The sequence below is a fragment of the Botryllus schlosseri genome, chromosome 11, assembly GCF_051294905.1.
Source record: "Botryllus schlosseri isolate E-star chromosome 11, Bs_hap1, whole genome shotgun sequence".
In the NCBI taxonomy this organism is placed as follows: domain Eukaryota; kingdom Metazoa; phylum Chordata; class Ascidiacea; order Stolidobranchia; family Styelidae; genus Botryllus; species Botryllus schlosseri.
The window spans coordinates 22,668,721-22,928,174 of record NC_137246.1 but is presented as its reverse complement, the minus strand read 5'-3'; the positions used below and the strand labels follow the sequence as shown (position 1 = coordinate 22,928,174).

General features: G+C 41.7%; 9 protein-coding genes and 1 long non-coding RNA gene across 12 annotated transcripts; 1 reads left to right on the top strand and 9 right to left on the bottom strand.

Annotated features, from left to right (window-relative positions):
* Window positions 1–36,864: 36,864 nt before the first annotated feature.
* On the bottom strand, window positions 36,865–47,680 carry LOC145450360 (BTB/POZ domain-containing protein 9-like). Its single transcript, XM_080328871.1, has 12 exons — window positions 47,344–47,680; window positions 47,108–47,240; window positions 46,734–46,964; window positions 45,926–46,050; window positions 45,688–45,863; window positions 44,626–44,860; window positions 43,278–43,397; window positions 42,802–42,911; window positions 41,955–42,144; window positions 40,966–41,073; window positions 38,601–38,913; window positions 36,865–37,095 (listed from the first exon to the last, which is right to left on the bottom strand). The coding sequence occupies exons 1-12, from the start codon at window positions 47,538–47,540 to the stop codon at window positions 37,018–37,020; spliced, it is 2,016 nt and encodes a 671-aa protein (XP_080184997.1). The 5' UTR covers window positions 47,541–47,680; the 3' UTR covers window positions 36,865–37,017.
* Window positions 47,681–56,734: 9,054 nt separating this feature from the next.
* Window positions 56,735–61,446, bottom strand: LOC145450076 (excitatory amino acid transporter 1-like). Its single transcript, XM_080328555.1, has 12 exons — window positions 61,126–61,446; window positions 60,381–60,503; window positions 58,733–58,814; window positions 58,625–58,667; window positions 58,449–58,559; window positions 58,089–58,249; window positions 57,724–57,925; window positions 57,556–57,656; window positions 57,373–57,498; window positions 57,183–57,317; window positions 56,930–57,053; window positions 56,735–56,860 (listed from the first exon to the last, which is right to left on the bottom strand). The coding sequence occupies exons 1-12, from the start codon at window positions 61,358–61,360 to the stop codon at window positions 56,804–56,806; spliced, it is 1,500 nt and encodes a 499-aa protein (XP_080184681.1). The 5' UTR covers window positions 61,361–61,446; the 3' UTR covers window positions 56,735–56,803.
* Window positions 61,447–67,421: 5,975 nt separating this feature from the next.
* LOC145450523 (excitatory amino acid transporter 3-like) lies at window positions 67,422–76,491 on the bottom strand. The gene is made up of 12 exons (XM_080329044.1): window positions 76,132–76,491; window positions 75,319–75,441; window positions 74,112–74,193; window positions 74,002–74,044; window positions 73,796–73,942; window positions 73,111–73,271; window positions 68,596–68,797; window positions 68,429–68,529; window positions 68,236–68,361; window positions 68,045–68,179; window positions 67,778–67,916; window positions 67,422–67,702 (listed from the first exon to the last, which is right to left on the bottom strand). The coding sequence occupies exons 1-12, from the start codon at window positions 76,364–76,366 to the stop codon at window positions 67,643–67,645; spliced, it is 1,554 nt and encodes a 517-aa protein (XP_080185170.1). The 5' UTR covers window positions 76,367–76,491; the 3' UTR covers window positions 67,422–67,642.
* A 2,624-nt stretch (window positions 76,492–79,115) lies between these two features.
* Window positions 79,116–97,460, bottom strand: LOC145450330 (uncharacterized). The gene is made up of 18 exons (XM_080328842.1): window positions 97,370–97,460; window positions 96,479–96,605; window positions 93,557–93,686; window positions 92,243–92,445; window positions 91,508–91,679; window positions 91,242–91,390; window positions 90,411–90,470; window positions 89,776–90,013; window positions 88,800–88,909; window positions 87,653–87,815; window positions 86,299–86,430; window positions 86,006–86,170; window positions 85,218–85,376; window positions 84,335–84,475; window positions 83,186–83,429; window positions 81,104–81,200; window positions 80,843–81,045; window positions 79,116–79,641 (listed from the first exon to the last, which is right to left on the bottom strand). The coding sequence occupies exons 1-18, from the start codon at window positions 97,458–97,460 to the stop codon at window positions 79,226–79,228; spliced, it is 3,000 nt and encodes a 999-aa protein (XP_080184968.1). The 3' UTR covers window positions 79,116–79,225.
* An 8,257-nt stretch (window positions 97,461–105,717) lies between these two features.
* LOC145450317 (TALPID3 protein-like) lies at window positions 105,718–230,022 on the bottom strand. Of its 2 annotated transcripts, XM_080328830.1 has the most exons (33): window positions 229,801–230,022; window positions 229,516–229,638; window positions 229,084–229,146; window positions 227,965–228,359; window positions 226,877–227,007; window positions 226,301–226,426; window positions 225,504–225,595; window positions 225,345–225,435; window positions 225,155–225,281; window positions 224,671–224,862; window positions 224,136–224,208; window positions 223,937–223,982; window positions 222,719–222,804; window positions 221,526–221,664; window positions 120,120–120,192; window positions 119,963–120,031; window positions 118,809–119,032; window positions 118,145–118,217; window positions 117,927–118,074; window positions 117,220–117,420; window positions 116,527–116,853; window positions 116,178–116,338; window positions 115,405–115,565; window positions 114,331–114,443; window positions 113,516–114,104; window positions 110,189–110,400; window positions 109,938–110,023; window positions 108,662–108,885; window positions 107,709–107,928; window positions 106,589–106,620; window positions 106,442–106,529; window positions 106,318–106,378; window positions 105,718–106,005 (listed from the first exon to the last, which is right to left on the bottom strand). In XM_080328830.1, the coding sequence occupies exons 1-33, from the start codon at window positions 229,925–229,927 to the stop codon at window positions 105,890–105,892; spliced, it is 4,989 nt and encodes a 1,662-aa protein (XP_080184956.1). In that variant the 5' UTR covers window positions 229,928–230,022; the 3' UTR covers window positions 105,718–105,889. The 2 variants fall into 2 exon arrangements, with proteins under 2 accessions (XP_080184956.1, XP_080184957.1); XM_080328831.1 differs by lacking the exon at window positions 229,084–229,146.
* LOC145450323 (uncharacterized) lies at window positions 106,694–249,491 on the bottom strand. Of its 2 annotated transcripts, XM_080328839.1 has the most exons (4): window positions 249,226–249,491; window positions 249,115–249,168; window positions 248,628–248,736; window positions 106,694–106,705 (listed from the first exon to the last, which is right to left on the bottom strand). In XM_080328839.1, exons 1-3 carry the CDS (start codon window positions 249,434–249,436, stop codon window positions 248,669–248,671), a joined length of 333 nt encoding a protein of 110 aa, XP_080184965.1. In that variant the 5' UTR covers window positions 249,437–249,491; the 3' UTR covers window positions 106,694–106,705; window positions 248,628–248,668. The 2 variants fall into 2 exon arrangements, with proteins under 2 accessions (XP_080184965.1, XP_080184964.1); XM_080328838.1 differs by lacking the exon at window positions 106,694–106,705 and having other exon boundaries at window positions 248,609–248,736.
* Window positions 132,384–136,623, bottom strand: LOC145450324 (uncharacterized). Its single transcript, XR_013918474.1, has 2 exons — window positions 133,687–136,623; window positions 132,384–132,689 (listed from the first exon to the last, which is right to left on the bottom strand). It is a non-coding gene; the product is annotated as an uncharacterized LOC145450324 (long non-coding RNA).
* LOC145450318 (interferon regulatory factor 2-binding protein-like B) lies at window positions 163,918–167,134 on the bottom strand. Its single transcript, XM_080328832.1, has one exon. It carries the CDS (start codon window positions 166,642–166,644, stop codon window positions 164,413–164,415), a length of 2,232 nt encoding a protein of 743 aa, XP_080184958.1. The 5' UTR covers window positions 166,645–167,134; the 3' UTR covers window positions 163,918–164,412.
* LOC145450322 (putative ATP-dependent RNA helicase ddx6) lies at window positions 235,094–245,012 on the bottom strand. The gene is made up of 12 exons (XM_080328837.1): window positions 244,561–245,012; window positions 244,432–244,495; window positions 243,401–243,533; window positions 243,237–243,338; window positions 242,158–242,304; window positions 241,999–242,093; window positions 240,286–240,408; window positions 240,082–240,210; window positions 239,903–240,019; window positions 238,330–238,495; window positions 237,702–237,811; window positions 235,094–237,050 (listed from the first exon to the last, which is right to left on the bottom strand). The coding sequence occupies exons 1-12, from the start codon at window positions 244,707–244,709 to the stop codon at window positions 236,985–236,987; spliced, it is 1,401 nt and encodes a 466-aa protein (XP_080184963.1). The 5' UTR covers window positions 244,710–245,012; the 3' UTR covers window positions 235,094–236,984.
* Window positions 246,035–248,385, top strand: LOC145450319 (uncharacterized). The gene has a single exon (XM_080328833.1). It carries the CDS (start codon window positions 246,176–246,178, stop codon window positions 247,952–247,954), a length of 1,779 nt encoding a protein of 592 aa, XP_080184959.1. The 5' UTR covers window positions 246,035–246,175; the 3' UTR covers window positions 247,955–248,385.
* Window positions 249,492–259,454: the final 9,963 nt, after the last annotated feature.

The following is a 259,454-nucleotide window of genomic DNA, read 5'->3' as shown; positions in this document are numbered from 1 at the left end:
CCGATCGTTGACAATGTAATATTTTGGTAATTGGTTTGCCACATAACCGGCGTAGACGGTGATACCAACAATAGCCGCGTTCACAAACTAACACTTCAAAAAGGTGTGAAATAGGTGCAAACCCCGCGATCGCTGACAAGATATTGTCTCGGACATAACCATCTTTCGCGACTTGCTGTTACATACATTCCAATCACTCACAAGATACTATTTTGGTACTTAGTTTGTCACAGAACCGGATTTCGCTGGTAAAATTTAATAAGTAACGAATAACAGAGCCGGCGTAGACGGTGATTCGAATACCGACAAATTTTCACTTATTTCTGTCCCAACCCTAATCCTCTGTGAAGTTGACGCTTATTCAAAAAAGGTGTGAAATAATTGTAAAATCCTACGTCGGTGACGCGATAATGCATCAGACATAGCGATCTAGTTATAGCACGGGTCGGAATCCATTCGGGTTCTATAGGTAAATTGAGATAATCCGAAACCGAATATTTTGACTTTGGCGTAGTGTGAATTGAAATAGGATTGACTAACAAGACTACCAAATTTCAACCCGGTCATATTTAGAGATTATACGCATATTGATTTGAAACAAGTAATGAAACCTTACAACTCTATTCACGATCCAGCTTTCCGTTTGTCAAAGAGACATTTTAACACCTTGCCATACTCAAAAGAATTATTCACAACATTACCCGATGTTAAAAATATAGTTTTCACTTACTTGATTATATCACTACAACTCGCAAACTTGAATTAATTCATCCTGGTTGTATTCATATGACCGATAATTTTTATTCAACTGTAAAGGCCGTTACTACACTGCAAGACAAAGTATTTACTAATCGGTACATATACGACTTCACATAACCTATTACATTTTGAGTATACGAGATTTGAATGTCTGAACAATAACTGAGAATTAAATGATCACGAGTGAATCCGTATATTACAGCGTAAAAGATGTTGGAATGTCAGCAACTCTGTACGGTCGTAGTTACTACCACTAATTTACCCGGTCGACTCATCATGATCATTCCTGAAATCAACACAAACATGACCACTGACTTGAGTTAACCACAAAATAGCATCGAGTTTTAAATCCAGTTGTAGCTTACGTATTATTTGAATGCGGGTTATGTTTTGTTATAATTGGGTGTACGGATAAAGTATTAGGTCTCGACATTTTAACATTTTGCCATACTCAGTCAATCAGGAAAACATTGGCAAGTAAATCCGTTTGTAACTTACCCGACCAACTCAAGCAGTCAGCCAAGCATACACGAGTCCATACAATCACTAAAACCTAAAATCCATAACAAGCTCGGTTGTATTCATATCCCGACACATCTTTTTTATTCAACTTTAAAAGTCGTTACTATTCTGTAAGATAGAGGAATTACTACGCGGTATATTCTGCAAGACAAAGTAATTATTACTCGATATATTTTGTAAGACAAAAGTAATTACCACTCGGTGCAGGTGACTTGAGATTAACATAATATGTTTGAGTATACGAGATTTGAAAGTCTGATCAACGTATAGTTGCGAGTTCATTTCTTACAATCGAACGCTGGTGTTATATCGAAAGTTACCATTCTGTGAACATAAGGATTGATACATTGATGTGCCATATGTAATAGTTGATCATGACTTGATTATTAAATTATTCGTGTTAATTAGACCCGGCGTTGTGGTAAAGGTTATTATGACAACAACAATCTTTTCAGTACCGTTGTTATTAACATATCGAGTTGTAAAACTATACGTGTCTGAAATGTTCATGATTGAAAAATTATTCCACCTTGGTACATATCACTCTGCACATCGCGGATATCAGAAAATATTTTACAAATGTAATTGTTTCCAGTAACCAAGACTAAAGATGAAACAACAATTTCGTTTGCTGATTAACAACCGGTGCAATACTTTATTGTCGGAATCTGCGACATCGAATTGAAACATACGCACATTACGCAGTACGAAAATATCACTTTGGGCTCCGGGGCGGTGTCATTTAATCTGTGTTAAACTCTGTTCACACTCTCTGTCGAAAATGCGTGAAATGTAAAAACATTACGAGGTCACACTCTAGACTTTGATCATCAAAAAAGTAAATAGAGGTATCTTTACTGGATGGATTCTATTCAACTGGTCTTGGTTAATACAAAACCATCACAATAATATCGAACTATGTGCTACACTGAAATCTACAAAAATGTGTTTGTATTGCTGTTCATAGTAGCGATATCGATTTGAACCTCCAGAATAATTGTCATCATGTAACCAAACTAAGGAAAGTTGTTGTCAATTTGTATGATGTTCACTGAATGCATACTAGAACTAATTGTGTAACGCACACGACCAGAGAAATTGGAAATTTTCCCATTGTCATTCGTCACAATACTCGGTCACTAAAATACGTTACTTGGATGTGATTGAATCGCTGGTAGTTAACAGGATAAATCAAACCCCTAAGAAATTTCACTCACTCATTGGATATTAAACAGTGTCGCCTAATCGGTGTGGGGTCGCTTTTTCTAAATACAAATCATACCTGGCCATCGCTGATAATTAACTCGGTAAATCAAAACCCTAAGAAATTTCCCTCACTCGTTGTATATTAAACAGCGTCACCTAATCGGTGTAGATCGTTTTTCTAAATGTAAATCATGTAGGTCCAGCAGAAAAAACATTTTCACCCACTTGGTTAATGAAGCCGAGGTCGACATTCGATATTTTGTTTGCGGGAAATACTTTGCAATAAACACACTGGAGTGGTTGAGCTTTAACATCGTCAGTAGTATAGTAGATCGGTCGTGACTTGGTGTTTTTAACATGGGGCTCTTATGGGTGCACCCGACCGGTGCCGCGAAAACTCGTCCTGAACCGGTGACCCTTTCAGACCCCCCTTCCACCCGACCGGTGCCTGGGTTGGTATAGGCATCTCTCGACCGGTAACCCTTTTCGGTATAGGGATCTCTCGACCGGTGCCTCGAAACTCGTCTTGAACCGGTAACCCTTTTCGGTATAGGGATCACTCAACCGGTGCCTCGAAACTCGTCTTGAACCGGTGACCATTTTCGGTATAGGGATCGCTCAACCGGTGTCGTAGTGGTGATTCGTACTTTCGGGTATATGCATCTCTCGCACGGTGTTGAATATGTATCAAGTAAATAGTCATGTGAATGAACCTTTGTTAATGTGTATATCGTCGTGTATTATTACACGGTCTCTACTGATTCACCATGTGTTCTTATGGGTGCGGTCGTGATTCGTACTTTCAGGCATCTCTCGCGCGGTGTTGAATAGTCACCAACAATAACCGCACAAACGGAAACGTGGCTTGTTGTGAGGATTTACGCAGTGCGTGCGACAGACGGCGATTCGAATATCAACAATAGTCGCGTTCGCAAACTAACACTTCAAAAAGATGTGAAATATTTGTAAAATCCTACGATCGCTCACAAGATACCACTTCCGGCATATCGATCTATCACTCAATACACAACCGAAGTTGAATTGTAATTGAATGCGTAAATTTATCACCTCGACATCAAAATTCGAAAACAACAACTTGACGCTATATGTTCTCACTCTAATTTCATGATAAGTGTAATAAGTGCCGAATAACAGATACATCACCGGCGAGACTTGAATACCAACAAATTGTCACTTATTTCTATTCTAGCCGTAATCCTTTGTGAAGTTAACGCTTATTCAAAAAGGTGTGAAATAGTTTGCAAAACCCCGCGATCACTGACAAGATAATGTCTCGGACATACCCATCTTTCACGACTTGGTGTCATAGCCATACCGATCGCTCACGCGGTGAAATTTTAGTAATCAGTTTGTCACAGAACTAGATTTCACTGGTAAGATTTAATAAATACCGACTATCAGAACCATCAGTGTGGGTAACTTGAATAGCAACAAATTGTCACTTATTTCCGACGGGAAATTCACTAAACCGCAGTACATTGTGTGATTTTGAAAAACAGATGTTTGCGCTTGCGTTTTGATATGTGCGACCCACTAACTACATCCGTTTTGCGAACACGGCTTGTTGTGAGGATTACGCGCGCACCCTATATTTCGAATGACCTGCGCGCTGATTTTTTTCCTGTGCAGCTGTTTCGTGCTACAGTATACTGGACTATCGTATGGATTATTACACTAATCCAGTCAGTACGAAATAGTTTGCTAAATCTAGTAATCAGTCGCATGGTGTTACTTTAGTAATTAGTTTACCATAGAACCGGCGTAGTCGGTGATTCGAATACCGACAAATTTTCACTTATTTCTGACCCAACCCTAATCCTCTGTGAAGTTGACGCTTATTCAAAAAGGTGTGAAATAATTGTAAAATCCTAATCCGAAACCGATTATTTTGACTTTGGCGTAGTGTGCATTGAAATAGGATTGACAAACATGACTAGCAACTTCCCCACAGTCCCGTTTCGATATTATACACACATTGATTCGAAACAAGTAATGTAACATTACAACTCTATTCCCGATCCAGCTTTCCGTTTGTCAAAGAGACATTTTAACATCTTACCATACTCAAAAGAATTATTCACAACATTAACAAGTGTTTAAAATCTAGTTTTCACTTACTTGGCTATATCAGTACAACTCGCAAACTTGAATTAATTCATCTGGTTGTATTCATAGGACCGATAATTTTTATCCAACTGTAAAGGTCGTTATACTATTCTGTAAGACAGAGTATTTACTAATCGGTGCATATACGATTTGACTTGGGCATATTATATTCTGAGTATACGAGATTTGAGTGTCAGAACAATAACTGAGAATTAAATTATCACAATTGAATCCATATACGACAGCGTGAATTAAATTATCACAATTGAATCCATATACGACAGCGTAAAAGATATTGGGATGTCAGCATCTCTTTACGGTTATAGTTACAACCACATTACCTAATTTACCCGACCAACTCGTCATGATCATTCCCGAAATCAACACAAACATGACTACTGACTTGAGTCAACCACAAAACAGCATCAAGTTTTAAATCCACTTGTAGCTTACGGCTTATTTGAATGCGGGTTATGTTTTGTTGTAATTGAGTGTACGGAAATAGTATTACGTCGCGACATCTCACCATCTTACCATACTCGAAGAGTCAACCACGAAAACATTGTCAAGTAAATCCGTTTGTAACTTACCCAACCAACTCAAACAGTATCAGTATGAAAAACAGCCAAACATACACGAATCCATACAATCACTAAAACCTAAAATCCATAACAAGCTTCGTTGTATTCATATCCCTACACATCTTTTTTTATTCAGCTTGAAAAGTCGTTACTATTCTGTAAGATAGAGGAATTACTACGCGGTATATTCTGCAAGACAAACTAATTACTACTCGGTATATTTTGTAAGACAAAAGTAATTACTGCTCAGTGTCGGCGACTTGAGATTAACATAATATGTTTGAGTATACGAGATTTGAAAGTCCGACCAACGTAGTTGAGAATTCATTTCTTACAATCAAACGCCGGTTTTACATTGAAAGGTATCATACTGTAAACATAAGGATTGACACATTGATTTGCTATATGAGATTTTGTAATGCTCGACCACGACTTGATTATTAAATTATTCACGATAATTAGACCCGATGTTGTGGTAAAGGTTATTAAAAAATATCACTTTTGGCATCGAGTACCAGTCGAAGTGGGTGAACAATAACACCGAAAATGATAAATGCGTTTCGTGCTACTATTGATACAAGTTCATTTCTATCAGGTGAAATAAACGCCATCACAAAACTCAGAGCATGCAAAGGTCTTGATTGATATGAATTTCGATTTGTGTCTTATGATTTTAGAAATATTATGATTCGTTAAACCAAAGTCGTATGTCCGATTATTAATTGATTGGAAACTTGATCACGTACCTCGATCATTACAGAAGATTATAACCCCATTGTCCGACAATCTTTTACAAAAGGATCGAAACCAAGTAACCCAAAGTCGTTGCCGTCGCATAAACAATTTGTACGACGTTTGATAATTGTACCCTATACGTTGGTGTACTAGAGATATTTGTAAAACACACTCTGGTAAAGAAATCGAAAAGATATCCTACACCTAAATCTGATAAAACCATTTTGCACTTTTTGTTCGTCAGTAGTATCCATTTTAATTTTCCCATTTCCTCTCGTCAAAGTAGATGTAATCATAGTCACTAAAGAACTTACTTGGATGTGTTTGAATTCTAGACATAGCTATGATTTACTCAACGCAAGACCCAAGAACAACCGTAGTTAACAACCGTGCACACATATCCAAAATATCGCACACTCCGCTATTCCTAAAGTACAAACACCCGATACAAAATATCACTTGTTGCGGCATCATCTTCACAATATCACCATTTTGTTTGTGTCAATTAGTTACTTTGTATGTTATCCCACAACTCTTACAAAAGTACGAAGGATATTAACATCGCACTAAGTAATTAACTTTACTCGATATTCTCACATTACGAAACTAAAGAATGGTTGGTTAGACTCTACAAACTGTTTCGATATCACAAGACCTTTATTGTCTGAATGGGTGTTGATGTATCTTAATAATCAAATAGTTCAACACAGAACTAGTACTAACAGAAACATCAGAGTTGTTTACACAACAGTTTGTATGTGTACAGTATGCGAATACCATGTGTAAGTCCAGCACAATTGCAGTATCCCTTCGAGTTTAGTCAACACAAATTTATTACAACGGAGCCACGTAAACTTTCGTGAAAGAAAAGCATACTCACTTCCAGAGGGTTATGTCAACACCATAGCAGTTCCCCAACAACAAAGTACATATGTTTCTAGCCACGGTCCTTACATCTTTCACATAGATCAATCTACTTTGCTAACGAAAAGTGCTGAGTCATCACATGATCGCTCTCACAACAAAACAGCTAGTAGATATTATCATACAAAAATATTCCTAACCCTTTGCGCACCAGTGACAAATCATACAACAAACATTTTTTGTGAGTCGAATTGTTGTTCAGTGTCAAGTCTACCTGTTGAAACGTACATTAAACAGCGCAATTCAATTAAAACCACGAATCTATTTTCATTTCGTCACATACAGAAAAATAAATTTTCTTTCCCCAACACATACTTGTAACCAATCGCTTTCATTAAACACACAACTCCATAAAAGTATTTACTTTCTACAACATAGACATTCCGATGTAGTCAAGAAATATTTTTATTAATCAAAATCATCGATTTCTGTTCACGGCGTTAGTGTGTGCATGTCATACCTGTGGGCCCCGTATTAAAATGAACACGACACAACTGACTGTAAGGAGATAGAAGTCTATCACATCGATTTACATGTGGTCTTCGCTACGGTTTCAAAAAACGAATCATCTCTTTTGCATTGCTCTAGACCGAGCAAGTTAGTTAACGGCCATGATTGTGTTTGTCATATGCGAATGATAGGGTTACTGTCAAATCTACATACAACAATCTTCTGACGATCATAATAGCAATTTCATTTTCCGCCCCTTCATAATTGTACAACTCGGTAACTACGTTTAACAAGACCAATCACACTACCGGCGTTGAACACAAGATACCTATCCAAGTAAAAATATCATTCTGGTTTGGACAACTGACGTTTACCTGTGTAAAATTATCATTTTCACTTGGATGTCCACCGTTACCTAACTAAAATACCATTGTCCTTTGGAGATTTATCGTTTACCCAGTGTAACAATCCCCTTTTCACTTGGAAATCTATTTTTGGCCTGAATAACAAACCCCTTTTCACTTGGAAATCTATTTTTGCCCTGGATAACAAACCTTTTTCATTTGGAAATATATTTTTTCTCTTGGTAACAAACCTTTTTCACTTGGAAATATATTTTTTCTCTGGGTAACAAACCTTTTTCACTTGGAAATATATTTTTTCTCTGGGTAACAAACCTTTTTCACTTGGAAATATATTTTTTCCCCGGGTAACAAACCTTTTTCCCTGAGCAACAAACCTTTTTCACTTGCAAATCTATTTTTTCCTGGGTAACAAACCTTTTTCACTTGGAAATATATTTTTTTTCCCTGGGTAACAAACCTTTTTCGCTTGGAAATATATTTTTCCCTGGGTTACAAACCTTTTTCACTTGGTGATCCGTCGTTTACCTGAGTAAAAATATCATTTTCCTTTGGGGATCTGGCGTTTACCCAGTGTAACAATACATTTTCTCTTGGTCATCTAGCTTTTCCTAGAGTAACAAAACCATTTTCATTTTGAAATCTGACAACCACACCGACAATTTGATATTTTTGTATTTTCTTACAGCGAACAGCGACAAAATATACACCAACAACGACTCCGATACATTTGTCTAATCAAATATTCACTTGTGTTGGTGCATCCCATCAAAATCGTCGGTTACCCACATGCAATGCGCTCTTGTACACAGAAATGCATGTTTTGGAAAATTGGACAATAGGCTTCGATAGTTCTGTGATGTCCGGGTTCGTGCTTTGGATTTTCCAGAGTCAAAATGTCTGAATAAAACACCTCCTTGACGATGGTTGGTATGTGGATAACGGTGTTCGGAAAACGGTTGGATTTATGTCACCCATCGCGATAACAATTCCAGGTCGAGTTTTCCCCGGTGCGTTTACTATATTGTGTCTTTATTGGTCAATGTATGTCTCGACATTCAGTTTGAAATCGGAAACCCTGATAAGTATGTAACCGGATCCGGATATCAACTCTGAATCGATAAACCAATGAACAATATTCAAAGTAAACATGTTACACCCCGTGTTCCCACGAAAAAATACCATCCAGACATACGTCGCGCTTGTTTGCCCACATCAGTATACGCGTAAATGGAGGTGTGTGACATTGCATGCAATGTGTTGGTATACAAACATCGATCCACAGACATTATCATAGCCGGTAGTTTTGATGTAGATCGAATGTCATCACACCCGATAACAATGTCATACCAATAAGCCACATTGCAATGACTCTGAGTCCGCGCTATTGCATCGATATTTCGACACCGTTCACTGATTTACTCGATGGTGTTATCGTGTTGTAACATTACAAGATAGTCATGGCCCTATCTCCGGACAGACCACCCAGACCAATTGGATACATCGATCAATGTGTTGTCCCCACCGAAGTTTTCTGCTGCAGCGTTTGACCATGGTGAACTATCGAAGTGGTGCTCGAAATGATTGCGATCAGTCTTTCAGTCACGATGCATGGATGTCGCTACTCCCACATAACGACTCCAGACAAATATCGTGAACAGTGATTATGCAAATCTCGGACTGATACTGTGATCCAATAAGGTGTGTTTCTGTGGAATGAAGACTGCAATCGTACACCACAATAGAACACTACCTCGCGATTTCACACGCAATCATAAACACATCATCGTAAGGATTCAGTTCGTCCGGTGACATTTCGAAACGGTCATCGCCACAAGAGATCGGTATCATTTTGAAAAGACATCGTCACAAGGCTATTGACGTCGATTCTGTTGGTCATGTCAATCCGTTTCACAATCCGCCGTTTTTCAACTCCCCGCACCATAGTGTTACGACACAGACAAGAAGCGTCGGAGGAAATAATAAAACACGGAAAGCACACTTTGGTGTTATTTGACATGGATTTTACACCTGACGAACCTTAAATTCGAGCGATGCATTGGAATGACGCTTGTATTATTGACGTAGAAGGAACAGAAATGTATCGATTTATTGGTTTCGTACATATCCAACAAAAACCAGGGTATGTGATTGTGCGTGGTTCGCATATTCGACTGTGAACGCTCTATTGGTATATGCTGTATAGTTCACTTTCACCGTCGTGCGAATAACCCATGTTACGGTTCGATGTTTGTGTGTCTGTATGTCACGCTTCAGATTGACTCAGAGTCATTGCAATGTGGCTTATTGGTATGACATTGTTATCGGGTGTGATGACATTCGATCTACATCAAAACTACCGGCTATGATAATGTCTGTGGATCGATGTTTGTATACCAACACATTGCATGCAATGTCACACACCTCCATTTACGCGTATACTGATGTGGGCAAACAAGCGCGACGTATGTCTGGATGGTATTTTTTCGTGGGAACACGGGGTGTAACATGTTTACTTTGAATATTGTTCATTGGTTTATCGATTCAGAGTTGATATCCGGATCCGGTTACATACTTATCAGGGTTTCCGATTTCAAACTGAATGTCGAGACATACATTGACCAATAAAGACACAATATAGTAAACGCACCGGGGAAAACTCGACCTGGAATTGTTATCGCGATGGGTGACATAAATCCAACCGTTTTCCGAACACCGTTATCCACATACCAACCATCGTCAAGGAGGTGTTTTATTCAGACATTTTGACTCTGGAAAATCCAAAGCACGAACCCGGACATCACAGAACTATCGAAGCCTATTGTCCAATTTTCCAAAACATGCATTTCTGTGTACAAGAGCGCATTGCATGTGGGTAACCGACGATTTTGATGGGATGCACCAACACAAGTGAATATTTGATTAGACAAATGTATCGGAGTCGTTGTTGGTGTATATTTTGTCGCTGTTCGCTGTAAGAAAATACAAAAATATCAAATTGTCGGTGTGGTTGTCAGATTTCAAAATGAAAATGGTTTTGTTACTCTAGGAAAAGCTAGATGACCAAGAGAAAATGTATTGTTACACTGGGTAAACGCCAGATCCCCAAAGGAAAATGATATTTTTACTCAGGTAAACGACGGATCACCAAGTGAAAAAGGTTTGTAACCCAGGGAAAAATATATTTCCAAGCGAAAAAGGTTTGTTACCCAGGGAAAAAAAATATATTTCCAAGTGAAAAAGGTTTGTTACCCAGGAAAAAATAGATTTGCAAGTGAAAAAGGTTTGTTGCTCAGGGAAAAAGGTTTGTTACCCGGGGAAAAAATATATTTCCAAGTGAAAAAGGTTTGTTACCCAGAGAAAAAATATATTTCCAAGTGAAAAAGGTTTGTTACCCAGAGAAAAAATATATTTCCAAGTGAAAAAGGTTTGTTACCAAGAGAAAAAATATATTTCCAAATGAAAAAGGTTTGTTATCCAGGGCAAAAATAGATTTCCAAGTGAAAAGGGGTTTGTTATTCAGGCCAAAAATAGATTTCCAAGTGAAAAGGGGATTGTTACACTGGGTAAACGATAAATCTCCAAAGGACAATGGTATTTTAGTTAGGTAACGGTGGACATCCAAGTGAAAATGATAATTTTACACAGGTAAACGTCAGTTGTCCAAACCAGAATGATATTTTTACTTGGATAGGTATCTTGTGTTCAACGCCGGTAGTGTGATTGGTCTTGTTAAACGTAGTTACCGAGTTGTACAATTATGAAGGGGCGGAAAATGAAATTGCTATTATGATCGTCAGAAGATTGTTGTATGTAGATTTGACAGTAACCCTATCATTCGCATATGACAAACACAATCATGGCCGTTAACTAACTTGCTCGGTCTAGAGCAATGCAAAAGAGATGATTCGTTTTTTGAAACCGTAGCGAAGACCACATGTAAATCGATGTGATAGACTTCTATCTCCTTACAGTCAGTTGTGTCGTGTTCATTTTAATACGGGGCCCACAGGTATGACATGCACACACTAACGCCGTGAACAGAAATCGATGATTTTGATTAATAAAAATATTTCTTGACTACATCGGAATGTCTATGTTGTAGAAAGTAAATACTTTTATGGAGTTGTGTGTTTAATGAAAGCGATTGGTTACAAGTATGTGTTGGGGAAAGAAAATTTATTTTTCTGTATGTGACGAAATGAAAATAGATTCGTGGTTTTAATTGAATTGCGCTGTTTAATGTACGTTTCAACAGGTAGACTTGACACTGAACAACAATTCGACTCACAAAAAATGTTTGTTGTATGATTTGTCACTGGTGCGCAAAGGGTTAGGAATATTTTTGTATGATAATATCTACTAGCTGTTTTGTTGTGAGAGCGATCATGTGATGACTCAGCACTTTTCGTTAGCAAAGTAGATTGATCTATGTGAAAGATGTAAGGACCGTGGCTAGAAACATATGTACTTTGTTGTTGGGGAACTGCTATGGTGTTGACATAACCCTCTGGAAGTGAGTATGCTTTTCTTTCACGAAAGTTTACGTGGCTCCGTTGTAATAAATTTGTGTTGACTAAACTCGAAGGGATACTGCAATTGTGCTGGACTTACACATGGTATTCGCATACTGTACACATACAAACTGTTGTGTAAACAACTCTGATGTTTCTGTTAGTACTAGTTCTGTGTTGAACTATTTGATTATTAAGATACATCAACACCCATTCAGACAATAAAGGTCTTGTGATATCGAAACAGTTTGTAGAGTCTAACCAACCATTCTTTAGTTTCGTAATGTGAGAATATCGAGTAAAGTTAATTACTTAGTGCGATGTTAATATCCTTCGTACTTTTGTAAGAGTTGTGGGATAACATACAAAGTAACTAATTGACACAAACAAAATGGTGATATTGTGAAGATGATGCCGCAACAAGTGATATTTTGTATCGGGTGTTTGTACTTTAGGAATAGCGGAGTGTGCGATATTTTGGATATGTGTGCACGGTTGTTAACTACGGTTGTTCTTGGGTCTTGCGTTGAGTAAATCATAGCTATGTCTAGAATTCAAACACATCCAAGTAAGTTCTTTAGTGACTATGATTACATCTACTTTGACGAGAGGAAATGGGAAAATTAAAATGGATACTACTGACGAACAAAAAGTGCAAAATGGTTTTATCAGATTTAGGTGTAGGATATCTTTTCGATTTCTTTACCAGAGTGTGTTTTACAAATATCTCTAGTACACCAACGTATAGGGTACAATTATCAAACGTCGTACAAATTGTTTATGCGACGGCAACGACTTTGGGTTACTTGGTTTCGATCCTTTTGTAAAAGATTGTCGGACAATGGGGTTATAATCTTCTGTAATGATCGAGGTACGTGATCAAGTTTCCAATCAATTAATAATCGGACATACGACTTTGGTTTAACGAATCATAATATTTCTAAAATCATAAGACACAAATCGAAATTCATATCAATCAAGACCTTTGCATGCTCTGAGTTTTGTGATGGCGTTTATTTCACCTGATAGAAATGAACTTGTATCAATAGTAGCACGAAACGCATTTATCATTTTCGGTGTTATTGTTCACCCACTTCGACTGGTACTCGATGCCAAAAGTGATATTTTTTAATAACCTTTACCACAACATCGGGTCTAATTATCGTGAATAATTTAATAATCAAGTCGTGGTCGAGCATTACAAAATCTCATATAGCAAATCAATGTGTCAATCCTTATGTTTACAGTATGATACCTTTCAATGTAAAACCGGCGTTTGATTGTAAGAAATGAATTCTCAACTACGTTGGTCGGACTTTCAAATCTCGTATACTCAAACATATTATGTTAATCTCAAGTCGCCGACACTGAGCAGTAATTACTTTTGTCTTACAAAATATACCGAGTAGTAATTAGTTTGTCTTGCAGAATATACCGCGTAGTAATTCCTCTATCTTACAGAATAGTAACGACTTTTCAAGCTGAATAAAAAAAGATGTGTAGGGATATGAATACAACGAAGCTTGTTATGGATTTTAGGTTTTAGTGATTGTATGGATTCGTGTATGTTTGGCTGTTTTTCATACTGATACTGTTTGAGTTGGTTGGGTAAGTTACAAACGGATTTACTTGACAATGTTTTCGTGGTTGACTCTTCGAGTATGGTAAGATGGTGAGATGTCGCGACGTAATACTATTTCCGTGAACTCAATTACAACAAAACATAACCCGCATTCAAATAAGCCGTAAGCTACAAGTGGATTTAAAACTTGATGCTGTTTTGTGGTTGACTCAAGTCAGTAGTCATGTTTGTGTTGATTTCGGGAATGATCATGACGAGTTGGTCGGGTAAATTAGGTAATGTGGTTGTAACTATAACCGTAAAGAGATGCTGACATCCCAATATCTTTTACGCTGTCGTATATGGATTCAATTGTGATAATTTAATTCACGCTGTCGTATATGGATTCAATTGTGATAATTTAATTCTCAGTTATTGTTCTGACACTCAAATCTCGTATACTCAGAATATAATATGCCCAAGTCAAATCGTATATGCACCGATTAGTAAATACTCTGTCTTACAGAATAGTATAACGACCTTTACAGTTGGATAAAAATTATCGGTCCTATGAATACAACCAGATGAATTAATTCAAGTTTGCGAGTTGTACTGATATAGCCAAGTAAGTGAAAACTAGATTTTAAACACTTGTTAATGTTGTGAATAATTCTTTTGAGTATGGTAAGATGTTAAAATGTCTCTTTGACAAACGGAAAGCTGGATCGGGAATAGAGTTGTAATGTTACATTACTTGTTTCGAATCAATGTGTGTATAATATCGAAACGGGACTGTGGGGAAGTTGCTAGTCATGTTTGTCAATCCTATTTCAATGCACACTACGCCAAAGTCAAAATAATCGGTTTCGGATTAGGATTTTACAATTATTTCACACCTTTTTGAATAAGCGTCAACTTCACAGAGGATTAGGGTTGGGTCAGAAATAAGTGAAAATTTGTCGGTATTCGAATCACCGACTACGCCGGTTCTATGGTAAACTAATTACTAAAGTAACACCATGCGACTGATTACTAGATTTAGCAAACTATTTCGTACTGACTGGATTAGTGTAATAATCCATACGATAGTCCAGTATACTGTAGCACGAAACAGCTGCACAGGAAAAAAATCAGCGCGCAGGTCATTCGAAATATAGGGTGCGCGCGTAATCCTCACAACAAGCCGTGTTCGCAAAACGGATGTAGTTAGTGGGTCGCACATATCAAAACGCAAGCGCAAACATCTGTTTTTCAAAATCACACAATGTACTGCGGTTTAGTGAATTTCCCGTCGGAAATAAGTGACAATTTGTTGCTATTCAAGTTACCCACACTGATGGTTCTGATAGTCGGTATTTATTAAATCTTACCAGTGAAATCTAGTTCTGTGACAAACTGATTACTAAAATTTCACCGCGTGAGCGATCGGTATGGCTATGACACCAAGTCGTGAAAGATGGGTATGTCCGAGACATTATCTTGTCAGTGATCGCGGGGTTTTGCAAACTATTTCACACCTTTTTGAATAAGCGTTAACTTCACAAAGGATTACGGCTAGAATAGAAATAAGTGACAATTTGTTGGTATTCAAGTCTCGCCGGTGATGTATCTGTTATTCGGCACTTATTACACTTATCATGAAATTAGAGTGAGAACATATAGCGTCAAGTTGTTGTTTTCGAATTTTGATGTCGAGGTGATAAATTTACGCATTCAATTACAATTCAACTTCGGTTGTGTATTGAGTGATAGATCGATATGCCGGAAGTGGTATCTTGTGAGCGATCGTAGGATTTTACAAATATTTCACATCTTTTTGAAGTGTTAGTTTGCGAACGCGACTATTGTTGATATTCGAATCGCCGTCTGTCGCACGCACTGCGTAAATCCTCACAACAAGCCACGTTTCCGTTTGTGCGGTTATTGTTGGTGACTATTCAACACCGCGCGAGAGATGCCTGAAAGTACGAATCACGACCGCACCCATAAGAACACATGGTGAATCAGTAGAGACCGTGTAATAATACACGACGATATACACATTAACAAAGGTTCATTCACATGACTATTTACTTGATACATATTCAACACCGTGCGAGAGATGCATATACCCGAAAGTACGAATCACCACTACGACACCGGTTGAGCGATCCCTATACCGAAAATGGTCACCGGTTCAAGACGAGTTTCGAGGCACCGGTTGAGTGATCCCTATACCGAAAAGGGTTACCGGTTCAAGACGAGTTTCGAGGCACCGGTCAAGAGATCCCTATACCGAAAAGGGTTACCGGTCGAGAGATGCCTATACCAACCCAGGCACCGGTCGGGTGGAAGGGGGGTCTGAAAGGGTCACCGGTTCAGGACGAGTTTTCGCGGCACCGGTCGGGTGCACCCATAAGAGCCCCATGTTAAAAACACCAAGTCACGACCGATCTACTATACTACTATCGTCAAGCTGTCATCTGTAAATCGAGATCACAGCCGACTTGTAACTGTGTCGTTTACCTAACCGAGTTGTATGCACAGTTCCACATTTTTATCATTTAGTGATTGCTGAACATACCAAACGATACACATTCACTTCCGAAATACTGCGTTGATCTCAATTCCCTTTGTCGTGATAACCGAAGTACATTTGTTTCGAATTCGTAACAGCCGACTTTTCTATGACACGATAAATTTTGACAAGTTATGCTTAGAAGATTGGTTGCATATCGCGAAAAATAACATACTGCTCATATTGATACTGTTAATCGGTATTTTCACGCGAGTCGATTTTCAAATGAGTAAAATTTATTACATGAGTTTCTCCGCTTAATGTAAATGCAAACTCAGCCGTCTTTTAACATCACAAAGACATTGATAAAAAGTAAGCAATCAAACACAACACTTTGTACGACACTAATTATTGTTCCACACATCTCATTTCATACTAAGTGTATACGAAAGATATTCATGTTACACGAAAATATTCGCTCATACTACAAACCTGTACAATGATTGGTGGTGTAAGTCCAGCACAATTGCGGTATCCATACGAGTTTAGTTAACACAATTTACGACACCGAGGTCGCCTCATCCTTCGTAAGACATCAAACCAAGGCTTCAGGATATGTCCATGTCATAACAATAAATCAGCTACTCCAACAACAGAGTACATATGTTTTCTAGCACGGTGCTTACATCTTACACACAAATCAACCTACTTTGCTAACGAAAAGTGCTGAGTCATCACATGGTTGTCCTCACAACAATACAACTAAAACATACTATCATACAAAATGGGCGTTATAGTTTGCACACCAACGACACATCGTACAAGTAGCAAGTCTCGAGAATCCAGTTATTAAAAAAAACGTGAAAGTGTTTCTACGCCAAGTCGGTATGTTGACGAAAGCATATATTGTAATATCATGATCGATTTACATTCGTTGGTCACAAATTGTCACTACTCTAAATAATTATTTTTCACTCAAAGCCTACTTGTCACCATTCGTTTCATCAAGCACGAGTTCAAGAAACCTGCTACGACATGAATTGTTATTTTTATGTTGTGTAAATAGGTAATAATTAATTTTAGTAACACTATATCAACATCATCGAGTTGCGCGAATAGATTGACATGTGGTCTTGTGGTTTTAATCGAAGTATACAGCACGGTCTAATGTAGAGTCATCTCTACTGTACAGCAACTCGGTAATCGAAATGTATTAAAATTTAAACAACGATCTTGTTTCGTCGCACCAAAAATATGTTTACTATCGCGATACTCTGCACAGGCCGTGTAAATCCTTTTCACACTCGTAATAGTATGCCAACAGCTACCGGCGACAACGTTTAACAATACCAACAACACTAAACATACGATACCTACCCAAGTAAAATTACCATTTTCACCTAGAGGTCGGTCGTTACCCGAGTAGAAATACCATTGTCCTTTGGCGATTTATCGTTTACCCAGTGTAACAAACCCCTTTTCCTTTGGAAATCTATTTTTTCTCTGGTTAACAAACCTTTTTCACTTGGAAATATATTTTTTCTCTGGGTAACAAACCTTTTTCACTTGGAAATATATTTTTTCTCTGGGTAACAAACCTTTTTCCCTGAGCAACAAACCATTTTCACTTGGTGGTCCGTCGTTTACCCGAGTAAAAATATCATTTTCCTTTGGAGATCCGGCGTTTACCCAGTGTAACAATACATTTTCACTTGGAAAAATACTTTTACCTAGAGTAACTAATCATTTTCTCCTGGGTAACAAACCCTTTTCGTCTGGAAAACTATCATTTGCCTGAGTACCAATACCGTTTTCACTTGGAAATCTACCTTCTCCCTGGGTAACAATATCATTTTCGTTTTGAAAACTGACAACCACACCGGACAATTTGATATTTTTGTATATTGTTACAACGGACAGTGACAAAATACACACCAACAACGACTCCGATACATTTGTCTAATCAAATATTCACTTGCTCTGATGCATCCCATCAAAATCATTGGTTACTCACATACAATAACAATGTGCTGTTGTACATCGACATGTATGTTTTCGGAATTGGCGAATAAAGGGGTTTCCGATATGTCCGTGATGTCCGGGTTCGTGCTTTGGATTTTCCAGAGTCAAAATGTCTGAATAAAACACCTCCTTGACGATGGTTGATACACGGATAATGGTGTTCGGAAAACGGATGAATTTATGTTCCCCATCGCGCTAACAACTCCGGGTTTCCTCAGGCCTGTTTACTATATTGTGTCTTTACTGATCAATACATGTCGCTCCAGTCAGCTGAAACCGGATCACTAATACGAGAAAGTGTGTGGGGGCCTGATCCGGATATTCACTCATGAACCAACGACCAATATTCAAGTTACAGACCGTGTTTTGTCTCCATGAAAAATACCAATGCATACACCATCACATCAAGTACGTCACGGTTGTTCACAAGTATTCGCGTAAACTAGGTGTACATACAATGTGTCGGTGTACAAACATCATGGAAACAAATTCATGTTCTTAAGTCTCATCATGCGACGACTCGCTCAATCCCTGCGTATTGTTGGTCATAACCTGCGAACTTTTTTGCTGAGATCGCAGTGTTTCACTCGGTTTAATGTATTTGGCGATTACCATCGTTATCAATCTTTCACGCGATGAATATGTCGGATGTCGCTACTCGCACATAACGGCTCCAGCTAAACATCGTGAACAGTGACTCCGGATTGAAATCGTAAACAGGGATTATGTGTATGTGTGAATCTCGAGTTCAATCACGATTTGATAATGTAATCCAAGGTGTGTCTCTGCGGGTTGAAGACTGAATTCGGGGGTAACCACTCCGCAAGAGGGTGCTGTCTCGTAATTCTACATGTCGTTATAAAACGCGGTTGGAAACTTTTGGTCTAGTTGACCCAGCTACGTATTGAAACGGTGCACCCACGCAGACCGCTGAGAAAACGTTGTCGTTACCTGACTATATCCACGAGTAGATATGGGACTACGCATAACGTTCCATAGATTCCTCTGGCCCCACTCCGTGGTTTTACGACACAGACAAGATGCAGCGGTGGAAATATTGAAAATGAAAAACGATACCTTGGTGACATTTGATTTGGATTTTACACCTGATGAACCATACACTCGATTGGTACATTGGGATGACAACTCTATCGTCGAGGTCGAGGGAAAAGAAATGTACAGATTTGTTGGTGTTGTGGATATTCAGCGAAAATCAGGGCAAATGGTTGTGTATGGTTCGCATATTTGACTGAGAATATATCAACATGCATAATGCGCTGTCCATTGTATCATGCCGTGTGTCATCTATGTCCACATTGAATGTACAGAGTCGTCGCATGATGAGACTTAAGAACATGAATTTGTTTCCATGATGTTTGTACACCGACACATTGTATGTACACCTAGTTTACGCGAATACTTGTGAACAACCGTGACGTACTTGATGTGATGGTGTATGCATTGGTATTTTTCATGGAGACAAAACACGGTCTGTAACTTGAATATTGGTCGTTGGTTCATGAGTGAATATCCGGATCAGGCCCCCACACACTTTCTCGTATTAGTGATCCGGTTTCAGCTGACTGGAGCGACATGTATTGATCAGTAAAGACACAATATAGTAAACAGGCCTGAGGAAACCCGGAGTTGTTAGCGCGATGGGGAACATAAATTCATCCGTTTTCCGAACACCATTATCCGTGTATCAACCATCGTCAAGGAGGTGTTTTATTCAGACATTTTGACTCTGGAAAATCCAAAGCACGAACCCGGACATCACGGACATATCGGAAACCCCTTTATTCGCCAATTCCGAAAACATACATGTCGATGTACAACAGCACATTGTTATTGTATGTGAGTAACCAATGATTTTGATGGGATGCATCAGAGCAAGTGAATATTTGATTAGACAAATGTATCGGAGTCGTTGTTGGTGTGTATTTTGTCACTGTCCGTTGTAACAATATACAAAAATATCAAATTGTCCGGTGTGGTTGTCAGTTTTCAAAACGAAAATGATATTGTTACCCAGGGAGAAGGTAGATTTCCAAGTGAAAACGGTATTGGTACTCAGGCAAATGATAGTTTTCCAGACGAAAAGGGTTTGTTACCCAGGAGAAAATGATTAGTTACTCTAGGTAAAAGTATTTTTCCAAGTGAAAATGTATTGTTACACTGGGTAAACGCCGGATCTCCAAAGGAAAATGATATTTTTACTCGGGTAAACGACGGACCACCAAGTGAAAATGGTTTGTTGCTCAGGGAAAAAGGTTTGTTACCCAGAGAAAAAATATATTTCCAAGTGAAAAAGGTTTGTTACCCAGAGAAAAAATATATTTCCAAGTGAAAAAGGTTTGTTAACCAGAGAAAAAATAGATTTCCAAAGGAAAAGGGGTTTGTTACACTGGGTAAACGATAAATCGCCATGGGACAATGGTATTTCTACTCGGGTAACGACCGACCTCTAGGTGAAAATGGTAATTTTACTTGGGTAGGTATCGTATGTTTAGTGTTGTTGGTATTGTTAAACGTTGTCGCCGGTAGCTGTTGGCATACTATTACGAGTGTGAAAAGGATTTACACGGCCTGTGCAGAGTATCGCGATAGTAAACATATTTTTGGTGCGACGAAACAAGATCGTTTTTTAAATTTTAATACATTTCGATTACCGAGTTGCTGTACAGTAGAGATGACTCTACATTAGACCGTGCTGTATACTTCGATTAAAACCACAAGACCACATGTCAATCTATTCGCGCAACTCGATGATGTTGATATAGTGTTACTAAAATTAATTATTACCTATTTACACAACATAAAAATAACAATTCATGTCGTAGCAGGTTTCTTGAACTCGTGCTTGATGAAACGAATGGTGACAAGTAGGCTTTGAGTGAAAAATAATTATTTAGAGTAGTGACAATTTGTGACCAACGAATGTAAATCGATCATGATATTACAATATATGCTTTCGTCAACATACCGACTTGGCGTAGAAACACTTTCACGTTTTTTTTAATAACTGGATTCTCGAGACTTGCTACTTGTACGATGTATCGTTGGTGTGCAAACTATAACGGCCATTTTGTATGATAGTATGTTTTAGTTGTATTGTTGTGAGGACAACCATGTGATGACTCAGCACTTTTCGTTAGCAAAGTAGGTTGATTTGTGTGTAAGATGTAAGCACCGTGCTAGAAAACATATGTACTCTGTTGTTGGAGTAGCTGATTTATTGTTATGACATGGACATATCCTGAAGCCTTGGTTTGATGTCTTACGAAGGATGAGGCGACCTCGGTGTCGTAAATTGTGTTAACTAAACTCGTATGGATACCGCAATTGTGCTGGACTTACACCACCAATCATTGTACAGGTTTGTAGTATGAGCGAATATTTTCGTGTAACATGAATATCTTTCGTATACACTTAGTATGAAATGAGATGTGTGGAACAATAATTAGTGTCGTACAAAGTGTTGTGTTTGATTGCTTACTTTTTATCAATGTCTTTGTGATGTTAAAAGACGGCTGAGTTTGCATTTACATTAAGCGGAGAAACTCATGTAATAAATTTTACTCATTTGAAAATCGACTCGCGTGAAAATACCGATTAACAGTATCAATATGAGCAGTATGTTATTTTTCGCGATATGCAACCAATCTTCTAAGCATAACTTGTCAAAATTTATCGTGTCATAGAAAAGTCGGCTGTTACGAATTCGAAACAAATGTACTTCGGTTATCACGACAAAGGGAATTGAGATCAACGCAGTATTTCGGAAGTGAATGTGTATCGTTTGGTATGTTCAGCAATCACTAAATGATAAAAATGTGGAACTGTGCATACAACTCGGTTAGGTAAACGACACAGTTACAAGTCGGCTGTGATCTCGATTTACAGATGACAGCTTGACGATGTTAAAGCTCAACCACTCCAGTGTGTTTATTGCAAAGTATTTCCCGCAAACAAAATATCGAATGTCGACCTCGGCTTCATTAACCAAGTGGGTGAAAATGTTTTTTCTGCTGGACCTACATGATTTACATTTAGAAAAACGATCTACACCGATTAGGTGACGCTGTTTAATATACAACGAGTGAGGGAAATTTCTTAGGGTTTTGATTTACCGAGTTAATTATCAGCGATGGCCAGGTATGATTTGTATTTAGAAAAAGCGACCCCACACCGATTAGGCGACACTGTTTAATATCCAATGAGTGAGTGAAATTTCTTAGGGGTTTGATTTATCCTGTTAACTACCAGCGATTCAATCACATCCAAGTAACGTATTTTAGTGACCGAGTATTGTGACGAATGACAATGGGAAAATTTCCAATTTCTCTGGTCGTGTGCGTTACACAATTAGTTCTAGTATGCATTCAGTGAACATCATACAAATTGACAACAACTTTCCTTAGTTTGGTTACATGATGACAATTATTCTGGAGGTTCAAATCGATATCGCTACTATGAACAGCAATACAAACACATTTTTGTAGATTTCAGTGTAGCACATAGTTCGATATTATTGTGATGGTTTTGTATTAACCAAGACCAGTTGAATAGAATCCATCCAGTAAAGATACCTCTATTTACTTTTTTGATGATCAAAGTCTAGAGTGTGACCTCGTAATGTTTTTACATTTCACGCATTTTCGACAGAGAGTGTGAACAGAGTTTAACACAGATTAAATGACACCGCCCCGGAGCCCAAAGTGATATTTTCGTACTGCGTAATGTGCGTATGTTTCAATTCGATGTCGCAGATTCCGACAATAAAGTATTGCACCGGTTGTTAATCAGCAAACGAAATTGTTGTTTCATCTTTAGTCTTGGTTACTGGAAACAATTACATTTGTAAAATATTTTCTGATATCCGCGATGTGCAGAGTGATATGTACCAAGGTGGAATAATTTTTCAATCATGAACATTTCAGACACGTATAGTTTTACAACTCGATATGTTAATAACAACGGTACTGAAAAGATTGTTGTTGTCATAATAACCTTTACCACAACGCCGGGTCTAATTAACACGAATAATTTAATAATCAAGTCATGATCAACTATTACATATGGCACATCAATGTATCAATCCTTATGTTCACAGAATGGTAACTTTCGATATAACACCAGCGTTCGATTGTAAGAAATGAACTCGCAACTATACGTTGATCAGACTTTCAAATCTCGTATACTCAAACATATTATGTTAATCTCAAGTCACCTGCACCGAGTGGTAATTACTTTTGTCTTACAAAATATATCGAGTAATAATTACTTTGTCTTGCAGAATATACCGCGTAGTAATTCCTCTATCTTACAGAATAGTAACGACTTTTAAAGTTGAATAAAAAAGATGTGTCGGGATATGAATACAACCGAGCTTGTTATGGATTTTAGGTTTTAGTGATTGTATGGACTCGTGTATGCTTGGCTGACTGCTTGAGTTGGTCGGGTAAGTTACAAACGGATTTACTTGCCAATGTTTTCCTGATTGACTGAGTATGGCAAAATGTTAAAATGTCGAGACCTAATACTTTATCCGTACACCCAATTATAACAAAACATAACCCGCATTCAAATAATACGTAAGCTACAACTGGATTTAAAACTCGATGCTATTTTGTGGTTAACTCAAGTCAGTGGTCATGTTTGTGTTGATTTCAGGAATGATCATGATGAGTCGACCGGGTAAATTAGTGGTAGTAACTACGACCGTACAGAGTTGCTGACATTCCAACATCTTTTACGCTGTAATATACGGATTCACTCGTGATCATTTAATTCTCAGTTATTGTTCAGACATTCAAATCTCGTATACTCAAAATGTAATAGGTTATGTGAAGTCGTATATGTACCGATTAGTAAATACTTTGTCTTGCAGTGTAGTAACGGCCTTTACAGTTGAATAAAAATTATCGGTCATATGAATACAACCAGGATGAATTAATTCAAGTTTGCGAGTTGTAGTGATATAATCAAGTAAGTGAAAACTATATTTTTAACATCGGGTAATGTTGTGAATAATTCTTTTGAGTATGGCAAGGTGTTAAAATGTCTCTTTGACAAACGGAAAGCTGGATCGTGAATAGAGTTGTAAGGTTTCATTACTTGTTTCAAATCAATATGCGTATAATCTCTAAATATGACCGGGTTGAAATTTGGTAGTCTTGTTAGTCAATCCTATTTCAATTCACACTACGCCAAAGTCAAAATATTCGGTTTCGGATTATCTCAATTTACCTATAGAACCCGAATGGATTCCGACCCGTGCTATAACTAGATCGCTATGTCTGATGCATTATCGCGTCACCGACGTAGGATTTTACAATTATTTCACACCTTTTTTGAATAAGCGTCAACTTCACAGAGGATTAGGGTTGGGACAGAAATAAGTGAAAATTTGTCGGTATTCGAATCACCGTCTACGCCGGCTCTGTTATTCGTTACTTATTAAATTTTACCAGCGAAATCCGGTTCTGTGACAAACTAAGTACCAAAATAGTATCTTGTGAGTGATTGGAATGTATGTAACAGCAAGTCGCGAAAGATGGTTATGTCCGAGACAATATCTTGTCAGCGATCGCGGGGTTTGCACCTATTTCACACCTTTTTGAAGTGTTAGTTTGTGAACGCGGCTATTGTTGGTATCACCGTCTACGCCGGTTATGTGGCAAACCAATTACCAAAATATTACATTGTCAACGATCGGCGTGTATGTAACAGCGAGTCGCGAGCGATGGTTATGTCTTAGGTATTATCTTGTGAGCGGTCGCGGGATTTTACCAATATTTCACACATTTTTGAATAAGCGTTCACTTCACAAAGGATTAGGGTTAGAGCGGAAATAAGTGGCAATTTGTCGCTATTCAAGTTACCGACACTGGCGGTCTGTTATTCGTTACTTATTAAATCTTACGAGTGAAATCAAGCTCTGTCCCAAACTGCTTACGAAAATTTCACCGCGTGAGTGATCGATATGCCTGTAACATCAAGTCGCGTATGTCTGAGACATTATCTTGTCAGCGATCGCAGGGTTTGCAAACTATTTCACACCTATTTGGAGTGTTAGTTTGTGAACGCGGTTATTGTTGGTATTCGAATCCCCGTCTGCGCCGGCTCTGGGGTAATCTCAAACATTACCATGCGAGTAATTCCTAGATTTTGCAAACTATTTTCACGCCTTTTTTGTTGAAAGTACGACATTCCGCCCGCAGTCTATACCCGAAAGTACGAATCATCGCCGCGTCCATAAGAATAACGATATATCATTGTCGTACTCGCCGTAATTTGGAATATACACATTAACTAAGGACCAATCACATGACTATTTACTCGATACATATTCAACACCAGTCGAGAGATGTATATACCCGAAAGTACGAATCACGACCACATCCATAAGACGCAATAGCCGCATGTCGCCCCGCCATAAGACACAATAGCCGCTCACGACCCCCGCCATAAGACATAAAAACCGCTCACCACCCCCGGTTTTCCAGCCGCTCACGACCCCCGCCATAAGAAATAAGAGCCGCTCACCACCCCCGCCATAAGACGCAATAGCCGCTCACCACCCCGCCATAAGGTATAAGGAGCCGCTCACCACCCCCGGTTTTCCAGCCGCTCACCACCCCGCCATAAGAGCCCCTGCCACCCCCAGAGCGATCATACTAACTACTGACTCCAGCTATTATAGTTTTCACGACTCCGACTCCATCAAGCGAAAATTACCCAGACTCCGACTCCGACTCCACCGACTCCGACTCCGACTCCACAGCCCTGCTTTTGATATCCAGTCAAAATAAAAAAATCGTCAGCTCAACAACCAGAACGGACTGTGTACCCCTTGTGATAGGACTGGTAGCACTCTAAAGTTGGTCTGTCAAAGGTCCAGGCAAATATACATCGGCTAACTCAAGGCTTGGCCTTTGTAAAGTCTACGCCATAAATGTATCTTAGCTCGGCTGCACAATTGGCATTCTTCAGAAAAGTTATTCTATTCGGATTTTTCGAATTCTGGTCGGGATTTTTCGGATTCGTATGGATATTTTGATGAGATTGTTCGGATTCGGACGGATTTTTCCTCAGACACTGGAGCTGTCGGATGGATTCCAGTGGCGGCTCGTGACAATATCGGGTGGTGGGGCAAGGGGTACATGCGATGTTAATAATCTAAATGACGTCACAATAGTGTGCTCCGACATGAAAATGTGACTTCGTGGTCGTCACACACAGTTTGTATGGTGTAAAGATATTAGGCATGGTTAACTAGGCTTACGCATTTCAAATTTTAATAATATATTCATGACAGAAATATCTTAAAACCCGAAGCTTTTCGAGCTGACACTCTTCAAATTATCCGGAAGAAAATATGAAGTACAGTAGTTCATACCTGCATATTTTAACGTTTGTATCAGTAGGCGTATTGCGCGCGGCGTGATTTCATAGTTGCAAGATGTTCAATGCCGAATTCATTGAAATCTGGAACACCCATAATGACAGCGCTGAGAATCCTGAGCACATCTACTATAACTCATCGAGCCTATATCTTTACACATCCCGATTCTAAGAGAAGTCTCGATGCGTTTTAATGTGCTGAAACCACGCTTGGATTCTTCGGATGAAATCGGAGTGGCCAATATGATATTAAAAAAGCCAGATACTGCAGCAAAGTTGATAGAAAGCGATTTTTCAACTATAGGAATTTTGAAAGTTCACCACTGGTAACTACTTCAAAAAAAGATACCTTGGAATATAAGCCAGTCAACTCTAACCGAGTAATGTCGACGATCGGGTAATATCGAGACACCGTTTGTAGTATAGAGACCACATGATTCAGATCACGATACCCAATTTTGTTCCAACTAGATAAACTGCCTCTGGCACCAGCAGTGTAAAAGTGTATAACAAGGCGTCCTTATCCTCGCTTATACCTCAGCCCGTCATTTTTATTGAAATATGTTGGGAAAAGGGTAAGAGTGCGCTTTCCTCCCGCGTATACAATTAGATCAATGGACAATTTTTAGGCTGATAAGGACCGTGTCTCTTTACCTCTAATTATTGCTCTGAAGGAAACTGCATAAACGGCGTAAAGGAGCAGAAATTCAACACGATTCATGTTCGCAATTGACCGCTGGCTAACAATCTGCAGACATAAGACTATAACCTATATAGCAGTGGTCGGGAACCTTATTTGCCCGAAGAGCCATATTGGCCCAATTTTTTCCATCTCAACTCCCAAAGAGCCATACATGCCAATCAACTGTCACGTCACAATTGGAAATTCGTGACGTCATTGTAGCACTAATTCGAACTCACTGCATGGGATTCCTCGTGTGCGCCACATTTTCTCCCTAAAAACTGGTATTTATTGTTCGAAAATAAAGCTCTAAACGAGAGGTTAAACGCAGATGGGCCAAGACTCCACCAAGGATAACGCAATTCCTTGTATAAGTAGCTTAGAATTTATTATAACTGATATTAATCGAATGTGACTGTCACACTGATTCCGAAAATCCAAGGGCGGAGATAATAAAGTCAGCTGATCCTGGAGAATGCTAATCATGTGATTAAGAACTGCTAATCGAGACGCATTTCAGGCGGAGATAATAAAGCTAGCTGATCCGGAATATTGCTAATCGCGACTCATCAAGTTGGAAAGGTTACGCCCGATGGTTAGTCGAGGTGTCCCGTGTTTTCAATCAAGTGGCGTTATCTGTTGCATCATAATGCGAAAACGCGTTGTTGCTTGTAGGCCATCAGTTGTCAATTTGTTGAATGAAACAGCAGCCTGCTGATAGCGACACTGCCACTATAATATGTCGAATTATCATCATCGCGAAATGAAGGTCGTGTCCAATTCGTTCGGTACAGCTGAGAAATGGATTATAGAATATTGGTATCGCACTGCAATGGCGGGTACATAATTAGTGAAGCTATTACCTAGGAGACCATCGGCACGGTCATTATCGGAAATATTTGTGCGTAGGAATGGTACGCAGTTTTTATAGGTAACAAGTTATCTATAGTTTGTTCTGGTTTGATAAATCAAGAGATTAACACTAACTTTATGCGCTGCGATCAACTGGTTTCCTTAATCCTGGGTTGATAAATCCTGACGAACGCGATAATGGACTTTTATTGCTAATCCAACTTTATTATCTCCGCCCTAAATACTTATCGACTTCTCCATTCTCAAAGTATTCGGCGGTAACATAACGTTGCGCTACACGCATAAATTTTATACTACACGGAACGTGGAGAAAACGGAACGTGGATAGCTATGGCGCTATTTGTAATTCGAGTTTGTAATCGTGATTGTCACATCCACAACAGTTCATTTCGCGCCGTAGATCAGAAAGACAATGTGTATTTGAAAACTGCGCTTTGAAATGGGTGGCGCCATATCTACTGTGCTCTTCGACTCAACGCATCGCACAATTCATCATTTCGATTCGGGATACATCGCCAGGAGGTTTGAGTCAGTAGTCATTTCGATGGCGTGGGTTCGAATCCCATCGCTGCCACCCCGCCATCATACAGAGCCTGTACTCCCTGTTACACCACGAAATGATGTCGCCACACGATAAACGTTTATTAGAGAAGAGAGTTGTCGTTATGTCAGGCAACTAAATAAACGGTGCAATCAGAGAACTAATCATTAGCGTGCCAATTAACAGGTGCCGAGATTCGGCTCCAGTATATCACAAACAATACTGGCGCATGGAATTTGCGAGTTATATTGGCCGCCGGCGTGACAGTAACTTAAATTTGATGATTTTGAAGAGGGGGGGTCCGAGCCCCTAAACCCGAAGACGGCATTGTCTTTACCTCTCAAAGACGTAATTATACTGCCACGAGAATAGTTATTTTGACCGTGATGAAAATTTACCAACAAGTCGCTGCGATATTGATCAATTCAGTACAAAAATAAATATTTGGCAAAGAGCCATATCTTATACCCAAAAGAGCCATATATGGCTCGCGAGCCATAGGTTCCCGACCACTGCTATATAGCCTAACCGCAAAGGTCACCGAGTTCAGACACAAACGCCATTGCTATCTCATAGATCGGACTTAGCATATTGAATCCAACACATCATTTTAAATTTGAAGAAGACGAAAGCAGCCTCGGGATTTCGGTCTCGGAACAACATGGAGATGTTGGCCTTGAAACTGGAAACTGTGACATAGGCTAACACAAATGGCTTACTGTCTAGAAGCCTGCTGATAAATCGGCATTGGAAAATATATTACCGAATAAATACGTGAGTGAAAGCTGTAAACTTAGTACACTGTTACATGACATCATCGAGAAGTAGCCTCATGACCCTTTTCGGTATGGTACTGTCAAAATTAATACGAACAGCCTGTTCGGAACAGACCAACACCAAATTTTGCGTAAAATTTACTGAGGAAAAGGCTGATCAAGTGATCAGATCAGCTGTTATAGCCGTCATCGAAAACGAAATAGCTTTCGCGCATGACAGGGGGTTGTAAGCAAATGGCTTGAAGACCACAATTTCACGGTGAAATTGACATTGGAGAATACAAAATAAAAGTAAGTATTTGAATGCAAAACGAGAATGTTAGTAAACTGTTTCATGATATCATCGTTTCATCACCTATCTCAGTATGGAACACAGTTAACGTTACCGGCTTTTGCGTGAAATCCGTAATGCGTTAGGTAGGCTTAGTGTCAGATCGGCGCACATCTCTGCCATACTCGACCTCGATAACGAAATTACTGCCCTAACCTTGAGACTTGGCACAGCGGTCGATACTAAAATCAAGACATACCGTGCAAAAGCTCATGACGGATCTAGGTAAGGAGCATCGTTAAAATCAATAGAGACCAATACCGGCTTTGCGTAAAATCTGTTAGCGATAAATGACGAGTCAGCTCTCACTCGACTTAGGAAACGAAATTACCACTAACACAGTTCAGTGACAAACTTAAAACTTGGTACAGCGTTCGATACTAACATTAAGACTTACCGTGCCAAATGTCATTACCGATCTCGGTATGGAACATCGTCAAAATCAATGGACACCAATACCGGCTTATGAGTAAAATCTGTTTGCGATACATGACGGATCAGCACACACTCAATTTCGGAAACGGAATTACTGCCCTAATCTTCAAGTACCAACCCTGAAACTTGGGGCAGGGTTAAATACCACCATCACGAAAGAACACACCAAGTTTCAAGAATTATCATGGTGTGAAACACCGTCAAAATGGACCTATACCAGCAAAGACTGACTCCACGCATATGACTGTCACCGAGTTCAGATATAGATACGATTGTTACATCACACCATAGGGGCAACGAGGCTATGTTGCCCTACCTCAGTGGTTCTCAACCGGTGTGCCGCGGCACACTAGTGTGCCATTTACGTCTCGCCAGTGTGCCGCGAGAGATTTATTCGAATTTTTTGAAATTGTGCGCACTAGTCCATAGCAAACGATCAATAATAAAAAACGGGCTCATCAGTGTGAAGTTTGTACAGTAAATTTGACGAATCAAAATTGCTGTAATCCCTGCAATCAATAGCCCCGCTTCACCCGAAATATAGGCTGCCATGAATGCCGTATCAAGTTTTGCATATTGCGTTCATGGACGCAGCGTGGAGCAGACCTGGCGGTGCCTGTATGACAATGCAGTTTTCAAATCCTCATCGTATTCCTAATCACCACCGAGAAACGAATTCCTTTGGAAGTGATGTTCACATTTACAATATATATAATCGAACTGCGGGTGGCTGCCCCTGCCAGTAGACCTATTGAGGTATTTCTATCGTCAGCGTGCTATACGATCTGCGTGGAAATGCGCCTGGCATCCTTGTATTACGCCTCTAATCAGCCGTCCGTATTCGTGTGTGGCGATCGTGCTTGACCAGTTCGGTTCGATGATTAATTGCATCGACAATGCGGTAGTGGGCAGAGTTCATTGTCAAACAAATCTTATGAAATATGGTATCTAAGCGCATACCAAAGTTTCAACGAGATCGCAACAGACTAGTTATGTGGGCGCAGAGGTAATAGCTAAAAATTCAAATCCTCAAACGGAAGCGGAGAATGTTATTCTTCGGCTTGCACTAGAATTGTAAAATAATCTTTGAGACCAAAGCTGCGGAAGAATTGAAAATTATTCCCGTGTCAAATGATACCATTCGTAGACGTATTGCGACAGGTCTGCAGGTGTAAAAGTCCTAAAAGATACCGTAATTTATTCTTTGAAGCTGAGTAAATCCAACTTGAGTGACCCGAAAAGGTAAAAGTACTTCGTCAGAGACCCCACCTGTACCACTGTGAGTGCTGCTAAGTAAGCTGGTAGTTCTTAGGTGCCGTAAGTGAAAATATGTCGAAAACCACTGTTCTAGTGTGCCGCGAACTATTTTTCATTTTCAAAGGTGCCGCGAGGTCAAAAAGGTTGAGAACCACTGCCCTACCTGCTCGGTAATTTTATGAATAGGAGAGAGTAAATCATTGTTTCTTTATTGTGCGCGGCTTTGAGATAATAGACAGTGAAAGCTTGATTTGAGCGCTACCGGGGCATGCCCCGGCTAGCCATTCGCAAAGCGAATACGCGAAGAGAATTCGATTTTCGCAGAGACTTCGCTATATATGGGCATTTACAAGCGAAAGCACAATGCGATTTGCGTTGGGATGTCGGTATATATTGATTGCTGTGCGTCTATAAATGATAAATTATTGTTATTGAACCGAATTTTAGGTGGGGCAATGTCCCAGTTGCCCTATAGGACGAGCCGCCACTGATGGATTCGGATTCTCAGAAATCAATATCCGCTCATCACTGGTGTGGACACAGCGAGAGTGAACGGCTCGCTGCATTTGGGTTACGTCATACTTTCCATTTGATCAGGGGCAACTTTACGGCCATTTTTGACCGGCTTGCCGAGCGCTAAATTCAATAAAACGGGTATCAATGGAAAGCTGCTGCTATACTGATTACGAAAATATAAGTTTTATTCTTTTCATGGTCCTGGAACCCTCCAAAATCAGCGTAGAATTTGTATTGTTATCAGATTTTGTCATTGTGACGCAACAGGACTGTCTGGCTCTTTCTTTTCAGCTTCTCTCTCGTTTTACCAGACAGAATGGTTGCGTCACAATGCCAAAACTCGATCACAATGCAAATTTTTAGGCTGATTTTGGGGGGTTCCAGGACCATGAACAGAATAAAATTTATATTTTCGCAATCAGTATAGCAGCAGCTTTCCATTAATTGATACCTGTTTTATTGAATTTGGCGCTCGGCAAGCCGTTCAAAAATGGCCGTAAAGTTGCCTTTGGTCAAATGGAAAGTATGACGTAACCCAAATGCAGTGAGCCGTTCAGTCTCGCTGTGTCCACACCAGTGTTGGGATCAAGTCACTACCTTCGAGTCACGAGTCATTTCGAGTCATTGCACATTTTGACTCGAGTCAAGTCAAGTCAATCGATTTTCGAAGGTGACTCGAGTCAAGTCAAGTCACTAGATTTTCGGAGGTGACTCGAGTCAAGTCGAGTCAAGTCAAGTCAGGTCACGAGTCAAGTCACATTTCAAGTCAAGTTGAATTTTTGAAGTATGAAACATGATTACATCATTGCATTTTGCTATAGCTGTCTGAATTACAGATCGAGGGGTCATTGGTTCTGCACCGATGAACGTATGTACAGTTAAATATACACGAAATAAGGCGCTGTATCGCTCACATATACGCAGAACTGTTAAACTACGTAACTAATTGTATACCCCAGTGGCGGCTCGTCCTATAGGGCAACTGGGGCATTGCCCCACCCAAAATTCTGTTCAATAACAGCTAGTACTTTACCATTTATAGACGCACAACAATCTATATATACCGAAATCATAGCGAAAATCGTATTCTTCTTGTCCTTTCGCTTGTAAATGCCCATATATAGCCCAGTCTCTGCGAAAATCGAATTCACTTCGTGTTATCGCTTTGCGAATGCCTAGCCGGGGCTTGCCCCGGTAGCGCTCATAACAAGCTTTCAGTGTCTATTCTCTCAAAGCCGCGCATAATAAAGAAACAGTGATTTACTCTCTCCTATTCATAAAATTACCGAGCAACCGGGGCAACATAGCCTGGTCGCCCTTAAGGTGTGATGTAACAATCGTATCTATATCTGAACTCGGTTACCGTCATATGCGTTTAGTCGACCTTTGCTGGTATAGGTCGATTTTGATGGTGTTTCACACCATGATAATTCTTGAAACTTGGTATGTCATGTCGTGATGGTGGTATTTAACAATGTCCCAAGTTTCAGGGTTTCTACTGAAAGTTTAGGGTAGTAATTCCGTTTCCGAAGTTGAGTGTGTGCTGATCCGTCATGTATCGCAAACAGATTTTACTCAAACGTCGGTATTGGTATCCATTGATTTTGACGATGTTCCATACCGAGATCGGTCATGACATTTGGTACGGTAAGTCTTAATGTTAGTATCGAAGGCTGTACCAAGTATTAAGTTTGTCACTGTACTGTGTTAGTGGTAATTTCGTTTCCTAAGTCGAGTGAGAGCTGACTCGTCATTTATCGCTAACAGATTTTACTCAAACGTCGGTATTGGTCTCCATTGATTTTAACGATGCTCCTTACCTAGATCCGTCATGAGCTTTTGCATGGTATGTCTTGATTTTAGTATCGAACGCTGTGCCAAGTCTCAAGGTTGGCACTCAAGGATTAGGGCAGCAATTTCGTTATCAAGGTCGAGTATGGTAGAGATGTGCGCTGATCTGACACTTAGCCTACCTAACGCATTGCGGATTTCACGCAAAAGCCGGTGTATCTGTGTTAACGCTAACTGTGTTCCATACTGAGATAGGTGATGAGATGATGATATCATGAAACAGTTTACTAACATCCTCGGTTTGCATTCAATTATTTACTTTTATTTTATATTCTCCAATGTCAATTTCACCGTGAAATTGTGGCCTTCAGTTCAGGCCATTTGCTTACAATTACAACCAATGTCAAGTGCGATAGCTGTTTCGTTTTCGATGGCGGCTAACAGCTGATCGCATGATCAGCCTATTCCTCAGTAAATTTTACGCAAAATTCGGTGTTGGTCTGTTCGTATTAATTTTGACAGTGTACCATACCGAAAACGGTCATGAGGCTACTTCTCGATGATTTCATGTAACAGTGTATACCAAGTTTTCGGCTTTCATCCACGTATTTATTCGGTAATATATTTTACAAAGGCGATTTTGCAGCAGACATATATACACTATAGACCAGGGGTGGGCAAACTTTTGAGCTCGCGGGCCGCATTCAACATCTGAATTCATTCGCGGGCCGCACTATATAAAATTGGGATTATAAACCAAAACGCATATATTGATATATGATTATATAGTGAGGACGTGGAGACAATATATGTGCTTATTTAAAACAAGCCTTGCTTTGATGATATCGTACACGCGTCAGAAACATATAGTGGCGAGATTTCATAAGTAGGCTGACCTCAATAACCAATTTGTCAAAACTATAGAGATAAAAGGCGGTTGGCCCGATTCTTAGAATAGGATTGAAATATAAATCTGTGAGCAGTGATCTGTTCATAGATTTAGTAATTCCCCTTTTGGCTCAGTTCCAGGACACACAATGCTTACAGCATCATAACCATGTTAGCTTCAAACACGCTTCTACTATGTGTAGATAAAATATAAATACCCCCATTCCACGCATACAGACAACGAATGTACCTAAGACACGCCCGAATCGGTTTTTTATAAGCACATCACTGAAATAATTAAAAATGAAGTGGGCAATCTGAAATCTCACTGGTGATCCAAATTATGTCAATCTCGTTGCAGCTATCCCGCTGTGATATCTAACATTTACCTTAGATCAGTGGTTTTCAAACTTTTTAAGACACGCCCCGCTCCCTTATGATGGCCAAAGATTTCGCCGCTCCCCCTCCCCCTTATCGTCATATCACACAACGCAACTAGGATGCTAGCAAACCTAACGGGTAGTTTGGTGGCGTGGAAGGTTACGACTGTGGATGAGATATTTTTAATGATGTAATTCAGACTAAATGCATAGCAATAACTATGAATCGGATGAAAATCGCGCGGAGCGCGAAAATTTTTTTCAGTCGAGTTCAACTTCGCGCCCCTTTCAGATGCTTTCACGCCCCCAAGGGGGCGCGCCCACCAGTTTGAAAACCACTGTCTTAGAATTATCATGGTGAAATATAATAAGAAAAAGTTAATCAAGTCCCTGCGTTAATTCGATTTTTAGTACGCATTTTATCCAAATTTTTAAATAGTTTCTTTAGACTCTCGCGGGCCGCACAAAACGGCGTGGTGGGCCGCATGCGGCCCGCGGGCCGTAGTTTGCCCACCCCTGCTATAGACCGTAAGCCGTATATGTCGTGTGACAGTCTCCAGCCGCAAGGCCAAAATCTCCTATGCTGTACCGGGACCGAATGTCCGAGGCTGCTATCCGTAGTTCTTCAGAATTATGTTTTAGATTCAATATGACATGTCCAATCTATGAGATAACAATTGCGTATGTGTCCGAACTCGTTGACCTTTCCAGTTAGGCTTACGCAATCTCTCGAGTTGGGTAATTAGTCAGGTATAGTGCGAACATGAACCGTGTCGAATCTTTGTTCCGTACGCCGTTTACGCAGTTACCACACTTCAAGTCACAGTTCACCGGCAGACCTCTCGCGGAACATACGGTAAAATCACTGTTGTCGGAAAGTTCGTGTTAAGTCCGTACCACCAAGTTACTTGTTTACGTTGGAAAACGCCATTGTGACGTCATCTTGATAAAAAGTCGCTTGCAGCCCTTGCCCCACCACCCGATATTGTCAGGAGCCGCCACTGGTATACCCTCAGTTTATAGTTGTCAGCCCTAATAGAGAATAGAGAAACGAATTGATAAGATGCAATACATTACCCATTTATAGATATTGATATGATACATTTCGAGTCAGCGCCAATGGTTGAGGAGTGTACAAACTATATTCGATTTCAAATTCAATAAAACAAGAGGTTTAGGTAAGGTAAGAACGGAGAACAGAAATAGAAATTTTCTATTAATTCACTTTACTACAAGTTTTCGACAACGTAAGCTGTAAGCTTCGATCAATTCGTTTGTAGTCAATTTATTTGTGAGAGAACAATGGAGGCTCAGTAAAACGCACGATCATTGAATGATTGGTCGTTCTCACGGGTTACGCCAATGTTTCGCGAACAATCCGAACATATAGAAGATACAGTGATTTCTATCGACATTGATGACTTGAAATTGACTCGTGAATTTTGCTCCGAGTCACGAGTCAATCCATATTTCTGATACGCCGAGTCAAGTCAAGTCATTTTAGCAAAGCGACTCGAGTCAAGTCAAGTCATACGGAAAAAGTGACTCGAGTCTGACTCGAGTCAAGTCATGACTCGAGTCATCCCAACACTGGTCCACACCATATAGGACACTATGGTAATAGGCTACGTGATTCAGAATTGAATCACTTAGGCACTTAATTTTGTCCAGCCCTACTCGTAAGCCACGTACAACAGGCCGATGTCGTCCAGTTGAGCGTCACACTACCATATTCAGGTATATTATATTCGAGAAAAAATGCACGATTATGTCACATAATAAAGTTAATCACAACAGGAACGGTATGCGAGATTGATACAAAGAACGAAATATTGGTAATCTGTATATGGCATGTTTCCGTAGTAGGGTCTCCCCACGTCAACCCTTCTTCATAATGGCATACGCGCCGCCTCGGTGACGAACCGACCTTTGACCATCGCTGGAGCCTTGGTCGTCCTGACAAGAAATGCATATATGGCGTCATACGGGAGCTACAATGAACGACCGGAAATCAGTCAGTGTTGGGATAAGTCACAGAGTCATGTCGAATTTTTGAAGTTCGAGGCATGATTCAAGCAAATGCATTTCGCAAGATGATAGAAGGGCTTATTGATTGACTATAAATTATAACGGAATAACAAAAATCGAGGTGATTACGCCTTCACCGGGGCATTGTAAGGATCACATATACGAAGAACTACGAAGCCACGTCGGTAACTATGCCAAATACATGACTGAAAATGAAATCTCAGAAAGTTGGAACTGATTGATATGATGTAATACACCGACAAACCCATACGATGGAATTTAAGCGTGTAACAATAGTTGACAAGTAATATCAATGTATAAACTACTATATCAGTTCGATTTAAATTATGCAAGAGGTCCGTTAATATTAGTACTGAGTAGAAAGACTCTGCTGTAGATAGAATACTACTAGTCTACGACAGCGTCAGCCAGTGGTCGATAACTCAAAACGAGTAGCGGCCACATCTCAAATTTCGTAGAGGCCGCGGGTCGCATGAATTCGATATCAAGATGAAGCAGGTCACACCACGTTCTTAAAACTTCATGTCCGAATAACGCTGAGCTCTGTAACATGGGCGACGGGCATAGTTAACGCAGAAGAAATAATGTATTGTTAAAGAAACACGAATACAACAGAAAATATCATGATCATCGCTTTCATTCTATCTTGAACTGTGAACTGTGCACGATACGATACCTGAAAATACTTTTCAGCTACTAAAGAATCGATAAATGGAGCTAGCCTAGCTAGATATGGTACTTGTTGGAAAACTATCTCCTGGTAATTCTTGATCTTGTGGGTAGGCCTCAAGTCGCCTCGTTCTAGGCAGTGTCTGGGCCATAGCACGTCAAGGTAATATGCGCAATGCGCATGCTCATTCATATCGACTAGTTCTTCCTTCATGGAATGCTCTACCGAAGCCGTATCAGCTAGCGAGGAATAGTGATGTTGGGCACAGGAGAATATCTTATTTTAAACAACAACAATATTTTTAAACGGAAATAAATTCCAACATTTCATAATGCTTACTAAGCGTCCTCCAGAAATCTATCAATCAGATCACGGTCCGCAAAATCAGACTTCAGGGGCCACATGCGGCCCGCGTGTTGGTGACTCCTGGCGTAAGGTAAAACGGCTCATTCGTTACCTATCACTTGACGACTTGAAATTGACTCGAAACTTTTGCTTCGAGTCACGAGTCAATCCAAATTTCGGAGAAGCCGAGTCAAGTCAAGTCATTCTCAAAAAAGTGACTCGAGTCAAGGCAAGTCATCAGAAAAAGTTGACTCGAGTCATCCCAACACTGCTTGAAGTAGCTGGAAAAGTGCTTTTTAACTGACCGCCTCTGGCTTTTCATAACCAACCATTTCTAATTCTCATTTCACTATTCGTTTTTTAATGTTTGAAATCATTCGTGCCAAACTCAACTCACAGGTGTATCTCTACTGGGGGAGTCGTGTAAGTGCGGCGGATTCGGAGACGCGTCTACCACGTCGGGCAATTCCACCATGTCCCCGTCGCTGTCCATTGCATCAGTGACATCCATTGTAGTGCCTAGTGCAGTCTCGGCACCTTTCTTGTCTCGAGAGTCGTCGCTATCGACAGCAACGCAGGGCTGAACCGCGAGCGTGCTGTCGGGACATTCGAAATGCACGCAGTGGAAGACCTCGTTGGCCGTGTTGTTGGTGCCGATGATACGCACATACACCACGGGCTGTCGCGGAAACACCAAATTTTGCCACGATCTGAAATTGAAAACTGAGATAATCGAACAGGCTTTGACGACTGTATAATTTTCAGCTTTTTCCAAATTATATCGGAATTAGAACTACCGTAATTTTCCATGTATAATGCGCAAAATTTTACCGATTTTTTGCCCTAAAATAGGGGTGTGCGTATTATACATGGGTACAGCAAGCCTTGAAAAAAAAATCCTTCGATCAAAAACTTGAAATCACACCTTTCTTCATGTTTGTTTAAATCGCGCATCACCTCTAGCCATTGGGTCCCGTAATTCGTATTATAGAGTGTAACGCGCTGCCAAATAGAGAAGCGTGTTGCCAATTAACGAAAAGCGTGTTTCTAATTAACGAGAGTCGTCTGCAAAGCAGAGATGAGCATGGATTAGGATTTGAAAAAACAGGATTTGTGAAGTTTTGTCGGATTTCGATTGGATTAGGATTAGAGATTTTTTTCTAAACGGATTAGGATTTGGATTGGATTTACCGATTTTCAGTGAGATTAATATGTCGTGTGGCGAATGGCGACAAACTTTATTCAGGTCAGTTATTATAATGTACTTAATGTTACTAAGTTATCTTGAATGAAGGGAATCGTCGGTTGTCAAAGAAAATTTTCCAATCCCTCCGTTGCATTAATTAGTGTTTTTTTATGAATTTCCAGTTGGAATCGGATTAGGGTTGGACACTGGACATGGACTTGAATATGAAAAAGTTATGGATTAGGATTTGGATTTGGAGGTTCGGATTTGGATTGGATCAGGACATAGAAATTCCAAATCCGCTCATCTCTGCTGCAAAGCACGCGATTTCTTGCTGAGTTGGTTTTCCGTTTGTACGCGAGCGAAATTAGGTCGCTGATTGCTACAAGAGTGTGTGGCAATCCTTGCTGATTCATCGCGTCAACGACAGGCCTTAACAATCGCATACACATTACACAAGAGGCCATGTGCGCAAGATATAATCGCTTGCGTAATCAGTCGCATCTCCAACAGGACTGGTGCGCCCGACATAACCGTTGGCCTGAGCAATCGCATCTGTTATTGTAATAGGCCACGTGCGCAAGATGTCTTGTGTAGCTAGCCTGAGCTAGCCGACCTCACAGGCTTTGGCTACTATCTACTATCGTTTAGAGACAATGTCGTTAATTGTATTACGATTAGGGATCATTATGTCACGATTGTTCGACAGTGACATCGCAAAACAGAACATCGAATACTAAACCGCAACTATTCATGTACTCATGTACTGCGAATGCAGTGTGCGTACTATACATGGGTACCGGCTTTTTCCCAGAATATACACGTCATTTTAAGGGTGCGTATTATACATGGGGAAGCACTACATTCGGAAAATTACGGGTATACGTGACGTTTCTTTTCAAATCAGATTAGAATTACTGTATCCGCAAAAAACTGAAAATCGGAGTCGGAAAAAAATGCAACAAAACTCAAGTTTTCCTCGCATCAAATTAGTGCTCGTCCTCATAACCATGAGGATGGCAAACGCCTGTATAACGATCTTGGCTTGCTTCACACTGTACAATTCTCCGGTCACTTTTTCAGGAAAACCAGACATTAGATTAGAAGTAAAATGACACAGAAACATTTCACAAATTAGATTAGAAATCTTGCGCAAATTAAATCTGTTCAGGGCAATGAAACCCACCGAAAAAAGTTGTTAAAGTCTGAAAATTGGCGTTGTTCTGAACAGTCACTCTGAGCAATTGAGATTTTCAGATTTTGACCGGTATTTCGGGCTGGTTTCATTGGCTAATGGCCACATTTTAATTTGTAGTTTTGGAATCAGTGCGACATTAGCTTTCAAATAAGACCATTTCTATTAAATTTGAGCCCGCCGGTCGCCAGCGATAAGAGTAGCAATCATGCTGCATGCAGCCGGCTCAGCGGTAGACCTCTCTGGGTAGCGAGGTGTGACGATGGGAGTCTCGGACCAATCCGTGGATTACTAATCTGCAGTTGAACTAGTTGACCAAGCCTTGATTCCGACGGCTGTAACGTCAAATGGAATAAATTGCGACTATTCACTGAAACGTACCTGCATTCCTTTTTCGAATTATCGACAGCCTTCGTCCAAACTTTGTCGTTTACCGAAACCTGTATGGAATATCCGTAGCTCCTCTCGTCAATGTCCCACAGCAGCATTCTGCGGATTACAATCGCAAAATTTCAATTCGTTACACGGGCTGAGCACAATGATTCGCTACTCAAATTCATATCAGGTATTACTGCTATGATTCGGGGACTGTAGGATTTCTGGCAATCCAGAGCGCAGAATTTACTGAATCTGGTCTTGATTAAAAGCTACTGTCGCACTGATTCCGAAAATATAAATTAAAATACGGTCAGGGCTTCGCCACGTGATCAAAATTCACCATCAACATTTGAAATCCGCATTGTTCAGAACAATCGGGTGAACGCAAAACAATGACCGTGACAATGACCCATTGCGGCTCTCCGATTGGTCGGACTATGACGATATTTCAAACTTGACGGGCGAATTCAGGGTGGTTCCAATCCCTGATCAGATTTTAATTTATATTTTCGGAGTCGGTGCGACAGTAACTTTCGATCAAGACCATATTCAGGTAATTCTGCGCTCTGGACGATAGCTTTCGGATGCCGCACATCCTACAGTCGCTGCCGCCAAACAATTCAGTTTGCAGCCTGAGCAAAGCGGAACGAAGCCATTCCATGTTTACATTGGATGGTAGAAGGGTTGAAACCTCTCTTGGTCATACAGGAGCATACAAAAGAGGCAGTACAAAGCTACAAACGTTAACGGAACTGACACATCTGCAAAGTCGTGATCGACGCACGGCATCGTCACAAAGTGCAATAGAATAGGCACAGTGTAAAAAAAACACCAGATGATCTTTACGGGGTGTAGAACTGACATCATTAGCGTTACAGTTGCACAAAAAGTATACATTTAAACTTTCCATATCCTTCATACTGTTATCACCTCATGTCGAGTGATACTCGAATAATACTCGATTTTGCCCAGCTCTAAACGTTACCACATACCTCATCGACGATATCAGGTAGGGCTGGTTGAGCTGGACCGTTATGCCGCCGTTTCCGAGTTGATGGCAGGTGTAGCCCGAGTCCCAGTCGTAGTTTGCGACTTCCCCGTTTAAAAGTGCGTTTCTGTCCCGGCTGACGCCTTCGATCACCATCGCGCATTTGGCCGTCGTAGCCACGTTCACTTGCGGAACTAAAGCAAGCAAGTTATGAAAGCGTACTACGGATTGGAGCGGATTCGGATTCCAATATCCATGGTCAAATGGAATTGAATAACCAGGACCAGGGTTGTAACCAAGTCACAAGGTTCCGAGTTACAAGTCAACATCAATTTTGTAGTTTTGACTCGAGTCATATTCAATTCACCTGCCGAGTCAAATCCGAGTCCCCGTCAGGGAGCAAAGGGTCAGTCCCAGTGTTCACTGTTCAATATCGAGTTCAAGTCAGGTTCAACTAGCTTTTTTGAAACTCTCGCGTTCATAATATGTTCATATTTCTCACTCTAAACATGCATGTTGAATCAGATAAAAGACAGTTTCTGGACCTATTTTCCAAGTATTGGTCCTGATACAGGAGTCTTTGAATCAAGTCATATAGAATGTCTTGAGAACGAGTGGAGTCAATACACAATGTGACTCAGGCTCGGGTTATTACAACCCCGTGAATAACCATCATTTAATATACCTTGAATACCCGAAAAAAGACCGTAGCATGGCAGGAGCGTAACTACTTTATACTTTACAAAGTCCAAAGTGGAAAAATTAGAAGTTTTTCCCAAAACCAGTTCAAGCAGAAGAGTTAATCGAAGACAACCACTGTAAGTACTGCAAGTACGCAGAAAAATTCTTACCAATGATCCCATCTTCGGTCAATTCCTCCTTCCTCGTGAACATAGCTTCCAGTGAGACGAGGTGGAATACTTTGTTGGCCGTGTTATTTGTGCCCACGACACGGATGTATCTAACAGGAAAGAGAGCTCACTTGAAAATCTAAATCGAGGCAAACGGCTAGCCACATAAATTACACTCACGCACAGCTGTAGCAGCACAGTGTAGCCATGTCTCAAATACAATTCAACACAAATAAGTGGCTTAAAAAGCCGAAATTTATACAGAATTGTTTTGAATGTGGTCAAGCGAGAAATATCATCATAATTTTTCAGCATTTGGAGGCGATTTGTAGGACGTGTAAATAATCGCTTCAAGATCAAAACAAGCCAAAATAATAGAGTTCAGGGGATCAGAACAGTTACACAAAACACAGTCTTCTACATGGTTCTACATCGAATTCACACAACCGTGATTTGAATAACCGACTATCAAATACCTTACGACTCTGCGACCAAAGTATAAATTTTGCCACGAGCGACAGTGCATTTGGGAGTAATCGATGACTCTTATCCATTCTTCGGCGTTCATGGAAACTTCGATGTAGTAGGAATATGCTCTGAAATCGAATGAAAGTGACATTTCACAACGACGCACAGTCTCACTTGTCCTTGTCCGCCTTCGCCAAAGTGGTGTCGGTATGCGAGGAGAATGTACAGTAGGGGTGTTCAAAAATGACTTTTTCTCAAATAGTAGAGGCTACTTGATAAAATTGTGCGGTTACATAATTTAAGCCTACACACCAAACTTGGTTCAATTCCAGCCAGTAACCGCATTGCTACAGGAGAAGAAAATTTTCTATTTATTACATAAAAATAATTTTGAAAAAATTTAAAAATATTCTGTTCACCCCATGAAAGTGTTAGGTTGTCTACAGAAACGATGTTCATCAAATTTGGTTCAATTCCAAAAAGTGGAAGCGGAGTCATTGCCGTTGAAAACTTTGGATTATCAATAAAATAGTATTTACGGTGACCAATTCTTTAATTATTATAGGTGTGCCCACAGTAAATACTATTTTATTCAAATCCAAATTTTTCGACAGCAATAACCCCGCTTCCACTGGTTGGAATTGAGCAAAATTTGGTGAACATCGTTTCTATAGACAACCTAACACTTTCATGGGGAGAACAGAGAATTCTGAATTTTTTTTTTATGTTATAAATAGACACTTTCTTCTCCTGTAGCAATGCGGCTACTGGCTGGAATTGATCCAAATTTGGTGTGTAAGCTTAAATTTGGTAACCTAACAATTTTATCAAGTAGCCAGAACATTTTGAGAAAAAAAGTCATTTTTGAACATTGAACACCACTAATGTACAGGTACGTCATACATTTCTACTTCATTAAAATCAGCAGTTCTAAGCAATTTTCGAGATTTGTCAGTACTACCGCAGGTAAAGTCAAAGATATTGAAAGTACTAGAGTAAATGATTTTAAAAAGCAGATTTGGCCGAAACGTCGCATGATTTTGGCAGTCGATCCAAGGAGGCCATTTCTAAATTGCAAGGTGCGTCTTTGCAACCAACCCAAAACGACTAATGTCTAATGATACTACAAATCAGTGATATATTTTGAAATATATTCAGTTGTAGTGATACAGGGGCTACTTCTCCTGAGTCGTTTTCACTCATAAATGGGATGGGAGCATACGGCAAAGCTACATTGTGATTTATAAAATTTGAAGTGTAAACAGTAAGTAGTAAAAAACCATAGCCACTTGGACAAGCTATCAATAAGGCTACGTCATTACTGAGCAGCTCAGTATCAAGTGCCGATTCAAATACCTCGGATCCTGATCCCAGAGAAGCATTCGAATGTGATTGATGATGGTAGGCCTGCCGAGCTTGATGACGATACCGGCTTCCCGCTTGCTACAAGCGGCCGCATCTTCAATCGAGTGTCTCGTGAAGCCCCTCTCCAAGTCGTAAGAAGAACTATCCCCGTCTAACAGAGCGGAACACATTTCGCCTTTGATAACTTGCGCTCCGTGCTGCAAAGTCGCCACGTTTTCTTCGGGACCTGGATGGAATTTTCGTTACATCATAGCAGAGCGCAGAGGTGGTGAGTAACGTAGTCTTCTACTTTTGACGAGTACTCAAGTATATTTTGCCCACTTGCAGTAGTTGAAGAGCGTCTTGGAAGTACAAAACTTCAATATACAATGGAAAAGTATGTTCTTATTTAAATATGCCACAATATTTTCCGCTCACACTCATCAGGGGTAATCGTCAGCAACTAGTAGAGAATTGGAAAGGCAATTGTACTGTATATCAAGATATTTGGTGATAGGATTGTCGATATACAACATTCTTTCTAATTCTCTACTCGTTGCTGACTAATACCCCTGACGAGTGTCAGCCGAAAATATTTGGATTCAATTCAATATGAATATACTTTTCAATTACTCAATCATCCAGGTTTCTAGACTACTACTTCTTCTTGTAGCTGAACACTTTTTTTAAATACTAACTTTTTTACACTTTGTAGAAAGTTGTCTGAGTTTGCATCAGTCCTATTAGTGTAATTGTCATAAGAACCACACAGAATATTCCCAGTATTACTGCAACTAAATATATTTTCCACTATTGTATCTGTTTGCACTGTCCTTAGTTATCTTGCGTTAATCGCACATCTTGCATTCGCTGATCAACCTCTAAAAGTAACTACGCCTCAAGAGCGACCAAATCCACTTACCGTACTTGAGTAATTTTCAGACCTTACATTTTCTGCTTCTACTCCAAGTATTATCCACAAGACGTGGGAATTGCAACTTTATTGAGTTAGAAGTCACTTCTACTTCTACTTGAGTTGCAACGCTCACATTGCTTTCTCTGTATCATACTCACATAAAACGCCTCGATAATTCAAATCCATATTGCTTTGTTCTGATTGTCGTTGTATAGCATCCAGCAGTGCGTCGGCCGGTATCAAATTTGACGGCCTCACTGTGTGCAATAGCTCTTGCAAGGACATCAAAGGGAGCCTTACACCGGCAAGTAATTGTTGCCGCGAATTTTCCAGTCTAAAACGAAGATGACATTGCGAGCTTTAACGATACACGTTAATAGATATCAATCGGCCTACTTCTCTTTTTCTTCAGGTGTTTTGCTTTGGAATTTGTTAGCCTCCCACCACGATTCGACGGCTTTGAAAATGGCTTTTTCCGACGCACAGAATGAATCTCTCTTGATGAGACTGGTGACGGCTTCCTGAAAATATGACGGTAAAAACCTCCAATCATAACGGAAAAAAATGTCTGCAACATATTGCAACACATTTCAAAGAAGTGTTGATAACGAACACTAACTAAAACTTTGAATACATGTTTTGTGGCTGATAAAATGGAAAATATTGCCATATACTAAGAAATTGCAGGCATTGCCATTTAATAAATGGTTTAAGTCAAAATATATATACCGGTATACATACATAACTGAACCTGTCTACAAGTAGCCTACACATATAACTGTCTACATGATACATAACCACAAATGTATGCATTGGCAACTTGGCATTCCTATGATGAAATTTTGTAAGCTTGAGGAAAAATTAAGGTTGCGAGGTACAGATAGATTGTGATCTAACGATCATAAATGTTGTTTTTATATACACCCACCTCTTTCCGATCTGTGCTAATCTGTCAAATAGACATCAACAAACCATGGATGTGAACTAAGGGTTCAAAAATTTTGTACCGTCACTGCTGTGAGTGGCACTAGTTGTCAGCTTAACCAATGAAAGTGATAGACAAGTGAGATAACCAGTCAACGAAATATCAATACAGACGGGAAATAGGCCTATACATCTTCAACATATCAAATTCACCAATTTCCGAATTCACTGGTAGCCGAAATAATGCTATATAGGCCTATTTACTCGGCTATGGCCTTACCAGTGATAATGTGTGGAAGCATTCCCCATTGATAATATCAAGCGCATTACGATCAATAAATTCTGCAGCCGCCTCTCTCAAAGTCTCGAGCGTGTACAGAGTTGCAACTTCATAAATTTCACAAGCGTTAGAAATGTCAATAGTCCGTAGAAGATAGTCCGATATCGATTTCTCCAATAGACCAAATCCATATTTATTAGATAACGCCAATACCTCCAGTGTAAGTTCTTCCTGAAATACAAAAGCATGTTAGGCAGGGACACGTAGTCGTAATCGTAAGAGTTCTCATAAATGAAAATGTGAGCCATGAGGAAAGACATAGAAACTGAGTAGCAAATTGTCAAGTCTCCCGTAAGGCAACAGATTATACTTACCGATAGTTCGGCTAATTTCAATTTTCCAGTATAGATATATTTCAGAAGTAATTCAAATGCCTCTGCTGAACCATCCTCGATACGTATTTCTGCTTGAGATTGAGATTCTCTCATTCCACCAAAAAGCAAAGCTCTGTAAATCCAGAATTTCGAAGTGCAGTAAAATGAGGCCACCAAGGGCAATAAACATAAAGTTGGTAAGTGTTGACCAAGCTTAAAATAGTGTTTCGCCCTACCTGAAGTAATGACATCGAGCGGCTAGGATGACTCTATGAGCTGGAAATCGTTTATTATTGACAACGAAGCTGACATCGCTGTAGTCCTCGCTCAGCGCCAAGACACCGATATCATTTGATAATCCTTTGCAATGATGAATTTCTCCGGCGCTGGGACTCACTTCATCCGATATGTTATCCGACATAGAGACGGGCATGCGGAATTTACGGATACCCACGAACAATATATGTATCTTAACTGTAGCCTGCAGCAGGGACTAAAGCTTTATCTCGTTGAGTTTCCTCAATAGTATACCAACAAACTACAAACAAAACAAGAACTTGCTGAGCAACTCCAGGAAATCACAACCATAACCATAACACAGGCACTTCTAAATATGCAATGCTCGCATGATCAATTGATCATGGTGACCACTGACCAGTGACCACTCAGTGAGAAATATAGCTCAACGATGATTTGAGACTTTAAGTACGACACACGCGTGTCCATGTCGTCCAACCATCATATGGCGGACTAAAAAGCTCATCTCTCTAACAAATATGCCGGACCTGATTTGTGGAACAGTATCTCGCCGCATCTCGCCGCATGTCCACACCACATGCAAGTAGAAATACAAGCAATTTCTTCTGAATAAATTCTAGCCAGCCCTCAACATTTACCGGACCACGACCTGACATATCCATCTCCCCTTCCGTCACAAGCCACCTGATTTTGTCGCTTCTAATTTTATATTATCCTCTTTTACTTTAATTCAGTGTCATTGCCTCCTATTTACATCGCTTAGGCCCAGGCAAAGTCACTCAACTATGAGTGACTTTGGGCCCAGATGGGTGTCTGATCTCAAAGACTACAGCAAGCCGTTTCGGCACCTTCCTATCTTTCATTGCATCGCAATCTTATGATTTTTGAAATGATGAAATTTTATGAATAAACTTGAACTGAAACTTGAACTATCCGACCCGTTTTCTCGTCTGCTATGGCAATGATACATATATCAGTGGCTGGCTATGGTAACTTTTGTAGTCCGTGAAAAGTGTCTTCCCATAGTGTCCTACAATGGTTCTAATTCTAGTTCGGTTTATTAGCAATTTTCATCAGTTCAATACATCACAAAAATTGCGATACAATGAAAAGATAGGAAGCAGGGTTGTAACCAAAGTCACAAGGCTCCGAGTCACAATTAAGTCAATCTAACTTTCATAGTTTTGACTCGAGTCAAGTCGAGAGAGAGAAAGAGAGAGAGAGTATTTATTTACATCCAACCGAGTCATTTTAATTCACCACCGAGTCAAGTCCGAGTCCAAGGGTCGAGTCCGAGTTATGGTATTATGCCTCGAGTCCGAGTCCAAGTCATTGCGTTGACTGCTCAGTTTCGAGCTAATGTCTTGTTAAAACCACTTTTTATAACTCTGTTTGGTGATATCGAGTGATATCGAGTGATACTAATTTTCCCCACTTTAAACAGTTTCTGGTCGCATTTTCAAGTACCAGTATCAAGGCCAGGGATCGCCAACTCAAAACGGGCCACGGACCACTTTTCAAATTTCGTAGTGGCCGTGGGCCGCATAAATTCAACATAGAGTTATATAGGTCCCATAGATTGACCACAACGTTTTTAAAACTTTACACCAGTAAAACGCTGTGCTCTCATGGGCGCCGGGCATAGTTACCACAATAGCAACAAAAGATATCATTATCATCACTTTCATTCTATTTTTACCTATGAGCGGATCCCGATGCCTGACAACACTTTTCAGTGGCGGCTAAAGAATCGATACTGGGGTTAGCTAGACGCGGTACTTGCTGGAAAACTATGTCCTCGTGATTCTTAATCTTGTGGGGAAGCCCCGAGTCGTTTTTAAGCGACTTGGTTATGGCAGTGTCTGGGTCATTGCACGTCAAGGCAATAAGCCCATTCATATCAGCTAATTCTTCCTCCGTGATGTGTGCTATTACCACAGCTGAAGCCGTATCAGCTATAGTGAAGAATAGTGATGTTGGACACAAGAGAATAGATTCTTTTGAGAAATTACTATATTTTGAAACTGAAATCAATTTCAGCATTTTAAAATGCTTCTCCGCCTCTCGCATGCATTACCACGTAAATTATTTTCTAAATGCAACTTTCTTCTAAGTGTGTAGCGAGTGCTTTATAATTTTTCTAGAGTGCCACCACCCAGAAAAGTTTGGGAGCCACTGTGCTAAAGGCCCTGTGCTACATTTCACTGTTTAAACTGCGTCCGGAAGGAAACACGGAAATTGCTTAAATGTCAGGAATTTTGGAGGCTTCAAGGGAGTTTAAAATTCTTTCGTTAATCAGCATCTATATCTTAATTTGGGGAAGATTTATGCAACTTGAAATTTTTCTGCTGCGCGAGATTTAGTGTCACATATCTTGATTTTAATATGGGTACCCTTGTCCCAGCAAAATCTACAATACAAATAAATCAAAATAACCATCATTTACTGGAATAAGATTAATTGTAATCGCAATTGTAAGAGAACTGTATCTTCATAGTGTTCAGTTCATTTCGGTTTAGTGCCAATTTTTATCAGTTCAATTACGATACAATGAAAGGATAGGAAGGTATCGAAACGACTTGGAGTAGTCTTTGGAATCAGACACCCACCCACCTTGGCCTAGGCGATGTAAAGAGGGGGCATGCACACTGAATGAGAGAGAGAGAGATATGACATTATTTTTCGCCTGCACCATCGAGATGCTTTAACGACGGAGATGCGATACGACCGCAAGGCGCAAGGTCACCTAGTCTACACCAGAGTTGGATCAATTACATTATTTCAGTTTAATTACAATTACAATTACAATTACTTTCATGCATGTTTCAATTACATTACAATTACAATTACTCCATGCTAAAAATATCAAATTACAATTACAATTACAATTACTCCTTGCATGCTTCAATTACATTACAATTACAATTACAATTGCTGCTGTTGAACATGTAATTGAATAATCATAAATTCAACCGTGCTCCTTGACAACCGTGTAGCGTCGTAATTAACAACAATTCAAGTATTCATGTTTCATTCATGATACGCAAATACCCGTTAATTAATAAAAAGAAAAACGTTTTCGAACTATTCCTAATCATAGGAAACGTTTTTAAGCGACAGTTAACAACCAAAAGTTTGAGCGACTGGCAATGACTAACAACGAATAGGCTGCAAGATGGGCAATGAAACGCAATCAAACAAATAGACAAAACTGAGCAACGCAAATGAAATGTAGCTCTCAAGACGTCAGCGTGTGTAAAATTCAGGTAAATGCAAATGGAAAGAAGCTCCTGATACCATAAATTACAATTTCCGTTTGCATTTACATTTTTACTTGTTCAAAAACTGCTGGATTGCATTTAATGAACATTAAGGTGCGAAAAGTTTCTGGCCCCAGTAAATGTCATTGTCACGTAATATGAGCGTGTTTTGTATGCTCGGTAATTATGGCTCACGTAATTGGAAATGTAAAATGTTATTTACCTAATTTCCTATGGGTTAGGATTAAGGATAGGGTGCAGTATGTCGTTGAAGAAAGTATAGAGTATATAATTAAAGAAATAATATTATTTTTATGGAGGGACGTAGGAATTAGGATGAGGAGTAAAAACAAAACCGTGCTTTGTCAGATAAGACGTTATATAATATCCAGTGGTCTGGTTAGTTAGCCAAACGAAGTAACGATGCAGCATCGTGATCTGAAATCGCATTGTAGATTGCCAACCCTCGGATAGATGTGCAAGATGTGAGTCACGGATGAATGCACCGACAAACGTACTGCAGAGCCGGCTAAAAGCAGCAATCTTTGTAGTCCTAGAGCTGGTGATCCAAGCGTCCAAATTTGATGCATCTGGTCTTTATCGTAAGCTATTGATGCAATAATTCCGAAAATACAAATTAAAATCTCGTCAGGGCAATGTAACTGCTCCAAAATAGCCGTTTAAGGCCGACTGTTCTGAAAAGTGAGAGCGCCGCAGCAGCATGACCACAACAATGACCAATTACGTCCAGCGATTGTTCAGAACAATGCCGATTCCCACACTTTCACGACTATTTTGGGATGGTACCATTGCCTGGAAATATACTTTTATTGCGGAATCAGTGCGACACTAGCTTTCGATTAGTACCATACATATCAAATTTCGACGCTTGGATCGCCAGCTATGGGACTATCAATTCTGCTGCTTTTAGCCGGCTCAGCAGTTCGCTTCTCGGCGTATTCAATCGTGAGTCACGTGTTGCGAATCCATCCGTTGGTTAGTAATCTAATAATTGTATACAATGGCAGCCGAGGCCATCATAGCGGTAAAAATAAAAAACTTCGCCCGCAAGGGCGCAGTCAAGGGCTTCCGCGAATGGATCCACCAAATTCCTTGTCGATATTTAAAGAGAATGCATTATAAGTCAATTATTTTATGTTGTGCTTGTCAGGTCTCAATAGCAATTTAATGTAATTGAAATCGTAATTGAGCAAAATTTTTGTCAAATTACAATTACAATTACAATTACACAAAATAAAAATGCTTCAATTACAATTACATTACAATTACATTGAAAAATGTAATTAATTACATTCAGCTCAATTACAAATTACAATTGATCCAACTCTGGTCTACACCCCCGTTTTTTCTCCTCCATGCTATCCGTGGTTGCTGAGCGCCTAGCTGCGAATACCAATTTTCGAGTCTTTGGTATGACTCGACCGAAGATCGAACCCGCGACCTACCGATAGAGAAGCCAGGTCGTGGTCCGGTGACCTTGTAGGCGGACTAGTATATAGTAGATATTCCTTGTATTTTGACTTGAATGTGGAAAGTGTCGGTAAGGCCGTTAGGATGCTTTAGTCAAAGATACTGGTTCTCAAGCTAGGGGTCGTTTTCCCTTTTCTGGGGATCGCGGAGATGTTGAACTTAACAGCTTCCAACATAGGCCGCGAGTAAGTCTGGGAAAAGATGCTGTTCTTTTTCTTAGTATACAGCTTACCAAACTTTGAGGTGGGCCACGGAACATATTCAAATTGGAAATGGAGTCGCGACCATAAAAGGTTGTAAACCACCGGGTGTGTAACCTGCTGGTATTCGGACCGGCATTTCCGCTCATAAACAGTCTTATTCAAGTGACACGAACGTGACTTAGCGATGTACGTGATTACGTGTCCTGCATTTTCGAAGTCCACCAGCTCTACCGCTAACTTTGATCACGTGGGATGAGAGAGGATAAAATTTTTATAGTGATATACGGACAAACGAAATTTGTTGACAGTATTCATTCAAACAATGTAACAACAAGATGCACAATTGCATATAGAAACCAGATGCGTATAGTAAACGCTCCCAGAAGTTGCATGGCTCACCCCATGCTGGGCGCCGAACCAGTGTTGTTTTGGGTGGGAGCTGGCTTGAAAGTGTTGTTTCGGTCCTGGCTATAACAAACAACCTCATGTCTGCACTGACCTAACAGTATAGCCTCGCTGTCAAACACACGGCCTGCGGGTCAGACAATTTCATCCGGCCATTGAAGTCTATTACAGTCCAAATGAGAATACCAACCCTAGTAATCGCCAGAGTTCATACTATAGAGATGTCGCAATAGCCTAATTAATTCACAACCTATATTACAAAATCCACCCCTGTATACAATCGCTAGGCAAAGCAATGATTGTAAGACGTCATACGGGTTCATACCTCATTTTAAAACCCGTTAGCAGGCGCTAAAGAGTGTCCGGAATTTGGGCCACGAAAATATGGTAAACCTAGCTAACACATACTCAAATCTGCCGTGTGTGTAAGGTTGCATAACAAAAATCAATTTAAAACAAACATGTTTACAACATGGCCCTTGGGTAAAACATATTTTCTATTGTTTTTTTTTAATTTGTCTTTTTTCGGCATGATGTCACGAATCTTTAATTGTGACGTCACAGGGGATTGGCTTCCGAAAAAGGCTTCCGATCTTTCTCATAAACGGACCAAAAAACAAGTTTAACCAGGACTATACATTGTTGTGCAGCATTTTGACGGACGGCGGTCATCATCAGAGCATCCAATGATCTGATGATGGCTATGACTGTTGAACCGACGATGATTTCGAGGGCTCCGACCATTCTATATCGAGTTCAAATCGTCCGTAGGCTCCAACTACATGTTTTTCCGAAAGCATTGCCCCAATTACAGCATAATTATGCAACTTTCGAAAAAAAAACGATTTTATTTTTAAAAGGCATTGTTTTGTAACACTGTTTAAAGCAGGGGTGTCAAACATACGGCCCGCCAGACGATTTCATCCGGCCCGCAAAGCAATTCTGAGTAGATTGAAAAATTCATATATTTTCCAGCTCATCTGTAACAAATGTTGACATTTTTTGCATGCAATACTTCCATGTTAATAGTCCCCATTATAACCACCCTACTGCGGCGCTGTGGTTTCACTATAGTTACAACTATAGTAACAACATGTCGATGAAATTGACATCTAATTTCAAGAAGGGTAAAACTGCACACCAAGTTCCGGGTTTTATAAAAATATGGACCAAAAAGTAGTTATTTACAAAAGCGAAAACGCCAATGCGAAACCGTTGTATGCAGTTTACATGGAAAATATATTAGTTGCACAAATATATAATTGAAATATGTATGGTCTCAATATGGGTTGCATTTGAAACAAAAATCGATTTAAAACAAACATGTTTAAAACAAAGCTCTTATGTTTTATTTAAGCCATGACGTCACGAATATTCAATTGTGACGTCATTGTGGATTGACATTAACAATTGAAAATACAGGGTAAAAATAGTTCCTTTGACGAAATATATGTACTATTGCTGTTGAACCGACTATTTTGAGAGTTCCAACCATCCCATATCGATATACGTCGGCTACAACGGGTGGTAATTGTCCGTAGGCTCATACAACAAGTTTTTGTAAAAGTATTTACACAATTATGGCATAATTTGAAAACTTTTTTTAAAAATACAAAAAAACAATTTTGTTTTTTTTAAAAAGGCCTTTCTTTAAACACTGTTTAAAACATGTTTTAAACAAAGTGTTTTAAAACACCGTTTGTTTTAAATGCAACACTAGTCGCAATGTTGTATCCCTTTCGACCCAATAGATCCCTAGAGATGAGAGAATCCGGACTCGCAATGTAATAATAATAAACCAAATTCCAACGTCCGCGTCTCCAATTAAATATCTTGTATTCCTCACAAAGCATATGCAGGGCTAACGCCAGATTACGACTAAATCAAAGGGAGCATAGATTATGCCATCTTATATCGTCGTTACCGCCACTGATTTAGTGGTTCTGAACTCTATTCCAAAAGTGTCGAGATGGCTGCAAGCAAACAAACCAAGTTTGAATGCAGATAAGACCGAGATGCTCGTTATAAATAATGCCAATCATAATTTCACTGTGAACATCAATCATAAACAAATCTCCATGTGACTCAGCAAAATATCTCGGCGTCACCATTGATTCCAAATTGTCTTGGAAGCAGCATATTGAATGCACAATATCAAAACTAGCTCGGTGTGTGGGAATAATGACCCGTCTGCAATCTTTGGTTTCCAGATCAGTACTACGAACCATCTACTTCTCTCTTTTCCACTCTCATCTGCAATATGGAATCGTAGAATGGGGAAATGCATGCACAACATTTTTGTGCAGAATTTGAACCCTGCAAAACCATGCGATACGGCTGATCTCATCTGTACCTTTACGTACCAATTTATCGCCTTACTACCGTAAGCATCGAATTTTGCGAGTTGATGACCTATATCGCTTCGAAGTATCAAAACTTGTTTACAAATATTTTTCCAATAGTCTGCCTCCTGTGTTTGATGACTTTTTCATACCTGCTAAAAATATCCATTCCCATTACACGAGATCCTCGTCAAAGGGAACTATCTACTTACCCCCACCGAATAGCAACCTAACTAAGAGATCTATCGACTACCCGAGACCTATCATCTGAAATGCATTACCACCACATATCCGTGAATTGCCTTATAATAGATTCAAAAAAGACCTACTTGATCACCACCTGTCGTTATACTATACTAACACTGTTGCCCTACCTCGCCCAGACATTGCTTCATTGATCATTTGCTACCATCGTCCAATTTTTATTCTATTTTCCTTTTTTAACTAAACACTTTTTACAGCCAGACTGTAGTCAAGTCAAGTGTACCTGTTTGATGCTGGTGTGATCAGACTAGATGACCTTCACGGTCTTATCGATAATTCCTATCTAATACTGAATACTGTGCATGCATATTTTCTGTACCACCACCATCACTGCCGTTTGTTATGTATTTTGGTTGGATGAAAATAACGACTCTCTCTCTCTCTCTCTCTCTCTATTCCACCGGACAATCATCGTATTTTGCCAATTTCATTGTTCGCAAATAAAGGAGTTGCGACTATGTGTATTATCTATCATATGTGCTTTTGAGATATTCAAGTAAAAAGCAAGAGCACGAGGTAACATTTTGGAATCAGTTGACTGGTCCGGCCCGCGATCGATTAGAAGGCTTGAATCCGGCCCGCGACGCAATTTCAGTTTGACACCCCTGGATTAAAGCATGTTTTAAACAAAGTGTTTTACGACCAAACTATTGAGTATTCGCAATTTTTATTATTTTATCCTGTTCCTAACCACATAATGTACGAAATAAGGGAAAGTCTTTTTGAAGATGCAGTTCACCTTTAAATGCAGCCCTACGTGTGTGTATCATTATCGAATGTGACTAGTATCAACCAATTTAAAAATTCTTCCAACTCTTTAACAACCATTGTTTTGCTGCAAAATCATTTGTAACCCATGGTGTGGTCGAATTCTTATGTTGGTGAAAACTTATACCTCCTGAGATGCAACGACACGAAACCAGATCTCTGCACAGTGCGCATCAGGGATTTCAGGGAGTTTTAGAAATCCCTGAGTGCGCATATTGCCGCATACCAAGTTCCATATTGTCGCTTACCAACGCTGCGTTAACGCATTCCTGTCGCAAATCATCGAAACTATTACGATTAGGATTGAAATATTTAGCAATGTTTGCAATAACTCCTTAGGTTATGTTATGCTGGTTGCATAATGAATATCATGGTCTTTTCTGATATTTCTGCTCTTTTTTCAATCCTGCGTTATCTCGTTGATTGCTTCTCCTTCAGGACAGCTACGTTTTCAGAAATTAATCTTAATTGTATGTCTGAAAACTACCTTGTGTATAAAGAAGTAATTTTAATTGAACCTTTCGGATCAGACTACATCATATAAAGCAATGGTAAAGGATGATATATCGCTATGCTATGGTATAAGTACTTCAAATAATCTCAAGAATAACCAGACAATAGTCAGAAGCAGCCGAATGAAGCTATGCTAATTTCATTCTATCGACAAATTATTCAGTATTGGTCTTAGACTTCTCTAATACAATGTTATATGACGGTATCGCCAAATCCAGAATTATCCGCTCCTTTTGATGCAGCCGTCTGCTGAAATACATAATGTTATATAAATAGCACATATAGCCTCCTATGTTACTACTTGATCGTGCGCCAAACCTCTCTATCGCCATAATTCTTCTTGTCATGGATTTCCTCAAGGAGATCGTATCTTGATAGGTGAGCAACCACTCCTGCACCAATGCTGTCACCAAGCACGTTGATAGTAGTACGAAATCGGTCGCTATATGTACAGATGGAATCAGTAAATGTGGTAGCAAATATTCAGTTTTCATGTAGGATATTCCGGTCTCGATAAAATGAGACACTCCCATATGTAGCTATCTTATGATTTTCTGTAATACATACTTACAGCAACCAATCTATCGCCAGAATTAACTCGATTCCATCAGATGGCAGGCCGACCGCCGACATCACAATCAGGAGAGTCACCAAACCAGCTTGAGGCACACCTGCCGCACCGATGCTGGCTGCGGTAGCCGTGATGCTTCATCAAAAGATGGTTTTATTCCGGAATATTAGTACTTGAAACAAAACCTTACCTTACTACAACGATTTGACCAAAATTCAGAGTAATACCGGTCGATTGGGCAATGAAAATTGCCGCCACAGCCTCGTACAAAGCGGTTCCGTCCATATTGATTGTAGCGCCGACAGGGAGCACCAACCTGTCATCAGTGTGGGAGTTTTCAATGAATCCAAATTAGCGATCGACACAGTCATACCTAACTACTCTTTTATCGACTCCATTCTTCTCTTCGAGGCATTTTATCGTGATTGGAAGGGTTGCCGAACTTGACGCCGTAGCTAAGGCAGTAAGAAGAGCCTGCGTGTAGATAGTCACCATATTGGTCACAACTGTGGTCGATGCCTCTGCGAATATTGACACAGACCTGGGAGGCTCCGAAGATATATGTGATCGGATTCTTTCGCACTATGACAAAGTAGATGAGGGGCAGAAAGATCAATCCATGGATGAAGAGACCGACTATAACGGTAGCCATGTACAGCCCGAGCTGGCCCAAAACCTCCTCTGGGCGATCCATATCCATAATCCTACTGGCTATCAAAAACGCAATACCGACCGGTGAGTACCTGTGACATAGCAAAGAGTCATGCAGCGTATCGTACGATAACCATGCCTCTGTCGGCATCACGCATGAATTGCGAGGTTATTCATCAACAATGACGTCATAAAAACGAGAGTATAAACTTGGGATTTTCTCGCAGTAAAGGGTGATATTCAGTGTACACGTACCATATTATGATGTATACCATTCTCATGATGGCCTCGTTCGCGGCGACAAAGAATTTGACGAGAATCCTTCCTTCTTCTCCCATTCTGCCGATAATAACTCCGAACGTCAGGCAGAAAACGATCAAGCCCAGAACATTGACGCCTGATTTGGATTCGATGGCCTGGAAATCAAACATGAAAAGGTTTAATATGCGATTCGCAACGGTAACGTGAATTGATTGACGTGGCCACGAAGTTATAATTCACTACATTTATTGTGGAGACATGGCTAAAGCGTTGATAATATAAATTAAACAAATTCACAACCAAGCCTATCATATAAGTCAGGACTGCCACTAACCACTTTATAGTCCACTGTCACTTCCTCTTCCAGCCATCCAATTGTGGTGCGAGACGAAGCCGTCCCAGCGACTGCATAAGATGCTGTTGTATTTCTATAGTTTCAGTGATTGGAACTCGAACCGATTTGATCTGAGGTAATTGATATTGTCGTTCATAGTCTCAAGATGGGACGAGAAATCACATGTTACACTTGCCTTGTTGAAACAAGCCTCAACTATGTTTTCTGGGAAAGCGTTCCTGCAGATGATTACAAAAACAACAGTTTCGACGACTTTACGCAATGCCGAACGAAGGCTACCGACCTTAGGAGATCTAAAATTGAATCAACAGGTTCCACGTCCAGAGCGGTGGATTGCCGTACTGCGCCATCGGTACCGTAACGTCCTGCCGAAATACATGACGTGTTTATCCACGTAATCAGTGATGATCATGATCATGATCATATATGATAGGCAGATGATGGGCATTGGGGAATTTGGTACCGCGTAGCTGCGTTGATTAATGCTAGGCCCACGTCATTCAAATGTGGACTTCGTACGAAACTACGGGTAGAATTAGGCCAACCATTTTGCACTTTGTTCAACTGATCGTGCATCAAGTAAAGTAAGTTTCGACCAAACAGGGCCTATGGGGCGTATGACCGTGAAATTAAAACAATCTAATACAAAACGCTATTGTTCATAGATCCCAAATGATAAATATGCCTGTCCACTAAACCAGTGGTTCTCAACAACCGTTACGTGTCAACTCTCTCGCCGGTCAGCCAATATACTGCAATTTTATAGCTCAATTGCAAAATGCAAAAGTCAAAATTGGCCACTAGTCTATTAATTCAAGAACTGAAACATTAAATTTAAAATTGATTTGGAAGTCTGGAACTTATTTTTCTGCATCGTGTTGTAATATTATAGAATTTTTGGTATTAAGCGTACATCGCAATGCTTCAACTGCTGTACCAACCAATTTAAAAGTAGCCTACAACTTGTTTTAACATGTTTTAATATGTGAAAGCTTTCAACAGAACAATTTAGCAGCATTTGGCGGTATAATAAATCAAGTTACTGGTTTTTAAAATGACTTCCACCTTGCAGAAACCTCAATAGAATCACGTATAGCACATGTAATATCAAATAGCCAGCAGCAAATTTCTCATTAAATTGATGTTTCCAGAATTTGCTTTTGAGTTGCATGCATCTGTCGTAATTGCATTTTGGGTCAGTTCACATTTTGGGTCGGCGGGTCAGATTCAAATAACGCATTGAAACCGCGCGGGCCGCACATTACAGTATTTCTATTGTATCTGCAATGCCCCTCATCTCAATTAGAATTGGTAACGGTGCTAACGAGATTTATCAATAATATTATATTTCGGGCACTAAAAGGCCAAGTTATTTAATAATATTGACGAAAAAATTAATGCAAAAAGTCTGCAAATGCATATTTTAGTGTTTTATATTTTCTTAGTTTAATTACCATTGCGCGGGCCGCACAATTTTTCTGTGGCGCCCGCGTTTGTTTTAGTAATCACATCAGAATACAGTGTCAGAATCCATCGTACCTGGCAACAAGCTACCAACTCAAATTTTGTCCAATAAGCAATCTTATGGGGCAAAACTGTTATGCGAACCATACAAATTATGCGGCCCGGAAAAACTATTCGGTTCAGGTTCAAGGCACATTGGAATGAGAACTGATATCCGTGTACTACTGTACGGTGTATATGTAACTCAAAAAGCTCAGGTTCAGTATCGGAATTCAGTCAACAGGCTTCTATTTATAGTGAGAGGTGTCACGATTGGTTAAATATGCTCTGCTCAACCGACCATCATTTGAGCCAAAAGCGATGTTACATCGAAATCCCAAAGCCTTCTGAACCAAACATTGATCAAGTTCATTTCCAGCATTAAAGGTAACAGCACAGCAACTTATCTTGTCGACAATGAGCAATACCTGGCTGAATTGATACGACGAGAATGATACCCAGCACGACAGCAATGAAAGTGGTTCCCATGTAGTAGGCTACTGTTCGTAGTCCGAGGCGGCCTGACGCTTCTTTATCCAGGCAAGCGACACCTTCAAAAATTTGCACCGCATAAGTGTACGCACATTCGGAACAGTAAGATGTTTTTCAATCATTAGGCAGGGCATACTGGGAACTTATGTCGGTTTGAGAGATTAATCAATTATATTTCAATTGGTTTTTGAAAACAAAGCTCATATATGCCTTGTCTATACCTCTTAATCATGTTCTGTATCAATTCTAGGACGCGTCATACCGTGAAGGAAAATACACTTTTTTTTTGCTATATGAGACTTTCGAATCGTGATTTATATTTGGTACGCCACAGTTACATCCATAACGTCCCTTTATTACTGAAAATTGTTTCGACCTCCGAATTACCGATAATCAAAACATTAATCTGAAAAGATTGACATTGAACTAAATTTCATGCCTACATGTGAAAATGAAAAGCACGCGATCGGTTGTTTTGGCGTGCTACATCACTAACACAGACCTGCATGAACATTTTCCGTATGTGGAATGTGGTTGTATAGTTGGCGTAACTTATTATTCGTTACCATGGTAGAAAAAGCAAGTTATGCACACGGCGCGCTGTCCCACGATTAATACATGCTTGCCTTACAGGCAGGGTTGGGATCATTGAAATATGGAAAATTGAATTGAAATACACACCAGTAATCAAGCTGCACACGATCAGGGGAACGATAATCATCTTCAGCATTCTGAGAAAAATTTCGCCTGGAAACGCGAAATATTTGATATCCAGTTTTGACAGATTCGCTTCTCTCATAGCGATCCCCATTACAATCCCGATCACAACGCCGGCAACAGTCGCGATCAGCAGGGCATTGTCTTTCGTCCATTTCTTACAGCAGGACTTGGAACATTTCGGTCGTGAACACCGCATCTCGCTGGATGTTCGTATAACGCAGTATATGTCCTTATTCTATTACGCTGTAAACTAAGAAGACGTTATGAGCCGCGCTTGCTCCGTAATCTGACTTGTTAGGAGCTAATGCGCCGTTAAACAACTGTTCGTGTGTGATACAGCCTGCTCATTCATTTTTCTATGTAGGTTTGCTTCACGAGAGGTGCTTTACGGCGAATGATGAATCGCACTCACCGGTCACGCCCAAGATATTGCTAGTCGGAGCCTGGCGAACATGTACTTGTACGAACACTGTAACCATAGTGTCCTATATGGTGTCGACACAAGCAAATCGCACGGTTCAATGAAATTGTATCACGTCACAGTTTCCATTTGGCTACAGGCAATTTGACGGTGATTTTTGACCGACTTGCCGAGCATCAAATTTGATAAAACGGGTATCAATCGAAAGCTGCCGCCGTACTGATTACGAAAATATAAATTTTATTCCGCTCGCGGCCCTGGAACCCCCACAATCAGCCTCTAATTTTTCATTGTTATGGAGATTGGCATTGGGACGCCATGAGCTATACACTTTCGCACGGTACGTAACTCGAAAGAAATATGTCATTTCATCTGTAACGAGTCCGGCTATGCTATCAATTAGCGAGTCCGCGATCTCCCTGAATACATATTCACATACATATGAACTCTTATTATAACGAATCAGGTGATTTTAATCACACCATTTCGCATGCGACTGATTGAATAACAACGTATGGGGAAGATCGCTTGCCGCTGTCCAGTGTCCTGTCGATTCTCGCTAATGGAAGGCACTGATACGATTGCTGAATTGCAAATGAGCCTAAATATCAGAGATACGATCGGCATTTCATACAGACGTTTAATAAAGGAGGCCAATAATGATTTTTTTACAAGTGAGTCTATACCCGGCCAGACACCCGTGAATTACCCACCGGTTCGAAACCTCTGCATTAGAATATACCTTATAATATAAATTTACATCACTACAATGATTTTGGTACAGCGGATCAAATATTAATTTTTCCCGCCAATCTGTGGGCCACACATTAGATTCATTAGCCAGGATCAGGGTGTCTATTCTTTTATCAGAGATAACCAAATTTCATGAAGTTTAATGCGTGTTGGAGGCCGGCATATCGTAACGTCGCACCAAGACAAGCTACATATTTTTGAATTACAATGATGGTTATGTCAAATAGATATTGCGTGATGATCAACCTACCAAAGCGCAGAAAATTGTTTCCAAGCTCAACAAATTGATATAAATATTCAAGTAACTTTTAAATTCTCAGAATCTACGATTTTAAACTCCCTTGGTATAGTTTACGGAGTGAGCGTATGTTAAGCGAAATGCCAGTTGTAAGACCACAGCGGTCGAATATCGTTCGTTTTTATGATATTTAGATTTGAATTGATTTGAATATTCATTGTTAATATTATTTTCGTTCATATGCGCGTAGCTCTACTTTGTTGTCTTCAAATAGATGTCGACCGGGGTGGGTGTGTGATAAATCGCAATTTGAGATATGAACATATACAGTGAGCGATTTTCTGAGGTATGCAATCAATTTGACAAATCGAAAGTGGGATCATAGTCATGATTCTGGCAAAACTGCCAAAGTATGGAAAAAGTATGGAAGTATGGAAAGAACATTTCATACCATACTTGGGAAATTTCCATACCATACCATACTTACACTCTTCCATATTCCATACTGAAATTTCGTTCCATACCATACCATATTTCATAACATACCATGTCCTGCTCAGGGGTTCCCTGAAGGTTAAGACACACACACTCAACCTCTACATATAGATAATTTGTGTGTGTCGCCCGTCTTGGCCATCACTGGTTGCAGGCAATTAGGCCCGATCAGTATAGTCTAATTGTGATTTGGTGGTGGTTAGGATTGCATTTAAAACAAACGGTGTTTTAAAACACTTTGTTTAAATAAAAGATGTTTTGAACAGTGTTTTAATCAAATGTCTTTTTTTTATTGTGTTTTCTTCAAACGTTGTCTAACTATGCCGTAATTGTGTAAATACGTCCGAAAAACCATGTTGTATGAGCCTACGGACGATTTGTACCCATAATAGTTGATGTATACGATGTGGGGTGACTGGAACCCTCGAAATCGTCGTCGGTTCAACAGTTTTAGCATGTATATATATAGATCATTGGAACGAAATGGCTGTTCTGATGATGAGTACCGCCGACCGTAAAAATGCTGCATAACGATGTAGTCCTGGTTAAATATACTTTTGGTCTGTTTGTGACAGTGGTCGGAAGCTCTTATCGTCGAAAGAGCCATATTTATACTGTATTTTCAATTGAATTGTCAATGTCAATATATTGTGACGTTACAATTAAATAGTCGTGACGTCATGGCTACAAAAACTTAGGCTTTGTTTTAAACGTGTTTGTTTTAAATTGATTTTTGTTGTAAATGCAACCCTAGTGGTGGTACGCCGTGTGCAGTGGCGTATGCGGGGCAGGTCGGGGTACCAAATTAAAACCGCGTACTCCTGAAATGCAAATTCTATCTCCAGCATTTATAATCTCATTTGCGATTAGGAAATTGGTATCACGATGTTGCGTGTCGACCGAACAATACGCTGTCACTTTCCACGGGTAAGCCTCGCATTTCGGAACTGTTATCTGAAATAGAAAATGGCAGTCACGCGGATTTGCAATATATATTCTCTATATTTTTTCGCGTTGTGTGAAAATCATATTTCAATGGTTTTGTTCTTTTAACACTCTGTTGATGCTCAGCTCATTTTGTACACCCGTGATCTATAATAAATACTAGAATAGCAATGTATTAGAAGTGCATGTGTGTATAGAACAGGGTTGGGCAATCTTTTTGCTTCACGGCCGCATTTCGATTACTTATGTAGCCTGTACGGCCGCATTCCAGCGCATAAGCCGCAATGAACTAACTGGGCGCCAAATACCAATGTTAAACTGTCTAGGACCATTTACGGTGAACTCCGGACTAATCTACTTTCTCATATCGGCTTACCATACACACCGAAACCGCGAGTGACCATGTTTTGAACAATTACTGGGATACGTTATGGTCGCGCGCAACGCGAAAAGTTTTTCAGATTCACAAATGAATTTCGTCATTATTGTTAGTATCATCATCATCATCATCATTGGTTTATTAGCAATTTTATCAGTTCAATACACCACAAAAAATGCGATACAATGAAAAGACAGGAAGATGTCGAAGCGACAAGGAGTAGTCTATGGAATCTGACACCCACCTTGGCCTAGGCGATGTAAAGAGGAGGCATGCACACTGAATGAAAGTAAAGAATATAGTGTAGAAAAGAAAGCGACAAGAAATAGTAGTAGGTTAACATATTACCATCAAATATTTATCCTTTATCAGCCTATGTGATTAAATTCACTGGCGGAGTTGATGAAGGTATAGTGTCTTCGGAGTTCGGAAATTGAGGGCAAATTACACATGATGATGCATCTTCGGGTTGACCGATCGTTTTTAGTCGCTTTGTTGCATGCTGTTATTTCTTGACCTCCCATCAGGATTGTCGGTAGGCTATAGTGGAAATATATTGGAATCGCCTAAACGTACCAGAAACGAATTTCTTTCGTGAGAAGCACACGATTCCAAATTGGTATTTCTATATGGAGCGCATCATATCCCCGTGCTGTTCGCATCTGTACTGTGGGGCTCAGATTGCTAAGGGCGCTACTATATTAAAATCGAAAAATTAAGGACGGCATTTAATCGCGCGTAGCGCGAAGGGAATTTCAAGATGAATTAAAATCTCAAAAATTCGGGAGTCAATTTGTAAATTCAATTTACCTGTCGACGGCCGCCAACACATAGGCCTACTAATTAAATTACGTGTCACGGCTGCACAAATCTCCTTTTACGGCCGTAGGTCGCCCACTCCTGGTGTAGAGACCTACAGTGGTTGATTTTTGGTTTTATGTCTAAGCAAAAATTTGGGGTTCCTGAAGGCTTGAAGATTAACGTAATTGTTCCCTGGTTTAATAAAGGTTAAGAACCACTGAGCTAGACAGTTTCGGAACGTCCAGAATAGAAACAAATTTTCGGCGACAATGCCTCTTTCGCTCATTGGCTGCGCCGCTTTATTCCCGTCGCTAGTAGTAACGATTTGAGACTATATACTCTATGACCCCTGGCTTGCCTGTCGGATAAAGAAAGAAGAACTAGTGATAGGCAGAGAGCTACACATACAGTTTTATTTCAAATTGCACCAAACGTAACCACGTCCAATTATATAAATATTTACCGGAATATATGTATATATCGATAATGTTTATTGCACCTACAGGAGCTACATGGTTCATGACTTTAGCACAGTCAGCGATTTACCCAAGCTTAGCAAGACGGCATAGGGATGAGTAGAGGCATAGGTATGTGGATAATACCGGACAGCATTGGTTCTCAACCGGGGTCCGCGAAGCATTTTCACGGGGCTCGCGAAATGGTTGATAACTTCTTTTTTTTATTAAGGAAATCACTGGTCAGTTTTGCTTCATTACCGCTAAAACTGCACGACTCACATCTACAGAATGGCCGTCTGAGATGAAATAGGCCTATTCTACTGCGCAAACTCATTTTAATTGCCTAATTGTCTACTGCTACAAACAGATTTCCGAAAAAAGTTGTTGGAGTATAGTAAGATCAATCAGGATGAATTTAAAATGTTTACAAAAATCCATTTTCTGCGGTGATATAACCACTATTCCAGAATAATTTCATGATGAGCTGCTGGATAGAAATGACTATGCTGGACGTTATATGTTCGTTAAAAAATCTGCTTCTCAATCTTGGTTCAGTATATGTTGCGATCCTACCGAAAGGTGTCGTCGGAAGCGTTACCCTTTTATATTATATTCGCCTCCACCTACTTTTGTGGAAATGGATTTTCGGCAATCGTACATATCCAATCGAAGGTGCAAATTTTGAAGACGCGATCACGTATATCAAGAAATGCAGATGCATAATTCGTTTTGAAATAATAGACGTCTACACAATTTCTACATAAATAGTATTGATATTATTTTCAAGAATAGTCATTTTTTGCTGTTTATCACTTGACTACAGTTAATATTTGCACAAGACAGACGACGGATGCACGATAATGGAGCTAAATTTTAACTAAAACTCAGTGTTTAGGGGAGTCCGTGACGGACAAAAGGGGTCCGCGAAGACAGAAAGATTGAGAACCACTATGCTGTACTGTATCCGATACAATACCTCCATTGTTCTACAGAAAAACGATGATTTGCATCCCATCATGCGGCAGAATTGTAATGTTGGTTAAAACTTCTACTTCTTCGGATGTAGGTGGCACGAACCCAGCGCCCTGTACTGCGCGCATGTTGCCACTTTCCAGGTCTAGACCAAGATTGTTTTTCACAACTATCTAATAACAGAGTAATATTCAAAGCCGGACTAGTCAGCTAGTCAGCCCTCGACATTTACCGGACCACGACCTGACATATTCATCTCGCCTTCCGTCACAAGCCACCTGATTTTGTCGCTTATCATTTTATATTATCCTCTTTTACTTTCATTCAGTGTGCATGCCTCCTATATTTACATCGCCTAAACCCAGGTGGTTGTCTGATCTCAAGACTACGCCAAGTCGTTTCGGCACCTTCCTATCTTTCATTGTATCGCAGTCTTGTGATGTTTGAAATAATGATATTTTATGAATAAACTTGAACTTGAACAATTCTAATTCTACTCGTTGTTTGAGTGGGATTCCACGTCACTACTTCTATACTTGAGTAGCTTTGTTGATTACTTTTGCCACCTTTAGTACTACCTTCCTATCGCAAATCGTCGGAACCTTTATGATAACGCTTGAAATATGTATCAAGGTTTCCAATATTTCGTCGAAGTCCTTTTCTGAACCTGGGTGTATAATGCATATCTAGACGTTTCGGCTCTACTTTTTATCGTGCGTTCTCGCGGTGCTCACTTCACGTTCAGCACAACAGCATATGTAGCAAGTAATCTTCCCTGCATGTGTGTCAACTACCTTGTGTTTAAAGAAGTCCTTTTAATTGAAACTTCCAGATCAAAAGGAGTACATCGTATAACGCGATTGTAAAAGACGATGTAGGGCTATGCTATATGTGTAAGTAATACTGCAATTTCAAGAACAAGCAGGCAAAAGTCACAAGCCACCGAATAAAGCTAAGCAAATTTCATTCTATCGATACATTATTCAGTATATGTGTTAGACTTTTCTAATATCATGCTATATGACGGTATCATCAAATCCAGCATTATCTGCTCCTTGCTTTGATGTGATAGTCGGCTGAAATACATAGTTTTATATATTGTAAATAGCCCGTACCTTCCGGTATTGATAATAATTGATCATGCTCCAAACCTCTATATCGCCAAAGTCTCTACCACCATGATTAGTCTTGTCATTGCTGTCCTCAAGAAGATCGTATCTTGATAAGTGAGCAACCACTCCTGCACCAATGCTGTCACCCAGTACGTTGATGGTAGTGCGAAATCGGTCACTATGTATATAGATGAAAATCAGTAAATGCGATAGCAAATAACCAGTTTTTACAAGATATTCCCATATCGATAAAAGCAAAGCCTGCCCGGTGTAACTGTCTTATCATTATCTGTAATGCATACTCACAGCAACCAATCAATCGCTAGAATTAACTCGATTCCATCAGATGGCAGGCCGACCGCGGACATCACAATAAGGAGAGTGACCAAACCAGCTTGAGGCACCCCGGCCGCGCCGATGCTAGCTGCGGTAGCCGTGATGCTTAATAAAAACAGTAATTTTATTCCCGAACATCGGTGGTCTAAACAAAATCTTACCTTACTACCACAATTTGACCGAAATTAAGAGTAATACCGGTCGACTGAGCGATGAAAATCGCCGCCACAGCCTCGTACAATGCGGTTCCGTCCATATTGATTGTAGCACCCACAGGGAGCACTAATCTGTCATAAGTGTGGGTGTCTTCAAGCAATTCATATTAGCAGTTGTGGATCTCTGTTTTACTCGTACCTCACCACTCTTTTATCGACTCCATTCTTCTCTTCGAGGCATTTTATTGTAACGGGAAGGGTTGCGGAGCTAGACGCCGTTGCTAATGCAGTGAGAAGAGCCTGCGTGGAAATAATTACATATCGGTCACAATTTGGTTTCATACATCTGAGAATCTTGACGCAAACCTGAGAGGCTCCGAAGATATATCTGATAGGATTCTTTCGCACTATGACAAAATAGATGATGGGCAGGAAGATAAATCCATGAATAAAGAGGCCGGCTATAACGGTGGCCATGTACAGTCCGAGCTGTCCCAAAACCTCTTCTGGGCGATCCATGTCCATAATCTTGCTGGCTATCAAAAACGCAATACCGACCGGAGAGTACCTGTGACATACGGCAGTGTAATACGACGTGGTGGGTGATCAGTAGGGCGGTGTTTTTTTTACCTAAAAAACGGAAAATTTTGACCTAAAAAATTTAAATTTTGACTTTTTTCGACCTAAACAAGCTGAATTTTGACCAAATTTTGACTTAACGTATGCAAATTAGGTGTTTTCCCACATAATGTTAAAATTGTACCACTTACCTTCATTTCTGGATGGAACTGACTATCCTAACGAAGTAGTTTGACATGAAAAAACTTTTTGGCTTAGAAACAGGCAACATTTTACACGGAAGAACCAATATTTTAACGAAATCTGGCCCTATGAAGAATTCCAGTGTTTACAATATGTATTATGGTGAAAAAAAATTTAAAAAATTTGTAGTACAACGAGAGATACTTTCCTACATTCTTTGGTAGAAAGTGCATGTCCTACTAAGAAGCTTGCCAAGGACGTTCAACAGCAGCAGTTGTTGGCTGACAACACTCAAGTTGTGCGTACACTGCTGCTGACACACCGTGTTGCTTCATTCTGACAATGTTGTCTACATCACAATTTTCCATCAAGCGCTTCTTAATATAAAAATGATGCAATGCGCAAGAAGTCTTCCTTCAGTTAGGATATTGCGGTACGTTGACCATAACACCATGTTTACCTACTTGTTTGACAATTAGCCATGTACAACGGTAGGCCTATAAAACAGGCTACAAGCTGTAAAATATCAAATCATAAGTTCACCGACAGTGCAAAATCTACGATACGAACGAAATGCAGACGTCAAAAAAATTTCGACTTTATGAAAAATTTTGACAAATTTTGACCTAACACTACAATTTTGACAAAATTTTGACAAATTTTGACATGTCAAAAAAAAACCGCCCTAGTGATCAGATCACTGATCAACAGGCCTGTTTATTTTTGGATATTGGGTTTTATTTTTGGAGATTCTCCAAAAATAAGATTTGAAAACATCCAAAAATAAGATTTTTTTGGATGACGTTTTTTCAAGTTTTTCAGTGAAATAAACAAGTCAGGGCGATGTAAACGACCAGGAAACTCATAAAAACACACAAAAACTGTATCTGTGTGAGGGAGGGGGTCACCGAAACGCTAAAACTACTTCCACTCAATCCACTCCACGTTTCTGCTGGCCTTGCCCTCCCCCTCCGTCTTTGTACTCCTATAAGTTTCACAGTGCGACACGCAGAGAAGACGGGAAGGCAGCTTGAGGGAGGCAGAGGGAATGGCGAAATCATATACCGCCACCTCGATCACGGGACTGATCTGCTGATGCTTCAGACGGCAAGATAACTTGATCCAGTAGATGGAAAGTGCACGCCCCAAGTTTGTTGACGCTCGTTTATTGTCAATGTAGAGGGTGGCCTCTTGGTTGACTGGAAATCGTACCAAACTCCTTGATGTTATGGACGAGAACAGTCCGGCGTGTGCACCTTCGCTGCAGTGGTGGATCCAGCTGATCGTTCTCGATCGCATAGTCACGGTCTCACAGAGCTGAGCACAACCTTTACGAAGCTTCATGGTCTTAACGTTCTGATCATGGAGCAGCAGGAGCTCATGCGCCTGGTCGAACGCCTTAGAGCTCTGTGTCCAGGCGACGACTGGGACAACGAGGACCGCCACAAGGAAGGCTTTCTAGTCAGAGGGTGTTGGGCTGTCAAGTTCAATGAGGCACGAAACTTCGTGGAGGATCATAGGTTTCAAGCGCATTACTGACGAGCGCTGGTCAGGAGCAAAGGCTTGGAAGATTGGAGAGTTTTAAGAGTTAGACATTCCTCCATTTTTGGACCCTTAACCTCGATGCTTCCCACAATTGCGACGTTCGAGACCGATATCTCGAAAATCATGTGGGAGAAGCCGAGTAGGGTCTCGGCGGGGCGTCTCGCACTGATTAATATTCTTTGGAAGGCATTCTTCAGGCCAAAGACTAAATTTGTGAAGAATTTATTGGAAAGTTAGATCAAGATCACTGATGATATCTATGTGTTGGAGGACTTGAATAAATGATAATAACATACTTTTGGTGGAGTTTTTCAGTAGTAATAGGGCTCAAAACACCTTCATTTCTTATTTTTGGAGATTCTCCAAAAATAAAATTTGAAAATATTCAAAACTAAGCTATTTTTGTTATTTTTGGAGAACTCCAAAAATAAACAGGCCTGCTGATCAATGATCATGTTGCCCTACAACTACAATTGTGTGGGCGCAGCGACATCTAACGTCTCACTGCGTTTGGGTTACCTCATACTCTCCATTTGGCCGAATGCAATTTCGGCATTCTTTTTAAGCTGACTTGCTGAGCGCGATTTTTGATAAAACGGGTATCAATCAAATGTCGCCGCGTCACTGATTTCGAAAGTAAAAAATTATTCTGTCCGTGGCCCTGGAACCCCCTGGAATCCGCCTCAAATTGTGTATTGTGACGAATTTTGAATTGTGACTCAATAATGCCGTATGAAATACCGATGACGCATCTCAGGAGCAAGTGAGCAGCGGCGCAAACCACAAGCGCGTTGCCCATATGTTGTGACGCCGATTGAGCACTCTCATTCTTACTCTCACCGTGACCCTGCTCACTTGCTCCTGGGCTGCGGCATCGTTATTCCTGACGGCATTATTGCGTCAAAATGTAATGTGTTTTTTGATGGAGGAGGGATAGCGTAGTGGTAGCGTCGGCGCCATCCAAGCAGGCAGCGCGGGTTCGCTTCCCGTCGTCGGAGGTTATTCTGGGCTCCTCGTCCCCCGCATCGTTGTTCTTACGGCGACAATAAAGTCCAGAAAAAAAGACCCGATTAAGAAAGAAAAAGAGCAAGAAATAGAAAAAGGACCGACGAAGAATATAATAATAATATAATATCGATGAAGACTGTGATATCGGGCATATCGGGTCGAGGTGGATGCCAGTTCAAGAGACCCCAACTGGTTGACCAACCAGTTCGGTATCCCCCCTATCTGTTAATTACATTGCAATGTTTGTCTTGTATATCGCATTGTACATTATGTGTATGTCTTGGGCAGATGGAAATTTAATCCGTCCATTAAATGATTGCAGGGCCATGAGCAGTTTGAATTTATCTTCTCGTAATCAGTACAGCGGCAGCTTGCGATTGACACTTGTGACATCAGTCTGAATATTGCCTTTGGTCAAATGAAAAAAATGACGTAACCCAAACGCAGTGAGCCGTTAGATATGGTTTAATGGTGAAGTACCAAATGCTATAATAATCCCATAAAATTAATATCCTCGGTGGCTTTGACAACAATGTCGACAAGGACTTGCAAGGGAATATAAGCTTACGCCTTAACGGTCTTGGCCAGACCGGGCAATGTATCCGGCGTCTGACAATTGCTATACGTTGATACTGAGCAGAGTGTAAAACGGGTTTCTATACTTGCTACCGATATTACCCCATAAATACGGTAGCCAATACCCCAATCGCACGGATTTGGTTTTTATGATACAATAAACATATCGAGTCAAGATGCGCCCGCTAGATTTTTTACATTGCACATGCACATTGCACAACCATGTATTCTTTATATCAATTTCAGTGATTGGTTCAATAAAGCAGCATCCTTCGGTGACTACCTACATGTAGTGTATCTTGTTCTTGGTGTTGTGTGATTGCGCGTCAAACTTTTGTAACAAAGCAAGTTAAGTTTTTAGGATTTACAAAGAACATGCTCGTTTATAGTGTTGATTTTTTATGCTGCCAGAGCCATGCATATAGAGTGGTCCGAACTTGAAATGCATAGAATTTTAACCAAGGATGTTATAATGACGTGAACAAATATACAGTATATGAATATTGAATAATGTTCACAGTGCAGAACCTACAGAGGTTCGTTTGTGAACGTGAACCTCTAAATTTGTGAGGTTCACACCATCCCTATTATAGGTCCATTTGCAATTAAGCAATTGACATCATGCTGTTGCGCACGAACCGAACAATACGATGACACCTTCCATTGTGAAACCTCACATTTCTAAATTAGTTTCTGAAATGTGACAGCAGAAATCACGCTTATTTGCAATTGATATATATCCATTATAATGTTTTCGTTTTGTGTGAAAATCATGTTTTAATGGTTTTGTTCTGTTAACACTCTGCTATGGTGCACAGTTCTTGTTGTGCACTAGTAATGTGTGTCGTGGTACATTTTTGTTTTTATGACACAGTGAGAATTTGGGGTTCTCGAAGGCTTGCAGATTACGGTAAGTGTTCCAGAGTTTAGTAAAAGTTAGGAACCACTGAACTAGAGCCTTACGAGCTGTAGCGCGTGACATTCACGTACCATATTATGACGTATACCATTTTCATGACGGCCTCGTTTGCGGCCACAAAGAATTTGACGAGAATCCTTCCGTCTTCTCCCATTCTGCCGATAATCACCCCGAACGTCAGACAGAAAACGATCAAGCCCAAAACATTGACTCCGGATTTGGATTCAATGGCCTGGGAATGAAATATATATGGGTGTTATAAAAGTGATTCGCATCGGTAACGTGTACTGATTGAAATGACCTCGGCGTGATATCTTACTGACCGACTGCGCGTCTTTTGTGACGGCAAGGCTAAAGCGTTGTGAATGTAAACTGATTAACATTTGAAATGGCGCCCACAGATATTGCTTCCATGCTTAGGTTTGTTTAAATCAGAATAGGTGAGATGAAAACATGCGGATATATTTCATACTTGAAAGTGGATAAACCAAAATTGTGGATTTCGCCGATTTCCACGATAGCTTTGGATGTAAATCGGGAAAACGTCACTTTCTGGCATAAAATTGTGCTTTCAAACCCATTTCGATAGGTGAAAACGAATCGAATATACCAATACTTATGGACGCAGTATCGTGGAACCTTTGCTAAATCGTATAATTAATTTATGTTTCGATGTGGCAATAGCGCGTCTGCCTGTATTGTCATGTGGGCAAATTCACAAGCAAGCCTATCATGAAAGTCAGGAATGCCTCTTACTAGCTTGTAGTCCACTGTGACTTCCTCTTCCAGCCATCCAATAGTGGTAAGAGGTGAAGCTGTTCCATTATCCGATTCGGTCGAGTTGATCGCATAATACTTTGTTGCGTTTCTAGTTTCAGTGATTGGAACTCGAACCGATTTAATCTGTCGTTATTGTTATGCACATTACTGTAATAAGACTGGAGATCACATATAAAATTTACCTTATTGAAGCAAGCTTCAACTATGTTTTCTGGGAATGCGTTCCTGCGAACCATTTCAAGATGATCAATGTCGATGTTTTTACGCAATGCTACGTACGAATGCTACCGACCTTATAAGATCTAGGATTGCATCAACAGGTTCCACGTCCAGAGAGGAAGATTGCCGTACTGCGCCATCGGTTCCGAAGCGTCCTGTACAAATATGTGATAGTTGTGGATGGGCAATTGGCAACTCTTTACATTACGATGAACAATGTTATGTCCATGTCATCTCCTAAATGAACTTATTGCGAATAAGGCGAGGGGGAGTCCGGCCAACCATGATTCGCTGTGGTCAACTGTCCTTGCATCAAATCAATGAAGTTCCGATCAAAACTCTCCTTGGTGGGATGTGGCCGTGATATCAAAGCAATCTAATTAATACACTGTTAAATACACTGTTGCGACATCGAGCTTCTCCACAGTCGCAAATTTCATCCTAATCTCATATGACAAATAAACATGTCCTGTGAACCAAAACATGTGTATATGCATATGTACATGAGTATATATGCAACCTCCTTCATAAGGGTGCCATATTTAAATAACGTGAAAAGGTGAGTCACACGTAATAGGCTTTGCAGTAGTTTCCAGGCCCATCTCCTCACTAATTGGTATCATCGGCTGTCGGTGAATGTTCCATAATTTATATCTATATTAAAGATATTCAAGCGTTAGTCAGCGAATGCATATTTTCGTGTTTTGACTGTCAGAAAATATTCTTCACTTCCCCCGCCTTCCTTCCAGTACAGTGGTTCATCAGATTGAAATATGCCATCTCATATCTTCGTGACATGTAGATTGTAGATTCGAGTAAAGCTGCTTTAGTGGCTTATAACTGTATTCAATCTGCCAATCATTGTATCTTGTCAAATCTATTATTTACGAATAAAGATGTTGTTGGACCAGAACCCCAATGAAGCACAAAGATATAGCTTGTGAGGTAACATTTTGACACCATTTGACCAGTCCGTCCGCAAGCAATCAAGCTGTTTGAATCCGGCCACTGACCAAAATTGATTTTTGAGATCCCTGGTGTACGACGTGCATATCAAAAAAAGTTCAAGTTCAGTATTGAAATCCGGCCAACAGTATTTTATTTATAGGAAGAGGTGTCACGATCTGTCTACCATGCTCAACCGACCATTATTTTCAGAATTGAGCAAACAGCGATGTTTCATCGAAACTCGCGAATCATTTGCGAGCAAATAATGTTCGCATTCATGTCACGCGCAAAAGGCAACAGTAGCACCTAAACTTGTCGACAATGAGCAATACCTGGCTGAATTGATACGACGAGAACGATCCCCAGCACGACAGCAATGAAAGTGGTTCCCATGTAGTACGCTATTGTTCGTAGCCCAAGCCGACCTGACGCTTCTTTATCGAGGCAAGCGACACCTTCGAAAATTTGCCCAGGATTAGTATGCACACATGAAGTACGCAAAGATATGTCATTTCAATCACTGAGAAACACACACTGAAAACTTATATCGGTTCCGTGACACTATCCACTTACATTTATACTTGGTCGTGAAAACAAGAGACCCTTGAAGGTACAAAACTTCTGTATACAATTGAATAATATATCCATATTGAAATCAACCCGAATATTCTCGGCTGCAAAGTTCTTTGTGAATTCTCTACTATAGTTGCTAACGATTACCCGCGATGAGTGTCTGACGAAAATATTCGGGTTTATTTCACTATGAATATATATTATTAAATTGTCTTGAAAGCAGTGGTCGAACAGGCTTATACAGTCTATTTACTGGATACTATAACGATTACATCCATGACGTCACGAAATTCCTCAAAATTGTTTCCGCCTCCGAATTCTCGCTACGATAATTAAGATATTGAACTAAAAAGAATCATATTTAAACAAAGCCCAATTAATTTCAAAGTCGCACATGTGGGAATGAAAATCACCCGGCCTATACCACATAACCAGTTTCCGCATGTGGCTTGCTAGCATAACTTACATAAACCCGTTATCCCACGATTTAGTACTGGCCTGCCGACTCTATGGACGCACCATCCATGGTTATGATTTTCTTGTGATTTGGAAAATTGAATTGTAATACATACCAGTAATCAAACTGCACACGATCAGTGGAACGATAATCATCTTCAGCATTCTGAGTAAAAGATCGCCGGGAAACGCGAAATATTTGATATCCAGCTTTGACAAATTCGCTTCTCTCATAGCGATCCCCATTACAATACCGATCACAACGCCGGCAACAGTTGCCAGCAGCAGTGCATTGTCTTTAGCCCATTTCTTACAGCAAGACTTAGAACATTCTGGTCGTGAACACCCCATCTTGCTGTGTATTCAAAAAGCAGTACTTCCTATTCTACTGCGCTGTAAACTAAGCATACGTTATTAGCAGCGCGTGTCTTGTTATCTGACTTGTTTCCAACTCAGGCGCCTTTCACGCAGGTTTGTGTACGTCGTAACCTGCTCGTGCTCACTCACTTTTCCGTTGATTCGTGAGAGGTGCTTCACGACGAGTGATGAATCACTTTGGTCGTGCGCAAAATTTTTCTATCCAGACCCTAATAGAAAACATGTACCCGCTCAAATGAGAAAAAAGTCGGTGTTTAGTCAGCATGTTATCCCCTACATCTCACATTTGATAATAACTTATACCACGTTCGCTCTGCTCCATCTTGAAGGGCTTGGCTTGGCTTGGATTTGCCTGCGCGTACTGGCGCAAAGTAAATATGATACACAAAAGAAATGGCAAAAATACCAATAGAAAAGCCTGACAGTTTTCATGTTCATCGTGAAATTATCATGACTTGAGAGGATAATACATTATACATGGTATATTCAGGACACGGTTTCAAAATCAGTTCATGGTATGTTTGAGGGTATCGCCGCCTGATGTTCTATGGATGTGTGTGACTCAAAAATAACTAATTACCATAACATAAACACTATAAATGAATCCTGCGAACAGAGCTCTTGATGGTCACGAATTGTCCAGGATTCCGCCAGGTTTGTAGCTGCATATTCGAGCCCTCGAGCCCGTCCTTATCAAAGCTAGCTCGTGCCCGCTGCCCACGAACCCCGCTCTGGTTACTTCATTACTGCAGCTATATCTCGACCGCAAGCCTCAAGTGCTCCCGTATATGCAGATCGACAGTTTATCACTCTCTTCATATTTATGTATATTTCACCACAATCACCATCTGCTTTGATCATTCTTGGGCGCTTGTGCTAAGGATTTAGACATAACTCCAGGCCATTCCGCGAATTGTCACAAATCAACTCACGAAACGATCTCTACACAGTGACCTGCAGAAAATTTACCCTCTAGGCAGGGTAGTCTCATGATGACTTGCTGTTACGTAACCAGAAATTATTATTCAGATCTGGACATGATTGTAACTTTTTACTGTGTTGCGTGTGAAAGCCTGTACAAATCCTTACCTCGCATGCCGCAGGTTCAATTCAATATCGTCAAGGTCAGGCGTATTCGACTCAATCCGAAGCAAGATAAAATCTGTTTGTATTAGTCGTTAGTCTCTGATGAGCGTGAGCAATGAGCATAATATTCTTAGGTCTGAACAATGGCATCTCGAGCACCGGCGGCAAATATGATCCGATCAAGCTGGGTAATTATTGAAGTTTAAAAGGACTGCTGAATCGCGAAGTAATATTTCAGAACCATAGAACATTCTTCGCTAATACGGCCCGGTTTGACATAACCACGATCTCGTATTATCATCTGCAGAGCGACTTCCCAGACGTTGACACCAACCGCGGTAATTCAAAGCGCCGAGTTGCTTAGCTGCATCAAGAAGCACCTGGTGTCATCAGCACGTCTTCAAAGGTGACGTACTTTACACCAGACATGGGACCAGTGCAACATCAATTTAATCGTTTACGATTACATATAGGGTTACCATACGTCCTCTTTTAAGAGGATTTGTCCTCTTTTTTGACTTTTTTGAAAGTGTCCTCGGAGGACGTCCTTTCGTCCTCTTTTTTGAGAATTTTGGTCATATTTATAGCAAAATTCGACTGAGATGCCGTAAATCAGCACCGATGTGACGCTCCGGCGGGTAATTCGGGAGCTGAGTGGAAAGTTGACCTTTTTTTTTAGTCGACCGACCACACAGTGGGATAAATTTATCATCCATTTTTTGAGAATTCTCCTCCGGTTTTGCAAGTCTGAAAATTCTGAAAAGTGTCCTCTTTTTAGATTTCCAAAATATGGTAACCCTACGATTACATATATTTTAGCTTCGTTGAACTTTAGCCTTGAGCACAATTCGAAGACAATATTGCAGTCGGCAGAAATATTTTTGAAAATTGTGACGTCATTTAGCTGTTACATCACGCCATACCCATTCTACATCGTGGCAAAGCTGCTTTTACCGCCAGATCGTCTACTTTCTCTATAGATTTCTAAACAAGCGCTGTTTTACGGCGGACACCTTTTGAATTATCCCGACGACCGGTAGACAGGTTTTGCATTGCGCTATACGAGCGGAGTGCCCAGCCCATAGACATTTAGACAATCAATGTTTCGCAGTCAATCCCTTATAAACTAATGCGATCAGGCCTTCTCTTTGTTCAGTGTATGGCATAGTCCTTACGGGACTAAAAGGTTTAGTAACCATCCTTTTACAGAGCAATAGATTACGTATGAATAGTATGTTAGTATTTTTTCCTTGATGCTTTTACGGCAAATACACCGACTCATGTAGCCTTGCGACGCATGTTGCATACACACACAATCTGAGCATATGCGTGCTACGCGTGCACCGTGCATACGTCGCTGGACCAGGAAGGGTCTGACCCGGCCGGGGATTGAACCCACGATCTATACCGACCAAGAAGTCGGACGCCCCACCATTGCGCGATATTGTCAGTTATATACAAAATATCCGATTGCGATTGCTTCTGATATTATACAAATGCAATCGATTACGATAACTTGATGATGCTGCGATCTTCGTTGTGAACTGTGAAGACGCTGGTGTCACCACCGCAGAAATGAACCCCGTATTAAACGCATAATCCCAACGACGACCTTACTGATACACAAAGGCTCATATGATATCATAAATAAACAAACATTTTATTCTACACTAGCAAAAACAGTTGGATAATCTCATTAAAATACTCTTTGGCGAGGTAAATGTACCGTAAAGCAAAGTTTTTAAATCAGTCATCGCCGACTTTACCAGTCGCCTCGACGTTTACGGCAAGCGGCGTGTCCTGCATGATTTTACCATACTCCACGTCTTTTTGCGGCGGGCAATCTGGTACGGCCTTTAAAGCATCAAGCGGCAGGTCGATGTAGTCAGGTTTGTTGTTGTTTGATGACGCCGAGCCGGCACGTGACAAACTGCTGATCCAGGTTGTGACAGCGCCCATCGTTCGCTGCGTTACGGTATCCAGAATGTCGGAATACAGTATAGGATTGAGCGCACTGTTCAGGGGCAAGAGAATGACGGCGGCGAACGCGTAGGCGGTGTCGGACACGTGACAGCCAGCGAGTTTGACGAACGCCATGACGCATACCGGGACCCAGCAGCAGAAGTCCGTGGCCACCAATCTCAGGATCTTTCTTTGCATTTCTGGGAGCGATAGGTATCGTTATGAGCTAGTGGTGTTATAATAGTGTCCTATATGGTGTCGACACAGGCAAATCTCACGCCTCAGTGAAATTGTATCACGTCACAATTTCCATTTGGCTACAGGCAATTTGACGGTCATTTTTGACCGGCTTGCCGAGCATTAAATTTGGTAAAATTGCTATCAATCGAAAGCTGACTCTGCACTGATTACGAAAATATAAATTTTATTCCGCTCGTGGCCCTGGAACTCCCACAATCAGCCTCGAATTTTTCATTGTTATGGAGATTGGCATTGGGACGCAACAATGCTGTCTGGCGAAACGAGAGAGTAGCTCAAGAGAAAAAGAGTCAGACAGCATCGTTCAGCATTGTTGCGTCTCAATGCCAATGTTATAATGATAAGAAATCGGAAAGCTTTTTTTCTGCGCATCTGTGTCGATGAAAAGAGACAAATAGGCCAATGATTGAGTTGACCATCGGCTCAAAGGGGTTCAAGGTGTCTGACTACGTCAACTTCTACACAGCGGTGTTTAGACAACGCTACTCTGCACTCTTTCGATTTTGGAAAGTAGAAAGTAGGTTTGGGATGCATTTTTATGCCTTTCGTGAGTGAAATTGACACAAAGTCAGGACGGAGTAACCCCTGTATTACGTTAATTGGATATATGTTCTAAAATTTGCAGTATCATTTAGTGATTTTGCGTTAATAGTCGCGTAGGTGCAACCTGCAATTGCTATACTTGTAATTGAATATATATTAATTAATGGCGTTACGTCTATACTCCGATGTGTACCAGCGATCACTTATTGACTACTTTGATAACCTCTATTCGTGACGCATATTACTTGCTGATTCCGTCACAAACCACTAATAGCTTTGACCATTTTCGTTCTAACTTCAGATATTCTCCAACAGGTCGGACTCAAACTGACAGCTTATTAGTGTTGTTTTGGTGAAATATACAGCAACGTTACTCGTCAATGTATAGAATTTACACGGGTTAATGCAAATTGACTTGACTCTCAAGTTACTCAGGAATTGCTGAAGAGTGGCTAAGATCCACTACAGGGCTTTTGTACGGAAATTGAGTCAAAGTTGAATGTTAGGGAAATATCAATACGCCAAAAATCAGCAACAGAGCATAGGATGCTTTTCAACATAGTGTACTAAAAACATACCATTGTATGGTTAATAACCTACTTCTCATCTGCTTTCTTTCGACGTCTCGATTCCGTATCGTGGCTGGATTTCGTCGAGAAAACATATATATTATGACGTAGGAAACGGCAACGAATGTGAAGGCGAGAAAATTGAATAGATTCACAATGAGGGAAAAAACCCAGGCTGGGTCCGAGGTAGATATGAAAAACTTGGGAATGCACACGCTCGCTGCGCTGTAGTATCTGAAACGAGAGAGTGAAATGAATCGAAACGGTCGATTCGTCAGCGTTGAAAACACACCCCCATAACGTTTTCGGTTCGAAGTACTCGATACCGATTGCGTTGCCTTTGTTTTGTAACGATTTCCAAGTGGCTCCGTCGAGAAATGAATTGAGGTCTGCAGTGAAATATATTCAATAATTTGCTTCTGTTTTCCCGACTCATTCTCAAATTTTCCACTTGATAGCAAGACTATTCTTCAATCACAGCATTTGCTATACCTCTAAGACTTTTCGGGTGCCTCTAATCAAGAGTTATCGGGACAGTAATCACTCTAGTGTGCTAGTAACTCTATCGATAAGAAGCAGCCGAAGAGTTAAAATTAGGGCAAGTTTTTGTTGCAGTTAAATCCGTGGAAAGTTGCATTTATTTTTGAAAAAAGTTGCAGAGGTTGCATTTTGACCACATTTTGCTCGGTTGACTGAAACAGCTCCCGAAATACCCGTAAAAGCGTTACTTCAGTGCTGATTTCCGGTGTTTCAGTCGAATTTGGCCGTCTACTTCTCCAAAATCGAAAATACTTCCATGAAAAATCGAAAAAGTGGCATGAAAAAAATGGACAAAAGTTGCAAAAAGTTGCACTATAAGATTCCTTCAAACAGCTTAAAACAGCATTCTACATATCTTATGAGTATTTAGGAAGCTGCCGGAAGCTGTAAAAAACGTTGCTAAAGTTGCAAAAATGTGCCCTAGTTATAATTAATGTATTCTTGCAATGATTGTTCTGATGAAAGTAATATGAAAGCAATCTTCAAGATCTGCACCAAAACTCAGCTATTCAAGAAATTTACTTTAAGACGATTCGTAAACATATTTCATTGGTACAAAACGATTCTGCAGTAAGTTCGATTCCATACAAAATCAAGATGCATAGGGTAATATCATCTTCAAGTGTACAATATGGATATGCTGCGTTTCCTAGTATTAATTAGCTCTCCAGATAGTCAAGAAAACCATGCAGATTCCGCAGTTTTAGCGAAAATAATATGTATTTCAGTTCATTTTATTAGGAACTTTCATCAATTCAATACACCACAAGACTGCGATACAATGAAAAGATAGGAAGGTGTCGTGCGACTTGGAGTAGTCTTTGAAATCAGACACCCACCCGGGCGTAGGCGATGTAAAGAGGAGACATGCACACTGACTGAAAAGTAAAAGAAGACAATGCAAAAAGACAAGCGACAAAATGAGGTGGCATGTGACGGAAGGCGAGATCGATACATTCACGCCCGAAAACAGAACCATCCCTCTCCCGGGGGTGTATGTGATATGAATTCACCCCATTTTAGGTCTGCCGGTCGATATTTTAACCCCACTTATATGAGTTGGTGGGGGTGTCCTTTTGAATAATATACCCGTCTTCGATTCCGCGTTTTCTCAAAACGTAAGGAGCCGAAAAGCGGGCAGTAGTGTTGTTCAAAAATAACCTTTTTGTTCAAATTTGACTGGCTATTCGATATAATTGTTAGGTTGGCAAAAAAGCGCTGCGCACCAAATTTAGCTCGATTCCAACGTGTTACAGTGAAGCCAAAGCAGTTAAAAATATTAAATTCAATGAAATCGTCAACCCCAGCATGAAATTGTTAAGTTGTCTAAAAACATGATTTGTAACAAATTTGGATAAATTTCCATCAGTAGAAGTGGAGTCATTGGAGCACAAAATTTTGTATTTGAAAAAAGAATGGTATTTACGGAGGCAGATTCTTCAATTTTTTATTAATTATTATTTATTATATAGAACTATGCACCGTAAATACTATTATTTAAAATCCAAAATTTTGAACATAAATACCCTCGATTCTACTGAGTCGAATTGAGTCAAATTTGTTACAAATCGTGTTGTTAGACCGCTTAACAATTCCATGTGGTTGCCAGAAAGATATGTAAATTGCTTTTATTCATTTTTTTATATTAAATTAGAAGTATTGTAGCTTCAGTAGCCTTGCTGCTACACACCGGAATTGAGCCAAATTTGGTGTGTAGTGTTGTTGTAGCCATCCGAACAATTTTTGAACAACTGTAGCGGCCGCGGGCAGTGAGTTGTCCCAATCTCAACACTGCCGGTATACTAACAAGCGCCGAATACTGCTTCTCACTTACCGCCATGCTGCGAAGCGTTCCACAGGTAATGCGATGCCACCACGGAAAATACATTTTTAGCGCTGTTCAACGAAACCTCCGTCCCAGTAACGAACGGGTTGAATACAAAATCCACTCCAGCAATGAACAAATGCGTCAGACTCGATGATAACGGGAGCAAAGCGAGCGTCAGTGACGTTGCCCACGCCACACACACCAAACACATCACGTTTCGCATGGAAGGCACTGCGGATGATCGAAAAGGCTGAAATGAAATCACAAACACTGTAAATACATGGTTTGAAGGGCGTCTTGGAGGTGCAGAACTTCAATCTAAAATTGAATAATATATTCATATTGAAATAAACCCGAACATTTCCGGCTGAGGGGCAACTAGTAGATAATTCAGCAACTAATAGATAATTGGAAAGAACATCAACAATCGTATCATCAAATGATTGAAAAGTAGGTGTAGGCCTACTAACCAAATTTCCACCGTAGCGTGTAAGCTTAAATCGAGGTACCACCACTTTCCGGTACCAAAGTTCTCTTTCAGCCCCATTCGAACGGGTAAAACCGAGTCAAATTGACCAATACTTATTTAGATGGATAGGCTACATCGCGTGGATGGATTGGGTCCTGTTTTTCTGTACCACTCCTAATAAGGCATAAAAGGTCGTACACCTAAAGAGAACCCACTTAAGTTCTGGTATTACTTTATTTGACTTGTTTTCACCCAGAGGAATGGGTATAAAAGCAAAATTGGATACCAGAAAGTGCTGTGTATCGGAATGTCACCCTTCGCTACAATGGAAATGCGACGAAATACAGGATTTTCGTTCAGTGTATAGGAGGATTACTACTACGCGAGATAGTGAATAGGTCTTGCGCACGGATAGAGAGCTGAGAACCGCTTGAAGCTTGAAAAGCTTCACGACTTTTAATACTATGAAATAACGTTGTTTAAACTCAGACATGTACTGCATGCAAAGTCGTGTCCGCGAGTCGTTTGGGGTGAGAAACAAACAGACATGGTCCATATTCTCCAGAAATGTATACACACGTAACTGAGAACGGCGGACTTTGCCTGATTGCCGATTTATTACGAGCGTAACGTATGCGTATTATGGATCAAGTTTGTCCCGTGCGGAACGGACAAAAAGGGATTACCCGCACTATCGCGTAGAGCCTGCATCCCGTCAGAATCACCATCGTCATCACCGAAGTCTCGCTGGATATTACCGACAGTATTCCGAGAGAGACGCAGAATGAGCTAGTGCGCCATTCGATATATTTACTGCAGTATTCGCCCTGAAAGATTCATACGAAGAATATAAACGGCTTGGAAATCACGTGATACATATACGTTGAGGTCGTCAGTAACGGATTTATTCTACGTTGCCTGAGAGCGCAAGTGGGTGTTACCTTCTATACTTTACAGTTTTTGACGAAAATTACTTACATTTTTCACTTTGGCAATTGTAAATTTAACAGTAGGTTTGGAATTGGTTTGTATCACTTTCGTGAGTGACATTTATCATATTATAGGGGCGAAATTGACCCCGTATCGTGGTAGCGGAATATATGTTCGAAAATTGCTATATCAGTGACGCACTCGGTCATTTTGCGATGCCGTAAAGATACATTTTGCAATTAAAAATAACTACGGTGAGTGACATATATAATATTAACTGGTCGAAATAGCCCCCTGTATTGTAGTCGCAGAATATATTTTCGAAGATTGCTGTAATGGTGTATATGTATACTGTATAGTCACGGTCATTTTACGATGTCGCAAATACCCATCTTTCAATGTATAAAATTATTCCGATTTACTACTAAATGCATGCGACACCTCAACCAAATCCACTTTTCAAAACTATCTACTTGAGTACTTTTCGGATCTCAATTTTTTAATGCCTTGAAAATCGCTACTTCATGTAATTGACCAGAAATTTACGGCATTACCTCAACATGAGTAGCAATACTGACTACTTTGACAGCCTCTGCACATCAGAGCAGTGTGTTAAAATGACGGAGAGCCTCGACCAACCTTCATTTGCACGGCGATGCTTCCGAGCAACACGAGATAGACCCCCATGAGGAAGTCTGAGCACGCGAGATTCAAGATGAGCACTCTGTTAGCTCTGATCGCAGGAGTTGTCTTTCTACCGGGAAACCGCAATTTTTTGGATTCGTGCACGATAACAATCTAAAAAGGTATCTCCGGTCATGTTCATGTTCATACGAAGGCGCGAGAAAGCTATACATCATTCAAAGCGCTGTGTATTCTACCACTGATTTGTGATCATTTAAGTCGAAATGTTAAACCAACAAAATGTTACAGTGATACTACAATTGACTGCGTTCAACAAAAATGATGTTATACGCTGGTTATTAGACAGTAGCTAATAACTGGTCAAGGATCTAGGATAATTGATGATAAATGAAAATTCAGACTTGCAGCAAATTTAAGGCTAGACAAAACCAAAAACTGAAATCATACAGCCCGTGTGACATTCAGGAGTGGTCCGTTAAGTAATTTTAACTTTTCGGAGAACTGAAGTAGGTTAGTAGGTTTGCCTACTATTTATTTAAGCTGCCCCTTTAGACTACTTGTACTTTTAACTATTTCTTAGGGGCACACATCACGCAACACAATGAATCGGACTCCCTGACTTCGAACCGGACTTGACTCGGTGGTCAGTTGAAGATGACTCGACTTGACTGAGTCAAACTATAAAAGTCAAATTGACTTTTGAATTAGATACTCAAATCACTGACATGAAATTTAATTAAAATCCAGAAAAATAATATATTCACGGAATCTAACATGCTCACCAAGTTACCGACAATCGCGAGCAATCCCATAATCCAGACCATTACGCGCAGCCATGGATTTTCAATCATTTCGTCACGCGAGGAAAACGCGTCTTGTCCGTTAGACCCGTCCACGGTAGGACACTCATCGCTCCAATCACTGCAGTCTGCCTTGCCGTCCTTAACCTGTCGCATAAACAAGATATTTAAATTCTGTATTGGCAGGAATGGTGAAAGTTGATACTAGGGATAATATATCGCACCGGTGTTTTAGTGTAGTAGTGTTTTGCTCTTCAAAATCACGGAATGTTCACCTGAATCTTAGAAACGAATATCGGTCCTTCGCCGTTCTCGCAGTAAAACCGCCCGTCGTCGCAACCCTTCTCGTCGCGAGCGTCATCGCAATTTATGATGGAGTCGCACTGGAATGAGGCGTCGATGCTCACCTGAAACATGATTCCGATAGTATCAGCCAAGTATTGCTGCAAGCGAGGGGGATATTAAGAGTTCATCCGAGTCTGAATAGCGAGGTTTAATGGGATTAGTTGGATGGAAATTCCAGATAATTAAGAATTATATGGAGGTTCCGCGAAGAGGATTAGGGAACAGAGGATGTCAAATGAACGGCTCTTTGAATATAATCGGACATGTCAGCAAATGTACTTACATTCATGTCCCCAATCGTGTCGAAGTCACATTTGGCTAATCTGTATAGGTTATTTCGTAAACACCGGACTCCGCCTCGATCCTTTTCCTCGTGGTTTCATCGCGCTATTTAGTGACGTAGAGTAGGCTATGATATATTCCGCTACTGTTAGTTACATTTCATTTGTACCTTTTAGTAGTGAGGAAGGTGCTAAATCATTTTTCCACTCTTAGATTCGAAAATGGATTCCTTGCGTTTACATCATGTCGTTTTATTGCATCACGAATAAACGGTTGTCGTAGTACCAGAGGCGGTCAAAGCAGATGTAGAAGTAACGCCCAAAATTTCTACTCGGTTTCAAGTGGAATTATAATTATGGTATACCATTTTTGGAATCGAAAATGGAGGACGTTTTTTACAAATCATAAAGGTTAGATTACCGATTTTAAACGTCTTAATGGAAATATTGTTGTGTTGACTAAAAAAGGTCATCTTTCCAATAAAAAAGGTCACCACTCCGACTCGACTCCCGAATGTCCCGCTCGACCGTCCTCTATACATATATTTCGCGTCATTTATAGTGATAGTTGAGACTGCCTGTTAGCCTAGCTCTCAAAGCTGTAAAGGAGGACCTAGGTCTATTTCCAAAGTATAGGAGATTTAGGCGATTTCAAAGACAAGGTACTCAAGTAAGTAGTTTCAATTCAAGTATGTTACGTCGCCCGGTCTCATACTGTTACATACAGTTAATAGGTGACTTAATTAAAAATTGCAGGGTATACATCTTCGTGACTATAACTCAAAATTTATCTTTCGCCCACTATTATTTCGACCATTTCACTAATAACGGCGATGCAAACACATTCCAAACTACTTTCTACTAGCAAAAATCCAACGTGTAAAAAGCAAGTAGTTTTATCCTAAAATAGGAAAGAGTTCGTAGCGCAGAGTACCTTTGCGTAGTAGGCCTACGTACATCTTTCTCTCTCCCATAACAAATATTTCGATATTCTTATATTTACCATGTTGCCGCCAAGGGCCGGGCACGAGAATCTTCCGAGGCTGTTTTCTCCGCTGCACCTCCCCGCGTTTTCGTCCTTGCCGTCGACGCAGTCGATCAGACCGTCGCAGACTTGATCCTTGCGGATGCTGACATATCCTGCTTTTGTCGCGTTGCAATGGAACCTGCGATATACGTATTTTATACAGAGATAGAAAGTGGTTTAGAATGTTGTGTGGGTTATTCGCGCGTGTACGAGTTGAATTCGCGGTTTTACGTGAATGTAGCATTCCCGTTCTCTGACTATTGCGAGTTTCCATTATTCTTATGTTATTGTGGTGCAATAGTGTAATCATTTTGATTACAATTATGGCCGTGGAAAGAGGCGGCGTGTTGTGAAGGGCTTTCCAGATATCGAAGATGGGCTTATCATTATAAAGTTAACTTCTACCAATTCAGATAAGGTGAAATATTCGATTGCCATCCCGCAATGGGGTGAATGCTAACCATATGCACACGTAGGGGTGAAGTATATATGATCTTCTTGTACCACATTGTTTTGAAAATTCAACTAAAACTTGCTTCACTGAACAGAACACCAGGCCGATGTTTTGATTGGTTCGTGTGTTGTAGGAGCATGTATAGGAATATCAGCGGAAAAGGACAGTAAATAAGAATATCACTCTGACTTCACTGTAGATACATGGGTGTAAAATGGGGTGTAGGTGTATTTATAAATTATCTATTTGCACCATAGCGTGGGGTGCGTATCGAAAACAGAACCCTCTCCCCCCTGGGATATATTTCCATAAGAGTTGGTGTGTTTCAATAGTTTTCAGTCATTGCAATGGCGATGAAAGTGGTATTTCGTATCGGAAAGTGCAGTTTACCTGATTTGCACTCTATACTATGGTGGAAATCGTCGATATAAACTATTTCCTTTGCAGTTTTGGATAGGCTTAATGGAAATTTCGAGTGGTATGTGAACAACATATAGTCTGTCAGCCCACGCAGTTATTAGACTGTGAACCTGCCATAGGAGGACAGAAGCGTATGCAGCACCGAACTATGTGGGAACTGTAATGCGTATAAATCTCAAATACAGCTTATGATAGTATCACAGAGATCATGTGTCCGTGGTAATAGCAATTCTCCTCCAAGTTACTTACCTTTCTTCGCATTCATCTTCGTCACTCCCGGACAATTCGCAGTCGATTACGCCGTCGCAATACTTCCATCCTTCGATTTCTCGCGTGTACGCGTTCGGCCTCTCGATATCCTGCATGAGAAGAGAACAGACATTACACCTATACACTGACACTCGTTACTTCAATATTACAACCATGCGGATGATCTATATATCTGCGATTGATGTACGACACCAAATTGAGAAATCGGAGTCTTGAAGGGCCAATACAAAAAGCGGTCGCTAGTTCATAATCTAACGAAGCGCTCTGCTTTTTCGGAGGACTACTTACAGTACTTTAATCAGTTGGGTATGCTTTTAGATTGGCCTTGAGCTGTGTTTTAGATACTTGTTTATTGTAACTTCGCATCACTTTTACGAGTTGAATGACCGTAATAACCGCGTGAAACAGTTTTTATATCACGGAAACTGAATATATTTTCGACTTTTATATCTATTTATAATGTCAGTAGTCATTGTGCGTTGGTCGCGAAGATACATATTACGAATTGAAAAGCACTCACCTCCGATTAACCGCTAACAGTAGGCGAGCACTTGACCAAATCGACGTTTTGAAAGTATACTTGATCGAGTAGTTTACAGACTTTTCATTTTCTACTTCTACATGAATTAGTTCTGACAAGTCTTCGAAAATGTTACTTCTATGTGTACTTGAGTTGAGATACAAGGCGTGACTTTTCATTCTATTTGAGTAGCAACGTAGACTACGTTGTCCGCCTCTGGTCAAAACCCAGAAATAGGTATAGCTACAAGTCCGGTCTACATCGTATGAGAATACGAATAATTTTTAAATTCTATAATCAAATCCAAACCCTGGATAATCAGAATTACGGCCGCCCAAACATTTTCGATACGAGCAGCTGTACAGAAAAACTCATCATTCCAACAGTAAACAGTTTGATGAAATTCGGCTTCGAACATCATACGAAATCACTTACGTCAGGAATGATACACCAGGTTCCAGACAGTTTGGTCTTGTAATGTCTGGACGGCGCAATTTCACATCGAAACGGGCTCGGGTTGAAAGTGCATGTCGCGTTGCACTCGTCTTCTGGAAAGCTCTCCGCGGTCCACACATCCCATCCGTGCAATTGAGGCGGCGGACATTGCCCTATTCCGTCACAAGCTGTGGCGGAAACGGCGCGACAATGTGGATCTCGCCTGTCCAAGCTGCACCTTGAAAGGCGAACATATTGGTAGGCAGAGTGTATTGTAAACGAAAATCGTGTATATGGTCCCTTTCCACCGTAACGTATAGGGTGCAAATTAACTAAACGTCAGTTTATGATACAAGAGTTAGCTTTGACACCCATGCGGGTGAACAGGAATGTATCGGGTGCTAGATATCATTATTGTTCACCAGTACGGCAAAGATGTGCTGCGCACTGTGCGGCAGGATTGATCGGTCTTATTTGTTACTATTGGAGAATTTGTATTTTTGTGTTCCCGGATTAAAACGAGTCAAATTTATCAAGCGTCCAGAGTTACTTCTATTGAGGAATTATTTTTAAAATGATATCGCACTTCGACTTCTGCACTCGGAAGCAAATTTCCAATTTGCTGTGTAATATACCTGCACTCTTCCACCACTGCTGAGTCCTTGCAGGAAATCGTTCCTCTGCAAATGTCAAATCTGCAATGAGAAATCGGGTTTAGATTCACAATTACATTGCCAGAGGAGTAGAGGACGCCCTATTTCTTCAACGACTAATCCTCTTTTCCATTCCCCATCAATTTCTATAGTACTACGCATGTGTTAGGGATGCATTTTGCAATGGATATGAACAAGATGGTTTATATATGGTCCATTGAATCCCTATTACGCTAAATATCCAAATTTTCAAGCGTAAAAGAAACTGGAAAAGCATGTTCGTGAAAACAACATTAGTAACAGCGGCTTTGAAACTAAATCAATAGCGTCGGAAATTCGACCTTGTTTTATGCGGTTGCACCAAACAACGCTCTTAACCAAGCGGATATTATGAACAACGTGTTAACGGGTTACGAGAACCAGATAGGGCTATCCAACAGACGGAATCACATACGGCAGAGTATTATTTCATCATGAGAAAATACTTCGGCTTCGCAAATCCGATACGAGGATAAAGTACTAGCAGAACATCAGCAATATTATGCGTATCATATAAAAAGTGTAGATTTATATAGCATGCAATTCTACTCCGGAATTACCATTAGCGCACTCTATCCTGCTTCATACGAAAATTGAAACTTGTGGAGAAGGGACCAGAAGTGATGATTTTATTCGCATGTTTCAACCGATTTCAAAACAAATTTGACCTTGTCATGGTAGTTTGGTCTCACCTGTTGTCACCTAATACATCGCGTTAATGACATATTGCGACATGGCCACTGCGAACTAGCATGTAAACGACATATAGCTAACCGTTCATCTTCACCACAGTCCAGAATACCGTCACACACAGAATCGGTCTTTATGCATTTCTGATTTTTGCATCGTATCTCTCCCACTTCGCAAAGTGAATCATTTGTGTTGGTCCCGGCGCCACTCTCATGTAGTCCGCCAATTCTTACCTATAGAAATACAACGTTTGGGTTTGAAGATGCTACCAGTTGAGATTGCACTTTATATTGAAACAGCTAAAGTTTGATACTATATTATGAAATGTATTCTATGTAACGTACGCTTACTTGGCTGATTTCCGTGACTACCTGACGACAGATATCCGGTGTGTCAGTCGCGCATGCGCACTCGTCTGATAAGTCCGAGCAGTCGATTATTCCGTCACAGACGCTGGAAATCGAGATGATCATGTCGCTCCCGAGGCACCGAAAGCATTTGTCGCTGGCGAATTTTCGCTCGCTGAGAATGGAAATTGATTGTTTAAAGATTTAGGTTGGACTGAAGTTCGCATTTCGCCTGTAAAGAATTAACAAACATGCTGATGGCGGAATCTGAATAACAATGTCAAGGTACAGTTTACAGACAGTCATATGCATGAGTCAACATATTTCAACTTTACTACTGCTGATAACTAAGTCAACAAATACTAGGCCTTTGCTCGACAAAGTGGAATTGGACTTGAAGCATAATGAGGCCGATATTTTGAGATTATGACCGATTGATATCAGTATAGTCCAGCCCTTCCATGTATATGTATACTATTTGTGCATTACGCAGTAGACAGCATTGCTACTCAGATAGAAGTTGCCATTTTCAAGACATGTCAAAACTACTTCAAGTGGAACTAAGAACATGAAATGTCCGAGAAATACACATACTAAAGTTTAGTAGATTTGGTCGAAGGATCTCGCTTACTTCAAGCAATTAATCGACAGTGGATACTCTCAAAATAGCAAGATGTATGTATATTCGTGTCGAACGCAAAATGCCAATTTCCAAAATACTCCGCTGATAGAACCTACCCAACAGCGCCAGCTCGAAAACACAGATCCGCCCCGTTGTCGCAGTCGCTTACGTTGTCTCGAAGCAGTTGTTGGGGTAAAACGCAACCGAACCCGTTTCTAGCGCATTTGAACCCAACCCCGTTCTTCCAACCGTGGTCTTCGTCGCAGCCAGAGCACGGGTCCTGGTCGCATACGGTACTGCGCTGTAAACACGTTCCGTTCTGAAATGCAAGAAGAGAAACGTCTCATTCTATAACCATCATGAAAATCGACTTTACACAAGTGTGTAGGTACACGTATACGCTCCGAATTATTTTAATAACAGCAGTGATACACAATATTACATCTTCGACTAAATGTTGGTACCAGTTGTCTTTCCAAAAGATACAATCTTGTCACATTACATATAAGATGATATAATATATCGCATATAAAAGGGGATTTCCCACATGGTAATTTCCCACACATCAATGGTGAAACGAAATAGGGTAAGGATTGATGTAGTATATAGCACTTTTTTTCATCTTTCATCGTATATATTATATATTGTATTGCATTTACGACAAGAGTGCAGATGTACTGGGAATTGGAGGCTATATTTACGAACATCATTCATTCCCGAACCAGTGTGTTGGAGGTGACCGTGCAATGTGCTTGGATCACAACGGTCTGCATCGTGCAATGCTCATGGTATATATACTGATATTTCTCTTATTAGTCACATGTGCAGGTGCACACATTGAACTCGTGGTCGCACTACATCATCGGAATGATAACCGAAGCAGCATTTGCAAATCCAACCGAAAACACTTAAACGTGATCAATCGCCCTGCCCGCAGTTTATACCGGCCGAAAATGTCAGGATCGCAGAAACCAAACCAGGGATAATTCAGTAATTTTTTACTTCCTTCCCCAAAACCATCATTACCGCAAGATCTCGTGATGTTTTGAATAGATCAAAGGAAGAAAAGATTACTTTGATTACACTTGAAACACGTACGGAGCAAATTATTTAGGAGACCCGCACTCAGGCGCCAGGGCAAGTGCTGCGGATAATTTAGAATAGATAGACGGTCTAACAAGTTAGATAAGTGGATATCACGAAGTTATTAGCTAATGTAATAATCACTTTACTGATATATAATTTAATCATAAAGGAACATTTTATAAGCAAGGAGCAATCGGCCTTTGAAGACCATTTTCGAGCGCTTGGGCGCATAAAAACAGGAAGACCTACACCGGGTGTGACGTACACGTTAACTGTTACGTGATAACGACCCGGGATGTAGCATTATCTATAACATTGTGTGTCATTGACACCTTTCAACTTACATTGCATCTGTAATGAGACTGGCAGTTCAAATCACACGGAGAGAGATTGGAGCAAACTACTTTGCTTTCGCAAACTTGATCGCGGCTCACCGTGCAAAAACCGCCATGATCGTTATCACGATTTACGCACCTGTTAATGGAAATTCATTTGAGCTATTATATTATATTATATCGCAGGGTTATATTTTTCATCTGAACAAGTCACACACAATGTAAAATGCGATAAGACACAATGCGATGTCATGAACAGATAGGAGGATGTCGAACGACGCGCATCAGTAGCGATCCTTTACTCTAACATCCACCTCGGCCTAGAGTGCCCGATGTCACAGTTCTTTTCGATGTTGATCTTATTGAATCCGCGGCCCTTTCTACTAGTTTTTTCCATTCCTTTTGAGTGCTTTCTTCCGTCGGGTCTATTCACAGTATGGCTCTAAAGTTGCAGGTGCAAGTTAAAAAGTCGCTGATCCGGGCCAATCAAAAGATACGCACTTAAATAGGATTCGGCGTAAAAAAAAACTGAATCAAGGGGTATATTCTTATGTTCCGCCAATTGGCCTACTGGAACATCATAGCCATGTCTGGGCTCATGCGATGGTTCGAATGCTCGAATCTGAATCGAGCATTAATTCTAATGATTTCGGTTGAGTAGAATTTTCGACTGTGGAATCATAGTGTCCTATATGGTGTCGACACAAGCAAATCGCACGGTTCAATGAAATTGTATCACGTCACAGTTTCCATTTGGCTACAGGCAATTTGACGGTGATTTTTGACCGACTTGCCGAGCATCAAATTTGATAAAACGGGTATCAATCGAAAGCTGCCGCCGTACTGATTACGAAAATATAAATTTTATTCCGCTCGCGGCCCTGGAACCCCCACAATCAGCCTCTAATTTTTCATTGTTATGGAGATTGGCATTGGGACGCAACAATGCTGTCTGGCGAAACGACAGACGCAACAATACTGTCTGGCTCCCTTTTTCTCGAGCACCTGTCTCGTTTCGCTAGACAGCATTGTTGCGTCCCAATGCCAATCTCCATAACAATGAAAAATTAGAGGCTGATTGTGGGGGTTCCAGGGCCGCGAGCGGAATAAAATTTATATTTTCGTAATCAGTACGGCGGCAGCTTTCGATTGATACCCGTTTTATCAAATTTGATGCTCGGCAAGTCGGTCAAAAATCACCGTCAAATTGCCTGTAGCCAAATGGAAACTGTGACGTGATACAATTTCATTGAACCGTGCGATTTGCTTGTGTCGACACCATATAGGACACTATGGTGGAATCCTCGAAACCTGCATTGGTCTTAGTGCAGTATGCGGACATGTGGTGCAAAGCTATACGTACGCTATAGTGAAAATGACATATCTATGAGGTCGTGATCAACCCATAGCATTGGTCACAATGTGCAATGAAATAGGTATGGTAGCAAAATACCAAATTATCTTTAATGTAATGTATAATTGGCATTATATTCCTTGTGATCGAATAAAAGGTAGCCTACATATTTGAATTTTCCACATCATTCATACTGTTATATCGTCATATTGAGTGATACTCAGATACTCGATTATGTCCAGCCCAAACAATAAGGCATGTTACACCCGTGGGTGGCCATAATGGCCAATGTATACCGGATTACAATTGCCGGGATAGATTTGGTGTCATTGTCATTACACGCTTACACTGTAAACGTGGAATGGCAACGACCGATTTTGCAGCTTCGTTCCGCTTCGCTGAAGCTTTACTCAGACTTATTTTACGGCAGCTACTGTAGGATTTCAGGCAATCCAAAAGTTGTCTTCCTAAGCTCAGAATTTACTGAATCTGGTCTTGATCGAAAGCTACTATCGCACTGATTCCGAAAATATGAATCAAAATATGGTTACGCCCCGTACTTAAATGAAAAATCACCCTCAACATCTAAAATCTGCATCGTTCAGAACAATCGGATGACCGCAAAACGATGACCATAACAATGACCCATTGCGGCTCTTCGATTGTTCGGACAATGCCGATAATTCAGACTTGGAGGCCGAATTCTTAGTGGTTCAGTGCCTGATCCTATTTTCATTTACATTTTCGGTGTCAGTGTGACAGTAGCTTTCGATCAAGACCAGATTCAGTTAATTCTGCGCTCTGGAAGACGACTTTTGGATTGCCAGAAATCCTACAGTAGCTGCCGTAAAATAAGTCTGAGTAAAGCTTCAGCGAAGCGGAACGAAGCAGCAAAATCGGTCGTTGCCATTCCACGTTTACATTCTATACTTACACACTGGGTATGATTGAACTATGCTTCTTATTTCACACATCAGGTCGATTATGAGTGCCACTAGAGTACAGATTTTCAGTCGAAATGTAAATTCTGTACGAAAGCGAATGCTTCAACTACCTCTGTCAATCGGATTGATGCTTGGGCTGGCGCGAAATTTGAAAACGCTGCTACAAATCACTCAATCATATATCCGACGGCAAATAACATATTTGGTTCACTGCGCACTCAAATACGAATCGCTTTATCCTTGTTGCCTTATTTCGACAGAGCAGCGCTCACCATCTAGTTGGGAATTGTGAATGATTACACCATAGCTTATCATTATCGCGACATACGCAAAGTGAGGAGCCTGCATACGAAACAAAGCGTTCGATCGTTATGTTCTTAATGATTACGTCATACCCTTTCAGAAAACTATAGATGTCGCGAACTACAGATTCTCACTTTGTCTGCAGTATGTGAATCAATGATAGCGTGCAATATTCTTTGTCGGGCCAATCTGATAAATAAGTAATAACAAAGAAGCAAAAGATTACACAGTATCTCTTGGCAGAGGTATTATACAGGCTCAACAGGTCAGGGCCGTTCGAAAACTACATCGCATAGCATCAGATACAGTATGCAACATATCAATACATACCGATACAGATCTTGCCCCGTTGTCAGTGTAGAATTCTCGTCATCTCCTTCCGAGCAATCAGCGTAACCGTCGCAAAATTCTTCATATAGCAACTTCTTGCCGTTGTTGCAGACAAAAAAGACTGGTTCTGCCAACAGAAACAGAAGGTACATGTTATGATTGTCACTGAGTTCGATCAAGCCTTGCATTGTTGGAATGAAAACATACAATATCCGAAACAATGACAATGCAGACATATACTCGACGTCACGCAACTCAGCAAATACGTTGCGCTCAATTTCGATTTACTTTCAATGCTATCGACTCCCAGAATTGATTGCATTCATTGATTGGTCCCCTTCTGCGTGAATTGTACTTTGAGCATCTCCTGGCCTTTTGCTACGAGGCTCAGATTAACTCCAGGTCAAACAGATATTGCTAATTGTACTTAACGTCCAGACACAAATTATGTCATGGATATTGGATATTGGATATCAATGTCCGCGGTTCCATACAGACCAATTTATATCCTTTTTGGCATTTACTATAGTTGAAAACGGGAGAAAATGGTGATGATGAATCATGACAAGGCATCCCGAAAAAACTTGAGTTAAGTTAGCAAGCTGCTGACTAAAATACAGATTACAAACTGCAACAGAAAAGTTTCGTTTCAGGGCGGATTCGATCACATAATCAACTCAAACTATCTAACTATTTATCGCAAAAGCGTGGCTAATTTTCCTGAGAAGCAATATCAACATGAAAACGCCGTGAAATTCTCTTCTCGTGCTACTAATATCAATTACGTTTAAGTAACAGCATATGTATTGATCCTGGCACTACGTCACCAATTTATACGACACGAATCTTATATTTGATGACAAGTCTGGCGAGATAGCGTAATGGACTCACCATCGATGTTCCTCCGGCCTTCAACCGCACTCAGAATTGAAGAGAACGGAAGAAATAAGAAAATCAAAGTTTCAATGCTACAAAATATCATCTGTGAATACCACAAGACTTTCAGTCGCAGGCGTGTAATATCTGATGCAGTAAAGTATAAGGTAATATAGTCTGACATAGCCCTGATCGCGTTGCGACTTTGTGGTTCTAAAACTGAAATCATGCCTTCTGCCTCGCTCTATACATCAAGTCGCAATTATATCAACACATAGTCACGTAGAATATCCAGTTTTTTTCGCTGCACTAACAACTGAATTGAGCACATCACCTTGTACAAAGACCACGCGGAGTTGATTGAGGCCTTATCACGACTACCGGTCATTCCTTTGTTGATATCTGGGATAGTAAATGAAGGAAATATAGCGTCTTCAAGCCGATGCGCTCAAGCTATATATATCTGACCCAATACGTTGAAAAAATGCTTGTGAAAAGATATAATTCGAAACAAAAAGCTTCAGAAAGACATCGAACATAATTCTCTCAGGCCAGCACGCCTCATCTTAACTTAACACGACTAATAATTTGACACCGGCGCTATGGTTACTGTGTCATTAAAGATGTGGATGATATGCATTCCCGGCGTGCAACTGTCATGTGATGCATGCAACCTGCGATGTGATTCCATTGCAGCATGCTTCTCACGTGGCACAAGCCTCCAGTACGTGCTACACGCAAAGACTCAAAGCGAATAGTGAAGAGGATGAAACGCTGCAATGCGCGATTGCATCGGCACCAGACGCGCACATTATTCTTCAGGCTGCCGCAACGATTTTGATGATAGAGACCATATCATATCTAGTCGCATAGCCTACCAGCAATGTCAGTCCGACATATGTGAAAGATCAATTACCCATGAAATCTTAACGACAGTTAATTTCTTTTTGATGTTTGTGGCAGACTTGGACAACTAGAAAATTTTCAGTTTTCCAAACTAGATCATAATTAGAAATACAGCTACAAACGTTTTTTTCTAATCAAAGTAGAATTGGAGTTTTAGTGAAACAGTTATTCCAAATTAGATTAAAACTAGAATTATAGCTACACATTCTTTTCCAAATTAAATTAAAATTAGAATTACTGAATTCGCGAAAACTTGGACATTGAATCAAGTTCTGTTACTATCAACTCGTAGCCCATTCTTATGAGCATGAGATTAGAAAATGTCTGTGCAGCAAGCTTGGCTCGCTTTGCACTTGTTCTCATGTAGTATTTACAGGAAAATCAGATATTGGACGAGAATAAAATTTAGAGCATAGAAACATTTTACAAATTGGATTAGAATTAGAATCGGAGCAAAGAAGCATTTTATTTTTATTTTTTTGCATTCATGCCAATTTGGGACCAACTAGCCAGAGCTGGTATCAAGTATTTATACACCGCAGAGCTTGTGGCCTCTCGCTAAAGCAGTGTTTGTCATACTTTTTTCGGCCGCGTTCAGCTAATGTGTATTTTACTGACGCACTGCGTACCACCTGGTTCCCGAATGGCTTATTGTAATCGAACACGCCGGCATTTACGAGTTATTTGGTGGTTTGACTATTATATTCCAGACAGCAAAACATATAATTTAATGCGACATATACAACTGTTTCATTTGCTCAAGCTCCTCTATCCGGAGTATACCATTACTCACAGCACAGCGGAGATCATGTCTAGGCTCTTGCACTTAATTATCATCAAAGCCGAAAACCCTTCCTTAAATTCCCATGTCGATGCAAGGATCTCGATTTTTCTTTCTGTATGGTTTCCATCCATTAATAGACTTAGGATTCATTTCATGGCCGGGATATAAAGGTTTCTCGTAAAAACCACACGCCGTGGAAAACATTACCCTCCGTAGTCGATTGTGATGAATCGATACTTTATGTATTCTGGATTATTATTCTTTCATTTCGACATGGTTAAAACAGTTTGTCCTGATGAATTAGTCTGTTAGCCCTACTAGTATAACCAGCAAATCTCACCTGCAACAATAATACCAACGTGGAATTATGTTTATACACAGCGGTTTTAGCTGAAAAGGACAGGAAGTTATCGACTACAGTATACATATATACAATTATAATCGCCAAACTCTTCGCGTGCTACTATAAAAGCTCTCACGTGCCACTAGTGGTACGTGAAGTTAATTCAAGTGGTATGCAGCAAATGCATTACTTTAAAGTAAAATTACAGTTTTACCAAATCGTTAACGTAATGTTTTCTAAAGTAAGAAATGTGTTCATCGAAATACTTTATATATCATTCGACTCAGTTGCAACCCGCCTAGATCAAGTTTTTGCGACTTTTGCGACTTTTTTTTACAGCTCCCGGCAGCTTCCCAAATACTCTGAATTTGTGTAGTAGAGTATGATGTTTTAAGCTGTCTGTAGGAATTTTTTGCAACTTTCTTCTCTTTTTCGTGCAACTTTTACTGCAATTTTTATCAAGTATTGCGCAAAATGTCAAGGAATGATCTGAGAAACACACTGAAAAATTTCTGGTATGGTTCCATTCTCTTTGATTTTCGTAACAAAGAGCTATGTGATGGATTCTACGTCTCATGCTATGTATGACGCAACAGTTGACTCCCAAGCTAGCAGTTCGACAACCCCCGCCCAGCACGACAGTGCCCGAATTAATTATAAGTGGAGCATGACTTGGCTTGTGGCGAAGCCCACACAAACGGAGGCAGGTTGTGTCTATAGTGTTTCGAGATCAAGGTTTGTAGAGATAGATGAGTTGTTGTTTGTGGTATACAGGTTGTTTGTCGACTACTGTGGTCATTTACACAAGGCCAATTTTCATCATTTTTACTCCGTAGCTGCCAACTTGTAGCACGGCCCACTTCAAGGCTTTTTATAAGACACCGCTTACACGGATGAGATGGCGAGGAGGAGCCTAGATTAGGGTTGCCATACGTCCGGAATTTTCCGGACATGTCCGGAATTTCACCGTTCAAACTAGCGTACGCGAGGAATTTCTGAAATATGCCAAATGTGCGGAATTTTGAAGACTTGACGTAGGCTCATAATTTTGTCGTAAATCAACACAAAGACATTATTTTTTGGAATATTTATGTTGATGCTTGATATTTTTCGTCTCGCTGTCCGCGATTTACTGTCACATTTATTGATTTTAATATGGGGACTATCACCCTCGCAAAAACTGCAATAAAATATAAATAAAAACACTCTTCATTTACTGTAGGCCTAATAAGCCTAATTGTAACCGCAATTATAGGAAAACGGTATAATCCTAGACATCGTTACGGCCGTTTAAATGCTTTATTCAAATATAGTGGTTCCAAACGTGGGAGTCGTTTGCCTTTAGTATGGGGTTCGCGAATATGTTGAACGTAATCGGCCCGTGAGTAAGTCTGGGCAAAGGTGCTGACTTCTTTTAGTAATATTCTCGTCAAATTTTGATCTGAGCCACGAAACATTTTCAAATTGGAGATGGACTCACAGCCATAAAAGTCTGGAAACCACTGAAAGTGGGGTGTTTATAAAGCTCCGTGGTGCGCACCGGCATAAGGCTGATATACAATCGTATCGTTAGGACATGAACATGACTTAACGATGTACAATAGGGTTGTCCAAAATTTGGAAAATCTTAATAATACTCCGTGATTGTATCTCATTCCATAGATTATTGATAAAAAAAAACAATGAGCCTGAAAGAAGCTTACAGGAAAGCCGTTAAGATTTCGGGCAAAGCGTTTGAAAGCAGCTGCCCGAGAATGGGCGTGGCGTCGACCATAGAACGGCGAGAAGACTAGTAATCAAATACCCTCGGCTCTCGATTGGCTAATCGGCTATGCTTCAATGATCACAACAACAACAGCTTGCTGATTAGGTGTTCCAAGGAGTCTGCTACCGGCGGGGATTCTGAATGCGCATTGTTGGTAGGTCGGCAGATGATGATTTAAGATTAATTCAGGACATGTTGAGGTACGAAATACATGATGAACAAACAACAGATGCATCACAAAAACTTTTACAGCATGACTGCTTTATTGTGAAGGAAATGGCTGTAGCCTACATGCAGTGTTTTCATCGAGGGAAACCAAAGGCGCTTATGCAAGTGGTGAACGAATTCCCCGTTTCAGAAGGGATCCATCATCAGTGAATACAAATATAAATATTAACAGTGAAATTATACTTCGTGTGATCTTATTGGGCTCAAGCTGTAGTATATAGGTGACGTTTTGAATGCTATGGGGATCGGCTGAATCAGCGGGTTATGCTTGGCACTTATCAGATGCTTACAGCAAATTGAATTCACTTGTAAGTGTTGTCTGATAACTCAGAAAAGAGTTGTAGACGTACGTACAGGCTATGCTAGATATGGCATGTCAAAGTCCTAATTGATCCCGCCGAAAAGAGATGTAAAGAAAAGCACAGACTATGCTGCATATAGTATCCAGCATAGTTTGGATATCATATCCAGCATAGTCTGTGCTTACTTTACACCGCTTTTCTGCAACGTCATTAAGGACTTTGAGAACACTTACAAGGAAATTCAATTTGCTGTAAGTATAACTGCCAAGCATAACCGGCTGATTCAATCGATCCCTAGAGCATTCGAAACTTTAACTATATCCTGCAACTTGGGTCCAATAAGATCACACAAAGTAGAGTGCCATAGTCAAGCTTTACCTTTGTATTCACTGATGATGGATCCCTTCTGAAACGGGGAATTCGTTCACCACTTTCATAAGCGTCTATACTTTCCCTCGATGAAAACACGTCCATTAGGCTACAGCCGTTTCCTTCACAATAAAGCAGTCATGCTGTAAAAGTTTTTGTGAAGTAGCTGTTGTTTGTTCATCATGTATTTCGTACCTCAACATGTCCTGAATTAATCTTAAATCATCATCTGCCGACCTACCAACAATGCGCTTTCAGAATCCCCGCCGGTAGAAGACTCTTTGAACACCTAATCAGCAAGCTGCTGCTGTCTTGATCATTGAAGCATAGCCGATTAGCCAATTAAGAGCCGTGGTTGTTTGATTACCAGTCTTCTCGCCGTTCTATGGTCGGTGGCACGCCCATTCCTGGGCAGCTACTTTCAAACGCTTTGCCCGGAATCTTAACGGCTTTCCTGTGAGCTTCTTTCAGGCTCATTGTTGTGAATGAGACACAATCACGGGGTATTTTTAAGATTTTCCGAATTTTGGACAACCCTAATGTACAATTACGCTCCCTTTATTTTCAAACTCATCATCCTCCACCAGCTGTAACGCTAACTCTGATCACGTGGGCGGAGAGTAGTAACTATGTGGCAATATAGGGAACAACCAATATTATTGACAGACTTCATTCAATAAATTTAACAACCAGATGCATATAGAAACCCAATTCATATAGCATGCTCAAGCTCATCCAGAAGTTGCATCGATTACCCTATGGTGGACTCAAAATCATTGTTTATTTGGGCGCAAAGGGGCTGAAAAATGTGGTTTCGGCCCCGGTTACACAACACACAGCCACATACTCCTGAACCGGATCGTGACCACCTCTGGTCTATGGGCAAAGCGTGGCTATTATGACGTCATAACTCATTTTGAAATCCACTAGTGGGCGCTAAATAGTGTCCGGAATTTGGGTCACAGAAATATGGCAACCCCAGCCTAGATAAACCTCCAATACTTAGATAGCAATTCTGGAGTCGACCTCAAACTGTGCGTTCATAAAAGTACATTCAACATTTTGCAAGTAAGAACAAGCGATGACATTGATGACTGTTAAGTTGTCAGTCTAACGTCCAACTTGCGTCCCGCCTGAGATGTTCACTCCAAGTAATATGTTGATCTTTGAATCTTAGCCTAATTAAAATGTACCAGTCAGCTTTTAAGGACAGAGTTATAGTGGAGTATGGGAGCTGTTGGTTATACAACGGAACCTTTCGAGTATCTCATACACTAATAATTTTAAAAAACCTGTCCATAAATGCTTTGTTAAAATTAAACGCAATTTTCTCGCGATTTTAGTGCAACAAAAACTTGCCCTAATAATCAGGAGTGGATTAACTCATGGGCCGCATTCGTTTCGAAATTTCCACGCCGGCTTATTTGCTAATTCGCGCATTGTACTAATTCTGTATACATTTCCAGTAAATTTTTTCGTTAATTTGTTGCTACACTACAATATCCTAGAACAGTGGTTCCCAACGTGGGCGATATCGCCCCCCAGGGGGCGATTTGGCGGTCTAGGGGGGCGAAAATGACGAAGGGGGCGACAGGGGGGCGAAAATGGACAAAGGGGGCGATGGGGGCGAAAATAGCGAAGGGGGCGATAGGGGGGCGATGACGCGTCAAAACGGCTGACCTTTTTTTTCTTTAGTCAACCCACGGAAATTTAGTTACAAAAGTGTGTCAATTCAGACATCGAGCCGAAAATTTGACCTTTTTTTTCAGTCAACCCGCCGGTGATTGCAATTTGTATGCCCAATTTTCGGTACACAAAATTTGGGGGGGCGATGATCGGTGTTGACCTAGAAAAGGGGGCGATGGGTCGAAAAAGGTTGGGAACCACTGTCCTAGAACCTCGAGGGGGTAAGCGATAAGACAAATGTTGAAAACTACTGCGCTAAAGGATGCCTCGTATCGCCGGTAATGAAATGGTAACGTGTTTTCTCGGTGATTTGATTGAAGGAAAGTACGGAAATGTGGTGTGTAGAGACATATGGCTGTAGGCCATGGTAGAGAATGATTAGACTACATCACGTTTTCTGTGCATCCATAACTCAGGGGGGTCTAGTCTCGCCGAATTGTACATTTCTCAAGCCACCTTCATTATACATGCAACTTCGCTACCGCACCATAGGCCGGGCACTTATGATCACCAATTAGTATCATACGCTGGCCACAAACAGCTCGAACCGAGGGAGATTTCAGCGCCGGAGTCTTCCGGCAGCTTTCGGGTCTGATCTTTGGTATACAGTAACAGCTGCGACACGAAACCTCTCAGTAGCCCCCACTGGCGTGTAGATTGTAGATGCGTATTTTAGAACCGCAGTTCTCTGACTTTTCAAGTAAATAAAACCAAAATTGACCCAAAATGTGATTATAGCAATTACGACATATATGTATGCAACTCGAAGGAAAATATAGGAAACTTTAATTCAAATGCAGACTATGGGATTGGGAGTCACAGAACTACAGCATACAATTGAATAACATATCTATGTTGAAATAAACCCGAATATTTTCTGCTGGCATTCGTCAGAAACTAGTATTATAAAAACAGCACAATGAGTTTGAGCCATCTGTTAGCCTCGATTATTAGAATTGTCATGCCCGCGACTGCTGATGTATAATGTTCTTTTCAATTCCCTACAAGTTGCTATTGGTTAGTCCTGACGAGTGACAGCCGAAGATATTCGGGATTACCTCAATATGGATATATTATTCAATTGTACATTCAATTTAATGCTGCCTTATTGAATTTACAAGTGAAATTTGTGCGAATGCGAAGTCCTGATTTTGATTGTTCGGTTAATTCTTTTCAAAGAACAGCGACCTCGATTATAGTGCCAGATGCTACTAAATTGTACTGTCGAAATGCAACGAATTTTTTGTTTAAAATGTCTTCTCAACTTTCAGATGTAACTGATGGTCTTCAACGAGTTTCTGGCTACTTTTAAACAGTTTGATACAAGATTTGCAGTCACAGCATTGTAACGTACGTTACGACCAAGGTAGACGGTGCGGAAAACACTTTCCAAATTTATGAGTCAATTTAAAATTTTATGTTTTAATTCTATATTTAGCTGCCTAGCAAGAAAGGGGTCGCGGACAGGCGGTTGAAAACCTCTGATTTAGAAAACCATCAAAAGGTGTTACGGAAGGGGCAGCTACAACCACAATGTGTCGCGGCTGGGGCTAATGGTTCGAGGACTCGAATCCGAATCATGCAATATTTGTAATGATTTCAATTGAGAAGTGAGAGGCATTTGTTTCAAGCACCATAAAGAGTTATACTATCAACTAGAATTATAGCTTCAGTACTTTTTTTCGCAACATTGATGCCTTGAAACTAGAGCCTGATCGACGTTCACCGAAAATATCGAGTTGTCATCACACTTTGAAAGAGATATCGGTATCGGCCATTTGAGGTAAAAAAAAAATCGGCGATTATCGCGTCGTCACAACGTGGTAGTAGGCAGTCAGAGAAATAACACCCCGTCTCGGAACGGATCTATAGAAAGAACAGCTGAGATAGCTTGACCGTTTCAAAATCTTCATTTTCGTAAGTGAAACAGCCTCCCCTCTACTGGCTAGAATGTCGGAACTGTCAGAACGCAAGTACAAGTTTACAAAAGCAACGACGATCAATTTTATTCATAAATTGAGAAAATAATTTCTATGAACTACAACTATCTATCTTCTAAACATTCTGCTCGGTCGCAATAACCGTTCTCAGGCTTGAGCTTGAAGCCATTTTCCTCATCTTCGAATCTGAATCTTCGCAATCAGCTTCAGCCTTACATCCCCGGGCCGGACATCTCAGACACGTCCGACACACTGCTGACAGACGGCGCCTGGTCCGCGGTGGGTAGTGTCAGTGACACTTTCATCGCTGGGGTGTTTGAGGGACGTGCTGAAAATAGGAATTGACGTAATGACTAGAATCCGACAGATTATCGGATTACATCAGACTTTATAGGTACTATCGGTATCGGCCATTAGAAATAACGAATATCGGTCACTTTGACGTGAAATCAGTAGACTAAAATCTTATCCTTTTGAGAATGCAGTGCAAGTTGGCAAAACCTACTTGAGTACTTAAAAAATGTATTAAGTACTTCGATACAGACCACTTATGTTCAATTTTCATATACTCGGCGATGATCAGTACGGTAACGTAGTAATGACAATATTAACAAGCCCTAACCACGAAAAATCGCCTCACCATCCTGCCTGGCGCCCTGATCGAAAATGTCCCGGCGGTTCGTAGATTCCTCCAGAGAATCCTGAAATAAGAGTAGGACCGGATGTTACGTCATCTAGCGCGCGCTGGCAGCGGGTCTGCTTACCTTGATCACGCCGCTGTGGTCTGTGCTGGCCAGTGTTTTCTGGAAATCGGTGGAAGTCAGCGTGTCTTTGGCTTTCGGCATTTCGCTTCTGTAACGTGAATTGGCTGCTACTAACTTGGTAAATTTTTAATTAAATTTGTTATTTACCTCATAGGTTCTTCGCGTTTCGGGACTGAAGGCTGTAAAGAGCAAAATGAGAGTGATACCGGTCAGGTGTGATACACTGCGTGCAGCGGCGCCCCGTACAGATATCGTGCCAAAATCGCGAAATTCAAATGAACACTTCAAGTATTATTGTTCCAACTGTTCCAGAGGTTATCAACCATTTTTGTAGCTTGGGGCAGGTAAATTTTCAGAACAAATTTTGCGGACAGGCGCAACGTCGAGAATCTAAATTGACCCGAAATGCAATTACGACAAATGTACGAAACTCGAAAGCAAATATCGGAAATATCAATTGGACGAAAAATTTACAGCCGTATTTTTGAAGTTGCACGTGTCACACATGATTGTATTAAAGGCTCTGCAAAGGCGAAGTCCTAAAATCAACTAATTTGATTTCGGTTTAAGATATCTTTTAAAGGAACTGCAACTGTGCTGTTTTAACCTTTGTTAACGTCTACTACTAGTAACTAGTATATCGCTAAATTGTACTGTTGAAATTTCATGAATTTTGTTTACATGGTCTTCATAGCTTTCAGATATCGAACGAGTTACGGGCTACTGTTAAGTCCAAATCAGGCCATGAACTCTACATTACGACAAGATGCAGAATAAATTATACATCAGTTTATAATTCGAGGTATCATATCTCTTTAACGGAAAAGCGTCTGACTTCTTGCCTTCTGGAATTGACACGTGAAATCGTAATATAATTAGCAGACCAGCAGGAATGTTGATGCACACTGGCGATTGAGAACTGCTGGCGAGTTGCATTTTCAATGCCAAAACTTCTGTATGCATATTTTCTTATTTGCATCAAAATGATTCAGTTTTAACCACTCGTAAGGTATTGAGAAGCTTGAATTACTTATTTTATGTTATTTGGTGGAACTCGATGATGACATCGTGTGTTCAGACATTGGCTTTCAATTGCAGTCTTATCGACTTATATTCTCATATTAGACATTCAATTATTCAAGTGACACATAAACTGTAATATATTTTGCGAACAGGTCGCTGAGAACCACCAACCATAGAGCAATCCCACGCTTTCCAAGACCGCCACTAATGCCGCAGACCCGACCAACTCAAACATCCACCTCACCTCGCTTCTCGGCCCCACCACGATCACGTTAGCGTCGAAACTGTCGTCCGTCACCGAAGACGCGCTGGTCCTCGCGGAATCCGCGCTCTGCGAGTAATCGTACTCTGTCCTGGCTTTCGCGCGCAAGTCGTCCACAGACAGCGGCGGAGAGTCACGTGACGCAGAAAGCGCGGGAGGCAGCGTTTCGCGTTGTTTGGAACGCTGAGAGTATTTGGGCGACCTGGCGGATGAATCGGATGTGTTGTTGTAGTAGCAGCAGAGGTAACGACGTACATTTCTACTACAGCACAGGTAGAAACAGCTATGTTCGAGCGGCCTCAAAAACTGCAATCAATTGCAACTTTGACCAACTCTGGGCGAATTATAAAATTCAATTTGAAGTAGTTTTAACGTGTCTTGAAAATAGCTACTTGAACTTGTACTCGAGAACAAATTCACGTCGTTTCTTTCAAGCATACTTGAGTACCTTACAGTGCAATTCTACTCTTGCGGCGGTGGTTAGTAACGAATCAGGGTTGTAACCAAGTCACAAGGTTCCGAGTCACAAGTCAATCTTACTTTTATAGTTTTGACTCGGGTCAAGTCGAGTCATTTACAATTCACCGCCGAGTCAAGTCCGAGTCCAAGTCATTCACTGTTCACTGCTCACTGTTCAATTTTAAGCTCAATCCGGTTCAACCCCACTTTTTTCAACTCTGCTCGAGTGATATAGAATGGCTCGCATTCATAACATAGTAATTTTCCTCAGTCTTAACAGTTTCTGGCCCTATTTTCCAAGTATAGGGACTGATGGACAAGATACCAATAGTGTAGTAACTTTACTATTCTTCGGAGTTACAATGAAATTTCTGTCTTGGCCATCCTAGTCTAGAGTCATATGACTTGGGTCGAGTCGTGCACAACGACTCGAGTACAAGTCAAGTCAATAGTCAAGTCATCAAATGCATATCTACCTGTCTTCGCGCCATTTTCGAAACTTGGACTTCCGGTTCACCATCGTTTCCGGTTTGACCTCGCCCACGCTCAGGTCCTCGTCCGTTTCCTCCGGCAAGGGGTGTCGGGGGCGCGCGTAGATCCCGACCGGGTCGTCGCCTGGATGCCGGAGCCCGATCACTCTCGATATCATGGCAGGCCGCGCGGACAGGCGCACTTCGCCGTCGCTGTGTTCTTCGTAATCCTAAGTTGGATTCGAATTGGAATTAGAATTACGGTTACATTGTTCTTTTTTAATTAGATCATAACTAGAATTATTGCAACAAACAATACGTTCATGTTGCCAAATTTGCATTTACTGACATTCGCTCCTGATGAGAGTCAGTCGGAAAACGTAGAGTGGAATAAATTTGGCAATATGAACGTATTGTTTGCTGCAATGTTGAAGTTCTGTACTTCGAAAAGCCTAATTAGAATTATCGCTACACACTTTTTTTCAACTTAGTTTAGAATTAAAAATAGTGAATTCAATTCAATATTAGGAAGAAAAATGCAACAAAATCAAGCCCAGTTGTTATCAAATCATAGTTCATTGTCATAAGTACTGCATGTAAATGGTAAATGTCTGTACATTAGGGCTCTTCAAAAATGACTTTTTTTTTCTCAAATCGTACTGGCTGCTTGATAAAATTGTAGGGTTACCTAATTTAAGCCTACACACCAAATTCGGTTCAATTCCAACCAGTAGCCGCGTTGCTACAGGAGAAGAAAGTTTCTATTTCTTATAGAAAAATAAATAATATAAAATTTGAACATTTTCTGTTCACCCCATGAAAGTGTCAGGCTGTCTATTGAAACGATTCTCGCCAAATTTGGTTACTTCCAACCAGTGGAAGTGGAGTTACTGCCGTCGAAAAATTTTGATTTGAATAAAATAGTATTTACTAATTATCTATTTGTCCAAGTCTGCTGGAGACGCGGAAAAGAGAGTGAAACCTAGATACAGTGCCGCTAGTTGCCGCTCGATATCAATTTGAAATGTGATGATTTCGGGTTGCCTGACTTTCGAGCATGAATGCACGTCGTGCACAACGAAGAAACGACACTTGAGCATTCGACACTTGAGCATGAGACTTCCAACCCGAAAACCAACCCCAACCCTAGGTGCTACATGTGAGTACCGAAGTACTAATCCTTTTCCCCAGTTCTCAGATAAGGTTACTTCGTGATATATTTCGTTAATGGCCACCTCGGATTGATGACACACGAAGGTGTCAACGTTTCACGCATACACACCTCCATCTCTTTCGCGTCTTTTAGCGTGCTGTGAAATCCCAGGCTCTTCTTAACGTCCTCTTCTCCGAATATGTCTTCGATTATGCCTGGATATCGAAAGTCGAATAGAGAAACGGGTTTGGGCATGAAAAGGGATGAACGTAAAAATAGGGTGTGAATCAGAGATGTCACCTTTTGGAATGAGAATACACCACACACCCTACACTAGTGATGTTATTTACGGAAGTCACACGGCAACAACTGTAACCCACCTGGCAGTTGTCCGCGCTTCATTTTCGCCCGCACCTCCCCGTGGCTGATGAGAAGCTGGCCCTCTGAAATGCTGCTCTCGCCGCGATCGCTGGACATGGTAGTCGTGGTGTCGCCTTCCGACAGCGAACGGTCTGTAGGCGTAGCCGGAGGGGGCGTCAGCGTACGCACCACCAGATCGACAGCCTCGGGAGGAGGCGCAAAAGAGCCGGCGCTGTGGAACGGAGACAAAAGGTTGAAAGCAACCGCTTAGGCCAGTAGTTCTCAACATTTACCGCATACGAAACATATGGCAGAAAGCTACGCACGCTAATGGAATGAAATCTCTGTGAAGTCCTGATCGACACACAGCATTGTCACAAAGCGCAATGAAATAGGTATGGTCCAAAAAGATTCTTTAATGCGATGTATAACTGGCAATATATATTTTGTGGTCGCATGAAAGGTATATACACATGAGCTCTACGATCACTCGACGCATGTGGATTTGTAAGCAAATTGCAATGTATGCAAATTCGCTAATTTCGGCTAATAAAAGAACGCCGAGTATATTTTACACGTCTTGTTACGTCAAACGCGGTCAATCGTAAACAGCATGTTGTGTCTTCGCCCCGTTGTTATCTCGAAGTTATTTGCACCGCGGGTTTGCATTGACATTTCACTAACCGCGAACTGTTTTAAACAGACCTGCGTTGAATATTTATCGCGCGCAGATACGGCCCATTGCAGAGCCGCGCAGTAACGCAATACATATTCTGCTTTCGCTGGAACAATGGTTCCCAACCTTTTTGTCTTCATTCCCCACTTAAGATTTATAACGAGTATTCATTCCCCACTACCCGTAGTTTTTGTCATTACGGAGCATCTATTTGCTTGTTTGAGTACACAAGACACACAACCACACCAGTACGCAAGACAATCGCCTGTAACTGCGACATAAAACGCATTGTGAACCGATATCGATAACCCTCAAGATTTAGCGAAAGCATTATTGCACGTCATACCGGTCGTACTGGACGCGTTTGTGACGCCATCATTGGTTATCCGGAGTTGAAATGAGTTTTTGTAAACGACACGCAATAATATTTTCGGTACGTACATTCCACAGCAGTTAACTATGGTAACGATAATCGCACAGGTGTCTCCGTTAAAATATAGACGGTTCTGTATATAATGTTTACCAAATGCGCCTATTCCCCACCAGAAACCATTGAATTCCCCACCAGTTGGGAACCACTGCGCCGGAAGCAGTTTTGACGTGTCTCGGAAACCGCTAATTCTACTTAAATAATTGTGGAAAGATTTAGAGCGTTACAGCGCATCAGTCATTCTGTGTTGTCGCGAATATGCATCTTGAAATTTGGAAAGTACCCCCCCCTCTCTAATTTACTACTGAAATTGTGCGATTCATCGACCAAATCTGCTTTTTAATGCAACTTACTTGAGAAATTTTCAGACCTTTCATTTTATAATTCAGTTGGAAGTAGTTTTCGTATGTCTTGGAAATTGCTCCTTTTACTTGTCATTGAGTGAAAATTGACAAACCTTCTGTTTTAAGTATCAACGCTGACTGCTTTTACTACTTGTGACGAACACCCCATATCAGCCTTCCCTAAAGCCAGAGAGGCGTTTTATCGTCTAACACTCAAGTGAATAAGAATCGGCTTAAGTACGTCAAGGTGTGATTTCGTGTTGGCAAAAAAAGAGTCACATCTCCAGTCAGCTGCGGTTCCGAGCGGCAGATTCTTTATTGTGTGCGAGACTAAACGTAACGTGACACGGCACGATATAAAATTGACACGCATCCTCCCGATATCGATGCCGTGACGTGCTGCGGTTGAAATTTGAAGTTGGCGCGGGTAAGGCGACACCTGCATTCCATGGGTTACATGCAAATTTCTGGCGCAATTCGATCGGTATAAGATTTACGCGCCCAGCCCGATAATGCTGTGTAAACTGAGGAGAATCCGTGCTATTTCCAGCGGGACACAAGAGTATCTACTTGGCAGAGGTGGTCAAATTGTCATCATTGGTGCCAAAGTACAAGCAAGTGAAAAGGCAAGTATTATAGGCCTTGTTTTGCCAATAAAAACTAAAAACTGTGTAGGTAGAAATATAATAAGGGACGATTTCATGCAGTTCTTATGACAATATCGACCGCAAAAAGTGATGTAAACTTATCCGAAAACTCCTTCCTACATTTCAAAATCAAAATCGTAAAATGAGCGCAAGTGAAAGCAGGCAAAAACAACTTGAGTAGTCTAATAAAGTTCCGTTCCGTTACAGACCACTTCTGCGACTTTGCAACTCGATTGAAGTCGGTTTTATTGATAAGATAAAATGAATTATCAAAAACAAGAATGCGAGTATAATATATCTATATCTATAAATGCAGGCGCGTAGCCCGCCGAAAAAAAATGGGTTTCGAATTTTTCAAATTAACCAAATTTACCAATGCAGCATCAATTCATTAGGGTTAAGTACATAGTGCATGCGTAAATGGCAATCATGCAAGCTTCTCTTGTTGACGAACTTGACACGCATCGTCTGGTCGTTATGTTTTAGTATTAGTGGAAATCAAATCGGCACGTTGAAGTCTGTTTCAATGTTTGCGAGATTCGATGTCATTCAGTTTCGCGATGTCACTCTTGAACCACTATGACATAACAATCGCTTATCAGCATACACGAATAACGCATTGTTTTAAAACAATGGAGCGATAGGAGCCAAAACATGTGAGGGGTGCAGATGCGATTGTTCAGGCCAGCGGAACCAGGCCTGTTGCAGATTCGATAAATCAGCCCATGATATCTTGCGAACCAGGCCTATTGGAGATGCGATTGTTCAATGTTCAGGCCATCAATGATATAAAAAGCATCAGGCCTGTTGCAGATGCTATTGTTCAGGCCAGCGGAACTAGGTCTGTTGTAGATGTGATAAATCAGGCCATGATATCTTGCGCACCAGGTCTGTCGCGGACGCGAAAAATCAAGCCGGCGACAATTGCGCGAACGCTCACTTTCTAATTCAATGAAAAACAACCTCAGCGGGAGAACGCTCGCCATTGTTCAATGTTCACAGACGATTCTCGCTAATTGGCAACACGCTTCTCCTTAATTGTCCTCGCCAACACCGATGATGCGAATTACTGAATTGTAAATTGCATATTCAAAATAAAATGGCCATTTCAAAAGGACGGGGTTTCGAGTTTGAAAAGGAGGGGTTCGAACCCTAACCCCCTGACTACGCGGCTGTATAAAAGGTATAAATATAGTATATATAAAGTGAGGAATTTCATAATATTAACGGACACTTGTAAAAAATCGTACCTTGGAGGCTTGGGAGCACACATCTCTTCAGGCAATGGAAACTGCGCATCGCCCCAAGGGTCCGGCAGAACCCTTTTTGGGGTAACAGGAGGCGATACGGACTTAACAGACAAAACCGGGGTGCGGGGCTCCGCCGGTTCCGGTTTCGGGGTACTAGGCGGGGTGGCACACGGGGTTTCTACGAGGGTCACTTCTTCTGGGGTTTTGGGAGGGGAATCCACTTCCGGGGATGGAGCTCGGGCTTCCGGACTTGGGGCTGGAGATGGGTCTTTTACGGGTAGCGACTCGGCCATTGAAGAATCGGGGGTTAAAGATGGGGTGTGCAAGTGGGGTTGTTCTGATACGCTAGCGCAAGGGCTGGGATCTGGAGTGGGTAACGGGGTGGGTACTTGGTGAGAGGGAGTTTTCGGGGGTCGGGTCTTGGGTACCGGCGTTTTGGGTCTGGGCGGGTTTTGGTCTTGTGCGGGTCGTTTTATCATCTCTCTCAAGATTCGAGTCAATTCCTCTTCCACGAGTCTGTTTATCGTTGCGTCGTCTACTGGCAGGCCAGCGTCCACGTAAAGCTGCAAGCTCTCCGGATTCAAAGCACCTGCATCAATAACAGTGACCTGAGCGAGTATGTTCATTGTAAATCCAGCCGTGGAATACGCGGGCAGTGAAGTCACGATGGCGAAAATATAAATTGTAGAACATGAAAACGATAGGCCAACCAAAAATATTAACAACCCAGGGGCTATTTTTCTATCGCTAACATTATCCGTCCAAATATACTGTGACCACGGACGTCACGTAAGTCAACCAAGAAATAGCCTAACCTGGGTCGCTCGGGCTTTGGACCGGCCCCGAGTCTCTGATGTCGTGCGAGCCGGGCGGGTGCAGCTCCGATAGAATTCTGGCCAGTATCTCCTGTTCCACCCATCGAACCGTCCTGAAAATATGTCCCGAATTCTAAGCAACATTCGGTGGGGGAGAGAGAGAGAGAAATCTACAGAGAATATTTCACTAACAGAACTCAACTACACTAAATTGTCGAAGGGAAAGCACTGCTATTCTTAATTCTCCATTTAACATCACAATATCTTCGCAATATGCTAGGGTGGATTCTGATCATACACACCCGTGGGGTGTGGTAGGCTGTTTTCGAGTACCACCTTTTGTAGTTAAATAGTATATTCATATTGAAATGAACCCGAATATTTTCGGCTGACACTCGTCAGGGGTAATCGTCAGCAACTAGAAGAGAATTGGAAAGAACATTGTATATCAACAATCGTATCACAAAATATGACGTCACCAGCATGAAATTTCGAATGAGAGAGCGTTCAGTGTATTATTTTTAGGTGATACACGAACTCCTTTTGTTGACAGAGTTTTGGTTGGTGTATTTTGATAAAAGTTGATTCCAAGGCACACAAATGGAATTGTGAACGGCCTCGACCTACGATTCGAAATCGGTCGTCTCGATAATTATTCGCACAAATCGGATTATCCAACAGATGTTTGCCGATGGCAGAATTAATGGCCTTTGATCGATCAGCATCTTTTGTAGTGTGAATACATTCTTTTCGCTGAGAGTTTTACTCTCTAAATACACGGTATGATAAATATGATACATAGGTGTATTTAAATATTTACACTATAGCGTAGGTTGCAAAAGTACCAAAGTATGCTTTCACCCATATTCCCGTGAGTGGAAATTAGTCAAATACACCGTTTCCTAGTTCCTACGGAGATATATACCAAGGGGGTAGGTTCTGCTGTCGTGCGCCACCTGAAGACGGCGCTATGATGAAAATCGGCGACATACACACGACTTGTGTATAGTTCTACAGTTCTACTGCTGATAACAGAATTCTGGGCGTGACGATATAATCCGGCCCTAAACTCACTCTTGCTCCAGCTCATGTTTGTCGATTTCGTCCGCGATGTCGTCAGCGTTCAGCTCGCGTCCCTGCGGGCGCGCGGGCGGGAAACTGGGGCCGTGGTAGTCCAGAGGGACCCCGCTGTTAGCCGCACCCCGTAGCTCGATATGGAGGCTCGCGTCGCTACCCTGAAGAAACGGCCAGGTTGAAGTGAATGATTTCTCGCGACTCAATAGCCCGTCACACCATACAGCGAGGGATATTAAAACTTCTGTCCGATACCGATATTTTAGTAACACAGATGCCGATACTGTTATGCGGTCGCGATGATATAGATAAAAGGGTTGCCAGACATTCGAAAATGCGACACTACACCATGTGACCTAAACTAAACGTAATCCCAACCCTAACCCCAAAACTTACACTTGTATCCCCAAAACTGTCTCTAATCCCAACACATATCCAAAATTACCCTTTTCCCGTAACCCAAAAATTAACCCTTGCCTAACCCTAACTGTAACCCTGGCTTTAACTCTAACAATAATCCACCCAAACTTAAACTTCAACCCCATGGTCAAGCGTTGCAGGTTCAATGTCAACCGATCATATGAAAGTCACAAAAATAAGGCAATAAACAGTCGTAGTCAGTGATAGGTTTATTCAGTTCCAAGCCTCTCTATATTGAGCCCAATCGGTGTCAAATCAATTACCACGCCGAACAAGAAGACATTTTGCGGTATCGGTCCATTACAATATTTCTCAAATTCCCAATATGTGCGTATCGCAGGTTGAAAACTTACTTCCGATTCGTCCTTGTCGTGTTTCAGTACTGGTCTCGACCCGGGCACCGTGTCTCTGACGGGAGAGTAGATTTCTTTGACCTCTGTCATTTCGCTTACTTCAGGGGTGTCGATGTCGATGTTATCCATCTTGTGAACGCTCAGGTCAGGACCGTCCTCGCCTGAACAGAAGGCACCTCGCCTATTCTATATTTGCGTGATAAATATCAAATGATGTCGCGCCTTGATTTAATGTATTTATATTTATCGAAAACGTAATTTTAAATACTACAGGTAGGGTTGCATTTTAAATAAATGCCTTTAAAAAATTGTGTTGTTGTATAATAATGCATTAATTGCATAAGCCTACCTCGAACTGATATGACTGCTGTGTTCGGTTTTCTTGTGTGCGACGCATCAGCAGGGTTGTAGATCCTTATCTTCCTTTGCTTGGGTGTGTCCACCACGAAAGTAGTGTAAGCCGGGTCAGTTTGATGGATAACAACCGGGGTGGGGTCGGGAGCGTTTGATATGACGGGCGGTCCCAACGGAACGGCCATGGGTATCAACTGCCCCGGGGTGGGGCTGGTCGAAATGGGCGGACGGACTGGGGACGAAGTGGGGGTGAAATAGTACTGGGGTTGGGGCGACTGGACAGTAGGGGATGTCTGGGTCCTGGCCGATTTCACCATGCTTGCTGTGAAGAGATGAAAACAAAATTGTTGAAAAAATAAAATAATAATATCAAAAAATCAGTAAAAAGATACGCTGCTTGAGTCGGTCGTGAAGTAACAAAAGGTACAATGTCCAAGATAGGAGCATAGTAATTGTAGAGTACGAGGGACTAACGAAATGTTCAGGTAGATTTTTCCAAGTATTTGCCTTCTCAAAATGCTCTCACGTATAGTGTGTGTTGAGTAGGACTGTTCAAAAATAACTTTTTTATACTCAATTTCACTGGCTAGTTGAAAAAAGTTTCATCAGCCCTTCTCAAATTCTCATCCTGGCTAAATCTATCATTTTAACCCGTTCTGGTTAACAATGACTATCCAATTTCCAGCACCTTTCACTATTTCGACTGCCTTCTTCTTTCGGAAGGTAGGTTTCTTCACAGGAGACTTCACGTGAAAGTAGGGGTTGTGGACCGTGGTCCGGCGCGGCTGATATTCGGCCTTCCCGTAGACCCGGGTCACGAAGTCCTCGGTGTCAGGGCAAAAGATGTCTTCCGAGTCGGAGCGCGGGTCGCGTGGCCTGGTCTTTTGCGCTGCAAAATCGAGGGATTAAACATGGACACGGATTCAGCGACATTAGGCGAAGCGGCGAATTTGTTTTTAACTCAAACTTGAGTGCTCAATGATTGTCCGATTGATGATGATGACTGATTGATGATCGTTTCTATGGTCAAATTTTAATTACAATCTCATTTCTGCTTTTCCTGAAAATGCTACAGGAGAACTGTATAGTGAGAAACAAGTCAAGTTTGGCGTGCAGACATTTGCCTTCTTCATGCTCATGACAATAAACTGTGATTTGCTACGAATACAACGTGATTTTTTGTTGTTTTTCTTGCTAATTAGAAATTGGTTTCAGCATTCAAGTTTTAGCGAAATCAGTGGTTCTAATTCCAATATGATATGGAAAAGATTGTGTAGCTATTATTCAAAATACAATCTAATTTGGAATTCTGAAAATTTTCTAGCTGCTCTAGTCTCCACCCGTGTGCGAAATTATGTCCTTACAAACACAGCCATCACTAAATCTCGGTCATACTCAGTTTGGCCTGCGCTGCCGGCTTTTTGCCGCCTTTCTCCGCTCGCTGAGTCATCGCAGCTGGCAAGCGGCTTTTCTTCCCGCCGACCTTTGACCTTTCAGCCTTGCGAACGCCGGCTACACCGGGCGGACCGCAGATGGTATCGGCCTGCGGAACAAATAACAAGCGAGCTGCAATGTCATGCGGTGTCGCGCGGTGAGAGGTGAGATTTTATTACCGCAGGACGCTGTTGCAGGCTCTTTATCTGATCGTCCACCATTTTCTTCACGCGCAGCTCCTCTGCCTTGGCTCTGGATGAAAAAAACGCGGGATAATGATCGACACGTGACCGTACTGGTGTGGCACGCGAACGCGCGTACGGATAGACAGTGTTGCATAATTTGAAATCCGTGATTTCGCGGCACAAGACTGCCTTTGCTGAGCTCGGCGAGTAGATTGAAATACGCGTATGCACGATACCTAGACGTTAGCCGAATGGAAGCTTTGAATATTGGTAATATTACGCAAGGTGAAAGCGACACGCAGGCTTGCTTTGTGACTCACATGCGGCTAACGAGCGTTTGACAAACATAAAAATCTGCAGAACATTCTCGACGTCGGCAATTATCGCGGTGCTTATTGCAATAACAAAGCCTGCGTCGATTCATTCTAGACGGGGTCGAATTACAGGAAGCGAAACGCCTTTTCGCCGCGAATTTCGACGAATTCGGACGTTCTGACGTCATAGGCGTCGGTCGGCTCATGCGTAGTGGACAGTAACCAAGTTTAACTTGTCGTAGGCATTATTGCGTGCGTACGCCTCGAAAAGCTTCGCTTTATATATTCGATATTAAAAAATTATAAATTTTCTCGAAAGTCAACGTATTTCAAATCGGACTCACGGATCAATCTCTGGATGACTCAACAACAAGTCATACTCCACGGCGGCCGCTATATCCTCCCCGCCGCGGCCCCTTTCCACTATGGCCAGATTCGCGTCTAAAATCTTCCTGCGCGTCTGCAATTCCTTCAAGTCGCTCCATATAGAGTCGAGGGGCGTGTCCGGGGCGTGCTGCAGGATCTTACCGGATACGCCGCGGTCGCACCCGGATACCGCCTCCGGCAGCTGGGAAAGGGTTATATGACATCGACAGACTTTGAGGCATCTGTGTCAACTAGGCATTAGGCGAGATTCATATCTGGATTGTAACTTGAGGTGTTACTATATGGGTTTTAAATTATCCCGTCATAAATCAATTCGAAACGGCGATATCAACAGTCTGAGTGTTCACGAGATATTAGTCGATTCGCAACGATACATTAGCATCAAAACCTCTTTGGATTCTCGTAAGAGGTAATTCTTTTCTGCGAAACGCCCCAGAAGCAGATTTTGATCAGATTTTGAACGGGTGGACCAATTCAAAACAGTCATTGGTACAAAAGTCGTCGTGAATAAGTAGAAATACAAATATATACAAATAGAACTAGCGATTCCCGAGAACGTAGAGGAAGAAATTATTCTAGGCCCAATTTTGCCTAAAGCTGAAATCTGTAGAATTAGAAGTAATCCAAAATCAAAACTGTTTGAGTTGGTGCAAAGATTATGCAAAATATGCTTTGGGTGCTGTGCAAAAGGAATACCTTCGTTTGCATCGCTTTACGCGTAATGTTTTCATGACAGCTGAGCGATAGAGTCGTTGTATCACGGTATGAATGTGTTTTCGACGATTCTTCCTAGTCTAGTTGTCAAGAGTCATTTTGCGTTGCATTGTATTCGTATATCAACAATCGTATCACAAAATATGACGTCACCGGCATGAAATTTCGAAAAATAATAGTGCATTGAGCTTAAGCTCTCTCTTCGCCCCGATTATTCGAAATTGCATGCCGGTGACGGTGAATTACCATGTTCCAATTCTCTACCCGTTGCTGACGATGACCGCTGACGAGTGTCAGGCGAAAATATTCGGGTCCGTTTCAATATGAATATACTAATCAATTGTATATTGAAGTACTGTACCTCAAAGAAGCTCTTCAACTACACAAGTACGCTTACCATATAATCATGAATCGACCCGGGGAATCTCTTCATAATTTCCAGTCTCTCCGCCTCTTCTCTCGCGCTCTACAAAAATCGTTAGTTAGTTGGCGCTACATACGTTTCCAAAACACAGATTAGCGAGTCTGCTATTACGACACGATTCGAATCCGACCTTTTTCGCTCTGCGCACAGCGGCGCGATCGTCATCGTCCGCATGGGGAGTTGAAGTCACGGTCATGCCGAGCCTGCAATTAAAACCATGTGATCAGTACAAGGGGATTCCGCGTCATAAGCTATATTATAAAGTCTGTTTCTGTTACACGTGATTGGACTGGCCTAAGAGCGAACACATATTTTGCCATTGTGCCTTAGTTGTGAATATATTTGATATCATTTCAATATGAGTTTGAATATACTATTGAATAACATAGTATAGTATATTCTTGGCGGTTCTACACGCGCGTTTCTGCGAACTCAATCGCACAAAATGATTGCGATAACGTGGCATTTATGACATAAAAGTTCCATTGTCTATCGTGCACAGGAATATGTTATATCAGCGTATGACGACTAGCAATAACCACGATATACGTAATGTAAGATCTGCGGTTGCATAAAAATAAACAATAAGACACTCGCAGTGATATGTGCATTATGTCATAGACTAGCTATCATTGATAATGATATTGAATCGCGCAACCCGAATTAAAAATTCATCTATAGACGCTATTGTTACGTCACACGCGATCGGCCGCGTGTCTCGCGGTTACGGAGCCATCGGCGTGACTAATTTCAAGTCGTGTCGTGAATAGCGAATCGCGAAATCGGATTTGAGAGCTTTCAAATGGGACTTGACGCAGATAAAGAGCTAAGCCGATGACGCGCGCGGTCGTACCCTCGGGTTAGCTGCGTGTTTACACAGTCGCAGGGGACGCGGAACGTAAATATCGGGATTCTCCTCTCCGTGTGAGTGTGATTTACAAGTCAAAAATCTACTTTGCTGCAAGACGCCATTTACCCCGGATTTTTCATTTTTAGCAGAGCTAAGTTCTAATTTTTTGGCGAAATAAGTTGGCCACATGGTCACAGCGGAGCCTGCGATATCGTAAGCCCCGGTCACAGTAATTCCCATTATCGGCAATCCGTTGCTCGATACCAGACTTGCAAGTAATTCTAGTTGAATAAATTAGATTAATTAGAGCGAATTCGCGGTAATCTAATTCTAATCTAATTTGTGAAATGTTTATTTGCTCTAATTTTAATTCTAATCTAAAAACTGTAATTCTAATTTTAATCTAATTTGTAACACTGAAAATTTTCTAGTTGTCCAGCCACGCCGGGACACATAATTGTCCATAAAACACGGTCATACTGATACTGGTATTCTTTTTCCCGCTATCTAGAAGTCAAGGGAAATTCGCGCTTGCTGTCAATGAGATAGAGAAAGAGAATTGCAACCTAATCAGTTAAAGGCCTAAACCGGAGTGTACCACGAAACAATCCTAACAGGTGATATCGAGCTTAGCAAAACACACCTGAACCACCTCTAACACAAGTACTAATGACAAGTGATCCGTTCGCTTTATTGCTACAACGCACGCGACATCAGCGAAAGTTTCGCGTTTAAAATAGCTACCACGCGCAGCGTCGATTGGCATATCGCGATTTGCAAGTAATCAACTTATCACCAATGCGTGCATGCTTCACGCATTTTAAAGCAAAAAAACGTAAGAGAGCGTGTATACAGCGTCAGCGCACAAGTGTGTAAAATAATTACTGAAACCTGTCGGCTCAGATTACAATTACCGACGTCCGGGCCGTGGATTTGGCCGTTACGATAGAATCGGTCCCAAAACTTGCCATTTCCGTATCAAATTCGTATACGAGCTTGTGTACAGCGTCAGCACGCAAATATGTAAAATAATTGAAACCTGCCAGGTAAGATTCACATGACTGATGTCCGAATCACGAATTTGGTCGTTACCTTTAATATTCACACGAGAGAATGCCTTCCAAAGCCCTGTATTTTCCACCTAAAACTCGCACATGAAGACAAACTCGACTTGAGATTTCAAAGTCACGAAATTACATTGCTGCAAGGGTGATTCAGAAATCTGCAGGAGCGTTGTAAAGTGTTGTGTGTTAACATTGTGTCTTCGCAACAGCTAGAAAGCAGCCTGCAATCAGCACGCACTTATCAATAACGCGCTCGACGCACAGAAAAAGACGCAATAACACCAACCGCGATATACACAGTGACGCAACAATATCGTATCAATTAGCTTCCTAACCGGCGTAAATATCGAACGCAAACACGATCGACAAACGATTTGATTTGAAACGTGAAAACGCAGGATACGAGTCGTGCCAGGCATTGGCGGTGCTTACTGCTACCTGCCAGAATAGAAGTGACACACGTCACGAATCAAAACAATGCCGAATATCAAAGATGCGGTCAGAAATCTCTCAATCCACGCATCAATAAGGGCAGAAAATTAGACTGTTGCTGGTATTTATTGAGTCTAATTAGGTTGCCTGTGTCTCTTTTGGAGTAAAAATCTAATTGACTACAATAGTACACTATTGCTTTCACTTGTGAAGTATGGCTCGCCACAATGATTCCAGTGCTTATACCGGTATCGAATCACACAGACTTGGGGACCTAAATAACTCAAGTTGCTTTAATATTAATTTTAATCTGGTTTCTGATTTGCCCGAAAACGCTACAGAAAAACAGTATTGCGCGAAACGAGCCAAGTTTGGTGTATATATTATGTATTTGCCATTCACATGCTTATGAGAATTAACTGATTTGATATGAGCTTTTGTCCTTCAATTTTTGCAAATTCACTGATTCTAATTCTAATCTAATTGGAAAATAAAATGTGCAGCTATAATTCTAATTGTACTGTAATTTGGAAAGGCTGAAAATGTTATAGTGTAAACTCTGCACTCCGGTAATCCATTTTTCCCGGCCCTGGTTACAAGCCGCAGTGAGTAAGGCTGTCACGCACAACGGCCTTTGCTCAAGGGTGCAAAAAGAGACGCGTATAGTACCGGATACCTAACCGGATACAGCAGTTGCAACAATCGAAGAGACATCGTGACAATGCATTATGACGCGTCGGGAATGCATTTTCCACGGTCTCGAGTAGATTGTAGTTGCAGGAACGACCGTGTTCTACCGAGAAGCACTCGCACTCGGCGAGCAGTTTCCGCCATCATTTACCAACGTTTTGCAACGTCTGCAAAACCGCGGAAATGAAATATCAATCAAGTCACTCGACCTTACTGACCGACCCCGGTCATGTCACGGAATTACGTCGCCAAGGCTTAAAATGCGCAACAGCGCGCGTACGTCACGGCACGCTAGGCCGAGTCATGCGACAGAAACCGCTGACTCCTGCGGGAATATGTTACGCCACGTCAAGGCGGACTGTTCCTAGAAAACTAGGACTATCCGCTGATTACTAGGCGGTTTGATCCGTGTAACCGGTGTATTATAAAAGCCTAGAAGTGGGCCGTGCTGCAAGTCGGCAGCTACGGAACAAGAATGAAGAAAATTGACCTGGTGCAAATGACCATAGTAGTCTACAAACACCATGAATACCACAAACAAGCAAACCCATAGGCTATTACAGGCGTCCATGCGTTTGCAATCCGGCGGCCGCGTTGAAGATTTTAAAATAGAGATGAGCGAAAGCGTTGCAATGATGCAGCACCAAGTATGCTACGACGATCGTCACCGTATGCAATGTACATCGCTGATTCATTAGTCGTATTTGACGAAGTGCATAAATGTCCATCGCGTTCAAAGCGCTCAAGGCGAGGCGAGCAAAGGCCTGGGGCGCGGCAAGACGGCTACATAGCCTCTTCCAATCAAGTGCCTCAACACAGCTCAAGACCCGCATCTTCCGTGCCACTGTCGAGCAGGTTCTTCTCTACGGAATAGAAGCACTCACGCTGACAGAAAAGCTGGCTAAGACACTCAACGCCAACTACGATGCACTCCTCCGCTACGCACTCGGCATCCACCACCCGGAGCACATATCCACCAATGCTCTACGCAAACTCACAAAAACAGTCCCATGCCGTTTGCTGGCTGCTGAACGACGCTTACGCTTAATCGGTCATCTAGTGCGGCATCAAGACGATCAACCAGCCGCCGCCATCATCAACCACATTCCGACCGAGCCATGGCGCAGAGGTGGCTGGAATAGAACCACATGGCGCTCAACAATAGATACCGAGCTAGCGCAACGCGGGCTATCGCTCGAAGACGCCCACGACCGCCCACGATGGAGGCGCTTATTAAGGGCCCAAAACTCATTATCTTGATGTTCATTTGTTTCCTGTTTTCTTTTGCCCTTTTATTCAATTGAAAGCCGATATATATATATATCGCGTTTAGCACATCGATACGCAATAACGGGCTAAGGCTAAGTCGTTGACAAATACTTTTAAGCACACAGGCGGAAGCTGCATGTCGCGTAAATGCACACTTGCTTCCAATAAGGGATATACTCAGAAGTAGAAATCATATCAACTTGAGGAAGTAGTGCACGCAGGCAAAACCTATGTGAGTAGTCCGAAAAATGTCAAATTTCTACTCAATTCCAAGTATAATTTGCGATTCTCGAGACATGTTAAAACACGCCAAAGGAAAGTATATAAAATGAAAGGTCTGAAGTGGTCAAGCAAGGGTAGTTTCTAAAAGTATATTTGATCGAGGCCTCCCATACTTTTCAACAGTTAATCGGTGGTGGCTATACTGACGAAATTGTATATTTTCTCAATGAGCGAAAAATGACCTAACAACGCTACATGTAGTATAGGGCTACCAATTATCATGCGTCCTTCTTCTTGCAGATATCGAAAATGTCCCCCGTGAACGAAAATGTCTTCCTTTTTGGAAACCCCTCCTTTATATACCTTTGAAAGCCAGGGTAAGGGACAGGCTGAACTAAAGACGGCATAAATGACGCGAAATCCGAAACGCGGACGTTGGTGCGGTCATTCGGGAGTTGGGACCGGGACAATGACCTTATTTTAGTCAAATCCACATCGGTATTGTTAAAAAGTGGGTAATTCGGGAGTCCAGTCGGAAAGATGACCTCTTATCTTTTTTTTCAGTCAACATGACAAGATTACTAGTAAAATTTCACGAATGACTGCAATGGCTATTTCGCTTGCTTTTTTTTAATGATGATTTCACATCTAAAAGTACAAAAAACTTATGCAATAACTACCATTTCTTCGCTTTTCAAAATACATAGTGTAAAATGTTAGTAGTTTCCTTGAAACACTTTCCAAGTATAGAAGTGGAAGTAGTTTAACGCAAAACCACTTGCGTAACTTTTCCAATTAGGCAAAATCTACATGAATAATTTGAAAAAGTAGGAGTATAGGCTACTCCGTTGCGGACCTCCACTGGTACTATATTAGGTTAGCAAATCTTCGACATCAAGCGCTGACATAATGCTATTGCGGCATGCACGCGTTCGATCATAAGGACGGATGAATCACGCGGTGAGCTAATCCTCATTCATTTCACGATCGCTAACGTAAGGAAGTAATTACTATTTTCCCTGGAGTGTTGCGACCGCGTGGCAAAACGCGAAAGCATTACCGCGCGATGGTGGCAAGCCCGCAGAAGCGCCATTCTCATTTGTGAACCACGATGGAATATAATATACTTCAAAATCACACTTCCGCGCATTAGTCGAAGAGAGAGTAGATTACAATTCGCTACTTCTGCGAATTCATGATTAGGAAAGATCCCATTTTTCATGTTGATACGGAATGAACACGGGTTAGAATTTCAAAATATCCTGTACTCAGAAATTTGAGTTTCAATTAGCCTTCGTCATATTCATAATCATCATTCAAAAAACATGGAGGCTACAGACGGTCGAGTGTTTTTTTTCTTCATACAACCAGTTATGGCAGCGGTTCTTAAACTTTTTTAGACAAGCCCCACTTTTTGATAGTGAAATATTTCGCGCCTCCCATATCGTCATGTCACAAAATGCAACCAGAATGCTAGCAATCCCAACGGATAGTTCGATTGCATGGAAGGTTATGACTGTTGACGAGAGAATTCTCAAATATGAAATTATGACTATATATACAGCATACACGCAGAGCATTAACTATGAATTGAAGGTAAACCGCGCGGAACGCAAAGAAACTTTTCAGTTAACTGCAGCTTCGCGCCCCCCTTCAGATGCTTTCACGAAGGAGCGTGCGCCCCCAGTTTGAGAACCACTGAGTTAGGGGAAACGTAACAATATTTTCCCCGATGTAATATCTTCGGGGAACAAATAATTTCATCTTTTCTGGTCAGACGTACGTCAAACACCGTCTTGACCAGCAATGATTCATCTCGACGGACATAGGATTACCATACGTCCTCCTTTAGGGGAATTTGACTTCCTTTTTCAAGAAATCGAAAATGTACGCCGAGGACACCCAAATGTAATGTCCTTTTTGACAATTCATCCTCCTTTATAGCTGTGAGAGCCGGGAGATCGTACGCGGACAACTCAGAAGTGGCATAAATGACGCGAAATCTGTACTTCGACGGCATAGACGGCAAGGTCGACTAAAAATAGGTCAACGACAAGAAATTTACGCGAAAACGGGTCTTTCGAGATTCGAATTGGAAAAATGACCTCTTTTTCATTCAACCCACTAATATTTCCCGTAAAAAATTTTAAATTACAGGTTTCCTCGTCCGATAGTTTTTTCTTTTTTCACTAGTAAAAGTGTCCTCTTTTTTCGTATCTCAAAATATGTTAACCCTAGTAATGAGGACTTAGTCGAAGTACTCAATTAACTTTTGCATACTTGCACCACTTACTCGCGTGGTTCTTTTGAGGCAGCTTCCATTTCTATATACTTGTGAAGTTTTAGCGAAAGCACCTCTAACTTTATACAATTTTCACTTTGAAAAGTAGAACATGGGTTTGGGATAAGCTTACATCGCATCGTGCGTGTATCACGGTCATTGGATTGAATCTATTCTTCCTAATATTCTATCTCTTTGCATTGATGATTTTGCATCATTCGCGATTCGTGGAGATGATATCGCACTTTGGAAAACAGCCCCCCCCTCCACCATACACTGCTAAAATTATGCAATCCCTCGACCAAATGTACTTTTTGTAACTGCTCATTTGCGTATTTCTCATGACTTTCATTTTCTACTTCCAATAAAAGTAGATTTGTTATGTCTTAAAAATTGCTACTTCTACTTGCAATTGCTACTTCTACTTTCACATACGTAACACTGACTGCTTTGACCATCACGGTTAAATATAACACGTAATTCGAGTTAGTAACAAATTTCCACGCGGAATAATTATTGAAAAATTTCCACCCGGAATAAATAAACCGATAACCGCACCACCTATTTAGAGCCATCAACGTGTACCGTTTCCCTTACGAAGTAATAAAAACACGGGCCACGCCATAAACAAGGCAATTATGATGGCGCTGGTGCAGTTGTGATAGGCCGAGGGCGTAATCCGGACCATATCGCAGAACAGGAAGGCTTCCCACAGTGCGCGGCGGAAGGGTGTCGAATGTCAACGGAAAAGTGCGATGACTGAGGCAATGATAATGTGGGATGATTGTAATTTGTAATGTATGCTTTGTATGGGATGGATATCCTTCTCGCGCTACTACTACGATGAGTAATCCATTGTGATGGGCGTGGGCCGCGGCCCGAATCGATTTGATAGTGGATGCGTGCGTCGGATGGGATGTGACACAAAATAGTTTAGGCGACAATGTCATTGCGCTGGTGAACTGAGTGCATTCGCTTAAAAGTTTCTCCCCACCAGTAATTCTCTGTAAAATTGAGCTGTGCGCACAGTATCGTAGAATATAGATGATTATGATGGTTGGCGATTAAGAACCAATCACCAAAAAGGTTGCAGTAGAAAAGTAATCAAGTTACCGCCGTTTTTGGTGATTGGGTCTTAATCACCAACCATCATAATCATTTCTACGATATACTATTCGCACAGCTCAATTTTACAGAGATAATACTGGTGGGGAGAAAATTTTAAACGAATGGTTCCATACCAATACCGAGAAAACCATTACCGAGAGTGCCATTACCGATAATGGACAATGGACATTACCGAGAATGGTCATTACCGAGAATGGGCACCACCGAGAATGGACATTACCGAGAACGACCAATGCCAAGAATCTAACCTACTGAGAAAAACGTTTTCGATAAATTTATATCTGAAAATCGACACAGAATTGGCACCGCCGTGATGTACATGCACAATGCCTGTACGTATGCGTGACATTCCTGCATTGCATCCATTACATTCTCGGCAATGTTCATTCTCGGTGGTGTCCATTCTCGGTAATGGTTTTCTCGGTATTGACCGGACACCATACGCTTCGTCTTCGTACCGTATCTTATGCCAATTCCATATCCGAAAAAACACTGAAATTCGTTTAGACGTGCCATAAAACTTCGAAATTAATTGAAATTTCATGTTCGAATCCATCCAAACCAGTGCTTTATCTCTGCCAGTCGGATCGCAGTGCGGGGTTGTCGGAAGGGAAATACAAGACCACTCCAAAGAGAGCGCACAGCGACGAAACAGATAACCTGCATTTTTAGGAAGACCTGAGTGGCGATTTCAGGTCTTCCTAAAAATTATGGATGACAACTCTTTCCCTTATGTGTTTTATATCAAGTAGTGTGGACTTGACATCATTATATGGGAATTTTGGAAACCTAACACCCAGATTGAGTTGGACGTACCATGTTAACTTGTACAATTAATTTATGAATCAATTTAACGTATTTTGGTCCCATTTTCGTCAAGCCCATCTTATATTTCAAATCGTTTGGGCAGGAAGACGGCTTATACGAAGGAGGTTTCATTACCGCACCAACAAGTTTGTTATTGCCGCACGGTGACATATATCGAAAGTTAAAACAGCAGTCACTCACATAACGTCCGCGGAATGAGAATTTCAATTCTGCAGTCATACCCGATAGGGCATTGACTGTTATAATGACGCGACAAGGCACATTTTAGACACACCAAGTCACCGCATCATTCAAAGTTTAACCATAGAGCTCTGCGATAAGCGTTGGTCAGCATCTTTGAAATGGCTCTAGCGATAAACACAATTCGAAACTATCTCAATTCGTGAGCAATAAGGACGCGTTACAAAATAAACCACAACACATGACGAATGCCAGCGCAACATCGAAATTGGTATGTTTACCGCTGCTGCAGTCACTAAAATTGCAGAACAGTTGGACTCACGCTGCGTCACAACTGAGTGTAAAAATGCAACGCAAATGTATATGTAAAGTATTACAACCGAAAGCGTAAAAACAGCGACTAGCAATTGGAAATGTCCCTGGCGTTCCCTGAAGAAAATACGAGACGCGATACACTGACCAACTAAAACATCATGATTTAGTCACGGGGAGATACTAAAAACATGTTTCGTTGCGTGTACTGTATATGTCGTGTCCCGCGCGTATAAATACTTTCTTTTCAATCGGTTCAACTACTGCATTCGACATGAGCAGTCATTATATCGTAACGAGCATTGCGTGGTCGCAGGCAACGCAACATTGCACGAATTGTGTCGTAATAGGCGTGCGCGTTTTTATAATCATGACGCGAGCGACTGGAATCCATTTTGGAATGACAAGCGATGATTTCGTTTCGGGTAAGCGTCTCGGAGGCTGGGATTTTACGGAAAGTTTTTTATCGCAGACGGGGCAAATCGAAGACGTTCAAATTGCAACATCGATTGCAACTGAATAATCGACGGTTTTTAGCGGGTTAAAATATTCATCGGTGTAAAAGCAATCGTGCGCTCGAGATAGTTAAGAGCTTATTGGAGGTACAGAACTTCAATATACAATTGAATAGTATATTCATATTGAAATAAACCCGAATATTTTCGGCTGACACTCGTCAGGGGTAATCGTCAGCAACTGGTAGAGAATTGGATAGTTTGTGAATACATGTATTGAATATTATGCAGGGTTGAATACAAGTCGATAATACATGACATACATAACGCTAAAATGAATTCAACATTTACTTTGCAACACCATGCGAGATGTATATGCCAGATATGCGCGAATTTTGTGCGTTTTTCAACCACTATTGCTATTCCGAATCGGGTAGCCACGATGAATGGAAGGCGCCATGGTATATTTGGCGTAGAAATTACAATAATTGAGTCAATGCAACTGGCTAACTAACTACAAGGCAGACTGATTGCCAAACTTGCCTAAAATCTTTGGCAATTATTTTGACACTACGCGGCCGTATGAAAATCAAAAAACACTCCTACAGGAAAAACGCCAACACCACGCCAGTGAAAAAAATGCGAAAACTATCAAGTGTGACCACTGACCAGCCCCGTAGAATCGTTTTATGGGGTGGGTGCACAGGTATTGCTGCAATTGAGCCGTCAATGTTCGGTTTGACTCATAATAAAGAAATCATTACAACCGATAAAGCTTAATTATCGAATCACAATCATAAAAAAATCTCATTGCGAACTCACTTAAACTGCTGTACCCGGACCCCAGCTTGATGGTGCTGGTCTAGCCAATGAAGGTGCATGGCGCAAATGCAAACATCATGATGAAATGATCAAATGAATTGCTGCAATGCAGGCAAGACCAATCCATTTTTTACTGCAGAAACCGCATTTAGCGTTTTCTGTATGACCACTGACCAGTCTACACCCGGTTGCAGACCCCCGTCAAAAGCATTCGCGGTACACAAGAAAAAGTTTACTGAATAATTACATTGATAACAATCATTTACCAGCGGCCCGATAGCCGCCGGATTGGATCGCGAAATCTGCGCAATCCGGCGCGCAATAAGACGAAGACAAGTCGAATATAATGAATCATAATCGCCGACGAGAGTCAACAAGGTACACGGCGATGAGCAATTAGTACATTTTCCGCCAAGCAACATAACAAGAATTCACGACAAGGAGTCGGATAAGTTCACGAACGCAAGAGTGAGATATTAGTAATCGGTGCGCGCGCGGAATCGTCTCATGACACGCGCGACGACATGGGCCGATTTGCAAGCAACGAAACGTTATGACATCTGTCCGCGCGATGACCAATTCGGATTAAATCATCTCGTGAAGATTGATACACGACTTTTGAGGCTGGTTTACGGTGCGCGCGGTTCGCATTGATCATAGTCAGTAGTCACCATACGTAATCGGTACGCTATACTTGTACGATTTTGATATAATACTACTTCTAAATAGACAAGTACAAAACTACAATATTGCAACAAAAAAGTATATTCGTATCGGCAAATTATACCACTCCAAGCTTTTCGACTGAATCTCATCAGGAGCGAATGGATGTCCGGTCAACCACATTCAAAATACAGACAGAATTTTGTCCTTGTGACGTAATCATTACGAATAAATGGAGTCGTCAACGGCATATAACAACGCGCAGGTTATTTATTTCGAATTTGGTTAAGGTTAACCACATATACTGACAATCGCTCCTGATGGGAGTTAGTCGAAAAGCATAGGGTGGAATACATTTTGCAATATGACTATATTATTACCCCTCAATTACTTTGCAGTGTAACGAGTTCACTACCGGCTATATTTCGAGAAATTTGGCGATACGGTTGTTATTGATATACAATGTCCTTTCCAATTCTCTACTAGTAGCTGATGATTACCCCTGACCAGTGTCAGTCGAAAATATTCGGGTTCATTTCAATATGAATATATTGATGACGGCTCGATTGCAGGCTCTGATGTTAATAACCGAAAGAAAATGAAGAAATACAAAAAGATTCACGCAAACGGGAACTCCTCTAAAAAGGCGATCCGTCACAGCGTTGCGACACGCGTATATTGTAAGAATGTCCCTTTTACTGCATTATATGACGAAATTGGTGATTCATGAGGAACATGTCATAAAAACACGATTCTACGAGGGCAATAGGGTAGGAGTGAGTAAATTGTGACGTCAGTCATTACGAACACTAGACCAGACATCTAACCCCAATACCCCGTCACAAGCCCTCCACCGCTATCAATCTAGGTCGCGCAATCCGTGTCATTGCACAACCGTAAGTATCACACAACTTATACGCTTTAAAAATAAATTTTACCAATTCGGACAGTGGTCAAATCAACATACCGGTATCAAATTTTTGAAAGTTACCAAAAACTCCTCAAGTTTTAATGCAGATAACACCGTTCAGGCAGATTCCAAACGCGGGAGACCGCACACAAGTTTCGGGTTTCATCAAGTGTTTGGTAAAAGGCACTCCCGAGCAAATGATGCGGGCCTACGAATATCGCAGGCCTCGAATGATGTATTTTTGATCTGCTAGCGTCGGGCGAAATGTCCGGTTCATCTCAATAAGAATGTATTGTACAATTGTATATTGAAGTTCTGTACCGCCAAGAAGCTATACTGGAATTGTGAACGTATTAAACATTAATTTCTATTTTCGAGAACGCATTACAGCGAAACGCCGCTTGCATCACCATCACAGATAACATCCGCGCACGCAGGAATCGCAAGCAAGCCAAATCTATAAACAAAACCCCGGGAAACGACAACAGCCGATTCTCCGTACAGCAAACCGCTACGAGGCAGCGCGCCTCCTGCTGGCTGGTTGCGCGACAACATTACGTCACGAGGCCCGCGCATCCGGCCGCTGGCACTAATCTGTTGAAATTGGATATCGTGTCAGACACATTGAAAACGGTTGGTGGCGAGATAGCGCAGTGGTATAATCCGCGGCTGCAACACCAATGGGTGCGGGTTCGAGTCCGACCGAGGTCGACTTCCGAGTTCCGATACCTAAGTGTTGGAGGTTTACCTAGGCTCCTCCTCGCCACCTCATCCGCGTCAGCGGTGTCTTACAAAAGCCTAGAGGTGGGCCGTGCTATAAGTCGGCAGTTACGGAAAATAAGAAAAATATCGGCCTGGTGTAAATGACCATAGTAGTCGACAAACACCATGAATACCCCAAAACAAACAAAACATTGAAAACGGGCCGGAACGAATTAAGGGCGCCGGTAATGAGTTGAATGATGCACAGGTTGTTTTTGACTGGCAGCGACTCGGAATTGCAAAGCGATTGGATTCACAGACACGAAACGCCAAAGGTACACCTTCCACTACAAATATCAATAATTACTGTGCGAAATCTGACACCGCAAAATGGTGAAGTATAGTATATGATCGACTCAAATAAGCATAAGCATATCCTAAACTTATCCCGGTATAACAGGCCTACGAAAATAGACAAAATTTCGATACGATTTCACGACACCCAAGCAGAATGGCTGGCTGAAAGGACGATTGTTGACATACTATTTACGATTCTCTAATAGTTGCTGACGATTACCCCCGACGAATGTCAGCCGAAAATAGTCGGGTTTATTTCAATGCGAATATATTATTCAAATGATATTAGTGCCGCGTTTGTGATACAGTGCCGGTGGTTGCTATGATTAAAAGTTAACATCATAAATCCCAGTTTAAAATTACGTTCCAGTAGAGACATTACTAGCCAGGGTGCAGACTGTATAGCAAGCGAGACCAAAACTATATCAGGAGAAATTGGGATACATCGCCGTGATCGTCAGCTCGAAAAGATTCGGGGAATATGAATATATTATTCAAATGTATATATGATTCTGCACTCCTGAGCGTTTACCTGTAAATCAAAAGCGAAAGCATGCCTTCTACAATCCAGCAGCCAAAACGCAAAAATCATTCCGCGCGGGTCACCCGGGTTCGCCAGGCGATATCTGGAAGCTTGCGATAAAAAGCGAGCCCGTTTTCAGAACGAGATTTCGTGCGATAGCAGATCCACGGCAACCGCGCGTGCCTACAACCCATCTGTCCGTTTTGGACGACACGCTGACTCACATTATGACGTAACACTAGTGACCGGCGAGCGGATGACCGAAATCTCGCAACGCGAGCCACTCAGGTGCTGACCAAAGCAAAGGATTCATCCGATTCTAGGAAACCGAGTAAGATTTGTCATTGCTGACTCGCTGTATGATTAGTACCACCCTACTTACGCCGGTCATAATCTATATTTCACGCTAGCCTGATTCACGTGGCTTGATAAATCGATCGTGACGTCAATATTTGGTACGCTGCCTGTATGTATGTATGTATGTATGTTAAGGCTACAATTATAACGAATAGTACTATTTAAGCCAGTTCTTAACCGAGGTTGACACGAACTAATAGGGAAGTCAAGACACCCACCCGACTCATACAGCAGAAGTTACACTGAATTGCAGTGAATATTCATGGCAATCTTATTGTGTGAAAATCGTGCTTAAATGGTTTTGTTCTTTTAACCCTGTTATTGATGCGCGGTTCATTTTGTGCAGCCATGTTCGTAAAGTTTGAGAACCAGCGAACGCGTAACAGACGTAAAATCAATAAATAGCAGGTTAATGACAATGTAATAATTGCGATCTCGTGATCAATACCGGCGGGCCCGGTGTGGATTATCATAGGCTTAACGACTTGCGCATTGATCCATCAACTCTGCATCGAATCCCAACTTATTGGCGTAACATACGCGTCGGAACTGTGTGTCATCGAGGTTCCTTTTTATACTGCATAAACCGGTTGTTTCGAGGTAAACATCGCCTGATCAATCAGTAAAACAGAGCGATTGAATCGGATGCGGTACAGCCGGCCTCACAATCGCGTCGTATAGCCAATCACAAACGTGGCGCGCGTCTAGGTGCTCAGCATGGCGGGAAGAAAAGTTATGCAAATGAATACATGTACGCTGCTGTGAAATAACATAGTACCGGAGTGCCATTGTAAAACAAATGTATGTAAGAGGCGTGGGCGGTAATCGGGCGTGACACCGTAATTCTGGCTGAATTCGTGGTTTACGTCAGGGTTGTGCAAAATGTGCGTACAATATTGTGCATTGTGCAACCCCGACGAAGCTATAATTTTAAATGGTATGCGGCCCGCGAATGTTTCTGATTTAGGTTATCGTCTTTGATCATGTAGGCCAATATCGAATTATATTCATAAAGTCAGCATCAGTGTTACCAGTTTCTTAATTACTATCAAAAAGCTACCAGTTTCAACTAGAAAGAGTATGGTTTTTTCAAATCTAGCCCGTCTATAAAAAAAAAGGTTACGCAAATGCACACCCCCGGTATACGTCATCGTGGACCATGCATATATTCCCCATAATCTTATCTCATCAACGTGTAACGCAAATCCCGGTCAATGCAAGTAGGTATTTGAGCGAGAGTATTATTGGTATATTTCTACAAATTATTATTATGATTACGTATCATGAACGTCCGAAGGAATACAGCATTTCAATAAATACGCAAATTACGCAGTGACTAATTCGGTAGGCATCGGACAAAATTGGTTGCTTGTAATCCTTGTATTAAGTAGTATTTATCTGCACATAGGTTAGCATCGGCAAAGCCTGCGCTTGTCTGCTCTGCTACAATCTCAAATTTAATGTGATTATGGCGTCACACCCGAACCGCGATGCGTTGTCTCGTGTTCTAATGTATTTAGCCAAGTGCAAACGAAAATGCATAGACAATTAGACATGGATCCATGATACACACACACACAAATGAAAAGCAGGCAAGCTTGAGACAACGAAATTTCTGATTGCAATCTCGAGAGGCATTTCGTTATTACGTCACATCTCACAGATACGTGTAACATTTAGTCCAAGCCTCAACGCCTAAATGCACAGGCGACCAAGGATTATTTCAAACTCTCGGCAGTACAGAACTTGAATAGTATATTCACATTGAAATTTTCCCAAATATTTTCTGTTGACACTCTCCAGGGGTAATCGTCAGCAAGTACGAGAGAATTGAGAGCAATATTTTAAATCAATAATAGCTTCGAGTAGGTAGTGGTTAATGTAGCCTGCGGTCGGCCTCGACGTAGAACGAAACATAAGACAGGACAAAAGCCACAAAAATTCACAACACATTCCCGATTAGAGATTCCTTCACGTCCAATCGGAAACACAGAAACCACGAAACGGCAATCGATTCCAAGGAATACTTCCATCACGAAGCCAGGCAGCGGCGTATTCAGATATAGAGAACCGAATGCCGAACACGGCATACAAACACGTCGTAAACTAATGACTTTTCGATACCGCAGATTTCGACAATGATAGCCATCGCAAGCACAGACAAGTTGCCGAGATAGCCTTTTGAAAATGAGTCTCGCTAACACCGTGAGCTGTGCGCTATGCCAAATAATGACGTCATAGTGATTCGTGTCAACTGTGTCAATTGTGAGAGCAATGTAAGCCCGATTGGTAATAAACAAATCGCGGTTAAGCGGTCGGGAAACTAGCTTAAATCCTCACTGTCGCCGTGACCCGGGACGGATGTTTTTGATGGAGCCGCTGGTTTTATGAAATTACTCGATTTGAGCGATTGGCAATCAGGAAACCGCCGACTATACAAACTGTAGTGGGCATTCGTAGGTACGCTCTCACGTAACACCGTAACAAGGCAGATAATTCGCCGAAATAGGATTAGTTCCTAAATTTGCGTCTCCGACACGAATGTAAGTTGGATCCGGATCAAGGTTCGGAGCCTAACGTGCCAAATTCGGTCACTTCAAAGCATCTGGCGTGATAATTGCAACAAGCATTTGTCGTTGATGGGTCATACGTGTTCATGTTCACTGTTCAGTGTTTTCAGTTTTCGATATTTGGCTTGGTATAAGGAGATGTGGTTAAAGAGTAGTCAAAGTCAGCATTACTTTTCAAGGAGAAATAGTGTCAAATTTATACTCAAGTGCAAGTAAAACTAGGGATGTAAAAACACATGCTAAAACTACTCCCAGCATAGACATATAATGAAACGTATGAAAAATGATCAAGTAGTTTTAAAACATAGCGGGGCCTACGATACTTAAGTACGTACGTACTTAAGTATCGTAGGCCCCGAACATAGATTTGGTGGAAGTTTGAGTATTACGTCAGAGGAGGTTACTTTTGAAATCAATAGGTAGGCAATGCAAAATGACTGAACATACTATAACTATAGCATATTCGAATATACATTTTGCTACCATGCTACAGGGACTATTTCGCCACCTTGTGATAAATCTCCCCAAAATTGTGATGCACACCAATCCGCAGGGAGCGTTATATATTATACAAAAATCAGAGTGTAAATAAAATGCAACCAGTTTTGCTTAAAAAACTGTTCCAAGTACAAGTACAAGTGGCTTGAAAACACAACCGCTTGAGTAGCGAAATTAGGCAAAAGCTATACTTGAGTACTCCCAAAAAGTAGAATTATTTCGTTACTAACCACCTCTGACTGCATTGCATAGGTTTCATTAATGATTTTTGGTCATCACAATGCATGAAAAGGAGTATCATACCGACGATTTAACAGCACCGAGAATTTAGACAGATATACAAAGCATCTCGGTTTCCACACTTCCCAACAGCGAGATAAAGCCCGAATGACTCGCGATAAGAATGTCGCAATACACCCGGTGAAGTAATTACGGCCACTCCACTACGTATCACGCAGGTCGATCTATACCACGGCGAGCAGACAGAGTTGCCCTCAGATGACGGGCAATGTGACGCATAAGTGTGCTAGTCCAAAGTTCGCTTAACCACGCTTGGACGCCAAAAATCGAGAGATTAACTGATACGTCAGTGGTTACGAAGCTTTTTAGATCGCGATCCAAATTTGAGTTTCGCGAAGGTCTCACGGCGGTCAGTGCACCACATTCACACGTCTCAAAATACGCAGGTTTCAGACATATGCGACATAGACAAGATACAGATTAACAGACGACCAGTTGCAGTAGGTTACAATTCTACGAAACATTGAACTCTACAAACCACTGGATTTTCAAAATGCGCCTTTAAATATCCGCAACTAACTAACTGAAACACGACTAATTAGGGGTCGGGGTTTCGAGTTTGAAGTGTTTTTTAGTGCGCAACTAGAACTAGAACTAGAAATACTCACTTATGATAACTCGCAATTAGAGCTAGAACTGTGACCACTCACTTTTCAAAACTCGACACTAGAACGAGAACGAGCAACCTTTAAAGATCCGCAACCAACAACTAAAACACAATTAACTAGATTCAATAGCGAAGCGATTCATTCATTTTTATTTTATCGTAATCGGATCGGTTTTTCATATGAAAATCAATACAAGCTCGGAATGGGAGGGATTTTGACCCCCCACAAAACACCCCAGGCTACGCCACTGTCAATATAGTCATAACTAGGGCAAGTTTCTGTTGCACCCAAATCCGTGGAAAGTTGCACTTATTTTTCACAAAAGGTGCAGTAAAAAGTTGCATTCATTTTTCACGAAAGTTGCAATATTAAGATGCATTTATGGGCAAGTTCCTTGAAATTATTAGGGCATGGCATGATCGGATCGATCCGTATCCAAGGCACTGTAGCAAAACTCAGTGTTGGCGACTTCAACAAAATCAATAGCCTGAAAAATTGACCCCGTGAAAATATAATTGTCGGCGGTCTACCTTGAAGGAACGTCAAATCAGAAAGGACCTGAAATTTAAACGACAGTGAAATAATCAAGCGATCTATTTACATATATTGCCAATATTTACAGTAAAAAGTTGGATGCATGAAAAATCGAAAAAAGTTGCAAAAAGCAGCATGAAAAAAATGGAGAAAAGTTGCAAAACGTTTCACCTTAGCAGTGGTCGGGAACCTAAGGCTCGCGAGCCATATATGGCTCTTTTGGGTATCAGATATGGCTCTTTGCCAAATATTTATTATTGTACTGAATTGATCAAAATTGCAGCGACTTGTTGGTAAATTTTCATCACGGCCAAAATAATTGTTCTCGTGGCATTATAAACATGTCTTTGAGAGGTAAAAACAATGCCGTATTCGGGTTTGGGGGCTCGGACTCCCTCTTTTCAAATTCATCAAATTTAAGTAACTGTCACGCCGGCGGTCAATATCACTCGCGAATTCTATGTACCCGACTCGAAATCTCGAATTGTGCGATACGTTGATTAGTCAAATTCAAAGTGCAGTGTGACAGTCATATTCGATAAATATCAGTTATAATAAGCTACTTATGGTGAATTGCGTTATCAATGGTGAGGCGTGGCCCGTATGTGCCTTACCTCTCGTTTCGAACTTTATTTTCGAACAATAAATACCAGTTTTTATAGAGAAAATATGGCGCACACGAGGAATCCAATGCAGTGAGTTCGAATTGGGGCTACCACGACGTCACGAATTTTCGATTGTGACGTAACAGTTGATTGACATGCATGGCTCTTTGGGAGTTGAGATGGAAAAATAGGGCCAATATGGCTCTTCGGACAAAAAAGGTTCCCGACCACTGCAGACTGCACTATAGGATTCCTCCAAACAGCTCAAAACACCATACTACATAACTTCCGAGTATTTAGGAAGCTTCCGGAAGCTGTCAAAAAAGTTGAAAAAGTTTCAAAAACTTGCCCTAGTCTTGACTCTCTTGACTCTCTGGGAGCAATGTTTGCAAGAATATCACACAACAGAACACCGGTATCACGATGAGCGCCGAACGATGATACGAGTTTTCTCGTTGTTCGGCAACTATTTATTTTTTTATTTTTTTAAGTTTACAGTCATCCAACTATATTGGCAGTTTGTACAAGTCTGGCTAGTGACCAATGCAATGGACATATAATAGCAGAAATCGCGCGAAGAAATTTTAGTAATGGTCAGCTGCATTTATTACAATAAATTCTATTTGCTGACTAGCATTTCTTCACTTACTCAGCATTGCATTATGTCGCATGTTTAGCATCCATGCAGCACGCTGTTTCACACGACGCCAATGACGTCATAACATCGATTCCCCCGGGCAGGCGTGACTACACAGTTCACGAAAGCGGCGGTAAATTACCGCTCCCAACTGCGCAGGCCACAGCAGACAATCGTGACGTGACGCGCTACCTATGATTAGTGTACATTAGTGTCAAATTGCCGAAGCATGCGCGGCCGCGCGCACACGTTTGCAAGAAATTTGCGGTGAACGGCTAACGCGGAAGTGAGCGCGGACACGGACCAACCGAAATGCGCGGGAAAATAAGAAACGTGGACGACCTCAAGCTAATCTACGCGGCGCCGTGCTCTGACATTGGCGCTGGGTCACGTTGTTTTACCTCTACGGCCGTGTTACGTAATATTGCGACTACAGCGTGCGCACTGCATTGAACTATGTGGAGCGAATAGGATTTGGATCGGAACTTCATTAAAGTTTAAAGAAGAAACACCGGTCGTGGTTTGTCGTGAACTGTGATGCCGGTGTTCTGCTTTGTGATGTTCCCGCATTCATTGCTAGCTCTGAGTCATCACTACGAACTAGGGTTACCATACGACCTCTTTGAAGAGGATTTGTCCTCTTTTTTCAACAAATTGAAAGTGTCCTCGGAGGACGCCTAAATGTCCTGTTTTTGAGGAATTTGTCCTCTTTTTCTAGAAAAAGTATTGAAACGCTATCAAAATCTCGACCCCGACGCAGCGAACGTCAGGGTTTCGTAAAAAAATCGGGTAGAACAGTGGTCGGGTCAAAGTGATGACCTTTTTTCAGTCAACACAGTACTAACGGTCGAAAAGTTTTCAAAATCTCATTTCAAACTCGAAACCCCGTCCACATATTTACTAGTTGCTTCGAAATTGAATATAGTTAGTTGTGTTTTAGTTAGGTAGTTGCGGATTGTCAAAGTTCGTTAGTACTAGTTCTCGTAGCGCATTTCGAATGCCCAGTAATTTGTACAAGTGTGACTTACACCGGGGCAGGGCAACGGTTTAAAATAGCATTTAATCCGCCCGTTTCTGGTAATAAGCGGTTAACCAATAATGACACTGAGACTTTGGCTTTTAGAAGTACCGTTACCGAACAAAACGAATTACATTGTCTTTTGTCAGTACCTTAAATGAAATGTGATAGTATATTCATATTGAAATATACAAGAATATAGTGGGCCGACACTCGTCAGAGGTAATCGTCAGCAACCAGTAGAGAATTGATAAGAACATTGCATCGTGTCACCAAATATATGAAAATAGGTCTGACACCCTTTGCGACACATTCAATATTTGCCACAGTTGTATATAACATCTGCAATCAACCGCTGCCCTTGCTCTCAACGAGGGGTATGGGAGATTACACAGGCAATATGAATAATAACGGCAGTTAGGTTCAGATTACACGAAATCATACGAGAAGTGTTACAAGTCTTGCTACAACCCGCCGACAGCGGGCAAGTTGCGTTTAGGTGTCATGATTCACATCCACAACGCCAGGCGTGGGACTACATTGTTTGTGTTTACATATTCCGCTACGGCATACTCATTATTAAATCGTGGCCCTTGCGCGTGCAGGTAAACAATAACAGTTATGTAACGCGCACCAACCTGATAAATTGCATGCATGCCAAGTAACGTACCAGAGTACACGCATCAGTTTACAATGTATACTTGATCTCTGTCCCAGTTGGGTAGGTAAGATAAGATTGGTAAGCGGTAAAGAACGATGGATGATTCAGGTAATGATATAGACCAGAGGTCTCAAACACGCGGCCCGCGGGCCGCATGCGGCCCGCGAGACCATTTTGTGCGGCCCGCGACGGCATTTTGGATATCAAAGTATTCGACAATATTTTACTACCAATTTTTGAGAACTTAAAATTCGCTCTAAAACTATTCCAGAAGCCTGAAACTACTCAAACTTCCCTAATACATCAGTTTCCACTCAGTTACCACTCAGTGGAAGATCAACTACTACGTGACATTACTTGTTTAATATGGTAAAACATGACCCGTTGATGATTCGTGACTGAAAATTGTGATTTGGACTTGAGCGCGACCCTCTGTAGAATTACTCGTACTCGTACTCGTCACGTCAAACGTTACAATCAGAGAAGGACTTTTGTTACTCGGAATGCCGTGACTTGGTCAACCACGGACGCAACAAACCATGGTGTCCTATATGGTGTGGACACAAGCAAATCTCACGGCTTAGTGAAATTGGTGTACGTCACACTTTCCATTTGGTCGAAGGTAATTTGACGGTAATTTTTGTCCGGCTTGTCCTGCATTAGCCTGGATTTTATAAAACGGGTATCAATCGAAAGCTACCGCGGTACTGATTGCGAAAATATCAATTTATTCTGTTCGTGGTCCTGGAACTCCCCAAAATAAGCCTCGAATGTTGCGTTGTATGTGAGTTTGGTATTGTGATGCTGCAATGACATCTGGGAGCAGGCGAGGAGCACTGCAAGATGCAAGCGTATTGGCCATTGTTACGCAGGCGATTGATCATGGTTGCGTCACAATACCAAACTCACTTACAATGCAACATTTGAGGCTTATTTTGGCGAGTTCCAGGGCCACGAACAGAATAAAATTGATATTTTCACAATCAGTACCGTGGTAGCATTCCATTGATACCCATTTTATCAAATTTAGGCTAATGCAGGACAAGCCGGTCAAAAATTACCGTCAAATTGCCTTCGACCAAATGAAAAGTGTGACAATAAATACCAATTTCACTGAGCGTGGTAGCCCTACGAACTGCGAGACTTACCGGGGGGTCCTATAAGCAATAAGCATATAACCGTAACTTCTGGGGGTCTCCGCCCCCAGACCCCCTTTCGCATCTCTTATTCTTATCTATCTTTCACCACGGTAAGGTTCGGTCAGGTGCTGGATTCGGCCATGTCTATTATTCCATGTGTGCAAGGATAGACTACATCAAAACTAAGTAATTCTACCGCATGCAGAGACGTGATGATTATCGGGATACGGGACTTTTCTAACAAATGCAGAGATTTGATGATGATTGACACATCTGTACGGAATCATATTCTTGCTTGGTGCACGGATTTCCCTGTATATTCGTTATTATCCTTGAAAAAAGCGCATCATCCAAATATGGGGGGCGGGGGCTTCGACCAGGAGGGCCCCGGGCGACCGCCCACCTCACCCACCCCAAAAGCCACCACTGGGCCCGTGAGATTTGCTTGTGTCCACACCATAAGGGCAGTAGGAACAAACTATCAAACTGGTAGGAGAAATAGTAAAATATCAAAAGGCCGTATAGCTTGCGTTGCGTAGCATATTTAGATTTCTAAGCATATAGGTATGGCATTGGCATTATGTTGCCCCTTTGATATAGTTGCCCACATCCCGTGTCATCTTGGGTATCTTTATATATGTTTTTGTCGCCAATTTAATGTGGCGAGTATTAACTAGTCGTAGCCTACGCTTCACAGCTGTAACACCAACGGATTATTCGGCGATTGCACATTTCTATTGTTATTGCACAGATCCATTATGTTCAAGTTGTTATTGATCTGTTCCAACATTCGAAGGTAAAATGAAACGCTGGTTCTATTTAACTTTCGTAGTGACATGTCAATATAGCCTAGTTATCAGGAGTAGACCTATGCTCGAAACTAGGGAATAAGGCCTACTTTGAAATACATTGAATTCCCCTATTATTGGTGGTGCGGCCCGCGGCGCCATCAAAAATAGGAAATTGGCCCGCGAGCACATTTGAGTTTGAGACCTCTGATATAGACCATACGTCGCTATGGCCTGGAACGAATTTGGTGGTGTCTGTGTCAATGTCATTCCAAAATAATGGATATTGCACAATGCGACTTGAAATTATCCATATTTTGAGGTAACAGTCATTTTTAACTCTTCAATAGTTGCCATGTGACCAACCCTATGATTTGATGCAATTTCAATATATCAGTACTGAGTCGACTTCAAATTTCTAAATCCAGACACACAAAATACAAATTCCTAAATCGGTTCATACATTATACTCTTTATTCACGGTAAAACTGATAAATACACACATAATCAGGGGAGCAACCTGCCCCTATACGGAAAATGGCGAGATTGAAGTGAACTGTTAAAATTTCAGTAATCAAGTCTAATTGGTATTCCTGTGCAATACACGAAATAGTCAGATTACAGAATAGCGGTAGATGAGGTTCCAGAATTGCATACATTATTATTTATTATCATCATCGTAATTATCCTAGATCAGTGAGGAATTCGTAAAATCCAGCCCATTCTAATTCGGTTAACTGTATGTACATTGTACAACGACTTCATTCAGACCTAAGTTATCGTAGGCCCGGACCAATCAATATTTACAATAGGCTGTGTTACGCGTTTGTCATAAAAAATAGGCTGTGCGTCGGGTCGGACTGTTAAACAGCCGGGAGGTATCAAGGTGTCCCAAAAAACACGGCAAATGCCAGCAACGTTTAAGTACCGGAAAGATCACGTAATCCAATAACGAAGGCCGTAACCCGAAACCGACCATATGCGTGCTCCATCTACAGCGCAATATCTATCAGACATCACATCATCGCAATGAATGCCATATCCCACCGGTACTATATTGACAATTCATCCGTCTTGCCTCAAATCAGAGTTAGATTAAATTAGATTAGAATTAAAATTACTTGGAAATTAAATTAAATTCGAATAAGAAAAATATACAACAGAAATCAAGTTCAGGTCATATCAAATCAAAGTTCATGCGCAGTAGCATGGGAATGGCAAATGGCTGTATACCAAGGTTGTCTGGTTTCGTACAATACCGCTCTCTTGTAACATTTTCAGTAAATTCAGACATTGGATTAGAATCAACATTAGACCACAGAAACATTTCACTAATTGGATTAGATTTATATTACCGACATTTCGCTGTAATTAGTCTTATTAAACGGCTACAACTACATTATTACAAGTCTGGCTGTGAGCAAAAAATATTTATTTGCTCAGAAGCGCGTTACGTAACTGGTGCGTGACAGCGACCCGCATTTTCCTGCATGAAAAAGCGAACGCTACAATAATAGATCCGTGAGAAACTGCCAGCTCCATTTCGGACGCTTCGAGACCGAAATAACCGGGTTGGTGACAGGCCGACACTTAATTGTCGCCAACAGTCGGCCGATGCGCCGGTCTCTTGCGTCATTATGACGTCAATAGTCGTCGTGGAACGTTGTTTTATTTGCAGCGCGCGCTGATCGTAAGCCGTGATTGGCAAACACAAACGGTGATAGTTCTGGATGGTAAAGATGCCAACATTGCTGCAGCATGGTGGATTTGTTGATAATGATGCGATACTCATTGCTGCAGCCAAAGGGCGCTATTTGTGCGTGATAGTGAACCGTTCTGGCCCGCTTTTCGATAAGGAGAAGCTGATTGTTTTTACCAACACCCAGAGCGCATAAATCGACATGGAAATTAGTACTGAGAAGATATGTATATGCGACATTAAGTCAATCACAAAAATCATATGTACATATTAGCATGCAACATAATAGACTTCGGCACTCGGGCATGTAGGTTAAACATAGGGTTAGGGTTGGGACATGGTTGACTCAAGTCGCTCGGTTGATGTTGGGGTTATAGTGTTACTTTTCGGGTTACGAAGTCACATGCTCATTGCTCAAGTATCGCATGTTCAAATGTTGAATAACAATAAATCCTCCCGTTTCGATTCGGACAAAACCAAAATTCACATCGTAGATATAATCACGAATCGGTGTTATAATCAGCGTGGAATCTATGGCGATATAGTTATTGCACGCTCAGCAACGTACAGAATGTAACATTACCTACGCACATTTAGTCCGCGGGCGACTTGACATTGATATTTAGAAGGTCACGAATACTTGTACGATCATCGTACACGGTTTTTATGTCTCATCAAATTCCACGGCGTTACCTTGCGGCTATCAGACGCGGGTTGACTCCTCTGCAAGTTTGAATGCATCGGGAAACCTTGCCTATGGCCAACGTACGCACATCGGCGGCGCATCACACCGCTCACAGCAGTGGTTCCCAACCTGTGGTACGCGTACCACTAGTGGTACGCGAAGGTCTTCCAGGTGGTACGCGAGCAGATTCTGTTTTTTTTCGATCGAAGAGAGTTATTAGTTCAGGTGGGGTTGAACACAAAAATTGTTCTCCAATAAACATCAGGCTTAGCATGACCTCCTCGTACTCGACTCTAGCTTCTCAAGTTATTCCCCAGCTGCTAATTTTACCTTCTACGTGGGAGTGCGAGCAAGGATTTTCATCTCTGATGACTACCAAGTCGAAGAAACGAAACCGACTTGTTGCGCCAATGCATGACTTTCGATGCGCTTTGAGCAAACATATGCCACGCATCGACCAGCTAGTGCAGTGTTTCTCCAACTGCCCCTCCCTCCCCTTGGGGGGCATGAAAGCATCGGAAGGGGGCTCGAAGCTGCGGCCAACTGAAAAATTTTTTTTTGGCAACCTAATAATACAATCAGTGAATCCCCGGAATCCGGAAAAACAAGTTATTTTCGAACAACCCTACTGTGTATGCAGCTGTAGACAGTTCTAAATCCATTTTGTTTCAAAATTTCTACTTCATATGCACGAACAACCTACTTGAATACTATACAGAAAAGTGGAAGGAGGACCTTACTGATGACCTCTAGTCTCTTGGGGCCCGATAAAGATATGTTGAGCTTGATAAGAGGACGATGACTCAAAAAGGTTTGGAACCACTGGATTAGGTGCAGTTGCGTAGAACAGAATATGTGTCGCATTGTAGACATTACGTTCAAACTGCATAGTCAGTGTACTTAACACCACCGTCTAACTGTTGGCTACCTAGTACTTGGATTTGGAGCACATCATAATGGAGTCAATATGTATTTCTCACTGTCATTTGATATTGTAAGTTTCACCCACACCAATGTGGCAGCAAGAATTATAATTTGGAGCGGGCGAGATATTTTAACAACGTGAGAGAAGGAGGGAGAGAAATACCATTCATCATCACAGAAAAAGAAAAAGAAATAACTAAAAATTCAGATACGTAATACCATAGTGTCCTATATGGTGTCGACACAGGCAAATCTCACGCCTCAGTGAAATTGTATCACGTCACAATTTCCATTTGGCTACAGGCAATTTGACGGTCATTTGTAACCGGCTTGCCGAGCATTAAAATTTGGTAAAACGGGTATCAATCGAAAGCTGACTCCGCACTGATTACGAAAATATAAATTTTATCCCGCTCGTGGCCCTGGAACTCCCATAATCAGCCTCGAATTTTTCATTGTTATGGAGATTGGCATTGGGACGAAACAATGCTGAACAATGCTGTCTTGCTCTTTTTCTCTTGAGCTACTCTCTCGTTTCGCCAGACAGAATTGTTGCGTCCCAATGCCAATCTCCATAACAATGAAAAATTCGAGGCTGATTGTGGGAGTTCCAGGGCCACGAGCGAAATAAAATTTATATTTTCGTAATCAGTGCAGAGTCAGCTTTTGATTGATATATGTTTTACCAAATTTAATGCTCGGCACGCCGGTTAAAAATGACCGTCTAATTGCCTGTAGCCAAATGGAAATTGTGACGTGATACAATTTCACTGAGGCGTGAGATTTGCCTGTGTCGACACCATATAGGACACTATGGTATTACGTATCTGAATTTTTAGTTATTTCTTTTTCTTTTTCTGTGATGATGAATGGTATTTCTCTCCCTCCTTCTCTCACGTTGTTAAAATATCTCGCCCGCTCCAAATTATAATTCTTGCTGCCACATTGGTGTGGGTGAAACTTACAATATCAAATGACAGTGAGAAATACATATTGACTCCATTATGATGTGCTCCAAATCCAAGTACTAGGTAGCCAACAGTTAGACGGTGGTGTTAAGTACACTGACTATGCAGTTTGAACGTAATGTCTACAATGCGACACATATTCTGTTCTACGCAACTGCACCTAATCCAGTGGTTCCAAACCTTTTTGAGTCATCGTCCTCTTATCAAGCTCAACATATCTTTATCGGGCCCCAAGAGACTAGAGGTCATCAGTAAGGTCCTCCTTCCACTTTTCTGTATAGTATTCAAGTAGGTTGTTCGTGCATATGAAGTAGAAATTTTGAAACAAAATGGATTTAGAACTGTCTACAGCTGCATACACAGTAGGGTTGTTCGAAAATAACTTGTTTTTCCGGATTCCGGGGATTCACTGATTGTATTATTAGGTTGCCAAAAAAAACCGCTGCACACCAAATTTGGCTCGATTCCTACTAGTAGAAGCCGATGCAGAGACAATTGAAATTTATTTATTATAAGAAAAAATTCAAATATTACTGTAAACCTCAAGAAATTGTTGAGTTGTCTACGAAAACGATGCAAAATAAATTTGACGCAATTCCAACCCGTAGAAGCGAAGTAATTTGAGTTTTTCATTAATAATTCTGGGTTGTCCCACCGTCAATGCGATTTTTGCAAGTTTAACACTTTCAGCTACTATTAACTTCGCTTCTACCCGTTGGAATTGAGCAAAAAGTGCTCTGCATCGTTATTTCAGGCAACATTACAATTTTATGGAGTTGACAGTAAAATTTGAAATTTTATTTTTTATAATTAATTCGAAAATTTCAATTGGCTCAGCGTCGGCTTTTAGTGGTTGGAATAGAGCTAAATTTGGTGTGCAACGTTTTTTAGGCAACCTAAAAACATAATCACTGAATCCCCGGAATACAGAAAATAACTTATTTTTGAACAACCCTAATACCCGCACACCGAGCAGTTACCCCACCATTCATACCAGAGGCCAGTCACTGATGGCAATCGTCCTATATATATACTGTTAAATTCACGTTTGCTCTGGTGTCATCTAAAATAACCATTAATGACGTCATTGTAGTCCTCAGATCCCGAGGCTTGTTTACTGTTTATGTGTTCTAAGTTCACAACCACGCATGCACACACCGAATTAGCTTAGCGGATCCACATCTTGAGTTTACACCTGTGAGTCAGTACCGGCGTGCATGTAAAAACATGTTGACAAGCGCTAACAAGCGACCTTGCAGGACACCGTAACGAACTGCAATAGCACGGTGGGCAAACTGCGCTGGTTTATGTGTGGGAGAGCTGAATAGATCGATGTAAAAGTACCGCAAACAGCGCGCAGACCGAAAGCCAAACAGATTTTCGGCATCCGGCTTCGGGACATGGCTTCACCCACACGGGCCTACAGGCGAACTCGCAGAGATGAGATTCGTGTGTTATTCCGGCAGAGGTGTATAAGGATTTGGATATTAATATATTCACGTATTTTGGCGACAGTGCTTCCAAACCTCTGAATTTTCACCACAACTGTTGACTAATCCACAGCGATCTTGACTTGAAATCTCCAATCCACCTAACGCAGGCGTGTCAAAGGCGGGGTCGTAACGGAAAATTTCGGTAACTCTGAAACCAAAATTTCGCTCAAATCATCTTTTTTTTCTGTCACTCGGAAGCGGACGAAATTCGAAATATGTCGACCGATCGGTTTTTGAATTGTATCCAAATACTTTGACATTAGGAGCGATCATACTCTCAAATTCGATGTAAATCGAAGGAAGTTAGGCAGCAACACAACCGGTGTCAACATTGATCAAAGTTTTCGCATGTACAATGTACAATTGTACATTGAATAGTATGTTCATATTGAAATGAACCCGAATATTTTCGGCTGACACTCGTCAGGGGTAATCGTCGGCAACTAGTAGAGAATGTTCTTAAAAGACGATTACCCCTGACGAGTGTCAGCCGAAAATATTCGGGTTCATTTCAATATGAATATACTATTCAATTGTACATTGAAGATCTGTACCTCCAAGAAGCTCTACAATATACATTGTAAAACCAGTGGATATTTAACTGTGCAGTGTACATTTTTATCACATAATGCGAAGATATTGTCGTAAACACCACTTGACCTAAGTGCTCACAGCTTGAATTAGATAGATTCTATTGGAACGTCAGGATATATCCAGAACCGTATAATTTTGTGCAGAAGACGAGGGCCATTCGACCCGTATCATTTTGGGCAATGCCAGAATCCAGGACAAAAAAATTGGGGGAGCAGAGCTACATTCCATTCAATCAATTTACACGGTGGTTTCGTTTGTTTGTTTGTTTATATGTGGTATTCATGGTGTTTTGTCGACTGCTATGGTCATTTACATCATGCCTATTTTTCTTCATTGTTATTCCGAAGCTGACGACTTGTAGCACGGCCCACTTATAGGCTTTTATAAGACACCGCTTACGCGGATGACATGACGAGGAGGACCCTAGACAAACCTCTAACACTTAGGCGGGAGTTCTGAAGTCGACCTGGGCCGGACTCAAGCCCGCAGCCCATTGGTGTTGCAGCTGTGGATTTTACCAACGCGTTATCTCGCCAATACGATGACTTTGTTCTGTAGAAGCCCATAACTGCCCTATCTCAAGATTCAAGATATCGTTACGGTTGAGCATCCGACATCGGTAGGTCGTTGGTTCAATCCCCGGTCGGGTCAGGTCACTGATCAGTAAAACTGGTAGCCGTGACTTCCCCACTTAGCGATCAGCATTTCAGAGGTAGCATGGAGGGGTGGTGCAAGACTTAGAAAGCCTTACAAGGCCATTTCTGCACCTTCATCGTCCAGCGGCATTAGGCACAGCATGCACTCATGGTTTGCATATGCACACGTCGTGTGCATGTATGTTGTATATATATATATATTGTATAGCATGGGTCGAGTCGATGTATATGCCGCATATAAATCAAACACAAAAATATATAACGTGCTATTCCTTATTTAAATAACAGCATTACCACCAAGATGATGTAAACTCACATAAAACGTTATTTAATGGACGCGCGGAATAATACAGCAAGTATCCTTACTGCGACGTAAACAGACGCGTCTTCAAGAACAGCAAACAAGCCAGCGGCGGCACGCACCATCCGTCGCCGCATCGGAAGTGCGGCGACCTTGTAAGGTCACCAGGGCGACGCGCACTTCGGAAACGAGAGATTTTCGCCCATTTATGGAACGGTGAATCGGGAAGGTTCCGAATTGACGTCATTACGGCCGGTTGTTGTCTTTGCCGATTACCAGAAACGTATGATATTTGCCGAGCTAAAATAGTGAATCCGAGGGGAAGACGCGGCGGATGACAAAGCACACCCTGTTTGATAAGAGGAGGCATTGTACCGCTATGACGGCATTAAAATAGGTGTGCTTCTCATTATACGATGCGCAAAATGTCAAATATCGCGTCCAGACGAGAGTATTTCAAATAAGAACACGCTTGACATAAATAGGAGCTCGTGTACGCGAGTAGAATAGTAAATTCATATTGAAATAAGACCGAATACTTTCGGCCGACACAAACCACGCAACGACTACGTTCGGATCAATAAAGAATGATAATAGGCAGTGTTACGCGATTGTAAATGAAATATAGGGTGCGTGTACTGCACAGTACAGCGACAATCGTATCACCAAATATGGCTATTGCTGATATACGATGTTCTTCTCAATTCTATACTAGTTGCTGATGATTACCGCTGACGAGTGTCAGCCGAAAATATGAGGTTTTCTTTCAATAGGAATGTACTATTCAATTGTATATTGAAGTTCGGTATCTCCATCAGTCTCTTCGAGGGTAGATTTTGTGACATTCATTCAAAGGAACAAAATTAGTGCGACTTACTCTTGAAATATTAGTGACATACGTATCGATTAAAATGCACCATTACATGTGTTTTGAAGCCGGGTAACAGCCATAAATAATGTTTCCTGCTCTTTTACGTACAGAACGACTTTGAAATTGGCAAGGCCTTTAACGGGCTCTCGGCGACGATACGTGTGGAAACCGTAAAGCTTCTTATCTAGTCGATAGATCGAGCCACGAAGTCAAATGTTTTAGCCATTACGACGGATGTCCAATGTCCATGTCCATTATCCAATATTTTTAGAATTGATGACGCAAACGTGTCGCGTTATCAGGCAAGCCTACGTTACTTTCCTTCGAGAGAAGCGAAGCGAGAAGTATCGTTTGAGTGTGAAATTCCTTCTTCAAAGCTGGCGGTTGCTCGCAACTTCAGTACTGCGAATGACACCGTTCCCGAATGGCTAGGCCTTCACGTGTACACAGATTTTTAGTCGTGTCATTAGATATAAGACATCAGCCCATCAACCTTATATTAAACATATCCGACCGCCTGTAACGCAAAGGCGGTCGTTTTAGCTTCAACATCGCGCGTGTTACGTCGGGAATCACCTTGACTGCGCGTCTGCGCGAGTCAGCCGTAAAGCCATCTCTTTGTGTTTATACCACGTGATTTATAAAGATGAGAGATTAGCCTGGTACGAGATACGTTGCTATACCGGTAGTGTCCGTTGATTTTTCAGCGCAAAACCAGTCATTCGGTATAGCAGCGTTTATTTTACCGACGCAAGCAATTCGATAGGGCTTTAAGATTTGCAAACCAACCGTCGGACTATAATGAATTCGCAGCCAGTAGTGCCGATCGCTGTTAGCAGAATGTCAGATTTAATTCGCGGAATAAAAGCGGTCGACCCGTAAGCAATACACACCATGGCCTATAGGCGAGACGGAAATGCGAGTATATCATCGATATAGCTCCGTATGGCCCGTGGCGTGCAAGGTAATCAATTCAATTACCGCCAACGCTATACTACAGACAGTCAATGCCTGCATGCAGTTTGATATCCGGTGCCGTGCGGCAATTAGCCTCCATACCGCAACAGTTTGGATGACTCACGCTCATAGTATCTGAGGTTATTTTAGGAACCATAGCCGATCAATTTCTTACTACGCGTCGCTCGTTGAGGCGTTGCGCTGTGCGCGTGATGCTTTAATTGACTTCGTATTCGCTATGGGGTGTTTTAGGAACGGAAAGTGATGTGTCCTGTATGCTTTGTGAAGCTCATGTTTCGGAGTACGTGACGTCAAACGGCGCACATATTAAAATGGACAAGGGCAGTGGTGTGTTGACGTCAACACAAGATAGCATGAATCTATTCGTAGATGCATGCAGCTGCTGGGAATCTAGTGACATCTTGAACTATGCTCTTGAAGAATATAATATATTTGGCGGGTAACGCAATCTAGCGCACAATAGTTCACGTGAAATGACCTCCGCACCCTATTACTTAATTACGACTGTTACAATAGTGAAATAAGAGAATTTAGCCTTTTGTCGGCGAAAGGTAAGAAAATGGTCGAACAAATCTTAGAAACAGTGAGGCCACTCAGGATACGCACACGCACAGCGTACAGAATATTTCGATAACAATGCAGCGGATATCCTTACAAACTAAAAACCACAATTGAAAATCGGCATCTGTTTACATTGGGAAGAACAATATATCAGGATAATAGATCGGCTCACGTAGGATACACTGCCACAAAAACGGGCTAGTTTCCTTCTTGCATTTATAGTCACATGACAAATCTTGTTGCGCGCACACAAACGCAAATAGTCACCACCTTGTCGCTAGAACCGGCTGTGATGGAATGCGGAACGTGGGTGACTGAATAAAGAGGGATATCCCTTGTTGAAATAATATTTGCATTGCTGCCTTTACCGATAATCAGAATCTTGCTGTCAGCAAACTTGCACAATGCACAGCTGAACACTGCACAGCAATGTGATCAACCTATTGTAGTCCTATATATCTATGTGGTTTCCCAAAACGGGTCTTTGTTCATTCCAGGATTAGAATGGATACATTCCTATTATGTACAATGGATATTGGACATGTTAGTTTCCAACATATCCAACAGATGCTGCTCCCTGTCGTCTAAACCGCGTTGCGACATCTACCAATAAATTAGCAAATCAGGAGTTTTCACGGACAAGCGATCACCGATCTGTGAACACACTGCAGTACACGAAGTTGTAGGCCGGTCTGATTACGCTCATCAATTTTTATGCAGTCGTTTGTCGAGTCGCCGTGACATGATGACGAGAGGTGTAGGCTAGACACGACAAATCATGGTTGTTGATGTCCTTACTACACACGTTTTAGTAGATAGGGTCGTTCGCGGCTAATTTAACAGGCTTCCAAGTTTTCTGTCGCCGTTGGTACACGGATTAAGCCAGGACTAAACCACAACAGCTTTTCGTAGGGATGGTGTGAAACTCTGAAAGGTTCAGGTTGTGTGAACGCGAACCTTTAATGAACGCGAACGTGGACCTCATGACGTCACGTGACGTCACATTGCTAATTCCAGCCCTACATTTCAGTGACTTGATATAATAATGTGCACGATATAGCGACAACTCGGGCCCAATTATGCCACAATGCTGAAGTACTGACTTTTAAACCGTCGCCAAATGTAGGCTATCAAACGGAGAAATCAAATGACATATTAATCCCATGAAATCAATATCTTCCGTCGCTTTGCCAACAATTTCGACGACGACTTGCCAGGAATATAAGTTTACGCCTTACCGGTCCAGGTCAGACCGGACAATGTATTCGGCGTCAGAGTACTGCTACATTGATATGGAGCAGAGAATAAAACGGGTTTCTATACTTGCTACCGATATTATCCCATTAACAAGTTATACAGGAGTAGTTAACACCCCAACCACACGAATTCGGTTTTTATGATAAAATAAACATATCAAATCAATATGAACCCCACACGCCTGCTAGATTTTGTACATTAGACAACGATGTATGCTTAATATGAATTTCATTGATTGGTAGAATAAGCTTATAAGCATCATTCGCTGACTACCTACATGTAGAGTAGTTCGCTCTTGATGTTGTGTGATTGTGGGTCAAGCTCATAGCAGAGTTCCTAAACATTCACAAACGGAAAACTGGATATTTCGATCAAACTTTTGAAATAAAGTAAGTAAAAGTTTTGAGATTGTCAATGTGCATTGTTCATGCTCGTTTAGTGTTGATTTTGTATGCTGCCAGCGCCATGCATCGAGTGGCCCGCAGTTGAAACACAAAGAATTTCAATCAAAGATGTTATTATGACGTGAAAAATTGTAATATATGAAAAAGTTCACAGTGCGGAACCTGCCAAGGTTCGTTTGGGAACGTGAACCTCTAAATTTCAGAGGCTCACACACAGAGCGTAAACGTGAACCTCACGTCCACACCATCCCTATAGCTATTAGCTACATCACGGGCGTGCCGGTACTGGATTAGTCAACAAGGCATCAAATATTCATCATGCCAAGAGTATTAACGTCGCGCACCCACAGTACTGTACTTCTGTTGTACTTCTACTTGTTGTACTTCTACTGTACTTCGAGTTGAATAAATATTTTACTACAATGGATGTTGTATTGAAAGCTATCTTCAAGTTCTGTACCACAAACCAACTGTTCAAGTACTGTACTTGTACGTACATTTGCAAGTGCAATTCTCTGTGAGAATAGGCCTACGACTACAACGCGGTCGATACACCCTGACTCACTCATCTCGAGTGTACAAATAGACATACGTTAGCGTGGAAGCAGTTGAAGAAAATGCGTCCCGTCTACAAGGACGTACGTCATCATATTCAATGTTATGGGCAATGGAATAGATATACATTACATAGTAATGGATACGCTACCGCAACGCACGGATGACTCTGCTATAATGCCGCTGCACTGCGTAAACCACAGGCCAATTCCGCGAAAATATATCGTGCTATTGCGTAAGTGCGTATGCTCGCTATCGATGACAGCTGGTTTACAGCCAAATGTAGTAACGTAGACGCTGATCGCGACTTCGGAAAGATTAATTGTGACGCGTCTCCACTTTGGATAGGTACCGAAGTGACGTCACAATCCGCCAATTTATAGTTATATCCGTCGCGAGTTGTGACCTTTTTCTAGGTAAGCTACAGAACACCGTTGGCATCTGTTCAATCAAGGCGGATCGTTACACGCAATCGGTCTCGTTAATCCGTTTCACTCTTCCATTCAATAAATGTCGCTCAGACGCATGTTACACAACACTATATATTTCTCCTAACCGTGAATCGATTGCGTGTCATAATCAATGCTATATACTGCAATAATCCCAAGTGACTCGGGCATGCACGCGTTCTAGTATGCAAATCGAATTCATTAACACACAAGAATTCAATTTGGTTTGAGTAAACAATCACTTTAAAGCCCCGTTGAGCAATTTAACCCAGCATACCGTGGGCGTGAAGGTTAGCGCGGTGTTGCCATTTTCACGAGCAAGTGTTGAGTAGCAATACTGATGAATATCGCACTTCTCAAAGGCCCCAAAAACAAAGGATAAATACGTTTTTGACATAGTGACTACAGATAGCCTACGCTGTGCCAGCGAGTGGAGTATTATACTCGAAATTTCCCGTCGTACACAAAAAGACAGCCCTTATCGGAAATTTGAATCAAACGACAAGTGAGAGTCGGCTATTTATCAGCTACATCTCGGCATACGGCGGAACGACACGGTGTATGCAAATTGCAGCGCCAAAATTAGAGGCAATTCGATAATGTTATACAGAGAGCGATACGAAAAACGAAATGGTATTTGTCAATGGTTAGGATTTTTTCTAAAAGGGAGCATGTGCGCTGGCTAATAACGGTGTGAATAACTCGGACCTGGGTTCGAAAAGCATGTGAACTAGGTTAGATTCGGTACAGGATTTCGAATCTAAAAATACTGAACCCGCTAGTCTCTGGTAGGGATATATGTATAGATATATACAAAGCATATATGCAACAGGATTACAGGAATATCTAGAAATTTCCGCTACGCAAGAACGCTGTATGCGTAGCCCTGGATAGAGGAATGAAAGCTCTTGCGTCTTCAAAATTAGATGCTATGCAAATTGACGTCATAGCTGCAAGGTATCATATTCTTGTCCGGAACATGTGAGTTAGCTACGCCGACGCAGAGTAGCATTTTCAAATTGACAGGGGGTGTTAAAAACTGTGGGGTATCTATACTTTCCAGTAAACAACCGAATCGATAAGTAGAATATGTCTGCTATTCGACACCCAACACCACACCTTATCAGCGCGATCAACATTAGGCCAGCAATGACGACAAGATTCCCGGACTCCCGAAACTGAGTTAACCAAAACCGCACCGAAAACGGACATTCCAATTTGATTGACTACTCCATTATCAGCGTCGTAACGCCAATCGAGACTATCAGATTTGTAAAATAGGAAACGATGCCCGATGATTGCAGAATGTCGGCACCTTTGCAGGTCAATCACGGACCGGTATTACCCGAACCGAAATAGTCCTTAGCAGGCGACCAGATAACAGCTTGCAATCCGACCAATACAGGAACGTATTACACTACTACAAGACGCGAACGTGAGATATGACGAAGTAAGTGTATTTGTGAAAGGCATTTGAAGGATTACTGCACTGGTGAATTGGTATCGGTAATTTTACAATACTAATACCACGACGACCACAGTACGCCACACAAGGATACGAACGAACAACTATTAATAACTGTCAGAATCACAATTCCCAACGTGATTGACAACATTTTATCGTTACTACACTTAAGCGTATACCACAGCATTAAATAGATCATGGGCTTACAACGTCTCTGGGCCCTGGACCGGGAACGGGACGTGACGCTACCGGACCATACATATAGCATTGTATCAACAGGAATACCCGAAATCTTGTTATTATAACCAGTGCTCCATGCAACATGCAAAGACGTTCTTCTTACACTTCAACAAAGTCAAGTTTATGAATATAAGCGCCACTGTGATTGTGGCGACGTGAGATAAAAAAAACGAAACGTTTGCGAGACCGGGGAAAACGGCATGTACCTAGATATATTAGTACACGCACATCACGCTCGGTGAAAGGCTCACCCTTGACTCATCCCCTGCAGCTTGATTCGCAACAGGCAAAGGTCATAAATTCTGCCATTCGCGAACATTTGTTCGATAATCCTGTTTGCGCGAAAAATATCGGGACGGCAGATACCGTGTTTTCGGGACAGGCCGTTCACACTTTCGTTTGGGTGCCTTGCAGTCGCCTTTTATCAAAATATGCCAACCAAGCTGGGCCTTCAGAAGGAGTTTGAGTACCATCTAAAAATAGTACATTGAGCTTAAGCGCTCTCTCCGCCCAGATTGTTCGAAATTTCATGTCGGTGACGTCATATTTTGCGATACTTTTGTTGACATACAATGTTCTTTCCAATTCTCTACTAGTTGCTGACGATTACCCTTGACCAGTGTCAGCCCAAAATATTCGAGTTCATTTCAATATGAATATACTAACTAATCAATTGTATATTGAAGTTCAGTATCTCCAAGAAGCTCTTCAAACGGCCGTGCGAATCTGTAAGTTAGCGGTCCGAGGTCATGGCGTTTAAAAATACCCGAATTTGTAGCTCCAAGTAGAAAGTTTTCCCCACATACGCCCCGAACTTCCCGGTTTAAACATAGCACCGCAGCGCGTGCTCTAGGAGAACTGCAACGTGATATCAAATTCTCGATTTATTGATACACGAACACAGTCACGTCTTCAGTATACATTACAAAGGCAGACAATAAATAGTACCAACATACATATTTATAATCGTCGGCAGTCAGTTGCTGGTTCGGACGCGGTTAATTCAGAGCGATCCCAGCCATGATTTAAAGTCCGATCAAAATAAGAAAGTTAAAATGGTCAAAACGGCGGTATACGTGACCGATGCGAAACTTGAGATAGAATTTACAGAAAGAGTATGGCTTAGTCATGAACGTTGCGAATTACTCTAAGTGACATCACAAGGGTTCGTGATAGGCTCGCCTATTTACTACGGCTGTTTGCAACAATGGCTGATCATAGCTCTTGTAAAGTTGTTTTCGAGCAGTGTCTTAAATCTGCAGAAATCGGTCGGGACCGTTTACACTCATAACCACATTTCATCGGCATGCCATGCAGCGAAAACGCATGACATATCCCGAGAATGTAGTGTATGTTCTTTGATGTGCTACACCTTGTTATTCCTTGTGGTACATAAAGACAGAACCCGCTCCAACCCATGGATACTTTTCCATTGAAATGGACGCGAAAGTAAAATTTTATGCCAGAAAGCGCGGCTCTGATATGGGTGTTGTGAAAATCGGCGACATATATGATTTTTAAATAGTATATTCATATTGAAATGAACCCGAATATTTTCGGCTGACACTCGTGATTTTTGTGTAAAGTACAGTGTGTTTTCCCGAGTAAAAGGCTTGGTTAAACCTCACATGTTCGGTGGCGCTTTACGAGGTCTCCGAAATATAGCGATTGGTCTCGGGAGCGGAAATTGTGCCTGTGTCGAATTTTCGATCGCTCAGAACGCACGTAAGTCGAAAAAGGGACTTGAAATGCTGGTAGGTAGAATGCGGTGCCCAAGAATTGTTTCATAGTGACATACAAATACCATGGTATGCAATGATATGCGTTACACAACCAGTGAATCAGAACTGCCAGCAGTCACGTACCAATGCGACACACATCGAGAAACCTGCACCGGACAGACGCTGAGAAAACTCGCACGTTATCAAATTCAACGGTTCGAGCAAGTTCTTTATACCGGCCAGTTAGTCACAATTCAATTCTTGAAATCACAATCTTGAACGGATGCGCGGCGCTGAGTCACGCGCACGTTGACGGGATGTGACATGCACAGAGGAAAAAGTCGAGTCAGCCGGCCCGCTGCATGATACAATCCGAATCGCGATGCCTTCAGCGAAGAAATGCGGCAGATACCGAGAACTCGACTCACAGACAATCGCGTACCGCGTCTCGCACAACACAGTATACAATGACACCATCTGTCTGTAGCAGTGGCCGACAATAGTCTGGGTAAGATATAGGTACAGGCCAATATCTGAAAACCCACCGATCGTATTGAATAGGTTAATTTTATGGTATCTACAGAAACGGCATCGGTTATCATCATCAAAACTGCAGTCTTTTGAAATTGATTCGAACACGGCATATCAGTATACTGTAAATACATGGGGGAGCTGAGTGTTTTTACCTGATCTCCATCCTAGCGTAGTGTGCAAATCACGGAGAGGACACTCACGGTAAAAGAGTTCCTTTCACAGCCATCTCGATAAGTGAAAACGAGACATATGGAGATATGTTCCAGGGGAGGAGTGGATTCTATTTTCGTGTAGGCCTACCAGCTTCAGGATTGGCGCAAATAAGTGGTGCACTACACCTGTGATATTTCTCGCCAAGGATTCGTGTATTTGAGTCGTTTCCACCCATTAGATTGGGTGTGAAAGCATAATGTGTTACTAGAAAATGCCGGTGCCCTGATCTGCCCCTGCGTTGTGGTGGAAATCTGGTAAAAACACCTATTAAATTATCCACCAATGTATTTACAGCGCGTAATCATCATGAGTGACTGCATAGTTGTGAATTGACGAATTGTACCAATGGACTTGTGCGACCTTGGACCTTTGACAGAACGCACGTTAGACTGGTTACGACTGTTGACGAATAATCATAAGCCAGTTGCGACATATAGCCATACACAATCAGTGTCGTTCGGATATTACATCACGTTTTAATAGTTACACCTGTTACGCAAGGCAAATTGTACACGACAATATGGTTATGCTTTGTTCACACCAGCATGAGCGCCGACTCCTATAAGCAATGCAGGAAGAGATGCAAAAAGTGAACATGCAATAGTTTACAGGGATCTATCCACGACACAAAACTAATACAAGCACTCAACATGGGGCTAAGCATCGGATAACCGCTATGAAAACCTTCAACAATCTCCCAATGCGTGACCTTTACAGTTATCATGCCCCCCCCCCAGGCTACGGCAAAACGGAATGTCAACTATTGCAACCCAGAACTATGCAGCGCAATATAATGCAACCACGGGCCTGTTTGAAGAGGGGAACAACGTTTCGAAATACAAGGGTGCAATGAGCAAAAATGGTCATCGTGTATATTGAAAATGGGCGCCTTTTGTGTATATAATCGCTGCCCCACGCTCTACTACCGAATCCAAAGCATTCGATTCAGCTCCGGGTGTTGGGATCCCTGCGCCAAGCCTCATCGGACAAGTGTTGATTCGGAAAGGGTAAGAAATAAGGAGTCTATCACCGGGTGTTAGAACAAATATGACGTTATACGAGGAGTTTCCGAAGAGCAGGCGACATAATAGTATGCGATAACCAATTACGTTAAAGTTAGGGTTGTGGTTGGGGTTAGGGATAGGGTTAGTTTGGTGGTTTTGGGGGGTTCAAGGCTCAAGTGCCGCATGCGCAATGGCCGTTTTTATTCTGTCGCATGCTCAAACGTTTGATATCAATAACTGTAACCGCGAATTTAGCGGCACTGTGGCACACCACACCGATAAATAAATCCGCCCGGCCGCCACACGTTTCGAACTACGCACGCCGGCTTTAGTCACGTACGGAAGGGGAAGCGTGATTCAGGGATGCCGGAGCGTGAAGATGATGCAGAGAGGAGCGAGCAGGTTCCGTCCCACGCAGAGCACGTGAAATCATATCCGTAAACAGAATCGATATTGGCGATGCCGGGGCGAGCCGCGAACGCAGCAGAGGGAGTGTCTTGACTTAAGTCACGTTCCGCGCGAAAGTTGAGTCACGTTTCGCGAGAGTTTGAGGTGTGCGGGCACGATTGCAAGTAGAATGAGCATATCATAAATATTATACCGGGTTTCCTGACATTTTAGCATGAGTCACTATCAGAAACCTGACACAAATCCCCAAAATCAACCCATACCCTAACTCTAACACTAACCTAACCCAAACCATACCCATTAATTCAACTTTAACACACGCACTCAAGTCTCGCATGCTATCAAGTAACATGCTCATTATATCCATTGTTCATGGACCATTCTACCGGACAGTGGGGAATGGGGATTATAATTTTTGACCTTGCTAATTACAGTGATTATTCCCGTCCGTGAGTCTTGAACAATGTTAAAACCGGACGGGGAATGATAGCCTCGAGCAGTACCGTTTGTGAGGAACAGTGAGGGGGGAATCGCAACGAATATATATGTCCGCTATGCTGGGCAAAATCGAGTACCTGAGTGATTCGATTCTGAATTACATATTTCGCTTCGAGTCGAGTTTTCGAGTATCATTAATCATGATGTCACAACAGAATGTCCTATATCAAAGTTCAAATATGTACTTGTACATATGTACTTGAACATAATGCCTGTTATCTGTCACGTTAAAGATACTTTGGTATTTTTTCGACCACCAATTTCATTGCACTTCTTTACAATGTTTTGAGATGATCATGACTTCGGAAATGTGTTATTTCTAGTAAAGTTCGTAGCTTTGTACTATGTCTCGTACGCTGCGACACGGACGATCAAGGTTTCAAGGCTTCATCCATGGAAAATAGTGTCAAAATTATAATTCTCGCGAGTAAATTAACTTTCAGTTCCGAGGAGTGTATAATTTCAGTACTCGAAAAATTCGACTTTTATTACTCGACTCGAATCATTAAAATACTCGATTCAGATTCGAGTACTCGAATCATTGTGCCCAGCCCTGACCGCTACACGAATATCGGCATTTTGATAGCAGTAGGAAAACCCATTATCATCCTTACATAACAGTATGCACTGTGCACTAGTGCAGTATCGCCATTACGCCTACGTACCAAAAGCGAGTGTTATTTGGCGCGATGCAAATTCTTACGAATCTGATATCAATATAGCGTTTTAACATCCTCCACACGCAGACCTGGGTGACCTACGGATGGATGGCCTCATCTCACCCGTTAGGTTTCTCAAACAGACCCTACGTAACAACTCCGACCACTCTTCAGACTTGACGTGCGCGATTGTAAACACGTAAACATAGCAGTCAACTACAGCGGGCCTGTATTGGTGTTTAATGATATGTAGCATAGGCTTGCAACCGCATAACGGGAATTGAGATTATGAACGTTAAATTTTCAGAGCCGCATTATGTTCTGTTTTTTATGTGGGCCGATCGGAATAACAGTCGCCCGTCTCCGATATCGAGAAACTACAGGTAGCTGTCACTTAGTTTAGGCTTTTAGGGGCCCTTAAGGGTTCGTATGCTTTTGCATGGTAATCTAAACCACTGATAAAAATGAAAAAAGAAATAAATGCAATCTATTCAATCTAAGCATGCGTGTTACCGCCTTACTGTGCACTCATTAGTGACCATATACTGCATTAGCTGCAATCAATTTCCAATGTTGCATGATTGTGTTTTTGAGGACTGGTCAGCGAAATAAAATTCATTTTGAAACTCGTCCGCAGAGCAAAAAAGATTGCCGACTTCTGACCAAGTTGACCACTCGAAACGCAGCATTTCAGATGCCGCATTCGCATTGCATCCAGGGCGGGCGCGTACTATGAGGACCGCGAAAATATGCTCAACGCTCATACGCTCTCATCACGCGCGAATTTCCGGTGAATCATGAAGGATACAGTTACGATGAAGGCGGTGGCACGAACGCATTAGTCATTGTAAGTGTAAGATCCTGTGCCTATCAGACCCGGCGGAGCTGCGCAATTGGGGCGTATACCCCCGAAACCGTGCCCGCGATCTCCATATCCGAACAATTAGATAATTCTAGTTGTCGAACTAATCTAATTAATTTCCTGGATACTAAAGGTGACCTGCGTAGTGCGAAACGTGCTACGAGAATTATCTCTGACGCTTTTAAATCAGAATTGAAAACAATTTACAAGTTTTTGCGAATTCAGTAATTCTAATTCCATATAATTTGAAGAAAAAAATACATCGCTATAATCCAAACTCTGCCCCATTTCACCGCGAACACACACGAATCAAAGCAGACCAATTCAGGAGTAACTATACCAGGCCACCAATCGAGTTGGAATGATTGTGACGTCACCGCGAGTTCTCTCAAACGCACCAATGGCTGCGCGGTGGTTATCGACTCTCGTATAGGCAAGGTGGTCTGCTACTTACGTAATCGAAGCTGTCTATGGTTTCGTAGACACACCACATCTGTCCGATTACCTATAGCATCTTCGCATGTCATCATTTCATTTTCTGTGTATTTATATTGAACTCCACATGAATAAGAAAGTAAAAGTCTTTCGAAAGCACATAACTCAGTGTAGCAAAGTCTGTGATAAGCAACAAAAAACCGAATAAATGTAGACGTAAATAGCGAACAAACAACAAAACGTAACAGCAGAGACTCGCGCCAGCCGCCACACATATCCAGATAATATAGAACGAAATTCGGAATAATAACGAAACGAGACACGACTACAACAACCAACGGGTTCGGAACTTCGTCACATAATCACGACAGGGCAAGCCACGAGCGACCGGCGTACGAAAGTAGAAAAAAAACGTCGTTGCGTTGGCAAAGTTCGATTTTTCATAGCACACAGTTAATTTTTTAGCACTGACTTCGTCCTAACGCGCGGCACCGACAGTGTTTGCCTCGCGAATCGAATCGAAATGCAGCCGAGGCTGAATCGAATCACAGGCCTAAGGCCGAATCGCAGTGTTCAGAAACCTATCTTAAGCTTCTTGCTCCGTTTCTTTCTTCACTTTCACGTCTCCTCTCAAAATCGTGGAGATCTCTCCTTTCATGAAAGCCCACGCCACATTTGACCCAACCAGCGGGCATTTCATCCCGCTCGGACAGTACACCTCTCCCCCGCGGGCCGTCTGTTCTTTAATGCTAGATCGCGAGCACGGGAAGCAAAACTTATGCGCCGACTGTGAAGGACACTGCACAAAATGCGTGTCTTCCAGCCTGCCGCGGCATAACGCGCAATTTAAAGGAGTCATTGGCACCGCTCCGGGCGCCCCAGGCAACGGCATGCTAGATGTAGGCGTGTTCGGTACAGTTGCGGCTTGTTTCGGGCTTGTGCTGCTTGGATGTCCGCCTACACCGCTACCATTACTGCTAGTGCTGCTCGAAGTACGCGCGCGCCTGTCGGAGTGATTGCTCGAATCGTTCTGAGTGCTAGGCGGAGACGGGCCTCTCGTCACAGGAGACGTAACCGGAGCAGGGTTTTGCGACATGGAAGACGTGCTGCCTGTACTTCCGCTGCTGTTAGTACGCTGTGCGCTGTTTGTCAACGGGCTTGTGCGTTTTTCTGTCGGAGAGCTCGCTTGTTGTGCGTTTGAGCCGTGATTAGGACTTTGTGGACCGTCGCTGCCGGCCCTGGGGCGGTGTTCGTGCAGACCCAAAGATAGAGAAGTAGGAATACGACCGGCTATCAGCGCCGAAGACACTTTAGACGACGTAGGCGCCGCCGTCACCATCGCCAAATGCTGCTGTTGCAGCATGTTGAACCCGATCGTGCCTTGCAAAAGTCCTAGCTTCGAAAAAGCCTCGTTGGATGATATCCTGCTAGCCAGCGCAGCGTCGAAAAACTTATTGCTAGGAGCGTCCGCGTCTGTGTCGGGCGATAACTTGCGTTTTCTCGGAAAGTTACCACCTTGCGACACGCCTTTCAATGATAAATACCCGGGGCTTGTAATTCCCGCTGTGGTGGTAGGCAAATCAGGGTGGTTAGGGTCCAAATACGGGTGTGGGAGCGCCTCGCGAGATAGCGGCTCTCTGAAAGATCGGGTCGCGTCCGGTAGTAAATCTCCCAGCAATCTCCATTCCCCGGAACCGTGCTTCATCTCGTATTCTAGATACTTAAAACCGGAGCTGAGAGTACCTTTTCCCACGTCTTTACGGGTGTCTTGAAACATCTGTTTCGCCACACCGGACGCGCTCGAATACACGCTCGCGGAGCCGATAGGATACTCGATGTACACTTTCATTTCGTATTCCGACCCTGGCTTGTACGGAGCGTCGAAAGATACCACACGGCCTTTCAAATCGTGGTCTTTCTTGAACCTAACCTCGAATGGCGCGCATTGATTCAGCACGCCTATCACGTCTCTCACGAGGCTTGCTTTTTCGTCGACCAAAGCGTACGCCGATTGGGATATGCTTAAATGGTGACTGTGCAGAGGTTCTCCTGGCATTTTTGCGCTCAAAGGCCCGGTGCTGGTTTGTCGTGATAACACAGGCGAGTTTACGTACTCCGGGATAAGTCCGTGTCTAGCTGCAGAGTGGCTTGGCAATAAACCAGGACTGCCGATGATACATCCGTTGGCAGCTAGTAAATGTGCAGGCCCGGTTGGGTTTGCTAAAGTAGCCGGCAGCGAGCCGCGTCTGCTTGATATCGACAACGGCGTGTCTTCGTCTTTGCTCGGTTGGAAATGTATTCCGTTGATTCTGGACTTGTGAGAATTGCTGGAATTTGAATTGTGCTGTTGCCCGTACAGGCTTGTTTTGATATCATTCGATAAATGGTAGCGGTCTTGTAGTCGATGGGCGTCCGACGCGTGGTTACCGCTAGGCTTATGCGGTGGAGATCGTCTTGTGGGGTGATGCGAAGGTGTCTGATAATGACCGCCATTGGCGGTAGGCTGTTCATGGCCCGAGGCGGCGCTCTGTCGATAGCCTTGATGCGCGTGCTTTTGTTGCCGCGCGACATCCAAAACAGTCTCGATCCTATCCGGGCCTTCGTAATTGACGCAACCTCTGCAAAGAGGCTCGGTAAAGTCGAAAACCATCGCCCACGGCATGCGGGGAAGGTCGCATAAATAACAGTGTTGCCTCGACGGCCGAGATGAGCCCGCTGTCGCCGACATTGTTGCAGTACGCTGTCCCTTGCCTACTCTGTTATCGATTTCGGCCTTCGGAGCACCCGAACTGGGAGACCGCTTATATGCAGCAGGCATATACGCCACAACCAATGGTTAATGAGTAATCGATATATATACTTCAAATAACGAATATAGTATTTAGGTGCGTTACGGAATAGTATTGCTACTAATGTGTGTTTGGAATTGCACAGATAATCCCTGAATCAGCTGACTGTGTATCACAATAAACCAAGTCTGCAGACTATCTGTACGCCGAAAATTCCACCCTCACGGCTCGACGGTCGATCGAGATTACTCGGATCGCGCGGAATCCGAGGTATTTGTTTCGCGGTGACGTATCCTAAGCCCGCGTTCGTCGAAAAAAAAGGCTTCGAGAGACGCCGGCTTCAAGCTCGGCTTCGGTAAACTGCGGAGAATGGTGCGCGCGAGAGACAGCGCACAGACGGCCTAACTTAAAAAGCACACGAGACGAAAAAGGTACAGTGTTCCCTTTGGTGCGCTACCTCGTATTAACATGACGGATTGCTTGGATCGTACCACACGACACAGCATCACCGTTACGTCAGTTCGATATATTACACGGGAGCACTACGAAGCCATTCTCTCCACCTAAATACGGCAACGCGTGCTCGACCGTGAAGCGGCCTCAGGTATCAAAGAAATCGCATAGTCATGTCGCCTAGCTAAACGTCAGAATGTGTGCCCGAGCGTGCCAAGCCGTACATAATGCTTGTCTGGAGAGTTTCTCGGATGTACAGAATGCCAATGTCCAATTGAATAATATTCTCATATTGAAATAAACTCGAGTTTAATTCAATATCAATATACTATTCAATACTGCTTATCGTAGCCGATGCAGCAACGGAGAAAAAATAATTTTACGGTGCAGTAAACCAGAATAATGCACGGCATAGAACTCGTTCCATTGACACGACATAGGACAATAAGACATCCATCATATTTAAAGTTAAAATGGGCATATTACACGTTTATCATTGCTCTTAGGTCCGATGCGATATATCGTAAAGCATTCGTACAGAGAGCTATTTAATTGTGTCGTGCTGTGAATCGTTTAATAGAATTCGCTGCATAAAAGTAAGTTTCCATCGCGTTCAATAGAAACAGCTATTTGTAATAGCCGGCTCACTAAACTACGATGAGTAAAATGTGCGGCAATTATCTCATACGTTGCAGAATTGACGCTACCGGGTATGATATATCTTGGTGAGTTTGTGCTCTTGTTTACCGCAAATTATTATCAATGTTACATAATTTTGTTTTCCTGCGTGTTCTCTAAAAAGTAGTGCGCTGGTTTCACTATACGGATTCCAGAATCGAGAATAACCCGCCACGGACGACATGTACACGAAGGCCATCGGGTGCGCCTACAATGGGGAAATCAGAACGTCGGCTGGCAACTTAGTTAGGGTAACGCCTCTTCGTGTCATCAACGTATACGTGCAATAACCGCGCTGAATTGTTTTGTAAGCACGGGCTGAGTCGCGAATTCTAAGGACTCACAAAACACTGACGGCCACAAACGACATGTGTAATCAGAGACACGCATCCTGCCCAGGCCGCTGCAGCGCAGGAGAGGCGTGCGTCACACATTCAGAAGATTACTACGGCCGGAACAGGCCTCGCTTCCTCACTTTGTAACGCTGAATAGTGAATACACAACAGCCGTGTAAGCTAGTAGTATTAATTCGGTGTTGTTAGTCAACGGTTTTTCAGCACGGGGCTGTTGCATAGTTTGTAATATAACTGGTATCATTAGAAATAAAAAAATTCACACCCTTTCACATACAGTTTCCCTGTACTTTTGTATTGTCCTCGAGTCACTATTGAGCACTTCAACAAATTCAAAGCTCCCATTCAAGTCAAGCCACTGCGAATGGTACGCAAAAATTGCTTGCAGTCACAAATTACATAAACAACGCTGTCTGGCTGTGTTCGCCATTGTAAGCAGGAAGCCGCAAAAACAAGACAGCGTGGCGGGCCCGCGGAAAGATCTCAAATTACACCGAAGCGACAAAGGAGCATCATGCAAATTGCGCCCACGCCGAAAAGGAAGCTAAAGCTAAATCATGGGAGGCTGTGGCACTCGTTTCCTTGAAAACTTTGGAAAAATAGTCTTGGCGACTATGCATTATTTGTCCTCGCCCATTGAAACGAGGCGAGGCTTCAGAGATTCCGGTATAATTCTATTGTCTGTCGACACAACTGTGATTTCAAGAAATATCGCATCGGCCATGGCAATGTGAAAGCGACACGAATCGGACGACGGGCGCGAAGGCTGTGAATGAAACTTCGGTTCGTTTGAGCACGAAAATCTCAACACAGCGCCACAAAATTTAGAATTGAGCGGCAAAGAAAATTCGGAAATGACGTCATTTTCTTCCGCCCGAAAAGCAGTTTCTGACCCAGGCCATTGAGTCCCGAAACATCGACAAAAGTTTATATCAGCAAAAATTGTGTACGAAAATGCTGACAAAAATTCTACACCACGTCCAGTCGATAACAACTTTTAATACTCAACATACAATTGAATAGTATATTCATATTAAAATGAACCCGAATATTTTCGGCTGACACTCAGCCGAAAATATTCGGGTTCATTTTAATATGAATATACTATTCAATTGTATATTGAAGTTCTGTACCTCAAAGAAGCTGTTCAAATACTCAACATGCATATTTTGTTTGTAGATAGACGTGTGTACCATAGCTGACTGAAATTGGATAGCAAGGCGTAACTACAACTACATGATTTATCGCGAAGAATAAACCTCAAACACGTGACGGTATCTTAAATTTATTCCATCATTTCCAAACCCTAACGAGCGCCAGGGATGCTTTTATCGGCGCACGCGATATGACAATAATAAAACTCCGATCCTTATAAACACACGCCTAAATGTGACGCTACACAGCGGTGTTATTACCGAGAGACACGCCCGTCGAAGGCACGCAACAAGATCAAGTATAATGACTCATCGCTTCGCCACTTCGCGAAAAGCATCGGCGTGTCATCGTAACTTTTAAAAGCGAACTGTCCTTTTCCGGGAATATCCGATTCCATTGTATCGCGATAATGCCGTTGACGTCACAGTCGATCTGCGAAACGTCGTCATTCGTAAGCAGGTAAGCACTCTAAAGTGGCGACAGAGTACTTGATGGGAATTAAGACACGATCAATGCATCCACAACGCGAGTCAACGATTGAAAACAAGCCTGTTGATAATGAATCAATGCGGACGGGCCTGATTATATGATTAAGACTCGAAAAACAATAAATCGCGTGTCCTCGTATGCTCTTTCGGTGCCTTTCCAGTCTCGAAAACGGTATCCAATAGCAACACGCATGCGTCATTCCTCCCCGGGGATTCCAATGTCATCCGTTCATGGCGCGGAGCGAAATCCAACAAACATAACCGCGTGAGTCACAGTCGTGGATGTTTTTTGAGACGTAATCGCATTATACTAACATGACCCTTGGGTTGCTAAGGAGTGTGCACTACGGGCGGTGGAGAAATTATTAATCAATACAACGCTGCCGTTGGACTCATATTATGAGCTTGCTGTGCAGACTTGATTCGTAATTTCAAATATGACTGGCAGTACCTTCCGACTAACAATTCGTCAATTGTTTTTTTTTCACTTGGTGGCTCGCAGCAGACATGGGCATTAGGGCTCTTCAAAAATGACTTTTTTTCTCAAATCGTACTGGCTACTTGATAAAATTGTTAGGTTACCTAATTTAAGCCTACACACAAAATTTGGTTCAATTCCAGCCAGTAACCGCTTTGCTACAGGAGAAGTAAGTTCCTATTTATTATACAAAAATAAATAATAAAAAATTTGAAATTTTTCTGTTCACCCCATGAAAGTGTTAGGCTGTCTATAGAAACGATGCTCACCAAATTTGGTTCAATTCCAATCAGTGGAAGCGGAGTTATTGCCGTCGAAAAATTTGGATTTGAATAAAATAGTTTACGGTGAGCACAACTATAATAAATAAACAAAGAATCGGTCACCGTAAATACTATTTTATTCAAATCCAAATTTTTCGACGGCAATAACTCCGCTTCCACTGGTTGGAATTGAACCAAATTTGGTGAGCATCGTTTCTATAGACAGCCTAACACTTTCATGGGGTGAACAAAATTTTCAAATTTTTTATCATTTATTTTTATATGATAAATAGAAACTTTCTTCTCCTGTAGCAAAGCGGTTACTTGGTGGAATTGATCCAAATTTTGTGTGTAGGCTTAAATTAGGTAGCCTAACAATTTTATCAAGTAGCCAGTACGATTTGAGAAAAAAAGTCATTTTTGAAGAGCCCTACTGTGTATAGTGCGAAACGAGCCAAGCTTGTCGTACTGACATTTGTCATTCTCTTGCTATCGAGAACGAACTCTGGTTTGATACGAACTGAACTTGGACAAATTTCGAAGTTTACGCGAATTCAGTATATCTAATTCTAATCAATTTCGAAAAAAAATGTGTAGCTATAATTCTAATTCTAATGTTGTTTGGAAAATTTTCTAGTTGGCTACTCTGGCAGCACGTAGTTTGTTAGCCCGGAGGCACTGCACTTTATATTTGACCATAAAGCGCATCTGCATTCGATTCGAAAACAGTAATAGTCACATTTCACCGCTGGTCAATGACCATGACTAGGTACTGTATCACACTCTGGCTCATCCAAAGCAATCAACGGGCGATGAACAACACTTTCGATTTGACGGAGATTCCACGTATCGCAACCGTGTGGCGTGCGTCAAACGCGTCCCTCCCAAACCCCATCCCCGCATAAAAACGCTGATGCCGTAATTACGCATGCGACATCGCACTAATTAGTCGCTAACGGCTCGGAATGCGTCATCAAAAAGCCTCGTGAGTCGTGGCGGTGGTATATCCTGCCGTGCTTACATTCCCGATGCCGTCGGCTACGTTAAATTTGCCGTCTCTATTATGAAAAAATACTGGCACAGCTTCTTGGAGGTACAGAACTTCGATATACAATTTCATATTATATTCATATTGAAATAAAACCGAGTATTTTTAGACTGGCACTTGTCAAGGGTAATCATCATCAACTAGTAGAGAATTGGAAAGAACATTGTAAAAACAAAATTCTTGCAATACACTTACAAATCGTACAGATAGTACTTGCACAAAGCGGCAATTAATGAGTCGTGGAATGTATGCCCATTGCCCATAAGCTGGGTGTTCACCACGTCGTCTATTCTCATTAAGACATCTTATTTCGTAGGGGGGAGTCTTATAAAACTGCATTGGCATTATTTATAAGTTTTGTGCAATCGTTGACTTGCGTCCTTAGTTTGTCTCATTTTCGTCAACCCTGTCTGTAAGGCCATGATACATGTTTCTCAGCCGAACATGGCCATTATGATCATAATTTCAACCTTGCACTGTACGTGTACCCTGTACACTGTACACTGTACATACAATACAAGAAGGTCGCGCAACATAGGGTTAGCTTGCAGTTTAGTGCTTTGTAGTGAACTGCGCCTAGCCGGCTATTCTAATCTGATTTACGGGTCCAAGGATTTTCTAAATCGGATAGTTGCATTACTATATTCCATAAACCTCTAACGAAAGACATAAATCAGACCCTGCACACTGCACAAGTGCACAGGCGACAGGCGTTCGTACTGTGAAATCGAAGCAAAGCCTTGATTTATTGTACAACGGCTGCGTGCGATTGGCCCAAATCATGTAAATCACAACGCCGTCACGGTGCAATACCACTGAACACATCAGTTCTACTTTTAGAACCATTCAGCCACGCTATCAATAGACTGCGTGGCGAAAAAAAAAACTTCAATTCGGAGCCACCGTGACGTAATTTCGCAAAACCAGTCTTACAACGTAATACTCCCATCCCACTACACGCCCACGTCAAGCCGTGTTTGAAAGACTCCAATCAATACAGAGGCATCAATTCGGCAGACTTTTCGCCTTGCATCGTTCGGAAAGCTACGCGACAATCCGAAACTAATTGTATAAGAATCGTGCCTGCGCCTACGTCACAATGTCGTCGCCGGGAGGCCAATATGGATAATTCAATAACCTTCGTTCCAGCGTTCATCGTTTCATGTAGTTTCGCAGCGGTTGGCCAATTAAAATTCCAGTCAGGCTCGCTAAATATAGGCTTCCCGGAGAGAAATCCGTACAAAATCTCAATTCATACACGCGTAAATCTGGAGTGGTGTAAACGGACTACACTTTCAATAAAACCGACTGAAACGGCTTAGAAAACGCGCGCATACGATTATAGTGCCACTACTGTCGCGATTTTGCGAATACTTACGGCTTATGGGATTGCTTGTAAAATGAAAACGATGTTGACGAGATATTACGTGACCGAGGGAATGATACTACCAGAAAACGATGGAAAATCCTCCAAAAAAAAATTTTGTGAGGCTAGCTCCGCCGTGCGACCTGTCCGACCCCAATGAGCTTTCGATTAGCTTAAGATTACAAAGGTCTTTCGAAAACACACAAAACCCAGAAGTCCGACAGAAAAACAAGCAGCAAATAACAGTTTCGCTTCCCATTACATAACGCACTAAATTGAGAGCGTGCGGCAGCCCTCCGTATACACATCCGCAGGGCGCGCCTGAATGCACATTGAACAAGTTGTCAGAAAATAGGGATTAGAGATGGGAATCTCGTTTCATTATTGCAGCAGTGTCGGGTAATATTACGCATGCGCTTGGAAAGAGAATGCAATACATCAGCGACACCGGAATTTATTGCTTCCCAACCGGAAATCCTCTGGATATTGACAAATCGAGAAACAATATCAAATTTATTTCACGTGGATACTAATGAAGAACCTGTCGCCAAGAAACAACTACTGCATTCCGAACCGTAGTTCGACAACTAGAAAATTTTCATTTATTCCAAATTAGATTAGAAATAGAATTACTGAACTCGAGAAAACTGGGATATTGAAGTAAATTCAGAAAGAAATATCACAAAAATCGAGTTCATTTCATATCAAATCAGAGCATGATAATCATAAGCATGATAATGACAAAATGTCCGTCCAAATTGGCCCGCCGAGCAATCATTGAAATCAGAACTATGACGCAAATAATCGAATGCTCGCAAGGTTAGTGATGTCACAGGACCACGACGATGCTAGTCGCCATATAGTTCGGGACTCTCTTGTGGCTAACTCAAATTCAATGGACTTTATCGACAGACGGACAGTCTGAAATGCCACAAGCTTATCGCAAAGCGCCAACGACAAATATCGGAATACCTAACGTGAAAAGCAGGGGTTTCGCACCGGATTTACACTTCACACATGCGTACGAAAGTCGAAACCAGCCGCCGTCAAATCGTGAACGAGAGACAAAGAGAAGGCATCCGCGCGACAAGTAAAGAGAAACGACCCAAACATTCCACGGCCGAGGATTGCTTTCTGCAATGGGTAATCTGCGTTTTAGAACGCGCTGCAATTGGCAGGAATGCGTCTTTGCGGAAATATGAAAATAGCCTGATCGAATCTGAATTAGACCGCATTGCGACTGGCACGGAACCAGCTCCATTTATTCGCGATCAAGTGGGCGTGACCGGGCTTAGATGATGATTTAGAAAAACAAGCAAGCAACGCATTTACGGCGCAAGTGCGGCATCAGCCTCGGCGAATGACATTTGCCACGTTGCGGGAATGCGATTAGCAATTTTCTAAATTCTAATGTCTTTGATCGGAGGCGGCGATAGCATGTGAGAATAACACTGTAGGTGCTATCATTTCACTGTGGTTTGCAAATAGCGTTATCTTAACTGTCGACACCCGAGTATTACCCGCGCCTTAAGGCAGAAGTGGATACTTTACATCACGGTTGAGGATGCATTTTGGTTGAGTCGCTAACATTAGATAAATGTAAGACTACCTGTCCCTAAAAAGTGTTAGAGGTTTATCTAGGCTCATCATTCCCACACTTGCTGCAAAGGCGGTGTCATAAATAATGACGAATCCAATGTGGGCTGTGATGTATATGAGTCGGCAGATAAGAATTCACCAGCAAACGTACGGACCCAGTATCAAATTACCATGGATGTCGAACTCCTTGAAGTAAAAATACCTAAAACAGGCTAAGATTCGAAATTGACAACCAGCATTTCATACGCTACGCTGGTACAGGCGAGTAATAGAAGGCAATAAAATCCGCCCAGTAAGTGCCCGTTTCTAAGCGTTATGGCGTAACAGCAATCGCGACGTGACAATGTCAGGTCCGTTCCTCGTGGTACGGATTTGAATATTGGAACGAATAACGCATTCATATTCGCAATATATTCACTCTAAGCTTTTCAGTTGCTCAGTTGAGAATCTTAGAGTGAATAACTTGCGAATATGAATGTGTTGTTCGTTGCAATATCAAATGCGTAGATTTGATTCTGAAAGTTTTCAACGATCAATTATGGATTCCAGATGCACGTTGCTAGCACCGCACGAAGTAAAAGGAAAGTTTTCGCCTTCGAACGGATGCTGACGGGCTTCTTGGGCGTGGGTCTTAACGAAATTATTATAACCTTGCACCCTGGTAGCATTACAGGCTGCGAGTGCTATTTCATCCACGGAACGAAAACAAGCCTGTCGGTACAGCTCGCAGGCTTTCGGCTTGCGGTTGAAAAGCAACGAGTTTCCCCGTACTGCAACCGAGAACAGCTTGTACGCGAGGCGGAATAATAAGTCATCATTTTTATGCGGTTGACCTACAAATCATCTCAAGATCAAGAGCATAACCTCCACGGCGAGTGCGCTCTTTGTGTTCTCAAAGCCAGCTGCCACATCGCCTGCATGCGCTGGCTTCGTGGATAGCTAACGCCTAGTACGAAATAGGTTTACAAAATTCGTGTTGGTTGGGAGAAGAATGCATCGATCCTACGTTAAACGCCCCCGTAAACAGTGATGGATTAACGGATGTCATGCGAACGGAATTATTAAAATATTCAAGCCCTGAATCACGTTAGGCAGTTCTGGAAATTGAGCTTTGATATTCACTGCTCCCGAAAATAGGTTTTAACCGTTCCGGAAAAGCGGATATCTAAAGTTACGATTCACCATTCCACGCGCCTTAGGCGGGAGACGATTTACGAAGAAAACCGCGATCCCAAAACAGATTAATTGCGCCAGAAATTTGGAACAGATCGGCTATTTCGCGATTACATCAAACCGCCCTATACACTGCTGCATGTTCTCCGTCGACTATGTTATGTCTGCCGGTGTGTATACCGTAAACATACGGTGATCATAACTCGCATGAAAACAGGGTCGCGAAGAAATAAGGTTACCGTCGTCACTATGTAGTTATTTGTGCATCGTACCGGCACACTCAACAGATACTCAGCGAAACTTTCTTCAAAAATAAGGAAGGCAATTATCGTTCTGCTACAACCAAACTTGTTTGGCCCAAATCGCTGGTAAATCTATGTCCACGATGAAATGTCCACGTCATAAAAAAGTCGACAACAATAACAGCCGTGTCATGCGCAAAATATCGTCTCGGATGACGAACTGGAAGGGAGATAAGCCGAGTATACAAACAGAGGCATTCATTGTTTTCATCCGCAAATCAGATAGCGACAGCACCGCTAAAAACTGCGGCAAACACCACACAGTTCGCGGCGGCATTACATAAATAACCGCAGACAGCGAGCCCTTGCAGAGCGCGGCAAGAAATGTCGAATATTTCCGTTTGGAGAAAAGTTCAACCTACTTAAAAGCACGACCGTAGGGCATAGGCATTATCGCAACGGATTCCGATCATCGACTATGACAATACTGACGCTATGGACGCCATAAGCAGCAAAAGAATTACCATCCGACATGGCGAAAACATCCGCTTATTCCGATAAGGAATATGACTGCTGATTCGCAACGATGGTCACAAATTTTCTAGCTGGAAATAATCGCGTCACGATAACTTATATCGTAAGCCCCGGGTAAATTTTTGTTTTACGGGTTCGTCAGGTTAGGATTAAGAACGACTGGCCTAGTTGAAGATGATATTCGATTGCGCGTAAGACGAAGTCTTTACCAAGCCTAGTTGCGCTGTGACTAAGATCTCTCTATTATAGGGTTACCATACGTCCTCTCTTAAGAGGATTTGTCCTCTTTTTTGACTATTTTGAAAGTGTCCTCGGAGGACGCCCTTTTGTCCTCTTTTTTGAGATTTTGTCCTCGTTTTTTGAAAATTTAGGTCATATTTAGAGCAAAATGCGAGTGATATGCAGTAAATTAGCACAGCAGTGACGCTCAAACGATATTTTGAGCTCTGAGCGAAAAGATGACCTTTTTTTTAGTCAACCACCCGGCAATGTGGAGGAAGAAACAGTATTTTGGGCTCTGAGCGGGAAAGTTGACCCTTTTTTTTTAGTCAACCGATCACAAAGTGGGAAAACTTCACCGATTTTTGAGAATTATTCTCCGGTTTTGCAAGTCTCAAATTTCTGAAAAAGTGTCCTCTTTTTAGATTTACAAAATATGGTAAGCCTACTCTATTATTTGTATCTACTCACTGAGCGTAAGGCATGTCATTGCGCAGAGAACAGGTTCAGGGAAAACGTTAATCACCGCCGCGTTATGAACTTCAAGTGACCGCTACATGCAATGAAATCATCATAATCCGGCGATGCGAGGGAAGCAAAATGCTCGTAAGATTCCGAGAATTGTTTACAACCTTCCACATCCAAGATTCATAATTGATAAATATAGATCGAACCTTTGCTTTGATGCCGGAGAGAAACATTTCCGTTAAGACTCTAAAGCTGACTAATAAAGGCAATAGTATACTTGATGATTCGTAGCGTAGGCATCAAAATTCTTACAGAATCCTACATTCAGAACAACAGTTCGGCGTTGGAATTCGGACATTCCATAGAATTGACGTAAGTGTCCCTCCCGTTCGCGGGATGAATTTTGAATAACTATTATTTAATGTATTAAAAAAACTTACAATCAAATACTATATTCATATTGAAATGAGCCCTAATATTATCGGCAGACAGTCGTCCGGGGAAATCGTCTGCAACTAGTAGATAATTGGAAAGAACAATCTTGGCCTACGGAACAATGTATATCAACAATCGTACGAGGATCATGACATTAAAATCCAATGTCAAGAATGCAGTAGCGTTGTCGTTTAAAGCGACGCGGAGAAAATGGAATTCACGATAAATGTGACATACGTCAGCTATGCTAAAGCGTCTTACAATGACTAACAGTCATTGACTATGGACAGGACAACTAAAGTAAATGATAGAGCTAATCTTCGATCATCCAGTATTGAAGAGGAAGTGCGAAATTTCACACTGTGACGTTTCGTTGCGAGTCCATTTATTCCTGCAACAACTAATAAATGAGCTGTCCCAAATATATATCGAGAGCGTGACTCAATATCGAAGTATTAGCATTCTGGATCTTCGGCCAGGAAACGGAAAGTTACAAAAATAGGCTTAAACAGTTTAATCGTATCATGGCGATAGGAATCTTCATTCTTCGGTGTGAGTCATGTTCCGTGTCTACCTATACATTATCTGGGAGAAGCATTCTCTTCGGAAGATAGCGACAAAAAGGTTGAATTGAGCCGTTGTCATATCACGAAGTGTTGCGTGTGACCCGAGGCCATCTGCGCGACGCAGGCGGCTACTGATTCACGCAGACTGCGAAGCTGCGGCGCGAACATTTCCAAACGGAAAAAAGCAGAATTTTTGCGTGTGGAAAATGCGAGACACTCTGACATACAATATAGTACGATATCGACAAGGCATGTTTTCGATTCAGAGTGAGCACTGAGCCAGTCTCGATTATTCGAGTTTTTACGCATGTGACGTCATATTTGGTGATGCGAATGTTGATGTTGATGCACAAAGCTCTTTCCAATTCTCTACTAGTTGCTGATGATTACGCGAGACGAGTGTTAGTCGAAAATATTCAGGTTTATTCCAGTATGAATATACTATTCAATCGTATATTAAAGATAGGAAAGTGAACTACGCGAACCATAAAGCATAACCAGACTCAAATATTAAAAAAGTTAACTCCAGATAAATCCGGTTCATCCGTAACATTCTCAGACTACGCTCCCGATGCCGCTTTTGAAGTTCAAACTTGCAGAACTAAGACCCACAATACCAAACCTGAACCACAATGTTGACAAGGGGGTAAACATCGACATTTGACGGTGTTTGTCCGAAAACAAGGCTTTTAAGTCGGCTATAAACGCGCATTTTCACTATCCCCGAATTGACCTCACGAATTTCGGGACACTCGACATCAAAACAAACACTGTCTATTCGGAGACCACACGCAAAAAATCGTACGGGCATGCAAAATCGATACGATCGAAAATCGTGCGATACCATCAACGCATTATACCAACATAATGCAACAAGTAGGGATGAGTAAAATTGGCTGCCTCAGCCATTCGATTCTGAAACTAATATTAGTATTTGAGTATCAATGATTATGAGGCCATAACAATATGTGGAAAGTTGAATCAGGTACCTTTTATGCTACCACAAAGAATATAATGCATACATCACAATAAGGATAATTTGGTATCATGTCGACCATGCCTATTTCATTTCACTTTGTAACAACGCTGTGGGTATATCACGACTTGATAGATATGCCATTTTCACTACTAAAGTGCGTAGCTCTGTATTACATGTTTCGTATGCTGCGATACGGCCAATCGAGGTTTCAAGGCTTCCACAGTGGAAAATACTCTCAAACCATAATTTTTGTTGATAAATTAGGTATTTGTGGAAAAGAGCGTATACTTTCAGAGCTTGAAAGAATCCTTAGAACTAAAACTGGATTCAGATTCATGTTCTCGAACCATTGTACCCTGCAATAACCGCTAAATGCGGACAATACTCCCATCAGGTCACAATATCACACTCGCCATCCGGCAAGATACGGGGCCATCGGCGATTCCAAAACAAAGTTTCACATCAGGGACTTCCCAGGATTATTCAAATCGCCCAGACGCCCGATGACATACACGCTACAATCTGACACAGGAAGATATCGTCCCAACATCGGAATGAGTGATTCAGCCGGCGACCCGCATATTTCACAGCCAGACGTACTCCCGTAAGAGCGCGCGGGGCCAACTAGGTTCGAGTCGGGCACCGGCTGGAAAAAAATGTCCAGATCACGGCTAACGCATAGTCTGCGGGGAAAAAATCGAAATCCAGGCACCGAACTCAAGACACCTATTACCTATACCCGAAAGTGTCACGCTCGAACGCAGAGTATACTACAATGGATTACACATATCAACATACACAGTTTATACGGCCTTATAGCATGACACTCACCATCCCCAATCACTGTTTGGTGGTTTATACATACTCGATTAGTGACGTAACACTGCTAGTTTATACGAGGTCCTGTCACTTACTGTTACTACCGACGAGATAGCGTAATGGTGAAGCGTCCGGCTTCAAGATCGGTAGGTCGTGGGTTCAATCCCCCGCCGGGTCAGACCAAAGACAACACTGGTATCCATGACTTGCCCGCCTGGCGCTCAGACCGGGATAGCATGGAGGGGTGGTGCAATACTTATGAGGCTATATCTCAACCTTCCTTGTCCAGCGGAATATGCACATTCTGCACTCGTGGTATGGAAACGCATACACACAGAACGTGTGTATATATATCTGAGTCGGTGTATATGCCGCAAAAAAAACAAGGACAAAATAATTACTTCCTTTCCGTACTTACTTATACTTACTTACTCCGTTTCTACTTGATCAAAATCACTTTTACGTTTCGTATTTTGAAAAGTAGAAAGAACTTTTGCGATGCGTTTATGTCATGAGAATCGCGTGAAATAGCCCCTGCGTTAAGGCCCGGATGCAAGTCGAAATACAAGCAATTTCTGCTGAATAAAGGCTAGTCGTTTCATGTCGTGCCTTATTTCTTTCCATCCAGTTTGCATTCCTCTTATTTACATCGCCTGGGCCCAGGTGGGTGGCTGCATTTCAAAGACTATATAACGACAAGTCGTTGAGAAACCTTCCTACCTGTTCATTGTATCGCAGTCTTGTGGTGTTTTGAAATGAGGAAAGTTATTAATATTCTGATACAGCCGAATACATTTTCGACAATTGTAGTGGCATTGTCGTTTCGCGTTGGTCTTCTTAACAGTTTTCAGTTTTCCAGGCAAAATCAAGGTCTAGGATAGTTAATCTTTTACTCAACTTGTAAACCGCTACTGCTACTTTTGCTTTAGTAGAAATTCACTTTGTTTCTTCTTCTACTCGAGTACAAACGGTGACTGCCGGGTATAAACCGCACAAATGATACGGAGCATTATACACGGAATGGCATGCGATAAACATGTAGTGTAGGGTGTACCAATCCAGATGGAGGATCATGGTTACCGTTGAGATTCATGTTGCTAATCGCAGCTTTATAGCACAATCTTGTCTGCACAATGCGCCAGGTTAATCGCATGTGCGACCGCACCGCGGACCGCGCAGACAAAAATAGGAGAGGTCGATACGTGAGAAAAACTACCGGCATTTATGCCGTAAAAGAATTATCAGTCACGTGCTCGCGATGACGATACCGAGTCTGGTAAACGAGGAAAGCTATTGCCTGCTACGAACCGAGTTGACCTCAGACGCAGGAAAGGTGCCTCGAGTGCGACAGAGGTGACATGCGTGCTAAGTGCAACAGGCGTATGCCTTGCAAAAAGGTGCCGCGGCAGGACAGCCTGCGTAATCTGCAATGCAACGGCGATAACGTTACTGCGCGGGACTAACAGAACTGAACTTAGATTATTCTATCCAATATTGATTCGCAATTATCAATTTAGCCACCGTACTGCAAGGTATGAAAAACCGAATTCCTGAGATTAATTTACACATTTATTGCCAAATCCAGTAGTCGGCAACCTGTGGACCGCGAGGGGTTCGTTACCGGTCCGATAACAGTCCGTGTACTGCTGCATAGCGGTCAAAATCACTGATAAACATCGAAAACAAAATTAATCATGCCCTACTACGTTACGGGTCACCTTTAATGACCGTACAGTAGGGTTGTTCAAAAATAACTTTTTTCTTTCGGATTCCAGCCATTCACTGATTAAATTGTCAGGTTACCCTAAAAACGCTGCACACCAAATCTGGTTCAATTAAAATTTTTAATTTATGAAGAAAAATTAGAAGAGCTTCTTGGAGGTAAAAAAAAGTCTTTGTCAACCCCATGAAATTGTTGGGTTGCCTTCAAAAACGATGCAAACAAATTTGACTCAATTCAAACTAGTAGAAGCGGAATCATTTGAGTTTTTCGTTGATAATTCTCGGATTATCCACCAATCAAGGATACATGCAGTCTCGCGCACTTATCAAATTTTGGGCATTTTGTGATGCGATTGTTGATATACAATGTTCTTCCCAATTCTCTACTACTTGCTGACGATTACGCCTGACGAGTCTCAGCCGAAAACATTCTGGTTTGTTTCAATACGAACATATTTTTCGATTGTAAATTTTGGTCACTACACCCGGGCCACATTCAACTTTGACACAGCAGCATTGCAGCCGCAATCATACGAAATCGTGACTCAACATATGAATCGAGAGCTCCTTCCCAACCAGAAGGATATAAAGTCATCATTTCTGCCCGTTGAGCAACGGATCCTGCGCTGGCATCCTTGGCGTAAACAAGCATCGCGAGTAACCCACTGACTGCACGGCTTCCGCTGCACAAATGAACTGACACTCAGAGTCATGCGCCGAGTTCACGGAGCTTACAGCTTGCCGCGATTGAATAGATGGAGTAAGTATAATGTGTATTGTATGGTTACTTATTGCAGGGCGAATTCGCACGAATCGTGAGTATTTTTATACCGAACCAATGCACCAGGTAGCGTAGCATAACAATAAGCGAGCCTTTCTGCAACAGTGTATCGTACTCTAATGCCACTTAATTTTTGTAACCCCCAGAGGTGGTTAATGTAATCATCGTCAGTACTCAACTAGAACTAGAACTACCATCGTAATTTATATTCAAGTAGAAGTAGAAGTAGCGATTTCAAAGTAACTAAAAATAGGTAGTCTCCTCAAAACTGTAGTAATAGTGGTCTGAAATCGCAAGCACTCAAATCGCGCGAAATACACTTTATTACTCCTAAAATATAGGAATACTTTCAATACTGACCATCTCAGGGAGCAATGATCATGATAATCTCAACATATTTTGGGAGGCAAATTATTGCGCCATCTTCGTTGTCATGATCGCGTTAATGAGCACCGTGACGCTCAGGGATGTCGGTAGACGAGACAAATACGCGAACGTCCATCGGATTACACTGATCAATATTCGATATATATTCGCAATATTCAAACTAAACGCCATGTCCATTGTCCATATGCGAAGTTTGCACGCTAATATTTATTCAAAAAGACTTTACTTCAATATACAATTGAACAATATATTCATATTGAAATAAACCCGATTACATTTAGTGATACGATTGTTGATATACAACGTTCTTTCCAATTCTCTACTAGTTGAAAACGATTACCTCTGACGAGGGTCAGTCGAAAATATTCGGATTTATTTCAATACGAAAATATTACTCAATTGTATTAAATAGTACTTATTCACTGCGTATGTGTGAAATAGTCAAGCGATCCAATCACTGATTGCTACATAGCATCGCCCACCCGCCCCAAAGCTCGCAACTTTCTTTTACCTCACTTAACCACAGCGACTTTGATATCCGTCAAAGCGGCGAAGTTCATAACTCAGGATTTACCGGCCCACCGCTCATAGGTATCCATTTCCAATGAATTCGCTTCAGCGGCAATTAAAACACTGGGTGGCTGTTATCGCCTATTACCGTTATCTCATCAGCGAGTGGCTGTATCACTGGGTCCAGCCGGGGTTACCGGGTGTCGAGCTTGTGACGCACCCCCGCGTGGGTATACGGAGCGATTAGTCTCGAATGGCACAACAAACGCGATCCGGGGTCAACCGCAGCGAGGATTATCGGCGACACTTTAAAAGAGAACAAGGCTTGACACCATCCACGAGACGGGCGTTGACTCACTGGATGCTCTCGATGATGAATCGATTGTGACGTTTGAATGCGCGAGAGGAGATTGCGCTGTGCCACAGAAGGCCTAGTTCCAACTAGGCCTGGGTGGTTTGGTTTGATTCCGAATCGAATATTATGATTCGATTCGAGTCAAGTATTGCTCCGTATGAACTCATTACAGTGTGAAAGATGTGACACTTCTACATATTATATACATAATTGGCCAAATAGGGTATATTTGCAGCCTTGCCTATTTCATTACGCTCCGTGGCAATGCTGTGGCTTAATCACAACTTCAGAGATGTCATTCATTTTTATTAACTTGCTAGCTTTGTGTTTCTAATTTCGCTAGATTTGTAGCACTGGCTTTGTACTGCACGATTCGAATGCTGCAATGTCACCGCTTGAGGTTTCAAGGCTGCCGCAGCGGAAATGTTATAGAAACTATCATTCTCGTTGGTTAATAAACGTTTAGTATCAAGGAGCGTATAGTTACGGATTTACGGTACTCGCAAAATTCAACCCTCACTCATCAATTTGAATCATTGCAATTAACATTCGATTCAAATTCGAGTACTGTAATCAGTGTGCCAACCGCCCAGCCATTTTTTACGACAATCCCGCCGGTCAATCACTGACTGAGATGTTGTGTCCACGAACATGTTAAGCGTTGTACGTGATTTGGAAGCCGGGTTAGGAACAACCGATATTTCGAGGCTCCAACGGCGGTATGAAAATATCGAAACTATATTTTTCGCTGAGAAGGATATATATTTTTGTTACTATAAACATCGACTTCCATTACTCGACTAAAATCAGTACACATATGACTCGTCTCAGATTGGGGTGCTCAAATCGTAAGGCCCAGCCCAGCCCAGGATTTCAGGTGATTTTAGAGCTTTCTCACTTTATCAAACCACATGGTCGACATTAGAGAACATCGCACTATCAAATATGCCGGACCTGTAGTATGGATTATGGAACCGTATCTCGCCAACTATCCGACAGTCGTCGAGCATGTCCATTGTCCAGTGTCCACATTCACGTCGAAATACAAGCAATTTCTACTGAATCAATACTAGTCAGCCATCTAGTTTACCGGCCACGACCTGACATACCGATCTCGCCTCCCGACACAGGCCTCCCTCTTATTGTCGCCTCTTCTTTTGTATTTTTTTTTACTTTTTATTCAGTGTGCATGCCGCATTTTTCACATCGCCTAGGCCAGGTGGGTGTCTGATTTCGAAGTCTACTCTAAGTCGTTTCGACACCTTCCTATCGATCATTGTATCGCAGTCTTGTGGCGTATTGGAATGATGAAATTGTTAACAATAAATTGAATTGAATCATCCGGGTTTTAGCATCATTTTGTGTGAATAAAGTTGTGTTAGGCAGGAGTTTCTCGGCCTGGACAGAATCTAATTCAGAAATCGCGAACCTAATTGCCCGTTCCTACATTCGCCATGTCATTCTCAGCCAAGCCCAAACATGCTCTCTCGCATATTGCACGCGTTGTAAACAAAGTCATCGCATGAACGGTGGATTATATAATTGCGCGAGCTCATACGTCACGACCTGCGAGCCTGACCTTTATTAAAAATAGACACACTCGCCAAGCAGCTACCAGCCCGCTCTCGAAAGTTCATTTCAATTAACCTTGGCCCGCGTTCAGCGAAGTCACGATTTCGCAGGAAGGGGGCATTATGCGAATCGTAGGCCTGCAATTAAAATTCCGCCGAGCGGCTAACATCCGCGCGTCACAGGCCGGAATCAAATTAGGAATCGAAATCGCGGTGACATCGGCAGAAATTGGAATTGAGGCTTCTCGGAATGGTAAACTGCGGGAGTATTTTTAGCGGCCGGCATCGCCTAAACGGGTACAGCCGGTGCAAGTCGAAACCAAAGATTTCTCTCAGATTTCTTTAATAAACAGGTTTTTGCGTTTCATGCAGTGACGCTTCGAATGAAGGGAGAGATAGCGACTTACACGCTTCCGAATACCGGGTTTTAGTACGAAGTTTAAAACAAGGCTCCAACTACAATTGTTTACCACAAGTAGAAGAAGATGCCAGCTAAAATCATAATCATTGCGGTCAATAGTGCAAGATCATTCAATGTATAATTCAAATTCTGTTTAGTAAAACTCCGAGTACGATCGGTACCATTTTACATATGCAAAATCGATATCCATATTATATATTGTTCATCTCCGAGTGAGCTCCTCCGTGGGGCGTGTCATAAATGAGGACACGCCCTTATACGTCACAATTCCTAACATTAATTGAGCCCACCAAACCTCACACTTGATCCGTCCAATCGACTGTATAGAACTTTAAGTGTTATTAATTGCAAATTTTCGTGTGAGAAAATCCCTCTGTAATGAGACAAAATGCAAAACGGATGATTTCCGTTCCAGTCACAGGCTTGCGGCTATCACTTAATTAAAACCGCGACACGCAGAAGAGATATATTGACCGTATATTGTGATTATTAGTACAGCCGACAGTGCGCGCATATCCGTGAGTTATGATGTGTATCTCGCACTGTCAATTTCAATTGTTGGACCTTTAGAAAGTTCACCGAAACATCGGTATCAATTTGTCTTTCCGATGACGCTAAGGCTTATTACCAAGCACACTCTGCTTCGAGCATGTAGAATACTGAGAAACATACGACATTCCTACATGGAGAATTTACTCGGATAGTCAATAATTATTTTTCATAATGAAACCAATCTCGCGTATCGAAATGTCACACGGCTGCATAGAGATTTTCGATCTCGCAGCGCGCTGCATTTTTGCGCGTGGCGGCAGCATACGTCGCTGAGCCGCAACATACCAACGAGAATGCAGTGCTGAGTCCCGTACATGTATATAGGCTACGGCTATACCACAATGAAAAGAGGTACATAGCCAGAAAAAGGCACGGGAACTTTATCAATTATCCACATCAAAACGTAAGGAACGTGGACAAGTGTCCCACATAAAATGGTTTTGTGATGAGTTTGCGTCCGTTTTATGAGTTAAATGGTCATTAGGGCTCTTCAAAAATGACTTTTTTTTCTCAAATCGTACTGGCTACTTCATACAATTGTTAGGTTACCTAATGTAGGCCTACACACAAAACTTGGTTCAATTCCAGCCAGTAACCGCTTTGCTACAGGAGAAGAAAGTTTATATCTATTATATAAAAATGAATATTAAAAAATTTGAAAATTTTCTGTTCACCGTATGAAAGTGTTAGGCTGTCTATAGAAACGATCCTCACCAAATTTGGTTCAATTCCAACCAGTGGAAGCGGAGTTATTTCCGTCCAAAAATTTTGATTTGAAGAAAATAGTATTTACGGTGAGCACAACTATAATAAATAAACAAAGAATCGGTCACCATAAATACTATTTTATTCAAATCCAAATTTTTCGACGGCAATAACTCCGCTTCCACTGGTTGGAATTGAACCAAATTTGGTGAGCATCGTTTCTATAGATAGCCTAACACTTTCATGGGGTGAACAGAAAATTTTCAAATTTTTTTATTATTTATTTTTATATAATAAATAGAAACTTTCTTCTGTAGCAAAGCGGTTACTGGCTGGAATTGAACCAAATTTTGTGTGTAGGCTTAAATTAGGTAACCTAACAATTTTATCAAGTAGCCAGTACGATTTGACAAAAAAAATCATTTTTGAAGAGCCCTAATGGTCATGGGAGACGCGTGCAATGGGCCCTGTACTATGGCAACCGAATATATTAGTAGTGCCATTACTCAATAGCCATGTTGTGTTAGTCGCGATTGCGAAAGTAAACAGCAGGGTTGCAACTTGTAACCAAGTCGCAAGGTCCCGAGTCACAAGTCAATTCCGCATTTCTAGTTTTGATTCGAGTCAAGTCGAGTCGAGTCGAGTTCGAGTGCTAGTCGCAGTGTTGAGACTCGAGCCCGAGTCATTGTGTTCACTGTTCATTTTCGAGTTCAATCCCGAATCCCGAGCAACTCACTTCAACGAAATGCCTGTCTTGGCCGTCGAAGTCTCGAGTCATATGAATAGGTCGGGTCTCCGAAAAAATCTTGATCAATCAGATCTTTTAAACGAGGTAAATTTGTTTTAAAATTGTAGTTTGGACACTCGCCTTTCATGTACCCTTAAAAACTAGTCCGGGGACCCCTATGGGGTCCATGCACACCAGGTCACGAGCCCCGGACATATCCTAAAATCACCGTACAATGCAGACGTACACTGTACTATACTGTACTATAGTTTACGCACCATGAAATTCAAACTACTACAACGCTAATGCCTGTACCATTGACCCTACTATAAAGAAGCCGTGGAAATTCACCCAACGCGTCATCCTCGAAGGCGCGACAGGTCGTACTGCGCCTGAGATTGCGCAATAGCTTGTCGTTCACCAACGCGGTTAAATGCTCTTACGTGCTTTGTCGTTAAATCCCGCACACACAATACGCCATCGTATTTACACTGCTGAGTTGGCAACCATCTCGAGTGACCCAACCGTTATTACAGAACTTGAGAAAATATCACGTGACTCAGCGTGTACACAAGATCGATTCGCGGCAAACACGATGATGCATCTCAGCGCCAATATTGCCCCGGTCGACATGAGCGTCACGCCGCTGAAATTCGGTTCAAAGTGCACTAGAATAGGCAATCAGTGAGGTCAGGGTAATTTTGAGCTAATATTACTAAAATTACTACAAATATAGCTATTGGATACATATGTAATGTACTGTTCATGTGGTGGACAGAGTCCGGTGCGTGTGAGCGAGTCTGTGACCTTTGCACTGGCATGGCAAAAAACTGCACTGGCAAGAGACATCGATTTATACGTTATCGTGGCCGTATTGACATTGTGGGTAAGGGTAAGTGTTTAGGAAGAAATCAATCAATGACAGATAACAGCCACAATCGAATAAAGTTACTCGGGTCATATAGCCTTGAAATCACAGATATGTAATGACATCACAAAGCACAATGCACGTATTCGTCTATTTGCGGAATTGACCGATTTTGGGGGTTTATTTCGTTATCCGTGGGGGTGGGCACAATTGAGTACCTCGCCGATTCGCTTCTGAATTGGAGTATTAAACTTTGAGCCGAGTAGAGTCTTCGAGCATCACTTTTTACGAGAGTAGGGATGTTATGAAAAGTTGAAATATGTATCTTTCATGCGTCCACAAAGAAAATAATGCCAGAGAAATGCAATTTGGTATTTCTTCGAGCAAACCCCCTTTCATTGCATTTTGTTGGTTGATCTTGATCATTGCATACAAATGTCATCCCTGCCAACCTGCGTATAGCTTCATGCTACCTGTTTAGCGTGGTGTGATATGACAAATTGAGATTTCAAGGCTTCCACGTTGGGTAAAGACATTACAACTATAATTCTCGTTGATAAATAACTCTAGGTCCAGAATTGTGGCATACTACGGAGCGTCGCTTGGGTGTCAACAATATTTTGTAGATATGGCGCGATAATCTAGTATCATATGTAACATTAATAACAGTCCAAGCACGCTGATGGGTGCGTGTTGATTTACACCGTAAACAAACACCGCAGCCTGAGTTCCAAGAAAATCTGATTATCAGCGTACACATTCTCTCCGCGCCCTTAAAACAATTGAGACGCGATACGCATCTCACCAGCTAACATAGATGAAATCCATATCAAAAGCCTGGCGCGATGGTATCTGATCCGTCCAATACACAGGTAAAGCGACACCGCCCGTATCATATCATCGGAAGAATGTTTGGCTTTCCATTTCCCAAGCACGATCGGGGCGCACGAAAAGGTCACAGCCAGGCGATCGCGTGTTACATAACCAGCGAGACAATGCGCTAAATGCCAGGTGGGCAACGCTATGGTGATGTGGTCCGCGCATCCTCATGAGCGATATCGCATTGCACATCAACACAGCGGATTTGTTTTGGAAGTAGTGAAACCGAATACGCCATAGCTACATTAGGAATGTCGTAAGAAAAACATGATTAGGAGTCGGATTCCGTCAACCGATTACGTCACAGTTCTACAGATGTCAGGGGCGGATTGGGCTTGAAAATTATGATGCGTGTATACTGTATAGGCATTGCGCATAGGCATGGTAGAAATAACAATTCGTGAATTGTATTGGATCTTATGAAATCTACCATGTCTGATACGAAGTGGTGGCCAGTAACGCAGTACATCTACTCTTTCGGAGTGCTGAAGTATTTTTGCCAGCTCATAAGTTTGCATGACTTTTATGAGTAAAATTGTCCTAAAAAATGGCCACGTGTCACTTCAACTAAACAAATATCCAAAGGCTGCGCCTGTTTGTAGTGTCATTAATCATTTTGTGTGCAAAAATACATTTAGCAATTCAAAAGTAGCAACGCTGACTGCTTTGACCACCAATGCTGCTACGCAGGCTCCATTTCGTTGACCTTGTAATGTTGGGAATATCAAGTCGGTGTATGTACGTGCCCCCGTGCGGCCGTGCCCCTCCCCTCGCTACGTAAACGCAGCTAGATCAGTTTACACACGAGATGTACTGGATATTGGTATCATAATTCGTGTTTAGGCTTAGAGCCAACAGCTTCATATCGATTTTATATAGTTCTCAGTAGGACAAATTGAGCTCTGCTCGCCTCGATTATTCGAAATTTCATGGCTGTGACGTCTTAATTTCGTGATACGATTGTTACATTTTGACATACAAAGTTCTTTTGAATTCTACAATATAGTTGCTGACGATTACCCCTGACGATAGTCAGCCGAAAATATCCGGTTTATTTCCATATGAATATCTTATTCAATAGTTCTCTGCATATATATATATAGGTTGTGATTCGTGTTCATTGCTTCTTGCTCCGTTATCCTTTATTCCGCGTGTGATTTCACTGAAAAGCTCCTCCATATTTACTTAGCCGAGAACGGAATTCAATATGGGCGTACAGCAACAAAGGGTCGGCAAAGCTACCTTTTTGCAAAATTACGACAAGTCCGCGCGCGCGATTGTTTCGCAACAGCCCGCGACCGTAAAACGCCAACAGTCGACGTCGCGAGGTCACTGTCCTCACGCGAATACCAATAAAGACGCTATGACGTCAGAGCGCGTTAAATATTACCAAAACCGGGTCACTCTCGATCAAATTTGCTCTTCGATATTAGTCTCTTATCGGCGCGTCCGTAAAGCGGGACAAGCCGCGGCCGTGCTGTTTTACGACGCCGGGTTTTATTGCGATTGGTCACACGCGAGATCCGGCTTGGAATTGGGCGTTTGCATATTGTTGGCGCATTCCACTTCACTACTCACTTCACTTTGCTATTTAACTAGTGCAATGTCCAGGGTTTAATGTCAGTTATACAATTGAATAGTATATTCGTATTGAAATGAACCCGAATATTTTCGGCTGACACTCGTCAGGGGTGATCAGACGACAATATTCGGGCTCATTTCAATATGAATATTCTATTCAATTGCATATTGGTGATCTGTACCTCCAAGCAGATCTTCAATGCCAGTTATGCTAAGATAACTTGATACTTTCCTACCAGGCCTATTTCATCGTGCTTTGTGACAATGCTGCGCGTTGATGCCGAGCCGACTTCGCAGAAATGTAATTTCCACAAACGCGCATATAGCTACTTCGAACTGCATGCCTTGCATGCTGTGATGCGACCAATCGAGGTTTCAAGGCATCCACAGTGGATAAAAGTATCTAAATTGTGATTCATTCCTCGCAAAAAAATCGCCTTCAAACTATTCGGCTCTAATCATTACAATTAATACTTGACTCACATTGACTCAAATCACTGTGCCCAGCCGGGGTGCTGGGAATACCGCAGCTTCCAAGCAATGAATAATGAATGTGCGCCTTTATAGGCTTGGTCGCTGAAGGCTTACATCGAGTGAGGCGCTCTTGAACCACATATTTCCGTTTTATGTCGTCATTTTGCGTGGCAGTGACGTCATAATATAACCAAAGTGATGTCTAACTGTTTGCGTCAACTTTTTCACGTTGCGGCCACGCGTGCATTAATTGCTTGAGCCGTAAACCGACTCCACTGCGTTCATATTTGTGAGAGATTATAAACTACACCCGATTGTAAGGGACATTCCATCCTGTTACTACGCACTGTCGAAACCAGGAAGGCACGCGGGTTCCCACAACTAGGTCCACAATTGCTTTCGGGAGACATTCTGCAGTCATAAATACTCGGGTGCACTTTCTCAACAAGTCGCCTTGTTGACTGGTTCGCGTTGTGACGTCATGCGACCAATCAATTGCCTTGGATATGGCGATACTCTACAAACGATTGCTTGTTTGGGTCTTGGCGATGGCTCTTTCTAGCCGCGATAGCGTCGGCCTGGAAAGGGTCGTAGTCTAGACTGCCTTAAAAAGCAGTGTTTCTGAACCTTCTTACATCTTGGTGATAGATTGTTGATATACAATATTCTTTTCAATTATCTGTTAGTTACTGACGATTGCCCCTGGCGAGTGTCAGCTGAAAAGTGATTGGGTTTATTTCAATATGAATGGATTATTCAATTGTAACCTTTTTCTAGCGCGGGCCCACAATATTTTTACGCGGTTGCGTGGACCTCGCAAAATTTATGAATACCAAGAAAAAGGGTCGCCATTGCAGCTAAGACCTAATCACAGCAAGAACCTGCCCTTTCTTGCCTAAAAAGTACCCGATGACAAATTGAGGTCATTATTTTCAGCTCTCGGCACTGGAGCCAGGAAATTGTGGTTCAATATAGTTTTAGTTCACCAATTTCCGTGGACACAATCAGTTCGAAACAAGGCTGAAGTTATCACAGTTGGGCCTCTACTCGGAGCATTACGGCGCGTAAATGCGTTCTCGATTGCAAATGAGTCAGAGCAAGTTGCTGTCAATATCGTTAATGACGAATCAGGTCACTGCGTTGACACGAGTTCACCGCAAATATAGCGCTGCGTAACGAGATTCATTGCTACGCAGTGCAAACTCGAAGGTCATCCGCTACGGAACGATATGCCCAAATACAGCGAAAAATCACAAAGAAATCCGCCTGTGTTAAGCACGCGCGGTGCAGCGATTGCCAGTGAAGTAAAAATTAATTATTATCCATCTTTTACAAATTTTGAACAGGACCCAGTTTATACACATCATTTTAGATGGTATGCCTGACCAGCATTTGTGACACGCTGTTACTGCCGGTTATCTATATCAACGTAAAATCCACAATTATGATATTGTCATTTTAAAGACCAAAAGACCACGTCCGGACCCCAGAAAATGCGGATAAATACGACAACCGCGGAGTCACAGCTAACACCTTACAGCCGTTAAATACCGATGCATGCCTGTGACGTCATATTGTTGATATACAATGTTCTTTCCATTTCTCTACTAGTTGCTGATTATTGCCACCGACTAGTGTCAGCCGAAAATATTCGGGTTTATTTCAATATGAATATTATATTATTCAATTGCATATTGAAGTTCTGTACCCCAAAGAAGATCTTCAAATATCGATTGACACAGTTGTGAGCTCTCACCCACATATTTAACATTTACATCGAGAGAGAGCAAATGTCTTGCCAACCTTAACCGAACACGGCCGGGCCCTTGAAAATGCGTTCACTGGACATTGCCACAACTACGAAAAACGCGCGGTTACAGCAGTTGAATATCGATTGGCGCAGTTGTGAACTCTAACCTACAAAGTTTACACCCGTGATAAATCGTCGTTGAACGGTTTCACCCGTCGAATCCAGCACGCGGACATCAAATCAAAAACATGAATCATGCGCGTGTTAATGCCATCACGAAATTTAGTATCAAATGTCAATTTCCCCCCTTATTTACCAATTCCCTTTAAAAGTAACCACGCCGTTCGCCTATCAATTACCCACACAATGAACGCTTAAGGTCAGGTCGTGTTTGCGGGAAGCACCCTACCCCAGAGTATTATTCAACTGCGCGCGGAAAATCCAACCTTGAGTCAACATAGGTGCAGCGACTGTGTACACTCTCCTTGTCCATCGACATGTATACGATTTATTTGAATATAGCGACAGCACTCTCGCACGAGGCTATCGACGCCAGCCCGGAAATTCCAGCGCGTGTGACTCACACACTTGCTTAGACGGGATCGTGATCCATGGCCGTTAATTGGCCACTCTGATCGTTGCATGCGGTCGAACTGGAGTGTTTGGCTTGCGTGAGTCACGCGATGCATCTCGAGGACGATGTATCATCGGAAATCAGCTGCCGGCGAAGAAGCGGATCGTAAAATTTACGCGTGCTAAGCACGGACGATATCAAAATCATGATGCAGCAGTTGTAGATTAAGAGTCGATTTGTTTGCCGATTAATATTCTCCTTTCACAAAGTCAATTATTCTAGTGTAAAATTCCAGAATATGCGTAATTCAATGTTCTTTCCAATTCTCTACTAGTTGCTGACGATTACCCCTGACGAGTGTCAGCCGAAAATATTTGGGTTCATTTCAATATGAATATACTATTCAATTGTAATTCAATACGTAAGACAAAGCTGGTAAACGAAAGGAAAGGACGTGATGTGCATATGCCGCTGGACCAGGAAGGTGCAGATGTGGTCTTGTAAGGCTTTCTAAGTCTTGCAACGCCCCTCCCCGCTATCCAGGAATGCTGAGCGCCAAGTGGGGAAGTCGTGGATACCTGTGTTTATAACCAGGTCTTTGTCTGACCCGACCGGGAAGGGAACCCACGACCTACCAATCAAGAAAATGCAAGGTATTGAAAACACTCGTGTTAGCAGATTCAAAAAGGAGATTTGGTCGAGGGTCACATACTTTTAGGCTCAGTTATTCTTCGGAAGCTACAAAATTGTATATTCGCGACTAGCGGAAATGATCATTGACAAATGACGCTACGAATTGATGCAATCTCCGAAAATATATTCCGTTACCACGATACAGGAGATATTTCATGTTGTTCTCAATACACTTTGACTCAAAAAAATGATGCAAACCTATATTCATGTAAACGTACTTGCTGACTCTGAAAAAGTAAAAATACTTCGCTGCCGACCCACCTCTGCCACCTGGAATATTCACTGGCCCGGCGAAACATAAACGGCACCGCAACAACACAAATGTAAATCTGCGCTGTCGGGGCTGTAGTCAAGCAAGATTATGACGGAAAGCACTTAAATATCATGATTTACTGCAATAGTGTACTATTCCAACAAATGCCAATATTTGATCGAAGAGATCAATTTCAGCGTAAAGGCAATTGCAAGCGAAATTCAAAGATATAAGGTGACGTCATCATCTCAATGATGACATCGGGCCCTCGTCAATTATAATAATCACTAACAAGGCCAGAAGAACGATCCCCGACAATTGTCAATAAATCAGTTTCTCGCGCAGATGAACCGGTCACGTCACCGCCCTCCCATAATATCAAGGATGGGTGTTACCAGCGCAAAACGATAGCGAAACGGATTCTATACAGAATACATTCACTTTCGTAATAATAGAAAGCTGGAAAGAATAGTTGAACACATCCCCTCGGGTCTGTCTTTGTTCGAGAAACTTCCTGCGGCCAGCAACGAGCGACCGCGCGATGACGTTCCAAAGCAATTTACTTTCAGTATCAAACCGCGCCGAGCGGATTCACAAACGCACGACGGTTACAAGAGGTGTCCGGTCACTACCGAGCAAACCATTACCGAGAATGCCACTACCGAGAATGGACACCACCGAGAACGGACATTACCGAGAATGGACACCACAGAGAATGGACATTACCGAGAATGGACACCAACGAGAATGGACATTACCGAGAATGGACACCACAGAGAATGGACATTACCGAGAATGGACACCACCGAGAATGGACATTACCGAGAATGCAATATATGCAATGCAGGCATGTTATGCATGTGCACAGGTCGTGTGAGTGCATCACGGCGTTGCCACATTCGGTATCGATGCTCAGGTATAAATTTCTCGACAACGTCAGTCCCAGTAAGCTATATTCTTGACATTGGCCATTCTCGGTAATGTTCATTCTCGGTGGTGTCCATTCTCGGTAATGACCATTCTCGGTAATGTCCATTCTCGGTAATGTCCATTCTCGGTAATGGTTTTCTCGGTATTGGTACAGAACCGTTACAAGGATGGTTATTTCGGCTCTTTCGTCACCAAGGCAGAAACGCGGTTTTGAAATCCAGCAAGAGTATCACCACAGGGTTGGCCAAGCCAGTAACACGAAGTCAAAGAAGCGATTCGCCGGAAAGTTATTTTGAAAAGCGTCAACACTGGCTGCCATCCAACCTTTAAATTCATTGGACAAAATCACTGAGCTGTTGAAGTTGGATCTCGCTGGGCACGCGTAGATTAGGACATTAGGTATGGTGTCTTCCTAACATTTGATCCACCCTGGTTTGGAAATAGCACAATATCCAATGTTGAGTTCCTATCATGCACTCACGGTATGCGTATAAGGTGTGCATATGCAGTATGCCCAGATCGTGTGTATGTTTATTATGAATCGGTGCATATGCCGCAAAAATCATCAGGAACCAAAATACAAAAACTTCCTATTGGTTCAGAATTCTTTTAAGAGACAAGACCAAAATTGTACTGGCGCATGAACGTGGCAATTTTGTCTAGGCTTTAGCGTTTAAAACGAGAAAATTCGTGAGAATCAGCTGGTCAGTGGTCACACACCCTTGTCCCCAGAAAGATCTTGAATAAAAGAGGGAGAAAGTAGTAATGACAACAATACAGAAAGTCGGTTGTAAACGTACGCGCAGCCTCGCACCAACACAGTATGGCGATGTCAGCCGCTGGTTTACGTCGCCTAGCCGCATCACAGGGGCTAAGTGAACCTTACCTAGAATTGATTGTCGGAAAACACGCGACGCGATGTCACGCGCGCGATGCAAAAATGTTTAAGTAGAAGTAGTTACTACAAGCTTGTCGATCGATATTTATATTCTGAGAAACAATACTACCATTTACGGTGGCCACCACAGTACGATTAGCAATACGACTGCTTCAAATTTGATTTCAACTATTACGCCAGAGCGGTTTGATTTCGCGAAATATAAAAACGTACCACAGTCACATGTCTTCCTTCCAGTCTGGTAAAAATCAGTGCTCCACGTGTTAAAAAAAAACAATGTCAAATCGGATAACCTTCAGTCCGTTCAAAGTACGCCACGAATTCGCACCGATGACGCATCGCCCTCAACGAGCGCGTATGTCGCATGTGTGCCGTCGTTCGATAAATATCCGCGGACGGCGGCCAACGGGTTAACCGTTGAGTAATCGCTTGCGTTCGCCTTCGTCAATATATTGGAGATGTAACTCGCTGAGACTTTCGTGTAACTCTGGTAGATTTCTAACGAATCGTCACGGCGTATCGTCACTCGATCACGAAAAACTCTCGAGGTCGTTGCCGGGCGCCTGGCGGGCTTGTGATAAATCTGTTACAAGTAGACTCTTTCCTGACAAGAGCTTCTTGGAGGTACAGAACTTCCACATACAATTGGATAGCGTATTCATATTGAAATAAACCATAGCAGAGTAGTAGATAATTGAAAAGATACAATGTTATACAATGTTCTTTTCAATTCTCTGCAGCCGAAAACAGTGGGGTATATTGCAACATCTTGGTGGTCTACATGAAGCGTGGATCACATAAAAAGTCGTTTTTTGCACGAGTTTGCATCGCTTTTAGACGCGAAACAGTTGACGAGAACAGCGTGAAATAAGCATCACTGTAACTTCTGAGTATGTCGCTTCGAAGATTGTACCTATTTGTACCGTCATTAATTAGTCATTTCTCGTTACTCGCGAGACTGCGTCTTGCGATTTCGAAGTAGCCGTCACAGATTGGCCGATAAAAGTATACGGTATGCGGCCCACAACAAAATAAACCTTTCAAAACTACTGGATTGAATAATTTTATAGACTTTCCATTTTCCTTTTTTTTTGTAGAAGTCTTCTAGTACTTGTAATTGGAGAGATTCTTGGACGTACAGAACTTTAATATGCAATTGAATGATGAATTCATATTGAAATGAACCCGAATGCTTTCGGCTGACACTAGTCAGGGGTAATCGTCAACAACTGGTTGAGATTTGATTTTGTATATCAAGAGATCGCTTTAAGCTCAACGTACTACTTTTTAGAGTATGCATTTGCAGCGTTAGTTCTATTTCTACTTGAGAAGCAACGCTGACTACTTTGACCACCCATTCTCCCTGTTTACATCCTCATAAGATTATAAACCCACAACGGCGCTTCCACTGTAGCAGTTGTTTTCATATCCGGACTTGCTCGCCCAGATATTATTCAAGATACCGATAGCGTATTTGGTCATGTCAGTCCGTGAATGCGGATTGCGATGTCGGGCGCAGCCCAAAACTAATCGAGTAGGAGCAGACAGCCAAAAGTACGAGAATCGAAAAGTAGCCGAGTAGCTTTGGAAAGCAGTTTAACACGATGAATCATATTGTTATAGCGACACATCTACCATTCTGCAATTGCCTGTTTAACATGCAAAATCCCAGTACGAATTTCCGCGAAAAACGCAAAATGGCTAATATCACAACCAAATCGGACTAAACTACACTTGCTACAGTATTTAGTGGATTTCGTTGTTCAGTGTCATTTTGAAAAACAAATTAATGTTCTATTACAATCCACACGCGTACCAAATTCATTGATAGCTATCAGCAGAGTTTTGTTTCCAGTTTCCACAAACAAAACCAGCATTACACCTCATTACATAAGAAAATAACAAAAAACATCCCACATAGAACAGTGTGTGTTGTGCTAGCGTCTTACCCGTTCTCTCACTGTACTTTAAGACATCCTCCTATTGGAAGAATATATCAACCTACCGCTCTTTAGTAAACCCAAGTGAACTTACATAAATGACTTTCCCAACCCGTCATACCCGCCGTCTGCGATTCCACCGCTAACCTGATTTCGTGACTTCACATCCCGATTCTTAACGCTAATACGCGATCTCCGCGGCGCTACGTCATCACCCGAACGCCCCGGTTTGACCTCTTGCAACTCGCTCGGATCGGAGAAACGAAAACTGTCGCCGTGATGTCAGGACGCTTTCGCGCGGGACACGGTCATTTGGATTGTGTCTTGGGTCTGTTACGTTTGGGCTAAACTCAAGCAGGCTCAGAGATAGGCAAAAACAAATCGCGGAAATTTGCATATGCTAACTTTGCACATGTTCTGAAAAAATTTATTGGATAGCATCAGTAATTGAGTATACCCTCGCAGACTCCTACAATAGTGTTCTTGAGTATATAGTTCTAGTTGAAGAGCTTCTTGGTGGTACAGAACTACAATATACAATTAAATAGCATACGGTATATATCATTATTCATATTGAAATGAACCGGAATATTTTCGGCTGACATTCGTCAGGGGTAATCGTCAGCAACTATAGTAGAATTTTCTTTCCAATTCTCTACTACTTGCTGACGATTATTCCTGACGAGTGTCAGTCGAAAATATTCGCGTTCATTTCAATATGAATATAATATTCGAAAGTTCTAGTTGTAGTCGCGGATTTTAAAAAGTCAGTAGTTCTAGTTCTAGCTGTGCATTTAAAAAACATATTTATCGAACAACTACCGTTGAAAACACGTGTCGTCGTTTGGCGTGAAACGCGATGCACGTGTTCTGCCGTGCGACGTTCTTGCAGCCACCGCGACTCAGAGTCACCGCTGCTAACAGCGGCGTAGCCGAGGGTGAGTTTAGGGGTTCGAAACCCCTCCCATTTCAAACTCGAAACCGCGTCCTTTTGAAATTCCAATTCCGTGCTGCCAATTAATGAGTTATCTAGTTAGTCGTGTGTTAATTAGTGGGTTGCGGACTTCTGAAGGCCGTTAGTTCTAGTTCTAGTTCTTGTAGAGTTTCTTTGAGGTACGGAACTTAAATATACGATTGAATAATGATATATTCGTATTGAAATCAACCCGAATAACCACGGCTGACACTCGTCAGGGATACTTGTCAGGAACTGTAGTTCTTTTCAATTCTCTACTAATTGCTGACGATTACCCCTGATGAGTGTCAGTCGAAAATATTCGGGTTCATTTCAACACGAATATATTATTCAGTTCTATTTTTAGTTGCGTGATATGAACGTGAACAGTTCTAGTTCTACTTCTAATTCTATTCGGGGATTGAATTCGATCAACACAACATTCCGCTTTCCCATTCGCACGCGCATGACGCAATACCAAATCATCAGGACCAATACGTGGGCTCCGGTTTAGCCAATGTGCAGCGCGCGAGTTCATTCGGTTTCACCACCAAAAGTGTCTCAATGACGGCACGCGACCGGCGACTGTATAAAGGAGACAAAAGCCGGCGACAAGACCGCAACGCGTATGATTCAACCTTTGTCCAGACTTAACGGATTACGAAGAAGTTGAAGTGCCAGAATATGTGGATTGACAAGGCTGGGCGGGAAGAGCGACTCAACCCGAAAGCGGAAGGGAAAATTAACATAACATAGGAGCGTAGCCCGACATAGGCGTGTATACTGTCGAGCAGACATGAACAACTACATAATTCTAGTTGTTTCATTATACCAATTATAGCGAAATGCCGGTAATATAATACTAAGCTAACTTAAGAATTTTTCTACGCTCCAATTTCAATTCTAAACTAATTGAGGTTTCCTGAAAAAGCTGCAGGGGAACTGTATCGTGGAAAACGAGCCAAGCTTGGCGTATACACATTTGCCATTCTCGTGCTTAGGGTTGCATTGAAAACAAAAGGTTTTTTAAAACACTGTGTTTAAGACACATGTTTTAAACAGTGTTTTAAACGAAGGCCTTTTTTAAAAAAAAAATTTTTCAAGTTGTAAAGTCGTGCCGTAATTGTGTAAATACTTTCCAAAAAACATGTTGAATGAGCCTGCAGACAATTACCACCCGATATGGCTGACGTATACAATATGGAATGGCTGGAAACCTCAAAATAGTCGGTTAAACAGCTGTAGTACGTAGATTTTTCGTCAAAGGAGCTATAATCACCCTATATTTTCAATTGTCAATCCGCTATGACGTCACAGTCGAATATTCGTGACATCATGGCTTCAAAAATGTTTTCAACAAGGGCCTTGTTTTAAACAGGTTTGTTTTTAATCGATTTTTGTTTTAAATGCTGAGCTTGAATTGAGCTTGATTTTATTTTGCATTTCTTTTTTATCCTGAACTCAATTCAACTCATCTGAAGGAATAAGTTTTTCAAAAACACGTGAAAGTTACCATATGCATGATATTCTAGAGATTTTGGTGTTATTTTGGCATTTCTCTGAGCCTGCTCGAGTTAAACTCAAACTAGCAGATTCAGGCGTAATTAGAAACCCATATCGCGGACCGCACACAATTCAAAATCGGCACTTCTTCGCGTAGTGCACAAATGTCCCATTTGACCGCAGGCCAGCCCCCTAACCTACGATGGTTAGCGAGCTACGGCAATACGGCCAATCTAAATCCGAATGTTCGAAATACTTTGTCTACTTGTTGTTTGTTTAAAGTTTACGTTATCATTACCACACGAAGACAAAATAGTTTTAACGTTTTGAATTTGATGCATCTATTTACTCAAGATCGGTATGGACAAGAGTACGTCAAAAAGACTTGGTGAATAAATTAACAATACTTTTTTCGCGCGTTAAAAGGAACACCAGCCCAAGACACGCACGTAACAAACCCAAACATAACCAGTACCGCAATGAACAAACCTAATTGAACCCAGACTTGCCAGCGCGAACACCTTTTCTCCGCGATATAATTGCGATCGTTACGCGAGATAGGCAGGTCCCACTGAATTACCGCAAACCAAATGTGATTTAGTAATAACAAGGTGAAACTATCTATTCTCCAAACATTGCCTCGAATTTTAATGAAGAAGCAATCACGGGGAGTACCAATACAGTTACTTTCTCACGTCGCAAAGCAGCCCCCCAACAGACGGAAAAGGTAGGCGTCACATGACCATTACAGCCTCGCGCGAAATAACGCCTGTCTAAACATAGAGCGATCAATCAATCAGTCAGTCATGTGCTGCCTGTCACCATCACCCCGTCATTATTCACGGTGAGTAAATCACAGCACGTTCCGTGACAAGGGTGTTTGTTTGTGGACTACTGTGTATTTTCTCCGCCCGGACCACGAGTCCATTTGCATGCCCCGTGAAGATCACAACTGCAATCGAGCAATTAGTTTAGCGCATGGTCAGAATCCCGATTTTAGGAAAAAGGCACATCGCGGTAGTTAGATACAGAGTCTAAAATGGTCAGCGCGTAAAATAGATTAAAGTACTGTAAGATTTTCTGCGAAAATGTCTCTGAATTAGACTAAAACATATTTAAAAAGACAGCTTCACGAGTACCGCAGACTAGCAACCACGCTGGAAGAGGCGCGCGAAAAAAGTAAATTTTCACGTAATTACGTCTTGCCATGTTTAAGCTACACAGTTGGCTTTAAAAAAAAGCTATTTTGATCCCTCAAATTTGCAGCAAGAAGCAGTGCCGCCTCAATAATAAATAGGGCTGCGCTCAATGATTCGAGTACGATACTGGAATTCAAATCGAGCATCAATTGTAACAATCCGGGTCGCGTAGTTTTCACAGTCTTTTTCAACATGGAAGTCATGAATCCTACCTAGATTGGTCGCACAACAACATCCAAAACACGCAATGCAAGGCTACGCGCGTTAGTGGAAATGCCATTTCCGTGACGTCTTGAACAACTCGCAGAATTGCCGCAAAGTGTGATGAAGTATTAAGTATGGACGAAACATCTTTGCGCGATGTAGAGCTGGCACTCCTTTATTAGTGGTGGTAAAAAAGGTACACATTCGAACTTTCCATATCACCCATACTCTTATGACTCGATTTTGCTTAGCCTTTGAACATGAACACGGCGCAGTATGCGGATGACCACAAGCAAATGACATACGAACTTGTGAAACGATGTGAAAGTTGTGACGAATAAAATCCCACAGGAATTTGGAAATCAAAATCATTCACGTGACACGCCGCTAAACAACGATCAACAATATTAGTCCGCCCCATTAAGCGATGGATATTTGACGAAGTGGCACTCGGGCGATAAGTGATCTGACGTTCGTGACTGCATGAGTCAGTGTTCTCGGTCGTCAGCAAGACACGAGAATTAAAGCGAGATTCGTCGACAATGACTAACGCATCGCATACTTGTCGGCTTACTAGCGGAACATACTTGTTATAGTGTTAGGCCGGGTTAAGTTGACACGTAACGGGAATGCGTACTGATCGCGATATCGGCCACGTTACCGTGTGAATAGCGCTGATGGTACTAGCGGCGGGTTCTGTTTTTCCAAATTAGATTCGAATTACCGGATTCGCAAAACGTTGGAAATTTAATTACATTTCAAACTAGGAAGAAATATAACAAAAATAAAGTTACGTTCATATCAAATCAGGGGTTCATTTTTATGGTGTCCGGTCAATACCGAGAATGCTATTACCGAGAAGGACATTACCGAGAATGGGAATTACCGAGAATGGGCATTACCGAGAATGGGCATTACCGAGAATGGACAATACCGAGAATGGACATTACCGAGAACGGACACGACCGAGAATGGACATTACCGAGAATGGACAATACCGAGAATGGACATTACCGAGAATGGACAATACCGAGCATGGACATTACCGAGAATGGACATTACCGAGAATGGACAATACCGAGAATGGACATTACCGAGAGTAGACACGACCGAGAATGGACATTACCGAGAATGCAATATATGCAATGCAGGCATGTTATGCATATGAACAGGTCGTGTGTGTGCATCACGGCGTGGCCACCTTCGGTATCGATTCACAGGTATTAATTTCTCGACAACGTCCGTCCTAGTAAGCTAGATTCTTGGCATTGGCCATTCTCGGTAATGTCCATTAACGGTGATGTCCGTTCTCGGTAATGTCCATTCTCGGTGATGTCCGTTCTCGGTAATGTTCATTCTCGGCAATAGCATTCTCGGCAATAGCATTCTCGGTAATGTCCATCTCGGTACCGTATTAGCATTCTCGGTAATAGCATGGAACCCATTTTTTATAAGTAGAGAATGACAAATGCCTGTACACCAAGCTTGACCCGCTTCGCACTATAGAGTTCTCCCGTATCGTTTTCAGGACAGCCAAAAATCAGATTACAATTAAAATTAGAGCATAAAACATTTCACAAATTTGATTATCATTATATTCCACGCATTTCCCTCTTAGAATTATCTAATTGTCCAAGTCTAGTTCTGTGCATGACTCGAGCAACCTAGGATATCTTAGGGAATGCATTTACGTCTGGTGCGCATGCGCATATCTTTTACAATCGATTAATATATTCGTATTGAAACAAACCAGAATGTTTTCGGCTGAGACTCGTCAGGCGAAATCGTCAGCAAGTAGTAGAGAATTGCGGAGAACATTGTATATCAACAATCTCATCACAAAATGACCAAAATTTGACAAGCGAACATGCATGTAACTGCATGTATCCTTGATTTATGGATAATTCGAGGATTATCAACTAAAAACTCCAATAACTCATATTCTACTAGCTGGAATTGAGTCAAATTTGTTTTGCATCGTCTCTGAAGACAGCTCAACAATTTCATCGGGCTAACGGAAAAATTACAAATTTTAATTGGAACTGCGGAGCCTTTTACTTGTTAGAATTGAACCAAATTTGCAGCGCAGCGTTTTTTTAGGGTAACCTGACTATTTAATGCCTGAATGGCTGGAATCCAGAAGAAAAAATTTAGTTTTGAACACCCCGACTGTAGGTGCGAGCAAATTCATATATTTTCAATCTCAACATTTTCCGCAAAATATTCCACAGCTTTCACATCGTTTTCGTTGTTCCGGCATCACAAAGTAAACATTGTAAACGTGATACCGGAATATCGCGAAAAATCCCCACTTCAAACTATATAGTTTCGATATCGCCAATTTTTCGAAGTATTTCGGCATTTTCTAAAGCGGTGGCGGAGATGATGCAAAACCAATCAGACTCATATCACACACATATTACGTCCGGTGGAAACGTTTACTCGTTGCTGCTCCCGATATGTAGGGAGCGTCAGTTAGGTGTCGAATCCAACCCCACATACGCCAGGAATCCCAGAACGACAAACCCGACAGGCCCTATCGCGTACCACCATGTTGTATCAGAAGATGAATTGTATCGCAACGGACATCTATCACAAACCAGCAGCTAGTTCATTAGGGCATGTAGTTCATGCATGCGACACAATAGAATGGGCCATTTGAGCACGCGTTTCAAAGTTCAGGTAAGGGTTCGGTTAGTGTTAGGATATGTATTCGGGTTAGTTCTGGTGTTATGAAGGTTTGACTCGTTTCGCACGCAGTTCTCAAGAAGCTCTACACAGTTTTCCTGCTGGATTTCCGGGAAACCAGAAATTAAAATAGAATTAAAAACATTTCACAAATTAGACTATCGTAATTTCGCTCCATTTATTATAATTATGCAACTAAAATTATCTAGCTCTCGAAGTATTGCAGGCAACCCCTCAGATACCACGCCGGTGATACAACCGAACGCGTGATTCGCACCATCGCAACCCGCCCCATAAAATCCTCCACCGAAAAAAGGGTTATTTTGAGGTTAAACACAGCGCGCTCATTTACAAAGAACCGCCCGTATAAAGCCAGTTGCGTAAGAGAACAGCAAATATCACATTTTAAAAAAGTCTAAAGGGCCCCCATGAATCACCCGCATCACGCATCCCGTGCCGCGCGGTGCGCGCGTAGTCGCTTTAAGAATGAGTCACACTTCGAGACGGGCTACCTCTCGCACGCGATACTATTCCTAGCCGCGAGTCACAGCCGTTTCGCGCAGAGCCAGCCGTTTTAATGAGCGAGCAAGGTGACCGGGGTTTGGAATTTTCGCCTTTCTCATTCACAAATCCCGTGTAACGCGAACTGCGAGCGCGCGCGCTGCGATGACTCACGGTCGGAGAGAAGTCGCGGGTGTCGTCACACGGGCCGCAGGTGTCTGAAGATATTATTTATTCAAGATAAAATAAGTCCTTGGAAGCAGAACGGACTAAATTGACCCGGGCGGCAGCTCGCGAGACACCGCGGCCCGCGATGTTTCCTGCACGGAGGTTTGAGTCAGAGCAGAATAAAAATTGACCAAAATGACAATAGCCTATACTTGTGTCTTTGCGGATTATCGGTTTCCGAAGCAAGCCTAATCGAATTTGGTTGAATCTCGCTTGAATGTGCTTACAAGACAGAATACACATCACAGGCATCCAGGTCGCGTAAATGCACTGTTTTTTATGATCACGATATTGGTATGTTAATACACGTCGTTCTTTTCAATTCTCTACTAGACGCTGACGAATGGCGATTACCCCTAATGAGCGTCAGCCGAAAATATTCGGGATCATTTCAATATGAATAGAATATTATTCAGAAAAGTTCATTTATTAATAATATCATCCTTTCATTATGGCCATAAAATGTAAAGAGAGGATGCAATCGTCTTATGTCCATATCTGCAAAATGCTCAGCAGTCTATACGGGGAGGATCCGGGGGGGGAACCGGTGCAAGCAATCACATCATTATACGATTGAATATTATATTAATATTGAAATAAACCCGAATATTTTCGGCTGAAACCCGCCATAGGTAGAGATTTCGAAGTAATTTTGTATGTCAACAACCGTATATCAACAAATATGACGTCACCGTCAATAAAAATTCGATTCGACATAAAATATTCGGGTTTATTTCAACATGGATATATTATCATATTCGAGTTTTGTACATATAAGAGTCTTTTCGATCACATTATCCATTTTGGTAGGACATACGACTATTGTGTTTATAAAAATATAGCATTGGTGAATGTGCAATTTTGCATTGTGTAATTATGAATCCCATCCTGAGATTTTTCTCGATTATCGGTACTTGCATTATAGGGAAAGTTGGAAATATGAAAATGTCAGATCACGTGATCGCGTTGAGATTCATTTCTAATTCTAATTCTTCTTCAGAAGAGGTTGGATTACGCCGGGCTAAGCCGGTTCTATTTTCGAACACCTTGCGAGATCCCGAGAAAATATCGGCGTCGAAGTTTTGAATATCATCGATTGAAAATTTGCATACATCTTTCGGGTAGCTCATGCGTGGATTGTGCGCGATACAATGCGCTTGCGACGTGAGTGCAATACGATCCCAAAGTTTCCAGTCCCTAGGGTCACAGGGAGTCAATTTTATCTTGAAGATCTATCGGCCAACCGAGTGCGAAGCAGCGTATTCGAAACTCCGCCGAGCGTGAAATAAGGTTGGTGCAATAGGGTGCACGCGCCGATGTGAGTTACTCTTGAAAAACCCGCTATTTTCCCCGTTTCTGACTTGTTACGCAACAAACAAACGTCCTTCTTTCAGTCTAGACCGCTCTACAAATATATTTCCAACCACTCATACACGCATCCAGCTTCTTTGAGGAGGTGTCGTACATTACTTTGTGATTTAAAGACATATAATCCACGCCGTGGTCAACGCGGGGCGTTTTAAAGTATACAGTGTCGAATCTACCGAATGGGGCGCATCAATTATCCACAAGAAGGAAAACAAATTCCCGTTGCTCTATAATTATGTTATATGCAAAATATGAAACATATATATCTCAAAGAGTTTGTTCTTATTGCGGCTTGTTTGGGCAGAAGATTCCGAAGCTACCATGTGGTGTAAACTTGGGAAATGATACAGATGGTATCTTGCATTGATTGGTGGGCGGGCGCAAGAAAGACACTGGCGTCCGCCGCACACGTATGCACTCGGAATGCAGCGAAGTTTGATAGCACATTATGCACATCATCACAGCACCTTACATCCATGGCCTATACGCTACGTCACGATCTTTGGTGGAAAAGTCGTCATTGTAGCGGGTGTTGCGGCATGTTAGCGGCGCGGGTGATTTTACGCAACAAGCATATCGCGGTTCCGGAAAATAGGTTCACGTCGGCGAAAATTTCAGCAAGAATTGTAATCTATGCTGCTACAATTAACAGTTAAGTGAGGTAGGGCGCGCCCAGTAGACGAATTTCGTACCGTACCATGATGTAGGTACCAGTGTTAAACGCCAGAGTACGACTACACGTCACCACCAAGTAATTTTGCGTATTTTTTCAAAACAGGGCAGACCATGGCCTGTTTTTAGTAGGCCATGGGCAGACACATCTAACATATACCCAAGCAGGGTTCTAACCATGTCACAAGGTCCCGAATCACAAGTCAATCTCGTTTTTATGGATTTGACTCGAGTCAAGTCGAGTCACATTCAATTCGACACCGACTCAAGTCCGAGTCCAAGTCATTGTGTTCACTGTTCAGTTTTGAGTTCAATCAGGTTCAACACACTTTTTTCAACTCTGCTCGAGTGATATAGAATGGTTCGCATTCATAATATCGTAATTTTCCTCAGTCCTTAGAGTTTCTAGCCCTATTTTCAAAGTATCAGGACAGATAGCCGAAATACCGATCATGTGGCGTCTTTACTATTCTTCGAAGTCGCAATGAAATGTCTATCTTGACAGAGTACAAGTCGAATCAATACACAGATTGACTCGAATCGAGTCATTTTACGGATTTGAAAAAATGACTCGAGTCAAAGCGAGTCACCAAAAAATCGTGACTCGAGTCAGGCTCGAGTCATTAAAACCATGGAACCAAGTGTCAAACTGCTTTGTCTGAACATTTTTTGATACGTATTTAACCCTGCAGAGGCGGTCAAAGTACTAACCGTGGATACTCGAGTAAAAGTAGAACGAACGATTTTCAAGTAAGTAAAAAATATGCATTTTAGGGCTAAAAATACTGAAAACTGTGAAGTCGAAAATGGTAACGACTTGAGAAAGTAATGCAAGAAAGCAAAAGTAGAAGTGCTTCGTTGCTCACCACTTCTGCTACACTACAATGAAGATTTAAAAGGAGAATTTTACCAAGCGTGTAGACTCGGAAGAGAGTAGCATCTAGCTTGCTAGCCACTCGATTGTTGCTATGAGCAACCAATCACGTGACCAAAGTAGTGCAAGGTGCAACTATGGAGACTTGCAGGTCAGTCTCTATACTGCAACCAGCTTTGTAAAGCATCAGAATTCGCATTTTGTATCGCGACCAAACGCCCCACCCTAAAACTTCACCTTGGCGACAGTAACCATGCCCAATTGTGGTCGGCGTGTAACGCCGGTGAGTCATCTTCAGGCAACGCGTACCCGTCACGCGATCACAAAGCGCGTTGGGCGAGTCTAAAAATAGCCCGTAAACACGGGTCGCGGAGTTCGGCACGGAAGTTCAATCAACAATCCTACAGAAGCGCAAAAGAACAATAACTTGATGCGGTGACTAATCGATCTCATGCGCGCGAATCCGTGGGCGGCAATGTAGCGGTAACAGTGCTAAAGGGTAATCCACAAGACGAAAATCCCTAATATCAGCAGCACGTTGCGTAACTGCGGTCAGTGGCTTGGTGGGTGGAAGGTTGAATCAATAGATACGCTTCTAGAACACTATCATGGTAAGCGGTGCGAAGTTACAGGTTCCTGCGGTTCCCCAATATAAACTTACACAGAATTGCTTTCTATAATGTATATACTTGTTTGAATGAAAAACGCAGCATTATCCGAGTGTAAATTAGCCCGGTATATTTTGAATTGAAGAGACTCTTTGAGGTAAAGATCTCATATCTCATATTGAAATAAAACCGAGTAGTTTTGGCTGACATGGTCAGTGGTAATCTACAACTTGTACCAAAGAACATCGTATATCAATAATCGCATCGCTAAAAATGACGTCATTTCTCTACTAGATGCTGACGATTGCCCCAGACAAGTGTCACCCGTAAATATTCGGGTTTATTTCAATATGAATATCAACTTTGAAATGTCCAATTTGTAAACGCATTATGCTCCAGCATTGCCTACATTGGTCGCAGGCCGCCGCACTGCGTAAACTGTTATATTTTTTCGTGGAAATACCTCACGTTTCCGTAAATCTGCACGATATCGCCGGCGATATCAGGAACATTAAAGTGTCAACGCCGCTTTGTAGACGCGGTCTGTCGCGAAATGCAACGAAAAGTATTATTGAGTCAGCACAGCCAATAGACCGGCGATATTGCTATCCGCCAATCTCGTAATTCATAATTCCAGCCATCCGGTCTCGCAGCGAAACTGCGAACAACCTTCCTATTCGAGGGGCGTGGCTAGAGGTTCGGTCATAACGAGAGCGGCTCGCAAAACGTAATAGGCACCTTGCAGTAACACCCAGACCGCCATTTGACCGCTTCACACTAGCTCAAAAATCGATTTTTATTTTGGATCGGCTATTAAATACAATCGACAGATAAGCAAACGGATGAAAATAGCTTCAAATGCGTCGCGGCGTAGAGAATCGTACGGAAAAAAACACCGCGTAAACTATCCCGACATATGTTACTGTCCCGTCTAGCCACATCGCAGCGTGCAGTTATATAATTACAACGCAAATATCGCGGTAACGATCATAACATTGACAGGCATATGATGCGGCCTAACGCGATACAGAAAGCATCTGTTTCAAGCAAATGATAGTGATGACATTTTAGTTGGTAATTGCCGCCGCTTCCGTGAAGCGCTGTTGATAATATGTGATACATAAGTCTGAATATCATCATCTAGTCGACATAGCTTAGGCTGCAATCAAGCCTAAAGAAGCAGGCAACCAAAACTGCCGCGTGTTTTCTCATGCGTGTGTCTTCCTCTGTTTATTCCAGTGGTTCCCAACGTGGGCGATATCGCCCCCCAGGGGACGATTTGGCGGTCTAGGGGGGCGAAAATGACGAAGGGGGCGACAGGGGGGGCGAAAATGGACAAAGGGGGCGACGGGGGGCGAAAATAGCGAAGGGGGCGATAGGGGGCGATGACGCGTCTAAACGGCTGACCTTTTTTTTTCAACCCACGCAGAATTTAGTTACAAAATTGTGAAAAAGTGTGTCAAATCAGACTTCGAGCCGAAAATTTGACCCTTTTTTTTTTTAGTCAACCCGCCGGTGATTGCAATTTGTATGCCCAATTTTCGGTACACAAAATTTGGGGGGCGATGATCGGTGTTGACCTTGAAAAGGGGGCGATGGGTCGAAAAAGGTTGGGAACCACTGGTTTATTCTGTTTCGTTTCACTGTGGGTTTTCCGGTCGTTTTATAGCACAAGTTCGACAGGCCCACTTGAACGCAATAATCCGTCGGGGATTTTGCAGCCGGTCGGAATGTAAATTTATCCATCGGTTACCGCCGTAAAATTTCCGGGGCTTTTCAAGAGATTGTCTATGTCTATTCATTCCATTGAATATCTTCAGTTGGCAAGAGCTCCTCAAATCAATGACTATATTAGAGTCGCGTAGAGCCATACCATCACGATATATTGCGGCATAACTCTAAACCAGTGGTTCTTAACCTTTTTCATACCGTTACCCCCAAGAAGAAAATGACAGGATGCAATTACCCCCTTTCAAAAAATAACAAATTACAGCTTGCACTCTATTAATTGTAAAACAACACAACGTGACGTCATAATGCCTGGTGAAAATATCAAGTCAATGTGAAGGCTGTTTTTGCGTTATCCAGTGGTCACATCTAGGCAAAGCGGAGGATAATAGACAGCATCTCATGTAATAGTCAATCGCAAACTTATTTCAATTTTTGGTTTTGATAGATACCATTGCATAAAATCCTATTTCACCGCAATAAGTTGGAGGAAATTCAATCATTGGTTATTCATTTTGAAGCCGAACCCACAAGGTTTCCAATATCTTCCCCTCGTTTCTCCGAAAGCATTTTGATGATGTCAGACTTAATTTTTCTGACTAGGCTAGGCCACTACACTTTTCAATACTAACAATTATATTTCTTGGATATTGTTATTGCATTATAGCTGTAAACCTGAACCTAGACTCCCCTTGTTGTCCTTCAATTTGCCAGCATGCGTAACAATATAATATGATTCGCACTACTGCGAAATAAATTCAATATACCTAGCACTAGGTTAACTACATTTGACCCTGTTATTCATAATCACTAGTGGTTACTATGATATCACAGTAGGCATGGTGTGTTGAGTGAAACAAAATATATACGAGCACGCAAAAATTCTTCTTAGCCTACATTCATATTTACGTTTGAAAATATTTCAGTGCAGCGTCAAAAGTTCGTGAAATATGTCAATTAGAATTACCCCCCGGAAATTGGTGAATTACCCCTTTGGGGGTAATTACCCCCAGGTTAAGAACCACTGCTCTAAACAGAGACACACCTCGTCGATCAACGTCACACAAAATTACGTACGACTGTTCGCGTGACACTGTAGCGGTTGGGAATGACTACAACAATTGTAGTACTACAGAAGGACGCAAAGACTAAGGACACAAAGGCGTCGTATACGATTTCATAACGGATCAGCCCGATCAGGTGGCGGATCTTTCGAAATAACATCCGCTCGGAATTCCGACATAATATAATGGAATGCAACACACACAGGACCGCTCTTGTCAATCCACGTCGCCGCCACTAAAATAATGATAAGGTTTCCGCGATCTAAATATAGCGTGATATATGATATAGCCGCCGAGCTGCACCTGATATGACTAAGTCTCTCATGACGAAATTCCGTTGACATAGTAACCGAGATTTTATGAAAACATTGAGCGCGAGGGCTGACATTACTGCGAATGCCGAGGCTCAGCGCAATATTCGACACCAGCTAATCTGTTGTGATATATGTCTTCGACTTTATTCTGATGACAATGCGGTATCGTATTCCCGACTGGGCGTGTTGCGATGGAGTGCGTGATTATAACATGCGGTATGGGGCGCAAGAATTGAACTTGACTAATATAACAGAAACCACAATATCTCCAGTAAATTATCAGGTGTGAGATAAATTGCTGTGTCGAATAACCACAGAGTGATAATTTGCTATTGCAAGGAACTTATATGCAGGCAATCACATATAATTAACAACAAAAGATCTCGGACTGCTTAGAATATCAAAACCGGGGAATGCCACACCATCCTATTGGCTTCCTTCCACACCGCTAAATATCTTGAAAACAAATAGGAAAACACCTTGGTGTTAAGCGATAAATCTTTTCTAGGAGGCGGAAGACATACGCGGAAGCATTTGCCATGGTAATAGGCCTGTACGCATCAACAACACATTTTGGCTGGTCCCAAAAGGAATTCCTAAGTCATATAGGATGAAGACGCGGTATATGAAAACGTCTGTCATGCACATCGTGGCCGCGGGACAGATACCCGCAGATTACCACAGAACATGATACCCTCATGCGATTTATACATAACTAAACGGGGAAGCAGGCGGTGTACTCGGTAATACCAGTCCGAGGAATATACCCGCGACAGCGAATCCTGTAAGTCATACCCACACAATACATATTTGGATTTTGCACACGAATATATTTCAGAACAAAGCTCCGTTTCGCCACTTTCGCGAGGGGAAATTCAGGCTGCATTCGCCTTGCAATAAAAATAAACACAGGTCGGTTTTCGAACCATCAGATTCTCATGGGCCTAGCGGGCCACATAAGATAACCAGGCCGGTCGCCAGTTCCACGCCTCTACCGTATGTGCTTATTACAGTAGGAATAACAAATCGAAGATATAATGGCATGCGGCATTTAGCAAACCAAAACCGCTACAGATAACCATTTACAGCGTCACCTAGTGCTTCAAAATCGGTTAAATGAAGAGAAGCAGATTTCACGAGGAAGAACAACTAGATGTCATGTCAAATCCAGAGTGAATAGCCCAAAAGCCCTTGTATACGAGTAAGATATTTGACACCACCCGAAAACGCTCAACTTTCCCTTTATGTGCGCATCCTTCCCGCGTTTCGCATCACATTGTGTCGAAACAGCAGACAAACGTCACTCTTCAAAAATAGACACATCAGCAAAATAACACCAATACCGCTGTCTCAGCGACAGCCGTGGTTGTCCCACGATATTACAATGACCGGATAGAGCGTAGTGAAACACACAAAGAGTGATAGTAACATCATAATGGTGATTTCTCGCACGCAAAGAATGGCCAGTCTGACAGCCTGGTGTTACACGTTGTCGGCATAACTGCTTTCCATTCATAAAACAGGAGTTACCACGTTGGTGTCTTCCTATCTATGCTGCAGAGAAGGTGTGTTTGGATGACATTGTAATCTATGCAAATGTTTAGCCTAGCTATTCCACTTTCAAAGCATACGAGAGTCACACGACGACACACGACCTTTCAGTTTCAATCGTCCAGCTGCGGTGTGGAGTGCTCCTATTTCGGCGCCAAAAAGCTCATGAAGCCTAATTATAGTCTGTGTTCCGATGGCGTGTGTTTTTTAAACGCATAAATCTGATTTTCGCACGATAAAGATTTTCGACGTAACAATGCAAGATAAAACTGAAATTTGCCGTCTAGTGCTACAAGTCTGCAACAAAAACAGTGCAAAAACAAAAACAATGGCCCATCAACGACACGAAATGCTTGTAATTGGCCAAAGTCACAGTTAGGGTGAGATTGCGAGTTGTTTTCGCTTCAAAGCAAAGTCAGGGCCCGTACATACTAGCTAGCAGGTAATTTGGGTACGCTGCCGGCTTATTAAAAACTAGTTACAGTTTTCTAATCTCTGTTGCCATCTACTGACAAGCCGCGAGTCATCTCGAAGAGTTTATAAGCGGTGAAAATACAAAGTTCAATCTTGTCCGTTCCGACCATTGTATGTGCATTGTACTATGTACATTCGAAGGTATGTTTGCCCGATACAATACTTCATCACCAACCCAATTTCAAATCTCGTTGAAGGAGGACGTCGGTAAATATTATCGGAAACCCCGTAACGTGGCGCTGCGCTGAAAAACTGTTATTGCGAGTCTTCAAAATAGGAAGGTTTTGTTAGTTTCCGCGTAGCGCTCTCCTGTTTGCAGTGTTCGAATAATGTTTCGGCGGCTGTTTGGCTTCAACAATTACGCAACGAACCTAGCGGTGCTACGGCAAACTGTGCGCGTTGCCCGGCTGCGAAACATGCGGTTTGGATAATTTCATCGGTGCAGCGTTGACGCTAGCGTCCTCACATGAGACGAAAAGGTGTCGAGTCGCTGTACTCTCCGAAGTGAACGGATTAAAAGTTTATGAAATCCTTCCCAAACTTTATAACGCACTTTTCATTACATATCATACAAGATCTCTTTCGCTGTCAGTCATAGTGTGCTTGTGATATCTTTGGAACATTTTTGTTGCGATCTCTAAAGTATAGAGCAGTGTTCAAAAACACCACGCTACACTCCCAAACAGAAGTGTTCGTAAGTACTCTTACTTTCACAGCCTCCGTCCCCAAGCATACATATACTCAACAACATCTTGCTTTTAAAGCTTTCTGACTGAAATGCAGAAAAATCCAAAGAGGGGTATAGAACTTGAGTGTACAATTGCGTTATATGTTCAGTTGTTCACATTGAAATAGACCCGAATATTTTCGGCTGACACTTGCCAGCTGCAATAGTCAGCAATTCGTAGAGAATTGAAAATCACATTGTATATCAAAAATCGTATCACTAGATATGACACCGCCGCCATTTTAAGCATTCGCTGCATACCCAGTGCATACAAAGGCAGCAAGTCGGAATCAACGCAAACCAAGTTCAAAGTATTCCCAACAGCGACTCACAATCACCTCACGAACTCGCATCAGCGGTTTCGATCAACCGGCACGTGAATGCAACGCGCCTCGCTTACTGGCGGTAATTCGACCCGCGCAAAAACATTACGCACCCCATGACTACCGCGGCGCGTTTTCTATTCGGAAGCAGCAGGAGTCCGAGCAGAAAAAGTCGGCATCTACCGGTAAGCGAATGAGTCATTGCCTTGGAGGTTAGCGCATGTGATGCCGGTGGTGTGGGCCTAGCTGCAATGTCAAGTAGCACATCTCGCCGGGCAGCTGTATTCCGGAAATGAATCGTCATTAGAGCACGGCCGATATCGGATTTTTTAGCCAACACCGGTAATGCCGATGACTAGCATCTTCATCGAAAACGCCGATATATTGAGCCGTGTAGCCATGTAGCTCAAGGTATATTTTCCACAGAGCACACAATTGTTGATATACAATGTTCTTTCAAATTGTCTACTAGTTGCTGACCCTGACGAGTGTCAGCCGAAAATATCCGGGTTCATGTCAATCCGATTATGTTACTCAATTGTACATTAAAGTTCTCTACCCCAGCCATGAGTCTCTTCGGCAGCCATGAGTCTCTTCGGCAGCCATGAGTCTCTTCGGCGCATTTCTTAGAACAGCTTTACTACAGTAGCTGCTATATGCTTGGATATGAAATGTGCTCGAATGGCTGCATCTGGACACCAGCAAGCTACACGAAATACATCAACATTCCCAATCTAGCCGTCGCAGACCAAAATTGCCCGTATCTTTTACCTCTAAGGGCCGATGCCGTTATTTCTTTCAAGGCGTAATATTGTCGACTCGACATTATCGTGGGGGCTCTAATCGTGACGAATATTACTGGTGAATGAATAAATTAATTTAGAGCGCTTACATTACCATTGATTTCGCAAACCAATGTTACGATATCAACCTCTACATCAGTAGGCTTCAATTTCAACGAAATCTTGCGAATTCCCCGTTTAAAAGTAGATAAGAGTAGCCACGAAACCAAGCAGTGGGAGGTAATTTGAGGATGGTCCGAAATAACGACATCGATAACACAAAATCGAATACAAAACGCTCATCTAGTCACCGTCTATGAAATGGAACGAAAAAGTTCTTTAGTAGAGAGCCTATCTCAATATCTGTCGCACATAAATGTATGAAATGAAATGCATTTGACAGCGATTCACAATAACGACGAACGAACACCTTCAATTTTAATCTAATTCCGGCACATGCCAATGTTCACTGCCGCCGCTCATGTCAACGCGACGCCGCGTGCCACCGAACCCGTTGTCACCGCGATAAACGTGACAGTCATGTGCACCTTACACATTTTGAGCACCTCACGAATGTACATAACCAGGAATACGCTTCTAGGTATATCATTCGATAAATTATGACTTGAGTTAGATTTCAAGAGTGCATTCAGCGACCTCGTCTTATCGCAATTCAAGAAGCCACGTGACGTGAAATGAACCATTCCATCCGGTGGCGAACCAAAAAATATCATGGCTATAATGCGGGGACTAATCAACGACAATTTTTCCATCCGTTATACAATATACTATACAGCATAGTCGTTTCGCAGCGACTAGGTCTCGAAAATCATTAATAATTTCGGGCGTGTCTATTGTGGCTTGCCCGGAAAGGGCGCGCGCACGATAGCGCTGAGGTCGCGCGAACTCGCGCCCGCGCGTTCACACGCTATTCTCTTTTTCGCGACGGCATATTTTCTTAGCGCAAAAATGTGCAGAAGAAAATCTTCGGGCGACATTCACGAGCAAGGCGGGCGAATTAAGATAACAATAGAATCGGTTCGCATGCGATACCAATCGATTTCAGGGATTTAACTGTCGAGTCAAGTGTAAAACATGACCGTTTGGTTGTGTCTCTGAAATGGTACATAATGTCGACTAATGACATTTTAGAATCTAAAATTATTCAGATACAACATGTTCGGCATTATTACGGTGCATGATGCAATCTAAACGGATGAAACCTGAACGAAAACTAGTGATTTGATACAACGCACGCTATGTTGACGCCACATTGACACCACAGTCATGTAGCAGCGTATTTTACGAGTCTAAATGTCAAAACGCGAAACAAATTTTTTTTTTAAAAACGCTATTCAGCCGAATGTGACGAATGATCATGCGTGCAAGCAATGGAAAACTCAATCGGAAATCATTAGTGCCACAGCATACTTTATTTTAGAACGAAATTTATATTCTGTAGTATACGAATATCGAACAGTCCCTGTAAAAGGCTTCTTGGAAGTACATAGCCTCGATATACAATTGAGCAGTATACCCATATTGAAATAGACCCGAATATATTCGGCTGACACTTGTCAGAGGTTTCTGTCCCCGGAAAGTTGCGAATCATAATGCACACCCAAATTACACGCGATTCCGTCACTACGTGATACATCAGCGACGGAGATAACTCTCGTCCTGACACCCACCCTATCATTACTTTAGCGTGACGGCATATAAAATTATACCTTATATCCATCCATTATCCGTTACATAAGAACAAGTGTGACAAAATTCCGTGATTTTCGCTGTCATTAATGTGTGCGGAGCACGCGACTCGCGCGCAAAATGCCATAGCCATCGTTGTGGATGTGACTATCCAATGTTGACTAGAGACAAGTCGATAATGTGAAAAATTCGAGTCCAATTATGTGTCGCAGTCTGCTAACAATCGTGTTTTTATGCCCACAGAGAAATTTATCAATCCCACCTTTAAAGCGCGATAAGAAAAACCGACCTAACCAATACACCAAAAACGCAGATCCTTCAACCTTGCGACTCTAGGCAATTTACACACTATATTCGGCCAGTGCATCATCAGCGATCACCAGTTCAACGGTTAAAAGCCGGCGAGCTTGTGACAATTACATAACCCGTGACGAAGCAAGGCAGTACGCTACTGCTGACAACTCCGAAATTAGATAGCCACATTTCGTCGCGTGACCAATTTTCATACGGCACTCGGAGTAGGTGTGGCTGATGACGTGACAATGCCGAATCTTACTCAATTGGTGGGAACCGTAAACTCAGTTGCAATGGCAAAAAATCTACTGCGATAAGAAACGATCTTCGTTTCCCACGTATATTCTGCCTAGTCTAATATTTTTGTCGGATTACTTCACACTCGTTGCAATTCTTGAAATTACTCAAGATTTATTCGCACTTTCATTTGTGTGCCTTGGAGTTGACTTTTATCAAAATACGCCAACCTAGTCTGTGCCGACAGAAGGAGTTCGTGTAGGCTACCATCTAAAATAGTACACGGAGCTTTAAGCGATCTCTTCGCTTCGATTATTCGAATTGTCACTTCTGTGAAGTTATATTTGGTGATACGATTGTTGATGTACAATGTTATTTCCAATTCTTTACTAGTTGCTAACCGATTACACCTGGCGAGTGTCGCCCGAAAATATTCGGGTTTATTTCAATATGAACATGAACATAATTGCATAACCTTATTTCCTTAACATGTATAATCTGGACGGTTAAAACTCCATGTGTATGCGTGTTGGTTCAACAAATATGTCAATGCATTTGTATATAGTTTCCAGTCCCACCAAATACTCATATGGGAGGACGCTGAAGGTCTCAGGCCCCTCGTCTCGTAATCTACATTGCCGTTTTGTTATGTATCTTTTTGCCTTATTTCAATATGACTATATTATTCTATTGTATATTGAAGTTCTGTACCCCCAAAGGTTTTCGTTGCGTCTAGCCGTGACGAATAAAAACATAGCCATCTATCGATTCTACCACGGCGAGACTTGGCGTCTAGCTGAAGTCCAGACGCGGTCGTCTGTGCGACTTATCGCGCGCGCGATATCACGAACGCGATAATGACAGCCAGCCACGAAAGTTAAATTCGGATTCCCTGTCATATCCGACGGATAAATGATTTGGGTTTTGATCGCAAAAGTGCCCGGGCGAAAATAGACATGCCCTGCGGAGAAATGTCAACGGATCGCGCGTACGCTGGGATGGAAATGCGTCATTGCGGACCTCTACAATACCAGAATATCCAAACGGCAAAACGCCGAGCCCCGTAATGTGTGAGTCATACGTAACGCGTGATGAATAATACATAATCCAGAACGTTAGAAGATAACCAGAGTTTAGCAAGGTAGTCGCCGATGCACCGTAGACGAAAATCATGTATTTCCGCGATTTCCACCGTAGCGTAGGGTACAAATCGGGTAAGAGCTACTTTCTGGTACCAAATTTTGGATTCACAACACAATTCAACGGGCGAAAACGATTACCCATGACGATTGTCAGCCGAAAATTTTCGGGTTCATTTCAATATGAATATACTATTCAATTGAAAACGATAAAATATACACGAATTTTTATGGAGACATATCCCAGAGGCGGGCTGAGTTATATATTCGTGTATACCACGCCAAGAACTGTACCTTGTTATGTGTGCTTTTCATTATTACATCACAGCGACAAAATTCTTTCTATATTTCGAATTTGGTGAATCGCATTTACAGACGTTCGCTCCTGGTGAGAGTTAGTCGAAAAGCTTTTAGTGGAATATATTCGACAATATCAACTGATTGTTTGTTGCGCTATTAAAATTATGTCTTCTAAAAGTCACCCCTAAACGCAAAAAGGTGGCAAGCGTATAAACAGAGCAGAACCCACTGATGTAGTGGCATTACCAGATCTCCACAAGGATTGATGTATTCGACTTCATTTCTCTCACGTTGTTCAAACACACTATGAGATCGGCCTTCGTCTATATTTAGGGTTTTACTGCACTTAGAACAGTACAGATGTAGCTGAGTCGGCTCAATTTCGATCCGACATTCAAGTTTCTGCGCGTTATTACACACTCATCTGAGCTTTCGCTCCCAAAATAGCACAGAAATCTAAAACAAGCATTCCATAGGCCCACGCGCTGTTAGCTTGTTAGTTTATCCGAGAATTACGTCCACTTGCGCTTCCAAATCCGCGAATTATGACGTCACACGATATCATTAACATCCTTGCTCGTCTTCGCGATTTTATCAGACAGGAACGAATGCGAAATCGGCTGAAAGCCGAGGAAAATAAATCATAGGAGTACCGCGTATGAAGCGTTGGCGTGTATCAACACCATTAACGCCCACTAAGTATCCGGTGTGAGTTTGTGACGTGATAGTCGTGCGCGTAAGCGCAAAATCAAGGTCGTCCCAACCGCGAAAACCTTTGATGTCGCGATTGAAAATTAGCCTGTTCTTTTAAGCAATAGCAATCGTAAAGATGCAGCGTACTAAGCATAAGCGTCACCACCATAAGTTACATAACCTATGGAACAGCGGTTATCAACCTTTACAAACCTGGCGGATGTTTACGCTTATCTACACGCATTCGGCGAACCCCCAATTTTACCCTATTCACGAAATAAAAAAATCACCACATTACACATCTAGTGCATTACTATGTAGAATACTGCGCACAAAATGAACTGCGCATCAGCAACAGTATTGAAAGAGCGAACCCACTAAAACACGATTTTCACACAACAACAAAATTACAATGAATATTTACGACAAATCGGTATGACTCTTGCTGTATGACCTCCGGCGGACCCCTGAGACTGGCTCAGCTATCGCCTGGGTTTCGTTTGGACCCCGGTTAAGAAACACTGCTCTGGCATGATATCAGACAGATGGCAGTCATGTCGTTGAATTTCGTAACTTATTAAAAGGAAAGTTGAGGCTTCATGCGGGTGTTGAAATCTGTTACTTAACTCATCTCGATGCTACCACGCAGTAACAACACAAGTTGAACGCATCTATAATCTGGCTACCAGTGCTACAAACTGACTTCATCTAGTCTCACTTGATAATACTCGAATAACCGCTAATAACTTCGCCTCAAATACGATTTACAATGTCTGAAATAAGATTGCCAGACATTAGAATAAGAATTCACAGATTCAAGCGATTGCGACGCTGCGACCAAGATCAGAACACTCAACCAAACTAGATATGAAATCGTTAGCACTCACGGTTTCTGCGCTGGTCCTCGGACCGGGGTAACCTCGACTAGCGGGTCCCTGGCTAGTTTCGCGGGATACACCGAGGGGCTGGGGCCGGGCGTGCTCACGTCCATCTGCTCCAGGATATTCTTCAACAGGTACCCGTTGCCTGAACGAATCGGGGCGGGTTGAGAATAGCGTTTTCAGGTTCAAAGGTAAAAGGTGATATCCGTCACAAGGTCTAGTCAAGTCGACAGTAGAGCACAACGATTTAGTACCAGAATCCCAGTCGAGAGCATCATTTGTTATGATTTTAGTCGAGCAGTGAAAGTCTCTTTTTCAAGTAACGAAATTATACGCCTTCAGACCAAAAGTCATATTTTCGCAACAAAAATATTCTGATATCATATTTCAACCGTTGGACCCGCAAAACCAGTGCTTCCCAACCTTTTTGGACGTCGGAGCCGCGTTTCAAACTTCAGAGTACGCATGGAGCCGCATGAAAACACTCGAGTAGGCTACTTATAACGAAAATTGAAAGGTAGCTTGCCAACCTCTGGATCTCACCATCCAACTATTTCAAAAGCATGCATAGAGACTTCTATAGATTCTATATCGGCTATTTTAGCATTGATAGACGCAGATTGGTGAGTGCTATACATTGAAATAAACCGACAATGCATATCATACAACATACTATTATGCGATAGCACTGCATACGTTCCAGCACTTGATGCACAAGTTTGCGGGGATTATACGCTGAGTAATATTGGACTAATTACAATTTATACTCGACTATGAGCCGGTATTTTATTGGTCTTAAAATTGTGTCGAAATATACTCTTCAGAGACGATTTATGAAGGTCCATGACCAGCATGGATATATAAAGATATATCTTTGTCTGGCGGGTATTTATCCATGCGTTTGACGCCAGTCTGTAAGAATTATCTTTCCCGGCTTTCAGAAGCGGCCTTGCACGGCTTTAGACACGACTAATGTTGACGGGCGAAAGTGTAAAATCTCTTCCTCTGATTTAACTTCCTTTTCCTTCTATGCACCATTTTTGAGTAATATTGTACATATCCCAGAATTTGTAAATATCTATATTCGATATGACGTGCCATATTGAGCACTCCCGATTGGCCGCTTGAATACCGACTCTGGGCCAATTGGTGAGTCGACCCGAAGTGCCTGGAGTTTTTTGATCTACCGAAAAACATACCAGGAGAAGTGCCTTTCCTCCTTTCTTTGCTGAGAGTGGGATGCGGAGCCTGGGGTCTCGGGGCCGGAGTTTGCAGAACGTCATGGCTGTGAAACAAAAGAATTGCATTGAATTTGATTTTAAGAGCTATTGAAAACTTATACAGTTTAGCTGTTCCAAATTTTAATTTCCAAGCATACCCGTGCGTCTTAGGCCAGTGTCGGGATCAAGTAACGATCTTCCAGTCGTAAGCCATTTCGAGTTACTGCAAATTTTTACTCCATTCGTGTCAAGTGATTTCAAATTTTTTCCAAACAAGTCACAAAGTTACCAAATTCGAGCCAAATCATTTTAGGGCAGTGACTCGAGTCAAGTCAAGTCAATTAGAAAACGTGACTCGAGTCGGCCCAACACCGGTCTCAGCACTAAAGGCTATCATAATTTTAGCTCGGAACTCGAGCGAATTCAAATTCGGCTTGTCAGTCTTTAAGGCAGGAACGGGCAACTTATGCGTTCGGCGGGCCTGATATGGGAACATGAAGTACTTGACGAGCCGGATTACAGAATCGATACATTAATCGCATATTTATCCACCTATACAAAGATTGAATTGTATTCAGAGTAAACTTTAAGTTTAGAGCATAAACACCAAAAACAGTATCTGATGAATTTATTTAACTAATGTTGAAGTCAATCAGACATCTGTGGCCGATCTAAGTTGTTAACAAGGTCTTTGAACTGTCGCTGCATGTCGGATATACAACCCCTTACTAAAGACTGCACGTGAACATCAGTTTATTGGAACGCAGCCTTGTCCTGTTAATGTTCAAGGTCGAAAACGTTTGCTCGCAAATGTATGTAGTGTAGACCCAAACAGAACAAGTATTTTCATGACCATCTTTCTCGGGTTGGCAAACTCGGATTCATTGTGTGAAGCAAAGATTAGAATTTCACTTTCAAGGTAGAAATTCTCTGCGGGCTGCTCAAAATCCCGTCGCGGGCCGTATTTTGCCTGACCCAGCTCTAAGGGATAATTTCCATAATGAATTTTTACTAACGATACGTACATAGTCGATGCATCAAGTTATTGATTCTATTTATATTATCAGGGATATGTCCGGGACTTGGACAGTTGAGATATTTTCTAGGTGTCAGATTAGAGTTGGATGCTGTCAGAGTCACAAACTCGGTCAGATCGAGACAATCGTAAATGTTGCCACAATATTATCGCTTACTAACCTTCTTTTGAAGTCATCAAATCTCACAGTCCTGCCGGGCACTGTACCTGCGACAAAAATCATCGATATGAGACGAAGTATTGGCAGGATAATCCCAGATTGTCAGACATATTTCTCGGTACAATTTCGCATTCAAATTGGTGAATACGACTACGTATAACTTTTGATTCATTCTAGTATAACTGCAATCGTAACAGTACCTTTTTCCGCCACTGCGTCATTCAGCTGATTTTGGGTATTTTGCATGTTCCCGATGACTTTCAGAAACTGTCCCTGTCAAAAACAACACACGCGTACCATAAAGCAATGTGAGCGGAATTCAATAATCACTAGATATTGTGGTGATAAGGACCCACTAGTGGTCATCAAAGAGTTAAAAGTTAAAAAGCAAAATGATTCTTAATTCTCAACGGGTGCGTAATTCCACATTCACACATTAATAAACTCAGATCATCACAAATGAAACTGGTCTTGGAGCAGAGTACTCGAATCGATGTGTGAAGCCCTGTTTGTAATTGAGTTGAAATTTGTGGTGTTGCTTCCACTTCTATCAGTGCAGTAATGCCGATATTGCAAGTACTATACGTATTATTATGCAAGCATCTTTGAATTGCCACTAAAACACAGATTAGGTACGATCTTGAAATTCCTACAGCGCCTAACATTGACCGACGTGGGTGAAATGCATATATGAAATATTCATATTTCAGGTCATTCAAGATATCTGGCCTGTACCTGCCAAGCGGCTTGCTGCTCCTGCAGTTGCTCCAGAGACCGCAACCGCTGCGCCGTGACCTCGTCCAATTTTCTCTCCAGATCGACAGAACGCTCTTGATGTTTCAGAGATTCTTCCCTCTGTTTTTGACGCTCCAGCTCGTTAAGCTTATCTGTGAGACGCACCACCTGAGCTTCCATATCTTGCTGTACCTGCAAAACACATACTGCTCCAAAATCTTGAATTGATCGCTGTGACGTGTCGTTTAAAAAAAAGTCTATACAAACAGCACATTCACAATGAACATACTTAGAAAATGAAACTTTCTAGCTTGGACAAACAATCCATTGATGGTGGATTTTAATAAAGATCGCCATAAGCTTGTTAAGGGCGAAATTGAATTTGGCAACGCCGTTAACCGTAGCAATAGTTTGAATATATTTTGGGCGATGATTGTATTCTTAAAATATAAAATAAATAATTATTTATCACTAAACGACATACTTTCAGCATCGGCGCAGTGTGCTGCATGGCGTACGCCATTACTTCTGACGGGTGACTTTGAGCAATCCTTTTGTGCATCGTCTTCTCATTTACGATATTTGCCGGCACCGTTCGCTTATACTGCATTCTGAACATTCAAAATCTCATTAAAATGATTGTAACACATAGGAAAAAAAAGAAATCGCCATACCCTGTTTTTCTGGCCTCCAGCAATCTTTTCTTGGTGGAACCGAGGTCGCTTTTGATGATTTTCAGATCCTTGTCGAGTCTCGGGTCAGCCCCTGCGTTTGAAAAGTACAGCTCGCGTTCATGCTTGAAAAACCGAGGGGTATCGACAGCAATATCTTACCTTCGTTTTCCTTGTCGTCCAAGGTCGTCGCTACGCCTTGTGACAACGTGGTTTTCACAGGAGATGCGGCTGATTGAGGCTTCGTACCAGTTCTAGACAGAGACAGATCGCAGTATGAAACATCAATTCAAAATTTTTTTTGAGCAAAAATGTTTAAACAAATGGGATATTGTCAATCTCTGTGTCCAGGATGTGATAGATGTCCCAACAAAGTAGACTTGAGTGTAAAAAGAAACGATTAATGTCAAACAGAGACAGACTACTCTATTTGTTGGAGTGTTTGGTATCATATCATATTAGAAACATCCCGTAAAATGCTACACAACATACCTGGCCTACATATACACGGACATCAGTAAAGTTATGCAGCATCATTACATATTACTTGGTCAGATTTCCTGAAATGACAGATTCGATTGATTACTCAAGCATTTACTTTTAAAAAATAGATTTATCCAACAGTTATTCAGAGGTGAATATTTTCGAAATTGCAGGGTGCGTCTTCACATCCATCACAAAATGATCATGACAAGTACAAATCGGTGCAATCTTTTAAAAACATATTGAGTTACAGTGATGCAGTTGTCATCACAACGTCACTCATAAAAGTCATGCTAAAACAGTGTAAGTGTTCCGCGAGTCAGTATAGTTTATGAACTCCAGTTCTAGAACATTTGACTTGCAAGCTAATGCTTATCGTGGTCTATGGGCACAAAGTAATGCACTACAGTATCGAATGCGACCATAAACCAATTGCAGCAAATCATGGTATCTTACGCGACAACTATCACTTTTACCTCGGGTGATGTCGGTCACTGTTCCCTTGTTCGTTGGTCGCAATTGGTCTTTCCACCTCCTGCATTCTCTTTTTCGGAACCCTAACCCGGTGAGGCGCGACTCTCTCTTGTTCTGGAGGAGCGATCCTGCACAAACAAGTATAATATGATCACGTTTGTATGAAGAATCGGTACATGTTTGCAATTACTGTGGGGCGATCTTTCCACAAAAAATTAAACAGGAACAAGCTTGCATTCGCGCTGTCAAACAGCCAATAGAAATATACGGATGCATTCAATTATAAATTCAGAGTTTAATCGGGATCTGGGATATACCGTCTGTTAGAATTCAGCGTATCCTCAGCAACAACACGTAATATTTGTAGTAAGTTGAGTAACAGTTCAAAGACTTGATTTTTTCAAAGTTTTAAAAATGGACACAAGCTACTTTCATTCCACTGTGATGATATTTTCGTCAGAAAGCAGTAAGCCAATTTCAAATCGTTTACGCTGGCATTACTCGACATTTCGTGCGCATTTTAAGGCACGTTGTTAAAGAAAATAGATAGGCTGACATCTTTGAGATGAACATATCACCTGTCGGCAGCTACACCCCGAGCGTGCTGGCTTTTCCGGATTATGACGTTAGCCGGCTTCTCTTCCAATTCAATTTCTACCGTTTCGGGCTGCTTCAATTCACCGGATTCCTTGTCAGGAGTTGGCTGCGTCTGTGGAGTTTACCAATAATATATCATATTGAAATAAACCCGAATATTTTTCTCAGACACTCCCCCGGGTAACCGTCAGCAACTAGTAGGCCTATTCAAAAGAACATTGCATATCAACCAAATCAGCCATCACACGCATGAAAATTCGAATGATCAAGGCGAACAGGTGGCTTAAGCTCAATGTACTATTTTTTAGAATATAGCCTACACATTACTAGGGCTGGGCAAAATCGAGTACCTAAGTGATTCGATTCTGAATCACGCATTGTGCTTCGAGTCGAGTAATCGAGTATCACTCATTATGACGTCACAACATAATGTAATATGTCAACGTTCAAATATGTACCTTTTGTGCCACCACAAAGAATATAATGCCTGTTATCCAACACATTCAACATACTTTGGTATTTTTTCGACCGTCCCGATTTCATTGCACTTCGTGACAATGTTGTGGGATGATCATGAATTCGGAAATGTGGTATTTCTAGTAACGTTCGTTTGTACGATATGATTCGTATGCTACGATCGATCGATGCTACGCCAATCAGGGTTTCAAGGCTTCAACAGTGAAAATTAGTATCGAAACTATAATTCTCTTTGATGAACTAACTTTAAGTGGCGAGGAGCCTATAATTTCAGTACTCGAAGAATTCGTCTTTTACTACTCGACTCAAATCACTAAAATCAATACTCGATTCAGATTCGAGTACTCGAATCATTGTGCCCAGCCCTACACATTACACAAACTCTTTCTGCTGGTATAATCTAAGGTTAATGAATTTTGATAAAATTTGACTCCATCAGTTCAGTTCTATGCTAATATACAACTTTATTTTCAATTCTCTCATAGTCATTGAGTGACGAGTGTCAGCCGAAAATATTCGGGTTCATTTAGATATGACTAATGACTATATTACTCAATTGTATATTGTATATATATTGTATATAGTTCTGTACCTTCATCTGTGAATTCGGAAGACGGGCAGACTCAGGAAGTGCCGGTACACGCGAGGACAGTTTCAGCACCTCGCTGGCTGTCGAGGAGCTCCGAGAAATGTTTGGAGAATAAGACTTGACACCAGACTTAACGCTACTCGTCAAATTGTCCTTCCCCTCCTTGTGCCGAATGGACTCAATGAAGCTACCCTCAATCTCTTCGTCCTCACGTCGCCCGTGCGTTTCCAACATTATCGGACTCAATCCCGCACCGGGAGACAAATCAGTTTCGAGGGGGCGATTAGAGGGTGGGGTGGACGCAGACGAATCCATCTCGCCGCCCCCTACATCCAAAATACTGACGGGGCTCTTTGCCGCGTCAGCCAAAGCAGAAGTGACGTCAATCACCTTTCCTCCTGACAATGAAAAAGCTCAGATATGCAAGAATGCAAAAAATTGTTGCAGTTTTTCTGGAACGGCGCAAGCGTAAACTATGTTCAACAGAAATTGTGGTACTCTTTTTTTGTGTGCATCATTTCTGGAAACACTTTATTACTTTCCAAACCAGGGTTGAAATGACTCGAGTCCGACTCGAGTCACGATTTTCTGATGACTCGACTTGACTCGAGTCATTTTCTCAAAATACGGAAATGACTTGACTCGACTCGAGTCAATCTGTGCATTGACTCAAGACTCAGACGGCCAAGACCATCATTTCACTATAATTTCGAAGAATAGTCAAGTAACCACGCTACTGGGATTTTGTCTATTGGTACTGGTACTAAACTGCGATCAAAAACTGCTAAAAGTGAGGAAAATTAGTATATTATAAATGCGAACCATTCGATATCACCAAACAGAAATAAAAAAGTGGGTTTAACAAGACTTTAACAGGAAACTGAGCCGTCAATACAATGACTTGAACTCGGACTCAAGTCATAATACCATGACTCGGACTCGACCCTCTGCTCGATGACTTGGACTCGGACTTGGCTCGGTGGTCAATTGAAAATGACTTGACTTGACTCGAGTCAAAACTATAAAAGTGAGATTGATTTGTGACTCGGAGCCTTGTGACTTGGTTACAACCCTGTTCCAAACCACCATTTATGTTTGTAGCGCAACACTTGATACACTCACTGGTTTCTACATTTTGACTTGATGTCTCATCTTGCGACTCGTGAGTCTCTGCTTCTGCGTTATCTGTAAATAGATATATTCAATGGGATGAGACAGTGATAAGCTGCAAAATCAAACACAAAAAATCTGGATATTGCTAAAAAGCATTTCAAGAACAGTTATTATATTTCAGACTGAAATAAGCTACACTAAAGCAATGTAACATGACAATGTAAAATCAATGAAAACTCAGACAAACAAGTTTATATAGTATGCAAGCTCGGTGATATTGAAGTTCATGATAGGAGAAATTATGCTATTAATTTTTTCGACGATTACTGACGCTAGCGTAACAAGTCTAATGCAAATACCATTAACTATATATAGCATGGGCTGCCTGTGCATGGCAGTGAATCCAGTCGAATTTTCGCAAAAACATGTGAAATTACTAACCCTCAATTGTTGTATTTTTGGTTTCTGATAATATTTCGAGCAGTCTTTTGTCTCCGTGCCTATCTTCTGACGTAGTTCGGTCGCTGGCTTCGGGCTCAACAGATAGCGAGGAGTCAGACAATGCTGAGACACAAATAAAATGGCATTTAGGATAACAGAAACATGTAACTGTGGTCAAGAACAGTATTAGACTAGTGAGAATGTTGATAAATTTATTCATCTACTACACTCTAGTCCCAGATCAACATAATACGCGAGGAAATGCAGATGATTGTGATTAGTCACCTTGTCTAGGATCTGTCAATTTCTTCACAGCCGCGTTTGTCATGCATAAAAGTTCGTTGACGGCGTTAGATATGGAAGATGAGGTATTATTCGATTCGCCAGACTCGGTAACATCGCTTTCTTCCATAATAGATATGCTGGTTGCTCAAACTAAACTTGCAATATCAAAACTACAGGCCCTTGCAGCAAATTTCGTTAGACTCAAATTCGGTGAATTCCCTTTACCGCGATGATTTGCATCAGTCAATGTAGCGGTTGGTCACATGCATGAGTGATTACCCATTGAAATTACGTATTCAGGAGATTGATCAGCTGTGGGAACCCATTTTAGGGCACCCTCAGTAAGTGTTGGACAGTGGTGGTTTTTGGGTTGGGCAAGGTGGGCGGTCGAACGATCCCCACCCTGGTCGAAGCCCCGCTCCCTCCCTTCTTTGGTTTAGCGCTCCAATTAAAAAGATGATTCCGTTCAAGTTCAAGTATATTCCGTAAATTTCTTCACTTCAAAATATCACAAGACTGCAATACAATGAATGATTGGAAGATTCCGAAACGACTAGGAGTAGTCTTAAGATAAGAGACCCACCTGGGCCTAGGCGATGTAAAGAGGAGGCATGCACACTGAATGAAAATAAAAGAAGCTAATATAAAGTGGCAAGTGATGAAAGGCGAGATCGATATGTCAGGTCGTGGTCCGTTAAATGGTGAGGACTGACTACTATTCACTATTCACTCAGCAGAAATTGCTTGTATCAAAGTTACAATACGGAATTCTTTGTTGGGGTGCTGCCTGCAAGAATACAATTGACCCACTGCAAAAACTTCAACATCGGATCATCCTTATCATTGCCAAAGCCCCACGGAGGCCTGGATGTGCAACTGATAAATCGCTTCTCCAAAGATTTGGTGTTCTAAACTTAGAAGATATGAGAAAGCTAGAAATTGCCAAGTTTATGTATCAGTTCCATTGCGGTCAATGTCCCTCAAATTTCAACGACTACTTCACCTCGGAGACAAAAGCGCACAAGTACAGCACACGCGCGTCATCAAAGAACAACTACCATATGATCAGGACTGAATACAAGAAAACGCATTGCTCTATCAAGTATGCCGGACCCCAATTGTGGAACAGCATCTCGCCGGCTATCCGACAGTCGTCGAGCATGTCCGCATTCAAGTCGAAATACAAGCAATTTCTTCTAAATCAGTGGTTCCCAACCTTTTTCGACTCATCGCCCCCTTTTCAAGCTCAACGCCGATCATCGCCCCCAGATTTTGTGAACCGAAAAATCGGTATACAATCTGTAATCATCGGCGGGTTGACCAAAAAAAGGGTCAACTTCTGGGCTCGTTGTCGAATTTTACACTTTTGCCACTAAATTTCCGTGGGTTGACTACAAAAAAAAGGTCATTTCTCCGTCTTGACTCCAATACAGCCGTTTTAACGCGTCATCGCCCCCTATCGCCCCCTTTGTCCATTTTCGCCCCCCTATCGCCCCCTTCGTCATTTTCACCCCCCTGGGCCGCCAAATCGCCCACGCCCACTAGCCAGTCTTCAGGATTACCGGACCACGACCTGATATCGACCTCGCCCTCCGCCACATGCCACCTCATTTTGTCGCTTGCGTCTTATATTCTCTGCATTACTTTTCATTCAGTGTGCATGCCACTTATTTACTTCGCCTAGGCTAAGGTGGGTGTCTGATCTTAATGGCTACTCCAAGTTGTTTCGACACCTTCCTATCTTTTCATTGTATCGCAGTCTTGTGATGTTTTGAAACGATGAAAATATTAATAAACCATGATTGATTGATTGATTGATTGATTGATTGAATGGGGACATGCTCGACGACTGTCGGATGGGCGGCGAGATACAGATGTGTCAATCATCAAATCTTTACATTTGTTAGAAAAGTCCCGTATACCGATAATCATTAAGGCTGTGCATGCGGTAGAGGTAGGCCTACTTATTTTTGATGCAATCTATCCTTGTAACCATGCAGTGTTAGATATGAGCTAATCCAACATGAGTATGAGCTATTCGGGCACTAGTCCGGGGTGTTAAGAGACCGCAACTGGTCATTCGGCATTGCATTGTGTCTTATCGCATTGCACGTGTCTTGTGCCAATAAAAATATAATCTGACGATTATCAACCGCCAACAGACAGCGCAACAGTTACCAGCACGATCTACTTCTGCCTAACACCTCGACCTAACAGATTTCTGTCTTAACGAAGTCCGGACAAACGGAAAAGCTAGCACAACTATAATAAATAAACAAAGAATCGGTCACCGCAAATACTATTTTATTCGAATCCAAATTTTTCGACGGCAATAACTCCGCTTCCACTGGTTGGAATTGAACCAAATTTGGTGAGCATCGTTTCTATAGACAGCCTAACACTTTCATGCGGTAAACAGATAATTTTCAAATTTTTTTATTATTTATTTTTATATAATAAATAGAAACTTACTTCTCCTGTAGCAAAGCGGTTACTGGTTGGAATTGAACCAAATTTTGTGTGTAGGCTTAAATTAGGTAACCTAACAATTTTATCAAGTAGCCAGTACGATTTGAGAAAAAAAGTCATTTTTGAAGAGCCCTAATGTACAATGTACGTGTGAGCCAGGTATAGGCATCGCCGTTTTATATATTATCAGGACCGTAACTGCCGCACGCCAAACCCCCAATTCGGGGGGGGGGCGAGCTCGAAGGGGTGAATTAGCATGAATTATAAAGTATTTTTTAAAAATTTATGCGACTTTTTCAAAATAAATTTCCCGCTAGGCGCGATTTCAGTTTCCCAAATAACTTGTTTTTTGGGTACTCTTCTTCCCCCAAGAAAAAGTACTAAAGATTTATAGAAATGGGCATATCGGCGTTGGCCATTACCGCGCCATGACGCACCAAGACATATAAAGGTTTAGGGCATTAGGCCATGTAACATGCGACTCCAAGAAGTGTGTCAGAACGATCAACAGCGTGAAAACCTTGGCCGAAAAGGACTGCCTTTATGCTGACCGAAAACTTCGTTATATATACAAAATACATATAGGCTTAATTGTCCATAGGCGCCTAAATGACTGGCGCCGAATGTTCCTGTCTTGGCAATCTGAACCTCACAAGACAAATACCATCCCGCAGGGAAAAATTATATGCCAGTGAAGAAATGCCAATTTGAAATCGTGTGCGTATTTAGTTTGGTAGCCTACGTTTGGCTGATTCTATATTATTTGATATAGTACACAGTAGAGATGGTGTGAACCTCTGAAAGGTTCAGGTTCGTGTGAACGCGAACCTTTTTGAAAGGTTCTGTGTGAACGCGAACGTGAACCTCATGACGTCACGTGACGTCATATTACTAATTCCAATCCTATCTTTCAATGAAGTAATAGCCTAGATTAATGTACAGTTGAACACGATACCTAGCGACGACTCGGGCCACATAATGACACAATGCTGAAGTACATATTGGCGTTTTAAACGTCGCTAAATGTATAAACTGAGGCAATCAAATGATATATAGTCGGGGGAGATAGTGTAGTCGGGGCAGATAGTGTAGTGGTTTGGCGCCCACCAATCTGACGGACCGGGTTCGATTGCCGTCGGAGGTTTATCTGGGCTCTTCTTCCCCCGCCGTTGCCGTTCTTACGGCGACAAAAAAGTCCAGTAAAAGGGCCGCGGCTTCAAAAAAGATCAACACCGAAAAGAACTGTGACATCGGGTACTCTAGGCCGAGGTGGATGTTAGAGTAAATAATGGCTACCGATGCGTGTCGTTCGACATCCTCCTACCTGTTCATGACATCGCATTGTGTCTTATCGCATTGTACATTGTTTGTGACGTGTTCTGATGAAAAATATAACCCAACGATGTTATGTTATAATAATCCCGTAAAATCAATATCTTCCGTCGCTTTGCCAGGGATTATAAGCATACGACTGAACGGTCTAGGCCAGACCGTGCAAATGTACTCGGCGTCTGTTACATTGATATTGTGCAGAGTGTAAAACAGGTTTCTAAACTTGCCCCCCGATATTGCCCCATTAACAGGTTATACAGTAGCCAACACCTCAATCGCACGGATTTGGTTTTAATGATATTAAACATATGAAGTCAAGATTGACCCCATACGCCTGCTTTAATATTTTGCATCAGAAAACGATATCAATTTCATTGATTGGTTGAATAAGCATCATTCGCTGACTACATGTAGTGTATTTCGTTTGTGATGCTGTGTGATTGCGGAAAGCCAGATATTTCGAGCAAACTTTTGTAACAAAGCAATTAAAATTTTTGAGATTGCCAAGGTACATGCTCGTTTATTGTTGCTTTTTTATGCTTCCAGCGCCGTGCATAGAGTGTCCCGCAGTTGAAATGCAATAAATTTGAAGTGAAAACTGTATTATATGAAAAGGTTCACAGTGCAGAACCTACCAAGGTTCTGTTGTGAACGCGAACCTCTAAATTTCCGAGGTTCACACACAGAACGCGAACGTGAACCTCACGTTCACATCATCCCTAGTACACAGGAGGTCACGAAATAACATCATGTAACAGATTCATACCAACGGGTCCGCCCGCCCGAAGATGTTTAATTATTCCAAAGACACCTCACTCAGCTCTGCCGGTAAACCTGATTACGTGAGCAGACAGGACAAGAAATTGATAGCAATATATATGCAAATCCCGATCTTATTGACCGATTTTATGATGAGTAATCGAAAATTTTCGCGTTTGTTCACTAAACAGTACAGGGGGTCGGTTTATCACCCTATGGGAGCCCAAGACCCAAGTTTTTATGGGGGACGAAGTGCTGTTTCGTTTTTCCCAACGGGTATACGCCCGAAGATGTTTAATAATTATTGAGGGGTCTTACCTTTTCAAACATACCTCACTCAGCTCTACCGGTAAATCTTATTACGTGAGCAGAGAGAGGATAAAAATTGATAGCAATACTGCAATAGGCCTATCAATCCCCGATAATATTAAGCGACTCAATCATGTGCAGTCCCCCACAAGTTCGGTTTATCATCCTAGGGGGGGGGGGGGCTTCCGAAGTGCTGTTACGACCCTGTATACTATACATGATGAAAACAGCAAAGTGTATCTGTCCAGACGAGTTTTAGGGGCTTTGTGTAGGATCAATATTTCCAAAACTTCAGTAAATGCTGATTCTCAGACTTGCCTTCGGTGACGAGTGAAGTATGGCTGATTGGCTATCCTCTTGTCCTCGACAGAAGCGCAAATGTACTGCGAACATACTGCGCAAACGACTTCCGACTACAATTACATCATCTCTGCAAACTTTTTATTTCATACTCGTTCAACTCATGAAAATCCACTCATTCAACAATATTGGCGTGTAACTAAACAGTATGCAGGGCATATAATACTCGTCCAAATTTTCATAACCAACGATTTTTTCTTCATGAAGGCGGGCGCTCGGGTCAAGAAAGCACGGGATCGGCTCACCAACACCCGATCGCAACATATCGAACGAATTCAACAACAGACGCCTTGCAATCAAACACCGCTTTCAAAGCGGATATTGCAAATCACACAGTAGGGGATTAAGTTCCAGAGCCGATACTGGAAACAGTTTTGAAGTTTCGAGCCAAATTATACCGACTCTGGAACTTTGACACAATGAAATCTTAGTAACGGCACATCAGGCGGTAACCAGCGCAGCTGACTGCACCACATTCTGATCGCCGCAGACTTCAAACGTACGGACAATACCATACGAACTTTCCTCGTTCGCCAAGCGGAAATGCACCCCCATGAACACTTCCGCGTGACTGTAACCCAAACATGCTGTTGACATAATGGCTACGATGTTACAATGCCGTGACCGGCAAAGCCTGACAATTCGATTTCAAGAACAGAGAGCAATGATGCCCATTCCCCAACTGTTCTCTAGGATCGTACACTTGCACAGTGCAAGAACTTTGAAAAAGCCGCAAGATTTTTTGACTACTCAAACAGTCAGAACCCGTTACGGCTAGCTGGAATGATTCAGTCGTATCCAAGACTGCTTCATCCCATAAAAAAATAGAGAGAGGTGTGATAAATTAAAATTTCTCATCTGCAAGGCGCACATTTTATCATGGGGGGGGGGGAATACGGGATTGAATCCGGAGCTCGTAACGAACTCATCAACACAAGACATCTGACCACGACCATAACCACAGCCAGCCAAAGATACAAATCGCGATAGACACAGGTACACGGCGTCACGTAATGTTCGGATAGCGGCATCAATATAGATTTTCGTCTGTCGCGACGAAGTTGACTTCTTGAATAAGCGACACGCTTCCTTTTCAATCGCCGCTGGTTTGGAACTACTCCAAACCGAGCCGCTATCTCGTTAACGTCCGTATCTCTTTGCCGCAGCTTGTCACGGTAACCTTGAGCGCAGCATTCGGCATAAAACTTTCGTAGAGCGTAAGGTTTTCTGGAAATCGCGTGCGATAAGAAAACGGAGAAAAAAAGAACTAATATATGACATAGCACCATCGTCAGAAACGAATGTCACATTTGAGCAGAGATGAGAGCGGGTTTAGATTTCAAAAATGAAGTGACATCGGGCGGATTCGGATCGGACATGCATTTATGATTATTACTCAAGCATGAAGTTCCAATCATTTCCAATTTTCACACGAATTTCAGTCAAATAACAACCATTACCGGATTGGGACAAGAATTACGAATATGGAGCAGGATTTGGATTTCGAAACATCAAATCAGCTCATCTCTGCGTTCGACGCGACCGTCAAAACTACCCCCGAGACGGCATCTTATCCCGAGCGTACTTTTTCCAGCCGCGAACCAACCAAGATCTGATATTTTCGCAGTACACGCAGCCAGACACCTTCGCAATATCACAAAATCGGTGTCTAGGCGACGGGGTACCAATCGGGGAGAAACCATTCTGTTACGGCGGACAATGCAGTCTGCGCGTAGGACCACAGTGAGAACGAGTCCATATCTACGTCGAGAATCGGGCCTGCGATAATAAGCAATTCGAGACAAACCGTATGAAGCAACAAAAAAAATTCAAATCGAGAAAAGAGAGAGAAGTTGAGTCTCAACGCTCCCGACCGAGCGTTCTCTCTCCCAGTTTCAAAGCGGAAATTTGGCAGGGACTGGAACCAACAATCGCGTATCGTCGTGAGCCGTGATTCAAGATTTCTTGTCCTCGATTTCTTCTTGAGAATATTCGGCGACATACAATGATTTGTCGATTACCTGTTGAAAGAATGGTTGTGTGACGTCGCTATTACAAAACGGAATCGTCGCGCAATGAGACTGCAAGCACCAGAACGTGTTGGTGGCAGAGGGAGTCAATAATGAAATATTTTTTACTGAGCACTCGAGTAGGATTTTCCTATTTGCCAACATGCTCAAGTGGCTGTTTCAACGCAATGCTACTTCTTACCATTGCGCCTCGTTGTGCAAAATTGTCATAACTGGGAAATTAGACTCTGTCACGGTAGCCGAGTTTATTTTTGAAAATTGCGCCCATTCGCAGTATTCTGCGTTGAATGTTACGATGGACTCCGCTATTTTGAAAGAACAAATCTCAAATTGTATGCCAAAAGTATTCGACCAATTGAACAAACTTCATTTTTGGAATAAGAACATTTCAGACGTTCATTTCCTGATACCACTTGAAGTAGTTTTGACAGATATTGTAGATTGATACTTCTACTTGCACTTCGGTAGAAATTTGAATTGGTAAATTCTAAGGGACAAAGTTGGGTACCAACGTTGCTGCAGACTGGAATCAGTGCATGAATTACAGATTACTAGATCCGACATCAAACAGGGCCTGTAAAATGCTGCGGTATAATCCGCCAGTGTATCGCACGAAGCCTGTACAATACAAATCGCACTCACAGGCGGAATGGGCTTGATGTCTGTGTGTAGTTCTTCCTCGATGGCCTTCAGATTAAATCTGTCGGCGTACGTGATGAGATTGATAGCCAATCCGAGGTGACCGTATCGACCTGCAATTCACAAATTACCAGCACATTAACAAGTCATAATCACGATACACAAAATACAATTGTGGGGATCGAGTCACTATCTTCGAGCGACTGCAAATTTTGACTCGAAGTCAAGTTAAGTCATTCAGATTCAGCATTGATTGTAAACATTGTAAATCGAAGAATGACTGCTCTAATGGAATCATAAACAGATATCAAAAGTCCAATGATTCTGTATCAATTTTAGATTAGTAGTTCCATGGGTCACTAGCCATATTAAATAATCCACTCACTAAGCTAATGTTTGATTCCAAGGAATAAAACATCAATTGTATGGCATGGTAGGTTTTTGGCATGAAGCGCACCAGATAAAATACACATCATCTAGCTTCAAGAAGATCACGGATACACACGAGTGGGCTATCGCACTAATAACACGACTTGCAGCGTTTTCGAAGTCTGACAGTGAGAATGCATATTCGGCCCAACGCTACACCTAAACTCTGAATAAAATATGTGCCTCGCAATCCAAACCGTACCGGATCTGCCGATTCGGTGAAGGTACGTTTCCGACATCTTCGGAAAATCGAAGTTGATGACGACGTTGACGGCTTGAATGTCGATGCCGCGCGTAAACAGATCGCTGCACACCAGGTTCCTGCAGAGGCCTTGACGAAAATCGTGGAAGACGCGATTTCTGTAATCCTGCGTAGAAGAATCGCGTGTCAGACGCCATGCGATCAAAATCTCCAGGCTGACGGTCGAGCGACGAAAGTAAGAATCACTCGCAGACACGGGGCGGATCACCGCATAAATGTTATCAACAGATGTGGTGAAAGCAGTTATTACGACGCAGGAATAGGGTATTGCGGCGACAAGCATTTCGTGGCTAGTCGGTCTTTACAATGGTTGCAATTGTACTGCAGTATGTCTAATCGTTTGATTGTTATTTAATTTGATTAGTTAATTTAATTGTTGCGTCGTCCGTTCTCGTTTTCCTTTATATTCCACTGTTGCTGTTTCATTTTCTCCAATCGACTTCTATATCGGACGAGCAAGCAATCTTGCGAATCTTGCCATTTACGTATCATTATATACTGAACAAGCTATTCCACATTCTTCGTCTTTGGACTGCTTGTATTAGAACAGAAGATATTTGAGATACGCAACGCTTGCCGAGGTCCCACTCATTGAATCCAGTGCCGCGTCGGAATAGCAGTCATTATTGGTACTCATCAAGTACAAGAAATGAAGTGATATTAATGAGCACAAACAGAAGTAGTGATTCCAAAGTATGTGGAAAAGTAGGTGTTCTAGCATTTCTAAGCTTAGTATTGCCTTGAAATCTGTGACGTTGTATTCCAAAATCATAGCCAAAATCAGGTAGAGAAGTTGGCAAAACCTACTTGAGTACCCCAAAAAGGTAGAAGTGAGTACTTTGTTGCTGAGCACCTCTGGTAATTGATAGTGATAGAAGAACCATAGGAGGAAAAGGAGCGTAGGAGAAAAAGTCAAATGAGAACAATAATTTTCATAATGCATCTCTCAGTTTAACACATGTAACCTACAAACCTCATACTACAGATGTACCAAACATCATTATGTGTAACACCCGATTATACATACGATATACAACAGCAGCAACAGTAACCGTTATGTTCTAAGAATTTAAAATCTTTAAATAGTTAGAGAAGGGGGGGGGGGTGAATTTCGTTCGCGCAGTGAATTCTTAGTTCTTACATACTGCCAGTTTATGTGCATTGTGCATATATATTCGTTGCAACACAATCGATGAGCCACATGCATAGGGAACACTTGTGATATCATAATGAGCAGGCAGGTTCACAAATCTTGAAGTTTCAATCATACATAAGAATAATCCTTCCTCAGTTCATATCATTAAGGCTGAACTATACGCAATCATCCTTTTACTAGCAATTGGTGACATATGCAGAATAATCAATTTCGATCACTCAATATTTCTCAAATATGATCTAATATGATTACTCGAAAATACTGTCATCGCCATAATCAATTTCGATTACCCTTTGTCAGGTCGCCAAGAATAAATCAAAAGACTCGAAGCGAATAATAGCCCAATCGTCAGCTCACCTGCTTCATCCTGGCGTGAATGTAGAAGCACGAGTAACCCAGTTCCGTAATCTTCTTGGCAAGAAGCTCGACTCGGTGAGTGGAGTTGCAAAATATAATCGACTGGTTGATTTGCAGCTGAAAACAAAAATCAAAATCATCCCGCGTTCGTTCGCAACAAAGCAAGCGTAAAACCTCACCTTCGAGAACAAAGTGTTAAGGCAATGAACTTTATTCTTCTCTTCGAGAAACGCGTAATATTGAGTCACACCCTTTAACGTCAACTCGTCCATTAAATTGATTTCGTACGGCTTTTTCATGTATCGTTCCTGAGGCAAAAACGACGCGAAAAATTAGAGGCAGCCCTGAGGGAGGGAGTTCTATGGGAATCCCTATCGACGCACCATAAATTCTTTCACGGAACAGGGGAATGTAGCGGAGAACAAAAGAATCTGTCGGTTCTGTGGCAGGTACGAAACGATTTCCCCGATCATTCTTTTGAAGTCTTGAGATAATAATTTGTCGGCCTGAAATCAAAATTCGGAAAGTGTTGACTATTTTATTGCGTAAATAGTATTAATTGTAATGATTCAACATAAGCAGTTTGAGTCGGTGTTTTAGAATACTGATATTATTGAACCCTGCAACTAGGAACCATTCTATCACTGAGAATTGACGGGCACTATTTTGCTACGTTACTCAGAGTCTGCTGAATTTCTTATCGTAGTATGCATTCGATTGCCAGTAATCCTACCGAGTGTTCACCCAACGACAGCATTGCTACTTGACGACCCTTTTGATCGATCGCTAGGTGTTAATATTAAGGGCCAAAGACAACACATGTGATTTCTAATCTAGACGGTCAAGTCCAAGCAAGTTTGACTTATCGCAGACGAAAACAATTAGAATCACATGCTACGCCGTAAGGTCGTTTCCTAGCACCACTCTTCCAAGGTCAATTCGTTTGAAGACGAAATGTAGTCACACGGAAGGTAATTTGGTCATCCAGTTCCAGACTGGTTTTACCGACAGCCCATGTGACAACATTCAAAATTTCAAATGCATCATCGTAACTGATATGATACGAATATGACATTGAAATGAACGAGTATGGCGGTGAAAATGATTATATCCTGACAAGTGCCGTTCTCTCTCATTAACCCCACACAAAACCAGCTAACAACAGATAATGAAACAGGTATTCGAAATTTTTGCTAATTCAAATCAATTCATGGGTGTTTTTGGTGCAACCAAGGCCTAACCTTATGATGCAACCTATTCAAGTTCATTGTTTAAAGACAGGTGAAATAACAATATATGGCTTGCTTCCATTGTCTGGTCGCTGTCGATTTAAACGTGGACCGGTTCACGAAAGGAAAACGGTTGAGAACCATCGATGTAAGGTACCGGTTAAAAAGACATTCACATTGCAAGAGTTTGAATGATATGGAGGCACTTTGCAATCAAACACATGAATCAGCCATTTCGTGTCCATTTTCCAATTCCCGGGAGACTAACATATAACTTGAAAAAAAGTGGTACTTTCCATAGCACGATGTTTGAATTATACAATGTGTGCTGCGAATACGCTTGTTTATTCAGTGAACTGCTGCAGACGACGCCAATGCACGACTGCACATAAATGTTTAGACCAAAACGCTAGATGCACTTCATTAAGATTCTGTCTGTATATATCATCAAGTCCAGATTAAGTAGGGATCATGATATGATGAATACAATACTTTAAATATAGTGAGAGCAATATCATGAAAAATGACTCGTAGACAGATAGCGTGCGGCCACCAGCGGTTCTGAAAACTCTATTGGCTCACTGCCCTCTTATCAAGATCAATATGCCTTCATCACCCACCAAATCTAATTTGCCGGAGTTCTGTAATTGTTTTTCTACTTGTAATACCTAATCGAGTTGGTATGTTTGTATACTGTCTTCCGAAAATGAAGGCCAGAAGAAATTTTGCCCCAAAATTGCCACTTTAGATTTTTTTCATCACTCTGTGTCACGAATTCTTCTGCTTGACTGATATCAAGCTTTAGCACGATACGATCAAACTCGTGTGGCATGTTACGCTCAATTTGTAGTTAACCGACCCACTCACCTCGTCCAGGATGAACATGTTGCATCTGTCGACCTTGGCGATGCGCTTGCCCATCAAATCGAGTATCCGCCCGGGCGTGGCGATGATGACGTGGACTGCGTCGCGCAAAATAACCGACATAAGCAAATGACAACTCGACTACACCCAGAAAACCCGTACCGTTGCTCTCCAGTCGTAGAATGTCGTCGCGGAGGTTCGTGCCTCCCGTGGTCGCCATCACGTTTAGACTCCCCATGTGCCGGCTCATTTCGATTGCGATTTGCGAGGTTTGGAGGGCCAGCTCCCTCGTCGGTACCAGGACGATCGCTGCGAGCATATTAGTAAGTAGATCGGTAGCCAAGCGTGTATTTCGATGTAAGTATTACACAAAACAATTATTTGATATCGTTAATTTATTCACTAAAAACTTTTTGACAGACTCTCGCATGTAGCTAATGTCGTGAGTCAAATTCAAATTGCAGGAAATATTTTGTGTGTCTGATGCAGCAATAACAAAAACAAACGACTAATAAACGGTGAGCTACGGCAGAAACAATTCATTAACATTGGTAACCAGGTACACGTCCGGTTAGAAATAACCGAAAAAAGTTTTTAACCAATTATGTACTCGTTATCATTGTGTGAAGTAGTGGTACCAGCTGCTACAGTACACAAGAAACAAAAACACTTCTAGTGGCTTCTTTCTATTATCACATCACACAGACTATTACCTGCGTTTCAAATCTGATTCGCCACATTGCTAATGCTCGCTACTGACGAGGGACAGTCAGAAAGCTTTTATTGAAAAAAATCAACAATATGAACATATTGTTTCGCGTAATTCTGAAGTTCTACACTCCGAATGGCTTGTTTAGATGCAAATATTGATAGAAGGTGCGAAATTGCTTTGCGTCTGCTTAGTGTTATTATTCCAATATTTGCTTACGCACATTACAATAAAACCAGCTCGCGTGACCAACACTTCAAAAAACAACATGTCGGGTCGCATCGCTGCATCACAATTAGGGTGACTTTGAAATGTTCGCAAAACATATTGGATTTGGAGTTGTCAGTCTCAGCAAATCGGTGAGCAGTCGTCGGAAATTGAAATTCCTGAAGTTTTCTTTTAATCTGTCCCAAAAGGATTGAAACTTTATCCATCCAGACAGATGACGGTTGCACGATGGTTGAACCGAATTTGGACTAAAACTTGAGGGGGTCCGCGACAGTGCTATAACAGAACTTATAAATCCCCCTACCTTGAATATAATCTTTACTTTGGTCGCATTTTTCAAGCATCGGGATAAGGTAGGCTCCCGATTTTCCGGTCCCATTTTTTGCTCTTGCGAGTATATCGCGACCTGGTAAGGTTTTTGAAAAGTATCAGTGACGTACTCTAGCCGACACGGCAAACGCGTCACACCTGATAACGCAATAGGTATGCTCTCCTCTTGGATGGGTGAAGGCTGCTCCCAGCCTTTCTCAAAGATTCCCATCAATAGCTCGCGTTTCAGACAGAAATCTTCAAATTCATTGCCTTTCGTGGCCGTTACATCCTGCGAATTGGTCGAACGAGTCATTTAGAATTATTGTAATATTTGTTGCAAAACTCTCCCATGAAATCAAAATATTGGCAACTATTGTTATCTTGTCTAGATAATAGCTTACAATGTCAAGACGCAATATGGGAATGTTCGTTATTTCTGACACTTTTGGAGTCACATAGTGGTGATTTCAAGCAGGATATTATTCCTTTTAATCTTATCGGGCATAACTTTCCAAGTTCAAAACCTTGGGGGTACCCAGGCCCGTGAGCAATGTTCCCTATAAGCTGCGCGCGTGCGCAAATGTGCAGTGCTGACACGGTCTCTGCGCACAGAAAATCTAATTTGCGCACAAAAAATCCAAAGTGATGACCTTTTTTTAGTCGTTACGCACTGTTGTCCAAGGGTCTGCGCAGTGAGTTGGTGAGTGTGCGCAGACTCGTTAAAAATTAGAGGGAACATTGCCCGTGAGTGCATCTGATCCTATTACAGACCTAGACCGCGATAGTACTTTTGCTGCATATTCATGGCGGGCAGAGGTTTCCAGTGCTGTTCAAGTTTATACACAATTCTGACACAAAATGAGTTTCAACACTGAGTGACGTTTCTTGAATATGGCCCATATACTTCCAAGTTTTGCGATCCCATTACATTTTCAATTAATTTATCGTTTTTTTTGCTTCAGACAGATATGCCCGAAAACAAGCAACCCAAGTTTGAGTTGCGACCCATGTGTACTGTGTAGGAAACCACTGATTGGGGGTACACAAGCATTACACGATAATCAGACATCAAATTCACAAGTTTGTTCACAGAATGACATTATCAAAGACCAAGTCTTGCAGTAACGCAACCCACATAATTGAAATGCAAAATAAGCAATTGATTTGAATTATATAGTCCAACTTACAGTTGTCCTTTTTCTTCTGTCTTTAGGTGGGACGTGTAAATTTGCTTTCCAATCTTCACCCTCGCTGAAAGGAAATTGCAAGTTGATTACCCGTGAAACACAGCACATAAAAATACAGTAGACACTCACCCTACTTTCCCTGATTGGGGTTGCGCATTCGATGTGCTTCGGTCAGGCTGTTGTCGGGCATCGCCGTTTGCCGAAGGTTGTCGTGGTGGCGCGTTAGCATATTTTTGACGTTGATTTGTAATGTTTGTTGGGGGCATGACATTAGCCATATCGTAATTCAAAGTTTTTGAAATTCCCCAGTGCTGGACTGCTAGAATCTTCTTCGGAGGTCTTGTGGAAAACTATCCAAGATAAGTGAAATGTGGATGTCTCCAGATAACACGGAAATTGTGACCCTTCGGTGCTGGGATCCAATTCTTGAACAGCTATGCAACGAATACCCAAAATCTTTTTAAGGGAAATCGCCAGTAACACAAAATTCGCAAGGTACTAATATCATATGATCATTACTCAGTAATACACAGATACTGCAAAAAATGTAGAACCTGAGAGCTTACAATAAATCCACATCGGCAAGGTTTAATAACACGACAGATGCCCTGATTTAAATTCAAATTCGATTTGTAAGAATTGATGCAGCTACTTATTTTTATTACTATCCAAATAATCTGCATGATATCTTAATATGTCGTTGATAATATACAGAAAAATGCAAGATGAACGTCTTTTCAGAATATTGATACGGTATGGTAAGGTAATGAAATAAATGAGAATGCAAGTCAAACTAAAGCATAACAAATAAATGCACAATCGACGAAACATTATGATTGTAAATCCATAACAAAAGATAGATTCTAGTAGCTTATTAGATTTGTATTGTGTACAGTGGAGGACTATTCAGCGGAGCTGAACTGAAATTATACCTATTTTCTACATCCGCAATAGGTTTTTTGCTATTAATCTATTATAGCATCAGTAATCAGTCATATGAGAATACTTGACGTTCAACTAACTGTGTCTAGACGCAATACTTTCACCACATAAAACTTCACCATAAAACCTCCCGTCGTTTTCGTATTTAATAGCAAACGACAGTACTAGCTGAACAATTTTAGCCTGAGGCGAATCAAACCCTACTCCGTACGTTTACTATGTATTTATATCGGCAGACATCTTGCTAACAACAATTTTCCTTCGAATGAAGAATATGCCATATCTCGATCAGGTACGTCAAGAGTATCTTCGAACCATTTGCGATAACCTCACTAGACATTGGAAGCCTCTTATGCTAAATCAATCGTCCACTTTCGGACAAAGACGGCCATTTTCAGTCTGAATTTTCTTCACTGCGATCTTCTTTGATGGACGTTCTGCCCCCTGGTGTCGGTGGTACCAGAGTGAGTCATAAATATTACTTCGTTTGTGTAAACTCGCTTCCTCGCAATATCATAGCAGCATATTCTTCATGCATATAGTAGCTCCGTAATTAATTGAATTTTCCCTACAATATTTCATGACGATTTTCCAGTGTCTATCCTCACCACTTCCCATAATGTCGCTGGAGGGCATCGCAATTCTGACTCAGATTGTTTTGTATTTACATTTCTCATTTACATTTAGTCCGTGATCAAGCAGAATGCTAGCGACGGATCTTTTGTCCTCATATCAGGCAAATTTGAAAGAAACCAAGTAGTTTAATTTGCGAACTGTTTCTCAGTCAGTATTCTGGGAAAGTATGGCTAGGCCTAAATCGAAAATCGCAGCTCCACTCGATCTTGTAGCCGACGAGAAATCATGCGGCTATATCTTGCATCAGAAACGTTCCACACGTTGTAAAATGCGATGGGGCGAACTACTCACGGGAAAGGACGAAAGACAAATAAGCTGGTGTCAAATCACCCTTTTCAAATTCAGCTTGACGAATCCGAAACTGGGAATGCTAGCGAAGAAGGACTTGAAGTTGAAAGCGACGTTTCACTTCACGGAAGAAAATTTCTGTGGACTGGAAAAGGGACAGCACATCACCGAGCATGGCATGAAAAGGTACATCTGTATCATACTAAGAGACCAGCATATAATATTCCAAGATGCAATCATTGCCATGACGAATGCAAATCATGACGTTATACAAACATGGTACAATAAAATAACAAATGCAATGCGATATATGTACAGATGGAAGATTCTGGCGATCAATGACACTAAATTTCTGCATGTCAGTAAAGCAAATACAAGCGTATGCTTCAGTCTCCATAATTCTAATGGTAGTATGAAAGGAAAAGTCCTTTTACACAAACAATATAAAACCGAAATGATCGAGAAGGTTGAAGAACAGCAAGAGAAATTACCGGATGGATCTCCTTGCGTCCGTGCACTACTTGATATCAGAGACCACCATGACAGGTTGTGTTTCATCCTCGAATGTGGCAAGAGCCTTTCCAGCATCATCAACAGCGTCAATCAGACCCACCCGATCGGTTTGGACTTCTACCAGAATCCTAATTTGGTAAAAGTTCCGAGACAGCCAAAGAGGGACATGCAAGCAAGTAGTTTCAAAAAATTACCAGATGAAAGCAAAAGTCCAAAAACAAATACATACGTCCCAAACCTTCAAAGAAGTACCGACAAAAGCCAACTCCCCAAATCAGACCAACGTCAACACACAAACGGAGAAGGTACACATCTTCCTAGAGTCGAACTGCCCCAAACACGCGCCAACAATGCTCCGCAGACTCACAACCACAGAGGCCGCCCGCCTCAAATCCCACCCAGAGACCAGGATGATGATTTGAAAAAAGCCAGTGACACAGTTGTGTCCGTCGATTCGGGATTCCACACTTCCAATTGCACGCAACTCACCACAGACACTCAATCGTTGAGCCTGGGTGTCTCATTGAATGGTAGCAGTAGTCCTTATGTAAATTTAGACGACCTAAATATGTCTGCACCTATGTCCTCAATGCAGTCACAAGATTTAGTACTATCAACTATTCTACACGAGGAACCAGTTCCTGAGTTGCCTACTCGTGATATCCCCATCACAGCTCCAACCGATCACTCCGTAGATTTAATAGAGCGCGCACTTCGCAACCAAACTTTACCGCCGCTAGATCCTAACCCTGAAGCCCGTCTGCCTGGATATGAGAACAGTTTAAACATTGAAGTCACCATTGACTTGGTTTTGCACCATAACCATGGCGATAACATTGATGTAAGCTTGGGACTGCCTCATTCGGCATATATAGCGATTGTACTTGGACTTGAAAATGAAACAGTGGCCGATGGGGATTGGAGAGGTCTGGCTTCAGCCCTTGCAATGTCTTTCGAGGATGTGATGCAAATTGAAGCTGCGACACATCGCAGGGAGAGATTGTATCCGGCACATATTGTATTGGTGCACTGGTTACGAACGCAGGCACCCTACCCGTTCACTCGCGCATCTTTGAGAAGCTTACTGTCACAAGTGATGAGCAGGCCGGATTTGGCCAACCTCGTACCGGCTGAGGATGTGTAAGGCGTCATCTGAAGACATTCTTCCTATTTTTGCAGACAATGATACACAGAATTTTTTAATAGTGTTGCTAGTACTGAGTTTACACAATGATGTGTCCAGTTCAATGAATATCTGCCAATGAGATTATATGCATCTAGAATTATGTACAGTATTTGCTGCTGCTTTGTGACCATTTTTCTTAACACTTGCAGTCCTTGATTTCTAATATTTTGCGAGCTTATTTTGTACAGTTACTGGTTGTTATGTATATGCTTTACATCGGAGGGGTCAGTTTGCTCAAGTGATTTATAGTTTTGGATTATTCACTCTCCAAGTTTTTGAGTATCGACTACCTACGTGCTTTAAATTTTTGAAGTAGAATTTAGTATTTGGATAGATTTGCTTTACTATCACGACTGAAATTTAAAGAATTGAGCAACAAGGCCACTATATCAGAGTACATCAATGGGAGATAATGGACAACAAAGATGGATCAATTTGTGGCTTGAGTGTAGGTCTGTACGAAATGCATCCTACAATTCTGAAATCTGCCACCAGTCAATGACTCATCTTCTCGAGGAAATTTACAAACATTTCATTTTACGCTTCCAGTAGTTCCAGCACGTCTAATTGCTTACCAGTCTTACATGACATTAGATGAAAATGAGCACACGATTGTTGCGCCAAAATCCTTCTTTATTCACAATCATCTACACGAAATAATATCAAATACGCTCATTTATGAGGGGCATGCAGGATTTCATGTTCATGAAGTTCATCCAGAAACTTCTGAGATGGAGGTCCTGCAAAAGAGGAATATTAAGAGTTGATACACGTAGAATTTCATTGCAAATGTTATTCTTCAAGAGTCGAAGCACAAACTGATAAATATGGGCTGCCTACCATGCAAGTCAACCACTTCGGTGTTATCAAAACTGGTTGAATTCAAACAAACCAGGCTTACCTTAATTATATGAGCCTCTTACAGCCGGAATTTCAACCAAATTCCGGTTACGTATTATCAATTAATGAAACCTAAAACTTGCTTAAAAGAAATAATATCCTAATCAAGGTCTGGTGGAACTTGATCGTAAAGCACGAGTTTGGGTAGAGGTCATTGGACAAAGGTCAATTCAGACGTCAATGTCAGCAAAGCATGTACAAACAAAGGTACAACTCACCATAAACCCAATTGCCTTTTTCGTCTCTGATACTTTTACTGAAGTTAGAACCCCCTGGAAACAAAAATATGCTAACAATGCAACAATAATCAATAAAATGTTCCATCTTACTGGATGCCATAGAAGCCTTGTACCAGGCGTATGTCACAGCTAGGGCCGCAACACCGAAGGACCACTGCGTCTTCCAGTCGCCGATATTAGCTCTGTAGAGACCCCTCAAGTTCATTGAAACGTACTGAAAGAATCCAACGTTCTTCGGTGGATACATCCATGACGCATATTTGGTCGGGTAATTGCTGGTATATTTCGTATATTTACCCATTTCAATTGTATTTTACCCTGTGAATTCATACGCAAGACATTGTAGTTAGCTGGTCGGCACACCTGTAGGACTACTTGTATTGCCATGGCCGTAGTACAGCGATTCCATATTCTGGCATTTCAACATGACTTCCTCATCATAATTTCTGCAAGTACATTATGTACAGAATTCGAGGTATTCTGGAATAGATTCGCTACCATAAGGTTGCCCACTTCCCCTTGTAATGTTAACTTGGGATGTTACTCATGCCTTGTAATATACATATGAATAGGGTCGGGCACAATGATTCGTGTACTCCAATCTAAATCGAATATATATTCTAATGATTGAAGTCTAGTAATGAAGAGATTTTTATTTTTGAGTACTGAAATTGTACGCTCCTTGCCACTAGGAGGTAGTTTATCAACAAGAATAATAGTTTCGAGACTACTTTCCACTGTGGAATCTTTGGAACCTAGATTGGTGATATCGCAGATTACAAGACACGTAGTAGGAAGCTCCACATGGTAATGGAAATGTCATATTTGTGATCAACCCTAGCAGTGTCACAAAGTACATACAATTAACAGGTATAGTCGAAAAAATGCCAATATCTTTATTGTTATGTAAAACTGGCGTTATAATCATTGTGATATAAAAATTTCAAGTTCCCTCATCTTGCAAACTTTTATGATGTCATAATAAGTGATACTAGACTCGAAGCGTTGTACAGGATTCAGAATCGACGATTTTTTTCCCGGTCAGCCAGCATACACATGAATTGTCACTAATATCATGGCATAACGACCTACATATAGCTGCAGCGCACTTTGATCAGCACAGCTGATAGGAGTCGCTTCATTCTATTGTAATACGGAAATTATAAATAGGATTTCAAATCAACAATCTTCAATATCAATAAGTAAAGCTTTTTGTTTACCTTTCAACACTGTATACCAGTTAACAAGAAAGCTATTCAAAAACAACCAAAAACTGCACAACTGAATTCAATTCAATTTATTGCAAAAAAATTCAGTATTAGTTTATTTATATTTTAATCGTTTCAAAACACCACAAAAATGTGATACAATGAAAAGACGGGAAGGTGTCGAAACAACTTGGAGTGGTCTTTGAGATAAGACACCCACCTTGGCCTAGGAAAAGTAGAGCAGAGGCATAAACACTGAATGAAAAGTAAAGCAGAGAATGTAAAAGGCAGATGAATTCTGCGGGATTGGGACTATATAGCCTGAAATGAATCAGGTTGTGGTCGCCTAATCAGTTCATACGGTAGCGGCTGTTTACCAGTTTAGCAAAGACAGACTCAGCTGATTTACTGCAGCATGCTGTGCTGCTGTTTGCAACTTGGCTGGCGAGAAAGGGAACGAGAAGTTTCGGAATCAATGCATTCGATTTCGGGTATAACGACGACCAACATCTATTACAGACGAAGTATAATATAACCTTACTGGTAACTCTACAACACTATACGTTGAACCCAGGTCAACGACCAACGTCAGCCTTATGTTATTATCAATTAACCATAAGAAATGTGAAATCCGGCGAAGAAGCAGCGCACACTGAACGAGATGCCGAGACTAGCAGTTGAGAGGGTGACCGTTATGGGTCATTGCTGATGAGTTGACATCAAAATGCTGCAACAGTATCTGCTAAAGGGGTTCTCAACTTCCCTTGTTAATATGTATCTTGATAATATGTATCTTCCAGTGGCATAAGTAAATCCCTTCATTGAGCGTGCAGTGCATTCGTTGCCTAGCTAGTCGGTATATTCTAGGCTTACCATATTTTGGAAATCTAAATAGAGGACACTTTTTCTGAAATTTCAGACTTGCAAAACCGGAGAAGAATTCTCAAAAACCGGTGAATTTTTCCCACTTTGTGATCGGTTGACCAAAAAAAAAGGTCATCTTTTCGCTCAGAGCTAAAATCACCGTTTTTCACTCCGAAATACCCGCCGGAGCTTCACTTCTGTGCTAATTTGCGGCATATCACTGGCAATTTGCTCTGAATCTGACCTAAATTTTCAAAAAAGAGGTCAAAATCTCAAAAAAGAGGACAAAAGGGCGTCCTCCGAGGACACTTTTAAAAAAGTCAAAAAAGAGGATAAATCCTCTTAAAAGAGGACGTATGGTAAGCCTAGTTTATTCACCTTCAACCCCTTCCGCCAGAGAACCGAACTTTTTGTTTCAATGCGCGAGCGAGCAAGTATATAGCCTAACTACGTCAACTTTTTCGTTACAGAGGCCATTATCACACTGAGCTCTCAGTTTTACGAGAAGATGTCTGGCGTTCGGAGTCATTTCTGAGCATACCAATTAACCCTTCTCATTTCTTTTCATGGCGGGGGCACTGCACCAATAGTTGCATAAGTCAGCTTTGTCAAGTTGAAGTTTTTCGCTGGTCCCCTCCCCACATTTGAGCATCCAGCATTTCCTCTGCAAATATGGCCACGGTGATAAAATGTACCCGGATAATTAGCTATGCAATGTCTGCAGAATCGGTGGATTCGCCCAATGCTAGGTTAAAGTAGTCTACTCGGCAACATGTTTCATAACATGCGATAAAAGATCGACTGACATTGCTGTTACTCTTCTGGTCACGGTTGAATCAGACAACTTTAGCTTCGAAATTTGTCAGGGGATATTGTCCTTGCTGCAAAGATCCGGAAACAGCAAATATTCGCACAGCGTGTTAAGATGTTATTGAAATCACACCTTCTCTAGCAGATTTCTTGGATTTAGCGATATTCCAAGCAAATTTGAACGATGCGTCTAACCAGAGGTGGTCAGTAACGAAGTACTTCTACTTTTTGTAAGTACTCAAGTAGTTTCCCTCTACTTCTGGTACTTACTCAAGTAGATCTGATTTTCTCTACTTCTACTTCGTAATATTTTGTGATCTACTTACTTACTTTTCGCTATTTTCAGTTTGTCAAGTAGAAGTAGTTTAATTCCCCAATTCGAAAGATAGCTTAATGAATTTCGGGGCTGTTTTCACGGAGTACCAACATTTAATATTCACAAAAGTCAAGTAAAGCCCAGAAATTTTGTTCAGCTTCGCGAACAGTAGTTATATATGGTGTGACAAATATGTTTTCACGAAAGTATCAGTGAAAATTTTTAGGTACCGGATTGCTTGATTCCACTCACACCTCATTGTCGCCCATATCAAATATTTCATCACAGTAAATATGGCCCACCATAAGATTTGAAAATACCGTTTCGCAATCTAGCAATTACCATTATCATATCTTAATCTAGCAGCCCATGACGTGTCCGGTTCCCTACTATTACCGAGAATGCTATTACCGAGATGGACATTACCGAGAATGCTATTACCGAGATGGACATTACCGAGAATGCTATTACCGAGAATGGACATTACCGAGAACGGACAATACCGAGAATGGACATTACCGAGAATGGACAATACCGAGAATGGACGTTACCGAGAATGGACAATACCGAGAATGGACATTACCGAGAATGGACAATACCGAGAATCGACATTACCGAGAATGACATTACCGAGAATGCTATTACCGAGAACGGACATTACCGAGAATGCTATTACCGAGAATGGACATTACCGAGAATGGACAATACCGAGAATGGACATTACCGAGAATGGACAATACCGAGAATGCTATTACCGAGAATGGTCATTACCGAGAATGCTCATACCGAGAATGCTATTACCGAGAACGGACATTACCGAGAATGCTATTACCGAGAATGGACATTACCGAGAACGGACAATACCGAGAATGGACATTACCGAGAATGGACAATACCGAGAATGGACATTAGCGAGAATGCTATTACCGAGAATGGTCATTACCGAGAATGCTTTTACCGAGAACGGACATTACCGAAAATGGACATTACCGAGAACGGACTTTGCCGAGAATGGACATTACCGAGAATGTATATTACCATATCATCGTAACATATTTGATGGAACTGACAGTGTATGACTATGGTACCGAACAGTCAGTCAGTCAGGTTTATTAATATTTTCATCGTTTCAAAACATCACTGCGATACGATGAAAAGATGTGAAGGAAGGTGTCGAAACAACTTGGAGTAGCCATTAAGATCAGACACCCACCTTAGCCTAGGCGAAGTAAATAAGAGGCATGCACACTGAATGAAAAGTAATGCAGAGAATATAAGACGCAAGCGACAAAATGGGGTGGCATGTGGCGGAGGGCGAGGTCGATGTTAGGTCGTGGTCCGGTAATCCTGAAGACTGGCTTATCGCGTCGACACCCTCGGGTGGTCTCTTGGACGTGAGGTCGCCGAGCATTAGTGCGCCAAAGTGTATTGTCGGTAGTGTCCATTCTCGGTAATAGCATTCTCGGTAATGTCCATTCTCGGTAATGGTCAATCTCGGTAATAGCATTCTCGGTAATAGACATTCTCGGTAATAGCGTTCTCGGTAATAGCGTTCTCGGTAATAGACATTCTCGGTAATAGCCATTCTCGGTAATAGCATTCTCGGTAATGTCCATTCTCGGTAATGGTCATTCTCGGGAATAGTATTCTCGGTAATAGACATTCTCGGTAATAGTAATCTCGGTAATAGCCATTCTCGGTAATAGCCATTCTCGGTAATAGTATTCTCGGTATTGTCCATTCTCGGTGATGTCCATTCTCGGTATTGTCCATTCTCGGTAATGTCCATTCTCGGTATTGTCCATTCTCGGTAATGTCCATTCTCGGTATTGTCCATTCTCGGTAATGTCCATTCTCGGTATTGTCCTTCTCGGTAATAGCATTCTCGGTAATAGCATTCTCGGTATTGTCCGGATACGGACGTGTCCTGCTAATCTGGAAAATGCGGCTTTTTTGAAAGTTACACCTGTTTTAGCAGATCACCTCTGAAGCTTTATGGACAAAAGACATGAAATATATTTTCCGCTTTTTAGAAGTGGCATTTATATTTCACTTTCAATTCCGAGTACATACTTTGAGTTCTGATTACTTTCAGTTCTTTTGTATGCAGAACATACATGTTGATTGTTGAAGTATAAAAGTAAATGTATAGCAGAGTTGGATCAATTATATTATTTCAGATCAATTACAATTACAATTACAATTACTTTCATGCATGTTTCAATTACATTACAATTACAATTACTCCATGCTAAAAATATCATATTACAATTACAATTACAATTACTCCTTGCATGCTTCAATTACATTACAATTACAATTACAATTGCTGCTGTTGAACATGTAATTGAATAATCATAAATTCAACCGTACTCCTTGACAACCGTAGCGTCGTATTTAACAACAATTCAAGTCTAGTTCAGATTGTGCAGTAATAAATGCGTTTATGTGCGTACATAGTATGCTATGTAAGATGTCATTGTGACGTAATAAAAGCGTGTTTTGTATGCTCGGTAATTATGGCTCACGTAATTGGAAATGTAAAATGTTATTTACCTAATTTCCTATGGGCTAGGATTAAGGATAGGGTGCAGTATGTCGTTGAAAAAGTATTATAATATATGCACGTGTTGGATGTGCGTATATAGTATATAATTGAAAAAATAATATTAATTTTATCGAGGGACGTAGGAATTAGGATGAGGAGTAAAACAAAACCGTGCTTTGTCAGATAAGACGTTATATAATATCCAGTGGTCTGGTTAGTTAGCCAGACGAAGTAACGATGCAGTATCGTGATCTGAAATCGTATTGTAGATTGCCAACCCACGGATAGATGCGCAAGATGTGAGTCACGGATGAATGCACCGACAAACGTACTGCAGAGCCGGCTAAGAGCAGCAAACTTTGTAGTCCTAGAGCTGGCGATCCATGCGTCCAAATTTGATGCATCTGGTCTTTATCGTAAGCTATTGATGTACTAATTCCGAAAATACAAAAAAAATCTCGTCAGGGCAATGTAACTGCTCCAAAATAGCCGTTTAAGGCCGACTGTTCTGAAAAGTGAGAGCGCTGCATCAGCATGGCCACAACAATTACCAATTACGCCCAGCGATTGTTCAGAACAATGCAGATTCCCAGACTTTCACGACTATTTTGGGATGGTACCATTGCCTGGAAATATAATTTTATTGCGGAATCAGTGCGACACTAGCTTTCGATTAGGACCATACATATCAAATTTCGACGCTTGGATCGCCAGCTATGGGACTATCAATTCTGCTGCTTTTAGCCGGCTCAGCAGTTCGCTGCTCGGCGTATTCAATCGTGAGTCACGTGTTGCGAATCCATCCGTTGGTTAGTAATCTAAAAATTGTATACAATGGCAGCCGAGGCCAGCATAGCGGTAAAAATAAAAAAAAACTTCGCCCGCAAGGGCCAAGTCAAGGGCTTCCGCGAATGGATCCACCAAATTCCTTGTCGACATTTAAAGAGAATGCATTATAAGTCAATTATTTTATGTTGTGCTTGTCAGGTCTCAATAGCAATTTAATGTAATTGAAATTGTAATTGAGCAAAATTTTTGTCCAATTACAATTACAATTACAATTACACAAAATAAAAATGCTTCAATCACAATTACATTACAATTACATTGAAAAATGTAATTAATTACACTCAATTACAATTACAAATTACAATTGATCCAACTCTGATGTATAGTAGGCCTAATGCTTCTATTTTCCGAAAATAAATTAAGCTACGCTAAACATAAATTTTATGATCCACAATATTTTGTTATTAACGTATACTAATCGCGCAAAAGTGTTGAAACCGTATCCGATACAACTTCTCCGCTCTTCGCTAAACTTGGAAAGAGCGCAATGTCATGATATTCACTAAGACGGGATTTTCTAGTAAACAAAGGATTAGTATCTAGGCTTACCATACGTCCTCTTTTAAGAGGATTTGTCCTCTTTTTTGACTTTTTTGAAAGTGTCCTCGGAGGTCGCCCTTTTGTCCTCTTTTTTGAGATTTTGTCCTCTTTTTTGAAAATTTTGGTCAGATTTAGAGCAAATTGCGAGTGATATGCCGCAAATTAGCACAGAAGCGAAGCTCCGGCGGGTATTTCGGAGTGAAAAACGGTGATGTTAGCTCTGAGCGAAAAGATGACCTTTTTTTTTTTTAGTCAGCCGATCACAAAGTGGGATAAATTCACCGGTTTGTTTTGCAAGTCGCAAATTTCTGAAAAAGTGTCCTCTTTTTAGATTTCCAAAATATGGTATGCCTATTAGTATAGCATTTTCATATCAATACTATAATTTGCATCCCATGATGCGAAAGAATGCATATTCTGTCGAAAATTGATACCTCCTGGGATATGCATCAATACCATGAATCAAGCTCTTTGCACCTTCCGCATACCTCGATTTGCAGCTTTTGACAGTCCATGCGAACGAATTATGACTGTTTTCAAAACTACTTACTTACTTGAGTAGATTTAAAGTCAGTCAATTCTACTTCAAGTAGTTTTTGTAGTAATTGTGAATTGACGAAATTTATCCGACACCTTAGCACAGGGGTTCACAACCCGCGGCCCGCAGACGTTTATTTTGCGGCCCGCGACATCTTTCATTATGAACGCAATTATTACTGGCACGGTATTGTTAGATGTTGATTTAGCTACTTAGCTCTCTTATCGCACCGACTCTGTTTCGCTTCATAACTCATTCTTTGATGTGTTCTGGTTTCTTGATTTATGCTCGAGTTTAGATTGTTATTGTTTTGAATCGGGTACTCGGCTGGAGTCTGGTTCAGGAGAATCCCGCTATGTAGCCTACTACATTTTTAGAGACTGTTTCATTCACCGCGAATGGTTTGAACAGAAACAAGAGCAAGGAGCAGGAAATTAAACGGCAAATACTGGGTTTGTAACTCTGCGTGGCACAATGAATTCGCTTTCTCTGATATCAAGGGAAAACCGATGTGTCATATTTGTCGAAGTACAGTTCTCGTAAGAAGCGTAGAAGCTTAAAATGATACAACGACAGTTTCTTCTGGAGTTAGACATATCGCCTGATCTAAGAAATAGCTTTGCTAGCTAGGTGTCAAGCCCAGCAATCCATAATTAGAGGCAATGTTGAAATTGCACACGACGTTATAGACAGAGGTGGTCAGTAACGAAGTAATTCTACTTTTTGGAAGTACTCGAGTAGTTTTCCTCTACTTCTGGTACTTACTCAACTAGTTCTGATTTTCTCTACTTCTACTTCGAAATATTTTGTGATCTACTTACTTACTTTTCGCTATTTTCAGTTTGTCAAGTAGAAGTAGTTTAATTCCCCAATACGAAAGATAGACTGAGGAATTTTGGGGCTGTTTTCACGGAGTACCAACATTTAATATTCATAAAAGTCAAGTGAAGCCCGGAAATTTTGTTGCGCTTCGTGCGCAGTAGTTATGGAGTGGCAAATATGTTTTCACGAAAGTATCAGTGAATATAATTTAGGTACCGGATTGCTTATGGTTCCGCTCACACCGCATTGTCGCCCATATCAAATATTTCATCACAGTAAACATTGCCCACCATAACGTTTGAAATTACCGTTTCGCAATCTAGCAATTACCTATCATATCGTTATCTAGAAGCCCATGACGTGTACTGCTAGTCTGGAAAATCCAGCTTTTTGGAACGTTTTACCGGATCACCTTTGAAGCTTTATGGACAAAAGACATGAAACATATTTTCCGCATTTTAGAAGTGGTATTTGTATTTCACTTTCAATTCCTAGTGTGATACTCGGAGTATCATACTTTGAGTTCTAATTAATTTCAGGTTTTTTGTCTGCAGAACATACATGTCGAACCATAAAAGCAAGTGTAGTAATGCCTCTATTAAAACTACTTACTTATTTGAGTAGATTTAAAGTCAGTCAATTTTACTTCTACTTCAAGTAGTTTTAGGTAGCTTATGGAGGAAGTACTTCTACTCATACTTGAGTATATTTTTTTCTTTGCTACTTCTACTTCTACTTGAGTAACTTTCTTGACTACTTTGACCACCTCTGGGACATTCTCAAAAGCAACACTTTCACAGGAAATTTAATTTATAGTTGAAATCTTTGATGCTATCTTTTTTCGATGGATGCTTCCATCACCTCGGTGATGGTGCTCTTAGTATGAACGACGACAGACTTGGACTCGAGTCTTAACACTATGACTCGGACGCGACCCGTTGTATCCTGACTTGAACTTGACTCGGTGATGAATTGAAAATGACTTGACTTGACTCGAGTCCAAACAAGAATTCAAATTGACTTATGACTCGGAGACCTTTGTCACTTATGATTATAGCCCTGTATATATGACTCGAACTCGAAACAACCCATTGCTTTTGCAGCTGTGATACACGTATACCGCTACGCTTTTTCACCTAAGTGTAACTTATTAACACAATTTAAAATTCTGTTGCAAGAAGATCGAGATCCTGCATGTTTCTCTCCACTATTGGAAATATCCCTGCTCAGTACTCACTCACCAATACTGCGTGTGAGCTACCGCGCTTTGCGCTCGCGATGAGTCAAAAAATATCAACGTCGTATAGCAGAACGCAACTGATCTTAACAGGGCTGTTCAAAAAAAAACTTTTCCTTCAGATTTCACTGGCTACTAGATAAAATTGCTAGGTTGGTTAAAAAACGCACACCAACTTTGGCTCCATTCCAACCAGTACAGTAGAAAGTTTTGAATTTATCATTAAAAAAAAATCAAAATTTGTCAGCCGACCCCATAAAATTGTTAGGTTGTCAGTGGAGATTATGCACACCAAATTTGGCTCAATTCCAACCACTAGAAGCGAAGTTATTGCAGTAGAAAAATTTCTAATTCCATGATTTTGAAATAAATAATATCAATGAGTTAGTCCCCGTAAATACTATTTTATTCAAATCCAAATTTTTCTACTGCAATAACTTGGCTTCTAGTGGTTGGAATTAGCCAAATTTGGTATGCATCATCGCTCTACTGACAGCCTAACAATTTTATGGGATCGGCAGAAAAATTTTCAAATTTTATTTTTTGTTTTTTAAAGATAAATTCAATACTTTCTACTGCACGAATCT

Excerpts from the sequence above, each read along its gene's own strand:
- LOC145450360 (XM_080328871.1), bottom strand. The coding sequence starts at position 47,540 with ATGCCCGTCTCTATGTCGGATAACATATCGGATGAAGTGAGTCCCAGC. Across the intron at positions 47,241-47,343 it reads GCTCGATGTCATTACTTCAG|AGCTTTGCTTTTTGGTGGAA; the intron begins GTAGGGCGAAAC and ends CTGGATTTACAG. Across the intron at positions 42,145-42,801 it reads GACCGAAGATGGGATCATTG|TTCCGCAAGTGAACGTGGCT; the intron begins GTAAGAATTTTT and ends TGCTTGCTTTAG.
- LOC145450523 (XM_080329044.1), bottom strand. The coding sequence starts at position 76,366 with ATGGGGTGTTCACGACCAGAATGTTCTAAGTCTTGCTGTAAGAAATGG. Across the intron at positions 68,798-73,110 it reads ATGGTATACGTCATAATATG|GTACTCTCCGGTCGGTATTG; the intron begins GTACGTGAATGT and ends CGTATGTCACAG. Across the intron at positions 68,530-68,595 it reads ATATCTTCGGAGCCTCTCAG|GCTCTTCTCACTGCATTAGC; the intron begins GTTTGCGTCAAG and ends ATTTCCACGCAG.
- LOC145450330 (XM_080328842.1), bottom strand. The coding sequence starts at position 97,460 with ATGATATTTTGTAGCATTGAAACTTTGATTTTCTTATTTCTTCCGTTC. Across the intron at positions 90,014-90,410 it reads GCAGTGGTGGAAGAGTGCAG|GTGCAGCTTGGACAGGCGAG; the intron begins GTATATTACACA and ends TCGCCTTTCAAG. Across the intron at positions 83,430-84,334 it reads GGCTCTACGCGATAGTGCGG|CCTTTTCGATCATCCGCAGT; the intron begins GTAATCCCTTTT and ends ATTTCATTTCAG.
- LOC145450076 (XM_080328555.1), bottom strand. The coding sequence starts at position 61,360 with ATGCGGTGTTCACGACCGAAATGTTCCAAGTCCTGCTGTAAGAAATGG. Across the intron at positions 57,657-57,723 it reads ATATCTTCGGAGCCTCCCAG|GCTCTTCTTACTGCCTTAGC; the intron begins GTCTGTGTCAAT and ends ATCTACACGCAG. Across the intron at positions 57,054-57,182 it reads CTGGCGATAGATTGGTTGCT|CGACCGATTTCGTACTACTA; the intron begins GTAAGTATGTAT and ends CTGTACATATAG.
- LOC145450318 (XM_080328832.1), bottom strand. The coding sequence starts at position 166,644 with ATGCCTGCTGCATATAAGCGGTCTCCCAGTTCGGGTGCTCCGAAGGCC.
- LOC145450323 (XM_080328839.1), bottom strand. The coding sequence starts at position 249,436 with ATGGGTAAATATACGAAATATACCAGCAATTACCCGACCAAATATGCG. Across the intron at positions 249,169-249,225 it reads CAAGGCTTCTATGGCATCCA|GGGGTTCTAACTTCAGTAAA; the intron begins GTAAGATGGAAC and ends TTTTGTTTCCAG. Across the intron at positions 248,737-249,114 it reads AAAAGGCAATTGGGTTTATG|GACCTCCATCTCAGAAGTTT; the intron begins GTGAGTTGTACC and ends CCTCTTTTGCAG.
- LOC145450317 (XM_080328830.1), bottom strand. The coding sequence starts at position 229,927 with ATGGAAGAAAGCGATGTTACCGAGTCTGGCGAATCGAATAATACCTCA. Across the intron at positions 116,854-117,219 it reads GGCAGTCGAAATAGTGAAAG|CAAGCATGGTGAAATCGGCC; the intron begins GTGCTGGAAATT and ends ATCTCTTCACAG. Across the intron at positions 115,566-116,177 it reads ACGACAAGGACGAATCGGAA|GGTAGCGACGCGAGCCTCCA; the intron begins GTAAGTTTTCAA and ends CCGTTTCTTCAG.
- LOC145450319 (XM_080328833.1), top strand. The coding sequence starts at position 246,176 with ATGGCTAGGCCTAAATCGAAAATCGCAGCTCCACTCGATCTTGTAGCC.
- LOC145450322 (XM_080328837.1), bottom strand. The coding sequence starts at position 244,709 with ATGGCTAATGTCATGCCCCCAACAAACATTACAAATCAACGTCAAAAA. Across the intron at positions 243,534-244,431 it reads ACAGAAGAAAAAGGACAACT|GATGTAACGGCCACGAAAGG; the intron begins GTAAGTTGGACT and ends ACCAATTCGCAG. Across the intron at positions 240,020-240,081 it reads TTAACACTTTGTTCTCGAAG|CTGCAAATCAACCAGTCGAT; the intron begins GTGAGGTTTTAC and ends TTTTGTTTTCAG.